The 288358-nt window shown below is 37.2% G+C and overlaps 10 protein-coding genes, 1 long non-coding RNA gene and 1 pseudogene across 12 annotated transcripts in view; 9 read left to right on the forward strand and 3 right to left on the reverse strand.

Moving 5' to 3' along the window:
- The window catches only part of LOC117409172 (membrane-associated transporter protein), a 16823-nt gene extending 11535 nt beyond the window's left edge, over window positions 1–5288 (forward strand). The window contains exons 6-7 of the mRNA XM_034014799.3: window positions 3016–3221; window positions 5030–5288. Coding sequence (XP_033870690.3) covers window positions 3016–3221; window positions 5030–5260 — 437 coding nt within the window. The 3' untranslated portion in view covers window positions 5261–5288. The remainder of the gene's footprint in view (window positions 1–3015; window positions 3222–5029) is intronic.
- Window positions 5289–12226: 6938 nt separating this feature from the next.
- On the reverse strand, window positions 12227–14783 carry LOC117409582 (relaxin-3 receptor 1). Its single transcript, XM_034015853.3, has one exon. The coding sequence runs from the start codon at window positions 14295–14297 to the stop codon at window positions 13014–13016; it is 1284 nt and encodes a 427-aa protein (XP_033871744.2). The 5' UTR covers window positions 14298–14783; the 3' UTR covers window positions 12227–13013.
- A 12856-nt stretch (window positions 14784–27639) lies between these two features.
- LOC117421012 (A disintegrin and metalloproteinase with thrombospondin motifs 12-like) lies at window positions 27640–169756 on the forward strand. Its single transcript, XM_034034852.3, has 24 exons — window positions 27640–27920; window positions 28214–28584; window positions 71360–71534; window positions 97679–97878; window positions 98528–98611; window positions 98857–98981; window positions 99366–99515; window positions 102098–102241; window positions 104879–105023; window positions 107746–107838; window positions 109813–109958; window positions 115005–115174; window positions 116891–117024; window positions 127536–127656; window positions 131344–131588; window positions 132433–132574; window positions 138419–138545; window positions 139690–139900; window positions 145884–146873; window positions 147657–147809; window positions 149618–149791; window positions 153201–153347; window positions 155025–155178; window positions 165844–169756. The coding sequence occupies exons 1-24, from the start codon at window positions 27803–27805 to the stop codon at window positions 165981–165983; spliced, it is 4659 nt and encodes a 1552-aa protein (XP_033890743.3). The 5' UTR covers window positions 27640–27802; the 3' UTR covers window positions 165984–169756.
- On the reverse strand, window positions 147696–161787 carry LOC131737113 (uncharacterized). The gene is made up of 3 exons (XR_009328686.1): window positions 161745–161787; window positions 149064–149196; window positions 147696–147784 (listed from the first exon to the last, which is right to left on the reverse strand). It is a non-coding gene; the product is annotated as an uncharacterized LOC131737113 (long non-coding RNA).
- A 32478-nt stretch (window positions 169757–202234) lies between the features above and the next one.
- On the forward strand, window positions 202235–205723 carry LOC131701642 (granzyme K-like; annotated as a pseudogene).
- A 9246-nt stretch (window positions 205724–214969) lies between these two features.
- Window positions 214970–218973, forward strand: LOC117421505 (granzyme K-like). Its single transcript, XM_034035999.2, has 5 exons — window positions 214970–215088; window positions 215167–215305; window positions 216684–216831; window positions 217427–217693; window positions 218422–218973. The coding sequence occupies exons 1-5, from the start codon at window positions 215013–215015 to the stop codon at window positions 218587–218589; spliced, it is 798 nt and encodes a 265-aa protein (XP_033891890.2). The 5' UTR covers window positions 214970–215012; the 3' UTR covers window positions 218590–218973.
- A 15726-nt stretch (window positions 218974–234699) lies between these two features.
- On the forward strand, window positions 234700–237359 carry LOC117420525 (granzyme A-like). Its single transcript, XM_059035809.1, has 5 exons — window positions 234700–234755; window positions 234979–235120; window positions 235546–235678; window positions 235794–236072; window positions 236627–237359. Exons 2-5 carry the CDS (start codon window positions 234987–234989, stop codon window positions 236780–236782), a joined length of 702 nt encoding a protein of 233 aa, XP_058891792.1. The 5' UTR covers window positions 234700–234755; window positions 234979–234986; the 3' UTR covers window positions 236783–237359.
- Window positions 237360–249125: 11766 nt separating this feature from the next.
- On the forward strand, window positions 249126–252562 carry LOC131740224 (granzyme A-like). The gene is made up of 5 exons (XM_059035822.1): window positions 249126–249245; window positions 249665–249809; window positions 250857–250995; window positions 251262–251534; window positions 251943–252562. The coding sequence occupies exons 1-5, from the start codon at window positions 249182–249184 to the stop codon at window positions 252096–252098; spliced, it is 777 nt and encodes a 258-aa protein (XP_058891805.1). The 5' UTR covers window positions 249126–249181; the 3' UTR covers window positions 252099–252562.
- A 1462-nt stretch (window positions 252563–254024) lies between these two features.
- On the forward strand, window positions 254025–256975 carry LOC131740225 (granzyme A-like). Its single transcript, XM_059035838.1, has 5 exons — window positions 254025–254083; window positions 254238–254376; window positions 254967–255111; window positions 255215–255484; window positions 256590–256975. The coding sequence occupies exons 1-5, from the start codon at window positions 254035–254037 to the stop codon at window positions 256737–256739; spliced, it is 753 nt and encodes a 250-aa protein (XP_058891821.1). The 5' UTR covers window positions 254025–254034; the 3' UTR covers window positions 256740–256975.
- A 3295-nt stretch (window positions 256976–260270) lies between these two features.
- On the forward strand, window positions 260271–262674 carry LOC131701752 (granzyme A-like). The gene is made up of 5 exons (XM_059001799.1): window positions 260271–260367; window positions 260502–260634; window positions 261313–261454; window positions 261656–261919; window positions 262410–262674. The coding sequence occupies exons 1-5, from the start codon at window positions 260271–260273 to the stop codon at window positions 262557–262559; spliced, it is 786 nt and encodes a 261-aa protein (XP_058857782.1). The 3' UTR covers window positions 262560–262674.
- Window positions 262675–262970: 296 nt separating this feature from the next.
- Window positions 262971–286249, reverse strand: LOC117420519 (cell division cycle protein 20 homolog B-like). Of its 2 annotated transcripts, XM_059023985.1 has the most exons (12): window positions 286039–286249; window positions 285862–285933; window positions 278347–278578; window positions 277914–278020; window positions 277140–277221; window positions 274827–274934; window positions 272613–272809; window positions 271450–271544; window positions 270434–270659; window positions 269931–270056; window positions 269266–269383; window positions 262971–267740 (listed from the first exon to the last, which is right to left on the reverse strand). In XM_059023985.1, exons 1-12 carry the CDS (start codon window positions 286099–286101, stop codon window positions 267595–267597), a joined length of 1572 nt encoding a protein of 523 aa, XP_058879968.1. In that variant the 5' UTR covers window positions 286102–286249; the 3' UTR covers window positions 262971–267594. The 2 variants fall into 2 exon arrangements, with proteins under 2 accessions (XP_058879968.1, XP_058879974.1); XM_059023991.1 differs by lacking the exon at window positions 285862–285933.
- On the forward strand, window positions 279918–282969 carry LOC117408748 (probable glutathione peroxidase 8). The gene is made up of 3 exons (XM_034014019.3): window positions 279918–280185; window positions 280703–280964; window positions 281246–282969. Exons 1-3 carry the CDS (start codon window positions 279979–279981, stop codon window positions 281407–281409), a joined length of 633 nt encoding a protein of 210 aa, XP_033869910.2. The 5' UTR covers window positions 279918–279978; the 3' UTR covers window positions 281410–282969.
- Window positions 286250–288358: the final 2109 nt, after the last annotated feature.

The raw sequence follows: 288358 nt of genomic DNA on the forward strand, positions 1-288358 counted from the left end.
GCAGAGCAGTTTCAGTACTGTGATACGGCCGGAAGCCAGACTGGTTCAATCCCAGGTGGGGGGACACTGCTGCTGTACCCTTGAGCAAGGTACTTTACCTAGATTGCACCAGTAAAAACTCAACTGTATAAATGGGTAATTGTATGTAAAAAATAATGTGATATCTGTATAATGTGAAATAATGTATAATGTGATATCTTCTAACAATTGTAAGTCGCCCTGGATAAGGGTGTCTGCTAAGAAATAAATAATAATAATAATAATAATGGAGAGAGGAGAGAATGAGGAGAGGGCAGGAGGGGCAACCGGAGGAGTGTCAAGGTGGTCAAGTAGTAAACTGGGTTTGTGGTGGGAGAGCATAGAATAGATGTCAATTTTGTTACGAAAGAAAGGAGAAATCATGACGGGTAAGAGAGGAGGATGAACGGGAGATTGATCTGTCAGTGGCTGGATGTAGGATTTGGTCAATGGTCTTAAAGAGAACATTGGGTTTACCATGTCCCATAGTTATGACTTCAGAGAAGTACTTCACCCTGGCCGCGGCGAGCACACGTCTGTAGCTTGCGAGATGGTCGGTCCAGATCTTTCTGTGAACCATTAGTCCAGACGACCTCCACTTGTGCTCAAGCTTGCGGCAGGCAGATTTAAGCACTCGAAGATTGAGGGTGTACCATGGGCAGTTTCGATCATTCTTTCTTTACGGTTCTGGTTTTAAGAGGGGCAACTGTGTCGATGATATGAGTAAGGGTGGTGTTGTAGAGAGTCACCGCATCATCAACGGAGGATGTGAGAGTACCAGTTAGAGGGGATGCAGAGACACATTCCAAGAGTTTCAGAGGATTCAGCAGATTCTTGGGACAGAAGGAGATAAATGTATCCGTAGCGGAGGCGGGAGCAGGGAGATTAATACTAGCAGTGGTTAAGAAATGGTCAGAGAGAGAGAGAGAGATATCTGATATTGGAGATATCAAGGCCCCTGGTGATGAGCAGATCCAGGGTGTGTCCTCAGGTGTGAGTGGGGACGTTGATAGATTGAGAGAGTCCAAGACAGTCCGGAAGCGTGTTGAAGTCAGTCACTAGAGGGGAGGAAGGCAAGTCAACACGAATGTTGAAGTCACCTAGGAGTAGGATTTGTCAGTAGAAGTGCAGACGAGGGGGAGGAATGCTTGATAGCATAAAAAGGGGATGGAGAATCGCAATCTACTCCTTCGCATTGGTTTGTAGTGAGTAGTAGCCAGAAGGACAGGAAAAGTGTATTAAACAGAAATTGTGAGTGTTGCGTTTTGTTTGTTTGCAATTGTCTCGTCTTGTCTTCTACATTACCAGACAGTTAACACAGTTCCGGAGCTGTCGCCAGGGGCCAACACGAAACAGGACAACACTGCACCTTTGTCACAAATATAAACTATATCACCCACCACGAGCACTACTGCATGCACCCAGGACTGGTGACCGTGTTTGTATTATTGTGGGAAGGATATTTGTTTATTATTTGGGACTGCCTCTTCTTGTTATATACCCTGTGCTGTACACATTGGAAATACAATAAAAACATTTCTAAAAACTGGACTACAGTTCTCTCTGTCTGCTTCTTTCACGCACTGCATCACACCTGCACCTGTCTACAATAAACCACTTTGCCACAGGCCTCTAGTAGCCATTGGGAGGGATTTGGGAAAGATCCTCACTCCACCTGCCCTCGCTCTAACTGCCACATCTCAGACTGCCCGTGGACGTGTGGCCCTTAGACAGCTGGCACTTAGAATGGCTGTATGCTTAACACACGTTTCTAATCAGCCTCCCAATTCATAAGAACATAAGAAAGTTTACAAATGAGAGGAGGCCATTCGGCCCATCTTGCTCGTTTGGTTGTTAGTAGCTTATTGATCCCAGAATCTCATCAAGCAGCTTCTTGAAGGATCCCAGGGTGTCAGCTTCAACAACATTACAGGGGAGTTGGTTCCAGGCCCTCACAGTTCTCTGTGTAAAAAAAGTACCTCCTATTTTCTGTTCTGAATGCACCTTTTATCTAATCTCCATTTGTGACCCCTGGTCCTTGTTTCTTTTTTCAGGTCGAAAAAGTCCCTTGGGTCGACATTGTCAATACCTTTTAGAATTCTGAATGCTTGAATCAGATTACCTCGTAGTCTTCTTTGTACAAGACTCAATAGATTCAATTCTTTAAGCCTGTCTGCATATGACTTGCCTTTTAAACCCGGAATAGTTCTGGTCGCTCTTCTTTGCACTCTTCTAGAGCAGCAGTACCCTTTTTGTAACGCGGTGTCCAGAACTGAATACAATATTCTAGATGAGGTCTTACTAATGCATTGTAAAGTTTTAACATTACTTCCCTTGATTTAAATTCAACACTTTTCACAATATATCCGAGCATCTTGTTGGCCTTTCTTATAGCTTCCCCACATTGTCTAGATGAAGACATTTCTGAGTCAACATAAACTCCTACCTTACACTTTTCTCTCTTAAATGTCATTTGCCATGTGTCTGCCCAGTTCTGAATGCTGTCTAGATCATTTTGAATGAGCTTTGCTGCTGCAACAGTTTTTGCCACTCCTCCTATTTTTGTGTCGTCTGCAAATTTAACAAGTCTGCTTACTATACCAAAAATGTGTATCTAGCAAATGGAAGTGCAGAACAAGTATTGTGTTAGCTACAACCCCTTCAATTATTTTTTTTTATAGGCTTGAAATTTCCATTTAACATAAAGGTTAATACCTATATTTATATTTTTCTATTTTTGAAGATGTTGTGGAAGTGAAAAAAGTGAAAAAAGCACAGACTGTACCATTTGCAAGGGACACATTTGAGAGAAGACTGCTTCTTTAATTGTGAACCCCTAAGCCTATGAATCGGATTGCATTTTTGGCTTTTGATGTTGCAGAGAATTTGCTAACAAACATGACTTCTGATGCCTTTTTATGTTATGACACAGTAAACGACCGTGCTAGGAGCTACAACATATTTTAAGTGCTATTTTCTTTTAATGGTTCTTTTCAGATATCCAGCAGTTACTTTTACCCTACATAGGATTAAAAGGACTCTACTTCACTGGCTACTTCCTCTTTGGCCTGGGAACTGGTTTGATTGGACTCTTCCCCAATGTGTACTCTACTCTGACTCTGTGCACTGTTTTTGGTGTGATGTCCAGCACTCTCTATACCATACCCTATAATTTGATATCCGAGTATCACCAAGAGGCCGAGGTAAGTAGGTCAGAAAATTAGTGTCTGGCAGATAGGATCTCCAGTAAAGCAGGCTGCAAGCCAGGTAAAGGCAATTGATTGAAAAAGTAGAATTCCATATTGGACTAACAGCACCCAGAACCACTCGGATTAAATATATAGTAAGGTAAATACAAAAAAGTAAATATATCTGAAACAGTGTTCCAGATATAAGCAAAAATGTGTGACAAAGACAGATGGATGAACAGACAGACAGATACCTCAATATATCTCCAGAATTTGGTACTCTTAACAACATATGCAAAGTAATGTTTATCCCAAGAGACAAGACATTTGGATCACAGATCTCCAGATTTATACAAACAGCAAACATGTAGGAGAGCTACAGATTGACAGGTGTATAGACAGACAGAATCTGATACCCCCTCTAACTTATGCTAAATGTCATGAAACTTGTTTTCAAGTTTATTAAGATGCGCGGTTCTCCAGATTTACGGAAGAATGTGTGAAGTGTTACGTACAGATGGATAATGGCTCCACTAAATCCACTTCGTAGGGGATTTCACCCCTAGTGAGGGATAATAACATTTGAAGCCACTTGCTCTTTAAAACAGGGAAAAGACACTCCTCATATAATAGCTATGCTACCAGGACACATTAAGTGTCCTTAGAGATCATTCCTCAACTTCCTTTCAGATTTTATCATATTACCAGTCACTATTGCTCCTTTATTATCCCCTGGGGGGATGCATATCCACAGGATTATGAGTATGTACATAGATCACACTTTCATTTTTGCATATACAGTATCTATAGAACCATTTGAACTTAAACATGGTAAGGATATTCTTACTAAGAGTATAAGAATATCAATATAGGGCCTGGCCATCCATATGTACATATTACAGGTCACAGTTTTTTTTATACAGCTTTGGTGGTTCCTGATATACTTGTTCTTATTGCACTTTATTCAAAACTGTCTTTATGGATCATTACATGTATTCATAGATATAATCTTATCTGGGTTATTACTTTGTGTATAATTAACATGACTTAGTAGGATTATGATTATATATATATATAATGTTACAGTTGTAGCATTGTTTTATAAGAATTATCTTAGTTATTTGAGAAGACAAATTGTTGTAATTCCTAGGAATCTACATCTTATGTCCCCAAACTAATATTTAGGACAACAGGAAGTCAAGATTATGCCATGCTACTTTCTATTGTATCCAGTTGGAAAATTAGGAAAGAATAATTCCAGACCATTTTTTATTATTATTATTTTGGAAAACAAGGTTTAGCAGTCTGCTCTCCTAGTAAAACTCTTTGTTGATCTAATTGTTTTCCAATAAATACATACATTTTAACTATATATATATATATATATATATATATATATATATATATATATATATATATATATAATATACAGTATATAACATTTTCCATTAACACCATGTTGGTCTTTTTTTTCGTTTTCAGGCCCGGTAGGAAATTTGGGGACTCGGTACAGAATTGTTTAATGTTCTGATTTGCTGTGAATCATGTCTTCAGAAAGCTATTAAAGGCTATTCAGTTTATTTTAAAGCATTTTGAATGTGTAATATAATCTGGACCCTGTGGCTGGGGTCAAAATAGGGAGAATGAAAATGGTGGTGCCACAGACAAGACGCAGTGGCAAAGTCACAAAATTGTGACACTTGACCTTGCAAACAGACTGTTAAATTATTGTATTTTTAGTGGCCCCAGTACAGTTTCCCCCTCCCCCCTCTCGTCGGCACTGCCCATTTTGATGTGCCTAAAGCGCTCCTTTTTTCTATCAGTTGCAGAGAATGCAGGAGGGGAAGCCATTGGAGGACAACAGGGGCAAAGGCATAGACTGTGCTGCCCTTACCTGTATGGTCCAGTTGGCTCAGATCATTGTGGGAGCAGGACTGGGAGCACTGGTGAACCTGGCTGGCAGTGTGGTGGTTATTGTGATCTGTGCCTCTGCCGTGTCCTTGATAGGCTGTCTCTTTGTTGCTCTCTTTGTCAGATATGTGAAATATAAATAAACATTTTTGTATTTCCTGCAATGATCAATGTGTTGTCTGTCATCTGTTACCACTGATATCACGGCAGTAACTTTTCACAAAACAACCTGGTAAAAAGTCGGATAAAATCAAGATCCAGAGCCTGTGTTAAAAGCAGTTAAAACTCAAGTTTCTAAGTACTGTGAAGGTCAAATCCAGGACCTCAACACCAGTTGAGTGATTTATTTAAACATTGAGCCCTGAATCCAGTGTAAAGGCAAAGGTCAGTTTTAATAATATATCACTAGAAAGAAATATCTTGGTTGCAGGAAGAAGTACTTAAATTATTCTTCCAAGTAGTAACCTTAAAATAATTTGATTCTTCTCCTGAATATTTCATTTTGCCTTTGCACTTCAAAAAATGGCTTCAAACTGGATATGCAGCTGTGTTTTATCATTCTCTTGTTTAAACATACAATTTTAGACACACCTTTTTAGAGGCATGTCCGGTTGCTGCAGTGCCTTCATATAGTTGACTGTGAATCCTGCTGCAAATGCATAAAAAGAAAATGAAAACTCTACCTTTGCGATCACAGAAACAGTGAATCAAAAAATGTGTTTTATCAGGAGCTTTTACATTGCCATACCTCCCTGACACTTCAGACCTTCACAGAAATGTCAAGTTATTCTGGTGTGGTCATACGCTTGGGTGATCCAGCCACTGCTGACAGGTCAAATTACTATCCCCATATTCACTTCAACTTCAATAACTGCTGCAGTTGTTATGCAGACCCCAGGTAACATGTTGGGTCCTGATTTACATGACTGCTGGGTGCTTGAACTTCAGGTTCTTTAATATTATCTCAGGTAAATCTTTGCAGCCTTCTTCGAAAAAAGGGTTTTCTAAAAGATCAAATATTCAACTTTTGATATCGCATGTAATGTCTTCAAATTCTGATGGTTCCTTTAACTCTTACATTAGAGTGGCAGCCAAACATTGAACATGGGGACACATTTCAATGACTTACTCTTCGAGGATTTTCTTTTCTTTTTGGCTCCCAATTATGTAAATCTCTTCATGTAGAAGGACAAGCAAGTTTTTATTTTTGATTGTTCTAAAGAATGTGCTGTTCCCTTACATTTTAACCAGTGGTGTTACATAGATGATTTTTTTTTTTTTTTGACTGGAGCAGAATTGCTATTTAATGTTTATTTAAATATTTTATTAATATCTACACAACCATTACATTTAAGTAATTCTAGATTCCACGTTCTAGATACGACATGTAAATTGTCTGTCACAGATGCTTACAACAATCTTTTGAAGGAAACTGATGGAAATTCTTTTTTTTATCTGCTCAGAGCTTCTACTCAACTCCTACGAAGAGAAATGTGCCATATGGTCAATATTTACGACAGACGTATTTGTCATAGTAATGGCGACTCAGGATAAATCTGGTGATTTGGTAACAAATTCAAGGATAGAGGTTACAAAGCACAATGGATCCAATCTGCTAGTGATAATGCTAGACTTATGAAAAGAGAGAATCTTCTTAATAATTTATCCTCACATAAATAAATCAACACAATTTTATAGGTACCTATACCACTTGTTCTAATAAAATAAAGGCTGGCACATTTTATTGTTAGATCCCAAACTTGGTTCCGCATTTAGAACTCCACCATAGTTTGCTTTTAAAAGATCCATTAGTTTGAGCGATTAATTGGTGCGCTCCGATTTAATATCTAAACCATGGCATATCCAGTTTTTGCTTCCTAACGGTAGTTACAGATGTGGTCACTGTTAACATTGCAACAATACTAATAATTTTTTTTTACCTTAAAAGTGACAAAAGTTATCCTATAAGAATTTTTACAAACTGTAGTAATAAAAATATGATCTACATGATTAAATGCCCATGTGATTTGACTTGTATTGGTAAAACATCCCGTCCTTTAAAAATATGTATTCGTGAACATAAAAGTGCCATACACCATAGTGATATTGATACTCCTGTTGCCAAACATTTCTTGCAGAATACACATGATTTATCTAGCTTTAGATTCTTGGGTATAGAAAGTGCTTTTGTGGCATTGTATGTACAAATATTGGATTAAACAGTGGATCTTCATACTATTTTGGAAATATATTATATAATTATATGTTTTGACCTTTCAAATATTATTTTTTTGTAAATCAGCTTTATGAATAAATAATCTTTATATCAGCTTTACATAAAAGATTGTTACATATATTTTTCTACTTTTACATCTTACAATTGACATCTTAACACAAATTAATATTATTACTATTTATGTCTTTAGCACATTTAATGTAAATTGTAATTATTTTGTATTGTGATGATTAAGGCTACATTTATTTGTGCTTTTAAAGGTCTATAGTTCTCTTTGTGAGCAATGAATTGCTCTTAAGGTTTTAATGCTTGCTATATGCCGTTTGGGTTTAGAATGTATTGCTTCTTGTTGTTATCTGAATACTTTGAGTACGTCATTGTTCGTCGATGGAAACAAGTTATGATTTCCAAGATCATAACAATCCATTTCTACTTTGAGGTTCAATGGAAAAAAAAATGGAGAGTAATGCATTCACGGTTTAAGTTAAATGACCCCTCTTTAATGTGTAACATATTTCTTTTGAGAAGTATAATGTTAGTTGATACCATCTGAGTATTCAACTCTGTCAGCAGTGATGAATTTGTGGATTAATTAAGTGATGCCAACTGAACATTAGCTTTTTGCCATCTGCTGCTTTTATATAGCATAATCTGTTTAGGCTTTTGTGAGAATTCCCATGAAAAAGACATTGCTGTCAAAATGCATTTGGATTTTAATCGTGACTCTTAAATAAAGTTATTCTTCAGCTGGAAATATTGAGTGTGTGATTTTTTAATTTTTTTTTATTTTGATGTTTTGTCCCTGCAGTTATTGAACTCGGATATGATGGACTTTCACCTGTTTTTTGTGGGTTTGGCAACACGGTCTTCTGATTGTGTTCTGACAACACTAGATAAAATTAAAAATTGATTCTGCTTCCTACCTTATCACGTTGTGTTGTAGTTAACTCCATCTGCTGGTTTCAGAGTCCCAGATTAGCACTAATCTTGAACTACCCTTTAGGCCCTGTCCCACACTACATAACCGATCTTGAGAACCATACTCAAAAACATTTTAATTAATCCAGCTCAAAGTGTCCACACTGAAAATGTTTCATGTTTAGTCGGACTTAATGTTTACAAACACTATTAAAATAGTTTGGTTACAGATCCTAACAGTGCAATGAACACTGGAAATTAATACGATAGTATCCCACCATGCACTGTATTTTATTTTAAAAGAATGTGTTATGCTCCATATTAATAGAGGTTCATATTGCTAAAAATAAATAAAACAAGTATTTTGGAAAAGGTAATTGCGAACACACACACGCAAGTAGGGCTTGAAGTTTTCAGGTTTTATTTTTAATCAAGTGATGTCCCTTTAAACAAATTGAGGCTTATTCTGTTTCATAATTAAACTCAGAAAAAGCTGTTAATTACAAAACAATCTTTTGTTTTTTCCTTCATAGCTTGCCTGAGACTAATTCTGGTCCCCTTCATTTTATTTTAAATGGCGCTGACAAATTACATGAATTGTTCATCTCCGATCCTACTTACTCACATTTCATTTTTGCAATTGCCTAATTTAACGTTGTGCTTTTGTTATTTTCCTCTCTAGTTTAACAGAGATGTCCTTACAGCTTTTGAACACCATGTGCAGAGTGTACACTGATAGCAAGTAATTTCAGGAGCCTGCTCTGAGAATTTCAGAAAGCATTTTGGGATATTGGAGGATACACAAAAAAATGTAGTTTGGTATTACAGCGTCCACACATAACCGCACTACCTGATTTATGAACCGGACTCGAGACTACCCCCAGTGGCGGTCTCAAGTACGATATTAAACTCTGCATAGTGTGGACGCTAATCGTATTTAGCCGGTTTAAAGGCAACTAATACGGTTTAATGGCATTGAGTGGACAGTGCCTTAATCAAGGTCTGTGAAACAAGCTACATGTGTTGTAAATCACCCAAAGGTGCAATCAGACCAAGATTTAGCAATTCATCTATAGTGTAATATTTTGAAATATTTGCATATCCTGAATTAACTTTAACTATTATTAAGTTAATGACCAACAAATCCTTTTAGTACTATATACTGTGCACTGCTCTTTGATGACTGCAGATAATTAAATAGACAAATATTGATGGATTAAGTGGTTTATACTCCATTAATGTTATTATTTCTAAAGTATATAATTCAATAAGACAAGTGGATGTATCCAGCACATGTGGCCCTATTGGACCTGCAACAATGAAATGTACCACGGTGCAAGAAAGATGATGTTTAATACATTTTAAAAAGTATATAAAAAGTCCTCTTGATAAATAGCATACTCTGGCCAATTTTAGACTGTTTGTATTGGAGGACAAAGTCCAGTATATTCGTATTCCATCTTTAAATCATATTACAAGCATAACTTGTCTTTACTTTTAACTAATGCTGTATTTTAAAAAACACACACCCTATTGTGTGTCAATTCCTGGATAAGCGCAGTTCATGTGCAATTACTTCACTATCTTCATACATTTTTAACTTTGAATTACTGCACAGTGTGAATTGTTATCTATTTGGATACACAGCGGTGCTTCATTCTGCATATTTTCTGTGTTGGATTTTAATTGAAAACTAATTATAAACCACTAATTATTTTTAAGAAGAAAACAAACCTTACAAGTAACATTATATTGCATACCAACTGCAATTAAAAGTAGCTTCAAATCATATTTGTTTATTTTTTATATTTAATTTGATTATTTATGGTGTGTGCAATGAGTGATTCTGGGGTCTGTTGCTCCAGTACTGCGATCTTATTCTGGCTTTGAACTTCTGTAGAGGAATGTTCAGGAATGCTGAGATTGAACAACCTTCCTTATTGTATTCAATTTATGTGACAGGGCAACCTTTCAACTTTACCAGCCCCACCTATTCTTCCTTTATATAGACAGAGAGAAAGTGGGACTGCCAGATTCAGAAGGTCACATTGTCACATGATTTAAATGGAACGTGATGGTGGTTCAGTCATGGCACATGGGAGTCTCCAGACAGGCTCAAAATAAGTTTAAGACCAGGTGAAGGCAGATTTAGAGAAAACGATAATGACTCCATATTGGAGCTGTAGAATGACTGAGGACATCATACCACAGCCAGTGAAAAAATTAAATGACATCTGAAGTTAGTTAGCCTTCAATAATACATCATGTCTGTGACATGCTCTAAATGAGAATCACAAGACGACAGCTGGTTAATTAAATTACTTAAAATACAAAAGTTAGAGTAATTTAACAAAGGCATTATCCTTTTAAATTTATTTTTTACCTTGGAAACTGTCATTAAAAATACTGGGCTGCCATGAAGTTGCTTGGCTTGGGATACAGTATATACCCACACAGGCTGTGGTTTATCTAGCGTAAGTGGTAGGCTGATTTTTGGAAATCACACTTTTGAAGTCCAAGACATATGCATATCACATTGTTAATTAAATACAAGCAGATATAAAGTTCTGTGTTTGATGCCTCAGCTCATTCATTCATTTATTCCGCATTGCTTGTTTCGATAAAGCGTATGTGGACACAGTTTAGCAATGTTTGCCAGCCCTATGTGTGTGTCAATATTATACTTGTAATGTATATTTTAGGCCTACTTTATATTCAGCCCCTGACCGCTAACACAAGGTATAGACCAATGGAGGTTTCGTAGGAAGCTTGGAAGGCAAACATCAACAACATCTCCTTTTTTGTTGTTTTTTGTTTTCATTTACTTTTTATTTGTGTTTTTTATTTTTTTATTGTCTGAAGATAAAAACCTTCTTAAATGTAACACACACACACACACACACACACACACACGCACACATATATAGAGATAGTGTAACAGTGTGCAAGCTGCCCCACCCCCCACAAAAAAAAGATTAGGTTAATTTCAAGCTGATAAATCAATGTTTTGGTTGCCTGAAAAGGCACATAATTTGCTGTTTGTTATGTTGCAGATAATATTAAAGCCATGATGACATGCAATACTTTTGCTAGGGTAGAAGATATCATTGCTGTTACATGCAAATGTTTCATTACTGGTTCTTTTCACCAGCCACAGATGGGATAAAGATCTATATCTAGGGGACGTGGAGGGAGGTCACATAACAGCCTCATTTATTTATTTATTTTTCCCTGCCCATTGTATTAGTGTGAATTAGGAATTATTGAATACAATTAGTGATTTAAGTGGACTGGCAGAAGCTGTCAATAAAGTCAATCAATCAGTCAATCAACCAGAATACAAAAAGGGTGAAGCTGAGCCTTAACTGGTTCGCCACCCCTCTTCATCCATTACAACTGGAATATCCTTCTGGGTGTGGAGGGCAATAGCATCCTGTCCTGAAGGCTTGGACGCCTCTAGGGTACCTGCCAGGACAGAAGGGGGACCCCTGGGCTAAACCTAAAGTCTATTTCCATAACTCAAACTCTCCTTGAATTGTATTAATTGCAGAAATGCAGGATTTACCTGTGATTACCAGTTAATATAAATGATGTCAGTGTACTCTGACATTATTGTATAGTTTTTTGGGGGATCAATGGATTTATTGTATGAAGTACTGTATTGTATTGTTTACTTCATATAATTCAATACAATGTTGTACTTTTATTGCACACAAACAACAATTCCATCTCGGGTTTCTGTGACATCACAGAAACCATAGATGGAATTATTTTCCTGTAACTCACTGAAGCCCATCTACATCTCTCTCTCTCTCTCTCTCTCTCTCTCTCTCTCTCTCTCTCTCTCTAGTTGTATTCTTTTTTTTTTAGCTGTGCTTGATTACATACATTTTTGAATGCAAGAAGAAAATTAGAAGATATACATTTACACTTCTGGGATGTGGTTTGTAAAAGATATATTTTTTATTTTTTATTTTTTTAATGAATACATCAGGTACACCGTATTATCCATAGCTCTGAAAAGATCAGAAAAAATAAGAATGTGTGGATTCAAATACACCCATCATTCATATTCACAAACATCATTGAAGAAGTATGACAAATATCACCAAGTTTAGACAGTACATCCAAACGTTTAGGACTAGTACAGTAATAGACACTAAACAATGCAATGACAGAATAAAAGGCTTTATTTTAAGAGCCGTCACAATAATCAATTTAACGCAACAGTTTACAACGATTAAACAGTTTACAATTTGTATATAATTAAGTTACCGACAAAGAATGCTAGCAATAACAAAAAACAATGACGAGATCACTTTTTTAATTGTTAAGAAATTGATCAATTAGCATAGCGAGGAGGCGTTATTGCTACACAATATTTATTTATTTATTTATTTATTTATTTATTTATTTATTTATTTTTAACTTACTGCAATATTTATGTGAAGCGTGATGAAGAATCATTGACGATCAATATCCAGACTGTATTTTGTCCAATTATTATTATTATTATTATTATTATTATTATTATTATTATTATTATTATTATTATTATTATTATTATTATTATTATTTATGGGGATTTGTAATATGTATTACAAAAATCATACCTTTACATTACGAACCTGGTTTTGGTCGACCAAGTAGAAAGATGGGTCAAATTGCAGTTTATTACTTGGGTTTATTTCATTTAATAAACTTTCAATGTCCATTCAAAATAGCCGTCTGGCTTAATAAAGCTAATACCGACGTTGCTCCGTGGTACTGTTCGGGAGCATGTCGTATCTCCCGTTGTAAATGGCAGCTCCTGGTGGATAGAATACGAGCCCCGGTTCCGCCGGGGTTAATGGGACTAGCGCGTTCCCCTGGTCATCCTGCTCTGGCTTCGTGGTGGCAGTGAATGGTCGCATATTGGTAACAGTGGGAGAAGTGATCTTCCAGAACAGTTTTCTTAGCGCCTTTCTAAACTCCCTTCTCATTAAACAGTACAGAATGGGATTGAGGCAGCTATTGGAGTGTGCCAGACAGACAGTTATGGGGAAAATGTAAGCTTGGGTTGTGTAGTACTCGTAGCTGAAATGGACCACGTTGAGCTTGACCAGGATACCCCATGCAGTCAAAGCCTGGTTCGGCAGCCAGCAAAGAAAAAAAGAAAGGACAACGATAGTTACAGACTTTGTCACTTTTGATCTTCTTTTTGTACTGGACGTGTTAACGTTTTTGTTGGTGATAAAGCGCAGCAACAGCAGGTAGCACATGGTAATGATGAATAAAGGAATGACAAATCCTAGCATTACTTTTTGAGCGTGGTAAAGTCCCAACCAGAACTGGGCGGCGCCGTTTTGGTCGGGAAACTTTACTAAGCACAGCTCTTCGTTTGACACAGTAGACGTTGTAGAAAATATAGCATGAGGCAACGCGGCCAGGATAGCCGAAATCCAGATCAGGACACTCATCCACTTTGCAGAACAGCCAGGGGGTCTCCTTTTACTCTTCAGGGCAGATGCTACGGACCAGTATCTGGCCACACTCATAGCAGTCAAAAAGAACACGCTTGCATACATGTTCATTGCAGTGACATAAGACACTATCTTACACATGGCTTTGCCAAAAAGCCAAGTGAAATCTAACGCATTTTCTACAGCCCAGAACGGTAAAGTCAAAACGAACTGGAAGTCTGTCACGGCCAGGCTGGTCACGAACAGGTTAATTGAGGATTTCTTCCACCCTTGTTTGGATTTCATGAGGTACATAACAAGTATATTGCCAACGAGCCCCAAAGCACAGACGACAGAGTAAACAATAGATATGAATATTCTTACGGCTGCTGATCCGTCTCCAAAAAAATCGGACTTATCCAAATCCAGGTATTTAAGCAGATCGCTCCATGATTGGTTTGTTCTGTTGGTAATGGAAGTTCTGTCATACGGAGTGCTTGGAAACATTCCCAGGAAATCTCCCTCTATAGCTTCTTGCATGGCTGATGTGAAAGATGCATTACTGTTGTTGAATTGAGCAGCCATCCCATTTTACACTCAAGCAGCACAGAGCTTGGAGTTTGTATTGTTTGCGATGCGTTATGCGTGTTTCACTGTATACAAAAAAGCTTTTTTTATCCAGCCGAGATGCTTAAAATCGTTCATGATGATCTTTAAAATGTGATACAGCCGAAACTTAATTCTTTTTAGACTTCATTTTAACTTAAACTTAAATTACTTTCAATCAGACCACTCTAAATTGGCATTTTCTTATAACGAAGGTAAATCTATACACATACACGTTTTCGTTCTTGTCAGGTACCAGCAGAATTCTAAGATAGAATCAAACTGTGAAAAAATATTGTAGGATCGAATTCCGTATTATTGCTTAGGGCATCTGGTTTCTTCTAAATACGTATTCAGTGGTTTCCCAGCCATCTACTGTATGACATTGGTTGCAAATGCACTTGTCCCAGGCTTGTCAAACACATTTCATCCGTGCACTCTCTCTGTTCCATCCCACTTATCACCCACTTTGAATGAAATCATCTGTTTGAGATTGAGGTGCGTTCTGTCTTTTATCTCGGTCCTTGTGCAGGCATTGGTTGGATGCACTGTTAGTACGCACGTGTACAGGTCTCGCGGAGCTATCCAGGGTGCTGAAATACACAACTGTAAAATTAAATGTATACATTTCTACTATTTACTCGATCGTTCTCCATTTCTCTTGTGTAAACATATACAAAAAGCATACACATTGTAAATTACGTTTTTTTTTAACGAATTAAACATGAATCTTATGCAACAGATTATAAAAAAAAAACATTTTAGTGTTTATATGTTTTACACAGACATTTTTATTTTTATTTTGATAACACATGATTTTTGTGGGTCTGACGTTTAAAACAATTAAAATATGTTTATAAGCTGTTCCAAAAGCTTTGTTTGATTCTTAACCACTGGGTATGATAATGTACAGTGATACGTTTTAGATAAGTTGGTGGTTTTATTCCCTCAATACATTTCACTTTGCACATGCTTCATGCTTTTTGAGTAAAGTTGTGAGCGAAATATCAAGCAATTTATTATCAAAGGTTCATTTCGGTTACTGTTTTTGTTTGCCACTTTAACTACAAAGTCCCTTCTGCACTTAGCCTATATATGAAATGATTGATGTACAGTAGATTCTTACAGAAGTATGACATGTTAAAAAAAATCAAAATATGTAATACACACGTAAACAAAACACAAAAAAATGAAACTGATGACAAAAGGAATGAACGATACCACTGTGCGCTGTGTTGTTTTGATTAGAAAAGTAATATTTGCTCACCTAAAATAATCATTTAAAAAAGAGGAGAAAGCAGTAAAAAAAAAAAAAAAAATGTGGTGAAAAAACGCATTTGCTTACAAATATTGAAGGTCAAACCATGTCCAGCAGAATTCGTGAACGTTGTTATTGTATTACGAGTCCTACAGAGACGTGACAATCTGACCCTTTCTAGAATCGCTCGGTTTAACCATTTGAGGAACAGACGTTTCTGAAATTGGGTAGCTGTTACATCTTTATGAAACTAAACAATCAGATTGTTTGTCCATTAAATGGGTTTATGATGTTTGTTTGCTTCTCTGTCAATATTTACACATGGACACACAGGCTGGGGAAATTAATTATAATAATAACATGCATTTAGTTATTACTAACCAATAAATGAAATACATTCATGGCTCAGTTGCAACAAAACAAGAACCCATTCTGTAATTGTTCTTTACAACAAATTGAGTATACCTCAGCCATTCTAAAATATAAAACAGTTTGCATTATGACCACACCATTTGTGTTGTCGCGGTTAATTTCAGCTCACAAGTCACCGGGTGCTTGACCACTTTGCTGTTCTGGGGGAAACCAACAACTTCGGTGAAGTGAAATGTGGCAGAACTCTCATTGTGGGTCAGTAGAGGGTAGTGTTGCTAACGTCATTTGAATCTAAGATGTTTTTTTTTTATTTTTTTTTTTTACTTTTAACAGTTTCTTTCTAATTAGTTTCTTTCTAAGAGTGCTCTCTCTCTCTCTCTCTCTCTCTCTCTCTCTCTCTCTCTCTCTCTCTCTCTCTCTCTCTCTCTCTCTCTCTCTCTCTCTGTTTATTCTGAATCCTGGTGTCATTTTAAAACAACAATTACTTGGCAAGGTCTTTTAGCCTTTGAATTAACAGCACTGTAAACAGACGCCAGCAACTAAGATTCGTGGGCTATTTTTTTCTCTCTAGAACCAGTGAAGTAAAGCATATATATTTCTCTAACAAAGTGGCACTTACAAGCATGTTATGGACGGATGTATCGACAGTTAAAACCTTGGGAAGCATGTAAGCAAACCTTACCTTAAACAAGGTTTACTTCCTGATAAAGCATATTCTAAAATAGCTGTTTGTTTTAATTAGATAGCCGGGACCCTTTTTGAATTTAAAGTGGTCTAGTGTAAATGTAGCTATTACCAGTATATACAGGCAAACATGAAAAAAAGACATGCTTTGAAAAAAATAGAATGCCCAATTATGTTACCTCACTGCAGCAACTGAGTTGATCCCTGGACCAATCCAATCGCCTCTAGCTCAACAGCACATGTCGGCAAGCTTGGAGCACCTAGCCATTAGGGGCCGCTGTAGAGATGATTCCCTGCAGATTTTGCTCACCCTGCGCATCATGCCTTTCAGGTAGTAAAAAAAGTTTGAGTGAGCCAAGTAGGAAAATTATATGTTGGTATAAACTTGGACATATTGGTGAGAAATTGCAGCCTAACGTACCAGCCAAATATTGAGCTTCATTGATTACAAAGAAATACAGTGATGCCATGGCTGTTTGGCAGTAGTATCATGCTGACAGATACCCTGCATGACAATTATTCTATCCATCAATCATTTGTTTTTCAGGGACTGGTTTGACTAGCTTATCACCTTGGCTTCATCAAGTTGAAGCCCTACAGGATACACTTACCTGGTTTCTTCGGGTGAGGCGACCCCATTCTTTATTTTTTGTCAAGTCAATGTATTTTACGCACAAAGCCTGATCTTGTTTGGACATTATTCTAAATTGCTGCGGTTACTAAGAGAGTGCTTAGTTCAGCTTTTTATATTCACGGTGAAACTAATCAAAAAATAAACTTTCGTAAGCTTCTGTGTGTGAAATCTGAATTCATTTTTCAATTAATTAATTTTATTTTCTGCAGCATTAGGGACATTTGTGACAGAAACTGGAATGAGTGAGACTTGAAACACTAAAACATTCTATAGTTATCCGCAAGTGGGCAATGAATAATGTGGTTGATAAATACATTTACTCCCACATAACCATCCTTATTACCGAATGCAGTGTGTGTGTGTGTGTGTGTGTGTGTGTGTGTGTGTGTGTGTGTGTGTGTGTGTGTGTGTGTTTAATGAGAACCACTGCAGTGCCCGATCTCCTGCTCACTGTCAGCTAATGCAGATTAAAGCTAATTCAGATAAAGAATATACCAGGTCTCATGTCCCTGAGGTGGCATTGCTTTCACTGGCATTGTTTGGGTTCTTTCATATTTAAGAATCATTTCCTGTGGCGTTTCTTACGGTTTTACTGCCCTGCGTCAGTGAGATATACTGCTTGTTGTATAAATCTGCCAAAGATGACACATTGTTCAGTTGTCTTCACCAAGCACAGATAATTGGGCTTGTTTCACTGTTACATTCTGGCTTCTACAGGTCTGTTTCGCACCTCTTGAAAGATGGAGGGGGTAGCTATGCTGCTAGTACAGAAGATTTGTTTTGATACAATAATGTTTCAATATATTTGAATGCTAGAGGGTTTCATTTCTGAATGTATGCAAAAAATGACAAACATTGCAATAATGAATTTCCACTAATCTCATGAAAATTGGTATGAAATTGGTCTTGACAAAAATGTATTTGAATATATTCCAATCTGGATTATTGCTTAAATAGGAAATGTCTCAAAAAAGGATTAAGCAAAAGAATATATATAAAATTGAGCTGTTCATGTACTCTTAATCTTCTTGTAAGGCCTGTTACAAACAGCTACTTTCCTTTAATTGATCTAATTTAGCCCCAATTAAAAAATACCTTCATTATTATACTGTATTTATGCGATAACAAAGCATTCTTAAAACTGCTGATAGAAGTAGAATTTAAAACTTAAAATAAATACATAATTTACAAAATACATCCCTTATTCTGAATCAAGTTATAGTTCAATTTAAAATACTGTATCAAATAACAAATGTTCTATACATTCTCTTTCTTTACACATTTGTTCCTTACATGGTCTACAACTGCATTGTACCATGAGTATTGTACTTTTACAAGTACTAGAGTTACAATCTATTAAATAATGATTTTATTATTATTATTATTTATTTCTTAGCAGATGCCCTTATCCAGGGCGACTTACAGTCGTAAACAAAAATACATTTCAAGAATCACAGTACAAGTAATAATACAATTAAGAGCAAGATAAAACACAATGACTTTGGTTCTAGCAAGTACAAGTATGACAAAATAGGAGCAGATAACAGTGTCAGTGATAGTTACATCAGGATGTACTTAAATACAAAATACTACAGATTAAATAACACTTTTGACAGATTACAGTACTCTAAAGTGCAGGATTAAATGCAGTAAATAGGGGGCAGATAAGAGCAAGTAAAGTGCATTTAAGGAAGAGTGATAAGTGTCCAGAGGGAAAAAAGAGGAGTTCTACAGCTGCTGTTTGAAGAGGTGAGTCTTGAGGAGGCGCCGGAAGGTGGTCAGGGACTGGGCAGTCTGTAGGAAGGTCATTCCACCACTGCGGGGTGAGGGTGGAGAAGGAGCGGGCTCTGGAGGCAGAGGAGCATAGAGAGGTAGAGCCAGTCTTCTAGTGCAGGAGGAGCGGAGAGGTCGAGTGGGGGTGTAGGGAGAGATGAGGGTCTGGAGGTAGCTGGGTTCAGTCTGGTCAAGGCATCTGTAAGCGAGTACAAGGGTCTTGAACTGGATGCAAGCGGTGATCGGGAGCCAGTGGAGTGAGCGGAGCAGTGGAGTTGCGTGGGAGAAGCGAGGCAGAGAGAACACCAGGCGAACAGCAGAGTTCTGGATGAGCTGGAGTGGACTGGTGGTGGACAAAGGGAGGCCAGCCAGGAGGGAGTTGCAGTAGTCTAGGCGGGAGAGTACCAGGGCCTGGACCAGGAGCTTGGTGGTGTAGTTGGTGAGGAAGGGTTGGATTCTTCGTATGTTGCTCAGGAAAAATCGGCAAGTGAGTGCCAGAGTGGAGATGTGCTGGGAATAAGAGAGGGAGGGGTCCAGGGTGACTCCGAGGTTCTTAGCTGAGGAAGAGGGAGAGAGTGTGGTAGATTCCAGAGGAACGGAGATAGAGAGATCAAAGGAGGGGGAGGAGGACGAGGGAAAGAAAAGGAGGTCAGATTTAGAGAGGTTGAGTTTGAGGTGATGCGAGTGCATCCAGGAGGAGATAGCAGACAGACAGGTAGAGATACGGGAGGGGATGGTGGAGACAGAGGTGGGGAAGGAGAGGAAAATCTGGGTATCATCAGCATAGAAATGGTATGAGAAACCATAGGATGCGATGAGGGGGCCCAGGGAGCGAGTGTAGAGAGAGAACAGGAGAGGACTCCTGTTGAGAGAGGGCGAGGTGTGGAGGTTGCTCCACGCCAGGTTACCTGGTAAGTGCGGTTGGAGAGGTAGGAGGAGAACCAGGCCAGAGCAATGCCAGAGATTACCAGGTCAGTGAGAGAGGACAATAGAATAGAGTGATCGACAGTGTCAAAGGCAGCAGAGAGGTCGAGGAGAATTAGGACAGAGGAGAGAGAGGCAGCTCAGGCAGAGTTTAGTGAGTTGGTGACAGACAGGAGGGCGGTTTCAGTGGAGTGAGCAGAGTGGAAGCCAGATTGGAGAGGGTCGAGCAGAGAGTGGTTGGACAGGAAAGTAGAGAGCTGGCGGTGTACAGCCCGCTCGAGGGTTTTGGAGAGGAAGGGTAGGAGGGAGACAGGATGGTAGCTCTGGAGGGAGGTGGGGTCGACGGTAGGTTTTTTGAGGAGGGCAGTGATAGTAGAGGCTTGTTTGAAGGCAGAGGGAAAGAGACCAGAAAGGAGAGAGGTGTTGAGAAGGGAGGAGATGAAGGGAAGTAGAGCAGGAGCAGCAGCTTGAAAGAGGTGAGTGGGGAGGGGGTCCAGGGCACACGTGGTGGGTTTGTAACCCTGGAGCAGGGAGGAGAGGTCAGAGCCTGAGAGGGGAGAGAAGGTGGAGAAGGGGGGTGAGTTAGTAGGGGATGCAGTGGGTGCAGGGGTTGGAGCAGGAGGGGGTGTGGGGGAGGTAGAGTTGTTTAATGAATGTTAAGTAATTCTTATTGCACAGCCTCAGAACAAATCACGCAGAACCAATGACAAAAAACAAAAAAAGCTAGGGAAAGGGCACTGAGATACAGCAGTGCTTCCTCGCCACATTAGTAGGAATTTCACAACAGACTTATCTAAATAATCTGATTTATATTGTACATTCTTTATAAATATAAATTATAAATACAATATAAAGTCGAGATATACACACCTACAGACTGTCGCTGATAAAACCACTGAAATGGAATCTCCACCATAAAATGCTTTTGTAGTTCAATGAAAATTGCACCAGTTTAAGAAGGGGAGTTATCGTTGAATGATTGGGTCTGAAAACAGATTGATGAGGAGTCAGTATATTATTAATATTTAAATAATCTAAGACTTAATTATGAACTAACTCCTCAAAGATCTTAGATATTACAGAGGAAACAGAAATAGGTCGCTAATTTAGTATTAGTTCCTGATTTATGTAGTGGGGTCAGAAGTTCATGCTTCCAACAGTCTGATAGAACACCAGGTCTGCATGGCAAATTAAATAGTTCCACTAAAGAGTAAGCAATGGAACATACAGACATTTTTAACAATTTGGGTTCTAAAACATAATATGCAGTTATCTCTTTAAAATTAAATTGAGACACACAAGATCGTTCACCAGGTGCAGTTTGATAGTTTTTATTTTTATTTTTTTTATTCAAGTATATCAGTGAAGAGATTAAGAGTACTTGGAGAACGCTTGTTTAGCTTCATGAATCCGACTCTTTGGAACTCTCTCCCAGCTTTGGTGCTTGATGCTCCTACCGTCGCTCACTTTAAATCAACTCTCATGCTATCCAGGCTCTTTAAGCTTGATATCTGCTATTAGCTGCTGTTTTGTGCTACTATTTCACATATTATGTACTTTCCACATTATTTAATTTATTATGCATTTTTTTGTTTGTTTTGTTTTTCCCTGTTTAGCATGTATTATGCATTTCTCTGTATTTAAATTATTATGGATTTTCTTGTTAATGCATCTTGTAAAGCGCTTTGTGATGGTGGTCCACTATGAAAGGCACTATATAAAATAAAGATTGATTGATTGATTTATTAGTGAAATGAGTACTAAAACATTTGCTATTTGCAACAGGTCAGAGACTACTGCACTATCTACAGTCTGAATTTGCTTTATATCCACTACATTATTCTAGCTGAATAGATTATACCTTTCCAGAACTTTTTAGGAGATGTACGATTTGTATTAAGATCCATATCATGTGCAATTGGTCCTGGATTGCACTGAACATAAATGCAACATTGACATGCAAAAAAAAAAAGCTAAACAAAACATTTGCGAGCTAGCGAATAAAAATAAAACATGTTCGTTTCTTTTAAGCAAAGCATTTGTATTCCAGCTAATCTTAGAGGTTGCCACAGCACCATGCTATCTTCATGAACCTTTTAATCCAAGATGACAAAATGTCATCACTGTGCAAGTGGTGAATTCAAAGGTCTGCAATGTGCAAAAACACCCACAAACTCAATTAAATGATACTGTGTACCAGTGAGTACCTTGTGTATCAGCTCAAGAAAAACTAAGTAATAGAAGGAAATGCAATTTATATAAAACAATACAGCCTACATAAATCACTGAATGTTATAACAAATGCTGCAATTAAACCATTGCTGCCCAGTGTCCAATATATTTGACATATCCTGGACAGTAAAGAGTTAATTTAAAAACTTTTGTTATGACCTACTGTATATATGTAAACTCAATTACTCTATAGAAAGAAAAAATATATTTTCCATGCAGTTCTATTTATAATGGAAAATGGAAGCTTTTTGTGACTAGTGTTAAAAATATAATTAGTATCATTAAATGTAAGATCTCCTTTGATGTTTGCTTTGCATCTTTCTAGGCCAATATATTATAATGGCCCGGTAGAGTCACTATAGTTATGGTTGAGTAGGCAGTTTCATGTTAAACACCAATTTCTGTACTTTAATAACTTTGACCCCGTTCAATGGATTTGCACAAAAGTTTGGATGTGTGGTCCCTTTGGTTAGATCTCTTGATGTGGGCCATTTCATTCTGCTCGGATATGCGGATTCCGAGATCCAGATAGTGTAAACTAAATTAAAAATCTGTGTTTTTTGAAGTTTTTTGCTGTATCCAGCTCCAAAATGGTTTGGAAGTTTTATATATATTTTGAATTATTTTTTAAACCAGAATAAATATCTTTCTGTAAATTAATAGAAAACATTTACTATAGGGTAGGTGTTTTACACATAGAAAAAAAAAACTTTTAACCATAGACTAAACTTTATTTAAATATCACTTTGTGAACTGGCTTTCATCATTTATGTATTTATTCTGTACACATAAATCACTTTTGATATATTTTGGCAATCCATAGAGAATCATCAGGAAAATAGCCTGTTATAAAAAGCTGAAACTGTTCTGGCTAATGGACTGGCACAAAATTAAAATGTAGAGAACTGATGAAGGCATTAACCCTGGCTATCTCTGAGTAAATCACTTTTCAAATCCTCAATTTGCCAGAGCGGCTGACAGTGTAACCAGCCACATGTGACCTGCATGACAGCTAAAAGAGGTGCTGTTTGAGGCCAGATTCAGTGACTTTTGCAAAAGTGTGGAAAATTGACATTTTAAAACATTTTAGTGAGGATCACTGCTCTAAATTACAGTATTAGAAAATAATGAAATTACCTATAAAAATCTGAATGCAATTTAAACATATACACCTGTTGTGGTGTAAATAGTCCTGCATAGTGCATGTTTTGTATGCATTTATGAACCTTAATAAATTAAGGATTGTATCTTAATCATACAGTGAATATGTAAACTACTTAAAAGTGTATTCTTTTTTAAATTTAGAATCTCCAATTATTTTACCTCAATTTTTCTCCCAATTTAGAATGCCCAACTATTATTATTATTATTATTATTATTATTATTATTATTATTATTATTATTATTATTATTATTATTATTATTATTATTCTCTTGTAAACAAAGAACAGTGTGTTCCCCTCCCATCTGTTTCTACCATGTTTTGCTGTCTGCCTTCAACTCGCCCGCCGCGTCTTCGGCCCTTGTGTGGTACACGTGCACATAGTGCTCACGGTACTCAGTAACTACTTTTAGTGTGTTTATATTATAATTGAATTATGAACTTTACTATTGTTACCTGTGATAACTGATAGCCCAGCAGACAGCGAAACACTTATTACCGGTGTAGTGTTAGAAAGTGGTACATCGTCAGAATGTGGTACGAATTCCAAAACTTGACCCGAGTAATGTCAGAAAGCGATACACTGTCACATTGAAAGTGGCACATTGTCAAATTTTGGTACCTGTCCAATCAATTGCGATCTGATGGGTGTTTTCCTATTGTCAAAAAGAGGTACCATTTACCATTAATTATACATTATTTTTTTTGCAAACTTAAACTGGAAACAGACAATCAATTTCTCCAAAAAGAAAAAAACAAGTCAAGACAAAATGAGAAGTCTACCACAAAGTTGCACAAAAAATGTACACGACCCAATGAATTGCATGTGATAAATATTTGCATACTATTTTCTTAATAGTGGAAAAATATGATACATTACATTTAGAACTATGTAAAAGACTGAAAATATGATCAATTCAATTCAATAAGATGTAAAAGACCGAAAACAGCATAACGTACCAGATCTAAATGGGGCCTTCCCTGCTTTCTTAGCGGAAGCTGTTTAGGCATGCACGAGCGCTGTGCACCACTTTTAGTGTATACCTGAAAATAACACAGCGGTTTTACGCACACCCAGCTCGTGCAGCAAGCCGGGCCCTGTTGTCATGTCTCAGTTACTATAAAATAACTCATATTCACCTCAAGCCTGCTCCAGAATGAATGACTTGCCATTTTACTGTTCTTTTTATGTATATACCACATGCTATAAACAGAAAAAAAAACACACACAAGTATTGGGGTTAAAGTGGTGGGCAAGTTTATGTCAGTGTGTGCCAAGTAATCTTGTAACCCAGGATTTAAGCAAAAAAAAAAAAAAAAGTAAAGACAAAAATGAACTACAGTAATTTTGACACACTACAAACAAAGTTTGCTTGTGTATGCCGTTGTCACACGAAAATTGGTCACCGAAGAAATACAGACCCCCCCCAGACTATTTTTCATAGATCACCCTATGATAAATTGTCTCGTAGTAGTATTGCTGTTGTTCACATTAAACTTTAAATAACCAGTATACTATAAATATATAACCTGCTTAAATATTTGACGTAGCTGTTATATTGCATTATTTTATCAGTAGAAATTCTGCATTAAAATAACTTTTTAAAAAAAATGTGTTTTTTCCATGACAGTAATGTTATAATAATAATATAATATCTTCATATAGAGCCTTTCATAGTGGACCACCATCACAAAGTGCTTTACAGAGGTAGGCTGTGAACTGGGCATTATATGCAGTCACTTACAATAGGACATTGATTTAACATCTCATCCATAGAATGGAGCACAAGGCGGTTACGTGACTTGCTCAGGGTCACACAGTGAATCAGTCAGTGGCAGGGATGGGATTTGAACCAGTGACCGTCTAGTTACAAGCCCTGGACTTTAACCAGCGGACCACACTGCCTCCTATGTTATCAATGATATTACAGTTGGGGAGGTTTGCCAACGAGACAAAAGTATGACTGACCTTTTCTGTTGTAAATAATCCTGTATTACAAAATGCATCAAGTAGCCTATTACATTTACACTGATATAGCAACACCCAGTGTTAACCATCTTTATACGACTGTATTGGGGCATATTGATCGTGCACCAGATTTGACGAAAACGGGATTATTCAGCAAAAGCAGGAAAAGTTAATTTACATTGCGATTGCTGTGGTGAAATGCAATACATTTAATAACATCGTTGTTGCCCTGTTAGAAAGGCATGGTATCATAGTAAGGGCCCCAGAAGGAAGCTTTGCTCGCGACCACCCTCGGACAGATGCCGCCACTGAACACAGCGCAGTCAAGTTAACACGTGCGAAACGACTTCAATGTTCAGTCATGTGTACAACACTTCAAATTTGTGAGACTGAGTGTTTTTTTTTTAAACTGGTAAATTGGCTGTAGGAATTCAAACTACCACGCACAGAAGCTGCTTTGCTTTTTATTATTATTTCCTAATTGCTTATGCCTCAAAAGTATAGAAAATGGCTATTATTCCCCACAAACTTTGCTTTTGTGACCAGGAGTGATATTTTGAAATTTACCTATTTCCAATGAGAAAACGGGCGAATTTGTGTCTTTTCGTTCACATAGTCAAAAAACAACAACATATGAATCCAAATTAACATGTATTTATACTAAAGTAATACAAAAATGACTACAAAAGATTTAGAAGTGAGTAGTTTTTCGAGATTTACGATTATACTGTAAATCACTTTCACGAATCAGCCCCCAAATGTAGTCTCCCATCATGTTCTCGTTATACTGTCCTTGGTAGTGGCGTTCAAAGTCCAGTATATCGTGGTGGAAGCGCTCGCCTTGCTCCTCCGAGTACGCTCCCATGTTCTCCTTGAATTTATCAAGATGAGCATCAAGGATATGGACTTTGAGGGACATCCTACAGCCCATTGTGCCGTAGTTCTTCACCAGAGTCTCAACCAGCTCCACATAGTTTTCGGCCTTGTGATTGCCCAGGAAGCCCCGAACCACTGCGACAAAGCTGTTCCAAGCCGCTTTCTCCTTACTAGTGAGCTTCTTGGGGAATTCATTGCACTCCAGGATCTTCTTTATCTGTTGTCCGACGAAGACACCGGCTTTGACCTTTGCCTCAGACAGCTTAGGGAAGAGGTCTTGAAGGTACTTGAAGGCTGCCGACTCCTTACCTAGAGATCTGACAAATTGTTTCATAAGGCCCAATTTGATGTGCAGTGGTGGCATCAGCACCTTCCGGGGGTCCACCAGTGGCTCCCACTGGACCACACAGACGTTGTTCCTCCCCACAGAGAACTCGGTCCGCTGTGGCCAGTCCCGCCTGTGGTAGTGCGCCTTGGTGTCCCTGCTGTCCCAAAGGCAAAGATAGCAGGGAAACTTGGTAAAACCGCCTTGGAGACCCATCAGAAATGCCACCATTTTGAAGTCTCCTATGACCTTGATGCCATCTCAGAAAAATGCAGATATGTATCCACTTAGGCAGCTGGAACTAAACTGAACTGGTGGGCTTAAGGCCCCTGTATTTATACTACTATTTATATTACTGGAAAGTTCTAGAAAGTTCTAGAAGTTACTCCAAGTTTACTCAGCACTGAATCTATCTGGAATGTTCTGGAAAATAGGTAAATTTCAAAATATCACTGTCCTGGTCACAAAAGCAAAGTTTGTGGGGAATAATAGCCATTTTCTATACTTTTGAGGCATAAGCAATTAGGAAATAACACTTACTACCCAGGAACCAAAAAAAAAAAAAAAAAAAAAAAAAATTGTTACACGGTGATATCCACTGTGGTTTATAACTGTATCTTTAAATGGGCGTGGTTGCACTGTGTTTGCAAAAGGACCACTTTAAAAAAAGTTTCGAGCTGGGCACTTTCCAGACTTTTCTAGGTACTGCAATCACATTTTATAATATTCTATATGCTACCATTAAACATTCTTGTGAATAAATATAAATATTTCAGTCAGATTATATCTGCAGTTTTGAAAGTGTACAATCCAGTTTTGCTTCTACGTTTGAATGAATTAGAATACGACATGTATCTGCTTTAACAGACGGGGTACAGTTTATAAATATGTCCACGTCCTACACATTCATCAGTTAAAAAATGCACTGTCAGTCGATTAAGCATTTTTTGTTGTTGTTTTGTTTCGGCCCATTGTTTTGTAATTGCTGCAAACTACATCAATAACTCCGCCCTCACCCCCCTCTTCCCTTTTTCCCTTTCAGTCCCGCTCCCCCTAAAGAAATAAGACACTGGGAGGTTTTGATTACTACACCCCTCAACTGTGTTCGAACTTTCTTACTTTACACAGTATCTCTCCCCTTTTCTCTGCTGTTTCTCTTTCCTAGATGGGCCATGCACGTTTGCACTTTCACATCAAACTGCTTGCAGGATTCTCTTTAAAGCCGAATGCAATCTACAACTTTTTTTTTATTTCATTTACTTAATCATTTAAAACATGTTATGTGTCCAAGAAGGTTGGATTCTCATTGTGGTGAAGTTTCTTTTCATTCTGCCAAGCAGACATGCTAGTGCTTTTCTGCAGAGCAGTTACCACTTTCCAGACCAGGAACAAGGTAAGTGTCCTACACTGAATGTACGCGAACTCATTTGTAATTTATTTCTTTAATCTTTTTGTTGTTGTTGCATGATGTTAGATAGATGTGTGTGTGTGTGTGTGTGTGTGTGTGTGTGTGTGTGTGTGTGTGTGTGTGTGTGTTAGATACTAAAATATATGTGGTAATGCATTGGCATTCGCTTCACTGCTAAATGATATGTAACATAGCATTTTATAAATGTATACTGTAAAGTTTGAATAGACTTGGCAGTTTTTTTATACATATGAATAAAACTTTTTTTTCCTTCTCAGAAAACTTTGTCAAGACTCATAAAGAATTCGATGTGGTGCATCCTATGAAAGTTGACTGGGATGGAGTGTTTGTGTCTCACAGTTTAACCCATCACATCAACAAACACAGGAGAAAAAGAGACGCGAGAACAACCGACGCTCGGGTCTACTACAGAATTCACCACAAGGGCCAGGATTTGCTTTTTAATCTTACTGTTAACCAAAATCTACTTTCCCATGGCTACGTGTTAGAGAGAAGATACGGAAACCTTACTGGTGCCAAGATGCAACCGCACTCAGAGAATTCCTGTCATCTCACTGGCACTGTTACTACGTGGAAGCAGGTCGACAAGGAAATTGGGTCGGCGGCTGTCAGCACCTGCAGCGGATTGGTAAGCAGATTCTGCTTAGCAGAAAGAAAAACGCGTGAAAACTTTATGTCGTACCCTTTTCTTTTTAAGCTTTAGCCCCTTCAAGTTCAGTGAATTTAAACTCAGAAGTTGATGTGTGTATATATATATATATATATATATATATATATATATATATATATATATATATATATATATATATATATATATACACACATACACACACACACACATACAGGGGTGAAATTCTGCCGGTACTCACTGGTGTTTCCAACGCGGATGCATTCCATCCACTCACACAGTCATTTATTCATGGGGTTTCCATGCGGGGCAATGTACACGTGAAATGGCGATGTGCGTGAACGTTTGAGAGAATTACTTATCAGGTTTGTGGCCGAAAAAAACGTCAAAAGAAAGCGATAGGGTAAAAAAAAAACGGTAAAATCCACATCCAGTTTCGCATGGAAACCCGCATTTCATGTGTAAATGTGTATGAGCATGTTTACGCAAAAGTGACATCACTATAAATATTGCAAGGGAGCAGGTCAGGTGTTACTGTGGAATCCAAGATGGCAGCAAGTAAGTGGCTGATGGGCGGTTTTATGGTTAGCAGTGGAGTAGTTCACCTTAATGATAATGCGGACGGCTTTTTTATTATTGTTTTTTGCTGTGTCTGGATTGTCATGTTGTACATCTCTTGTGGGTTTACAGTTTGTATAAAACCGCTTACCATGAACTGCATTATGCCCTTGTTATGGTATTAAAGCAGCTGTTTGAGAATACCCTTGCTGTAAAAACTACGCTAAAGTTAAACACGAAGAGCAAGTGAGCTGCTTAAATGTCTAACTGAATTAATTCCCATCCTTTTTTTGATGCCAGCTGTGTCCTCCACGTTAATAAATATAGTTTGTGAACTGGATGTCATGAGCCAGCTCGATCGCTCAAAACAGCGCAACAACATCCAACAAGTTGTTGATGCCCTCTCAGAACTGACCAAACTAAATTGCAGATTAACTTGATTGTGTTTTATTTGTTTGCATCATTAATATTTAACACAACAGTAAATCCAACACAACTTAAAAGAAAGGGGAGAATCTTTGACAGCACGAGCCTCCTCAGATCGCTGCTGTCCAATTGAAACTGGCAGCTGAGGTAACCTTCACAGTTGCCAAGTCCACTTATAATAAGTGGGATTGAGCTTGTTTGTTTGAGAGTTGCGGGTTAGAATTTGCATAAACACCCATACTCTAACATGAGCTGCGCTTGTTTTGGGTTTGTTTTGAAAGGCAGTGCCGCTTTTTTTTTCTCGTGAGACTTGGCAACACTGGTAACCTTCCCCGTCTGTCTCACAGGCAGCCACTGATTCCTGAACACCTCATTTTGTTGTTGAGTTTGTGCAGGATACAGCAGACAGTGGCAATTTTGGGAATGAACTAATGCTGCACTTCAGTCCATTTTATCAGTATCCGTCACCTCATTTTATACCTCAGAGTTCATTTTTATACCTCCTAGTTTCATTTTATACCTCAGAGTTCATTTTATACCTCCTAGTTTCATTTTATACCTCCGAGTTAATTTTTAATTAATGAGTCAAAAGATAAGTTAGTTGACAGTATTCACTACTAACGACATGACACCCCACTAATGACATTTGAAAAACAATTTCGGCAAGAGCAGTAAAACACATTATTAACCAACCAGGCACGAGGTATTTTGCTTTATTACAGCAGCTTAGATTCACTTGTGTACCAGTTCTCTGCGCATGGAAACCACATTTTCACAAAATTTCACTAGTAATCTTCAAAAACAGCAAGAGTATTTTACGCAAAGCTAATTTAGATATCAACCCCCACCTTTCCTTAGCATAACAGAGGCAGAAGTATTAAAGGGACTAGGAGCACTTAAAATAAACAAATCCACAGGGCCGGATGAGATCCTCCCAATAGTACTCAAAGAAATGAAAGAAGTTATTTGCAAGCCGCTAACTAAGATCATGCAACAGTCTTTTGACACAAGGGTTGTACCGACAGACTGGAAAACTGCAAACATAATACCGATCCACAAAAAGGGAGACAAAACCGAACCAGGTAACTACAGACCAATAAGCCTGACTTCTATTATATGGAAACTTATGGAAACTATAATAAGATCCAAAATGGAAAATTACCTATATGGTAACAATATCCTGGGAGACAGTCAGCATGGTTTTAGGAAACGGAGATCGTGTCTAACTAACCACCTTGATTTTTTTGAGCATGCAACATCGACAATGGATAATTGCAAAGCATACGACATGGTTTATTTAGATTTCCAGAAAGCTTTTGACAAAGTCCTGCATAAAAGATAAATTCTCAAACTGAACGCAGTAGGAATTCAAGGAAATGCAAGCACATGGATTAGGGAGTGGTTAACATATAGAAAACAGAAAGTACTGATTAGAGGAGAAACCTCAAAATGGAGCGAGGTAACCAGTGGTGTACCACAGGGATCAGTATTAGGTCCTCTGCTATTCCTGATCTACATTAATGATTTAATGATTTGACCTGATTCAAGCATTCAGAATCCTAAAAGGTATAGACAATGTCGACCCAGGGGACTTTTTTTGACCTGAAAAAAGAAACAAGGACCAGGGGTCACAAATGGAGATTAGATAAAGGGGCATTCAGAACAGAAAATAGGAGGCACTTTTTTACACAGAGAATTTTGAGGGTGTGGAACCAACTTCCAGTAATGTTGTTGAAGCTAACACCCTGGGATCCTTCAAGAAGCTGCTTGATGAGATTCTGGGATTAATAAGCTACTAACAACCAAACAAGCAAGATGGGCTGAATGGCCTCCTCTCGTTTGTAAACTTTCTTATGTTCTTATGTTCTTTCCCCTTCATTTGCATGACGTCAGGTGAAAAGCCCAGTTTACTCGAGTAAAATAAACTGAGCGAATGGAAACCCAAAAAAGCATTTTACACAATACACAGTTGTTTTTTTAATACCATTTTTTTATAACATCATCCCTTTTTTAGGATATCTTGAAACAAACCCCTCTCTACAGCAGTTGCTGCATAGTGTAATATTTCTTAATGTTTGTTATTTTAAGGTTTAACTTAAGTGTTATATTACAGTACATGACTGAGTGATACATGCAGAGGATACAACACTTTCTGTATTTTGAGCTTCCTTGTTTATGGTGGATTGGTTATAATTGATCAGTTATTTAAAGCTTATTTTGTATTCATAAATGTATCCTGTACCGATATGGATCTGTATACATTTTAAAAGTATTTATTCATTGACACTCAAATTGTCTCAATTTTTAAAATGTTTACACGTGGCTGTGCATATGAGTACATGCACTTGTTTGTTAAGAATTTCACCCCTGCGTGTGTGTGTGTGTGTGTGTGTGTGTGTGTGTGTGTGTGTGTGTGTGTGTGTATATATATATATATATATATATATATATATATATATATATATATACATAGACACAAGCTGGCTTTATATTGTGGTCTCTACCCGGAAATTAGTCTGGAAAATATTTATCCCAGAGTATATGTCTGAGTCACTTGAAGAGGTGATTATATCCTTCAAAGGGACAGAGATAATCAGTCAGCTGTAGTTTCTCTATAATTTCAGATGTATGTAGCCTACTCTTAAGTGTGACTTTTTTTTGTTTGTTTGTTTGGTTTTGACACACTTTTTGTGTTCCATAAAGAAAAAAATAAGATTCCATTTACAGTCCTACCATTACTTTCATCCTGGGCATTATTGAAAGTAGTTGTGAAACTTTATCACAAAAAGATGGGTTAATCCCATAGGAGGAAAGGATATCAGTGAAATGGGTCAGATTTGTAAAAATAAGCCAATTGTTAATTGTTATATGTCAAACCAATGCCCTTTCTTTTTATGGTAACTAATTGCCCATAAATGCAGAGGGGTTGCACAAAGAAGATGAACATATTTTTTGTATTTGTTTTAGCTTATTCAGGAAAGAGACTGTGGATCCAAGTAACAGATACAAAGACAAGTTCAGAAATACCTAATGGGTTACCACAACATAGCAGCAAAGGCATTCCACAGAAGTTACCATTGGTATGTCAAAATGTCAAAATATGAAAGTGTTACCACTCTGAAACCATTCTACCAATGTCTTCTCTAGCTCTAGATGCCCATATATTACCACATAATTTTAAAAGGAGTTGACATAAGTCTCACCTTTTTTGGTAGTACCTTTTGGGCAATTTGGGTTTACATGTATCTTTCTTTTAGCGAGAGAAATTCTCCTTCAAAATTCAAATGACCTAATTTAATATACAAATTTGGGATGGTTTATTTAAATGTTTCTGTCAGTGTTCCAATTTGGCCTCACATGACTACTGATATGGTGCAGCTTTCTTTAACTGGGTTAACAATACATTTTTAGGTTGTGTTGAAAAACCACAAGTGTAGAAACAAAACAAAAACCCAGAGATAGTGTTACACAGATACCCAAAATATACCAATATTACGGACTGGTTTGCCCTATCCATGCATTATTTTCTAAACATTGTTTGACTGCATATACAGTCACCTCCAAAATTATTGGCACCCTTGAAAAGACTGTATAAAATAAATAATACCAATACTGAGCTATATTGTAATTTTCCAACATGTGGAATATATTTGACTTCATTATGATTCAATGGAATAAACCAAAATTACACATTTCTCAAATTATAAATTTATTTCCAAAAAAAAATGAAGTGTCACAATTATTGGCACCCTTGTTTTCAGTACTTTGTGCACCCTCCCCTTGCAAGGATAATGGCACTGAGTCTTTTTCTATAATGTTTAATGAGATTGGAGAACACATTGGGAGGGATCTTAGACCATTCCTCCATACAGAATCTTTCCAGATCCTTGATATCCTTCTGTCTGCGCTTATGGACTGCCCTCTTCAATTGAAAACACAGGTTTTCAATGGTGTTCAAGTTCGGAGACTGAGATGGCCATTGCAAAATGTTGATTTTGTCGCCAATTAACCATTTCTTTGTGGATTTTGATGTGTGCTTGGGGTCATTGTCTTGCTGGAAGATCCACTAGCGGGCAAGTTTCAGCCTCCTGGTAGAGGCAACCAGGTTTTTGGCTAAAATGTCCTGGTACTGGGTAGAGTTCATGATGCCGTTGACCTTAACAAGGGCCCCAGGACCAGTGGAAGCAAAACAGCCCCATAATATCAAAGATCCACCGCCATATTTTACAGTAGGTATGACGTTCTTTTCTGTACACGCATCCTTCTTTCGACGCCAAACCCACCGCTGGTGTGCGTGGCCAAAGAGCTCTATTTTCATCTCATCTGACCATAGCACCTTGTTCCAATCGAAGTGCCAATGCCGTTTAGCAAACTCCAGGCGCTTACGTTTGTTGGTTGCTATCAATAAAGGCTTTTTTTCTGGCAACCCTTCCAAATAGCCTATTGGCATGGAGGTGGTGTCTAATTGTAGATTTGGAGACTTGGTGACCCCAAGATGCAACCAAGTTCTGTAATTCTCCAACGGTTGCCCTTGTATTTCCCTTTGCCTCCCAAACCATCTGCCTCACTGTGAGTGGGGGCAAGATACACTTGCGTCCTCTACCAGGCAAGTTTACCAGTTCCAGTGGTTTTGAACTTAATTATTGCCGTAATAGTGGTAAGTGGTATATTTAGTTTTTTAGCTATTGTTTTGTAGCCATTGCCTGATTTATGAAGGTCAACAACCATTTGTCTCTTTTCATTTGTGAGTTCTTTGCCTTTCCCCATGGTGATGGATGATAAATGGATTTCATATGCATGTTACCTCATTTTTATACCCCAGTGAAACAAGAAGCCATGGAAGGCCACAATACAGTTCCTTAAAACTGAGATGAACTTAAAGAAGTAGAATGTTAATGCAGATTTAATTTTGTTTGATTTTATTTGTAAGAATCTTTAGGGGTGTCAATAATTCTGACACCTATCTTTTGGAGAAAAAAAATTATTACTTGTTAATAAAAAACTTTCTTTGAGCAATTGTATTAGAATAAAAGAATGGTTTTCCCATATATTTGAGCATAAAATATAGCTCATTACACAAAAAAAATATGTTTTACTTTACGATATGCCACCACTGCGCCCTTACCTGACCCATATTCTGACAAGGCTTTCCAGCACACACTGCTTAACTAGTACAGTAGGTGGGTTCGCTTCAGACAACATGTGTAACCACCACCGGGCAGGTCAGGTGAGGGCTAAAACCAGAACAACCATGGTTGGAATATAAACATATTTGGAGTGAGACAAGTTATTTATTGTGTACTTTTCCAAGTATACAATATTTACAACTGTCATAACTATTTCAGCTTTTGTTCTTTCTTTTTTTTGATTTTGGTTTTGTTTATGAAGGACACAAACATGTTTTGGTGCATGTGTGGCATAGTAAAGTGCTCCTGGCCCCAAAGGTACATGGTGTAAAAATGAAAATGGGAGGCTACTATCTTGTGCGCATGACTTTACTATAATATCTCGTGCTGACGAGATAGTAAGTCGTGTGCATGAGATAGTAGCCTCCCTTTTCAATTTACACCATGTCCCTTTAGGGGTTCCATAGTAATAAGATCATTGAAAGGAGACAAATAATGTTACACAATCAACCCATGAACTTTATAGATCTGTCTTATCCATTTATGACAGTTGTAGCATCAGAGTGGTTCATAATATCATTCTATGTATTCTCTGTGTCTACTTGGTTTCTGGTCACAAACTTCCCCACTGACAAAGAATGCTTTTAAAAAGAGTCGTAAACTAAATACTGGACAAGTGGTTTATCTCCACCATCGCTGAATGGATCCTTTGACACCCAGGACAGAAAACAGTCCATCTCATAAATACAGCCGACAGCTTTGAGAGAGCCGTAGCTCTTTGCCCTACGAGAGACTGAAACAGTAAACGGGACACTGCCTTGATCTGAAAGCTGGTCTTGGTTTCCACGTCGCTGCACGGCCAAACGGAAGCATAGCCAGCAGCTGGGCCTAAGGTCATGTACTAGCCATACAGAAGAATTGCAACGAGAACACTTCTACGAACTACATAACTTTTCAATTGCAACGCATTATCTGAACTGAGTTACGTCTGATCAGCGGAACTTTTTCCACCAGTTGGAAAACTGCCGACAAGGCAAAGGTACTGCTGCAAACTTGGAAATCAACAGGATGACCTCCATTTGAAAAGAACTACTTGTTTATTGCGAGCCGACGCAACACAATGCATACTTCAAGCAAAGTACCGTCTTCTTTCATTGGAACTTCAGATCCAGAGAGGGAAGCTGCAGTGTTCATCAACAAAGATTGGCTTCCTCTTTGTTGAAAATCGATAAGTATTCAGCATATTAAGTACTTTGACTTGAGAAATTAATGTAGTAAATGCGATGAATAAACTGTTCAAGGCATATAATATAACTTCCTGTTTTAGACTGTGTAAGAAATGTATTTTGTTTGTTGAAATATGCATCTCAAAGGAGTTGCCTCGTAAATGCAGAGAATTTGATCATTGCCCCATTTCTGAGTTAATATGAATATGTAATCAGTTGAGGTTGATAACATATTAGTTTGGTAGACCACGTCTAAACTGAATAAATTAACACGGTAATTTGCTAAATTAGGTACTGGAATGTTTGATTCCATTCTGAATGGTAAGTTGAATTAATTCTCATGCATTTTGATATGAAACTGGAAGGCTGATTTTAAAATGTGATATTTATAGGCAGTGCAAAGTAGATTTCTCCATTTAGATTTGTAGTCCTCTCTATCTCTTAAAGGAAGTTTTTGGTTTGCTATTTATTTTTTATTTGTGGTGCAACTCTTAGTTTTTGTGCAAGAAAAAATATCTACTATTATAACAAGCATTCCCAAGTAGGACAACATTTTAGATACATTATACACATATGCATAGAGCTCTAATGCATAAAACAAGCTATTATTATTAGGCTATTACATTTTTAACAGTTTTTAAAAACGGGTTATTCCATACCAGCTCAACCACAGCCATTGCCTGACCGTGTCAGATTTTGCTAGAAAATGTCACCTGGGGGTTTTCGGGCCCGCTGAGTTCAGAAATCAATTTTTTTTTAAAATTTCCCCTTTGAGATGTGACCTGGCTAAGGTAAACCTAAAGTGAAAAAGTGACCTGACCAGAAAAATCACCCTGGGCTCAACTTAGACGCTACCATCATATGTAGCACCTCGTTCGAGAAAAAAGTGCCAGGAGCACCTAATTCACTTTTAGCAAGTTGCCAGACGAGGGGTAAGTGACAAGTTTTATTCAAACTTCAGCCCGACCCATTACCCTGTAGGGGATGCGGGTCCTAAAATGTTAGTATTGCTGTAAAAATCCTAGGGACCACTCTTCCAAATTTTGTGAAACACTTTTGGTTTCAAGTCCCTCACACTGGTCATTAACCCCCTCTGAAATGAGAATTTTTGGTATTTCTATCAAGTTTAGGCTGAAATAACACACGTGGGGGGGGCTCCAATAAATCACCCAAAAGATGATTTATTGGATAGATCTTGATAAAATCTACAAGAATAGAGCAAAACATTTTGGTATCCACGGATTTTGGATTTTTGGCAGATTTTTGAAGTTGCATTTGAGCATTGCTTATGGCCACTTTGGTGAGGCTAAATTACCACATAGTCCTAACCGAACTGGCATTATTCTTCAGTATTGCATTGTCTTATGTTCTTATGTTCATTGCCCTTTAGTACATTGTATAGATAATTTGGTATTAAAGGTTAAGTTGCAATTCAGCTAATAGGCAGTAATTGATAAAGATGAATATATTTTCAATGATTGTGGTTTTATTCTTAGATAATAATATGCTTTTGAGCACAAAATGGTTTTTCAAGGCTTCTTGTTGTTCTATTATTTGAGGAATCAAATAGAATTAGACATTAAGTAGTTTCTGGTGCTAGTTTATCACAGAAATGGGACACATTTATTTTCTGGTCTTGTAGCCCTGCATGTTGCAAACTGAACTGTGCAAATTCCATGCTAAAAAAAACCCGCCTGATTGTTTCTGATTGAAAATAGTAATTACATTTTTTGAGTAATCGATAAATAAATACTTGAGTAATGATTTTTGTACTCACTCGTACTGATCACCTAGAGTTAACACCATTGCAGCTGACAATATGAAGGCCCTCAACTGGCACCTTTCCAGCATTTAGGCTTAATAGTTTTCTGTGTGAGCTATGATGTGACCTTGACACATCAGGGCAGAAATTGGCTGGTGATCAAAAAATCTCTTTTTTTATGGCGATAAGACATTGGTTTCTATCTTCAGTGTCACTGATAAGCTAGTCTATATTTGTTATTTACAACTTTTGTTCCCACTTGAGATGCACTCACATCTCCTTTACAGTGGGATTCCAAAATGACAAAGCTATCACCAGGCTTTATGTTAAAAAAATAACCTAAAAAAGTACTCTGTGTTTTATTTATTGCTTCTCAAGGACAAACTGTATAAACTACAGTGTCTTTTATGACCAGTGGTGGCCTCGATTGCAGAATTACAAAGTGACAGACTGACTGTATAACTGCAATGAACATTGAAATAAGAGTCTGCATGCTATTGGATGTAAAGTATACATTTTATTTGAATTCAGAATAGAAACTTGCACCACCACATTTTAAAGCATATTGGAGTTACCTAAAGATGTTTGTAATTCTGAAATACACTAGTACTGAAAGTTATTTCAAGTAAGCCAGGATGATGGGCAAACAGCTACAAGGTCTTCAACATATCACAGCTGCTGTTATAACATTATACTATAAATACAGGCTCTTTAAACATCATGGTTTGCACCAATTCTAAATAATTCAACATATCCACAAAGGGAACGGTTACCAAAATGATAATAAACCATCAGAATACACTCCAATTCATTTTGGAATATGGTCATCCATAATTAACAATAAACATATTCAATTAAGAAGCTAAATCAAGTTTATAAATTTCTCAGCTAATGTCTGTGTCCGTGTTCTACATTCGAATGTCCAGCTAACAACCAGAACAAAAAAAACACAATAATAATCCACAAATCCACTGGTGGCCCCTTACTTTAGAATGACCCAAGCAATGTTGCTAAGCACTGACTAAGCAGACATTCTCTGTTTCTTTTATTATGCATGATTCATCTCTTTAAAAAACAAAACAAAACAAAAACAGTGAAAGGTAATCTAAGTGAACAGCAATAAATCAGACTAGCTTGTGCATTTTGAAATGTATGTTATCAGTAGGGTGATAGATGACTTGGCTAACATTCAGTGTTGAATGACACCAACTTGTCAGTACTGTAGGTCTGCCCCAGGGTTCACTGTAAACTATGTTTGTCTTTGGGACTAACTATTTAAAGGGTAATGAATGTTTTTTTTTTTTAAAGAGTATGTATGTGTAGCTTTTCTCTCTCTTTTGGAGGAGTGTTTGACTGCACATTCTGATGTACATTATGGTCTGCGCTGAGAAAAAAAGTTGGATATTACAGTATTGTTACAATAAGTTGAGTTTAATGTTTTTTATATTTCTAATGCAAGGCTATAAACCTACATTTAATAGATTGATGTCTAGTTGCACAGATTCCAGTTAGCACTAATTTGGACTATCTAATCGGGGTCTGTGAAACCAGCTGTAAATGTTAAAAACTTCTGTTTACTGATTACTCGATCATAAACATTTTCAATAAAGTTTGCTTTATTTCGTGTTCATAGGTATCTTTGTATATTACTTTTTTAATTTAGTTCAACTTTTATATAGATTTTCACATACAGTATTCAATAAGATACTATACATGAAGTTTAAAAAAAAAATCAATGCAAGAGCCTCTTAAAAGGATATTTTTTGTTATTTTTTTTGTTTGTTTACTGTCTAATCGTTTAAACACTTAAAGCCTTAGTTAATATTTCCCAGTGCAAAGTCTGTACCCAATTTAATTCTGAAAGTTAAAGAAAAATGTTAATGGTTTTAAGCTAGCAAGAAAATCCCTGAACGAATCCCTACTCCATGTAGGTGTTAAACTCCCATTGTGGTTCTACACATGGTGGTCAGAGGTTTGGTTTCTTTCATAGAAGACACATTTGCTGTCCAGGATAGAGGGGATGGTCCTGGTCCTTGGCTCGTAGCCTGATGGTGTGCCAGCAAATTATTAATAAGAACAAAAAAACAACGAAAATCAGACAAAAATACAAGTTAAACTATATACACACAAGCAGGGCCTCAGCCCTGCCACATAAGGGTATTCTGAATCATAATCTATTAAATGCAAAGGACTGCAGTGAGCTTACTGCTGGCTATGTTTTATTACTATTTACAGTATTACCATCAAGAGTTCCAGCATGGTACACGTTTACCGTGGTTGTGAGGCAGGTAGGTGCATGTACAGAAATATGAAATTATTCTTCTATTTAACCTGACTCAGGTGTATGTCTGTCTATTTTTATTGTCTCGACAGGCAGGCACATGTAGAGGTCCTGGTGAAAAATAAAAATGAAAGCAGGAAGGGTAGGAAAGTTGAAAGCTTGGATGAAGTAAAGTGTGAAAGGGCAGGTTGAGAAGGAGAAAACCAGAAGGAGTGGTTAGGAAAAAGGCACTTTAAAAGCAGGTAGTTAAAAGCAAGGAGAGTTTGTAACAAAAATAATTCTGTGGACACAACCATTTTTCAAAGCAGGATTGACAAAAGTTATTGGATAATAACAAAATATATATGTCCGCTATATATAGTTGATGACATCAGTGGTCCAGATAAGATTTTTAGTCTGGGAGTAACTTACCCTGTAATTTTAACTCAGAGTAAAATGTATTTTCAGGGGGTAAAATGCAACATTACCTTGAAGTCATGAGTAATCTCGCTACATACTGTACATGTTTAATGGTAATGGGGTAGGCATTAAAAAAGAGCCTTCCATTTTAACTGCAATGTTACTTTAAACTACTATACAACCTAGGGTGGTCACCTGGCCGGGTTTGACCTGGACAGTCCGAGAATTGTCATCTGTGTCCGGGTGGCAGGAATTAACATGCCTGGACGCCCTAATGTCCGGTTTTAAGTGAAACGCTAAAGAAACACCAACCTTCCTTTTAATATTTTCTCTCACATACATTTGTTGCTTAAAGAATTTCCACTATCTTATTAGAAATGTACTGATCTGTACATTCTACTTTGTCCCCAGCATTTTAATGATTTCCACAAAAGGTGTTTGTTTTTATATTAATTTAAGAACGCTAAGGGCCCGATTTTGAAGCGAGTGCAAAGTTTGCCCTCATTTATCTGAAAAGAATAAAACCATTTTAAAATTGTAAAACTAGTAAGAAACAACTTGAGAATAATGTAATTGTTCCAACTTGTGTTTCTGGATAATCTAATATTTATGTTTTTTTCCTTTCAGAAAAGAATGGGGGAAAACTTTGCAATTATATCAAAATCAGACCTGTAGTATCGTGATAAAAAAGTTAATATCGTGACATCCCTAGTTTGCAGCTAGTTCTTGTGTTGGACTTTTCTGTGGGTGATTAGTAAACTAAGGACAAATTGGTTTGGACAGAAAATTAAATGGGAGGGCTGGCGTCTTTTTGTCCCTTTCTTTGGTTGCAGAATGTAGCTTTCTCCAAGAAGGGAATTATCTGGCAATATTTGCATTTGTCAGACCAGTTTTATCAATTCAAGCTCCAGTAGGTATTTTCAACAAGACCCAATATTACATTCCCAGACACCAACGTATTTTGCAGAAGGGTTGAATGCTAGTTGTTTTCTTTTTTGAAATAATATAATAGGTGGAGCCACAATTCTTATTTATCTAATTTCTTAATTATAAATGGAACATATATTTGGTGGCTATTGTTTCGTCATAAGGTTTGTAATCCCTAAAGAAATTTAACAAGCGTGCAATGAGTTGTCTGTAAATATTATCACTGGCAGCTGCTCAGTTTGACCTCCAGCAACACACACAGTCAGAAAAATGTTTTAACAAACTATTTTCTTATTGCCTTTTGTTGAAAGCAGACATCGCAGTACTAGAATGCTACACGTTTTTTTTTCTTTCTAACTAAATTAATGTGTTTTTTTTACGATATTAGCCAAAATAAGTCAGTGCTTTGACAAATCAATCTGCCATACATTTTTTGCAAGGCACGTGAACCCCCTTTTATTTAAAAAAAAACAAAATAGCTAAATTATCAGAAGCTTTTTTTTCTGATTTTATTATTGTCAGATATTAAAACATAAACATTTAATCCCCACGATTATCCTCATTCTGTGGGATTGTGTGCTATTAGGGCAACTTTGCCCTAAGTGAGGAGGGAGCTAGATGAACCAATTTAGGGTTGGACTTATGATGTTTATCTCAGTTTTGCCTATATATTCATCCAACTATATTATCCAACTGTGTTATACACATTCAAATTATCCATGTTGTTCGCACCACAGAAGAAAAGCAACCATAAACAATTAATTCTTTTGTCTTCTTTACTGTACATCCTAATTGCAGAATGCACTTCCCTATATTTTATTTTTTATTTTACAGCAAGCTGCTGAGCACACAGATCAATCTTGCTGTTCACAGTTCCTACAGGGCCTTCATTTACAGTTTCAAAGCAGTATTTCAGTATCCCGCAAGTTTGTCTTAATAACGGTAAAAAAAAAAAAAAAAACAACAACAAAACACCTGCCCCTATTTCTATCCCTTACAGTTTACTTGACTTGATTTGCTTGTTAATAGCAATGGGATTTTTTACTGGTGAATATTATGACCGGGGCAACACTTAGAAGCCACTTACCAGAAGTGAAAAGGCCCAGGTGGCCTTAGGCATCTCTTTCTGTGACATGTGTTGACAGCTTTCATGCTTACACCGGTTGAGTTTCATTAAGGCAGCTAACCATCAGGCCATTGAAAATATTTTTCTTGTATAGTCATGCAGGCAAGTGTGCAGGTGATAACAATCCCTGTTTCTTTCTACTTGATTACTGGGGTTGCCATTGAGACAAATGAGTGATACCTTTTCACGTGATGCAGTCTAGGCTGGTTTATGGCTTGAGGCCTTCCAGTGTTTTTAGCCCTGTTCTACTTGAGGTTTAAGTTACTGTTCGCTGAGCATGCAGTATTTACCTGGGCAAGTTCATATTAAAGAGAGCAGAAAAAAACATGCATGCATACCACACATTTATAAAGCATGATGCTGCATGGATGTGGGTATCATTTATGTTAATATACTTATCCAGGAAGCAAAAGGTGTATTTATCAAGATTTCAACTTTAAAGATAATGACTCAGCCAGATACCAGGATTAATGTACTGTACTATAGGAACATCTAGGCTACTGCTTTCAAAAAGGGAAAAATAAGAAGTAGGGTCTCAAAATGTTTGTTTGTTTTTATTCTGATTAACTCAGCTAATTACATGTTTAAGACTAGTTATATAATATACTAAAATGTATATCTATGCATTTTATTTTATTTGTCAGTATAAGGCACGAGATTAGATAATTAGTTATCCTAGGCAGCGCTCCAGATAAGCTGTGTACTGGGTGTTTTACACATTGAAAAAAAAAATACGTATGATATTTAAATTTATTACAAAAAGAATACGCATTGCAATTTTGCTGCACAGCTTGAGTTCTCATGTTATCAGGTTTATTTTGGCCATTGCTGGTTCTCGTATTATCAAAGGTCAATTGTGAATATACTGCATGCAGTAGCTTGACAATGCATCATAGAAATACCGGGAGAGCTACTTGTAGCCTGCCTGGGAATTGCCAGAAACGTGTGACCAATAATGCAAGACTAAATGGCTGCAAAAAAACATTCTCAGATTTTTTCAGGTGGAAAATAAGGAAAGCTCAGTGTCTACATGTAGAACAATTGTGAATTAAGTTGTTGTGAATGCAGCTGATTACTCTGAAAGACCGAGAAAAAAAAAACACTTGGGAGACAAAGTGAGAGAGAGAACAGTTGCTGAATAACAAACAAAATATTCATGGCTTGATACGGTTACTGATGATCGAGGGCTAAGGCGACTCATACGTAAAGTGTGCAGTAATGCTAAAGTGTCTAATGTATGGAGTCAGGTTAGCAGTAAAGTATGTACTGTATTGAAAGTGCTCATGACTTCATGGTAATACTGGTAAATTACTCAATGACTCAACACCTTATCTGGAGCGCTGATCCTAGGGTAGTATTTCTTTAAATGTACTTTTTTTATTTTATTTATGTATTTATTTCACAGAGACAACTTACCATTTTTAACATTTTAGGAGGCTGTGTGGTCCAGTGGTTAAAGAAAAGGGCTTGTAACCAAGAGGTTCCCGGTTCAAATCCCACCTCAGCCACTGACTCATTGTGTGACCCTGAGCAAGTCACTTAACCTCCTTCTGCTCCGTCTTTCGGGTGAGACGTAGTTGTAAGTGACACTGCAGCTGATGCATAGTTCACACACCCTAGCCTCTGTATGTCGCCTTGGATAAAGGCGTCTGCTAAATAAACAAATAATAATAATAATAATAACATTTGTCATAAGATGTATTGCACCCAGGTTTAGCTATGAGCAGTCCCTGGACAAACACAAACATGGAAAATAATACAAATAAAGTAACCTTTACAGAAGGGAATACGATCGAGCATCAGATAAATAACCCAAGACAGCAGCAACCTCACATCCCCAAAAACAACATCACTACAAAAGACAATCTCATCACACACCCAATCTGGGATCAGAAGCATCCACACCTCAACAATTCTAAAAATATATATTTAGATAAAATAAAACAAATCTTCTGCCAGTTATATTTAAAAAAAACAAACATATTAACTTAAATTAAACTAACATTCACATGCACACATTGCTACTATGACAGCCATCTTGATAGTATACGAAGGAAAAAGAAAGTAGAAAAAGAAATAAATACATGGAGAGAAATGGCAGATGAAAAGACATGAGACATTTAAAAGCAAATGAAGAATTATAAACATTTAAAATACACAACTAAGTAATAAAATAACACAACACAGAAACATCCCAGAACAACCCCAAAACAGCCAGTGCCCTTTCCTGTGATTGCTGCACACACTGAAACCGGCAGGGAAGATGAATCGGTAGCCATCCTTAATCGAAGGCAGTAGAAACAGGTCTGAAAGAGTTAAGTATATTTAAAGCATGTTCTTTGTGAACATTTTTTAAATGTACAAGGTATTATTTTAGTGATGTATGGTGTGTTGCTAACCATAATTTGTCGATCAAGGTTCATGTTGCTAATGTTCATTTACATGGCAATTGGCTGCTTTTCTCTGGGCATAGACGATCTTCTGATCCTAAATTATGTATTTCTATTCAAGCGTGCAGAATAATGGCTGGTATTTTAATTCTTAGTCATTTGCATGTCACTTCTGAAAAACAGGAACAAAGAAAAAATGTAATATAATTACAGGCACATTTAATAGCTGTCCCTTACCTTTTTGATTTTATACTGACCTATAATTGATGTCTGTCTAATTCATTATTCCACAGTCTATCTGTGAATTCTACTGTATATCAGAAGATTTACAGTCCCCAAAAGTAGTTTTATTTGTCAGGACACATGTTTTCTCCCCCTTGTAACTTGCTTGTCATCACTATGCTGTAGTTTGAGATTAGACTATAAAAATGACTCCACCAAGCTCTGTTCTAGTTCAGTAAGCAGTAAACATTACATGTTTGTCCACACAGTGTTTTTTCGATACTGATGGAATTTTACAAACCCACATAAGTCAATTTTTCCTGTATCTCTTTAATGGATGTTGCATGCTGCCTGTAGCATTTAACATTCTTTTTTTCACAAACTTTGCATCCGATACTAATTAAATTAGTCAGTACAACAAAACTAAATGCCCAGACAATATAAATCTGATGTAAAAATAACTGATGGTGAGGAGTGCTCTGCTCATTTGTCCCTGTTGACCTGTTCCAGCAGGACCCTAATGGTCTTGTCAACTAATTACGTTGTGCATAATAGATAGGAATTAGATCCTCAGTTTTTGGAACTAGTGTTAAGGGCGGATTCTCAGTCATAGAGGTGAGTTTCTCCCTCAATTTATTAACCCTAGCTACGTTACTGAGGTTCCGTATGGTAACCAACAAGGCAGCTTAGCCTTGTAGCATTCCAGTAGTTCTGCAATATTGCCCTTGCAACAGCTTTGGTGCACTTACCCATACGGTAATGGTTACATTTCATACTTGAAAGGGAACATTAGGTTATTATACTCACCCTGGTTCCCTGAAATAGAAATGTAACCATTAGCATTCAAGGTTCATGATTGCAGCAGGCTTGAAGAGAAAATGACGTTGAGGTCTGTGACCGCAGTGCTTTTGAGCTCTCGGGGGCGGGCCATGACTGCGTCACAGGCTCTACGAGTAGCTTTGATATATCTTAGCTCCATTTGATTGATAGTTTCCCGTTATGCCTCTTTCACTAGAGCATTGTAAATCCAGTGGCAAAACAGCCATAGGTTTATGCATCGCTTATATCCCTTCAGTCCATTACCTTAATAGGAAATGCATCTTAATAAAATCTGTGCGTCCCCCTGGCATCTTCACTCATGGAAACTGAATAAATTTTGCCTCACTCTTTTCAGTCCTTTTATTTAAGTAGGTAAGTCAATTGAGAACATTTTCAATAGTGACCCGGTCAAGAGGTTTTGATAAACGTTTCAAGCAAAAAAAAATCACAGGTAATTACAACAGGTCATTTTCTCTTGCAGAGTGTCGATGTGGGTTTTAAAAGTCAAAGTTTCGTCAAGCCAAATACCCAGCTATTTGTACACTGTTAAAAAAAAAAAGGTTTAAAAAAAAACAAAAAACACTTTAATTAATTAAAAAATGTCCATATTCTCCAAACACTGTATGAATTGTCAATTTGAAAATGCAGTACTTTACTTGGAACCTAAGGCGTGCTTCATGCTTCAGACTTCATCCACTCACTTACTAATATTTCTAGTTCATGCAATACCTAAAATATGTCAAAGGTACAAAAAAATATACTTAAGATGCCAGGTTCAACAGAGAATGACATTGGCTAAACTTTTCACAAATTTGTTCAAATAGTAATTCAATTTAGTTTTGACCCTCAGGAACGAGATGCACTTTGAGACGCAAATCTGCTGGTTATCTGATATTTTTGGAGTATCCATAAGGTCAAGGACTTTTTGTGCTCAATTCAACATTGAAACAGTCTGTGTACTGCCCTAGCATTACATGTAAAGTCTATTAAAGCTTGAGGATTCTTGTTGGGCCACCGTTCAGTACAGTGTAAAGTAATTTACCTGCTAAGTATAAGACTGTGTTGAACTTATTTATGACCAGAACTGCTCAGCCTGTAAAATCTCTTCAAACTTTCAAATGTATGACAAAGAAAATGAGAAGCATATCACTTTTATTATTTAGTCTGTCATTTTTTTTAACAGGAAGATACAAACCTGATGAATAAACCTGATACATTGCTAAAGGTCTGTTTATTTTGTATCTAATTTAGGAGTACTGATGGGTAAGGCTACGATTTTGTCCAGTAGGTCACGGAAATCGTGAATTTGAAAAGAAGTCAGTGAAATTTCGGAAATGGATGTAAAAACACTTTTGATTAGATGCTTCCTTTATTTCCTTTAAAAAATGTATTTCCTTTAAAAAATGCAGTAAGTCATGCACTGAAAATACAAATCTGTGAGTATCTGTAAATTGTTTGGTTGATGCACGCAGCATTTACATGTAGCTACAGGCTAGGTCAGCCTATACTACAGCATATAAAGAAATTGGTGACAGCTAAAATGAAAAAAAAAATTGTGAGTGAGCTGTTTTCTGTACAGACAGAAGAACAAATGCACTGGAGAACCCTCGTCCGACTGGGGGTAATTCAGAGGGGTGTTTGGAACCTCTTGAAATAATGAGGCATTGTCCATTCAGTATGCATCCCCATGCCTTTGAAGAATGGTTTGGTTTGTTTTAATATACGCTGACTGAGCCTTATATAACAAGACATTGACTGTTAAACAGAACTTCTAAAGACCTTTCGTCAAAGGTGTATTAATACCAGTAATGCAACAGATCTAAAAGACAACAGAAATAAATCAGATATATAGGAACCTGTTATTTAGAATATTCTAACACAATTTGAACATTACTGCCAAAAACACTTTCTGTTCTTGAGATGAACCAAAATGTTCATAAACCAGTAGATTCATATTATGTGGTGTTTATTGGGGAGTTATCTTTAAATAATGGGTGCATGTTTTCTGTGCATTCCATTAGCAACAAACCAATTTACTGTTGCAAAATTATTTAGTTGAAATCATTGTTAATTAAAATAATTTTCAGAGTCTCCAAACACTGCAAGAACTGTATTTAATCATTTGTCAAAATATTAAAATGTGGTACTCATGCCTAATTTCACCTGTTTTGTCTTCATGGTCCACAAACAAACTGGGAACATAGCGCTCATTTGGTGATTGAGTGCTATCTGTGCTTTTCAAATAGTTGTTTAATTCCACACATGCTTTGTTATTGTAGTCATGGATTGCCAGAGGTTGCCGAATATGTTTTACTGTCCATCTGCCCTGCTGCCGGACATTCCTCTGCACAGTGACAGTTTCAGATGGTTTGTGAAACGTGGAGAGCATGGTGACAGTGCAGGTGTCCTTCCATTGAATGGCCAGCAGATTCCCCTCGGGTAGCCTCTTCTACCTCATGTCTCCACTCATTGCCTTCTGATCCCAAGCCTTGTAATTTCAGTTTGGGGAAAATGCCTTCTTATAGGATTGCATGTTCCACATGCAGAAAATCTGAGCTCTATGAGGTCGACCATCAAGGAAGTTGATGTATAGAAGTTGTCAAACCATAAACAATGACCTTGATTTTCAAAAGGTTTTACAAGCTCTAATACAACCTTTTTGGAAAGGTCAAGCACACGACCATCCTTGCTACCCATGTTAACGTTAAAGTCCACAGTATAGCCTCAGAACAAGCAAGACGTGGGTTTGTCCTTGATGTACTGTCTCATTCCAGAGCGACCCTTGGACTTTACCATCCGTTCATCAACCGAGAGGTTTTGTTTTGGTTGGTACAGGTCTTGGCACTTTTGTTTCATGTGGTCCATCAAGTAGCGCAGCTTCAGGATGGACAATGTGAAGCATTGCCAGTAGGGCCTTGAATCAGTCTCGGCTCATAAAGCTTGAGCCCAGTGACCATTATAGGGAGTTGCAATGCTCCAGTAGTCTTAGCATTTCCAAAAGAATCTCCATAAGATGGTTTATCTGAAATGTAAGACCAAGCATATATGTTGGTAAAATTACAAATGTTCTCCAGCACTGCTGTGCTGAAGAACATCAAGAAGAAATCCAGCTCCCTGGACATTGATGAAGTTGCTCCCCATGTCAAAAAGCAAGTATTGAGCCCCACAAAATGGTTTGGACAAAAAGGCATTTGAAGTGGATTTGAAGAGTCTTCCTGTCCAGTTGGAACTGGAACACTGTTGAAAACACAAGACAAGAAATACATGTACATGTGGTATGAAATCTGCACAGAAAACAAAGTGTGCACACTGTGTGAAGACAGTAACTAGTTATAAATATCAACACGTGATAAATGTAAAGTGAACTAAATAAAAATTTAAATAAATAAAATCTAATAGCTAACAAACAGAAAAGGTGCTTGTATTTACAGTAATTGTGTGTGTGTGTGTACACTAACAGTGAACTGAATAAACACTCGTACTGTAAAAAATATAGATCACACCAATGCTAAATTATAATAACTAATTAATAGCTATACAAGTAATATACTACATACTAAATGACAAAATGAAAAAAGGAACCAATAATGTAAAAATATGACAAATAATGGGTAACACTAACAATAGCAAAAATAACGATGTATTATTTTTTAGCCTATACTAAACAATCGTACAATTTACTATCCTTTTACACATTAATATATTTATAACCAGGGCTTATTTCACACAACTAACATATATTGAAAACTAAACAAGTAAAACGGTTTACGTTTTGCTGGCTGAATTTGATCCTGGAACTGGAATGTTCACAGGCTCTACTTCAGAATCTATTTCATAATTGTCACCGGTGTGAAAAAGTTCGTAATCCAGGAGATCTTCTTCTCCTTCTGGCATTCCATCAACATCTTCTATAAATAGTTCTTCTATTTCTTTTGGATCTCTAAGCATTCTAGGTCTTGCAAAACTGTTTAGAAAGCTCTCCCTAAAGTGTTGCGCTTTGATGCCATGGTCTACGGTAATCTTGAGTAAACACTGAAACACTGCTATCATAGATACTGAAATGCTGCACCGCATCCAAAAACTCAACTCTATTGGTTAGGGGCTTTAGTGAAATGCATTTTGATTGGTTTGTCATACCTGAAGTCTCTGACACAGATATTTCACTACAGTTAATGTTTTCTTTTGTTTATGAACATTTTGGGCGATTTAACATGCTGTCAGGTCATTATTATTTATTTATTTTTTAGCAGACGCCCTTATCCGGAGCGACTTACAATTATTTCAAGATATCACATTATTTTTTACATACAATTACCCATTTATACAGTTAGGTTTTTACTGGAGCAATTTTAGGTAAAGTACCTTGCTCAAGGGTACAGCAGCAGTGTCCCCACCTGGGATTGAACCCATGACCCTCCGGTCTAGAGTCCAGAGCCCTAACCACTACTCCACACTGCTGCCCTAATTCTTTGTACTTGAACTCATTGTGGTCGCCGAATCTCTCTGAAGGAAAAAAAAAATAAAAAATTGATTTTGACCTAGTGATCGGACTAAGTAGGGTTTGGTTGATTGTCTGATGTCTGACGAAGGTTTTTATACTAATTTGAAAAAAATAACACACTTGTCACAGCGTGGTATGCAATTACGTCATCAGACGAATTCATCTGAAATTACAATGGGCTGTCTGCAAGGGTTAAAGCCAATTTTGGTGCCAGCAGCAGATTTAAGTTTGGTCATACTGAAGAAAAGAGCTCTGCAGCAGCCTTCAAATTTAAGGCCCCGCTGTCTCAGACTGAAAATAAACCTGGAGGTGGATTTATCAATAGTATTTTGTAGTATAAACGGCAGCTGCGACCACTTTGCCCAGTCAAAAGGGCTGCGGCACTATACGTCCTTCGTACAGTAAATAGTGAACCTGCACAACTTTTATAGCTGTATGTGCCTGATGTATCACATTTATCTAGGAATTATGAACAAGGCTTTACTGTGCTTCATAAAATCTGTATTGACACTTGTGGAAACTGTGTTAAATGGTTGGTGCCACACTGGAATTTGTTTTGTTGTAGACAGAAGCATGCAAGTGTTTAGACAGTGCCTGGGCTAATTGAAGGCTATCAACTATTTATAACGTGAAACCTAAATTCTACACCACAAAACTGCCTGCATCTCTGCATTCTTCTAACCAAACCCCCAATGTTTGTCTGTTTTTTTCACAACCATGTCTGAATGACTGGAAGTCAACCTTATAAAGATGCCTTATAAACTACATTTTTTTTAAAAGGCCAATTCTTGACCTGCATGTGGCACATTATTAATTGTTAAACCTGTAAATAACTAAGATATGTGACAAATGTACTGCTTATTGTAAATTGCTTCTTATAATACTAATTCACTTGAGACAAATTTCCTGTATATACAGGCCAATGTAAACTGTAGATGCAAGTTGTCAGCATTTCCAATTTGCTCAATACCCTGATGTTGATGATGCCTTGCTTTTGTGGTTTAAAAATGCCTGTGATCAGAATGTGCCTGAATCTGACGACTACAATACCTTTCATTGTACTGTAATTGAAATGTGATTTAATTGTTACTGTAACTTCAATAAATACTGACAGTATGCATTTGGCTTACACTCCGGGTAATAAGAATAACTGATAAAAGTATTTATTTTGCTGGATCCTTGAAATTTGTATTCATTGACTGTATATATATGTGTGTGTGTGTGTGTATATATATATATATATATATATATATATATATATATATATATATATATATAAATTTTTTAAAAAAAATTAGAGGTTAAAATATTCAGTAGTACTCGTTAAAATATAGTATTTGTTGTTGTAAAACCAGAGACATGTTACTCTTGACTACAAAGAAATTATTATCTGGGACAACTGTTAACCCTTTGTCATTGAAGAAGAAATCTCAACAAATACAAAAAAAAGAAACAGCACTGAACAGCATTTAACAGTATATTGCATCTTGCCCAAGACCCCACCCCCCTTCCCAATTTAGTTGTTAATCCCCCACCCCAATTTTTCCTTCCAGATCTCCTCCAGGTATATCACACAATATGAGTAGACTTCTGAAAAGCGCATCAAGGGTTAAAACTCTAGCTTTTTCATTTTCTGTGCTGCAAATTCTGATAGAAAAGCCTATGATTCCCGATGATAGTAACTGGCAATAATGCTACGTTGTTGTCCTCCTTTTTATTATTTATTTTGGCTGGAGTTACTTGATGAATTGATCTCAGGTAAAGCTGTATTACCCTGTGTGGCGTTTTCTCATCATTTTTCATTTTGTAGTAATTTACTCAGGTGTCACATTTCTCCTTCGCATAGCATGCAAGTATTGTGTTTACAGTGTTGTTATGCTGAAGCACATTTTAATTGGCTAGTGGTAATACATAACAAAAAAAATACTCTCTTATGTAACTCATTTTAAATGGGTGATGCTTTTTTTTTAAATCCAAAAAGTGATCTTGCATTACAAATGTAATTACACCCTATTGCATGTCCCTTTCTGCTTTATTATTATTATAATAAAGTAGTTCTCTATTTTTAAAATTACCCACATTATTTGTGTCTGTTCAGCAACATCATTTTTATGCTCAAGATGGGCTCATTAAATGTCTTCTGGAAGAACATCTGAACAGTGCAAATGTTTTTGGCATTTGGCTATAAAAATACAATTTCCTCATTGGTCTTTACTACAAATTCAATTAATTTCAAAATACATTATTTCAGTGTATTATTTGAGGTCTAGTTGTGTTCAAATACGATATTATGTTTGTCGGTGTGCAATGCAGCAGTTGCATTATGTTATGCTGTTACTAACTCCACTGTCTTCTTTGAAAACAAATTGGTTTAATCTCAACTCAACTTGAAAAAGGCTAAAATCTCTAAATTACACAATATCAACAATTATTTTTTTAAGATTTTAGTTTTTATAAATGATATGTTTTTGAAGAGTTGTGAGGAAATCCTTTTTTCAAAGTAAAGTTAACTATATATCTCTGAACATTCTAAGCCGAACGTTCTCTGTATGACTTCCTCACTCATGCACCACAGAATGACGCTTACCTCCACTGTGCCATAGATCACACTAGTCCCTCCTCCTTTATTCCCTGATTGGTTCTCCATCTCAAAACTTGAGATTGACAGTCACAACTACATGTTTGGAGCCAGAAGCTGATTCGGTGCATTTTTTTTTTAACTATATTTTTTCACTGAATAATGTGTGATAGCATTATTACTTGTATATTAGTCGTACTCTGAAAAACGGTCATGCTTGTTACGGATATTCATTTGTACTCGTTGCTTGGCACGGCCCTACAAATTGGGATAATGCAAGGTGAGAAGTCAGTCTACTTAACAATAGAATAGATCTGTCACTAAACATATTGTAATTTAATTAAATGCTTTGAAAATAATTACATTCCCTGAAAGATTCTCGGTTGGAAACAGACACGTTATCTCTCTAAATTTACTGACAAAAGGCAGCCACACCTGCAGAATAGTTACATCCGGTCCTGTCCACAAACCTTTCATGTGAAATGACCTACTTTTGTATGCTCCCCACGACCATCAGCAATTGCTGAGCAATTTTGTGAGAAGCACCTGATGTGATTGAGGGTGTTTTGATTTTAAATGTGTACATCAATGAGTCCTTCTGTCTCTGGTTGAGGGTTTCAGCTGGATACATTCCAGAATGCCCAGCAGTTGTTACAATTCTATTTAATATAACAAGTCTAATAACTTTAACAATATTAGATATAATTCCAAATACATGTGTCTCATAGGTAGAACAAATGTTAGATGAGACATGCAACCCCACTTGTTGACCATAGCTGCTAGCATATTTTAAGAAGCTTTTGTTTAGTTCCAATATTGACTTATAATAAAAGTAAAAATAAGGCTCCTTTAAGAATGACTTCTTACAGGACACAATGTTTAGACTTGGCAAGCATAGGAAAGTGCACAGCTAAGGTACAGGAAGAACTAAATCAGTTCCACATGGTTCTCTTACTAAACAGATGTGTTATTTGTTAGTTTAGTCCCTCGTGGAAGTAAAATAAACCTCTGCTGCTTCCTGGCAACTGTGTTCATCTTTCTAAAGAAGGGGACATGCTTTGAGGTAGAATACATTAACTGATTGCTTTGGCAGCTGCTCATTTTATTCTGAATGAAAGTCTGTGATTTGTGAAGCATTAAGCGAAATCTGAGATGCTACTGTACATTGTGATAGGAGAGTATTAGCAGACATCCTTTACAGCCTACTCTCTTAACACCTGATACATTTCCAGAAGATTTCTGTGAAGGTAGTGAATTGCCCCTGGGTATCCCTAACCTGGTATTAGTGTTCTGCCATGCCTTATTTAGGGAGCCTCGATACGATACCATGCACAGTATCATGATATTCAATACTATCACAATACTTTGCATCTTATGTCCATTACATGTTAAATGGCTGCCAAATTCCTTTTTCTGCAAATGCAAAGTGCATAAGAGGCTAACACACAGTTAACAATGCTACAGCATGGTGGAATGCTTGCTGTTTAAATATTTCCAGTCTCTTAGGTGCTCAAAAAATGTGAGCATTTAATGAAAAAATGAAACACTGCTGTGGAAGCTGATTCACAGGGGTTCTTCAAGAAACGGCTTGATGAGGTTCTTGCTTGGATCAATAAACAACCAAGTGAGCAAGATGGGCCAAATCGACCTCCTCCTTGTTTGTAATATTTCTTATGTTCTTAAAAAGTCACTGCAACATAACACCTCCATGAATCTAAACTGTTCACATCTTAGAAAGTGAAACAAGTAAACAGTATAAATGCTAAACTAGACAAGCCTGATTGATTCATGTATACTGTAAAACCTGTTTTTTTTTTTTAAATGAACCCAGTAATGTTACATTAGAGAATACACAGAAACGTTGTATTTTTTTCATTTTAAACACTGCTTTAATTTTACTTTTTTGTTAGCGTTAGATATTTTGAAAATCACCACTTCCAAATAATTTAATAAAATTAGTTCAGCGGCTAAAAAAAAAAAGGATTTCTGGCAAAGAACTGCTTCTGATCGTACTAAAAACACTGATAACATACGCAATTCAATAGTGAAAAATTGAAAGTTCAGCATTATATTTAATGCTGCGTTTCTAAAACAAATGGACTACAAATGTTGATTCCTTCCTCTTTTGTGCTATTAGAACATAATTCTGTTTAAGCAAGCCAAATGTCTCAGTCAAAACAAGGTCCCAGTGCACCTTAAATAACATTTTGCTAACGAGAGAAGGCCATTCAGCCCATCATACTCGTTTTGTTGTTAAAAATCTTGCAACGAAAGTAAATTAGACAAAAACAACCATTCTGGCTACTGTAATAAACTAATATTGCGTTCAAGCAGAACCTGCAGTCGTCTGCATTGGCAGACTTTTGCAGTGTGACTCGGAAGCTTCTAAAGGTCCTGTGCTTTCCTCTGCAGGTGAATCGTCACATTGATCCTGTATTTGTAGGGAAACTGATATGCTAGCCATGAAGTCTTTATTAATCCTGCTCTTTCTACCACTCATGCATACAATTCAAAACACAGGAGTTTCACAGCTATCACATTACATAAAATACTGATACCACAAAATCCAACATTTTTTACATGAGTTTTAATGACAACTGTCTGCAAAGTATACTTTTGTAGTAAATGCACTGTAATCATGAAATAAACAAGCATCAATGAACTCCCTTTTGATCAGCTTCTAGTAAATTCCTGTTTTATTTGTTATCTTTGCTGTGCCTTTTTTTATATAAGTAATAGGCACTGGAGATTCACTTACTGGTACTTAAACTAAAAGAACTGAAGAAACTACAGTAAAGCAAAGAGATTGGGGTGGCGATCCTTGGTAGAAGCACCTTTGGCAGCAATTACAGCTGTGAGTCTTTTTGGGTAAGTCTCTACCAGCTTTGCACATCTGGATCCTGCAATTTTTGCCCATTCTTCTTGGCAAAATTGCTCAAGCTCTGTCAAGCTGGATGGGGACCGTTGGTGAACAGCAATTTTCAAGTCTTTTCAAGTCACAGATTCTCAATCGGATTGAGGTCTGGGCTTTGACTGGGCCATTCTATGACATTCAGGTTCTTGTTTTTAAACCACTCCAGTGTAGCTTTGGCTGTGTGTTTAGGGTCATTGTCCTGCTGGAAGGTGAACCTCCGCCCCAGTCCCAGGTCTCTTGCAGACTGAAACAGGTTTTCCTCTAGAATTTCCCTGTATTTGGCTCCATCCATCTTGCCCTCAATCCTGACCAGTTTCCCAGTCCCTGCCGATGAAAAGCATCCCCTTAACATGATGCTGCCACCACCATGCTTCACCGTGGGGATGGTGTTCTCAGGGTGATGAGCAGTGTTGGCTTTGTGCCACACATAGCGTTTTGCGCTAAGGCCAAAAAGTTCAATTTTGGTCTCATCAGACCAGAGAACCTTTTTCCACATTTTTGCTGTGTCTCCCACATGCCTTTTGGCAAAATCCAAACGGGATTTGATAAGGGTTTTTTTCAGCAATGGCTTTCTTCTCACCACTCTTTCATAAAGCCCAGCTTTGTGGAGCGTCCGGGTTATAGTTGTCCCATGGACGGTTTCTCCCATCTCAGCTGTGGATCTCTCCAGCTCCTTCAGAGTTACCATTGGCCTCTTGGTTGCTTCTGTGACTAATGCCTTCCTTACCTGGTCACTGAGTTTTGGTGGACGGCCTTCTCTAGGCAGAGTCGCGGTTGTGCCATATTCTTTCCATTTTTTAATAATGGATTTAACGGTTCTCCGGGGGATGTTCAAAGTTTGGGATATTTTTTTTTAACCCAACCCTGATTGGTGCTTCTCCAGAACTTTATCCCAGACTTGTTTTGATAGCTCCTTGGTCTTCATGGTGCTATTTGTTTAGATATGCTCTCTAACAAACTCTGGGGCTTTCCAGAAACAGGTGTATTTAATCTGAGATCATGTGACACTTTATTTGCACACAGGTGGACTCCATTCAACTAATTATGTGACTTCTGAAGGCAATTGGTTGCACCAGAGCTTATTTAGGGGTGTCACAGCAAAGGGGGTGAATACTTATGCAATCAAGACTTTTCAGTTTTTTATTTGTAAATAATTTTGAAAAATATGTAGATTTTTTTCCCCACTTCGACATTATGGACTATTTTGTGTAGATCAGTGACACAAAATCCTAATTAAATCCATTTTAATTCCAGGTTGTAACACTACAAAATGTGGAAAAGTCCAAGGGGAGTGAATACTTATGCAAGGCACTGTAGCTGTCAGGTAATAATGTTAATGTTTTTGTTGAAATATTTAAACAAGCACATTATAACAAAACATGCCCCAGTCTCTGCACTTGAATAAGGAGATTTTATTGTATTGGTCTTCAAGAGTGAGGCAAGTGGCTAAATAGTTACTTTGTTGTTAAAAAATTGTGTGGTTTTTAGAGTTGTTTTTTTTTTTTTTACGCTAAACATCGACAAACTGCTGCATCCTGGGGCTTTTACTGTAGGTCACATGATCTGATTGCAGGTAGACCATTGGAGTTTGAACTACAACACATGCAGTAAGGTGCCAGGATGTAGCAACTTTTTAGGATACTGGCATATTCCAAATCAAAGTTTATTGGTTATCATCCTTGTAGAAAAAAACGTGATCAGCTAAGCCGTGGCATTTAAAACAAACTGTTAGTGTTTAACTATATTCATTAAAACACTACATGCTTTTAGTCTAGTTTAATTTCAGTGTTATTATTTCAGATTTACATCTGACAGTTTTAGTAGTAAAATTAATATATTGTAGCGTTTTGCAAGAGGCAGAAAAAAGGAGAGACGCTTGGTTTCTTTAGGACGCTGTCTCAGCACCCACCAGAGTCCACAGCTCTGTCAGCAACACAAGATCCAGGAACCGTGACATAGTGACCCAGCATGCTGGGCACACCCCTCCTTATACACGTAGCTCCGCCCTCGTATGTAAATCAGGGTGCAGTGCTTACACACATCCCATTGGTCCTCGGCCACATACTTTGGACCAATGGGAACACAGACAACCAGGCTGAATTACACAGTAAACACAGCAGCGGTGGGAATACAGAGCTAGAAACACAATTACAGCATGTAAACACATTAGAAACAGCTGGAATACAGGGAAGGAAACACACACAAAGACCGCTACAATATCATAAACTTCGGTTTTTCTGTAGTTACAACTATTGAACCAGATCTCTGGCCTTGCATGTGCCAATGAGTAGACTGCTGGGTCTAGCTGTAATATCACAGGGGACCCAAAAATGTACTTGTGATCAGGTGCAGTGGTGCAGTAAATAAATCAGGTCCATACAATCCTTTCTCCCAAAACAGTCTGTGGACTTTAATAATAATAAAAATAATAACAAAGAACACAAAATAAGTCCACCCCTTTACCAGCGATGGTATTGGGGGGTACACGGCAGCTCTTTTAAAAATAAACAAAAACGGGACTTTGTCCGTCCCCGCATTCTCTGTGCGCGCAGTGCTCTCGCTCCAGAGAAGCGTGGTACTTGCAGCTACGCACCCCTCCTAATATGGTCACCTTCCGGTTTCCACCTACCACCGAGGTGGTAGATCTAGGAGGCAGCATACCTTCCCCCTTACACAGCGCCCTTTCTAATCGGGAGGGAGATTTGCGGCATCGATCCTTTCTCTCTCTATCACAGTACTGTATACTGTTGGTTTTAAGATCATTTCTACCCTCAACAGAAAAGCAGATTTACGTTTCACCAAAAGTGTTTAATGGACAAGTGAGACATTGAGACTAAGAAACAGAATGCACACCACTTGTCAGTTCAGACCTCATTCTTCACCTGTATTATCCTCATTGTCCAGAATTATTTTAACTTTGCCTTTGCTTAAAAGGTGAGAGTCTTTTTTTTTTTTTTCAGTATAATAATATGCACATTTTCATTGGGTCATTTATTTGTACCGTTTTAATTTCATGTAAAAGAAGATGTAAACTGCCATTTTAACATTACAGCCATTTTCTTCAGAAAAATGACTTTGCCCTTGCTTTAATCTTTTCTACTTTGGATACAGCTGTGACTTCAGTCGTAGTTAAAACCAAACCTTTCTTTTATAAGGTGGATAATTCATACAAACAAAAGATTTATTATTATGAAAAATCTGAAAAAAAAAAAATTAGGTGCAGGTGTATCCATAATAAAAATAATAATAATAATAATAATAATAAAAATGTCAGTAATTTAATGTATGTTAATCAGTCAATAAGTCAATAAGCAAAGGGTTCAATTTTTTCTCATTTTGACAGTTGTCCCGCAAGGACTGAGATGAATTCGCCTGTTGCAAAATGCGGATTTATGGTCAGTTAGGTTGAAAAGGGAAGCATGGTCAGGGTATTATACTACCCAGTTACCAATTTATTTTTATTTCTGCTGGCGGATAAATGAGCATTTGTTTTATATATTTTCCATGATTTTTGAAACCTAAAAAATATTCTATCCTAGCAGGATTTGTTATCCTTCTATGTCAGTTTGTTTGGTCACAAATTATTTCCCAGGTTTTCTTTTACATTAATAACTGTGTGTGTGTGTGTGTGTGTGCGTGTGCGTGTGTGTGTGTGCGTGTGTTAGGCATTGCAGGGGATTAATGTATGCCTCATACTGTATGTCTTATTCTGTGAACAGTTTTTCTTGTTCATATAACTTTTATGACAATGATTATCCTCTTAGTATTAGTTGGATGCAACTTTCTTAAGTGGGCTTCTTGAATTTAAACATGACACAGCCCCTAGCAACAGCTGGATGTACTTTAAAATTCACCATGTCAATTGCTTTTACTGTGAGGTCATTCTGTGTGAAATCAACTGGGATTGACAGGCCGCTCTTCAGACTTACACAAAAGTCAGAGTACATGTGCACAGTGTGTATGTATAGATGTATGTACCCTGTTTTAATGCGGTTGTCAGGGTCCACAATTAGGAGACTGTGTTATTTGTGTTCCACCTTATAACGAAGGTTGGCATTTTTGTTCCCAAAATGATTTACAATGTCCACAAGCCAAATTAATATTGTAGTGTATGGTGGAAAATGAAGGAAGGAGACACACACAATTTGCAGGTACTCGAATCCACCGTTTATTGGGACGCTTATTCCCGGCCCCTGTTAGCCTGGGCCACACCAAAAACAACAAACAGTCTTGCACTATCACAGCAGCACATTCACACAGCAGCACATTCACACAGCAGCACATTCACACAGCAGCACATTCACATAGCAGCACATTCACACAGCAGCACATTCACACAGCAGCACATTCACACAGCAGCACATTCACACAGCAGCACATTCACACAGCAGCACCTTCACACAGCAGCTTGTCTCACACTTTAGCACTGATTTTTTTTCCTAGAGCAGCCCTCTTTGGGGTCAATCTTATGAAGAAAACCTCTTCTTTTTTCTTTGTCTTTTAGCTATCCACGCAATGTAGATTCTGCAACATGTATATCTTTTGAAACTGCTGCTTGAGTTTCATTTTAACAGAGAAATATTTAGGTTATTTGAGGTCTGCCATGCTTTGTACTGTATATCTGGAATGCTCAACCAACGTTTGCAAGTCAAATTGCATTGTGGGGGAAATGGGAGCCACCTTACCATGGTATTACTGATTCCGCACTATAACAGGTTGCGTTATAACGGGGTAGCACTGTATACATGGCCCCTGTGACCGTTAGATCCATTGTTTCGGCCAACAGCTTTTTATGTTTTTACCTTTTATGTTCATATTCAGCTACACTGTACATTTTAGCCCTTTGCGATCCATTTATTCAGTGCATCTCAGGCGCATCAGGTCCAATTTATTTTCACACATGCAGTTTATTTTAGACGCGCTGTTTAAACGTTTTTTTTTTTTCACAGTAAAACAGGTTTAAAAGGCACTGCATATCAACAGGACACTCAGTACTGCATCTCCAGCCCCGCCACACCCCTCGTTCGCTGTTTTTTTCACATACCTCTTGATAGTAGTGCATACCGATAAATCATCTCCTGATCACTCGTTTTATCACCAAACTCCTCAATAATGCGATCCAAGTCATTTTTTTATTACAATAACATCTAAAAAAGCTCTGCAAATGTCTGTGATGTTCTATGAGCGCTGGATGCGGAAGCAGCTATCTTGTTTGTTTATTTCCGTGTTATCTATGTGGTGTCGGGTCTATCTGTATTCATGAGATATGGCCCTTTTTTTCCCGCTTTTTCCCAGCTCCTATCAATCTCACTCGGCCATTGAATGGTTTTCTCGGCTTTTTCTGGAGAAAAAACGACTAGAGACCTGTTTTTTGCGTCTTTTTAATGATGTCGGACAGGGTCTGACATTGGACTGGAAAGGGAAAATTGCAGTGTCGGACCAGGTCCGACATAAGACCGCAAAGGGTTAGGCTATTTCCATTGTCCAATGATGCATCACAAACTATTGCAAATCCCATAATTGTAATTACATTAATAGATTACATAGCTAATTATGTATTATACTATTTTGTCATTGAATTGATCTGGTAGTGTCAAGCATGCAAACAGCTGTACAGCAGTATTGCAAATATGTTGACCTGTTAATATGTTTTGATTGGAACAGAGTCCTGGGGCTATGATACAGTGCAGTTGCAGAAAATGTTTTGCAAAATGAATTTGCCACTGGTTCCTTTGAGAGGACTGTAGGACTGTTTTGCTTCCTCTTTAGATGAAGATACATGTTTAGATGTGTCCCTGTCTGTAGAAACTTTCTTTTTTACCCCTCAGAGTAGGCTTTGAATGAAAAGGAAAGACTTTGTTGACTTTATTCTGTTTGTCTGTCAAGTACAGTGTATGCTTGTGTGAGTGTTTTAAAATATGCTGAGTTCATATGCAGGACAACATATGCTGCACACCCATGACAATTGAGCAGGATAGAGGATACAGCAACTGGGATATAGCAAGCAGAAAGTTTAATGACCTGATTTGAGAGTATCAGAAGTGAAGAGGAGTTTAGCTAAGCTACGAAGCCACTATCTTCACTAAAATATATATAATTTAACATTTAAATTGCTACAGAATCTTTTTTAATGTCCACAGAGCATACAAGACCTTTGGTTTGTCTCATCTGATTGACCAAATACCTCCTATGGTAAGGTATTGGTTACATTCTGGCCCAGAGGTGCCTCCAACCAATGTTACCACTTATTGCAGCTCTTTGATTTTCCTTGACTCAACCTTCTTTGCTTCTGAGGTCTGACATGATCAGAATCTATGGTGATGTGGCTGCAGGCTCAGAAGTGGAGATGTGTCTACGCATTCGGGATATGAAAAAAAAAATACATCTCCATGTGTCTATCATAATCGGTTGATTTTCTTTTATAAGCTGCTTAGTTTTAGAAAATAATGGGCCCTATTCACAGAACCTCAAAGATTGGTTTGTTAGGGACAGCTTTTCGTTCATTACATTTTCATTTTCAAAGAGCTGTTTACCTAAGAGAATGTTTATAAACATGGTCGTTAAAAAAACATTTTTGTGAACAGGGACTAATTGAATGACATTGGAAGAAATTCAGCAAAACAACGGTATCAGAGGTCTCAGTATTATATAAGCAAGAATACTGCATGTCTCTTTGGTATACTGGTTATCTGAACACTGTAATACAATTTGCCTGGGCTTTAAACATTTAGGATGCAGTTATCATGTGGAAGTTCAGGTTCCAGCCCTGGTTGTTTTGGGTGTGTTTGTGCCAAATACATGTGCAGAATGAATTGAATTATTAATTGTCAATCAACGCTGCCACATGGTATTTAAGAACGGCAGGAGCTCCATTGTTTGGAACTGCCTGGGAGAGACACATGCTCCTGAATGTTTGTTTGCAACCTCACCGTGATAGTACTGCTTGGGTGAGGATTCATTTTGTTTGTTCATTTTATGGTACGTGATTCAACCTTTATTTTGATCTGTGAGCCGTTTTGTTTTATTATTTTTGTTTAATAAACATGCGCCCCAGCGCTTAAAAACTGCAGTTACTGGGGCTCACGAGTGGCGCATCCAGTAAAAGCACTCGCTAGAGTGCAGGATGCGCTCTATAGCCTGGACGTCGCCGGTTCGAATCCAGGCTATTCCACAGCCGACCGTGGACAGGAGCTCCAGGGGGCGGCGCTCAATTGGCCGAGCGTCGTCCGGGGGGAGGGAGGGTTAGGTCGGCCAGGGTGTCCTCGGCTCACCGCAGAGTGTAAAGAAGCGGGCGGCTGACGGCACACGCTTCGGAGGACAGCGTGTGTTCATCTTCGCCCCTCCCGAGTCAGCGCAGAGGTGGTAGCGGTGAGCTGAGCCTAAAAAATAATTGGGCATTTCAAATTGGGGAGAACATAATAAAAACTAATTGGCAACGACTAAATTTTTAAAAAAAAAAAAACTGCAGTTACTGTCTCCAAGTCTCTATCCAACCAGCCATCCTGTTACATACGCCTATGAGACAGCGAATGCAGACATTGTCTCTGACTAACAAGCAAATTATAGCTGATATCTGCCAGTTACTGCAGACAGATCTGGAAAGAGGTACGGGAAGATATAACACATTGCTTGTTGCATTAAAAGTCACAGCTGCACTAACTGGTTCCTTTGAGAGGACTGTAGGTGCTACTGTAGGTATTAGCCAGTCGTACGATGTCCATTTTAGCACATCCCCAGTCGTTACCCCTCTGCGAGTCCATCCTCACCCCTCCTCGAGTCAGTTGTCACCCCTCCTCGAGTCCATCCTCACCCCTCCTCGAGTCAATCATCAGGGGAGAATGAGGGGTTGAGACAAAGTCATCTGAATCACCCAATCAAACAAGAGCAAAAAAACTTTTGGTGCTTCCATTGGATGAAACAGATGTCAGTGTAGCTGCTGATTGGTGCATGTTTTTACCTTTGTTCAGCATTTATATGTATACTGTAAGCGTTTTAAAAAATACTTTAAAAGTTATGATGTGCAATTTCATTATTTGAATTTGTTTGGATTTAAATTATAAGGCAGATCTTCTCACCATACGGCATCAGACATAACTGTTTTTTATAATGGACACGTACAGTCGGGTGTAAATGGTGCAGCACATGAAGTTACAGCAGCTTCAGTGAAGCATGCAGGACAATGTGTTCGTGGCTTGCAACCCAAGTACTCCTGCTGAACACATGTATAATCATCACCTCTGCTCAATCTGTCATTGGGCGTACATTTAAAATGTTAAATTGCGTTTCAGATGTTTGGATCAGTCAGGCAGTAGACTACAATACAGTCCTCAGGTCAGCAATTTTTGCCATATAATTTTATTCTCCTTGCTTCAGCCTCCTGCAAAAATATCTAGTCCTGTGGTGTGAAGCATTCCTTTCGTTGTCTGAGTTGCTCATGTGCTGCCAAATGTAACTTCATGCTGCGATGGTGTCTCTTCCATGGTGGATACAGATAACATTGAGCTAGCACTGCTTATTCTTTATCTCAATTCAACATTGCTGAGCATCCTGGTGTTGAATTATTCTGATCACAATTGCTCTCTTGGGACAGACCACTCTGCAGCGCTACAGCAGTGACTTTCAGCATTGCCCTTACGCTTGCCACCGTGTTATCAAAATTGGGCCCATAGTGATGCGGTGAGGGGACGGGGTTAACTAAACTTTTATCATGTATCTGTGTAACTTTTTGTATTTCACAACAAAGCATAGATTCATAGGTACAGTAGGTGGGCCTTTCAATCTTTAAACAGTGTATAATATTGTACTTACACAGTACTTTTGAATGAATGGTTAATAAAGCAAAATAGGACTTTTTATACTTGTGCCACAAACAAACTATCCTCACCCCAAAGTAACCCAAATATCAGCTGCATTTTAAGACAGATTTCTCTTTCAAGACAAGAAGCTTCTGTCTCTATAGTTGTTATACTATTCAATGTCTGCATTTAGAATTAAGGTAGATATAAAAGAACATTGATGACAGATCTGTTTTCAGAGATATTTGCAAAACACCTGAGCCTAGCACAGCTGTTATCTGCTTCAGTAACTTGACTTCCGTGCAATTGTGAATAAATGGCTGAGCAATTTTAGATGTCTGTAGCATCACTGTAGTAATGACAACATTTTAAACAATATCACTGACTCCAATTTCAACAGACTAAAAGATATTGAGGGAAGATATATAACCCACCTTGGATAAAGGCATCTGCCAAATAAATAAATAATAATTAAATATAAGACACAGAATAATGCAGAGTACTCTTTAGAGTAAAGAAAAGGAAGTAACTGAAAAAGGACAATGTAGTCCTGGGCGTTTAAGGAAAGGGGCCAAGACTACATTTCCCAGAATGCCTCTTGGCAAGTATCAGAAACCCTGAGTTTCCTGAGGGACACCTGCCTGTAATTAAGCAGGCAGGTATATAAACAGGGCTGACAATGAAGACAGGGTCTCTGTGTAGGGGCTGTGTGTGTAGACCCAGTGACTACAAGAGAAGGTTTGAGCAATTGGAAAATATGTCATCTGTGTTCATTGGAACATTGTTTTGTTAAACCTGTAAATGGCTTAGCTGTCTGCTTGATAGTTAGGAATTGTTTGAAGGTTCAGTTAGCGCTCCAGTACAGATTTAGGTTTTTGTTTTGCTTTGTTTTATTTTGAATACACCTAACCTTTTCCAATGGGTGCTCACTATAATAATAAACATACAGGTACCGCCCAGTTTAAAACCCACTGACTGGTACTGAGTGCTGCTTACACTGAAGACTGTGTTAAAGATCCAGAGAAAAATGACGAAGTCACAGAGAAAGAACAAGCTTTGTCACAGTTCATAAATGGAGATAAAAAATATGGATACATAAATAGATTATACATAACATGCTTAATGATGAACAAAGAAAACATGACTAAGATTTTCCAGTAGACAGGCTAGTGTAATGTGCTGTAATTCTAAACTGCAAAACAGCAGAGTGCAGGAGCTACTGAAATCTGAATTATGTCAATATGTTTATATCAAAGAAAAGCCAACTTCAGGGAATCTTAATTTTAGCAGTGCAACCAATTAGTATGGGGAGACCAATACTTCAGAAGCACAGTGTACATTTTTACGTTAACCCTTTCAGGACCAAGCATTTTTCAGTGGGATTTTTTTCTATTAAAAAATCACTAAAAATCAATTTTTTACAGTAGCATCTCTAAGTTAGAGAAAACTATGTATATGGACCAGAGTATTATGCATGCCGGTGGTACGTTTAGACGTTTAGTTTGTAACCATGCTATTGAGGGTAGCAATGGAGCATGTCGATTTGCACGAAATCCATTTGGGAACTTCAATGTGTTGAACAGAGTAAACCATTTTAGGAAGAAATAGAAAACACCCATTAAAGAGCACCATAAAGGTATGAAATATCAGTTATCTTAAATGCATTAACTTTGTTTCTAAGAAAATGTTTACATTTGTTACCTCTATAGAAACACTAAGGGTTTTTACAGAGCAAAACACAGAAATGAAATACCAACAGAGATGCAACAATTAGTCGATGCATTGATTATTGATCACCCGTCCCTTGCATTTCCCAAACTTCGATTATATATTGGTGGATCGATGCATCAAATTGGAGCCTGGTTTGAAGTCTCCCACTTCTAGTTTACATTAAAACATAGATAATGTAGTTTACCAGTAGGATTACAATGGAACAGGAACGTGTATAAATATCTGGGAGTGTATGTAGATGGGATAGGAGCAGCTAAAGATAATTGGGATGGAGTGCTTACTCAGATGAAGGGCAGGCTGCAGAGCTGGAAGTGGCTCATCACCAAACTCTTCTATAGTGTTAGTGATCAGTAACCTGGTCACTTCAATGCTGTGTTGCTGATAAAAGAAACTTACCGTATTGCAATTTATTTGGGATGGGCTGCACAGGAAAAACAAAGTGTGCTGTATTTCCCAGTTGAGGAGGGGGGACAGGGTTTCATTGATGTTTGTAGCAGGGTGGCAGCATTTACACTCCAGTCTCTACAGAGGCTGCTGTACGTGCCTGAGGACCTCCCCTAGCAAGTTCTGGTCTTCACATTCCTTTCCAGGGTAGGTGGGCTAAATTAGACAAGACCGCTCTTTAAATGGCAGTGGAGAAGCTGGACATGACAGTTCTGCATGGGTTCTATTAGGGGATTTTTAATGCTTGTGTTAAGGGTTTTTTTCACAGGGGTCACAGGGGTCAGCAGCCTGGAGTTAGAGGCCCCAATGTTAGAGCTGCAGGCTGAGCCGGCTGTAGAGCAGTGCAGTGACACCCCAGGGAGACTGCTTCACTTTGGGACAAGGGCAGCTTTCAATTCAGTGCAATTGAGAAGAAAGGTGTCTATAGGGCTTGTGTAAACATCAGACACTACGACTCCTTTAAAGGATCTTCCACACACTGGCGTGAGAAGCTGGGGGTAGAAGACTCTCTCACCTGCCTGGTGGTGTCTATAAGCCATCACTGCAGAAGAAGGTAGGGGACCTGCAATGGAGAGTTCTGTACACCATTGTGGCAACTAGTTTCTGTTTTTTGCCTCAGACTACAGCCTCTGTTCTGTATATTAACTGATATGCTAAAGGCCTGTTTTATTTTATTTTTATTTTTGGAGTAAATTATCTCCACTCCATGAGGTCAAATCATGCTTACTGCAGCTGAGTACACATCTGCTTGTATCATATTCAGCACCATATACTATTTTATTTATAATTTTATAGTTGGTTCAGGCAATGGCAGATGCAGGAAATGCAATAGCTAAGAGGCATGATAAAATCCCACAACAAGGCACTGCTGAGGAGGTAGGTCTGGAGGGGCTGCTTAACTTGTGAAGAAGATTAAAGAGTGTCTGTTAGCAACTGTGGAAATTGAAGTGGGTGCCATCTTGTTTTCTCCCAACTAATATTTCAGGATTTTATTGTGTTATGGCTTACTTGTCTACTAGTTTTTTTACTTATTATATAGTACACTAATACGAATGCAAGTTCTAAGTGTAGAGAATTACATTGCATAAAAAAGGCAAAGAAAGAGACACCCAAGAAAGAAAGTTGGTAGAATTAGCAGTAGAATAAAGTGCTCTTTGAAAACTTAGATATTATTAAAGAAAGGCATAAAAAAAAAATATTGGAAATTAAAATAAATTAATACTTTGCTAGAAACTTTGTAGGATGCACACTTTGTGATTGATCATACAATAATTATGTTTTGCATGACACAACTATTTTTAATGCACAATGGTCCATTCTGTGCGACAAACTGCTGTAAATGGCTTGGTTGCACTTTAAGAAAAAAATGAGCCTGGATTATTTACCTAGAAAGTATAAAAACAAAATGCTGAAATGTATTGCCAATTAAGAAACCTATGAATCACAGTTAAATTGGATCAAATATGCAGTGTATATTTAAAATAGTGCTGTAGTGAATTTGGTATTCATTTCATTTATCGTTATTTGATCATTTCAGAAATAAAATTACCTATTTGTTTTAAACTGACTCAGGATCCTTATTGAAACATCATGAACCTGTTCCTTTTGCAAAAACCTACATTTGAATGACCTACTATTTTGTCTTTATTGGTATTTGAAGGTTCTGGAGAGTAATATAAATCTCTGAGCTATTGCTGTATTTGGTAATATTGTCATGCAATCTTAAAATGTCAATATATGTGACAGCATTCACTGAGCTGGATTATTATTTAAGGAACAGATAACAGTGTTTAGTAGTCTGTCAGGGTTCTGTGTAGCAGTGATATAACTAGCACTAATTGGAAACTGCAGTACAGTAATATATCCCTGTACGTGTCCCAGGGTTACCTCCTATCAAGGGCTGTCTTGTGAGTTCTTAGTTTGAAGGCCTTCTTTAAGATTGATTGCAGCTAGACTGGGATTTGGCCAGAAATCAATCTGGTACACATTTCTCAAGCAAGTTAGTCTACTGCCTTTGAAGTAAAATAATATATATATATATATATATATATATATATATATATATATATATATATATATATATATATATATATATATTTTGGTGTAGACATTTACAAAATCAACATTTTTGGAATCCAATAACGTTAACCACTGTCAGACTCAATTTGTGGTTGGTGTAGCAGGTATGTGATGAAAGTATTTTCTAGAACTCTTCTTAACAATGTCAGATAGCAGTAAGGTTTTTCCAGAGTAGACCTGCATTTATACTTTGGTTAATCGTTTACTGAAGAAGCCAGCGGGGTTGCTTGTTTCACCACACTCGGCGCAGAGGCCGGGTGGTTCCAAGAGGACCATACCTGTTCCAGGAAATCAGGGAACGCCGGGAATGGCTGAAGGCGGGGCAATGAAGCCTACATCCTGAAGACGGACTAGCGCGGTTCGGGCACTGCCGCCCAAGGTACCTGGAGGAACTTGGAGGCTCGCTCCATAAACGCCGGGATCGAGCTTGGAAGAGGGGAAAACCCAGTATCTAAGGTTGCCTCGGAGTGGGGACCTGTCCCGAAGGTTAGCTCCTGAACATCTCCTTCCTCCTCATCTTGAGGGAAGGAGCTACCATCCCAGAGGCCGTGATTTGAGATTGTGTCCTGGTCTTCTACAGCCACAGCCAAGTCTGGCTCTGAAATGTCCCGGGCGACTACCGTTAAAGGCGAGGTCAGTTCTGGGGCAGGTGCAAGCAGCGGAGCCAGGGCCAGAGCATGGGGTTGGGCCTGCTGCCTGGCCAAATACTCCAGGACTTGAGCCATTTGGTCCTTCAACTCGGAAATGTCTTCTGTCTGCTTTGACTGTTTCGCCCGCTTAGCACTCTGCGCAGGAGACTTAGAGCAGCTGCGAGAATGAGGCGCTGGACATTGGTATGAATGTTCAGTTAACAATGAATTAGGAAAGCGAGTCAAATGTTAACTGCATAACTTTGTTGTTTTAATTGGCCATGATTATTTCACTGATGCTACAATGAGGGAAACTACAATGCATATATTTACGTTTGCTTGGCTTGGGAAGTTGGTGTGTGGCGGACTGCGGGGTGGCGATATAACGGGTAAAAACAGCACTGTTTTTTTATTGGTGACATTTGTTCCGAGAGAAAAGCTGGCGGTATGTGAGGGTGGCGTTATAAAGGGAGGCGGTATAATGTGGGACAACTGTACTGATATTTCTTTGTTTTTTATGTAAACTATAGAGGAATAATTGTGTTACATAGTTTTCAAGATGTTTCACATTGTTTCAGTGCCCTGTCCAGGCAGGTTTGTCTGAGTCCGGCTTTCACCCACTCCCAGATGGACAAATGAACCAGCTGTATGTTGAACCAAGGCTTTCAGTTTGATCATATTTGTTTGTTTACTTTTTAATGAAAAGCAGAGACAATGTGCAATGCAATATTGTAAAGAAAATGCTTCCATTGTTTTATTTTCTGTAGCTATCCGGTTACTGTTTTATTTCTGTTAGCTTTTTTGTATCATACATGTAATATTGATCTGGGAAAAAGCTTTGGTGTTGCTAGATGCTGAAAGTTAAAGCCCCTGCCGCCTTCCCAATAATACCAGCACTTTGATATCTGTAAAATAGAGCAGCGATAACACAATGTACAAAGTTATTATTTATTACAGAACATCTGAACACATGTATTATTGAATTGTGGTTTGTCAAACTTGTACTTTACTTGAACAAAAGTTATTGTATTTCTTGCTCTTATTGTATTACTTGTATTGTAACGCTTGAAATGTTTTTGCCTACGATTGTAAGTCGCCCTGGATAAGGGCGTCTGCTAAGAAATAAATAATAATAATAATGTTATTAGGATCATGGGAGGTCTGCTCTCTGTCTGTTTTCATTTGAAGCAAACAAATGCTGTGTTTATAGCAAAGTGTGTCAGTATCTATAGCAGTGCTGTATGTAGGTTCTTGTAGGTTTTCATGGGAGTTTATAGGACTGTTTACTGTATTTAATCAAGGATACATCTGGACTATCTCACAGCAGAAACTGCTCAAACAAACAGTATTAAAGCCTATCCTAATGAGGTTAAACACATACTGTAAGAAAGGAACATTGTGGTTTATGATGATGTGGTCATAAGAGCCTAAACAATTGCTGACAGCTGTTCCCCATAGTGAAAGCATTAATGTTCAATTTAACGTTTATGGCAAATAAAAAAAAAAGTTTTAACTTTATATATATGTCCTCAGGGACTGCTTTTTCTGAGTGGAAGGATACGTAATACATTTAATACATGTATTTATTAGCATTTATTTCTTGTTTTTTTTTTTTTTAATATGTGCCCATACTACATAGGTAATGGTGACTTTTTTTTGATGCTCAAAAAATTATCTACCATTCTACCATTGTATCTGTCCTTGTACCTACAGTACAGATGGAATACCATTGAAGATCCTTTGTGAACTTTAAAAAGTGATTTTGTTTTCTATGGCTGTTGTGTAAAAAACAAAGAGCGTGAGAAAGTACTTCAGAAGTCTTATTTTCTTCCTTTGTTCCAGAATGGATTCTTCAGGTTATCTAATGGACATTATTTTATTGAACCCATTCGTAACTATCATCAGGAGGAGGGGGCGCAGCACCCACATGTCATCTACAGGAGGCATTTTCCACAGTCGCCCCACAGGCAGCGACGTGACATCGACTCAGGAGACAAGATGATGTGTGGACTTAAAGGTCAGGCACACTTTTTTCTTTCATAATTAATGCTGTTAAGATTTCACAGTGCCAACAACACCAAGTCCCAATGGGGGTTATGTGATTTACTTGCACATTAACAACAGCCCGTGTTACCTGGAATGTTGTCAACAACTTTATCACCAGCATGAAGCTAACCCTTTTGGCTTTTACAGTTCAAACAAGCTTACATAGTGATTCATTGTGTACCTTTTTTGAAAGATTTGTTTGGGGTATAAGGATTGGTTATTAACTGCCAGCATTGTGCTTTTAAAGCAGACAAAACTAGACTAATGTTTTTGGTCTTGCAGTGTGTCCTGTGCCAGTTATCCTGAAAATAAGCTTACCTAGACAACTTGCTTACCCCCATCCTCTTACTTGATGTTGTTCTGTAATTGTAAATCATCATAAAAAACACACAAAATAGAACACAGCAGCAGCATGGGGATTGTTGTGTTCAGCCTTTAATGGCCTGAAAATAGTTACACAACCATCTTCAGGAGGCAAATGGAGAGCAGGCTGTACAACCCAATAACATACAGCAACAAAGCATTGACACCATGGTGTATGTGGGTGTGTTGCACTTATTTAATGGGTCATGGGTTATGAGAGGTGCATAGAAAATAAATGAAATACCGGTACTGCTAGTTTAAATTAACTGTTGTGAAATAATTTCAGGATCGTGTAGCTGGAATGTAGGGATGTGTAACAATTGGGATTCGATAGGCATGATACATCTCTTTGTACTGTATATAGAAATGTTAAATACCTTGAAAAACCTTTGCCTCAGATTAAAAAACAAACAAAAAAAAAACACTAAAAAAGTTAAAAGTACCCACACTTGCTTTCTGGAGACCTGACACAGGGTGCAAGCAATGGGACGGAAAATATATATCAGTGGACCAGTATTATCTCTGAAAAGTCTTTTTTTATCTGCATAATTTAAAACTAAACCGCCTACTTTATCAAACCTGATACCACTGCTTTTAGAACAAGATGCTGTTTACTCTGATTGAAGCAGTACACTATACAATTGTCTTAAGTGTTGTTTCTGTCAGAAGTTGGAATTGGAAGTTGTTTCATTAGATTTACAAATACGGTTGTGTTTTCAAGGGAGTCTGCGAAAGAGCAAATACTTTATCTTCTGTCTCATTGTAACAGGGTGAAAGGTGCAAGTTTACCGCCACCCTCAATCACATTACTTTCACAGGAACCCAGGGGTATTTAAAACGCAGTGAAAACAGTCACTGGTAGCATTCACAGGCATAAATGTTTATTTTGGCACTGGATACTACAAACACATTTTGCAAACAACAACTGATGCTCACCGACTAGCAGGTTGTAAATACAGCAGCATTAAATAATTTCCAGCCACGCCTACTTCTAACAGGATTAATTATTCAACAAACATTTGGACCTGGAATCATTTTATACAAAAATAAACTATTATTTAACATTTAGACTTTTACAATAAAACATTCATATACTTTACGTTAAACATGTTTCTTCTCATTTATACGTATTTGTTTAACCTGCATGCATACCGTTTTTGTTCACAAACGATCATTAAAGTATTATATTGCTTACATATTAGCGTTGCCATTATTATTCTTTAACTATTACCAGTAAAGACTGGATTAACATGACCCCATTCTATTGGAAGATTACCGAACATATGGCTATAACAAACCCTTGTTCCACATGTATATCTACGGCAACTTCATTAAGGGAAGCGCCCTCATCTAAATACAGCAATACACCGTCATATGTCAAACACACTTGATCAACAGCATGCACAATACAATATCACAGTGAGGGCCTCACCCTCACACTCATAAAAAAAAGAAAAAAGGAAGACAAGATGGAGGCTTTTTAAGCAATATTTCAACTGCATCCCTGAGGTTTATATTCATTCCCAATGTATGTACCTAAATTGAAAAGTATAATAGTTTATACCACAAGTGTGGGCATATCTATCGTGGGATACATTTTTGTTATCCCACTCATGAGTGGATAACATAAGTGGGATAACATGCTTACTGGGACTAGTTTAGAATATGTTTTTGTTTATATTCCAATCCAGTGTCGGAGGAGCTGTGCTTCGGTAGTTCAAACAATACTGCCACCGAGACAGGTTTTACACAACTTTAAAATTTCAGATTTCTATTGTTGTTTTGATTTGGACCCTGATTTCCTTGTGAACGAGTTTAGTCAAGAAATGACAGTTTCTGATCTGACTTATCAGTACAGCCTGTAGCCCCTTCATTAACACCGGTAACAGTAGGAAACAACAGAGACCAGCCAAAATGAACCATTTAAAGAGTAAGTAGCGGGGTTCTGAAAAATATAGCGTTATATGTCCCCACGTGTTGCTACAACTGTTTAAATAACGTACCTGTAATTTTTCTTTTCACTATGTTTCATAAATATATACACCCAAAAGCGAAAGCCCTTAATACATTTATCCAGGAAATTTCCACTATGATGGAACATTTCATTTTCCAGAATGTCCTGAGGATCACAAGCAATAAAGCTGCTCAAATCAAATGCATGGTCCATTAAATTCAGCAGAAGCAGAGTGAAGGTTATATAAATAGGATTTTCTCACATTGGATTTAATCACGGGAGTCTCCAGGTAATTATTGTTTAGGTACCCCTGCGAATGCAGGAACAGCTGGCATATTGCCACTTCGACAAGTTAAGGTCAAAAAACAAAAAAAACATACGTACTGTAGATCAGAACATCATTCAAAGACTATTGTCTGTTTTACTGTATTTGTAGTATGCTTGTACTGGTAACTGATTTAATTCTGTACATGTCAAAAGCAGAAATGTGAACATATATAGATTTTAACTAGCTCTCTGTCTCATCTTCTCTCAACATTTCCCTTTTGTGAATGTTCTGCTTTTTCTTTTCTTATATCTGATCTTCCTTTTTCTTTCTTTTTTGCGTTATATGGCCCCACGTGTTGCTAATAACGCACTGTTAACATCCTGACAGTGTTTTACACTTATAACTTTAAAGTCTGTTTCAAAGCTTTTTTCAAAATGGCTGCTCTAGTGTACTGGGGTTTGAGATCTGTCCTCTAAATCACTACAGGAAGAGCAATAAATAATAAAAAAAAAACATAACAAGTGCTCTTGCTTTTCTGTTCCGTACCACATCATGGATTGTTTGCTGTGTTACCTGTTTGACAATGTGGGCAATAATCCTTACATAATCAGTGCACTAAGCGGACAATTTCGATTTTAAAGTTGTAAGTGTAAAATGTCAGGATGCTAACAATAAAAAGAAAAATTACAGGTACGTCACTTAAACAGGAGCCGTGTAACTATATTTTTCAGAACCCCACTACTTACTCTTTAAATCAGTAGATATTGACGAAACGGAAAGTTTCCTTAGACAATAAAAACCAAAACCCAGTAAAGAAAACAACCTTTAGTCCCTTCATTAACACTGGTAATGATACGAAACAACAGAGAGGCTGCAAATTGACAGAGTGAGCTCAAGGTTCTAGCTAAAAAGCCATAAACAGGGTTCGAAATTAAACCGTGTCAAAGCATAGTCTTTTGACAATGAAAGTAAAGATCTGCCAGGTGAAATAATCTAAATGAATTTATTTAATATAAGAAATGTAAAAATTGTGTTGCTATTTATTTCAAATATATACCTGTGGTATAAACAGAATAGTGAATAGTCATTCATGGTATACAGTTTCTATTCCCCTTAGGAGGATGTCCTTACATAAACCACTTGCCCCTTTCGCATACATGCCAACAGTCCCTATATGGTCGGGACAGTTCAGATTTCCTAGCAAATGTCCCATGTCCCGATGCATAGGAAGAAATTCCTGATATTTATCCATAGAAAAAAAAAATTATTCTGCACAGTAGAGTTGGTGAAAACCACACGCTGTGCTCTTTGTGCGGCTGACACATCTGCTGATCACCAACTTATACAAAAGTAAGTGTTTCAATATGTCTATTTTTACTGTCATGATGGTCGTGTTGTGTTGAGTTGGGAGGGATATGTCTATTATATGATAATGAGTGCTTTTTGTGTATGACTCCTCCCATGTGTATGATGCGTATGACCCCCCCCCAGAGATGAGTGTCCTGCTGAACAGTTTCCAAATGTTGGCAAGTATGCTTTCAGGGCATGTGATTTACTGGGACAGCCTCCTGTGGCAAATAAAAACCATATACCACAAACAATCATTCAGTATCCTCGATGTATTCATTGTACACTGACTGTATGAGTGATGTATCTTCTGGGTTTATTCAGCATAATAGTGAAGTATGGCAAAAATGGTTGTACGTTATATTGATGTAAATTGAGTTCAAATAAAATTTCAGATTCATTTTGAAATTCTTGGAAAAAATTGTCCTGTACTGAGCATTTTCAGTATGAAAATGACCATAGTGACCACATTCTAGTAGATAATATATGTATTTTTCTGTGAAATTATTTATTTTTCTCTTGTGTCCAAATTACCGTATCAAATCACACACCTTTAACAGGAAAGTATTATTTTTGCGCTGACTCTGCTACTTTATTAAAAAAATCACGACGCCTCATATACGCTGAGCAGGCTGAGGTGAGCAATTATGACTGCGTGCAAGTTGAATATCAATTGTGTTACAACACTCTTTACCGGCTCATGTCTAACCTTTAAACAAATCATAGTTGTTAGTGATCCGGTCTGTATGTCTTTATGATTCACTATTAAACATGACTCCTTATTAAAGATTTGTGATCAGCATTTTTCAGATTGGAGCATACATATAGTCACAGTTTAATGCAGCTGATTAGAAACAAATAGTATAGTATTGCATGAAGTGGCAAAACCACCTGAAACATGTTGTACAATTATCAGGTTTCACAATGTTTCATGATTTCCATTACATGAGAGTAGGTGTTAAAACTTCATGCTGATATTGGACTCGGCTCTCGCCAAAATAAGCACCAACTAAGACATAGCTTACTTTACCTTCCATCTGATGATGTAGATATCCTTCTGGCTGGTGTTCATGGCTGCAGTATAATGCTGGCTCCAGGGATCAACCACAGTGTGGCCTCCCTTCTGTGGGGTCTTCAAGGGGGCACCTTCCATCCTCTGTGTTTTGTCGACTAGCCCACGACACCTTAAGAGGGCTCGACAGTGATTCTGGCATCCCAGCATCACCCCCCTCTGTCCCCCACTCAGCTAAGCCCAGCTTACTTACCTTCCTTTACGTCAACGTTTTTGTTTATTTCTACTGTGTTTGTGGTCCCCAACCAGAATCTTTTCATCATAAAGTATAATTATATACTCCCAAAAGTGAAAGCCCTTAATACATTTAACCAGTAAATTTCCGCTGTGATGGAACATTTCATTTTCCAGAATGTCCTGGGGATCACAAGCAATAAAGCTGCTCAAATCAAGTGCATGTCCCATTAAATTCAGCAGAAGAAGAGTGAAGGTGTGACAGGAATGGTGAGTGGGGACGTCAGGCTAGCAGTGCAGGAAACAAAAACACAGACAGTACTGAAGGCAAAAAGACGCTGCGCGCCGTTTATTTAAATACAAAAATGAATAAAATATTTAAACACAAAACACTGCTCACAGAGCAAAATAAAAGTTTAAACAAAAATAATCACAAACACAAAATAATAACAAAACCCAGGTCAGACTGGGTGATCGCCTTCACTGATCCTGTATATTTTTCTATTTTAGTTTCTCTCTCGCTCCTCCTCTGAACACCCACCTGGAACCGAGAGCGCTGCAGGTTTATATGCAGGTGACCATCTCCCGATTTAGCAACAAATTAATCACTTAATTCGGGAGATGGCCACCTTCTGCACAAGGTTTTTAAATTACTGTGGATGGGGCTTCCGATCCACGCTACTAAACAATACAATATAATACATTTGGCTACACCGTCAAAACAATAACAAAACAACGCGGCTACGCCATCATATATATATATATATATATATATTTTTTTTTTTAATCATAAAACTAAACACATACCAAACAATAAATTGCACAGGGGCGGAGGGGGAGACCCCGTTCTAAAAATAAATAAACAAATAACTGTACAGGGCTCCTCGCCCTGTTACAGAAGGTTATATAAATAGGATTTTCTCACATTGGATTTAATTGTGGGGAAAACCAGGTGGTACCTCTGAGAATGTTTGTTTTACTGTATTTGTTTTCTAAGGAGTACTTTACAGCATGCTTGTACTGGTAACTGATTTAATTCTGTAAATGTCAAAAGCAGAAATGTGAACAAATCTAGTCTTTTTTAATTAGCCCACCATCTCATCTTGTCTCAACATTTTCCTTTTGTGAATATGCTGCTTTTTTTCTTTTCTTATATCTGATTTTCCTTTTTCTCTCTCTTTTGCATTCCTTCTTCCTCATTCATCTCTTTTATCAGAAATATATCGTACCATAACTTGAAACAAATAAAAATCAGTTTGCATCTGTATCAGAGCCTCACGTTAGGGGCCTTTGTTGCTCAGTGGGTTGGTTGCAAGTGATTGTTCTCTAAATAATATTCATTTTCAGCAGTGAGTAAAGGGTCAGTTTATCTCATCTGTTTTTTTTTAAATTTTTTTATTTAAGATTTGACATACATTTCCACATTATCTTTCATTTTCAACAGAATGTACTTGAACTAGAAAAATGAAGGGATGAGTGCAACTTTGTTTTCAAAACATCCCTGCCTAAGCAATTACAATAAACATCCTGTGAAAAAAAGTCTACATTTTACTATTTGACCAGAAAATGGGCCCTATTCACAGAGCTTTACATTTTTTCAAAGTCTGTTTTTTGGAATACAGAAATCCTTAACTTGCTCTAGGGTGTTTTTCAGAGCAGCCAACAGCAGTTTAGAACAGCAATGTGGGCAATAGAAAAGTGTCAGGTGTGAATATGCACTTAGAATACATTCATGCATACTTTCCTTTAATAATAGTACATGTTTGAAATAATACATTTGGAAAAAAGAACAATTATTTTACCAAAGAATGAACTTGATTATAGTATAATTGAGATTAGATTCTAATTACAGTTCAGTTCAGTAAAGATGGCAATATAGACTTAAATATGTTGTTTCAGAATTCCAGTCAGCCTAAATGTGGTGCATAAGATCTGCACAAGATCTGTCTGAAACAAGGCGCTTTGAATCTTGTTCTAAACTAAACATTTACTTTGGGAAAACAAATTAATTTGCAACAATGAATCAAAGATCTCCATCAAGCTCCTGCTGAGTTAAAAACAAATAATGAGGGAAACTTACAATATAAAATTATAAAATAAGTAATTACATTATATAAAGTAATTATAAATATAAAGTAAGTAGTTACATAATTACAATTACATAACAGAAAGTCACAACTATATATATATATATATATATATATATATATATATATATATATATATATATATACACACAGTCTATATAAAAATTACTACTCAACATTTTCAAGAAGTTGGGCACTGTTTAAGAGAGGCATTTCAGTCCCGTGAGATTCTGGCTCGCTCTAAAGCAGCACAACGCACAATGTGTGTGTGTGTGTGTATAATTTTACGAAGTTTACCTACAAAAATAAAATAGAGGTTTCAATATAGGCCATGAAAAAAAAACATAGGTGAAAAAAAGCATTTTCCTCCTTCTCTAATTCCAGTGCAACATACAATAGCAGACTACTTATACATTATTATTATTTACTATAGTTGTCATCACAGCGACGATTGCAACCTGGGCATAACCCTATAAAATACTAGTGTGTGAGCTGTGTGTCTTGTACTGGACAGAGCGATCTTCGGCAGAACTATTTCTGATTTTTGTTGGAGCTGTTGTCTTACTTGTTTTAAAGAAATCTTGCAGCTCTATGCAGTGTGTTCATTGGCTGCCAGGTTCCTAAATGCAGTGTAACAATAAGGTAAACATTTGCTGTATTTTTTTTTAATTTATGAAATCCGTGAAAAATAGCCTTAGTTAAAGTTTCTGCTTTCCTTGCCATCCTGAGCTATTAATTTATTCTGTCCCTCACGAGTTTGTAGTGCTGGAGTTCCACTGTGAATCATCTGTGCAAGTATCCCCAAAGAATCTTTCAGGGTTTGTTCTCTGTCTGGAACCATCGTAATTTACATTGTTGGTCCACTCTTGACACCCCTCAAGCCTCTTTTACCAGATTTTTTTAAACCAGACTTATTTAGAAACCATTGTGAATACCCCTGTGTCTTTTATTTTACATTCTGTTTGATCTTCTATTTCTAAAGGGAATAAAACCTACTGAAAGAGCTTCCGTACAACTTGAGACACCAACATCCTTAAGACTAAACCCTTCCTTTGTTTAATATTATAAGTGTGTGTTAGGAATTTGTTATTGTAGAAAACATCATAGGATTAAGCTGTGTTGTCTTCTGAGACTGGCTCAGATATCTCAGTGGCTGTGTGCTTTGTGTGGCTTTTTTTTATTTCTTAGTCACGCTCCTGTGTATGCTCATTCTGTGTATTCAGTCTGTGTCTGATGGTATGTGTCTACCTGGGTTTCTTTTTGTGTGTTTTATGTACTAGTCAATATTAAAACATACATGTGATGTCGGCCTTTGATCTTTTTATTGATTAATTCTGTGAATCTTCTACTAAAAGTGGCTGTGAGGCTTTGAAGAGAAGGGGAGTGCAGGTACATGTATTGTTGATTAAAGAATCCACAGTTTGTGCTACAATTCCACAAAAAAAAAAAAAAACATTCGTCAACCAAACCACAGTCAGAACAGTTCAACAGAAAAGCGAACACAATTTTATTATGCAACAATCATTTCAACAATTAGTTATATAGTATCATACATTTCAAATATAACTCTTAGAAAAGGGCTTGCGATTTCAGTTTAGAATTTCATGTTGACAGTATAACTTTGAAGACAGGTGTGGGTTCCTAACACTGGTGGATAAAATACTCTGGACAACAAAATATGGGTTTAAACAGGACGGAACCTGTATGTTTATGTGTTCCGTGGTGTCCCTTTGCCAGTGGGAACACGGCTTCTTTTAACAAACAATACAAAACAAAAATAAATCCTAGCTCTTGTTTTGGAGCGCTAACTAAATTAAACAGGATCCCTAACTTTCAGCCAACCCACTAATCCGGTTTACTGACTTTAAATATATTATTTACAAATCACAGATCTAATATACTTTGTTTTAACGTACACCGTATTCAAGTCTACAGCAGGTTCTTACCTTCACACAGACAGTGATTGGCTTTGAAACCTGTCCTTTTCCTGCCTGGCGTGTTAAATTACAAACAGGTGTATTAGCTTAACTGATTGCCAACCAATCAGTGTTTTTGGATAGCTATGGCATTCTGGGAGATGTAGCTTTGCATGCCTCATTTAAACAGCAAGAACTCATTTCTTTTTTTCCACCCACGTTTTTTAATGCCTACCTTACATTCCAGGAAAAAGACTGCATACTATTCTGGGTCCTTTGTATCTCCTTCTACAATAGGACCCCATATTCTACCACAAAATACATTTATACACCTCCCTTTTAATTTTTATTTTACATTTTGTCTGGACAGATTCAGGAACAACAGCAATTTCATCAACACTTAGTAAATCTCTATCAATTACAAGGACGTTAGATTTAAACTCAGCTTTTGCATTTCTTTCCTGGCTTTAACCACTGTTCAAACAAGCTACTAGCCCACTTACATTTTACTTCTTGAAAAACTGATTGACAGTGATATTTAGGTCCTCTTCTGTTTTTGGTTTAGCAAAACAATCAATAACTTTACTCTCCATTCCCGGTTCACATTCCTTTGTTTTTTGCATTTTTATTTTTTCTAATGTCACTTTCATGTTCTACATCTAAAGCATAGTCCTCCGTGCTATCTTCACTTACAACAGACAGCTTTGTCTGTGTAATTGGGATTTCAAACTCAAACTCAGAGGAACTCATGACATCATTCTAACATTGTAACTGTTTAAACTAAGTGTAACAAAAGAGCAAAAACCAAATCCAATGACCAAATTAGCAATCAATTGAATCTCATTATCGAACAAGTATCAATTAGGAAGAAATGTTTTAAGTGGCATAAACAACTCAAAGTGTTGAATCGGTAAGAAAATAATCCAGTTTCTCGTGCCTTATGGCACGCGAAACAGTGAATTATTTTTTTTTACAGATTCAACACTTTGAGTTGTTTATCCCTGACATAAATCTCTCCAGCTACCTCTCATTCTGTTTTATTTCTGTTTCTTTCAGTATGTTTGTATTCTTCATAAATCTTTGTCTTGCTTACCAATCCTGTTGTATAGTTGTATCAGTCAATCTGCGCATCCTGTGTTTACTTATCTTTTTTTACTTCCTCTGTTCAATTTGGAATATCGTTTAGTTATATAAAGATGGAAGTTAAATACAAAAACTGGAATACTTTAACTGTACATTGTCTGTATTAGAACATCTTCAGACATCCAGAATACTGCAGTCAGTTATCCACTGACTTAGTTCAACACAGCAGTTTTCCATGATTTCAGTCAAGTTCAGCAACTAATATGAGAAAATTAATCATTTCACTGCCATGTGGTTCCAAATTCTATTTAAGCAGCTGATGAGGGGAGTTTGAGATGGACCTCTGACCCCAATTCTCACTCCCTTCAGGCTTGGTACTACTTAGGCTGTCTGAGACAGGAGAGCCTAAAGTTTCTAGCAGTCAGCGAACAAACTGTGGTCGGCTTTGATGTTCGGCTTTTAAACTCTGCTTGCATCTCAGAAGAGTTGAGCAGATTTATATTTGTTATGCAGTTCCACAAAAAACTGCTGTTTTTTATTGTTACATCTAGTTGTATCTACTCTGACAGTGTATGTGTGTGATTATATATATATATATATATATATATATATATATATATATATATATATAACATTTATAGGACTGCAACAAAGCAAGGGACTGGACATATAGTTGATCCTGCTTTGTTTAAATCATACCTTTATTCAATACATTGAATTGCTGTTAACATAATCTGCTTCATTTTATGCGCCTACAGAAAGTCTACACCCCCTTGAACTTTTTTCACATTTTGTTGTGTCAGTGCCTCAGAGTTTCATGCATTTAATGAGGATTTTTTTCCACTTATCTACACACCATACTCCACACTGTTAAGGGGAAAAAAAGTTTTTATTGAGAAAAAGGTTATATATTAACAATACAAAACTGAAAGATCATAATTGGATAAGTCTCCACCCCCCTGAGTTAATACTTGGTGGAAGCACCTTTGGCAGCAATTACAGCTGTGAGTCTGTTGGGATAGGTCTCTACCAACTTTGCACACCTAGATTTGGCAATAGTTGACCATTCTTCTTTACAAAACTGTTAAAGCTCTGTCAAGTTATTCTTTATTATTCTTTATTTCTTAGCAGAAGCCCTTATCCAGGGCAACTTACAATTGTTACAAGATATCACATTATTTTTACATACAATTACCCATTTATACAGTTGGGTTTTTACTGGAGCAATCTAGATAAAGTACCTTGCTCAGCAGTGAGTGTCGTTAGTAGCTTAAAACATAATTGAGACTTGTTCAGTACTGAGATTAATTAATATCAAATCATGCTGGATTTTAAGAGTTTTTTACAAACCACAGTTTGAGAGTTAAGGCTGCAACATGTTTATATAATCATAGAGTTGACAAACAGATAATTGGTGAAAGATCTAGGCATGGATAGGATGAGGTATGTGACTATAAGAGGACAAATGATGAAAAATTCAGAGTATAAAAAACCAAGAAGTGTCATAAACAGATTGCCAATGTTGATATATGTGCATGAAACGGCTGTTGTTGTTCCTGAACCTGTCCAGAAGAAATATGAAATAAAAATTAGAAGGGGGGTGTTTATGTGGAAGTGAATTTTTAAGTAAGAACTTTATTTTTTGGTTTTAATGTATAATTGTATTATTTTTGTTTACTCATATGAAATACAAAACTGAAATTGCAAACACTTTTCTAAGGGTTGTGTTTAAGATGGTTAATCCTAGCTGTAATTACCTGTTGAAATGTTTATTGCGTAAATGGTAACCCTCTTTTCTGTTGAATTGTTCTGTGACTCTGGTTTCGTTGACGAATCCACAGTTTTCTGTAGATTTGTAGTACAAACTTGATTCATGAATCAACAATAAATTCCTGCACTCCCCTTCTCTTCAAAGTCATACAAACATTTTTAGTACAATTAATCAATTAAAAAATCGAATGCTCTGGATGTTCCTCCTGTACCTGTGCATATATTCCAGTAGACCTTTGAAGCAATTGGAAATCAAAGTCTTTCTGCAATATGTCTTTGACTACACCCTGCTTTGTGAAGAACCATTATTTGAGCTCTTTTTTTACTGGTCAATTCACAGTTCTTTTTTTATTTTTAGAGGTTGCTTAGGAATTATTTTCAAAGTCCAATGGTAATCAGCAGGCAAATGGTTGTAGCCCCAGTTTCTACTAGGTTTCCAAAACAAATACCTTATACAATTTTTTAAAAAAATGGTCACCAACAGGTAATATACAGGTAATAGGCAATATATCGACACATTATTAAACCAAAAAGAGCAGTTGTGTGTGTCTGTATAGCGAGTAACAAGAAGATACCTTGAATACTTTGAAAGATCTGACCTCTGAAATATGGCCCTGTGGCAGAGTGGTTAACAGTGTGCAGGTGATCAAGAAACAGACAGACAATTATAATCCAGGTGCAATGTTGTTTAATGAGTTTGTAAGTCCAGTGCCTGACGGCAAAACAAACAGTAAACAATAAATGATGCTAATTAATACAGCGCGTGTATTACTTGAGTTGTAATCCCCGGGTTTGTCCCGAAATAATAGTCCCGTTCTTTATACACCCACACGAAACACAAAACACATACAATTAGTGCTCGTGGTGCAAATCCAGTTATTTGTGATACAAGTGCAGTGCTGTTCCAGGTTTGTGCTGGCCCTTGGCGACAGCTTCGGAATGTGTTAGCCGTCTACTAATAACAAGAAACAATTAGAGACAAAACAAACATGATACATTTTCTTTACACAAATCACAGGTCCTTCCAGGTTGTTCTCTAACCAAAACGAAGGAACAGATTATGTTGCTTCATCCCCTATTTATACCGTCACGCATGACCCCTTGGTAAACGATTGCAGCTGCTCTTCCAATCCGTGGCTGCCACATCATTTCCCTTCCGGGTCGATGAGTTAGTGCGCAAAAGCTTCGCCCCCTTTCTAGATGAAGGACTTCCTTTTAACCCTGGGAATGAAATGTCAGGCCAAACAGTCCAGGGTACTCTGTTCCCTTAGCGTTCTCACAGGTCGGGAGGGAGATTTACCACCAAGAATCATTATCTTTGTGTCACAGGCCCCTTTTCAGTGCTTGCTTTTTCTGTCACGTGCACCCTTCTCACTATAGGCCCATAATTTAAAAAATGAGTCGAAAGTTAATATTTTGGGATTCCAACTAAAACATTTCCAGGTGCTATATCAAAAGAAGTGATATAGCAGCTGAGCTAGTGAAGTGAGGATGATCCCAAAATGAAGTCCATTTGGAATGGGATCATCCTAAAGCAAAACGCCTGTTGTGGAAATAAGTTGCAGAACGAATGCTGTGGATAATATAGTTGTTTTATATCCATTAAATAATAAGTTTTGCTACTTTGAAGCAGCCTAAATGGTACACACCCCTCACTAGTGCCCACACTAACAGGTTCAGTAATGTTTTGAGAATATACTGTTTACATACATGTGTTCTTTTTGTGTAGTTTGCACACATCAGTGCTGTTTTTATTATTGCACCCATAGTCTCTTAACAGTTGGTACACAGAACAAATTCACTTTTGTCTTTGTTGGAGAAGTGGTCAAATACCCTCTTTGGTTCATAAAAATTCCACCTCAACCCAGTCAGTCAGAGCTCTTTACACTGATGAATTCATTGCTTAAAATGTTTCTTCTTTACTTCTTTTTTTGTAAAGAAATAATTAACTGAGAGCATTGATATTTTTCACTATTGCTGCATTGGAATACTTCACTCACAGCAGTACAATAAAACCTGACTGGTAGAGGCACCAAATAATGGGCATCCCTGTATCTGAAAGGCTCTACTTGTCATCGAAGAGCTGCCCAGATTTTGGACTGGTAGAGTTATTTGTATGATTATATATAATTAGCAATTAGATTTCAACTGTTCCCAACAGTTGATACTTTACTTATTGTTGTGTATAGGATTAGGGTGGCAGAAATGCTGCTCTGAGAAATGTGGTTTGATAGAAAGGAGGCCTAATTTATTTTTATTTGTGATGCTCTTTTTGAAAAATAAAGACCTGGTGGTATGAGCTGTCCTCGTACCTCAATCAGTAGTCTCAGTGCAGTGCCAGGGATTGCACAGGCATAACAGCTGATCTTCCCTTTAATCCTTTATAGGGGTAAAGTCTGTTATAGACTAATATAATAGAGCAGTTTTGCTAAGCCCAGATCTGGGTACAGACATGAGTTTGAAACCCTGTATTGTTAATGAAGATTGTTTTAAATGAGCTAGTCATTGCGCCCCTTTGATTCACTACAATATATATTGTCTGCCATAGTATTATAGATTTTGAAAAATCCTGAGAAGGAGAAAATAACCAAGGTTGCATTTTGAAACCAGATGATCTATTGTGTATAGCTGCTTCCCCTGTGCAGGGTTGTTTGTAGCCACAGGTGTGGCATACAAGTAATGTAATACTCCAGATGGGCTCAGCACTACTAATATAAGGATGGTTCTTTATTGATTATGGTGGCATTGCTGACAGTGCTAAATCATGCAGCACAACATCCATTCTGAGATTAATCCATTACATTTGCTCTGTGTCTGCTTGGATATTTTAAATTAGTTTCATTATTTGAAATGGACAAATTTGTATGAGCTACAATGCATGGTGTGCACCTGTGACAGAGTGAATGAATCCGAGTCAGCAATCTCCCTCCTGACCTGTGAGGGCACGGTATAACAGGAACAGTGTGCCCCAGACTGGATGGTTTGACAGTTCATTCCAGGGTTAGTCGGAAGTCGGCCATCCAAAGGGGGTGTGACTGAAGTTATATCCGGGGATGTGGCAAAGCAATCTGTTCCTTGTGTTACGGTTACGCAAAGACCTACAAGTAAAAACCTGTGTACTAACCATGAGTTTTGTTTTGTTTGTTTTGTCCTGTCAAGTAACTGTTATATTTGTCATTGTTAGACAGCTAAACTATCTGTTGTGTTTGTGTGTGTGTTATACACCGTGTCGTATTATTTCAGGACTGAACCCATTGTTTTGCACGGAGTGATACACATTGCTCTGTAGAGCCTGTGCTTATTATTTAAGTTTTGCCGGAAAATAAAGATCTGTTTTACCGTGAACGGGTCTTGTGTCTGTTTATCCTGAGCACAGCATCACCACTGCACCTGTGCACTGCAAACCACTTTGCCACATCACCATAGAGACAGCTATAAGATCGACATTTAGACCCCTTTGTTGTTTAGTTTCTGGTGACAATAAGTATTCTATGTGAGTTACTCCTTGCCCTTAGTAAGTCATTTTGAATCGTTTTATGAATTCCAGTCTGTTGGTCATGCAGCTTAATTACAAAAGGACTCAATGACTCGCAAGTTTTACTCTGCCTGTCATTGGACTAGCATTCAAGTAGTCGAGCTGTGGAAACGTGTAGTGCACTAGTATGTACATTATTTTTATTCAGTACTTTGACTTGAATTTGGGATCTCCAGCTCTAATTGCAAAATAGTCTCTCCATTATCAGTTATCTATTAATGATTGGGATATACCTCTCTGTAGCCCAATTTACTTCAGTACGCATGTCAAAGCTATTTGAAAGAGCCCCCTCTGCCATGAACAGAAGGGATCGGCATCAATCTTCTATTCAAGCCCGCTGTGTTGGAGTGAATCCAGCGACCTTGAAAGGTAATGGATAACGTTTATAACATGTCATAGATTCCCCAAATCCTGTTTTTATACCAGATTGCTAAGGGCAGCTATTCACTCTTTAGAGCATACCGAGGTGCGGGTTCTCCACACACTTTTTTATGTCCTGTGGACCTGGGCTTTGGACCAGTGGGCAGGGCCGCCTCCCAGTCTACCTATTTTAGCACATCTGCCAGTGCTGCAAGTCCTGCACTTGCTACAGCTTGGGTATACTACCCCAATCGGTAATGGATAACATTTCGTACTTGAAGGGAACCTTAGATTATATATCAAATAGAAATTGTATTCATTACCTGTCGAGGTTGCTGAGCTCACTCCAATACAGCAGGCTTGAATAGAAAATTGGTGCTTATCCCTTCTGCTTGCGACACTTTATCCCCTCGGGCAGGGGCGTCATGCAGCTACAATTGTTGGGGGGGGGGGCACAGTCATAAAAGCAAGTACTTGTTATTAATGGTGGGAATTTAGTGCATTTAAAAGACACGTTTACAGGGTATTTATTGGTATATATAAATGCACATGTCGTTTATTTAACTGCTTTATATAAATGTATAAATATTAAATGGTATTTTTCATTACCTCCTAGTGTCTATCGGTTAAACTCCAGAAGGCATCCCTAACACGATCCAGGTCTACTGACTGACAAATCTTTGCTTCAACTGCAATTAGCATTAGGTCATTCAAGCGATGTTGTGTCGTGGTTGTTCTTAGACGATTTTTCACAAACTTTAGAGCTGAAAAGCTTCTCTCATTACTGCAAGATGTCACTGGAAGTGTCAGGACTAGCTGGTATAGCTTTGCAATTTGGCTGTATGCATCTAGCATGTTAGTCTTGCTCAGAAAGAGATAGATGTCTTTCAGTGCCTTAGGTGGATGTGACTCTCTCAAGTCTGTGGATCAGAAGTTTATATTCCTGCTCTGCCATCTGTGGATCTACAGATGGCAGAGCAGGAATATAGTAAGCTGTAAGCTGCCTCAGTTTGCAGATTTGTTCAACTGAAGGAAGTGTTCGGTTATTTATGTCTTTTAGTAGAGGTGATGCTTCAGGCCTAAACCTCTCAGTGTTGCTTTCAATGCATAGATCTAGAGGTGGAAAATAGACTTTGATGCCAATTGTATCCTTTGAACCAAGTACAGTTTCAGTTTGCCACGTGGGATCCAGTCTTTTGGACACTTTTCTTGTTCTCTGTTCCTCTTGAAACTCTACTTCTATTTTTGAAGCAAGCTGTTCAGTTTCAGACCACAACTCCTGAAATGTTTCATCTGATCTTAGTCGATCTTGTGGCACAATAAAAGAAATTCCTGATGTGTCTGTTTCTGATTAAAAATAAAAAAATAAAAAAATGCTTGCTTGTGTGTATTGCACTTTCAGTAAATATTCTCACAACTTGAGCTTTTTGCAGAGTCCCACTTAACAGTTTAAGTACTTGAAATTGATAAAAAATATATATATTTTAAAGTTCCAGAATGAATTTCTGAAAGTATTGATGTTGTGAATTGGCTACATGTCTTTCTATTTTAACTACCCTTATCCAATCCGAATCACTGTCTGTGAATAACTGCCTACCGTTGCTTTCCTGAACAGTGTTGCTGGTACTGCAGGAGGGGGGTTCAACTTGTCTTTCATTCCCTGTGGCGTTTTTGAAAAGCTTCACTATACTGCTCTACATTTTTCCTCCCACAGGTGGCTACTGACTGTAAATAAAGAGACAAGGTCCTAATTAATCACTACTAAATACAGTTTGGTTTTGTAAACAGTTACACAGAGAGACAAGATTATCAATCAACAATATAAAAAAATTAAAATCTACTCATGACTAAAACAAACAGCAATAAAAATGCCACAAGGTAAATCAAAGAGAAAAAGTTTTAGTAGACTGATCTGATAAAAAAAAAAAAAAAAAATGAAAAGCTTTTTTTGTTTGTTTGTCATAATCCAAAGCATTTAAATAAACATACTACAACAGGGCTTTACGCGAGAAGAAAGCAACCAAAAAAAAAGTTGTTTAAATTAGTGTACCTACCTATTTATTTGCAATATAGAAGAAGCATGTAAGTCAACCATTTACGTGGGTCTTGCATTTTAAAAAAGTATCTTGTATGACATAAACTCTGTTTTAAGCATTTTATAAATATTAAAACAAATAGATGCTTTATAAATGTACTTACACTTACAAATATATCAGAATATACTCAGAAAAAAAACATGTTTAGAGGCAATAAAGACATACGGTAAAACTAGCACAGCAACAGAGCAGTTACTGTGCCAAATACAGAGTGCATGAACCCGCTGTATAAGGGACCGTCGCTAAATTACCCAGTATAGCAGAAAATCATCTCCAAACAGTAAATAATAATCATAATCCAAAAAAAAAACAGGGCGTCATTAACTTATTGTTTTCCACTCATAAGTGTCCATTGCTATTATGGGGGTCCCATGTGAATCAACTCATTGGTTTCCAAATAGCTCTGGTTAATATACTACTTTCGAACATATTCACTCAACTAGTTAGACGTGGATGCAGGAGTATTAAAACACTGCTTGGAAACCATTTGGGGGGGGGGGGGGGGGGGGGCACATGCCCCCCCACCCCCCTCCCCGTGCCCTATGGGCATGACGTCACTGCCCTCGGGAGCGGGGACATTGTGCCTGATGCAGAGGGGGCTCTTTCAAGCAGCTTTGACATATTTACTCAGGTAAATCGGGCTACACAGAGGTATATCCCAATCGGTAATAGACAACATTTCTATTTCAGGTAACGTTCTCAAGGTGCCGCTGGCTGTAAAAAAAATGACACATTGCCTCTGTTATATGTCCATGGTGAAAGAGAACCTTGCAACTACAACTCAAGAGCTGCTCCTGACATTGGGTCAAACAATTTGTAATTGCAATGACATCCTCTTAGAATTGAATCAACAAAGTTTTATTTTTACTAATAGATTTTGTTGTTTAAATGCAAACTAAACACAATGCAAGAAATGAAAGTCTGCTTTTAATGTTCAAGCACTAGAAAACACTTATGTGATTGACAGAAAGATAATACACGTACCGATAGCAGTAGAGGAAATCTGTTTGTCAACAGGATAAAAATGCATTCAGCCTTGATGTGGATCATCAATTGATAATATATACTGTGTATATATATATATATATATATATATATATATATATATATATATATATATATATATATATATATATATATATATATTTATGTTTCATTCCTCTTTGCATTTTTTATGGAACATTTTGATTTATTCTAAGTAAAAAATAACAAGGTAACATTTTATAGTGATATTATAAATATAGCACTTAAGGGCACTTGGACTGTTAAGCTGTTGTTAGTGCTATTATTGCTTTTAAATTCTGTTTCCACTATGTGAAATGTGACAAGTATTGTGCTGTTGATTACAACATGATAACTCTTTATAGCTGATGTTTTATTTACTGTACAGGGGTGAAAAAAATCATAAATATTGACTGTCATGCACTTCCATGTACTATTGTAAAATGTGATGTGTTAGTCTACTTTCTAGGCCGATTGGAAGAACAGTTTATACCGATAAAGCAGTACAGCTTTTATACTGATTTGACTTAAGACAGACTATACTTAAATGTGTATTTTTGACTCAAAATTTATATTTTGATTACATTTTTACCAGAAAGTGATGTAAGGTCAGTTTCAGTAAAATGCATTGAACTTGTGTTACAAAGTAATGGTTGATTTGATTTTTTGCTAATACACCATTGGACATTATTATACTATAAGCAGGGCAGTTCATGACTTTTCTCCTTAATGCATTTTTGTTACACCAGTTACTGAAAATCCAGTCTTTGATGTGATTCTCAAATCCCTTTTAGCTTTGCTTATTTCCTGGTATCATTTTAAAGGTTATGAGTGAGTTGCTTGGTAGAAATATTGAAAGCCTGTCTATACTATGATCAAAGAAGGAGAGTTAACTTTCAGAAGGGCTTTCATTTATTTATTTATTTTTTATTGGTAACAAGGCGGCTTACTGACAATTGTTTAATACGGTTTTCTTCTGAAGCAATTTTTGTATGTAATTAGGAAGCTAGAACTTACAAATTGTTTTGGCCTACACAGCAGATTCTTTTAGATTTTTTTTTTGTTTTAATGGAACTAAACAAATCAATTAGAAACTGCCTTCCTGGTTTTGTCATCTCACTGTACATCTTTAGCACCGACACACCCTCCAGAAAAAGTCTCACTCTTTTGAGATGATCCAGAAAGAAAAAAAATAATAACAACATTTATGTTTTATAAGCTTATGCTAGTCACATTTAATTAGGTGGTCCAACATGCACATTTAATTGTTTGAAACTAAATCCACATTTAATTGATGTTACACTAACAAGTTATTAAGAGTATCAGACTCTTGGAATGTATGCTACTGCCTATATGTATTTACTGTGCATATATAAGACAACTTACATACTGTAGATGTAGATCATGGTGGTTTTCTTGTTCATGTTACTGATAGCTCTCGTTTGTAATTACAGCTTTAGCAGAGGATGTACTGAATGTTAATGGCATACTTGTTCATTTCTTGTCAAACTGAGGAAAAATTCAGTTTTGGGCAGGCAATGTTTGACCATTTAACACACTGTACAGTATGTAACATTTTGTTTTACATAAATATAATATAGTGTTATAGGACGATGAACGTCTGTGTGTGGCGGAATATCAGCAGGAGTAGAAGTGAACGGACCGAGGCTGGAAACCCGCACACAGACGTGTCTGTCCTATAAATCTATAGTATACTGCTTTATTACAAGTAAAAAAATCCAGCTATGTTTATTTTCTAATCTATTCAACATTTATTTAGTCAATTGTCAGTTTCATTAAAAAGAGGGAAAAGGTTGATGAAGAGAACTGTGAAGTGGCTGATCTGCATGGCTGATAGTGATTTCACTGTTTTGGATGGACTTTTCAGTGAAATGGAATTTCCGAGAGGAGCTTCAGGTACATATTTTGTAAAGCAGGCAACGTCAACCGTGCTGATATGGAGAATACAGCATGATAAAACTGAAAGTGGCACATTGATTTCATGAGTAGGGTGATGTGTTGTGGAATACAGAGGGTGAAACATGCTCTCTGATTTGGTTGAAAGATACTGACCAGTCTGTAAAGCACTAAAATGCAATATCAATTAACAAATTTCCGTGTGGAAACACATTTGCTAGCATTGCTAGTATAATGTTAGTAAATTTGAATTATATTTTGTAGCAATACTTTGAACTTGCTTGAAAGAAAAAGAGAAATGGATGATAGAAGTTGTAGAGAATGCAAATACAGAACGAAGATGATGCAGATGCAAAGGGTCTTTGAATAAGTGAAAGTCAAGAACCTTTTTGAACACTGAACTAAAGCATATCTTTTTTTTTAATTGATCAAGGACTATCATTATTCTGAAGTAGCTTTTATAAGAAAAAAAAAAGTAAAGAAGAATTGGTCTCTTTTGATTAAACATTTATTTAAGGGCACAGTGATTCTCATGATGCCAGAATTACATTTCATAGAGCATTAGAAGTAGATACTTTATAACATATCCATATTTTATAATTAAACACCAATTGCTTTAAACCTCTATCGATGTCTTAGAAAAAGAAAAAAAATGATTGTATTTTCAAGGATGATATTTCAGTTATTACAGAGACAAGCAGCAGCACCCTTTCGTTTATATGTCAAAAAAGTTCATTTTAATTGCAAATGCAGTAGCTAATCATCTAATTCAGTGTTTTTAAACCTTTAAAACTGTACCCCTTCTGTCTGGAGGTTTCACCTCCAGTACCCCTTTACAATGTTCACTCTACTGATGGTACCACAGTTGTAATAAAAGGCAAAATAATCTGATTAACACAAGGCTTGTTTTATTAAATATATAATTTATGTCACAACAGTTTGATACTGCCACACTTCTGGTTTAGGACAAAGTTAATGAGCAGCACCAAGCAGAACTCTCCATACAGGCAGAATCGCCAGACGCCTGCTTCGCCCACCCTAACATTAGAGAAAGATGTCAGTGCAATAATCTAGTTGCTGAGCCTGTAGTGCAGGAAATAATTGTTACAAGATTATAAAAGGCCTTTAGGTCATATGAGGTCACTTGAAAATTGTGCTTGTGGGCTACAATGTCCAGCTGCAATTTAATTGGTGCAAATTGAATCCTCACATAATAATAAAAAAAGAAAGTGTACGGGTAGTCGGTCAGTCAAGGCTGATGACTGGAATAGCAGAGGCAGGAGAAAGGAGATTGCTGCCCTTTCTCTAAACTCACGACCCAGAACAAAGGAACTGGCTTCTCCTTATACCATGTGTCCAGGGCTAATTGATAATCAATACATAAATTAGCACCTGGCCACATTCCACACCTGATTTAGGCTCCTCTTTAAACCATGTGTCCAGGGTAATTTATAATCAATACACCAGTTAGCACCTGGCCACAAAATTTAACATAAATGTTTGAACCTACAGTATAGTTATTGTACTTAACATAACCAACTTCACCACATGGTAAAATAGTAAACAACTGCAATGCAAATGTACATGAACATTATATAACATTATATATATATATATATATATATATATATATATATATATATATATATATATATATATATATATATTATATATATATATATAATGACCTTATGTATAAAAAAATTGCATCATCCCCTACTTCCTAATTATCCAGCAATATATATATATATATATATATATATATATATATATATATATATATATATATATATATAATATAATATTTGGACAAATATCCGAATAGTCAAACATATTTTTTGACATGTATTCGGATACAAAAATCAGATGTTCCTATTCGCTAGAAATAACAAAAATAACTCGCACTTATTTACCGCCTCACCAGAAGCTGCCTGACAGTTTAAAAAATGGCAAATGAAAAAGAGCTTCATGGAAAACACAGGATCAACACAGCAGCTCAGGCCTCTATTTAAATGTTTTAAGGTCTGATTACACTGGGAGCGGTAGTGGAAAGCGGTAAGCAGTAAACTGTGTGGTTTTTCATATTACACTGGCGGCGGGAAACCTTGCAGTATATGCAAATGTATTATCACATGTTAATGTTGAGAAAAAATGAAGAATGTCAAGAATAATAAAGGTTAAATATATTTGTGTATGTGTCTTTATTTAAAATAAAAAAAAAAAATAGGCAGCATTTCACCTGTGTAGCATTCTCCAGAGTGACCATTATATTTATATTAATAAACATAATATATTATATATACATTATATTATAATGACATTATATATATCGTTTTTTTTTTAACTCGCGTCTGAACCAAACAATGTCATTCCGCACCATATAAAGATAGTGTGACTGCGTGACTGAATTGTTTACGTGACATGGCGAATCGAAGAGTTTTATGATAATATAATTTAAAAACCTGTACAAAAAACTTCCATGAAATACTACAAGAAGCCAGTCATTACTGAGACCTCTTTTTTTCAACTTTGAAGTGTTTTGCTTGGAGGTCTATGGCATACAGTACGCTATATAGTGTATGTTTTCTGTTGCTCTTCAAATGTAAATATTTTTACCTGACATGTCCAGTTTGGCTGCTAAGGTGTCCCAGGTGTCTTGCTTCTTTAGCGTATCCTTATAATCTGGACGGGACGTATCATACAGTTGAGGGCATCTTTGCACCCTGAAAACCAGTCTTTTCTTCGCCATCTCTCAATGTATATAGTGCAGATAACGTCACACAACAACACTTCAGTTGATTGGTCTAGATGGAAAATTGCCTCACGGTTTTCCGCCGTGCCGCTTTTCTGTTCCGCACTCAGTGTAATTGCACCCATTCAAAACAATAGATTCTGGTTTTTTTGCCGCATGGTTTACCGCTTTCCACTTTCTACTTTCAAGTACCGCGCCCAGTGTAAGCAGACCTTTAGACAGCAAAAAGTAAACAAACCAGATCATGCGCGTGCACGCATAGTGATCTCTATGGAAAGCCATCGGGTTCAGAAAAGTGTTGTGCTGCTTACAGCAAGTCAGAATCTCATAGGACAGAAAAAAGGCAAGCATGTCATTCTGAAATGACTCTCTTTAACAGTGCCCAACTTGCTGGAAATGTTGTGTAGTGATTGTTTACAGATTGTATATATTATATATTTTTTGTAATGATTTTCTGTTTTGTGGAATGTAATAAACAAGATCCAAAACTGTGAGTTTTTTTTTAAGTTAAATTTCAGTTTTCGTTTGCTTGTTTAGCTACAAAAAGCCACAAGTAAACCTCATGTTATTACTTTATGAAAACATGTTGATTGCCACTGTTTACAGTGAAGAAACGGCAATAACAAGGAATGAAAAAAAAAAGTAAAAAATAAATTAAATGCGGTTTCAACTTTATGTACTATTTATTTTGTGAATAAACAAAACAACATTTAACTTGAATTGCTATTTGGCATCCTTTGTTTTGTAGTTAATTCACTGCAGTAAAGTAAGGCCTACACAATGCATTCTTTACTCCTGGGATATTTTTTTACTTTAACATGTTACATCTTGCTGTAAAAGGCACACACACACACACAGGAGCCACGCCCCCCTGTCCCTGCTGCTATGCTGTCTCTGCCTGCATTCTAAGCAATATAATGGCTTTTATTACTTTTTGAAAACGAACGAATATCCGAACATGAAAATCCTGCATTCGTATATATTGTTTTTGTTTTATTTTAATTTTTTTAGCTGCAAGACCAGAGGAAAAAACACAAACAGCAGATGCTGTAGGTTAAAAAGTAGCCTACAATCGGCGAGTGATGTAGGCTGTTGAAATAAAGATATATATATATAATTTTCTTAAACTGATCACAATTGTGCAGCGTTTGCGCAGTCTTCAGAAGCCAAGTTAATGATTCTGGGAAGTGGAAAGCTGACTTCCAGCAAAATTTGCCGTGGAATTAGCAGAAAACTCGAAGTGAGAGCTCTTTTACAAAGATACAATCACGCAACTGGGGAGGTTAGTTATACCTACCTTACCTACCTGATTGTGAGAAGCAAAAGAGAATGTGATCTCCGCGGATGACTACTTAATCCCTCGGTAGGCGGGACCAAGGACGTCACTCCCCGGAGGAGCCTATCAGCAGCTCTGGCATAAAATGCTCAGTAAATACCTGACCTGTGGGAGGCATATCCCAAAAGTATTGTTGTTGGTCATTTTCGAATTGAAAGGGAACTACTTTTGTCCTTCCCGTTGCCTTGGTATGATAGTAAAATCTCTGTCTAAAAGTTTCTTGCTACAAATCCTGCTCTAAAAATGATTATACTATGGTACAAACCAATCTCTATATACTGTTGATACAGTGTGTTAAGAACATGATCAAGCGCTGCTGTTTTGGATCTGAAGGTTTTGGATCTGAAGGTTTCCCCTTACAGATCATGCATGAGCAGAGAGTGATCTTTTAAATGACTAAGTGATTTCATTCAATTGATGCAATTATATCTGCAAGGAGAGGACAAGCTTTATTGAAGGCTCAGTTTAAAGATGCCCAACGTTCTTCATACGTTTTATACTGTAATATAAATACTAGTTGTCGGTTTGTCAAATTTATTTCTTTTATTAGAAAGCAGACCTTGAATTTGGTTAGGTCATCAAAAGGGATTTTAGATCTATGGACACAAGCTCTATACCCACTTTCTGCATCATTCCCTTGTGTTTTATGTTTGAAATATATATGTGTGTTCCTTTTAAGCTAACTGTAAACAAATACCATGGTGTGTTTAGGGAGTGTTCTCATACACTGGAAGATTGAGAGATTGATTGATCAGCGGCAGTTGAGGCTTGTCATAAAGCAGAGCTACTGTAAAGTAGGCATACTAGAGTAGAAAGTCACAAATAACAGCTTCAGGCTTTGTTAAAAATCTAAAAAACAACATGGTTTTGTGTAGCTGATAATATTTTATAGTGAACAGCTATAGAGATATTACCTCCAGAAGCTTATATTCTAACATCATTATTCTTTTTTTTAATTATACAGGACATTACAATTTAAAAGTAAGCCCAGAAAACAACTTTTTAATTAATTAATAAATAAAGAACATGGCACACCAATTCAGAATTGCCAACATATACATTTTTTTCTCTTTACTTTTATAGATTCCACTAGTGACTTTTTGAAGGTAGAAAGGCAAAGAGAAAGCTGGGAGAGAAAACACCGGAACAACCACCGTCGAATTTCCCAACGCTCTGTCAGCAAAGAACGATGGGTAGAGACTTTGGTTGTGGCTGACTCCAAAATGATAGAGTATCATGGAAGTGAAAATGTAGAGTCCTATGTCTTTACTATTATGAATATGGTAAGTCATCAGAGTTTAAAGGTCACAGTGTTACATTATATTACATGAAGCTCAGACACAGTCGCACAACATGTTCTGCTCCAAGGCATTTCACAGCCAGTGTGAAACAGGTTAAGATAAAACAAAAATAAAAACAGACATCCACTTTGAATGACGCACATACACACAGGTTTTTTGAACTGTGGAATGATTATGCACAACCTTTCAAAGCAATATGTAAATAACTTAAATAAAAAAAAAAGTTGACATTTATCTGAAGTTTGTTTAACTTGTTTTAGTGGCTGTGAAGTTTGAAATGACTGTGTTTTGGAGATATGCCAGTTCAATCTTTGCTCATCCAATCCATGACTCTCGGTCGCTCTTCCTCTCTCTTTCTCTCTGCTATAGAGAGAAAAATTTACCCAAAATGACCCAGTTATGTTTCCCTTGAGAATTTCCCGCTGGGCTATAACTGAAAATCATTTTAGCATTTCAATGAGCCTGTGCCTTTTTTGAAAAAAAAAAAAAAAAAGTGACAGGCTTTTATCATGCATTTGCTGGGACTTGAATAGAGTAGTACAAATAGTGCTTCTGGTTTTTTCTTCAGTATTGGAAACAGTCTTTTACCTTTGAGGTGTCAATTAATTTGTCTCTTCTGGCATTGATGCAGGTTGCTGGGATATTTCACGACCCGAGCATCGGCAACGCAGTTCACATTGTGCTCGTGCGGCTTATTCTACTGGAAGAGGAGGAGGTATAGTGTCAGATGTCACATTATTAGCACTGTGACTTTAACTTGCATGTTCAATGCCTGTGCTGATTTATTTAAAGGCGGTCTGGTGTTAACATATAAGTTAGAGCTTTGTAAATCAGGCCCAATATGTCTTAATGTATGCCCTTTGCTAATTTTTCCCCCCTCTTCTTTTATGTACTTGTTTTTCTCCCTTTTTCATTTGTGCCCTCAGTGAATTCAACTGGATACTATATCGCCTTTTTCAGAAAGGGTTAAAGATTGTCCACCATGCAGACAACACCCTCTCGAGTTTCTGCAAGTGGCAGAAGAGCATCAACCCTAAAAGTGATACCCATCCAGCTCACCATGATGTTGCAGTGCTTATTACCAGGTTATTATTAAAATGCAATCATTATTACAAGTTCAGCATCATTGTATTAAGAATATCTGGGTGTGCATCCGGTTTGTCTGTACGTTTGCCTTTATGTCGCATTTATATTTTCACATATAACAAGAGCTGCCAATTATGATGCAATTGTGTCTTGGCATACTCTTTCCTTCTAGTGATGGGTCTAATTTTGAATATATATATATAGCATTGTGGGAGCTACATGTCACTGATGTGCTTGTTCACAATTGAATTTGATGTTATTCTTAGGAATCCATCAAAAGCTTTACAACTGTAGTAGTAGCAGCTCACAAATTCAAATCAATTTGTAGGTAATGTTTCTTTTTTCTTTCTAATTGGCTCTTTTTGCACCCCTGTTTTCTTTAGAAAAGACCTCTGTGCTGGGAAGAACCAGCCATGTGAGACATTAGGACTCTCTCATCTTTCTGGATTGTGCCAGCCCCATAGAAGCTGTAATATCAATGAGGACTCAGGGCTCCCTGTAGCATTCACAGTTGCACATGAACTGGGCCACAGGTAATGTATTTCCATTCCCCTTGAAAAACTAAACTGCATCTCAGTTGGTTTATTGGTTGGTACAGCTAAATATGTAAGCTACCAATCTCTTTTAAATAGTTGCTTTCCCTAAAAAGTTTACTACAAAATGGGAAAACCAAATGTATTAACATATTCACTTACTGGGTCCTTAATCCTTTCCTGGTATTGTATAAGTAGGACTGTATGTTTTCACTGTAAAAAATATCTTATTTCACAGTCTAAAAATAGGTATTTCAAGATATTTCACAATTAAACATAATGGCCCATATGCATAATAATTGGCAGTAATTTCCGGTCATTAAAAAAATGACTGGCCGGTATTTAGCACGTGATTTTATAAAACTACGGCCTGGTTATTTTACCAGTAATGATTTTCGATGTGATTTACCGTCACGGATTGTTACAGAAATAATTTATCTAACCAATTGTCAGAGATATGCAAATGAGCTGTGTCCTCTACTTGTGACGTCAGCGGCATACACTGTCTGTTTACACCGTCACGTTATGACTACTGAAAATGTGCTGGACGCGAGTGAGAGGTTAGGTTAGGGGCAGCGTACGCTTTTTGATGAAAAAATGTGGAAGTTTTTCTATAGTTTTACATGCACATGCCTTCCTGATAAAAAACTGTAATTGCCAGAAATTCAATTTTTGTGGCAGTTTATGATTCTGACAGGATAGCGTCACGGCCCAAGCTGTTACCGGCAGGATGGAGACTCAGTCAAGAAGCTGCAGTTCAAGCACCAAAATGCACATTTGTTAAACAAAAGACACAAAGACAAAGACACAAGGGCCAAAACAAAAGGTTTAAACAAAAAAAAAACAACTACATGTAGGCTTGACATTAGCCTTCACTACAAGGTTACAAAACAATATAAAGAATCACAGCACAAACTCCTCCAACAAACAAAGGATTTTGCTCCTTTTTTATATGTGGCCACTCCTCAATTAGCATCAATTACCTAACTGGTGAATGGTCACACCTGTGATTGCAGGCCGGTACAGCCTTATATTCCCCCCCACACACACACTATTTACAGCAGCAGGGATTCTGCCTTGCCACAGTGATATTTTACTTTTGGTTGAGAAAAAGGATCCTCTAATGTTACACAAGAAAGTACAGCTATGGCCAAAAGTTTTGCATCACCTCAAATCTGCTGGGTCTTCTTACTCTTCCAAGATATCTCCCTCCTCTTGATGTATAGCCCAGCCCACACAAGCACACAAAGCCTGTGTGCATTAAAAATAAAAAAAAATACTTCTTATTACTATTGGCTTAAATACGTGTTCCTAAACACAGAAATGATGCCAGGAAATTAGACTGATAAAACCCATCTTATTCTCCGTCTGGTCTGAAGCACGTGGTAATTATGATGCCGGTAAGGGTCAATGAATGGCACCATACAGCTTTATGAATCAGACGTATAATTGCTCTCCAAAGACATGTTATTCTAGCGTCCCAATGAGTGATCACCCGATGAATTATATTTAACATGACATCACCCGATGTCATGTTAAAGACTATTATTGGAACGATAAAGGAGACGCTAAGTTTTATGCATATGGGCCAATATGTATTAAAGCAGAAAAAAGTAGCGTCACATTCCAAAAATGTTCTAGCGTTATTACACAACAATGTTCAATATTTAAATGCTTACCTGAAAAACAGTACATTTTAAATTGTAGAATATTTAAAAGTTTTTTTTTTAAATTCTATTTTCACCGTCAGTGAATTATCAAACAAAATAAAAACATAAATAAATGTAAAAATAACAACAGACACATGAACTGTCTCCTTGTACTGGACAGAGTGATCTTAAGCAGAAATATTTTTGATCTTTGAAGTAGCTGGTGTCTTCGTTGAAGACATCTTACAAATCGTGCAGCTCTATGCAATGTGTTCAATCATTTACTGGAAGCAAACTAAACCGCCTGCCAGGATCCTAAATGCAGTGTAACAGGTTGTGTGTCAATAAGGCAAACGTTTGCTGTATTTATTTTAAGTGATTAAAATGTGTATATTTATACTATTCTTTCAGAAATAGAAATTGATACATTTCACAGAAATTGTAAAATCTGCGATAACTGTGAAAAAAATACAACCTGATATGTAAGCAGTGTATATTTGGGTAAACTCTGCCTCTTTTATCTTCCTGCTAGAGCTACATTTTATTTATATATTTTATTTATATATATATATATATATATCACTTAAAGAAACGTAATATCGTTTCTTGAAGTATTAAGAAAAATGTAAGCTTTCAATACTGAAAACTTATTACATAACTGTATACCAATTTATTATTATTTGTTTATGTAGCAGACGTCTTTATCCAAGGCGACTTACAGAGACTAGGGTGTGTGAACTATGCATCAGCTGCATAGTCACTTAAAACAATCTCACCTGAAAGACGGAGCACAAGTGACTTGCTCAGGGTCACATAATGAGTCAGTGGCTGAGCCGGGATTTGAACCGGGGACCTCTTGGTTACAAGCCCTTTTCTTTAACCACTGGACCACACAGCCTCAAGAAAGCATAATGTTGTGCTTTGATCTTGCAGTTTTAGTATCCACCATGATGGGCAGGGAAATGACTGTGAACCAGTTGGAAGACACCCCTTCATCATGTCCCGCCAACTACAGTATGACCCTTCACCCCTGACATGGTCACACTGCAGCAAGGAGTACATTACCCGCTTCTTAGAGTAAGTTTATAATTGAATTGCTGGCACAATTACTATAATTCTCCGCAGCGTGAAGGACAATTCCACTGTAACTGGCATAACATGCAGGTCATCCAGAACTCACTACTTACCAATAGAGTAGGTTCACCGACTCTCTAGTTGTCTGGTCATCTTTTGCCTAAACTATTTATATGCTGACAACACATGAACAGTTCATTAGAATGGCAAGCAACCTGAAGTGAAATGACTTCCTTGTTTTCATTTAGTCGTATTTAATTTCCTGTACATATGCAGGTCAGCCTCACTCCACATACCCTGTAATTTAAATAAAAAGATGAGCTAAGAAAATAGTTATAAGGAGATCAGAAACAATGTTGCTAATGCTAGTAAGAGTTAATTGCTTAAAACAACCCACAAAAAAACATATTAATTTGAATTTAACTGCGCAAACTTATCATGTATTTGTTGTTATCTTGTTTTAAAATATTGTTCAACACAAATGTTGGCACAAGGATTGAAAATCAACCACATTGTTTCTGTACCAGACAACCTGATATTTCAGTTATCTGCAGCACACGTACGTGACCAACATACTGTATTGTTCTAAATGAGACATGTCTGATTTTATAAAGTGAGTACTAATAAGCAAATCATGTGGGTCAAGGGCTTTTTGGTATTGTAATACAGACTTGGGCTAGAATTCACAGAATAAATATAAGGTCAAACTATTGTTTAGCACTGGTGTTCTTTCTGACAAGGACAAAATAATAAAATCTAAATACTGAGAACATTAATTGCTCTCTGATTGTTATTGTAATTGGTATGGTGATTAGTTTTTCTTGATTGATGCCCAAATCTAATAGTCATCCTCAGCCACAGTGAGAAATGAAGCAGATACTTTATTTTTTTTGTACTGGTTCAGAAAATGAACCGTGACCTCCAGATTGAGCCATTCTTTCCCCTTTTGTCTTGTTTTTTGCCTCCTCCATCTCCTCTTCACCACATTTTATTAGTGTTAATTTTATTAGTTTATACAATAAGACAACTATGGAGTCCCTGTATGGTGTGCAGGGTAAGTCACATAGTCAGGGGAGTGCAGGTTTGCATCCTGTCCCCTCTTGATTGTGCCTCACTAAGCCCACAGGAGGACCACTGTCAACACAAGGAGTGTGTCAAGCAAGTTTTTTTTTTCTGTCAAAATATTTATAGTAGTAACTTGTTTTCTTTGCTGTCTTCCACAACGGAATCCCTATGATCACGGGCACATTCTTCTGGGGTTTTTGTGTGTAGACATTTCTGTACATTTCGTCACAATTCTGTTTTAAATCCTCTGTATCTTAACTGTAATACAGCTTTAAATCCCGCTAACAAGCCTCCATCCTGATTGTAATCTCGTTTTAGGTTTTATTTTTTAATGGGAAAAGGGTAAAGTCAATGTGAACTGATTAGCCATTTCCACAGTTTTTCCTCAGAGTTTATTGGCTATCCACCGATTGCATTTTTTTTTTTGTTTTATCTGGTTTTATCGGTTAAAACTGAAAATCAATAGCCCTAGTCATAATGTAATAATTCATTCTGGCACCTTGACATGTTTAGATTTTTTTAAAATTTGAATGTGTCTCGAATTCAGGGTCTTTTTGTTCTTTGCGGTTTTTAGTCTTTAAATTATAGGTGTGACTTGGAGTCAGGGATAACTTGCTTTAGATGATATACTGCAGATTGTAAATGATTATAAAAGACAAACAGTCCCCAAAAAAAGAGCTTTAACACAAAAGAACACGGGGGTTGGGTCTGTTTACTCTTAAATGAGAATGAACAAATGTGAAATCCTTGCTCTTGAACAGATAAAAAAAAAAAAAGCTTTAATGATTGAAGTAACCATGTGTAGTACATAAAACATTTATCTATGTACTGTAATTGTGACCATTTACAACCATTAAAATATAAAGAATGAGCAAAATTGAAATAAAGTGGCTACAATCTACTAGCAACTGTGTAGATTGTAGTGTAGGATTATAATTAAAAATATAACTTGGTCACAAAATATTTTAATGATAGAGAAACCACTTCAGCTGTATCAGGGAATTTTATGAGCTATTAAAATAAGCACTACAAACTATTATACCTGTACTACTACCTCAAACCTATACTTGTGATGCTACACACAATACAGTGACATGAATCTAGTTGATGATTCCCACAAATTACTTTAACCTTCTCTCAAAAAGTTTTTTTTTTTTTTTTTTTTTTAATACTCAACCTTCCTTTTCTTTATCTCTTCATTACAGTTGTGTTCCCAAAACATCTCCCACTCCCAGGTTCTTTAGTATTAAAATGGTTGAAAACTTTTCAAACCAAACTTTCTTTTCTTTTTCTAATATACACTTATAGATGCTGTTAGTCTAGTAGTCTGGGTTTTGGTTTCAATAACATATTTTAAACAGTGCATATACTCTGATGATGCACATGGCATAAAAGCACAGTTTGTCTGTGTGTTCATGTGTGATGTTTTATGTACCTAGAAAAGTAGTGTTTCTGGCAAATGAATAGTTAGATACAGAAACGGAAACCTGATCTGTTGCTTTAGAGTAGAGAGGAATGGTCCTACATATTCTCCCAGTTCATCTCCGTAACTCTTGGGATTATGTTTTTTTGCAGTCGTGGCTGGGGCTCATGTTTGGATGATCGTCCATCTAAAAAAGACCTGACAGCCCCCATTGTCGCCCCTGGAGTTCTGTACGACATCCACCAGCAGTGTCAGCTCCAGTATGGACCCAACACCACCTTCTGTGATGAGGTTGAGGTAAGTTATTTTACTTTATTTTTACTATAACAGTTGTGTCATTAAGTATTTATACAATGTATAATTTTTTATATTATTATCCTGAGTAGCATGCAATAATGCACTTGTCTTTGCTAATATAATTGAGTTTGGAACTCTGTGCTGCTGACGGTGTCCTTCAAAACTATTATCAAAATACAGTGATCAGATCCCACTAAATTAAAATAAATTGTCTGTATTGCATTTAGAGCTATGGATAAGATGATAGATGTTATATTACTGTAGCTTTTATTTGGCAGCATTATAATAAAAACATAATAAAGTTATCTATGTTTCTTTACCTAGCTTTTCTTATGCTCTTTTTGGTGCTTTTTCTTTCTTTGTTGATGTATCTGAGTGCTTGTATTACATTTATGTTTTAGCTGCGAGAATCCACATGTGTACAAAGCTATTTTTGTTCTTACTAATTGGTTATGTGAGAACCATGAGGAATATTTTCATAATGTAAAATGAACAGAGAGCGAGTGGAATGCAACGCTACCTCGGGGTACCATGTGGTGTCTCTAATGGTTATATACATACATATATATATATATATATATATATATATATATATATATATATATATATATATATATATATGGAAAAATTCGGCCCTGTGATTGGTTAAAATCTCATCATAGAAGCAAAAATCCTTACACCACGGGCAATAGTCTCCCTCTGTCATGTGATTGGTTCACATCACTGTCAGTCCAGCCTCTTTTCAAAGGAACGCCCTTTTCCCCTGCACTCCTCACAACAAATGAAAATGGCTGAATGTGAAAAAACTGTAAAATAGTGATTCTGTGACTTAACAGAAAATTAATAACAAAACATACTACAAAAGAAAAATAACGGCCGGGATATAAACTAGATTATGCAGCAGTCAGCAAACCAGACGGAGACAGCAAACCAGACAGAGACAGCAAACCAGACAGAGAAAAAAACTTTGATAACTATGCGGTATAAACTTCAAAAATGTTTTTCTGTTATTTATTTATTTACTTATGCTGTATCAGCTATATTTAAACAAAATATATCAAGTCATATTTACTTTGCCTAACTTATTTTCTTGACTGATTTCATATATTAAATAGGTACCACAGACTCAGCCCCTAGTGGAAAATAAAATGCCACTCGGGAAGACGATTGTTACCCCCAGAGTGCCTGCGGCTTCGGGCATTATAGCTCTCTGTCGGTAACAATAGTCTTCCCTCGGGGCAATCATTTTCCACTATAGCCGTCCTCTACAGTCCATATTTACTATATATATTTACCACCATTGAAAGTTAATACATTATTTAATATTTAAATAACTTAATTTAAGGAACAGTACATTCCGATGGCCTATTTAAGATTCGTATAGAATCATTTTATATATTGTTGGTTCAAACATCCCATAGTTATTGTAATTGATAATGACACAAAGTAAATAAATACACTTGTTTGTTTTGTCATTTTCTGTTATGATTATTGTACACGTATGTTAATACCATTTGAACCATACACCAAAATGCACAATCCTATACATGTAAACTATAGCAACGGGAAAGACCAAAATGTGTTTGACAGTTTTGTACCTGTGCTAATCAGAACACTTCTTTGAATAACATACATTAGATTATTAATTTGCTTTGTGTTCTGCCAGTCCTTTCACAACACTTCTGATCTTTGATTATATTATATTGTGAAGTATACTATGCATTATTTTTTCTCTGTTGTGTGAATGTTTTCCCTGGTCATTAAACGTTAGTTCAAAAGATTGGAAGCAGCTTTGGTGTAAGAGCACCCTTTTACAATTCACATTTTGAAAAGTTATGCATTATTTTAAATGTAATACATTACTGTAATGTTTTTCTGATTAAAATAGAACCCTGTGTGTGCGTGTGTGTGCGTGTGTGTGCGTGTGTGTGCGTGTGTGTGCGCGTGTGTGTGTGTGTGCGCGTGTGTGTGTGTGTGTGTTTGTATATGTGTGTAACCTAACCAAATATTAAAGAGATTAGTGGTGAATGTTTTTTTATAATCAACTTTCATGTGTCTTACTTATCTTTCACTTATAAACGTTTTTATTTTAAAGCAAATTATCATCAAAACTATTATACCCTTAAATACTTGTTAAAGAAAAAAAAAAGTATAACTGAATCCAAAACATCATAATTTATCAACCAAGTATTATCCCTTGAAATGTGAATATCTTAGACAGCATGTATATACTGTACATATGTATGTCACACTAACTGTTTAGAAATCTATTGAGTACCACTGCTTAGATTGCATTGGAACTTGGTGTGAACATTCCTTGGCACTTCTGAATCTAGGTCATGCTTTTCTAGTTGTGCTTGAAATCTAGCCTATTCATTGTTTTTCCTAATGTAGGCTACATATTCAGAAACACATGTCCAAATTTGATTAAATTAAAATATATGGATGCTTATTTGCTATTACAATAAATACAGTCATCACATACCAATTGCTGGGTCTAGGAAAGAATATCAAAATCTGACAGATTTATTTTTTGTGAAAAAAAAAAAACTTCATACAATTTATACATGCCAGAGGGATTTGCAAATTAATTTGAGCAGTTTAGTCTGTATTTTGTTAAAATAATATGTTGTCCAATTTAAATTAAAATAAGTAACTAAAAAAAAAACCCCATCAACTTAGAGTTTATTTTTAAATGTTGTTCTGTATTTTATAATTGCAGAATGTATGCCAGACCCTCTGGTGCTCAGTAAATGGATCATGTCGTTCCAAGCTGGATGCAGCTGCAGATGGTACCTGGTGTGGAAAGGAAAGGGTATTTGCATTTTCTTAAAAGGTTTTTGTCAAACCAGACTATTACACTGCATTTATAGAGGAAACACCACAACCCTTCATAGAGTACTGTAGATGTTACACAAATGAGGATAGCCGAATAACCCACAAGTCACCTTAAGATAGTTTAAAAGTAAAAACTTGACATACTATTCTCAGTTACAATTCTAGCTGCAGAAAAATAAACCAGCCCCAGTTGAAACAACAGTAATAATAGTCAAAACGACCTTGTAGCATTTTACTTTAAGCATCAAGCTGTAAGGTGTACCACCAAGTTTTCTACAATCTAATAATATATAGCTTTTACCGCAGCAAGAAGTTTAAATGCATCTCAAACTTCCTAGATGCAGAAAAACATAGCTGAGTTGTACAGTTTATTGAGCTTCAGTTTTTAATCTGCAAGCTCCATAGAGGCATTTTTACGAACAGTGCCAAAGCTTTATGTGAGCTCCACAGGGCTTGTTTGAGGCTGTTCAAATTCCAGACGAATGTGCTCACTGCAGTTCTAATTAAAAGCACTCATATTTTATCTGTGCCTTATCTTTCTTTTATCTGTTTGACATAAAATCCATTGGATTTTCATATTATATTTGTCACGTGTAATGTAATTTGAATATATACAACAAATGTGATATAGAACAGTCCAGTGGGTCTATCCTTGTTCATCTCGGGGGCATTTATTAGTATTGTTTTTTTGTTCTGGGTAAATATCTGAACAGAACGTTTTTTTTAAAAACAAGATTATGCCCTCCTGTCAGAGAAGACGATCTTTGATTGCCATTGATTGGTATTTGATTTATTGTGTAGTTGAGGATAAATGAGGGAGATATATTTTGCGTAATTATCATGTTTTTAACAGATTCTACTGATTTTAATTGAACAGCAGCATGACAAAAACATGTTAAAGGGGAATTACTCTGAAAATCCAGCATATTGTTTATGAATAAAAAGGTTTCATGGTTAGTCCTTGATTGGGAGTGCACAAATGCTGTACCTAGCCACTCTGCTTGATTAAATCCATCATGGAGACTGGAGAATTACAGCAGCTCATCCACACACTGTAATTGAAGAGAAAATGGACACTGCCAGCCGGGAAAACCAATTGAGATTACATGTACAAATTGGTGTTTATAATCCATAGGCAGACGCACAACCAATTATATTATATAATATATTTTTTGCTCAGTACTATAAATGTAGGATTTGTATATGTTGTTTCTCTCTCCAGATTTAATTTGCCCCATATTCTAGTTCACATTATCCATGGGCCAGACATTTCTAACATATTTTACTGAGCTGTAGTTCAGTGCAGTTTATTACAATCTGGCTTCCATTCATAGTTGGATAGAATCGTATGACTCAGTCCTTTTTTTTCCTTCCCCTTGGCTTTAAGTTTACAATACAGTTTCAAGCTGGTATAGTATAACTGCATAAGGGAAAGACAGATACTGCTATGGCTGTAGCATAGGTGTTCATTCCTTGCTTACTGGTGTGTAAACAAGTGTAATTATGGACAGTCAAATCACAAGTTTATACCCTCAGAATTTGCATACTATTTATTTTTGTAATTGTTTATTATGAAATGTGGTCACCACCATATTTTACCTTCTAAGGCAATCCAAGCAAACCTGGAATTTCTGTCATGGGGCCAGTAAAAAAATGACTGAACTAAGAGTAGGTCTCAGTATTTATTTATTTTATTTCTTTGGGAAGGGGGTACATTCTGAGTACGTAAAGCATTCAATTAAACTGAATGTTTTTTTTTTCTGTTCCTTTCCTTGCATTTCTGTTTCCTCCATAAATGTGAACACACTGAAAATATCTTTTGAGTAAAAGGGGACTCTTGACACGTGTAGGCAATATATAATAAATTATATATATGTAATGTAGAAATATTCATCTTTTTTAATAACCATCTGATTTTCTATGCTGTCTTTACTGCTTGTTTCCTATCCAGTGGTGCCTTTCTGGAGAGTGTGTGGTTGTGGGGAAGCGCCCTGATAAAATGAATGGGAAATGGGGCATGTGGAGTTCCTGGTCCCACTGCACACGGACCTGCGGTGCTGGAATTCAGTCTGCAGAGAGACAGTGCAACAACCCACAGTGAGTGATGCACTGCATTTTACTCACATTACACATTCATCATTGTGCCATCATTCAAAACATCCTTGTTGTTCAGTATAATGTTTTACTTTTTATTACTGGTATTCTTTTCTACAATAACATGATAAAAACTCTGGAATACATCTTTTCATTTCCCTGTTTTCAAATAACAATAAAAGCAAAAGATTAACAGACTTCTGGTTAGTGGCAATCGGAACCTGAGCCCTAATCTTGCAGAAAATGCAGCGACTGTAAATCAGTACTATAAATCCTATCCGAAGCTCCCTCCCCTTGATGGGTGTCACAACCCCAGCCCCCTGTAGCAGCCCATGTGTGCTTCACAACCCATGTGTGCTCCACTAATGATTGATAAAGATAAATATGTATAAATCTCGACAGTCACGGCTAAAAAAAAAAAAAAAAAAAATTAATTAATTGAATCATCACTGCTACAAAGATTTTAACTTAAAGTACATTTATGAAATATAGGAGAGTGAGAGTGCCGCTTAAGTTGGGTTTTTGTATGCGTCTCCACTAAGCGCCAAACAGTAACTAACTGTGTGCTTATGGGGCCAAACCATAGCTTACAATATCTGAGAGCAATATTTGAATAGATTAAATCAAACCATACAGTAAGCGGACGCATAAAATAGTCAATAGGTGAAGAAGTGATTGAGACACATTTTCGACAAATACGTCATCTGCATAAAGCGAAATATGATGTTGAGTATTATTAACGGTGATGGGAGTATAATCAACTGACTGACGAACAGCCTGAGCAAGCAGCTCAAGAGACAGGGCAAACAGCAGAGGAGAGAGGGGGCAACCCTGCAGAGTTCCTCTGGAGATGTTAAATTGGGGAGAACACTTACTGCCTGTCAGCACCATCACTGAGGTATTAGCATACAAGATCTTAATCATGCCTGTAAAATTTTCCCCAAAACCAATATGATTTAGAACGGACCAAAGATATTGCCATTCTAAGTGGTCGAAAACTTTCTTCGCATCCAGAGATATGCTAACCGGGTTTTAATAAATCCAGTCTTGTCATTGTGAATCAATTTAGTCATATAGGCTTCAAGTCAGTGTGCAAGCACCTTAGCATATAACTTTGCATCACAATTTATTAAAGAAAGGGTATGATAACTTGTGCAATCATTGGGATCTTTATCTTTTTTTAACAATAGCAGTATTAACATCTTTAGTAAAAAAAGCCCTTCTCAACTGCAGAATGCATCATGTCAAGCAAAAGAGGAACTAACTGAGACCAAAAAGTCAGAAAACATTCAGGAGGAATGCCATCGAAACCTGGGGATTTACCCTTATTCGTATCTTGAACAGTGTCTTTAAGTTCAGCTAAAGATATTGGAGTGCAGAGAAGCCCTGCTTCACCGGCAGAAAGGTGCGGCAATTGCAGCTTTTTGAGAAACTGCGTGCATTTGTCTTTGTCATGAGGAATATCAGAACTGTAAAGTTTGGAATAAAAGGCGAAATGCCGAATTTATTTGTACAGGGTCTGAAAGTATATCTCCCTTCAGAGATTTAACAGACATAATGTCTGCGAAGTGCTCGTTAGCCCGGAGCCTCAAGGCTAGAAGATGACTAGGTCTCGAGCCGTTGAAATAATAGTGCTGCCTAGCTCTATGAATAAGGAATTCAGCCCACTGCCTGAGTAAAAGATTAAGATCATTTCTAATTAAATCAAGTTCCAGTGCAGTATTAGCAGATAAATTAGAATGCAAAGTATTTTCTAGAAATCCCAACTTGGTTTCCAATTCCTAATTCTGCTAAGTCACAACTTACTAAGGTTAGAAGCAAATGATGTAGCACTATTCCTGATAAATCCTTTAACTGAATCCCATAACACACGCGGATCATGAACTGAATTTCTGCTAGTTGGTTTTCAAATTCTGACCTGAAAGATTCATTCTGCAGCAAAATGGTGTTAAAGAGCCATCTGGCGGCCCGAATGAGAGTGCCAGGGAGTGTGGCTGTACAGACATACAGAAAAATCTTTGATTGAGGGATTCATTACACGACATAAATCAGACACCAATCTCTGTAGTGCAGTGGACGCTAAACGCTGATCCCTCCCCTCTGCTAATCCAGTCCTGTCCAAAGCATGCTCCCACACAGCGTTGAAATCACCTCTGATAATCAAGCAGAACTCCGACAAATCAAGCATAAACAGAAACAAAAGAACAACTGTCTTTACATATGTTATTCTACCCTCTGTGTCACTTCCCGAATCCAGAAGAGTAAATTGCAGGTTGCGCCGGCCAACAATCAGAACCCCCTTATTTTTTTATCTGAAGATGAAGAACCTATAACATGATAATATCTATTTGCGATTCTAGGAATGTCTTTCTGCATGAGTTGCATTTCTTGAAACATGGCAATATCAACTCGTTTCCGCAGGAGGTCAAGACAGCTTGTACGTTTATGAGGTGTGTTCAGACCATGCACATTCCAGGATAATAGCGACAAATTAGTCATTAGTATTGAAAATAAACTTACAGATCAGCAAAAAGCAATCAAAATATCCTATTAGTAATCTTAGTGAAAAATAACAAAGGGAGCTAACACAGTATACGATCCCACGAGGTCCTCTCCCTCCCCTCCACCCCTCCAAAAAAAAGCTATAATCCGTGACCCTGATGGTTTCGGACATAAAGAGCTTTCTCTTCACAAAAACCCCAGAAGAATGTGCCCGTGACCGTAGGGATTTCGTTGTGGAAGACAGCAAAGGAAAGAATGTACAACTTAAGTGTGCAAGTACTGTCGAGTTACTATACATATTTTGACAAAAAAAAACAAAAACGCTCACGCATTTTGAAAAAAAACCAAAAACACTAATTTCATACAGCATATCAAAAACGAAAGCCCTGAAAATTTTTTTACATAAAACTCGAAAATAGCTAAAAAAATAAGCACCGAAAAATACAATAAATAAAACCCGAAAAACAGAAGCCCTACTTATAATAATTTCCCGACAAAATATAAACACGATTAATCAAGATTAATATATGTCATAACAATAGGATAATAGTCCAGGATGAAAATACAGTAAAATCAAAAAAAGAAAAATATATAATAAAGAGAGCTTCAATAATAATCAAGTCCTGGTAAGTCCAAACTCTGCGATGTTGATTTCAGCAGTAATCCAAACATGAGGGGCCAGCAGGCCGATCAGGAACTACTCAAGACCGAGGCGCTGGGCGAGAGGTCTTCTTCCATCATGTTCCATCCTTTCGGGTGAGGAAGAAGAAGGACGTTGGGCCCGGACCGGACCAGAAGACCCCAGCAAATTCCGGAACTCCTCAGCCTCTGCTGCTGTTTTAAACAGATGTTCTTCAGAATTGTTGATAAGTTTAAGGGTGGCCGGGTACAGTAGGAAAGTTTGCAGTCCTTGCAAACAAGCCCGGCCGATCAGCTGGGAGAAGCCCTTATGGCATTGCGCCGTATAATTGCTATAGTCAGGAAAGAATTTAATTTCTTTACCTGAGAGAGTCACAGGATTCTTCATGGCAGCTTGCAGGATGGCTTGGCGGTCGGAGTATCAGAGCAGGTTGAAGATGAGGGTCCTGGACCTATCATTTGTCTTGGGCTGACCGTTGTATATGCGGTGGGCACGCATGACCTCTATTTTTTTTTTTCAACCAAAGACGGAAACCACTGAGGGAGGAATTTCATGAGAAAAGCTGCCGCATCCCAGCCCTTGGAATTCTCCTCCAAGCCCACCATGCGGAGATTGGGCCGTCTGTTCCTGTCTTCTAAATCGGACAGTTTGGCCTCCAGCTGATCAATCCTGGTGCTGCAAAGAGAGGCCAATTTCGTGTTGTTATCCCCCCTTCATGTCGCGCGGTAAATTAATGAACTCCGTCTGTATGGAGGACAGTTTGGCGTCCGATCCTCTGCCCATTTCCTCCAAATGAGAAAATTGGGATTCAAAGTAATGACGGTGCCTCTCCATGCAGGCCTCAACAATGGCGAAGAGATCAAGCTGGGAGCAACTTTCATTGCCTTTAGAGGGAGACGCCAGCTGAGAGGAAAGTCTCTTTTTTTGGTTCTTTGCCATCCTGAGGTGAAGTAAATCTTAACCAGATTGGGATAAGAGTGAAGAATTAAGTTATGCCTTAAGTAATATGTGAAAGAGGAGATGAAGGGTACGGAGCAAAAGCCTTAGGCAGCCATATCTCCAGTAGGTCATGTGATCTCGCCCAAGCTGTCAAAATTCTGAATCTAATTAGGTGACTGACAACCAAAAAAACAGACACAAAAAAGGGATTAAGAGGTTATTATTTTCAGGAGCATTTTTGCTGTCAGTCTCTCCCTATTCAGTAACATTTATCATAGCACAAGAAGTAGGTGTTAGTTTTGTTGTATGTCAGCTCACATCTTCCTACTTAATAATACAAACATCTTGTTTTGCTGACTTATTCAAAGAGTATATTGTAAAATTAGTTCTGTCAAGTTTTGGTAAAACCATCCATGGGTACTTTATTTGTTGAAATGCTATTCTACACACTGTGGATGAAGGTCATACTGGCATGTTCACAATGCTAATGCATTATTTTGTCTTTTGTGATGCATAACAAATGCACTTTTACAGCAGCTTGCAGAGACCACACACTCAAGTCTATCTCTTGAGGTTTGGCTTGAAATCAATCAAACACAATCTACTAGGAGTCATGGTGTATCAAATTAACATGTAATGACATCTTGGCTTAAATTCCAGTGTTCCTTGGCAACATTATACTATTCAAGGTAAATTAAACTACTCATTTGACTGAAAAAATATTATTACCTTTAAAAAATGTTACCATCCTGAAAGCCTCAATTTACATACTCTTTTGTCAAATACAAATTTAAAGTGGACTGCACAAAAACATGTAAATAATGGAGAAAATCTACAGTACGTACAGTGTATACAACACCACAAATTCAATGTCAGTGCCATTATAAATAAATACTGCCTTTGTGATGTAAAAAAGAGCCTGGGTGAATGGGACACAATTGGGGCTAACTTTTAGTTATTTTCTTCAGGCCGCAGTTTGGAGGCAAGTACTGCACAGGAGAGCGCAAGCGGTATCGAATATGTAACACCAAAGCCTGTCCCCAGGACAGGCCCACTTTCAGAGAAATGCAGTGCAGTGAATTCAACACGGTGCCCTACAAGAATGAGCTGTATGAGTGGATCCCAGTCGCTAACACCTGTATGTATATCTCTAATATCATGTCTTCAGAATTACGTGTTTGTTAAATGTGTATTTAGCCAAAAATGCCATACTAATGTTTTATCACCGGTTCGAATCCAAGCTATGCCACTGCCGACCGTGGACGGGAGTTCCCAAGGGGTGGCACACAATTGGCCAAGCGCTGCCCGGGCAGGGTAGGGGTTAGGTCGACTGGGGAGTCCTTGGCTCACCACACACCAGCAACCCCTGTGGCTGGCCGGGAGCCTGTAGGCCGGCCTGTACTCAGTTCAGAACTACGTGGTGCTCCGATGCTGTAAGTTCTGGATATGGCTGCACAGCGAGCTTGCAGAGTGAAAGAAAAGCGGACGACTGACGTGACTTGTTTCGTCTTCGTCTCTCCCGAGTTAGTTCGGGGGTTGCAGTGGTGAGCCAGGTTCCATTCCAAAACTGGGAGAAAATTGGAAAATGAATACAAATAATTGTTAAAAAAAATGTTCTAAAACTGTCCCAGCCAAATTACTTATGAGAAAGTGATGACTATGGACTATTCTGGAAGAACATCAACACTGTCACATCCATCACTAAGTTATGGCAGGTGTGATGGAATGATTCTTATTTTCAGTTTGTTGTGGGGATATGATTGATGGCTGAACCAGGTTTAATAACCACTCCGTTTTATTGCTTTGCTTTTTTTTATAATGTAACAGACAAAAGAGTAAATCAAGGTTGCAGCATTCATTTTGTTGCAGCCTGTCCTCCATTGTCCAGTTTTGGTTTGGTTGTTAATAATAATATAATAATATATTAGTGGTAGAGATGAGATTTGAACCGGTGACCTTTTGGTTACAAGCCCTGGACTTTAACCACTGGATCACACTGCCTCTTAGTGTTAGTACACAGTCTTCCTTTTACCTCCATTTGATTCGGTATTGTGATGTATTTAAAACAAGTTGCCTGATAAAAAGGAGATTTCTGATCAATGACCACCATAAATTAGTACTGAAAATAAAGTAGTTTTGATGAGGTCTTTATCAATTTCTTCATATTGCATATCAACAAAAACAGCAATAGAGAACAAATACAATTGGATAATGCACTGTTAAGAACTGAAATGGTATGAAAATGTAGATTATATAAAGATTAGTGAAGAATAATGACATAATATCAATATAATATAAACTTGTGGTCAGAACCACTGACAATTCAATGCAAATCAGACGGCTTTAGTTCCACATTGATAAATTGTTATTTTTCTGGACATTTGTTCTGTCTAAAGCTGGAGGAGGGTGCTTGTTGTACTCCTAATGCTCTTTGGTAAGAAGAGCTTTCGAAAACAGATTAATCAAATGTACTCAAGTGGCCTAAATACTGTAATTCAGTTCTATGGAAAGGATGTAATTAAATTGCATCTGCTGACAAGACACCTTTGTAACCCTGATAACATTAGCAAGGTAGGACTTGATGAATAATGCTGAATTACAATGATTAAATTGGTGTTAATCTGCATCTGGTGATAATAAATAGAATAGTATTAGCGACACCATAATAGTTTTTGTAATTGATTTTCACAAACAGGTACCTCTACTGCACCAGAGCACCCATGGTAGATTTAACTCACTGTGCTCTCACTCTTGTTCCAATATACCAACTATTAGGACATATGTTTTGGTTAGGAGGACACAGCACTTCTAGAAACTGTTACAATGTTTGTTTTTTGTCTCTTTTTTGCTGTAGTAAACCCCTGCGAGCTTCACTGTCGGCCTGTTGATGGACAATTCTCTGAGAAAATGTTGGACGCTGTCATAGATGGGACCTCGTGTTTTGATGACAATAACAGCAGAAATATCTGTGTCAATAGTGTTTGTAAGGTAGTGTTGGGGTATGTTTCTTTCTCAAAGCTACTGTACACAGACTTGTGTGTTTCTTGGTAGTATTCTTGAGAAACTATCAAGGACATTATTACAAATATATATATATATATATATATATATATATATATATATATATATATACAGTGCCTTGCGAAAGTATTCGGCCCCCTTGAACTTTGCGACCTTTTGCCACATTTCAGGCTTCAAACATAAAGATATGAAACTGTAATTTTTTGTGAAGAATCAACAACAAGTGGGACACAATCATGAAGTGGAACGAAATTTATTGGATATTTCAAACTTTTTTAACAAATAAAAAACTGAAAAATTGGGCGTGCAAAATTATTCAGCCCCTTTACTTTCAGTGCAGCAAACTTTCTCCAGAAGTTCAGTGAGGATCTCTGAATGATCCAATGTTGACCTAAATGACTAATGATGATAAATAGAATCCACCTGTGTGTAATCAAGTCTCCGTATAAATGCACCTGCACTGTGATAGTCTCAGAGGTCCGTTTAAAGCGCAGAGAGCATCATGAAGAACAAGGAACACACCAGGCAGGTCCGAGATACTGTTGTGGAGAAGTTTAAAGCTGGATTTGGATACAAAAAGATTTCCCAAGCTTTAAACATCCCAAGGAGCACTGTGCAAGCGATAATATTGAAATGGAAGGAGTATCGACCACTGCAAATCTACCAAGACCTGGCCGTCCCTCTAAACTTTCAGCTCATACAAGGAGAAGACTGATCAGAGATGCAGCCAAGAGGCCCATGATCACTCTGGATGAACTGCAGAGATCTACAGCTGAGGTGGGAGACTCTGTCCATAGGACAACAATCAGTCGTATACTGCACAAATCTGGCCTTTATGGAAGAGTGGCAAGAAGAAAGCCATTTCTTAAAGATATCTATAAAAAGTGTTGTTTACAGTTTGCCACAAGCCACCTGGGAGACACACCAAACATGTGGAAGAAGGTGCTCTGGTCAGATGAAACCAAAATCGAACTTTGTGGCAACAATGCAAAACGTTATGTTTGGCGTAAAAGCAACACAGCTCATCACCCTGAACACACCATCCCCACTGTCAAACATGGTGGTGGCAGCATCATGTTTTGGGCCTGCTTTTCTTCAGCAGGGACAGGGAAGATGGTTAAAATTGATGGGAAGATGGATGGAGCCAAATACAGGACCATTCTGGAAGAAAACCTGATGGAGTCTGCAAAAGACCTGAGACTGGGACGGAGATTTGTCTTCCAACAAGACAATGATCCAAAACATAAAGCAAAATCTACAATGGAATGGTTCACAAATAAACATATCCAGGTGTTAGAATGGCCAAGTCAAAGTCCAGACCTGAATCCAATCGAGAATCTGTGGAAAGAACTGAAAACTGCTGTTCACAAATGCTCTCCATCCAACCTCACTGAGCTCGAGCTGTTTTGCAAGGAGGAATGGGCAAAAATTTCAGTCTCTCGATGTGCAAAACTGATAGAGACATACCCCAAGCGACTTACAGCTGTAATCGCAGCAAAAGGTGGCGCTACAAAGTATTAACTTAAGGGGGCTGAATAATTTTGCACGCCCAATTTTTCAGTTTTTTATTTGTTAAAAAAGTTTGAAATATCCAATAAATTTCGTTCCACTTCATGATTGTGTCCCACTTGTTGTTGATTCTTCACAAAAAATTACAGTTTCATATCTTTATGTTTGAAGCCTGAAATGTGGCAAAAGGTCGCAAAGTTCAAGGGGGCCGAATACTTTCGCAAGGCACTGTATATATATATATATATATATATATATATATATATATATATATATATATATATATATATATATGTATATTAATTAGAGAAATAATATTTGTACCAGTTCAAATTAAGTTCCCTAGTTTTTTTTGTTTTGTTTTGTTTTCACCAGCAAAAAAACATATTTTTGTCTCTGTTTTATTTGATCCTGGAGTAATTTCTTCTTGGATTCAAATCATGTTAGATCTAAGAAGACTGTCCCAACTTCTAATGGAGACCCCTTGGGAGCATGTTGGATAGGTAACATTTACTCAATAGGATCTCCTCTATGGTGGAGCAGGGTACCACTAGATGACACATGTAGGTTGAGACGGTACATTACGTTGCGTGGAAATTTAAACCAAGTCAGTGCTTATTGCCATAATTTATCAGTAGTTAATTTACATGTGGAAAAGGGGGGAGGGGTCAAGAACAAAACATGATATAACACCTTCAAAACAGTATTGCAGGTAAGTCCTTTGTTTGTTTAACATGCATGGCTTTGTTGGGAGTTGCAGCTGCAGCAGCAAATGCAATTTTAGAGCTTGAGTTTGAGCCTCAGAGTGACAGACCCCGGCTGAGACGCTGACAGTACAGAAAGAGGGTGTACAGGACCAGGGTTCGTTTCTTGGATTTGCTAGATGTTGATCTAAAAACTCGATTGCGTCTGGATAGGGCAGCTATTGTCTGTCAGGCTCTGTGGGAGGATCTTGAATTGCCTAATAATAGGGGTTGCATGGTACCACCGCATATTAATTGGTTGGCAGCATTGTCATCAAGGAGCGCATTTGTGGCATAGCCTTTGACACGACTTCTGCAAACCCAGGTCACAAATCTGGTGCTTGCATCTTGTTGGAACAGAAAATGGGAAAGAGACTGATCTCCTTCGCAAGCACATGTTCGAGGTTGTCCTTGAGAGTCTTCACACTCACACTTCTAGCTTCTTCAGGGCTAGACATCCAACTCTTCAAGCATTTCCAAAATCGGTGGGGTCTCATTGAGTTTAGGACAGGATTGGATGACAAGGAAGTGACTTTGAAGATCACAGACAACATGAAAGAAAAAGTTCTCACCCTTGAGAACTGCTTCATCTGACCATCATCTTCTTGGGTGGCGTGCCTCCTGGAAGAGTTTGCTTCCAAGCTCCAACAGGACTTCATAGAACACAATGGATGGCATGCCTGCTGTAGGGCTTCAAGATCTTCACGTTCGGTCAGACAAAGGAAGATGGCGGATTATTTAAGGTCACAGAAAAAGAGAATGGACTTTGTGAACTCCTTTGCTTCACCATTGCAGGGGGCTACATTCAATCCTGGCTCTCCGCTCCCATAGCTACTACCGCCCCACACTGAATGGTCTGAAGTTCTTGGAAAGGCTCCAGAAGTACTCCAAAATCAACCAGGGTGTCGCTGATGGTGCCATACAGAAATGATTAGGGCACTTGTGGTACATGAGTGAGGAGCTGATTGGCTTAGAGTTCTTTGACCCTTTGGTCCCTCTCAATGAGAAAAGAGCCATGCTGCTAGCACTAGAGGAGGTCAAAAGAACAGAGGATCCGCTGAAGAGGATCAAGCTGCAGCTTTCTGATCTTGGAATGACCAGGAAGCCCAGTGCATTCATCACGTAACAGACTAAAGGCTTCTTCAATGCCTTGGGTCTCCCTGAAGGCTTCCTCCACAAGGATCCTGAGGTCTGGCTTCAGGACAGTGACTATGGAGCTGCCCTGAAAATTGTCAGGGGATTGAAGGTGGTCAGTGACACTGCAGAGAGAGGCCTGGCTCTGATTCAAGAGTTTAATGACCATCTAACTCGCAAAGAGGAACAAAAGCAGTTCTTGCTCCATGTTGTCTCTCAGCATCGGAAGAATACGAATTCAGTATTCATCAATTTCTGAAAAACAATTCATTAAACACAGGCCTCATTTCAGTGTCATTTACATCAACTTTTGACCCCTGTTAAATGTGTTCTATACTCTTCTATTGTTTGAAAAACGATTTGTTCAGAAAATAAAACTTTCAAGTTTTGTGATTGACTTTTGACCAGTGTTGGGCACCAGTAAATAAGGCCCTGTCCACACTATGCCTTTAAACCGTACTAGTTGTCCTTAAACTGGCTTAAAAGTGCATCCACACTACGCAGCGTTTAATACCATACTCGAGAACCGTACTCGAGACCACCTCAGGAGGTAGTCTCGAGTCCGGTTCTAAATTAGATGGCATCAGGTAGTGCGGTTTGTCAGAAGTGTGGATGCTGTAATACCAAACTACATTTTTTTGTGTATCCTTGTGGCAAAGTGGTTTGCAGTGCGCAGGTGTAGTGGTGATGTGATTACGTAACAGAAGACAATCAACAATGTTCACAGTCCAAACAATATGCTTATTTGTAATCCTGATCTGGTGACCACAAAGAATAATCCCAGGCAATACACAGCAATGCACTGTTCCAAAACAACGGGTTGCAGTCCCAAAATAATAAGACACAGTTTTTAAATAATAAACACAGTCAAACACACACAAAGACACACCTTCACAAGTCCAGAGTGATTATTATGGTGCTTGTGGTGTAATACAATTTATTAGTGGTACAGTGGTGCAGTGTTGTCCGGTTTTAGTGCTGGCCTGTAGCGACAGCTCCGGATCGTGTTAGCCATCTAATAACAAACAAGTAGATTTTTAGACACGACAAAACAAACAAAACACTCACTGTAATTTTACACTCGTCCTTCAGCGGTATATATACCGTATGTCTTCAGGAAGGGATTCCATTTATTTAATGTGGAGGTGATTTGTGATGCATTCTATAACATTTGTAATGTACAAATTTCCCTGGCTGCTGTCATGACTCTTACATTTTGACAAACAGTATTTAATCATTTTAGGGACCCAATGCACCAGACAGCATATCAGTAGATAAGTACTGTAACATACCTAGATAATTCAATATTTGTAGATAGAGTATGAAAATATTTATTTTCACCTTTTCTATAGGTTTCGAATGCAGTTTATTCACTTATTTTAACCATTTGTAAACTTAATGAACATTTACTTGATAGAAGTATTTGAAGAAGACCCAGGACACAATGACAACAGAAATCTGGTGTTGATGTCCTTGCTTTGAGTGGGTGTGTTGTTAACGGTATGGGAGGCTGTGACAGAGAGCAAATGAATCTGAGTCACCAATCTCCCTCCCGACCTGTGAGGGCACGGTATAACAGGAACAGTGTGCCCTGGACTGGGTGGTTTGACAGTTCATTCCAGGGTCAGTCGGAAGTCGGCCATCCAAAAAGGGGGCGAAGCCACAATACTAGAAGTCAGCGCCTTACTGCGGTAGGCAATGTGTCAGTCATGGATTAGAGAAGACCTGATTGCACTCACTACCAAAGGGGGCGTGACTGAAGGTATATCAGGGGATGTGGCCGAGCGATCTGTTCCTCTGTTATGGTTACAGAGTAAAAATAAACCGTGAGTGTTTCGTGTTGTACTGTCTGTCTGTTAACTGTTCATGTTTGTCATTTGTAGATGTCTAATTATCCGGGAGCTGTCGCTGATAACCCAGCATCAAACCCGGACTGCACTGCACCACTGTTAAGCACCAATATTGTATTCACAACACCACTTGCACCCGGAGCACTCACTGTTGGACTGGTGATCGTGTAGGTGTTTTAAAGGGTGTGTTTGTTATTATTATTTCGGGACTGAACCCCGTGGTTTTGACTGGCTGTACACATGGTTGTGTATGGTCAGTTGTATTATTTAAAACCAATTAATAAAGCTTTGTTTTCACCATTGAACTGTTGTTGGACTGTTGTTACTAAGCACTGCATCACCTTTACACCTGTGCACTACAAACCACTTTGCTTTGGAACACCACGGAAACATCTGCAAACTGCACAGAGATCATCATCAATGTCATTGCCACACAATTCAAACTTATAGCTGGAGGCAATGTGGGATTTATTTATTTCCCACGCACAGCCTGCTCTCCAGATCTGTCTGCAATTTTGGCATATGGATCACCATACTCCTCCCCCACGAGCTATGTTCACTTAGTCCCTATGTTGTCAGTGTTCCACAAGCATTCCGTAATGACCTCATAAATAGCATGTCTTATTGATGCTGATAAGCAGACAATCTGGTGGTCACACAATAAATTGCTTCAATTTGGCAACCAGAATACAGTATCCCTAATGTAATAAAGTATGCAAGTACAATGATGACTTCTAAAATGATTTAAATGTATTAAGACTGTGGGCCCGATTTTCATGAATGGGCAGTGGTGGCGCTGGTGCTGTTCATGCACTTTAGGACCATGCAAGGATGTTGGTTGTCAGTGGATCTCGTGTCGATGTTAAAAGGGCAAGTGATCACAGAAGATAGGTGAAATAAACCAAAATACAAATATAAGGATATGCAGCACCACATTTGTATTTAACAGTTGCAATTGTAGACATTGCTTTAATCATTTGTATCTTAATGAACTTTTTGAACAACACAGCTTAATTAATTTTGCAATTCAGTTAGCTAAACACTATGGCATTGTTACATTAGGAAAACAAACATTATCCATTTCTAGAAACGCACAAAAAAAGCTTAAAAAAAACCCCAACCTTACAGCCATTTAAAAATATTTTACAGTAATATCACCATAGTGATAACCCCCCTGTTGTTGTGATGCATGAAAACAAACCATATATGAGAAGGGTTATGAGAACAGCTGAGGCTTTAGGAGAGCGGCAACACGCTGGGCTGGGCTGGGCTGCTGTCAATCGTAGTTCAGGTCACAGCGCCCTTTAAAAAAAAAGGGTTTTTGTTTTGTTTTTTTAATTATGTATGTATGTATGTATGTGTGTATGTATGTTTGTGTTATTATTATTGTTCTGTTGTGCTTTTCATTCTCGTTTCTGTGTCCCTGAGCAATTGCCATGTACATAACTTTTTGGTTACAAACGTATGGAAGGCCATCTGGGTCAAAAATGTGTTATATAGTACACGTTCTCATTTGACTTTAGTATGTGTTGTAATTCTAATTACTATGCATACTAATTTGGTCAATCAGATTGCTGAAAATGAACCAATGAATTTAAAGAAAATACAGTACCGGTAGTAATAATTCAGTAAATGTAATCCAAAAGTCACCTTACAAGTGTTGAAAGATCTCACATTGAATCTAGTATTAGCTATGGTAACTCAGTATTATAGTATAAAATTGAAATAAATATAATTAGAAAATAAAAAAAAACGATTGTGTACATTGTCAATACAAACTGAATCGTGTCATGGTCAACATTCACTGCCATCCATATTACAGCAAAGCAGGACTGAAATTCTTTCCTTTTCTCTTTCCAGCCATACTTGCATGCTGTTGCAGTCAGTGCTGTTTTTTTCAAACTGTAAACCTGGCACTGCATACAGGGATTAAATAGCCAAGGTACAGTACAGGGGTACTCGCTCAGTAACGAGGTGCAAACAGCCGATTGGTCGATCTGTCAAGCTTTTACTACAGTAAAGTGCTGCCTTTTGTATTGAAATCTATGTGAATGGCAAGGTATCGTGATGAAAACAGCTGATTGGTGGATTAGTAAGAGCGATTACTACCGTATAAGCAGTACGTTTGTTATTTAAATCTACGTCAATGGCACATAATGAGATCCAAACAGATGAGTTTGCCCAAAATATACGGTGTGCTTACCACGGTATAAACGATGCCTTTGTTACTGAAATCAATGGGAACGGCAAACGCTATTTGTCTGATATAAACGGCTGCCCGAAATAACCCTGTACGGTGTAAGTGGTGGATATTGTACTACTAAAAATACAAACGCAGTATAATCAAGTTTATTTTATATTAAGTCACAACAAACCCTATACACAATAATCATGGTGAGTCTCGTAGGCAAACACCACACATTAAAGTACTGTAGCGGTGGGGCAGCCGTGCCCAGACAACAGGCAACTTGGACTGTATCAGAGAATGGAGGGGAGAGATGGGAATGTCCTGCATAAATGTTAAGTGTGAGTCTGTGTTAGAATATGTGGCAAGTGTGTGCTATTCTCTCTCTTTTACGTGGGTGCCATCTTGATTATCCCGCTGCTGCCTGTTTTCAGCGGGTGTGTGTTGTCTCTCTCTTCTATCTCTCTTTTACGTGGGTGCCGTCTTGACTAACCCGCTCGCGGCTGTTTACTTTTGTGTGTGTGTGTGTGTCAGAGCGGAGTGTCATGTCATTGAATGGGGAGGAGGAACCGACCACCAGAGCCAATGGCATGCTGTGTTTTGAATGAACCAATGGTGTGAGACATGGGTGGAGCTATGAAAAAAAAATGGGCACTGCGCTGCCAGCTGGTTTTGGGGTGTGTGAGCAGTCTAAGGAAGAGCTAAAGACCATTTACTGAAGGAGAGCGCTGAAAGTGAGCATTTGAAAGCATTAATAAAAACATCAGTTGTAACTGCTTTTGACTGCACGCTGTCTCCGGTGTTTCAATTCGTCCTGCTACGAACCCGCTTAAGGCTGAACGCTACACTGGTGCCAGAAGTAAAGTGGGATCTAAATGGAGAACATGGAAGACACCCGACGTGTTCCACAGGAAAAAGCAGACCCAGAGCCCGAGGCCGCAGTCGGGAGCAGACAGTAGACACTGTCTTGCCTGAAGGTGACGCCGGTGATCACTGGAGAGCAGTGAGGGAGAGACCTCTGGATGGCAGATCCAGACACATGTACCTGTTCATCTCATGTATGCAGTATTCTGCCTTTGCTTTATCCTATTTGTTAAAGAATTAAAATGCATTATAGAAAGCACAAATCCTGAATTGAAGCTGAACATTTATTCAAAATAAGTGCACCAATTCTTAATCCACCATATATTGAAATTCACTTTCTTGTGGAATCAAACGCCCTATTTTACATGTCAGTGAAATGTGAACTGAATCATTTATTTTACCTCCCTTTCATCTTCAGTTTTATTCCTTCATTGTTTAATTATTTTACCATGACTAGACAAATGTTAGAACGCATGGGTGCAATAGAAAAAATATACAATAATTATATTTCAGATTTAAATGGCACTTTAGATATTGGCCATTGAATCATAAATATTGAATTATTTGTTTCATTTATTTTTCATTTCCACTCCAGATTGTATCACTGTTTGAGCTTTGGCAGTGAAAAGCTGATCCCTTTTCCATTAAGCCTGGGGATATTCCATTGAACACTTTCATTTTGTAGCATTCTCTGGAATTTACAGCCAGCCAAGACAGTAATAAGAACCATAATTTCTTCCATATCCCATGCTGTTTTGTTAATATTTTTGAATTTCCCAAAACCCCACCGCATTTAAATGATATTGGATTATTTGTGAATGCACTCTGTGGTGTGCAACTGTGTGAAAGCATTTCATTTATTCCATGATGCATTGCCACTGTTTGAAAATCTAGCTAGTTTCCAAACCAACCCAAATTAGTATTTGTGTGTCATCTCATGCATAGAAAATAATCACCTGGAAAAACATTTCTCCAGTTGTGACAATTGTCCAGCAGGAAGACATTTTTTTTCTGCACAGAAACTTCACACAGCACCCATCAATATGATCTAGGACTCCACCAAAAATATTTCCATCTCCATGAAATGATTGTGACATTGCTTTTCTTTGATAAATGTGTCTGTGGTTTAGTGTGACATTCCTAATGCAAAAAAGGACACCAATTAAGACACTCTTTGAATATATACTGGTATAATGCAATGTAAGTATAATCATTTTTGGTCACTGATGAAATTCAAATTTTGGGTTCCAATAGTATTAGTAGTAAGGTACACCGCTCCCCTTTATAAGGTGGCCTTTTATACTGCGATACAGATTATAAGGCAGTATGGTCATGGCTCCCAGTTGCTTCATAATGCCATTACACTAACACTAGTATTCTCGTTATAAGACGGAACACAAACAACACTGTCTCTTAACTATGGCTTCCGACTATAGCGTTATAAAGGGGGATTTAAATAAACTGAAGCTGTTGTAAACAGATTTATTTCACAAAACTAATTCCAGGATGTTATTTCATGAGCAGTTTTTATAGCAACAGCAAGAGACAACAAATATTTTTTTGACCTGAATTTGCTTCTCTGCCAAATGGCCATACTCCTCTGTGTTACAGAAATAAAGAATCCATAATGGAATATGTGTCTTTTTTCTTATATCCTAGACTTTCCAATGGAAAAAACATTATGGAAATGTTTTCTTACATGAAAAAGTTAAGAAAAATACACAATAACTTTGTAATTCTGGTAATTGTGTATTACGAAGTGTACCTTATGCTTGGGGCGGAATCTTCAATAACACCGCGTTTCTTCAATAACATCGTTACTAATTAACTATGGGTCTGGATGTGCCAGAGAAAATTAAATAAATAAATATGCCTCAAGGCACTTTTCGGTTTAAGATAAAAAAATTGACAATTCCATGAGTGGCAATATATAATATGCATTTTTCTTTTAGACTTTCAAAGGATTATAATGAAATGGTTTCAATTCAAATTCTTAAGTGTTCCCCTCATATTCTGTTTTCCTTTCAATACTTAAATGACTTTTAATTGATTTCAGGCCTACTGTCTCTGTTCTCGCCCTTATTGGAAGCAAGTGGTAAATGTTTTTTACAGAAAAGTTTGAGTTCATATTTAAAGGGCTATACGTCTACAGTGTATTACTTTAATTAAAAAATAGTTTTTGCATTCTTTCAGGACGTAGGATGTGACTATGCAATCGACTCCAATGCTGTTGAAGATCGCTGTGGGGTGTGTCTTGGAGATGGTTCTGGCTGTCAGACTGTGACAAAGATGTTTGATGCAAGTGAAGGGTCAGGTATGGTTACTTTTTTGCCATTAGGGAGAGCTTTTCACCTTTTTTTCAGTTTAAAGCTGTGCATATGAATTAGAATGAAGTTGTAATGGATTTCTTATGAACCCCTTGGAGCCCAATTATTTCAAGTCGTGTTTTATTCAGGTTAGGTAAACAAGTTTAAGTAAATCACAATACATATACATTTTTGCCCAGAGAAGAGCTAACCGGAGTTTATATGCAACATTTAAAAAAAAATAAAATCAAAAAAACGTAAAACCTATCTGCATTTTAAAAAAAAGGATGAGAATCTCCCATGTATGGCAGTGCGATCTATCCTGCAGCATCCAGCCAGAACATCGTCAACAAAGGCAAGTGCAACCAGGCCACCCCTTCCCATGCTTTCTACTTGCTTTCTCTATCCTCAGCTCTCACTCAGTTTAAACCGAAATTAACATGGTTTTCTGTGAAGATTGCTCTGCTCCTCTTTCTCCATCTTTCATGAGGATAAAATGCTTAATGTGTGCTATGCCTACTAACGGGTCAAACGCTACTCCTAATTGGGAATCAAACGCAGGTCAACATCTGGGTAAAAAAAAAAACAGAGCTTCACCGGCAAACAACGGCAACAGCTCCAGACCCTCTGTTTCTACTTCAGTTGCCACCCCTCTTATTCCAGCAATGGATAAAGATGTATTTTCGAATTCCCACAGAACAGGCTGAACAAAGGGATGCAGCGCAAGCAGCGAAAACCCCCGCTAGCTATACCTGAGGCATCAGCAATGGCACTGCCACCATCCACAGAAGCAAGTCCAGTCGCGGGCTCATACCCTACACCACTGTCTTTTCTGTCATCAGCACCTCAGAAGGGGACAACTTTGAGGGTTTCCCCTTTCATCCTGACGTTTAGAAAACCATGGAAACCATATTGCAAAAATATGAAGCAACACAAGCATCTCTTTCATGGCAAAAACAGTTCTATTTGGGTCTGACATGAAGTCAGAACTGGCACAACTGAAGGAAACCAAACAAGCCCTATAAAAACGAGGGACTAAAACATTCCCTTCTGGTCGCCAGGGGGTGCCTTGTTTCCCCAAGCCCTCCGCTTCCCAGGCAAAACCAGAAGTGGACCAGCATATCACCCTGACATTTCTCCACCAAACCCTACCCCAACCAATCATCTCTCCCACCTACCCTTTGGGGGCAGAGTATCTCAGCTAAATCCATCTCAAGAACTGACTTTCCTGGGCACCACCCTCAACACAAGGCTAAACAAAGTCAGACTAACAGGTCGAATACCAGCGCAACACTCCCTGGCAAGCCATTTCAAGCAAGACACAAAACAATCGTCCAAAGCCTTCCAAACCCTCCTTGGCCACATAGGCTCAGTTATACACTTTCCTGCACCTGAGACACCTTCAATGGTGCCTCTTAGCTTCTTCCAGACACAATGAAAATACAAGTTACCACAAGCAGAAATGGATGCAACTTGATTGAATTAGTCAACCATGCTTTCACAAGGTATACCACTGGAAGAAAACAACTGCCACAAAATTCTCTACACAGATGCCTCCCTGACAGACTGGGTGGTCCAAGTACCTCCAGTTACAAGGAAAATGGTCACTGCATCAAAGGGTGCATCACATCAACTATAAGAAACTCTTATCAATCTACTCACTGTGAAACACTACAAGGCAACCTTACACAGCCAGGACATCCACAGTAGTCAAGTACATAAACCACCAAGGAGGCACAAAATCCCGGCAGCTCTGCAAACTGACAATAAAGATGTGGTCGTGGTGCAGACAGCATAAAATCCCTCTCCTACTATGTATTCAGCACCCAAAAATACACACCAACAGGTCAACAGATGTTGACACCTGTGACCATAGTGTTCATGGCCTCGGGGGTGGTCCATGACTGCGTCACAGGCTTGTCGGGTCTTTAGGAGGTAAATACCCATGCGGTAATGATTACGTTTTTATTTCAGGGAACCAAGGTTATGATAATAAGCTAACATTTTTGTGCATTTTGACAGCCTACAAGGTTGTATTTTATATTTAGTTCATACAGCATACATGCCAGATACACATTTATAAGGCTTAAGTTTCCCAGGCAGCATAGTGGTTAAGAAAATCACATTAGTTAATCTGTTGTACTGTATTAGTATGATTATCTAGTGTTTTTTTTTTCTCCCCATGTCTCCTGCTGGATGCAGAAATATCTAAGTGGTTCAAAGATTCTTGTCAATTTACTTTTCTCTGAGAGACTTATCATAGCTGTGTGTGAATCATCTGACTTTACCAATTGAAACACAGTACTCTATAACAAGAAGCTATAATCCTGCTGAAAAAGCATGCAAATCGAAAAGCTCCTTAAGATCTAAAAGCTGAGCTGTAATTTATTGCTGGAATATATCCATGCAGGAGATGAAAAACAGGTAAAAAGATCAAGTCTAGTCTGTGAGACGCCCCTCTAGGCACATAGATCCAGCTAGGCTATGGAGATAATCCCCTTCTGTTTTAGCATGAAAACTGCATTTTATACATTTTTCTTGTCTGACTTGTAGTCTATCAGCACCACTGAAGGTTATGTTGGCCTGACCTCAGGACACCACTGATGTTGCAGGTCTTTTTAGCAGCTACTTGTCTAGTATTCTTGATTATTTCCAACATGTTATCTGTTAAAGGCATGGAGAAACCGCTGCAGCATGTGATCATAGAGTGGTTAGAGACATCTGCAGTGCAGGAATGTGTACTGGAAGGCTAAAGGTCTGATCAGATTGTTTCAGAACAAAGACAACGCAGTCAAGGCTATCGCTTGCTTCCCGAAATGCTTGCCCTAAACCTGCATACAGGGGGTGTCTTTGTTTCATTTTAAAGGTAATGTAATGGGAGCCAAAAGTTGCAGAAAGCCATGGCTGTAGTTGCATTTTAGATTTTCTTGACCTCAGTAAAACCACAATTTTAGAAATGGATAAATATTTAATCTACAGTGAACATTTGTGTAGAATAAAATAGCTAATTCTTTGAAAAATAAAATAAAAAAGCACTGTACTGTAATACCACCTTGTGTCAAATGGATTTAAAAAGCAATTTCAAGCAATTGAAGCAATAGAAGCAAACACTGTATAGGAAACATGCCCTTTCATTAAAAAAAAATAAAACTCTTTGTAGTTCTTAAAGGTTATCTCCACACCTTTGATTGAACTTTTCAATAATAATGAGACAAAACAGCTGCCTGTTAATTCGTATTTCAAATACAAAAATAAAAAAACATGCTTTCCCTAACAGGTGTAACATTATCTTGCTTATGCCAGTGGTGCTATGTACAAATTGATATGCTTTTTTAACATGGAGATTTGGATGTGTTTTTCACTTATTAAACACCAAGATGACACCAAAAGATATCATAAGATGAAAGGTTGCAGCTTTAGAGGAGTCTGTTAATGCAAGCCTGATGAGTTGTGAAGGCTAGTTAGTCTTCGATTCTTTTAATTAAAGGGTAACTCCAAAATATTTTTTACTTATTATTTTATCTCATTATTATTTTGTTAACAGAAATCAATATATTGTTCAATGCTTGTATCTTTGTAAACAAAGTGTTATATATTAAAATGTAAATGGCGCTGGTTTTTAGACCAACAACCATGTAAATCAATAGAATAGAACCAAATGGTTCTATTCAAATTCATGAGCTGTTTCCTTTTAGGGTACGTCGACGTGGGCTTGATTCCGAAGGGTGCGAGGGATATAGTAGTGATAGAGGTCGAGGAATCTGGAAACTTCTTGGCCTTGAGGAGTGAAGATCCAGAGAAGTATCACCTGAATGGCCAATTCATTATCCAGTGGAATGGAGAATATAAAGCAGCTGGAACAACTTTTTTCTATGAGAGAAGTGGGAACCTGGAGAACCTGACTTCACCAGGACCAACTAAGGAGCCTGTGTGGTTACAGGTACAGTACTACATTGTACACATGGATTACTGTGGCTGTGAAATCAATGAACATGATCACCTTGGGAATGTGACCTTTCTCTCAAGGATTTTTTGTTTGTTTGTTTGTTTGTTTAATGATAATTTTATGATATACAAGTATGTGCCATTTTCTTCCATCTAAATGCAATGAACTGATATAGTATGTATATGAAGGTGGACACAACATAAATATAGTTACTGTTATAGAGGTTTTACCATTATGAACCTTTTTATCCAATCAATACAAATAGATTTACAAACATTAGTCCTGGAAATGAGCTCTAAATCACAGGAAAGTCACCTCTAACATTCCCTTTAACAATTCAGAATAGATGACTTCGCTTTCCCCTTGCCTCATTGTTATAAAAGCAACTACATGTTCAGTATGTCTGTAATGAAACTCCTTGTCATGAATAGCTACTGAGAAACTGTTGTTGATGTGATTTTTTTCCACAATAACAATGTTTTTCTCTCAGAATGACACAGTGGCAAGGGGGTATGTAAACTGGATTGCCAACTACATACCAAGGTTCTTTCCCCTGGAGTGGACAGCCAGATACAGTTTACAATAATGTATAGCATTTTAGTAAAGAGACACCAAGTAACTATAGTTTAAAACTGAACAGTAATTGTGGAACACTACAGCATTGAGCCACTCAGCTGTTTCCATTTTCTCACATACGGCTGCCAGACTCTCTTTGGCAAGACATTCAGCCCTTACCAAAATGGTAGGGCTGGCACACTAACACATACCCTACATATAAATGCCTACAGTATGTCCTTTTGTAATTAGAAAATAAAATACTCTATCCATTCCGTTCTAGCTGCTTTTTCAGGAGAGAAACCTGGGAGTGAAATATGAGTACACTATAAAAAAACACCAGAAAAAAGAAAATGAGGTTGAAGAACCGGAGTATATATGGAAGTATGGAGCCTGGACTGACTGCACTGCCACTTGCGGGACAGGTAACTTAAAAAAACATATATACATACATACATACATATATATATATATATATATATATATATATATATATATATATATATATATATATATATATATATAATATTTTTTGATAGTGGAGGGATCAGTCTGTATGTCATGTAATTTATGTGATTTATATATGCATTGAGAGAGAGAGAGATTAGAGCTTATCCAACAGTTATGAAACATCGAATCATGGTTCACTTAAATTGAGTTTCTTTTAAATTGAATTCAAATATGTTTGTTTGGTTCACTTGCAACTTCTTCCAGACTATAGAGTTCTGTTGGTTTCACATTGCACTTTTCCAAACACACTCGGCTCTCTTGCTGATTACTAGAGCAGAAGTTCTCTCTGGAAAATCTTTTTTCGTCATGTACAACATGGAGAATACTTTGTGCTGTGCTGTTGTCATTTCATATTTTTCCTATGACTTTTGCCTTGTGGCAGTTTTGCTATTCTGCTTAACGAACGCACATGCTGCAATAGTAAATCTCAAACTGGTATTGGCATCATTTCATTGAATAGCCCCGGATTGCGCCAGTTAGTAAATCAGCCCCACAGTTTTTTTTTGTGATATGCTGTTGTGTACATGTAACATTATAGTGTTCTCGTTTGATGTGTATGTGTCATTGTATTGTATTGTGTGTGTGTGTGTGTGTGTGTGTTTTTGACAAGCCCATGCTCTGCGTATGTGTGACAGTGGCGATTCATATTGCAAAAGCTAAAAAGGAGAAAAGTGAAAAATGTACCGAGTCCACCATTTCAAGTGATCAAACTAACTAGATGTGAAAGTACCCTAAAAGTTAACTGCCAGTGCTGCCTGTCATCTATTTAAGAAATGGGAGGCTTTAACTAGTTTAGCAATTAAGCCGATTTTTTTCAAACACTTTTTCTGCAATTTCAACAGTAGTATGAATGACCTAAGGTTGTACTGTGAAGTAACATTTAGATAATAATGAACATAAAAAACAGTGCTGTTTGTTTATAGTTGACCTTTTATAAACTTCCTACACACAATATTAATTTAATTGTTTTTCAGCAGAATGCACTAAATGTAGTTAACATTTGGAACATCTGTTCAAGAGGCAGACAATGCAGAGAAATATAATGAAAAATTAAATTAAAAATACATGCTGTTAAATTGAGAGAAGCATGGAGAATGAGATTAATCAGATCTGAGTTGAGTTGTCAATTTAGAAAGAAAATGATTGTTGATTTTCTGTGTGAGCATTTTCTAGATGGAGGCGACTGTGTTTTTTCTTGGAGTTTGTACTCACCATGTCCTTGTTATTAAGGTTGAGTTCACCGTGGGTTCATTACAAACTGTCTCAGTTCAGTTACTTTGGTTTGAAACAATTAATCAGTTTGCTTGCTGTTCACTCTTCCCTGGAAGCAAATGTACTGAGTTTGTTTGGGCATGTAATGGAGTTCAGTTTTTAAAAAAAAAAATTAATTTCTGTGTTTTTTTCAGGTCTGCCTTCATTTGTGTTCACATTGAAATTTGCAAGTGAGCTCAGTTCATTTGTGTTATGATTAGTGGACTGGATGTTTACACTATATAAGGATTGTGGTTTCATTGACTATATTTATTAATGAAGTCTTAGTCCTGCAATATGTATTCCCCTAAATATAACATGTATTAATAAAGTGATTCAAGACTTATGATACCGATATTAAACAGAATGTAGACAGAATATTCAACAAGGTTTAGGCAGAGTTAATTGGCTCCAAATAAGACAGATTCATTGGTTCCAAATAAGACAGATTAACAAACACTTTGCGACGTAGCCAGGCCTGTCGGGAGCACAGGTTGTCAACCAGGCGGGTACAGCAGCAGGTAGAGCCATGGCAACTGTGCAGTGACGTCTGGGCCACCATGGGGAGTGGAGCAGGAGACCAGGTGACCAATTGTGCCTGGTGGTGCAGCGACCTGGGAGTCAGGCCTAGTGACCAGAGGAGCCTGGGTTGAGAGAACTAGCTCACAGGTGCCTGAATGTTGCACAGGGATGGTGGTCGGGCTGTGGTGATTGTGATCTCCTCGACTGCTCCTCCTTCCCCTCTGATTCTCGGTTCTCGGGGTGACACCAGCTCCTCCCCCTCTGATACTGTATACGGCAGTGGCTCCTCCCCTCGGGCTCTGGAGACGGCAGGCTCCTCCCCCTATGGCACTGGAGACGTAAGCGGCCCCTCCCCTTTTGGCTCTGGAGATGGTGGCAGCTTCTCTCCTTTTCGCTCTGGAGACGACAGCAGCATTGGCAGTAGCTTAACTGGGCTGCTGCGCCAGACGAAAGCGATCTGGGTAGCGTAAAAGAAAAGTCTCCTGGGTGGCGAAGAGATATTGGCCCCTCTAGCAAACACCAGAGAGACGGAGTGAAGGGGGGATAGGTATACCTTGAATGCGTTGGAAAAGTTTGATTTATTTTACCAGCTGCCTTGTCAGCCAGCTGTATTGATGATGGAGAAATGAGAAGAGGTCTGGTCCATGGAGATGAGGGAGTAGATGCGCAGCTGGAGGAACCCCTTGGTTACAATTATTCACATATTTTTTTAAAGAACAAAATTGTATAAGCGTGCTGAGCAAGTTAACAGCAGAGTAACTTATTAGGATGTGTTAGTGCCATTCAAAAATTAAATAAACAATCTTATGGATTTGGATTATGTGAATTCAAAATGAATTACTTTTGAAGTGCATACAATATTAGGTATTATTCTTGTGATATTCAGTCGGAATTCATTATAAATTTCCAGCCATCATTTTAAAGTGTTACCTTTATATTTGTACATTTTAGACTTATTGTTTTCATGCTACTGTAAATGTATAACGAGAAATTACAATAATGTCCTTAAATATTTTGCTGGTGTACAATAGTTAGTCAAGTAATATCAAGTGATGAAACAAGTTATTTATACAACTTTAATTGCATTTTGGCAGCTCGTCATGAGTGAGAACCCAAAAGCGCTTGTAAAAAGACACTTAATGCAAATGAACGTAATTACTTACAAATCATTACCCGGTGTTGAAATTCGATGTGTCTACTTTAATTGATCTGACTGCTGTTGTGTAGTCAATAGAAGGTGTTGTGCACCTATAGAGGTTTCTGAGTAGTATTCTTTAAATTCAATCTGTGATCATTTATTTTATATTATCTAGTAAATTAATTTGTAATTGTTTCTCATCTGGTTTACAACATTGCATTTATAGAGCATAACTCATTAAAGGAACTACACAATCAACTGACATGTATTCATACTGAGAATAGCAACCCCACATGCAATTCATGTCCACCCATTGGCTAGTGATCCAATTCATCTTTTGACACACTTTTTTTTTAAAAGCTTTTCTACACAACATAATCCATCAAACTATAAACTAATTAAAATTGGCCTGGTGTACAAACAGAAATGTGATATATCCTCATTTTGTCCATAGATAAAACAGCATTGCACACAACATGAGTCTGAAAATCCAAACAACTTTATCATTTTAATGAGATTGTTGTTCGTTCAGTGTATCTTAATTTAAAAATGTGCTGAAACACCCTACTGTGTCAAGATGGCTATTCTCTAGCAGTCTATTGTAAACTTAAGCATACAAGGTGAACTTTCTTTAATTAAAGCAGAGAAAAGTCTAACACAATAACACAGAAGTTTGCAATCCAAAACGTTTTCTAAATTGAATTGTACCCCAAGTGTTCACTGAAGTGTTCATTTATAATTTTTGTTTCAGTGTTTACCAGAAGTAAAATAAATCTGATGGTAAAATTATAAACAGCATTATTCAGAGTTCACTGAAAGCATTACTGTGTGATTGATCTAGCTGACGGGACTTTTCACTCTTAAACATGATAACGCTTTTCTTCAGGCATTTGCCGGTAAATCTCAAGAATAACCCGGTGCCTTTGGCTAATGACCTAATGCCTCGCTTTCGCACATTGTAAGGCTTCAGGAGTCCTGTGTGTCCTAAATGATTTAATTTGCATTTAACAGAATGTTATTTTTCAGCAAACTACTTCGCATTTGGAGCATATCCTTCAACACCATACGTAAATTTACCAGAATGTTTGTTGTTCTACAATGTTGGTCAGTATCATGTTGAACTAATTTAAATTGCTCAATTGTGCATTACCGTAGGCTCATTAATGATTATTTGGTTAATGGAAAATGTGCATGGACAAATAAATATATTGGTCAACATTAATGTTTTTTGTTAGTGGAACATTGATATGCAGAAATGCATATATTGTTCAACATCAATATTTTTTGTTAATGGAAAATGTGTATGCAGAAATAAATACATTCTTCGACATTAATGATTGTTTTGTTATTTTATAATTTATATGCACGAATAAATAAATTATTCGATGATATGCCTGCATTTACCAATACGCTTTGGTAAATTATAAGATTAACCTGTAAATGTGTGAAAAACAATCTATTTCTTCATAAATTCTGACATTTACCACCTTATTTGGTAAATGTTGACTTATCAATATCTAATTACTGTATATGATGAAAAAGTGATCAATCCAATCTGAAATAAGGGCAGCAGTGTGGAGTAGTGGTTAGGGCTCTGGACTCTTGACTGGAGGGTCGTGGGTTCAAACCCAATTGGGGGGACACTGCTGCTGTACTCTTGAGCAAGGTACTTTACTTATTATTATTTGTTTATTTAGCAGACGCCTTTATCCAAGGCGACTTACAGAGACTAGGGTGTGTGAACTATGCATCAGCTGCAGAGTCACTTACAAATACGTCTCACCCGAAAGACGGAGCACAAGGAGGTTAAGTGAATTGCTCAGGGTCACACAATGAGTCGGTGGCTGAGGTGGGAGTTGAACTGGGGACCTCCTGTTTACAAGTCCTTTTCTTTAACCACTGGACCACACTGCCTCCTATTGCTCCAGTAAAAACCCAACTGTATAAATGGGTAATTGTATGTAAAAAATATGTAACAATTGTAAGGGCATCTGCTAAGAAATAAATAATAATATTCAGCAGTATTAGAGATATCATAGGTCAATAGAGTCTACAATGATTAATATCAGTACAACTCTAATCCTAAAATGTCTATTGTGGGATGGCCACAGCATGCTTTCTGTTTAAAAGTGAATAATGTTTCATATATATAATTACAAAATAGTTTTTAGGTCCTCATTAAAAAAACAGGGACCTTTATGCACTGATTGTGCCAGTCCATTCATCTGTTTGGCACTCTACATGGTGAGCACGGTAACTGTTTTGATTTTGGATCAATTTTCACCAAACCTTTATCATAGCATCTGATAGACATTTTGGTTGCATGCATAGCTATAATCTGATAAACTCTCAATATTATAACAAATAGTGCACTGGTTAATAGACCTGCAGGTAAAGATAAGTATAAATATATATGGGGAAAACTTCAGTTTTATCAAACTAACAATTTTTAACAAAACATGAGTTCAGATATTCTTTACTGCAGGGCAATGTTAATGATTGGCTTGATTTGCAGGGTTATTATTAGGCATGGACTGTGTTTTAGTATTTGTTTCTCGTAACCACAAGAACAAGTGTAAAAACTACTGTAGGTCTGTTATAAAACATCACATAAAGGCATTATATTTCATGTGTAGCTTTTCTTTATCTCCCAGTTCTTACTAGGTTAATACAGTATGCATATTTTATTCATTCTATGCATAAAGTATGTCAAACATATTATTGTGGTCAGTGTTCTCAGATTTCTCAGAAGCCTTAACAAAACCATTAGATTGTGTTGTGGTTATGTGGACACTGCCAGGAGATTTAGTGTCAGATCATTCAGTTTCATTTGGTTTCTGATTTTCAGGAGTTCAACGACAGCCTGTCAGATGCATAGAGAAGGGGAGTGGGGTGGTGGAAGAGACATTGTGTAACCCAGAAACACGCCCTGAAGGCAGGCAGAAGAAGTGCAAAAACCAGGACTGCCCAGCACGGTGAGGCTAAATCAGAAATAAGTATTCAAAGACTTCAGAGATCAGTTGTGTATTGTTATTATCAAGCTTTTTAGTTATTTAAAATTGCTGTTGCATTTGTTATATATATAGACTATGTTGCCATGGAAACAGAATGCAATATTGCAAAAATGTATCCTTGTAATCTGCATATGCATTTGTAAGTACATGCAAATAATATAATCCTTATATCATGATACTCCCTGGTCAGCAGCTTCATTTTAAAATAAACTGTCGCCATTATCATTCACTACAAGAAGCACAGGCCTGTACAATGGAGAAGAAATAATACATTCAAAGTAAATATATAGAAATTCAACCAAACAATGACAAGAACTCCGAAACAATGGCTTGGTTTACATGTGGTTTGGAAACTCCATTGCTGTGAGAATGTTACGTAGTAGCACATATCACTCATATGCCTCATACTATAGTGTGCAGCCAAAAAATGGTACAGCTAAAAAAGGAGGGTAAATCATTTTCTCACACTAAAAAGCAGCGCAAATTGGCCAAAAATGACGGCCGTACCATATGTTCACGAGACTTCAGCAGTGAAGATCCCGTTTTGTGACATGACCTTGCGCAACGTTTTATGATAACTAAAGGTCGTACCAAGCAATTATTTATTAACAACCGAGATCTGCTGAAAGTAACCCTGGCAAGCTTCTATGACCAAACTGAAAAATTAAATACAATGAAAAAACACTTGCTGATATAAATCACAAAAAGTCGTATTTGCATGCAGTGGGAAAACCAAGAGAAGTTCACCATATGCCTGAAAAAGTCTTGGACAAACATCTTTCGAATTTCATCTTGTCAGTAAAAAAAGAAAAATGGGGAAGACTTTGAACAATGTGTTTATTTTTAATTTATTATTTCTTCTTCTGTGCTTATTGTAGCGAGAGCAATAATGGTGGTGTTTCATTTTAATGTTAATCACCTTTGTATGCTTTAAGAAATATAGGACATATGGGTACGAAAATGTTCTTATGATGCAATAATACATGTCTAATAATGCATATTATGGTGTGATATTCTGACCCATACATTATTCTATCTATATTGAATGAACACATTTTTGTCTTCCCATTATACTACTGTATAATGAATTGTCTCCCTTTTGCAGGTGGTGGGTTGGGGAGTGGCAGGCCTGTTCCATGACCTGTGGTCCTTCTGGTCTCAAGAAGCGCACAGTCTTTTGTATTCGAACAGTTGGGGCTGAAGAACAGGCACTGCCGCCTTCAGAGTGCAGGCACCTACTCAAGCCAAAGCCCCAGGTGCCATGCAATAGAGATGTGCTGTGCAGCTCACATTGGATTGTGGATAACTGGAGCGAGGTAAGAATCTGTTACGGAACCTTGTTAAATTCTAGACAGTTTTTTGTAAATTCCAAGAATTATGTAAATAGATTTATGTTAAGTTGAAGTGTAAGTTAAATTTTAGCACTAAAAAAAAACAACTTTGTATTAAAGCATGGAAAAAGCATTGTAAAAATGGGAACCCAGTAAACAGTAAAATTACCATGCTTTTATGGAGTAGTTTGAGAAATTCTCACTCTTTATGTAATTAACATAATGGGAGATGTTTAACCCTAAAGCACTTGCATCGTAATGGGTAAAGGGGGGTCAGTACAAGAACGAGAATGCTGTATATCTCACACATTATTTAATGTACACAAAAAAAACAGCAATGCAGAAAACTAGAAAAAGCTTACTAAAATAATAGAAGCCACTAAAAGTTAAGGAGGCTGAAGTAAAACGTTTTACTTGCAGCAGCTTTCTACAAATAATTATGCAATATTTTCTTAGATGCCTGGAGCTAAAAAAGATATCCAACATTATTTCACAAATAACCTCAGCATCATATTTATTTCATGCAAAAGAAGCGTACAGCATTGGTAACATTGGTAACTTTTTAGTCGGCCTCTAACATTTTCACTGTCTGTCTTTCTCCTGCAAATGGAAAATCTCCACAGGCAAGAGCCTCAGGTTGTTGAGAGTCTTCTAGCCTGAAGCATAAACACATTTGTTTCCAAGAGTCATGAGGGACACTTATGGTTTAAACTTTAAATTTTAAAAACAGAGTCGCTATAGCGTGAATATAAAGTATTTTACCACTTAGATTAACCCAAAGTAAGCTAAAGTGGAATTTTGAATATAGTGAGAACTGGTTAGGCCAAACATAGAAACTGTTTCTATAGAAACTGAAACACCACTAATGCATTACCAGAATACAGCAGAAATACTGTAGACACTACTCGAAATAATTAAAGGATATTTAGAGACCTGTGTATTAAGATGTTTTAAATCTTCAAATCCTGTATTGAAGTTATGTTTTACGCCCCTCTAGCGTCATTGGGCGTTGTTTCAATAAAAACGTGTAATGTTTTATATACACATACAGAAAATTTCGCGAGCAAGAAATGTTTGCTAATTTCGCATTTATTAAAAATCTGCAAAATTAGTGTGCCGTGAAATATATTATTCATACACGTGCCGTACATTAAAAGAAAAAGAAGAGCAAACATTTATTGCAGCAAAAATGTAGCTTGAAGGCCATTAGCGAAATTAAGTTGCATCAAAAATATCCAGTTTTACAGTATCTAAATATCAGTGTTTATAGACAGTAGACAAGGTAAACCTGATATTTTAAACTATTTAAAACTTATGGTCAGAGATGCTCATTTATACACATGTAGCGCCCTCTGGTGGGTGTGGAATAAAACCATATTTGGTGATTCATTTATCTGTTAAATATAGATTCAAAATCCCTTCAAAAGGTTTGGCCAAAAACAATTCAAGTGGTTTCTAATTTATATATATATATATATATATATATATATATATATATATATATATATATATATATATATATATATACTGTATATATTTCTTCTTATAAATGTTTTAAATAATGCACAAGGTGTAAAAGTGCCCCTTCTGTCCCCATTGTTTATACAGCACAAAGTGTTTTATAAAAGGTGGGAGTGCATGTATCGTTTACTTGGTCAGTTGTGACCAGTATTATCCTCTGGTCCACTTCAGTTGCTGTTATACTTTAACATTTTCAAGTTATGGCTGAAATAAAAAGGAATACATTCTAAAATGGTGTACTATAGCTTACCTACATATTTAATTAATTGCCCTTGCTGTGTCTGTCTTAATCTGTCCAGCTCTTCTGAATAGCAAGTAAAAATACAGTTGAAAGCACAAAGCGGTATACATAATGGTGAACTAAATACTAAAAATGATTGTATCATCCCAGAGTCCCTCTTTCCATCCTCAAATCTGTGATAATGTAATACTTATTGCTTGGCCCTTTCTATACTACATATTTTCATTAAGGTTAACTCACTGTTTAACATTTTTAACCCCTGTCCAAAGAATTAGCAGCATTTGTTGCAAAAAACATTTTACATTGTTATGTTTTCACAAATTAATTATCAATGGTTATGTTTATGACAATTTCCTGCACCCAGAATGGAATATCATTTTTCTGCCGTCATACCATCAGAGTGCTATACGTTTCTAGGTTTTGGACTCCCTTATACACTTCCTTGTCTACTGTAATCCTGTTGCAGATCTTGTGTTAATAAATGCTTATGGAACAACTTCCTAATAAATAACGGAAGGGACAATGGAACTCATTAAAAAAGGCACAGAGCTACACAGACTTGTTTGAATAATTTCAAAACAGCTTATTCTGTTTATACTTTGCTTTTTTTTTTTTACAAATATTAATATTAATATAAATCCTTTGCTTGCGGTCTTTCAGATCTTTTAATCAGATCCTGCTGTTGGAATGTATTTTAATACAAAAAACTGGTAGTTCTCTAACAATAATTAATAGGTATAGCCTTTCTTTGAAAATGGATTGATTTTGAGTTAAGAATTGTACGGCTTTTACCATTTAGTTTTACAATGAATAAAGTTCATATTATAATGAAGCTGTGGTCGCATTGCTGAGCAAGGAGGGGTAACCATGAAACAGAGCACCTGTTAATAGTATGTCGTTTTTAAATAATTACAACTGCAGCACAGTACATTAATAAATCTATTTTGTGCTATGAGGGAATCTTAATAGAAACATTTAATAAATAATTACATTTAACCATTCTCAGAGATAAATTAAAAAAAGAGGGATGACAAATGTTGTAAACCTGGATAGACACCATTAAAATCTTACAAAGTCATTGTAAACACCCTTTTCAATGCAATACACATTCTTATGATGCGTGATATCCAAAATATTAGCATAGCCCCTCCTTGGAATATATATCAAATCTTGCTACCTCTATTTTTGTTGTAAGCATTTATTTACAATACGTCCTACACATAAGAACATGAGAAAGGTTGACCCATCAAGGCTTGTCCCTTGTTACCACACTATTTTCCCCTAGAGAGAGGAACTAATTTAAAATCATAGAATCTTGTCTTTTTTAATGTTCCCAGTGTTTTAGATTGTACCATTTCACCTGGTAGGCTATTCCATGCATTTATAATTCTCTGTAAAAAAAAAAAGTGCTTCCTACCTTCTGTTTACTCAGCTTCCACTAATGCCCTCTTGTTCTCTATGTGCTAAATCTGAAGTAATGTCTTGGTTTAACTTGATTTTAAAGACTTCAATCAAGTCCCCTATTTCCTTTCTTTTTTTTTTCTTAGGCTGAAGAGATTTAATTATTTTAACCTTTCCTCATATTTAAGTCCTGGGATCAGCCTAGTTGCCCTTCTCTGTACCTTCTTGAGTGCAATGATCTTTTTTGTAGTGAGGTGACCAAAACTGAACATAGTATTCTAGGTGGGGTCTAACTAGGGTCTTGTATAATCTTGGCATCATTTCTCTAGACTTGTATTGCATGCTTTTTGCAATATTGCCTTACTTTCTATCTGTCTTTTTAATTGCCTCACCACATCAGCGAGATACTTTTAATGATAACTCCACGATAACCCTGAGATCGCTTTCAAAGTCCTTGTCCCCTATTTCCATCCAATTCATTGTATACTTATAACATAGATTTTTATGCCCAATTTGCTATACTTTACATTTCTTAACATTAACATTAAATTGCCACAAGTTTACTGAGGTCGAAATTCCTTTGAATTATCTGGGCCAGTTATTTATCTCAGATTGCTTTATCCTGTGCCAAGGTCTCCAAACGAAAGTAAACATAAACATGCATGTTATATATTTTATTCAGACATAAAAGTGATAAATATAAATAAATATATATATATATATATATATATACAGACGTGCTCAAATTTGTTGGTACCCTTACAGCTCATTGAAATAATGCTTCATTCCTCCTGAAAAGTGATGAAATTAAAAGCTATTTTATCATGTATACTTGCATGCCTTTGGTATGTCATAGAATAAAGCAAAGAAGCTGTGAAAAGAGATGAATTATTGCTTATTCTACAAAGATATTCTAAAATGGCCTGGACACATTTGTTGGTACCCCTTAGAAAAGATAATAAATAATTGGATTATAGTGATATTTCAAACTAATTAGTTTCTTTAATTAGTATCACACATGTCTCCAATCTTGTAATCAGTCATTCAGCCTATTTAAATAGAGAAAAGTAGTCACTGTGCTGTTTGGTATCATTGTGTGCATCACACTGAACATGGACCAGAGAAAGCAAAGGAGAGAGTTGTCTGAGGAGATCAGAAAGAAAATAATAGACAAGCATGGTAAAGGTAAAGGCTACAAGACCATCTCCAAGCAGCTTGATGTTCCTGTGACAACAGTTGCAAATATTATTAAGAAGTTTAAGGTCCAGGAACTGTAGCCAACCTCCCTGGGCGCAGCCGCAAGAGGAAAATCGACCCCAGATTGACAGAAGGATAGTGCGAATGGTAGAAAAAGAACCAAGGATAACTGCCAAAGAGATACAAGCTGAACTCCAAGGTGAAGGTACGTCAGTTTCTGATCGCACCATCCGTCGCTTTTTGAGCGAAAGTGGGCTCCATGGAAGAAGACCCAGGAGGACTCCACTTTTGAAAGAAAAATATAAAAAAGCCAGACTGGAATTTGCTAAAATGCATATTGACAAGCCACAATCCTTCTGGGAGAATGTCCTTTGGACAGATGAGTCAAAACTGGAGCTTTTTGGCAAGTCACATCAGCTCTATGTTCACAGACGAAAAAATGAAGCTTTCAAAGAAAAGAACACCATACCTACAGTGAAACATGGAGGAGGCTCGGTTATGTTTTGGGGCTGCTTTGCTGCGCCTGGCACAGGGTGTCTTGAATCTGTGCAGGGCACAATGAAATCTCAAGACTATCAAGGCATTCTGGAGCGAAACGTACTGCCCAGTGTCAGAAAGCTCTGTCTCAGTCGCAGGTCATGGGTCCTCCAACAGGATAATGACCCAAAACACACAGCTAAAAGCACCCAAGAATGGATAAGAACAAAACATTGGACTATTCTGAAGTGGCCTTCTATGAGTCCTGATCTGAATCCTATCGAACATCTATGGAAAGAGCTGAAACTTGCAGTCTGGAGAAGGCACCCATCAAACCTGAGACAGCTGGAGCAGTTTGCTCAGGAAGAGTGGGCCAAACTACCTGTTAACAGGTGCAGAAGTCTCATTGAGAGCTACAGAAAACGTTTGATTGCAGTGATTGCCTCTAAAGGTTGTGCAACAAAATATTAGGTTAGCGGTCCCATCATTTTTGTCCATGCCATTTTCATTTGTTTTCTTATTTACAATATTATGTTGAATAAAAAATCAAAAGCAAAGTCTGATTTCTATTAAATATGGAATAAACAATGGTGGATGCCAATTACTTTTGTCAGTTTCAAGTTATTTCAGAGAAAATTGTGCATTCTTCGTTTTTTGTGGAGGGGTACCAACAAATTTGAGCACGTCTGTATATAACATCCAAAACACCGCTGTTTAGTGAACAAGTCCCAATGTATTTTATTCAGGGTCGTTTTGGCAACAAGTATGTACAGTAGCTTGAAGAATAATATCAATTATAGAAAAAAGTAATTTACACTCAAGCCTATTTAGTATGAACCGAGATCCTATATTATCTGTAAGATACTGTAAATGTATTTAGAAGAATATCAGGGTATATTCTTATTGACAGCATGCAGTTTGTGTGTTTTTCTTGATAACTTTAATACCTTGACAGAGACTTTATATTGTTTGACAATAGAAGTTTGCAAATCCATTTCAAATGATTTATGTTTTCATGTGTTTTCACTTTATTAGTACTTAGGCTTTGTGTATATTGTTCAGAATTTAAAATGTGTTATTATTTCCAAGCAGGAATAGAAATGTTTTGACTGAACCTCTCTTCTTTCATAGTGCTCAGTTACATGTGGGGGAGGAATACGGACCAGAGGAGTGACTTGTCCCTCAACTGCTAAAAAGGCTTGTGATATTTCAAAGAAACCAAATTCCAAATCGCTGTGTGGTCTTCAGAACTGTCTTTCTAATAAGAAATATTCTTCTCCTCTGTTTCCAAAAATAAGAAGAATAGTCCATGAAAGCCTACCCCGAAACCCATCTCAAAAGCCCATTGGTGCTCCTTCTGGAAAAATTATCTGGCCCAAACTGACCAGGAATAACCTCACCATAACAACAACTAGTCAGCCTTTTCACACCACTCAACCAGCCACTGTTGCAACTTCTTTTATCCAATATAGTATAGGTGCTATTACGAAAGATAACTTGGGTGGTGAAGATTATGATTACAACTTCATCACTTTTGGTAATTCAAGCACAAGGAAGTCTCCCAGACCACTGAGCAGCAAACCACCTGACCCTTCATTGAAAGACAAGACGTTGAAAAACTTAACACCCGGTTATGACTACATTACAGATGACTCTACCTTTGTCTCTGGTGAGGTGGATGGAACACCAGAGGAAAATACAAGTCCTTCAGACTATTATAGAACTACTGAACCAAGTTTGCCCTCTGCCAGGAACTCTGTGGATGCATCCCCATCTTATCGAGTTACATCTACCAGAAAGCCCGGCATTAAACTAGATCATAAACAAAAGCCAAGTACAACTACAGGAGTGCCTGTAACCACTCAAATCATTCACCCAAATGCAGAAAGGACGACAAAAAGTAACCATACAAATGTAACTGTCTTTCCTAAAGTTAATGTCTTAAAAGCTAAACCAAGGAATACGGCAGATCAGGGGGAATCAACCACTACCACTCAAATCCCAGAAGGTTACAGCGCTAAACAAGGAGACCTCTTTACCATCACTTCAGACAATAAAAACTTTGACACCAGGGACCATTTAAGAAATTATGTTTTTTGGGTTGTGGGCAACTGGAGTGAGGTAAGTCTTGTATCCTCTGTTTTTATGAAAATCCACTAATATTGTACTGCTTTGATAGAAACTGATTTTATATCTTCCTGCTTTCAGTTAAATTGCTACATTTTCAAACCTTTTTACAAATGTATTTTATTTTTCATTTTTCTGAAGCTCTAATGTGGAATTTTTCCATTTTCAAACCATTTTATTGTACTGCTCAAAAAAATGACCTTTTTCCAGCAAAGTAATTGATCATGGATTTCTAAAAGCAATTGTACAGCGTGGTGTTCTATAATTCGTTCAATTTTTTTTTTTTTTTACCACAATTGGAAATGCATGTTGTTTTCCTTTTACTTACTTTTAACACCATGTCAATTTGTAGACAATAATATTCAAATTTGATATAAATAGTTTTTCTTCTATGAATTTACTTCAGTTCTGATCTACTTATCCCTTTCAATCAGTCTAGGGCTCTTGAGACTTGATCCTTTTCTAATGATGTCCCCGTTGTTAAAGATGTAGTGGCCCAAAAGACAAATTTAGTTTTGTATTAAATATAATTATTTGATGACCTAAGCTCCCTCCACCATAACAATTTGCTTATAGTAATAGTATGGAGGGTAAAACTTATCTGGTAAGCACAGATAATGGCACCAGTTACAGCAGGTCTACAACATCGGCAGTGTTCACAAAAACTCCTATTTCTCGGTTGAAATAGCATTGTAAATGAAGTTGTTTTATACAATATCAACAACCGTATGTCGATGGAAATTAAACTTTGATCAAAGGGTCTTGTTCTTCTGACAGTGCTCTACAACTTGTGGACTTGGAGCAGTTTGGAGAACAGTCAAGTGCAGCAGTAATGAGGACTCCCACTGTGAAAACATCAAAAGACCGGACCCTGCCAGAAGGTGTCATCTCCGCCCATGCACAACCTGGAAAAGTGGAAATTGGAGTAAGGTAAGTATTCTGGCCCATTTTAACATCATTTTCATGTTGCATTTCGGTGCTGACCAAAAGAAAAACACCTGCCTTAGCAATATTGATAGGGTGCAAGTCCACTACAGGGTGCCAGGGTGGCACTTCCTGGAGTGCCGAATCTGTTGTTTTTCCATAAGTCTTTTACTCCTGCTTAGCCAGGACATAATAACATCTGTATGTGTATTTTAGTGTAAGTACTGGGAGTGTTGAGAGCTCTGAGCACATTGTAGGCTTTCATTGTTGGGAAGAGAATGGGCACAAACTGGTGACCACACACACACACCACTTAAGAGTGGGTATTATGTTTATTTTTTACCATATCTCATAGATTTTATCTTGATCAAATTCAATGACAGAATGATGCTGGCTTTGTATTTTCTATGTTATTTCCTTTGGCAAAATGTAACAGTGACCTAACAGCTGCTGGTTTGTTACCTGTTGGTTTAGTGAGTGTATATGTGAGGTATTTTTCTTCTTCAGAGCTGTGACTGGTACTATCATGGGTAGTGATCATTGTTATATTTCTTTTTGAAGCCTTGGGGCCCAAACTGGGGCCTGACTGGGTGAAAAATAATAATAATAATAATAATCAAATCTATATTGCAAATCTGTATAATTTCAAATCTATATTATTATTATTATTATTATTATTATTTATTTATTTCTAAGCAGACGCCCTTATCCAGGGCGACTTACAATCGCAAGCAAATACATTTCAAGTGTTACAATACAAGTAATACAATAAGAGCAAGAAATACAATAATTTTTGTTCAAGTGTGACAAACCACAATTCAATAATACAGCAGATATATTATTGGTACTCCTTTTTTTAAGTTTTGCCATTTTAGTTTTCTTTTAAAATCAAAATCCCAAAATGCCTGTAGTTTTTCCTTGATTTTCTTTTTTTTTTTTTTTTTTACATAACTATTATAGAGGCAGGGTAGCAGAAGTGTGGAGTCTCCCTAGGTACCCGTGTGTGTAGTTGTTGGTCTGTGTCCCCTATTGTTGAGTGTACAATAAAATTATAAAACCAAATACAGTAGCAACATGTGTGTGAGCACAGTACTCTGAAAATACATGGTATGTTTGCAGATTTGGAACAGCAAGATGTCAGTGTTTTGAGATCTCTATATCAAGACACCCTGAATGCAATTAACTACACTTTGTAAAATAAAAATGTGTAAAGCACCTGATAAGAAAGATTGAGGTGTATTATTTAAAAGCATGGCTTACCAGTGTTCTCCTTGCACTTTGTCAGACAGGCAGATATTTCTGGAAGTAACTGTTCTCTTTCACTGTTGTGAGTCTGATTAGCACCGCTTGGTATGGTAGTCTTAGAAAACAGCAAGTGTAGCACTCAGCTTCCCTGATGGAATCGAGGGAAAACATGGCTTTATTCCAAAATGAATTACAGTACAGATGTATCACGGCTGCATGTGAATCAAGAACTATATTTACTTTGTCAAAGACATACAAGAGTGTGAAACTGAAAAAAATGTTCACAGTACTGTGCTCATATAATAAGTTAAATCAGCTATATTTTGCTATTCGGTTTTATTTATTTTATTAGCTTCAATAGTGGAGGCAGACCAACTATTACACATGTGGGCACCGGGGGAGACTCCACACTGCCTGTCTGCTGCAATGAGTAGTTAGGACATGTCTCTAGTGTAAAAACTTAAACTGAATTTCCCTAGTTTTGTGGGTTTGTATTTTCTACATCTTTCCTAGAAATGTGCTCTATACTTAAGGTGCTCTAATACACAAAATGTTCATTGTTTCCGCAGTGCTCTGAAAACTGCCAAGGTGGCACAAAATCACGAGATGTGCAATGCATAGATGCTCAGACAACACGACAGCTCCGACCTTTCCACTGTCAGCCTCTTGGATATAAGCCTCCTACTACCCTGGCTTGCAATCGGGAATCCTGTTTGGAATGGCACCAGACACCATGGAGTGAGGTTAGAATTTGCAAATCTGCTGCCACTGCTTCTAGATCGGCTGGTATCTCATAAACCACTTCACACACTTCATATTTTCATTATGGAAACTTTGACCTTTGACCCAAGATGACTGCCATCTTGGGGTATACAATACAATAGGGATTTATAAAGCAACTTCAAACAAATAGGTTTTTAATCTTGATTTAAAACTGAAAAAAGATTGCCTTCAAACTCAGTACACAGCAGCTATATTCTGTGATTCTCCCAGTCAATCGATCATGAGTATAGTACAAGAAAAAAATGTTCTTTGTGCCTTTTACTGCTGCTGGCAGTTTCACAGCCCATCTCTGAAACAATTTGGTGCAAAAACCCCATCGTCACAGTTATATAAACCAATGTGTTTTGTAACAATGACATTGACCTTTGACCTAACATGGCAACCACATTGAGGTCCTGTGACTTTTTAAATAGCTCCAGGGATATTTTGCAATACCTGAAGAGAAAACCTTTGTGTTAAGCAGGCCCCAGAAATCCTTTATGGGCTGTATTTTTAGGGTGTGTGTAACTTAAGCATTATCATTGTTTCTGAACAGTCAGATACAGATATTAAAACACAGCTATAAACAAAATATAGAAAAAGAAAAATGAAACCAAGTGATTGAATTAAAAACAGTTGTTGGTAAAGAGACATTATTTTGTTAATTATAAAAATGCTCTCCCTCATTAACTGTGCAATTAAAAGTTGCTCTTTATTTTTATTCTTGCGTTGACTTTGTGTGTGGGGGGGCACTGAAATTAATGCGTGCCGTCTAAAACTAGAAAATAAAATGATGATGATACATGAATCACTCATGCTTCTCTTGTGATGTGTGAGTACCTCTGCCTTTGCCACTAGAACTCATTAAAAAAATGTGATGTCTTTCTGGAATGTTCTAATTGTTGGCCCTAGGTTCTGTAGACAAATAATGATCCACTGCTTCTATTTAGTCACCCTGCTGCCAATTATAAAGTCACCTAATGCATTATAATGAGTATAGCTAATTTAATTATGTATATGGTTCACTAGTGCTGGGACAAGAAAATGTCAGCATCATGATTCTCCAGCTGTTGATATTCATTTAATCCCAATTTACTGTTATTAGATATCCAGCACATGTTTGAGAGTGTCTTTTATTATTAGACTAAAGAACTGATCCCTTACTTAATGTTGCATGTACATTTGTTAAAAGACAATTTAATATTCCATGAATGGTACATGTTGTTTGTGTTACTGTCTAATTGTATCATTATCAGACATCCCTCCCTCCACTTTTGTCATATTAGATTTTTTTTTTTTTTTACGTATATGTTACCTATACAGTACATCGAGTGAGTAAGGAAACCTGGTTTATATGACTCTTTGCCACACTTATGAACAATGGCTGGCTTCTGTTTCCATAAAGTTTGATCAAACTTTGCTTGGACTTTTGTTATTGATAATATATTCTGTGCAGGAGAAAAAAGTTCAGGGTCACAACAAAGTGATAATAATAACCAAGGTTTTAGAAAACATTGGAATACCCCTCATTCGCATAATGTTCTTTCTTGTAAGTCCGTTGTCATTTTCCTGTATTAATTAAAATGTGTGATGCTGCGCTGAATTATGCTGCCAGTTTTGTACTACTTTGAAAAGTGGTTGCATGGGGTCACCATCTGATAAAGGCATGGCTGTGTGGTCTGCAAGAGAAGACCTACAGTCAGGGAGTGCAGATTCATGTCCTGCCTGTGCAAAGTCACCGGTACACACTGGAGATTCCACGGGTTAGGGAGGTAAAACCAGCAGGGACTGTGTTCGGCTACAGTGAATCCTACTGGCCTTTGTCCTGCAGAGTCCGGTAGCTAGCTGACATCCCCTCCCGAGTTCCTCAGTGTAAAAGAGTCAATAGGGTGTTAAATAACTGGGCCCTCTACGTATATATAGTTGTCTCCATATATGCTGCCTACAGCTTATTTTAAGGCAATTACCTCACCCAGGTACTTTGCCCTGTCTAATGGATAACTCTCTCTACACTGCCCTATCATTTCTAGCATCCTAGTAAAAAAAAAATGTGGCTTTTAATGTGGCTTTTTTTTGACAAAACCAACACTAAGGTTATGTGATTTGTGTAGGGTTTTGAGTCACACTTACATTTTTCTCAGCAGCCCAGCACTGATAATAGGGACAACCTTCTATAACCTATGCTATGGTATAACATAATGTTAGTGGTACACAGGTGGGAGCAGGTTTGTTAAATTATAATCAAATACATGTCCCGACTACATGGGGGACATTTTAATGCGTTCTTTATTATATAGTTGGAATTCCAGGTGCACTACATTTTGTTTATCTTCTGAACATTTTGGATTACATTTTTTTTTTTTTTTTTTTTTTTTACATAGAGTACTTTTATAGGATTTCGATTTTTGGCAGTATTCTCAATCCATAATTATAAAAAAACCTTTCGAAGCAATCAAACCAATTTGATTTCTGAACTGTATGAAATGGAGTCTAGGCTGATTCAATCACGACTGCAATCATGAACTATCGCAGAAGAAAGCAAAGAAAAGCAAAAGTATCTCTATTTATTAAAGTAAAAAAAAAAAACTGTTCAATGTATTACATTATTTCTCTGTAGTAATGGTAATGGTGTATAATTGCACAGATTTGTTTTTAACTGCAGGTTCGTCGTTGGTTTGAATGTTTACCTCCTCATATACAACACTTAAAAAACACTTAACATTTTTTTGAAGTGCAGAACTATTGATCTACTTTAAATTAAGTTGCTAATGTTAGTTCATTATTATTGAAAGCCATTAAAAAGAAGAAAAACACTAATTGAAAACAATTCATACTGTCTTATTAGCAGATGGGTGCCGTTTATAATGTATATTCTAATTGCAATCTTATTTTAACGATAATGGTTTACCAATGGGAGTGTCAAAATGCGATAATTGAACTGTTGATATAAGAGCTTGATTATAGACTCTCAAGCAAACAGTGAAGTGGGAAGAGCACCTCATTTTAAATGGTTATTGATAGATTTGTTGATTTTAAAAAAGAGTTGCATTTTGTAAAACTGATTAAGTGATGGTGTTAGTCAACATGGGAGCTTCCATGCCATACAGCAGATATAGTTAACATAGTTCTATTAGAAATTTGCCAATTGTGTTAAAACAGGCTCTAGTTGACCTGGTTAAGATTAAAACTCACCACTCAGTAGTCACTTGACAAGCTCTGTTTGTGTTTTAGCACTTTAAAAGAGCACCACTGTAATCAAAACCCTGCACAAAAAAGTTAAAAAAAAAAATTAAGGTTAGGATCAGTATTTCCAGCCTTGGTCAGGTAACCTCTGCTCAGCCCAACATTTTCTTATAGTTAAAAGTATAATTATTTTTTTTTTTTTTTTAGTGTTCAAAGAGTTGTGGGTCTGGCCATTGGGAGCGACTTGTCTATTGCCCGAAATACAATCGTTGCAACATGAAAGAAAGGCCTAACAGTACTGAACCCTGCAATATTCAACCCTGTACCCAGTGGGTCACGGATGCTTGGGAAGAGGTAAGTATTCTCTAAGGTTAAGAGGGAAACAACATGTACAGGTAGTGGACAAAAAAATGGAAACACCTGGGTAAATGAGGGACACCAAGTATATTGAAAGCAAGGGATTCCACACAGGTGTGGCTCATGCACTAATTGAGCAAATAACATCCCAGCATGCTTAAGGTTATGTATAAAAATGCTGGACAGGCCTGGTTGCCTATATTTATGGCTAGCATGGCTGCAAGAGGAGACCTCAGTGACTTTGAAAGAGGGGTGATTGTTGGGGCGCGTTTGGCAGGAGCTTCAGTGACCAAGACAGCTCAACTTGCTGATGTTTCACGAGCAACGGTGTCTAAGGTGATATCAGCATGGAACTCCGAGGGAAAGACATCATCACCAAAGGGCAACAGTGGGCGGAAGCGCATACTCCAGGATCGTGATACCCGTGCATTAATTCGAAGTGCAAGACAAAACAGGTGAGCAACTGTAGAGCAATTGACTGCAAATTTCAACCTGGGGAGCGAGCAGCCAGTTTCATCAAAAACGGTCTGCCGAGAACTCCACAGAGCGGGATACCATGGGTGCCCAACGCCCTATTAAGTGACTTTACATTGGTGTTTCCATTTTTTTGTCCACTACCTGTACATCGTTTTGATAGGAACACAATAGCTAAAGTGTGGAATAGTTACACTTACCAGCTTTATAATAACTGAGACAGTGTGTTGATGTTGCCAGTACCCTGGGGTTAAATATTCCACAATGAAGCATTGATTTGCCAAGTGCTTTGCAATATCCTTAAAGGTTAAAGTAATTGTAACTAACAAAATAATTATTTAAATCAATTTTTCACTTCCATTCGCTATATATACACAGTTCTGAAACATCTAGTACTGCACACTAGGTTAAAGACAGATTCCAATTCGCTTGCCTTGTCTTCCAGGAAGCCTGTTACTGCTTTACTTGCCTGTTCATTATTTAAGCACAGCAATGTCTTCTGGGTTAAAGCATGTCATTGGCTGAAAACATTTCAGTCAACAGGGGAAGCAGCTGGTTGGTTACTGACCAGGAAAAAAGCCAATTAAAGAGGTGGAGATAATAACACTCTGCAGGTGAAATGACCCAGGAAGTGCAAGACTGTCAAAAGCATGACTTGCAAACAGATTTATTTAACCTAGTGTAGTACCCGATGTTTTAAAATGAAAATGTATGTTTGCTGTAGCATGTGTTTCAAATATAACTACATATTTGAGACCTATACAATGAATGGATGTTCATGGCAGCCACGATTTATCATGTCTTTTTTTTTTTTTTGAAGACCAATTCCATTAAGGCTATATGTATCTGTTGGCTGAATTAACCTAATGTAATTTTCTATAGGTTTCATAGTGTTTCTACGGGTACAGTCTGGAGTGAAATAGCGAGTCTCATGGAAATTATTTTACAAGCAGGTGTTAGCCTGGGTTAGGCTTATCAAGGGCTGTGAATAGATAAACAGAAAGGTAGAGAAGGGATCTATAAAGAGGTGCCATGCCTCTTCTCTGTATGTGTTTACATCACACTCACTGTGCATTTTTACACTGTACCTATTGTACATACTGTGTTCACCTATTTGTTGGAGGCAGATTTAATGTTGTATTTATAGCCATGGTGAGGGGTGCATGTTACTGACCTAGTTGTTTGGCTGTTTTTGGTCAGTGTACAGTCCCCTGTGGTGGAGGTGTGAAGCACAGGATTGTGAGATGTGTAAATGAGGAATCCAAGACAGTAGAAGACAGCCGCTTTTGTGAAGCAAAGACAAGACCTGCAGCTCTCCAGAACTGTAACCAGCATAAATGCAAAAATAATAAAGGTAAGCATAGTTCAGTTTCCTCTCAAGATATTTACATATTTTAGTCTTAATGATTTCCTATTAGAAAATATATATATATATATATATATATATATATATATATATATATATATATATATGAGTATGTATTTTGAGTAAAATTACAAAGCGGTATGTAATTCAATATGTTAACGTAACATGAATTCACAAGGTTTCATTCAACTTTATGAAGCAAATTTAGTTTATTATATAAGGTGATGCGAAACTTCTGGCTATAGCTGTACATGCTATAACAAAGTTCTGGCCTAAGGATAATATACTGGATTCTGACAAGTCAATGCCCCAGTTTGAACAATCAGGATTAGTCTGGTCCTCTTCATACGGAGCACAAAATGCAGAGACCCGCAGTGGAATTAAAAAAAAAAAAAAAAATATTAAGCTTATTTATATATTTAAATCACATAAATATTATTAAACATAGAAAGCATGTGTTGGTGACATACAGTAAATTGGCATTGTAATGATTCACTGTCAAACTCATTTAAGCAAGAAAAACTACATCCTGTGATGTTATGAAAGGCTCTGTTCAGTTATGTGAAGTTTACAGGTTTAACTGTGTCACTAAATACAAAGTTTTTCATCACCATAATAAATTAGTAAAAATGACAGTTATAAATCATAAGCCTGAAAATTATCCAAGTTGTGAGCGTGAGACTACTTCTGAAGGTGTAATACGTACTTTTGTAAATAGCCATTATTTATATTGAAACAGATTAGACTGCACAAGCAGCTTAAAATGAAGCAATCAAGTTAACCAATATGGCATGTGCATGTGAAATGTAATTATTATGAGCTTGATTTAAGAAACAAAAATAGCAAAGCAGCCATCAGTGTTGATGTGGACCTTTTGAACAAATGTTTAACAAATGAGCATACACAGATCATTTGAGCAGATAGGAAGGGACTTTGTGTCGCTGATCCAGAATCAGATTACTGCAATAATTTTATGAGGTATAATCATGTTATTTATTCATATGTCATTTTAAATGATGTGATTCAGTAAGTCTTAACCTTATTACTTCTATGGGTCTTACACTGGTCCCCAAGTGTCATATTAAATCTATTTGCATGTGCTTATTACACAAGATTATTAGCAATGTGTTAAGTGTTTGCCACCTGATTAATAGCAAAGAGGTTCAAGTGTTTAAAAACACAGTTGAAATCAATTGTCAACCAGCAGAATACAAATGGAAGTGACTGTTTGCCAAAATTAGAATACAGACACGTTACCATTACATCAGGCTTTAGCAATGTCCTGAATCTGCTTGCTTGAGCTATCAATCATTCCACCTTGTGAACCTGAAGAGCACCAAACATGAAATGAAAACAAAGTGTATCCGTAGAAACAGAAAGCATTGAGCCGTCCCTACTGACTGTGCATGTGAAGCAGCTATCAAATTGAAGCTGTCAGAGAAGATGAATTACCAAGTTAGAAAGTATGAAGATATTTAAATTTGATTTCAAAGATAGGAGTCCCATCATATCACTACATTGGAAAAAAAAATGTCATCAGTTCAAACAAAAATATTTAATGCAACTGCAATGTATATGTGGAATACATGTATTATTTGTCCTCGAGAGATTATGAGCACTTGGTTCATTGTGAATGCATGCTGGATGGAATGTTTTCTTACTTTGTAGGTTTTCATATTGTAGTGTTTCACATCTGTTATATTGGAACATGATATTTTAAGAAGATCAAGTAGTATTACCCTTTATTGCTTTATTACTAGAGATTTATAGCAAATTATCATTTTTTTATCTGAATTGTTTAAGAAAACCACTTCTTTAAAAAACAGAAATATTCTGAAAAACAACTTGTTAGATTAGATTTTTATCACATATTTCTATAAAATAGCCTACTGGCCAGGATGTTGATTGCAACCCTTTCTTGTCCCCTTTCAGTCTGATTTTAAATTACCTGAGAAGTCTTTGTCTGGCTATTCTGTATAATTAGTGTTCCGCGTTTGCAGTTTGTTCTGAATTTTACTGAAAAATTACAGGATTTTTATTTTTTTTAAACTGGATGTCGGTTTTTACCGATTTATACCCGATTTTTGTCTATTATTCCCGGTACTATTTTCCAGGAAATACAATATTTTGATTAAAATGCCGTTTTATTTTGACTCAGGCATTGTAATAAGCAGCTGTATCCTAGGATACAGCAGACATTTAGATGTCAGAGGGTCAACAAACTTGGTTCTCTGTCACTTCACAAACACTTCACAAACACATTATCACCTGATTATGTTGGCCAATCAAAGATTATTGTGGCAGTTGCTGGGCATAGTAACTACTAGCTTGGATCAAAAACTAAATTGAAATATTGCACAAAAATATAATATTTTGTGTGTGAGGAATGGGGAGAACATAAATCAGTTTATGAATATTCAAAAGAAAAGTAATGTTTCAAAGCAAAAATAACAAAAGTGGGTCGGATGACACAGAAGACGCGTAGCACTGCAAATGCTGCTGCATTGAGGTACATGTTCAAACTGACAATAAAAGAACATGCTGAAAAATAAGAGACACATTAAACTAAAACAATAAAGTGAACTGAGAGAAAAACAATCCATTTATGCAGCATTTAGACGTGCTTTAATAAAAAGAGCGCAGAGTGACTGTTAATGAGTTTGTCAGAGCACTGTGCTTTGCTGGACAGCCATTGTTTATTGCAGAGAGGTATGTATTAGTGACTTCATGCAACAGTACTGTGTATCCATCAGCTAAAACACAGCCTAACGCCGACAATCTTAAAACTGAAATATTTGACAGAAAATGGTGATGCTTTAGTTGGTAAACTTATATGGAATGCATTGATGCAAATGTCCAGTGTGATTTTTGACGCGTCTCCCAGTTAAGTCAATCTTCTTTTCTTTTTATGATTTCAAGGCAAATAAACCTATCTTGTTTTGCGCTGATGTCATGTTCATACTTTCTGTAGATACTATTTCCGTCAGCACAGCGATTGCCCAAACGTTCGCAAAGTACCAGCTAACTTGGGAAAATGTGGCTTCGACTTGCACAGATTCTGCTCATCATACATGCCAGGGACATTATTAATCAGAAACCAGAACTGCTACGCATCATATTCCACATATAAAGTGTGTATACTGAGATTTTTTGCCCCCCCCCCCGATTTTTACTGATGTTTCAATTAAAAACATTTTTATACCGATTTTATCCCTATTTTAATATATGTAAAATAAACTCTTTATATATTTTTTAAAGATAAAAACCAAAGACGCGGAAAACTATGTATAATCCTTCACCTTTTAGATCTGCCAGTCTATGTGAAAGAGAAGTTTATTCAGTCAGAACTCCCTCTGAAACAAGTACATCCATTTCAGAAAGTTTGCAAAGATTGCATTTTAATGCATTTTAAAATAAAATCATTAATATCTGACTTCTAGATTGTAAAATCACCGCCCTTATCTATATGTTGATTTAGCATCATATCTCGTTGACAAAGAGACTGACCACAGGACGTCAGGTCAAAGGGTAGTTGTAGCAATATCTGGTGGGAAAATAAGGCACTGACCAACATCTGCCTTCATTCTCCAATCTCTAGCAGCCTCTAGTTGTTCCAGGTGAATCTTCGCTCTAATAATCTTTCCTGTTGGTTGCTCTCCTGGACAGAGGAATGTTGTTCTCTGTGTGAGATATTGCTGATATTGGCACCGAGCTGTTGATCTTATCATGCCGTTCTTCCAGTGCTAATGCCAAGCATCGCAGCACCTGGTCATGAAGCCAAGTCAAATGACCCTGACTCAGAGCCACCTTACATCCTGTAAGAATGTGCTTCATGGTAGCCGGTAATCAACACAAAGGACATGCAGGGTTATCTTCTACCCACACATACAAGTTCTGCAGTGATGGAAGTACATCATATGTGGACCTGTTTGTACTTGCCCCATAATATCACTGATATATAGGGTGGCCTTTGCATCTGCCACCGCGTCCTTTGCTGCCCACTTTCTCCCAGTTCTCACTACGAGTGCTACCTCCCTCACACACTCCCTTACAATCTGCCATGACTCTAACTTTGAAAAACTGCCAAGTAGTGGTAAACTCTGGAGTTGAAAAACAAAACTGCAAGTAGGCTTTTTCTAACCTTGTTATAGTACTGGGTACGCTGAAGAACTCAAATGCAGCCCAGAGGAGTTTATGTGGCAGTGATCCATATGCATGAGCTAAATCCAGGAATGTTACATGGAGGGCCTTCTTTTTTGCAGACTGAATCTGTTGCCAGATCACACTGACATGCTGCAAGCATCCCGGAAAGCCGGTTGTGTCAGCTAGTATTATTCCAGGTTTTAGGTTTTATGCATTGACCAGAAAGTAATTCTTGAGAAGCTGGATTCTCATACTAGCTGTGTTCCATAGTAGTATCAAGGTAGTGTTTCAAATTGTACAAACACTAACACTATCCTTTCTCTTCATGCATTATATTAACCAGACTATAATTAAGAGAACTTTTAGTGTAGGAAACACAGAAAGTCAATACACACATGCATGCATGCATGTGTGTGTGTGTGTGTGTGTTCTTCCACTGGTAAATATTCATATTTATTAAGTTAAGGTTAATGCTTATGTTAGAATAATACAATACAAAACTAGATAGGAGTTTCACAAACATAGGAAATGATGACAATATGAGCTTGGTCATAGACCTGTTAATAGCCAGGGGTTAGCAGTTTTAGGAGAACACTGTTTTAACAATCTGAATCGGGTATTTTTTGTTCCTCCACCAGGCATATATTGTAGACATTTTCAAATCAATCACATTTTACACAAATTATAGGCATAAGATGTCAAAGAAACATCCATATTAGAAAACAAGACAGTATGTATACTGTAAGCTTGCACAGATAATCACTTGGTAATATTGTAGAGCCATTGTAACTGCAATTGTAACCCCTCACTGCCATTAATATGCAGCGCTAACAAGATCAGTTTTGTGTATGGGTGGCCAACACTGTTTTAGCACTACGAATGATACATTTTATATTGAACTGTTAACATCCCAAACCATGTTTAATAAATGAGATTGAAGAATTAAAATTCACTGATGCTGTGGCACTAGATAGTGGGCTGTAATCACTAAAGTAATCATATAGGGGCAAGGTTGAGTCTTCCATTAAAAAGTCTAATTCTACAACATGATACTTCACATTTACTCTAAAATCTAATTTGAACATGTTTCTAATATTTCCATGACATTAATATTTATCCAGGGCCGGCCTTAGGCTGTGCGGAGCTCTAGGCGGTGATGACTAAGTGTGAGGTCCAGAACATCAAATGAATGCTACAGCAGCAACCACATCTTAAAGTTAGTATATAGGTGCATCATGTAAGCATATGCACCTATATATGCTAACATTAAGATACAGTAAATAATATAAAAATGTTAATGAATACTTGTTTCGGTTTGTTTGTTAGACTCTCATTTTATATAATTCATAACTTTAAAACACTCAGAATTCCAGTCTACTTCAAACATATCACATATTAACTTTTTCTAAAATGATCATGCCCCAGTAGGCCTAATGGAAAATACTGTAATGCCCGCCTATAAGGGGATTCTGACAGGTCGTCCGCGAGAATAACCAAGCAGAAATAAATAATTAAATAAATAAATAAATAAATAAAAATCCCTCTCTGACACTTAACTTGACACTGGGCAGGATTTTCCAAAAAACAGTGTTATTGTATCAAACTCGTGGTATAGTAACGAGAGCTTTAGTAGCAAGTGATTTTCAAACTAAATGTGTTAATTAAATTAATCTGTTAATGCTTTGAAATTGAGTCGATGAGGTCATTAATGAACGCATTTCTTGTTAAAAAGCTTAATTATCACAGGTCACATACATCACTTCCTGTCTCAAGGACTAAATAAGGTGAACTCGTTAATCAAAATGCAGGTTAACAAGATGAAGAAAAATGAATGGAAGCATAATTTGTGGTAACTACTAACACACAGCGAGACAGCTCTCTCACCTGCGAGCAGCAGCCAAATGGAAATGAAATAAATAATGGGAATATCTAGTTTGTAAACTCATTTAACATTGTGCATTTTGCCATGCAGAATGTACATTTAGATAACTTCACATATACAATGCTGATTTACAATGATCTGGCGTGTGGGTAAAAATTGGACGGCACAGATAAATTAAAAAAAAAAAAGTTTTCATTTATTTTTTGAATGGGATGGGCGGGGGTAAGCCATCTATCTATATTGGAATTTATTTTCTTATGTTGACATCTACTTTCGTATGTTTTTTAGTATGTATGATTATAGGCTATAAATAAATATGTTTGAAGTGTCATTTGTGTTTGTAGTTGTTAGTTATTATACAGCAGCTCCAGCTCTGTTGGCTCCTGCTCCTTTTGTTCCAACTCCCACTTGGAGTACTAACTGAACAATGATGCATCCCTGACTAGCTCGCAGGATGGCTAAGCCGTTTATCTGACTTAAAAACAAAACAGTCTCAAACCGCACTATAACAAAATAGGTTTACACTTACCTTTTTTGTAAGATTAATGACACACAGTCAGACTCCCCACACCACAGCAGCCCTGAATGAACTAACTCTGGGGTTTATATGCTCCAGAGAAACAGGTATAGGCAGCTGGCTCTAATTTACAATAATGAGACCTGCTGCCAAAACAATAAAACAATTAACAAATTAATCATACACACATTTGCACGTGTGTTTGGCAGGGAGGATTTTACCCCCACCCCTGCTCTGTTACAGTACATATGTATGTATGTGTGTGTTTAATAGAGAGAGAGAGAGAGAGAGAGAATACATGTATGTCTCTAGTCAATGTGGTTTTCATGTCGCCTTATGTTCTAGCCAAAATTGTAGATATTTATTACTGCCATAGCCTTTAAACAATCATGCTGTATAGTTATATAATCTATTAAGAAACCTAAGACGGCAGACCTGAGGAGCCCAAATGTTCGACATATTAATGAAAATAGCTTGTGAATTTAGCTACATTGAATTGTATTAACGGATTAGATTTACATTAGGTGCAATAACTGATTTGGTTTTAACATAAATCTGTGATTTATATGCATCTAACCAAAGCATGAGTATTATTTAATCAACAAAATGTGTTTATAAACTAGCAAAGCTTATTGTAAAATGAAGAGGCTTGCAAACACGAAACATTATTTTACAATGTATTGTTACCTGTTGAGTCTTGCTGAACAAAAATGTAATTGATAACTGTGTAAAAGTGCACTGTGACATGTTTGCTACCACTTTCCCACACGAAACGTCACAAACCTTCTCTCCTGTGTGTGTGGATTAGTGTGGACCGGTCACGTGAGTAGTCCAGACGCAATGAGAAACCATCTATGGTTGTTAAGGAACAGAAAAACAATTTAAAAAAAATTAAACATTACTGGCACCAGAGTTAATGTTACTGCCACTATATGAGGTACCCTGACGCTAGAATCTATCGCCATAGCACCAGATTTGTACCTTTGAGCGTTTTGCGCGCACGTAACAAACACACTAAATCTATCTGTTTATTTTCTAGAAGCCTTCTTTTCCACTCAAAGAGAAACATTTGTGCTTATTCAAAAATAGGTCAATTACAGCAGTACAGTATATGCAAGATTGAGTAATTGCTTTATTCCCAACAGGGGATGAAATCAGTCATTTTAATATACTTTACCATGCTAACCGAAGGAAATCTAGATACAATGCCACTTATTCAATTTTTATTAAACTATTCTATACTATTCTGCACATTAATTTTGTGTCCTACTGATAGCTCTAATTTTGAATTTACAGCCATGGCAGGGATATGTGACTAACATACTTTTTTAGTATTAATAAATAAAACGAGTTTCAAATACATGTTCTACCACCCCACATAACATAAAAGTAATTTATACTACGGTTTACTTGTACTGTGATGTTTTGTTTTGCCTATTGTCTCAGGAACCATTAGCATGCAGCCTTGGGAGAGACTCTCCAGTGTTTTCACGTCTACTCTTACTTTCATTAAATTAACAACACTCCCCAAAGCTTTATCACAACAAGCATGTTCAAGTTAAGATCCTTTCTGGCCTCAAGCTATGATGGTTTAGTGTGCTTGGTGTATTTGTGTCAGGTTTATTTATCAATGTTGCCCTTTTTATTGTAGAGAATGTCAGTTCTGTTAGGACACAGGAAAAAAAATGTCGAACCTTGCAGCTCCTTCCACAGTCCTCAATTAACCCTTCGGTGGCGACAAGAGGTGAAAAAGCATCCCCAGCATGTTTAAAATGAACGTCTCATAACTCTTTGAAGATCGTGGAATACAGTTACATGTGATTAAAATGCAATAGCTTATGTTTATTTTGATACCAAGAACGTCCTTGTCGACTCGATAATCCTTCTTCATAGTACACACAGTCAAATGTTGCATCTCTTTCCATCTTCCAAGGGTTAGGAAAAATATAAAGCTCCTGCTTACTGGCAGAATAGATTGTTGAGAGTTGAGGGAGATGTAGAAATGTTGTACCGTTTCTAAAATTATTGATTTATCCCTAAATAGGCATTTTGGTTAGCCAATAGTAATTTTCATGAAACTGTGCATCTATTTGTGTATAATACATTGGTTTTCCAGCAATGTATTTGATAACAGCATTATTTGCAGTATCCTGCTCTCTACCTGATACAGTATAGTATTGAAACTATTTTTTTTTTTCTCGTCTCAGGGAGTAAAAAAGGCGTGTCTTTCATATACTGTACGGGCTACCATGTGCCGCTTGTGTTTACTTGCATGATAGAGTGCTGAGAGCTACAGGGGAGCTGGGACACATGTAGAAAAAGATGTACTGCTTGTAAAAGTATTGATTAGGCCGTACAGATTCATTTATTTAGCCCTATGTAGTCAATTTCATGTCTTGGAATGAATGTATAATATATACTTTTTCAGCACTGTACTTGATTACTGCATCATTTACAGTACCCTGCCCTTTACATCCTGCAATACTTTATTGAACAATTATCATTTTATTACATAAATTTAAAAAAGACGTATTTCATATACTAGGCTACCACTACTGTGCCGCCACTGTTGCTGCCTGAGAGATTTACAGTAAAAGTGCCCCCGTCTACATGACTTCTTTGATAATGGCACTATTTGGATTGGCATTCTTTTTTCTTTTTTTCTCTTTCTTTCTTTGTTATGTATGCAAGTTCTCTTTGTGCACTACAGACTGAAGCACAGGTTCAAGTACACTATAATTCATTTTGTAGTTTATATTTGAACACTTAAAATAATATTTATTCAATAAAGAACAGTTGAAATAATAATGTAAACTAGTTTTGTGTTGTTCTTCTCCTTTAATTTGTCAGTCGTGTTTATGTATGTGGGTTGCATTTGCACCCCTGTCTGCCTTTCGTGTGAGTTCAATTACTGCCACTGACCAAAGAAGTTAAGATTGTCCAAGATTAGTGCTAATGCTTTCTCCATTAAACTAGCCATATGTCTAAATGGAAGCCTTACATGTTACAGTTGTAGTTGGACGTTCCGAATCACAATACAAAGTATTGTATTTCTGATGTGTGATCCTTAAAACTGTAAGGTACTGTATGCAGGATGATATACAGGAGTGTTTGTTCCTTTTCCCAGAAGATGGGATGAAGAAGAGACTGATGTGGTTTAAGACAGACTACAAACCTTGTGGAGTTTAAGTAATAATGTCACATAATTTTATTTTTCATTTAAACTATTAGTTATTTATCAAACAACATATGCAGAAGTATGCCAAATCCTGTACAATAATGACACATTTAACGCAGTATTTTTTAGATCTATATGGACTTCTGTTATCTATCAAATTCCTAACGTCATTAAAGGGTTCAAATATAATAGTCATTAAAGGGTTAATATATATATATGTGTGTATGTGTGTGTGTGTGTGTGCTCTATCGCAATAATTAACCTTACAGTCAGTTCTGTTAAGAGAATTTTCTAAAATACATGTATTTCTTATTTCACAAAACTTTTAACTTGTATGAGTCTGTTTTGGTGGATTTATTGAAGTTTGGCATTCATGAAATACTGTAAGCACAACAGCAGTTGTCTAGTACAGTTCTGTCAGTATTAAAAGGTATTTACTTTTGTGTATTGAAACTATACTTGAAAAGATAAACACTCTCTGTAACTTATTAGCTTAACAACTCAAGTGTGCTATAACAAATGCATGGTTTTATATGAGCCCTTTGTATACTGTCATAACGGCCTACACAATTACAGATGTTACTTAGGTTAAAAGTGTGCATTGATGTAAACTGTGTTATGATAACCTAAATGTCTTTTTAATAAATACAATTTGTTGCAGTTGATAATAAATTAGCCTGCTTCTAGGGCTGTAACAAAAATAAAATACTTCTTCTGATGGGCAAGTAATGTAACAGTGCAACTTACTGAATGTTCAATATTTACTTGTTTATTTGACTAATAATACATGGGGATGCCTTCATGTTCTATATTCCTGTAAATACATCATGGCTCCTCTAACAAAACATGCAATGGATACATTTAACTTGCAATGTTCTATCCATATTTACAGCCGCAGCCGCTGGTATTAACTCTTGTATGTTCTATTTTCAGCTCCTTCCTGCATCAAAGACAGTCTGTCCACTAGATTCTGTGAGAAGCTGAGGTTGCTTGGAAGGTGTTCGTTGATAACGATACAGAAGCAGTGCTGCCTAACCTGCCTCAGTTCATATCAGACTCTGGATTCCAGATAAGCAGACTCTGTGACTCTGCAACCCCACTGCAACTTCCACTGAAATCATGAGGAACGTGTTATCTGTATTTCCAAACTGACTTGAACCCTAAATGTTATTCTTGGCACAGAATATTCAAACTTGGGTTTAATATACATATTTTACATTGTGCCTCATTGTTTTGTTTGTTGTATTAACTGCCTCAACACTTCATTAAAAATGTTCACATATACTGTAATATACAGTATACATATGTTTGCAGGCAGATTTCAACTGCGGTCATATACAGTTTGTTTTACAGTTTGTCAGTAAAGAGCCTTAGACCCCATAGAAGCATCTGTCTAATCGGTACACAATGTGAATGGAGGGTTGTCACAAAGACGGCCGGAGTGGGTGGCGTCAGACCAGAAGCAGGAAATAAACAGACAGAGATGTGTGGTTTGGTGAAGCTGAGCGAATGTTTTCGCTCAGCATTTAATAAACAGCACAGAAAATAAACGGTTTGAAACACAAAAACACAGGAAACGGCACTTGCGGCCAAAATAAACAGGTAAACAAAACGAACAGACACTTAACAAACGGTGCACGGAGACAAACAAACACGGTGAGTGATAACACTTATCTTTACGCTTTCTTTTACTTTCTCCTTCTCTCTCTCCCGTTCTCCACTCACCGAACACCCCACCCTGACTGAATGAAACGTGCATCTATATATACTGTTGTGCTGGGATTCAATTACTAATTAATTATTCACTTGAATCCCAGCACGTGAATTAATTCTGTGCAACCCTGTGCTTACATATTACATTTAACCAGCACGTGAAGTGATTTGTGCCCTCCTCGTGCCTAAATACAAATCTACATTTTTAAATACACGTGAAACACAGACCCGTTTATATCCCGTGTACCAATCTCTATACACCAACATTAACACACGCACGCAACATACAACACATAATATGCACACAGGGGCGGGGCACATTGCCACAAGGGTATACAAACTAAAAATCAGGCATTCTCATATTCTATTGGATTATTAAAAGTTCAACCAAGATCCCAAACTTTTGTTTTCATCTGAGCCTTTTCCACACTTACAAGTCTGCTTAATAAATAGTTTATATTAGTTATATTATATGGTCATAATAAATTATGGTTCTGCTTAAGGATCTTAGGGTTTCATGGGGCCTGTTGGATTGAATTGACTACATCCCAGAACTGTTAATACTGGCTTGAAATCAACAAATAGAAATCATGTAGCACTTTGTATTACTTAAAAAGTTTCCCTCCAATACAGCGAAATCTAACTAGTCTTTTTGACCACAGCTGAGTTATATATGTTAGGATTAAGTAATTGCTTTGTGAGATACACATGCATATTCTCGTAATCCATCTTGTTGAATACAGTGTATTTCATTTGGAGATGTGTATGCATGTTCTGTACAGGCAGTGAGAAAAGCACAGTGCCTGGTGAATTCTTACTTTTTTCATCATTGAGGTGTGTATCTAGTAAGTAGAAGCGCTTTACATTAGATTAGATTTCAGTGTTACTGTACAGGCTGTAGGGTTTAAAACACAACGCATTACTTTCTGCTATGTTGTACGTATTCCTGCAATATCTTTTTTTAACATAATTGCAATTGTTTTGATATTTTTATCAACATATTCCAACATAAATCAGTTTTGAGTAGTAATTTTTGTTTCAGATCGTTTATGCATTGGGTCTTCTCTTCAGAATAGCTTTTGAATTCACAACATCGGCAGGTTGAATTCAACCTGTTCAGAAACATTTAATTGGTTCCCACCCAATTCCTCTCATAAAATTCAACATTTTGATTGGTTCATCTGTCCGTCAGCTTTGCCAGGATTCTCCCTGCTCACACAGGTTCAGATGGGCGGGAACAAGTTTACAAATATACATGACAAACCCTGTATAGTCACATCGGCTTTACAGCAAAGATGCAAGATGCCTCCAGCTTTATGACTATGTATGTTTGTACTCAAAATGTGCAAAAGACACTGTTGCACGGAACACTTTATAACCTAGGCAGTGAAATCTGCTGTCCATCTAAACACTGTTGTGTTAGTTTGTAGAGTCCTTGCTTTAGGTTTTATTACTGGTTCTTATTCTATAAATCATCCAAATGCAGTTAAAGAAAGAAGAAAAAAAACATTTCAAATGAAATTTGTATGCCTGGATATACAGGGTGGGTAAAACAATAGCCCATTCAATGGATAACATTCTTAAATTAAGAAAGTTGTCAAAGCTTTAAAATCCAGTGAACTTAGTGGCCACTTGATTGGACTGTCATTCAGTAGATATTGCCCATGTTGTATAAAGTTTTCCCTATGTGTGTTTGTGTGTGTGTGTTTCTATATATTATTAGTTTGAATGTTTGAATCCATTCGAATCGTCTTTTTTTTTTTTTTTTTTTTTTACTTTTAAGGTCAACCTCATGTTTTAAACAAGTTTACAAATGCTTTAGCTGAAACATCGCCATTTAAAAAAATACTTTTAATAATATACATTTAGAAGCCTGTACAAAACATAACCTTGCCAACAATGAAAATAGTTTTGCTGATACAGTATTTTTCCTGGCAAAATGTTCCTTTAATGGTGCTCTTCAACAAGGTGCTGTCTCAATGCATTTTTTTAATACAATAGGTGTTGCAGGTCAGCACCATTTTTTTTATTAATTACTGTATGTTTTTATATAGTGTTTTTATAAATGTTTGCTTTTATTATTTTCTAACTACCTTTAACAAGATATGTGTAATGATTAAGCATGCCCTTATAGAAATGCATAACAATCTGTCATATTTCCTCTGTTTACAGTGTAAGTAAGGTGCTATTCCAATGTACTGAATTCATTATTTCATTCCAGGTTGAAGTCTCTATGCTATTTGTACTCATGTAGGTGTTTCCTCCCATGATTTGTTGGTTTATTTACTCTGGGGTATAATGGCATGAACTGTTATTAAATTGTTGTTTTGTGGCATACAGTCTACCAGTAAATCTTCAGATGTTAGTAATAATATGATACAGAGTTAAAGCAATACAAGACAAATGGGTCCTAATCACAAAGCTTTAACTTATTGAATACGTTTTTTCACAGTGTGTTTTATGAATAATGTAAACTCAAGCTTAAGTCATCAATAACCTCAGTAAGCTGACAGGGTGACATTCTACATTCTAAAATAATGTAATGTTTGTTTGTTTTTTCATTGAAAAATGTTTGAAGGGAGATTTTGGATGAAAATCACTTTGTAATGATTAATAAAAAATACAAATAAAACAGTTTCGGTCAAAGTTGCAGGAGTTCAATTAGGCTGTGCAGTTTTCAGTTATTTGTTGTCACAGTCATTGATTGCTGTTAAGCTGCAAAATCCTGCAGCGTTAGAACAACTGATACAAAAATAACAGCAGGGCTAATAATGTAAGTCTGCAAGGCAAAGGGAGGCTATGTGGTCCAGTGGTTAAAGAAAAGGGCTTGTAACCAGGCAGTTCCCAGTTCAAATCCCACCTCAGTCACTTACTCATTGTGTGACCCTGAGCAAGTCACTTAACCTCCTTGTGCTCTGTCTTTCGGGTGAGACGTAATTGTAAGTGACTCTGCAGCTAATGCATAGTTCACACACCCTAGTCTCTGTAAGTCGCCTTGGATAAAGGCGTCTGCTAAATAAAGAAATAATAATAATAATAGTACATTCTTGCATTGCTTTAGGGTTGTGATAAAGGAAAAACTGTATCCTCATTATATATATGAATAATGCGTTCTTTTTTCAGCCAAGATGTACTGAATAAACAATAGCAAACTTTTTTTTAATTGTATTTCAATGCAATTACCTTATACACTTAAAGAAAAAACAATAAGACAAAAAGTAACTGAACACTGTGAAGTGGCACAGTACTCCAGTGCTATTAACACTAGAAATATTAGTAAAGACTACTAAACTGCAGAGCCATATTTTAAAACCAGAAGCCAGCTAACACAATGTTAGATAGACTAAAGTGAATTACAGATCATATAGGTTGTATTTAAAGAAGGGATTGAAGGAAATGTTTTATCCTCTATTCTCTTTCCTCTGTAGATCTTCATTGTCAATGCTCTGTACAGCACCAAAGTGGCGGGATACAGCTGCTACAGCAGTGGTAGTGGTACTTTAAAATCATTACGATCAAGGAAAGCTCCGCGGATATACATATTTAGGCCAAACAATTAATTATGTACAGAAAGTCTTTATATTATGGTCTTTGATAAAGTATGTGTATCCATGTATAGCTGAAGCTGACTTTTATTAACCCAACCAAACACATCTACTTCAAAACATCTTATTAATGCCATTCGATCATACTTTACAAGGGTAGAGTAAAGCAATATAGATTATGATATCTGTATTGCATCTGTTTGATTGAAGTACTCAGTATAAAATATTGCACGATAGTTTCCTGCATGAGATTACTGTTGACAGCTAGCACAATAACAGGCCGACTTTCAGTTGTTTTGCTCGTGAGCTAATTTTGCACTGCTCCACTTTTTATAGCTTTGCTCTAAAATACTTTTTTTTTTTTTAAAAAAGATTTAATAAACTCGGATGAATCACTTGCTCCACTGGCGCCTTTGCTCCTGTGCATCTAATTATCTCAGGCTGCATTCATACTTGGCCCGTTTCAAACGGATTTGGTCTGGTTAGTTTAGTTTAAAACTGTATCAATGTGCTTGCTGTTCACACTTATCTGCGAGCAAAGGGACCAAGCTAATTTGGATGCGAGCTAAAGTTCGGGTTTTGTTTTTTTTTTGTCCTTTTGCACTCTGCAAATCTGGTAACCCTAATTACATGGACAGTGTGAGTAACTAAATAGTTATATTTTGGTAATGGTTACATTTCAATTTTAGGGAACCAGAGTTATGATAATAAACCAAAGTTTTATTTTCTTCCATTAACTGATGCCGTACCAACTCTGAAGTTAAATTAACAGTTTATAATAACACAATAATAGTTTAAAAATGAAACATCGGGTGAATTTATTGTCTTTATATTGTCCTCTCAAAACATGTTAAATGTACAAAAAGCCAGATTTAAAAAATCGATCAGCTATTAGTATTACCAGATAAACATGATAAACACATAATCAGAATTATTTTAAATCATCCATAAGATTGTTTGTTTTATTTTTGAATGATACTAACACAACCTAATAAATGACTCTGCTATTATCTTGCTGAGCACACTGATACAATCGCAAAACAGGGATGATTTAACAATTTTACTGTTTCTTACTGGGACAAAAAATGAAGGCTGTTTTTGCTCTACTTGTTTCCTCAGAATATTAACTAAACTGTGTGCAAAGTGTTTACTTCTGAGTGGTGTTGCCTTGTATAGTTTGTTTTCTGTGTGCAAAAGGACTGAGTCCAGCAGTTGTTCACATTGAGGTTTCGCAAGCGAAAGCAATCTAGCCCATAGCCTATCAATAACAACAGTGAAAGGCTAGTTTATATCCTTCTAAATACATAAATATCTGGGCGAGGTGCTTCAATTAATAAATTAGAAAACACCCGTTTTCTTCCATTCTGTTGTTTCCATGCTCCTAACGTGGGGGTTTCGGCCCCTTCTTTTATTTCAACATAAGTTTGCCTAATTCTCGGAAATTTTTAACTTCAGTTCCTTCCCAAAAGGTAAAACATATTGCAGCTCCTTAGATTTCAGGAATTATTTGATTTGATGCTGCATAAGAGAAACCGCAAACTGAAAAGTTGCACAATTCGCACAGCATCTCAGAAGGCACACCCACCTTAGCTTTAAATTTAATCTACCTCCATGCCAAAATGCAGTTTGTGGAACAACATCAATATAATATAACGACTTTTGTAGTGTTGGCACTAACATGAGTTAATAACATTTCACATAAAAATTGGTGTTTCTATGAAAAAGTGGGCATGGGCTTCAAGTTTTCCCTTTTAAATCTCATGTGACATGCACCCTGTCCTTCTCTATGGCAGTTTTTTTTTTGGCCAGAAACGTCATTCTTACAAGCTTTTCTCCCAAATGTGCATACACTTCATGTGAATGTAACTGTCCATGGAAACAGGTTTAATAGGTATAATGAGATCATTAATTGCTTTAAATCCTGTCTGGAAGTCTAATTGGTTCAATTAAGTATGTTATCCTGACAAAGTCCTGGTCTGGGAGTGCCAAAGCTGTCCATCCCTGTACTAGACATGTTGTAAAAACGTTGTTCCAGTTGATCCTTCCACTCCAACTCTTTCTTCCAACCATGTTCTAAATTGTTTAATTGAACCACTTAAACTTTCATCCAGCCCTAAAAGTAGTTAAATGGAATGGTTTTATGAATGTTAATGGCCACTTCAGATTTAAATAAAGGATTGAATTAAAAAGTATAGTCATTTCTCTTTTTTTTAATCCTTGGAATATCTGGAAAAACACAGCACTTATACTTTATGATTTATTAACAACCCGGCTTATTTACAGCAGGACTGCAGAATTATTTTGAATTGTGATCATAAAGGTCCTCAGATTGATTTGTGGTTGTTACTTTGCTAATAGTCTGGCCAGTGACAGCGAAAATTCCACTTTTAATACCTTTGGGGCAGATTAAATGTAAACTGATTACACAGTTCCGATTATGTCTCTTGAATAGCTCTTGAGAGAGTGTGAAACAAGATTCAAGCACTATTTAATTGTTTTCATACCTGGAAGTGCCACCCATCAACTGTGAATTTGCCACAATCAACATACAGGTTTCTTTTGCTTTGTTTTTTGTTTTTTTTCCTGACACACCATAACATTTCTGCAAAACACCACTTCAGCAATACATTAACTGCCTGGTGTTTTCAGCCTAGTAGCAAACTGATATGTGTTACCATTGACTCATCATCTAGCTGATTTTAAAATCCTTAGGCAATTAAGTTCATGAACTAGCAGATAGTGTCTTTTGCATGTGACATATCTTCGGATCTGAGTTTCAATTAAACCTCTACTGTAGTGCCTTTGAAACTTTTGTTCTGCCCTCTGATTCTCAAATCAAAGCATTGGAAAGTTTATCAGAGGGAAAAGACCTAATTTACAATTATTTGTCTGTCTAATGGTATTGCCTTACTCCTACAATTAGATAAGCTACAGTGTCCATAGAGTATTTTACTTTATAGTCTTACAGTAGAATAGTACTGAATTATGCTTTCCAAAGATTTGCAATGCTGGGAAAAGCGCCATGTGACTAACAAATCATTATGATTCATGTTCTGCTGCAGCTTAAACACACACCAAGACAGAAATTAATCATAGAGAAAATGGTTTTGGTATATATTCTTTGATTTAATGTAACTTCTACTTGAAACAGTAGGGGGTAACTATCTCTCAATGGACAATAAGAAATGAAAAAATGTCTTTAGCAACTCAGTTGCCCCATGCTGAGCAAAAATGTTTGAAGTACTTACTGTATGATAAAAGAGTTGATTAAATATCTGAGTAATTATTGGCAGCAATCTTTTTTTATAAGATAATATGTTCAGGGAATTACAGTCAACTCTCATTACAATCAAGGGGTAAGCCATAAAAAATGTATATATTTATTTAAACCTATGCCTACTGTGGATCTGCCACAATTGCATTAAAAAAATTCAGTGGTATACTCATCATTTCTTCTATTTAAAAAATGAGAGTTTTTGTCTTTTGTCTTGGGGGGAGGGGCATACAATATGGTTACTACAGTCTGTACTTTACATTCATCTTTTAACAGGGAATTTCATGTCACAAATTAACTATAAAACACTCAATAAAGTAAATTAAGCAATACTAAATACATTAAAAGATAAGTGACAGATGTTGAAATGGGTTTTTATTCACATACTTGTATCACTGAGAGATGGGAACTCCAGCCCTGATAGATGAGGTGTGAACAATCTCTTATAGTCTCAGTAAGAGGAATGTGTGTGTGTGGGAACAAAAATTAAAATGTGGTAAATCAAATGTTACCAATGGGGCTGGAGTCCACATCACCCAGTTATACAGTATAAGTACAGTACGTGAATCAAAACCAATTTCAACATTCAATACATTAAAAAAGACTTCTAGTCAATATGGTATTTAGGATAATTATTTTCTTACGTCATTGGATAGTTTTGTAAGAGTGCATGACTGGTTACAACAATTTAGATGACGTTGACGTCATCATCTTGGAGTAAAGAAAGCTATAACACGTAACAGCTACATCCTCATACATATCAAGTTAAATTATGAGGAACTAATGCCTGTGAACAAAAACAAATAACAGCTTAAATTAATTAAAAGAAACATTTAAAGGCAACCACCAACTGTGAAGCTGCATATATATTCACAACTACCCAATATTCCTTTGGGGCCCACTTGCACGCTACCAAGCTCCATGGGGCAGCCTACCAGATGCATTTCATCCAGTATCTGTCCCCAGCATGACATTTACCTATCGCAAGTCTCTGGTAAAATAAGTGTAACACTTTTATTGTATAGAAGTTATTATTATTATTATTTATTTCTTAGTAGACGCCCTTATCCAGGGCGACTTACAATTGTTACAACATATCACATTATACATTATTTCACATTTTACAGATATCACATTATTTTTACATACAATTACCCATTTATACAGTTGGGTTATTAATGGAGCAATCTAGGTAAAGTACCTTGCTCAAGGGTACAACAGCAGTGTCCCCCACTGGGGATTGAACCCACAACCCTCCGGTCAAGAGTCCAGAGCCGTAACCACTACTCCACACTGCTGCCCTATAAGTTGTCTTGTATATCTTTAAAGAGAACACCAGTAAATACAGTATGTTTACTAAGTGATGGATAAGGTTAATAGTTGTAAGATGCTGGGTTCACAACAAATCAACCCAATTCCATCTGAATTTCTCCATCGTTGAATCAAGAGATACAGCAATTTAAATAGCTACCTTCAATTTGATTAATTACAGGAAGTTAACCTACAAGTGAAACCTAATGGAAATTCTTTTTGATGGCTTTTAGTGAATCATTTTAATGAGAAACCCATGATTATTACTGCCAAGAAAGATGAAAAAAGATTGAACAACTCTGAACCCTGAGTACAGTACAGTGTATGACAAAAAAAAAAAAAATCAACTTAGTAGTTAACATCTTTGAAGCCCCTGAAGTTTAAAAATGTACTCCCTACTGTACTTATTGTATTTTCCACTATTACATTTTAGGTTTATTGAATAACCTATGAAATGTATTTTAGCGTCCCAAAGAAAGTTAATATTGAAAATGTAATTTTAAATTGTGTGAAAATATTTAATTAACATATAATTCATTATTAAAATATTATTTAAAAATGAATACATATTATTTCATAGTTTCTAAGACTCATTTGTTACCCTATAAAATGCTAATTATTAGCTATTACAGTACATGCTTTCTTGGGGAACCAATTTAGATAATTAAATGCCAGCTAAAAACTTTCCAAGCTGGTGCTTTCATTGAGATTTAAAAATAATTTTGGTTATGTGTGTTTTATTGCAGATAACCAAGCATTACAAATATCCACAGGGATCTTAGGAAGTAGGAAGTACTATCAAAGATTGAAATAGCTGTTCTCATATATATTTCTGAAATCAAAATACAAAATGCATGAATGTTTTAAAAAAAAAAAAAACTAAAACAGTCCCAAACAACTGCATGCAGTTTCTTGAAATATATGGATAAGTGCATTGAAAAATGTTAAGTACCCTGTAGGCTTTACATATTTTAAGTACATTGTAGGCTTTACAAATGATTGCACCAAGGCTCAAATCCTGGTTTGAATGGTTGAACTTCCCAAAAATTAAATAATTTCATATCCTCAAAAATAGTTATGCAAATAAAATGTTACTTTGGAAAATGGGTGCCATAAAAATTAGATTAGAGCTGACATTTAATGTAAAACAGTCACACTTTGAAGTGCTATACTTGCGAGGGTTTCAGCTGCAGACACTATACATCTATCTGTGAAATTGTAATTGAATAAAGATGAGGACTTCAAACAAAAATGTTCTGTTGACATGCTATTGCCAGTAATTGACACCCAGATTCAGTACATTTTGAAAAGGAGAAAATCTTCCATAAAATAGAAAATGTGCTTTTCATTCAATAAAAGAATGATGCATGAATACAACATGCAACGATTTATAATGATTCTATTGTGATTGATTATGATACAATCAAAATAAGATTGTAAAAACTGACAAAAAAGAAGCCAATTATTAGATTCTAGATTGTCATCAAGTTGATTTTGAGATACATGACAGTGGGAAAGAAAAGCAAGTGTTTTCTTCAATTAGTTTTCTCCGGGAGATTTGGCTGAGGTGTTTGGCTGGAGATTCCAGCCACCTGAAAAACCAATTGAAAGAGGGAATTGCCTGTGAACACTGGTCTTGTCTTGTTGTTTTCAAGAAAAAAGAAAGGATCAATACTGGCTACTTCCAAAGCAACTTTACACAAATGTAACCTTTTAAAGTATAAACTCACTGCTGCATTACTGTTCAATTTCATGAAAAACATATTTTTATACTAAACATGCCTTATTTTGCTTCATAAGTAAGAATTGTTCAGCTTGCCTTAAACTCAATTATGTATTATTGAAATGAATTATATTTCACAGAAGACATCAGGTTAGGTTCTTTTACGGCTAGTTGTCACACCTTTTGGACAACATCTCAGAGGGTCTGGTCCTGGAAATTCCAGCACTAATACCAATAGAAACCTTTGTTGCCAGGAGGTTCAGCAAACTGACTATATATATGTGTGTGTGTGTGTGTGTGTGTGTGTGTGTGTTTTATGTCTTCACATTTTATTGTTTTTTTTTTGCAATCATTCTGAGTGATTCTGCGATTCAATATTGCATTTTAATCTTTTTTTCTCTCTGTCAGAATCCACCTGCCATTATCTGAGCCTGTAGAATCCTAGTTGCCAGTTTTTGAAAATACATGATACAGTGACCTTACAACTCTGCTCATCCCATTGGTTTATTGAACTAGTATTATGTGTAAGATTGTATACTGTAGATGGAACTGTTGGGATCCTCAGTTTGATATTGAAACTTGTAACAGGGATAACTCTGTTGCTGGTTCTTGCGCAAATGTGTGCAGCTGGGACATGGAACAGGAGACGCGTTGCTAGGCAACTAATTGAGCAGTTAGGCTCGTCCGGCCCTGAGCTGGAGCTCCAGGCGACTGCACCACCATGCTACACAAAGGGGCACTTTGTTTAGTGTCTGCTCTGCAGGATATCTACCACAGAACCCTTCAACTGCAAGACGGTGCCTGTGAAGGCTCTGCTCAGCCAGGACTGTGATAAAGACCCAGAGTTGCTGGGTGGCCGGGACATCGGGAGACACAGCAGTAGGTTAGTTTAGGGGATGTTAATCCCAGCCAGTAGAGAGATGGTTTCGTAGTGTGATAGGTTCCTGGAGCAGGATGTCTCTTTCAGTGAGTCTAGCGCCCCCCTTGTGTGGCAAACTTTATTTTTAGCTTTGTTTTGTTTTCTTTATTAAATCTGACACTAAGACTACCATTGCTGGTACCCTAGTGGCAGCACATGTGTGTGTGTATGTTAAATAAATCTGCGCGCCTGTGTGGTGTGTCAACACCCAATGCTTTGTGTCTGCCTCATTATTACTCAGTGATGACCTCCTACACACATAACAAATCCCCCTGTTACAAAGCTAGATACAATTTATTGACTGGTTTCATGGGACTGATGGAAACATGGCATCTGTGGGCTTTTGCAAATTTCCTTCTCAGTGCTGTTTAAAATACAATGAAAATACTGCCTTATCTATTTGTGCATTAATTAGCTTTTTCACAAATGATAATTTAGCTTTTCCTCCAGCTTTTCTATCCTCTGTGCCCTGATTGAATCACCTGATACAATCTATAAAAAACATAAAACTATCAAGGCGGCTTTTGATGAAGCCAATACATCCATTTACTTCTGACTCAATATCAAGTGAGCCTCTTCCATCATGATACTCCTGGCTGTGATTCACATTTATTTGAAAGGTTTCTTTGGTTGAGTGTATTTCATTTTTTTGTGTCTCATGTTTTACATGGTATTCTGCAAGCGCTTTAACAAATCTGTCAGCATGTATGATGGCTCTGAGCCAGGGTCACTTCACTTTGTGTCATGATCTGGTGCTGCAATACTTACCATTTGCAGTGGAAGAATGGCATAATAAGATCAACAGCTCACCGCCAATATCAGCAATACCTCACACAGAAGAGCAACCAGCAGAAAAGGTCATCAGAACTGAGACTGGAGGCTGCTAGAGACTGGAGGATGGAGGCAAATGTTGACCTAGAGACTGGAGGATGGAGGCAAATGTTGACCTACAGACTGGAGGATGGAGGCAAATGTTGACCTAGAGACTGGAGGATGGAGGCAAATGTTGACCAGTGCATTATTTTCCCACCCGAGACTACCCTTCAACCTGACATTGTCCTGTGGTCAGTCTAAGCATGCCTTGTTCTCCTAGTGGACCTAACAGTGTCATGGGAGGATTCCATGGATGAGGTATACTAGAGGATTTGCGGGTGACCTCAGTTGACTGCATCACACATTATTCAGAAGTGCTAAACAAACCACTGGACAATACATATGGTTGGGTGAAATGGAACAAAATCAACCTTTAATTAAACATAATCCCACATGAGAAGGACACAAGCTCGCTCTGCACAGCAGTCTTATATATTGTATGGTACATGCAACATTCAGTAATTACTTGTACAATAAGCTGCATGTAATGTTTTTTTTTTTTCCTTTTAAAGATTGATTAATATGCTTAAACAAAGAGTATTTCACCAATTAAAAAGAAACATTATGAAATATTAATAGTGTTAACAATATTCAACATACAGCAAACAGCAAGTATCATCTTTTTAGTAGTGTTCAAAGGGTTGTTCTTATTATTCTCACAAAATTAACATTAAGCTTTCAGAATAACAAACCACAGTGGAGCATGGACTTCACAGGCTCTTTCTACTTTAAATATCTATTTAAATAATTTAGAAGATAGTATAAAATTCAAGGTTACAAAACCATTGAGATTGAGTGATGCTAAAATCTGTGTTCAACAATGGGATATGATGCTAATATATGTAATACAATACGACAAGTGGCACTTCTCTGTAATCTTTCATTGGGATCCCAAATCCCATTGTACTGTGATAACATGGAACAGTACAGTTTAGATAAAATAGTGTCACTGCCTGTCGTCGAGCCGATTGACTGATCTGGATAAAGTCAGATTCAAAGAAGAATCAGTACCTGGCTTTTTAAAAACAAAATCTAGGAAAGACACTTGTCATATATTACCTAAAAGCTATGCAATCTAGTGAAAGTGCACACAACAGTCAACCATGCTTGTATTAGGTTCTTGTCTCAGATTTGATCCACTTGCAAGGCTGTTTTCTCCATGTACACTCAATGCGCCCTGTAGATATTGTTTAAATATACTGAACAGGGCGAGCCAAAGGATTTGCAAATGTCACCCCTACCCTTGGTGGGTGGACTATACAAGGAAACCCAGGTAAGTATGTGGTGATCTGATTCAAGCATTCAAAATCCTAAAAGGTTTTGACAATGTCGACCCAGGGGACTTTTTTGACCTGAAAAAAGAAACAAGGACCAGGGGTCAGAAATGGAGATTAGATAAAGGGGCATTCAGAACAGAAAATAGGAGGCACTTTTTTTCACTGAGAATTGTGAGGGTATGGAACCAACTCCCCAGTAATGTTGTAGAAGCTGACAACCTGGGATCCTTCAAGAAGCTGCTTGATGAGATTCTGGGATCAATAAGCTACTAACAACCAAACGAGCGAGAGGGGCTGAATGGCCTCCTCTTGTTTGTAAACTGTCTTATGTTCTTATGTTCTTATATGGTAATATTAACCTTATTTTCTTTCTCTTTTCCTTTACACAGGTAATATTTAGATTCAGTTGGACCATCCCAGGTGACAACAGATGTACAGGAACCACAAGAACAGGAAGTAGGTATTTCAAAGATTTTATTACACATAAGACATAAATAATAGCATCCAAATATAACATCATTGCATAACAATAAAAACCTCCTCTAAAGAGCTCTAACCTCTACGGCTCTATTGTTACCGATTGCACTATCCAACTTAGTCCGTGACACATAGCCTCACTTTGTTCTATATAATAAAATAACTTATGAGGATAGCACAACAATAGCAATAGTATAGAAAAGACACACTATTAATAGCAATGTATATGAGTGCCTATTAACAGCAACAATAACAGGGTGAACACTCCAATAACAGCAATGTCACTGGGGGCTTAAAGGGTACATAAGAGCCTTTTTATTTTATTGCTCGCATATGTACAGGGAATGCAATTTAAAAGTTTTAAAAAGTGGTCAAAATATATAAAAAAAATAAAAATAAAACAATACACACACCTTACGTAAACAGTTGTAGCAACACATGGGAACATGTAACACAGTAATATAAAAAGGTCCTTATGTACCCTTTAATAGCAGCACCAATAACAGGATGAACACTCTAATAGAAGCAATTTACATGTGGGATTATTGACAGCAACAACAATCACACAAACCATGATATAGTTACGTGAACACAGGGGCCACGGCCCTCGGATAAATATCCTCCTCTTCAAAAGATAATGGTAATCTGAACACTAGATTCTACCTGTCAAGGCCTTGGTTATCAGGTATGTACTTGTATTGTAACGCTTGAAATGTTTTTGCCTACGATTGTAAGTCGCCCTGGATAAGGGCGTCTGCTAAGAAATAAATAATAATAATAATAATAATAATAATAATGTAACTTCTGAATAGAGATTGATTGATTACACCTAGTGGCTGGTGGTGTCATTTGGTTCCTAGGATGTCTAAATAAGTGTCTCTGTCTTTCCCAGTAATCCTGTGCAAAACAATTAGTATATAAATAAAGGAACAGAAAAATAAATCAAGTGCAGAAAGAAATATATACATGCAGAATTAAATAATAACCAAAATAAAACAAATACACAGCAAATAATGTGACAATAGAAAATAATCATTTAATTTAAAGTGCAGCATTTCAATTAACTAATAAGTGCAACCAATAAAGAAAAACCCTGCTACAGAAATGTGTCACTTGTGACAAATTCTTGTTGAGCACACATGAGACATGAACGTGGGCAACTTTTCAAAATGACCATTTGACTAAGTATTACCATTTTAAGTGACTTTCGACCCAGTCTGTAAGTTGTTTGTGTAGGACAATTGAAAATTATTCTGCCAAAAGCAGAAGTGTGTGAAAAAAAAATGTAATGTAATCATCTTTCCCAAGCATTAGCAAATTCAAAATCCTTTTCCTTTTTCTTAGTTTAAATATGCTAACTACAACAGGTAATAAGCTGTGATATTAGCATTTTGATAAATAACCTTAGGTACCAACTCTGTGATGATAGCTACAAACAATGATAGTAGGCATATCCTTCAGGTATGGCAAATTAGAGCTAAAAAATAAAAAGGGAAAATACTACATAGAACTGGTGATCAAAGTTAAAACCAACACTAAGAAGCCAAGCCTATTTCATGCTCAGATTCCTTTCCCATTTGGATTTTGAATGTAAAGATTTCAATGCATAATGCATTGCATTTTTTAAAAGTGCATGTATTTCATAAATAGTTTTTAAGTTAGAAATCAAAGCACCATATAACAGTGCTCTACCTTTATAATCTGGCATTTTAATCCTGTGGAATCAGTTATAAGGCAGTTATAGTTTGTCCCATTATAACATTCCACTAGCACTTTCATAAGATGAAACACAAATAGCAAGGTCTCATAACTATAGCACTGAATTCAATTTTCTAATTTGTAGTCGCACGCTTCATACAAAAAACAAATGATTACCCAAACAATGCAAAACACAGATATTTTAGGTAAGGCATGTGAGAGGTAAATAATATAATCAGCATACATTTGTGAACCAATGTAAAACAAAATGCAATTTGTAATAGAAGAAATGTGCAACAATGCACACTAATAGAAATTGAGATAGTACCTGCATCACCAACCAGAATTAGAAGTGGAGGAAAAATAAGACCCAGAAACTGATGAGGAGCAGAGCTTTTCAAAACAGTTCAAAGTATTTTACCAGGTCAAAAACAAGCAAACAAAACAAATCAGTAAAACAATAGTTTAGTAACAGCACTCGTAACTGGAAAAAATTATAAAAATATATAGAAAAGCTACTTGCTCTTTAAAGGAGTGCTAAATGGGCACTCCTTTAAACTGGGCTAAGCCGCATACAGTCACCAGGTTCTACCGACTTAATGTGGTAGACCTCTCTAAGCCTTCATTAGGCACAAGGTTGTACACTACACTACACAACACTAGTTGGCGGTAGTGAGGCGTCCCTCATATGCTGTCCGCTCATGCTCCTTCGCGACAACTCCGATATACTTTCCCAAAAGCATTGGTTGGTGGTCGTCTTCTAACTGAAAGGGAACGTTAGGTTACTTACCGTAACCCTGGTTCTCTGAAAGAGAAGACCACCACCAAACCTTGCAAGGTCGCATCACTCGCATTCGTGGGTTCGATGCAAAAGAGAAAGTGAGCTCTGAGAAGTGACTACTTATTCCCTCAGCAGGCAGGATGGAGGACGTCATTCCACGCAGAGGCCTATCGGCAGCTCTGACATAAAATGCTCAGTGAATACTACGTAAGGCAGGCATATCCCAAAAGTATTGGTTGGTGGTCGTCTTCTCTTTCAGGGAACCAAGGTTACGGTAGGTAACCTAACGTTTACTCATTTATATTTTTGTCTGTTATAACCTTATTATGTTTGTGGTATCATTTTCTGTTATGTTGTGGTGTTAAACTGGATTTTAGAAAGGAAACTGACATGGGTTGTCATTCTGTCAGAATTACTGTCCTCTTGTTTAGCAATTATGTCTTGATACATTCATGAACAAAAAAGAAATGCACATTCATAAGAGGTGATAATGATGAGGATGAACAGATTTATATTAATTCTGTGATTCTGAAATGAAAAATTGATATATAATGGATAATTATTTAAGACAATAAATACAGAAAGCTATCTCAGTCATCTATTTGTGATTCTGACATGTAAGAGTGTAAGAGGTAGAGAAATGTTATTTAAACATTATTAAGAATTGCTTTTAGTTTTTTAACCATTATCTATTGCCTTCAGGGAACTAATAAATAGACCTTCAATCAAATGTCTTATGGATCCTCAGAAATATAATAATCTTTGTGTTGCATATTGGTTGCTGTGTTTAAGTATTTTTTTAAAGCTCAATCTTGGTGCAACATATGGTGCATGATTAATAGCTCTTTTTATTGTGCATTTGTTTTGCTAAATAGCATACTGAGTAGGGACATGTGAAAGATGTGCTTAAGAGGAATGCAGCCTGCTGAGTCCTGCTGCTGGCAGCCCCATTCATAAACCATCTACAAGGATATGGTACACTAAAGCAACCCTGGAATTAACTTGCCCTCTATTAATGAGTCATCTGTGCAAAACTTTGTCTATAAAGGCTTGTAAATGTGATCTTATGGATCTGTGGCATTTTTTCCAGATGAAAATATGTGTTTGAAGCATGATGGCTCCTTCAAAATGCACTGGATTTAAAAGTTTGGACCTGACTTTAAAGTCTGTGAAACTGTTTTACAGGGTAACTGTAATGACAAAAAACTTAAAAGAACAGATTCTTATTAACGCTACAGTACAAGAAAATTGTGTCACCGCATACCCTAGACCAGTGGTACTCAACTCTGTCCCACGAGATTCAGTCCAGTCCAGGTTTTTACTCCAAGCATGTTCTAATGTACTTAATTGAAGCTGTTAAGAGGCAATTAACTAATTTAGGACCAGGTTGGAATAAAGACCAGGACTGGAATCGATCTCGAGAGCCAGGGTTGAGTACCACTGCCCTAAATGCCAATCACCAGCTGCTTTTCCCAGCAACCAAACACAGAGGGTAGGATGTCCCAGACAAAAGTGTCCAGTTCTCTGATAAGTATTTACAAAAAAAACAAAACACTTTTCATTTGATGATGACGGTAAGCAAAAAAGTTAAGACAAAATTGTATGAGCCTGGTATCCAGGGAGATAATCTCAGTAGTTAAGTATTTATTTGGTGATAGTATTAATGTAATTCTGATTTATCTGATTCCCCTGAGACTAAAGAAATACATACTGTATCTAGTTGCTTTTGCTAGCAAATTAAAATGTAATAAAATCTGTGTGAAGGCTTTTCTATCCATTAAATTCTGCACCTTTCTTGTCTGCTGACCCTTATCTAAAAATGAATAATTAATTGTCTATTTCTCTGATTAATTCTATTCCACATGGGAGTCTTATATTTCCTGAATAGTCTTGGATAGTTTTTTTTTTCCTGACTTGGAAGTTGGTTCTCTCAATTATTATTATTATTATTATTATTATTATTATTATTATTATTATTATTATATTCTGCCTGATTTAATGTCAATAAGTGTACTTCAATTATATATTCTTTTTCCTTCATTTCAACATAGGTTCCTCTGTGTCCTTTTAGAATTTGATTCACTGAGCTGGGTTAATATTTTTTTCAGACATTTCTTCCAAATCACAGACTGTTTCTACCAGTTTTAAGACTGCATTAAAATTTCCCATATGAACAGTTAATTAGCTTTAATATGGTAAGATCTAACTCTGCAGTGTTAAAAAACAAATTGCCATGTTTTAACTGGCTTCTGCTTGACTTAAATGCCAACATACCAGGCAAAACTATCAGCTAGCAAAAGTCTATTAAAGAGCTCATGGATTTTGACGCACTGTAACTACTCTCTTGTGTTCATATTTGTATTTACTTATGTATTTATTTGACAGGGACAACATTCAATGTTTAACCCAGATTTAGCTATGAGCGCATTAGCCCATTGTTGGTCTGACCATGACTAATTATGACTTTTTTCTAAATATCAAAATATTTAGATATCCCTTTGTAAACTTATGAACATAATTTATTTGCAAAATAAGTGGAGTTAGTTGCCCTGGAAACAGACTGAAACACCATATTATAAGTGTAAAACACTGGCAACAGGTGACTAGAATGAAGCGTCCTTTTTTTAGTGCTCTATGCAGTATTAAAGAGCCAGGATCGTCATTAACACTATATTCTATGTTATATGCTATATTGAAACAAACAAATATACTGTATATATATATATATATATATATATACATATATATATATATATATATATATATCCTTCAAACCTTCACGTACATTCGAAAGTACTTGCAAAAAATATATTGTGTGACCAAGCTGGCCGTACCTTTGGGGTCGTGCCCCTTTAAAAACCTGACCCAGAGATAAAAACTTAGATTTTTAGCGCTTCCGCGCACTTTCATTCAAAGCACAAAACAAACAAACAAAAAACCTAGCTCTCAGTGAGCACTCACTACACACATGCAGGTCCCTGTCTAACATGCAGGACAGCTAAGCTGTTTACTTGATATATAACACCAAAAAAAAACTTTAATACAAATTTTTATAAAACCAAATGTAGGTTTTAAACAGACCTTTACAATTTTCACTCAACAGCAGCAGCCTAAAGCAGACGGACTGCTTCTCTTTTATACCCTGCACCTGGCTCTAATTTTCAATAATTGCCAGGTGCAGGTGATAATTAATAATTAAACAAAACAATTAAATTAAACAGAAGCAATTACCTTGGCATGGAGGCTTTAACTCTGTCCCTGCCATAAAACAAAACATTTTTATATTGCAGGCCCCCCTGTCCTGCTACATCCGTTACAATTGCTATAATACGCATGTTCCTACGTCATGACGCTCCCTGGTTGGAAAAGCTTTATGTAAAAGGAAACGGTCGCCATTATCACTCAACAAGCATATAGTACAACTGAGTAGAAATACATTCAAAATAAAGACTTGGACATTCAAACAAACATGACGAGAACTCAGAAACAATGAGGTTCAGACCAATAACAACGTTTTTTTACGTTTTTAAAAGAAAATGAAAACATAAGGAAAAAAGACACTTGCTGTTATAAACCTCTCAAAGTCATGTTTGTATTCAGTGGGGAATCAAGAGCACTTCACCAGATACCTGAACTATCTTGGACAAACACCTTTTGAATTTGATCTTGTCAGTAAAAAACAAAAGCACTTTGAACAATGTCTTTATTTTTAATGTATTACTGCTTCTCTGCTGTAATGTACTTGTTGTAGCAACAGCGAGAATAGCTGTGGTTTGTTTTTAAATGTTATTAACGTTTCTATACTTTGAGAAACAGAATATATAAAATAACATATGGGTAAGAAAGGATGTCTCTCGTTGATTTTGGGCTGGTAATGCACTTGTTGTGCCAACTTGAGACATATTATTGTGTGATAAAGTATTTGGATTCATACATTATTCGTTTTATATTTTGTTGTACAAGTGTCCTACTTTTATTACTGATTTTTATTACGTTTTTACTTACTTGAAAACACTTCCCTGCTGTGATGAAAGGGCATGTGTTGTATTTGAGAGCTGTCTTTTGTAGAATCTGATGATTTGCATGTTTTGTTACATAAATAATTGGATTATTAATTCTTGTCCAGCATATATGGAAAGTGCTTGGGCAGGTTTCTTTGCTGCCTCTTATTGGTATATTTGCTTTATATGATTTTCTTTTTTGTTTTACTGTCAGTTTTGTTGGTTCTCAGGAAAGTATAGAAGCTACTATATCCTTGAACTAAGAAGGAAAAATGTTATAGACTAATTCAGTTATATTAATTTCCTTACCTCTTGCATGGCATCTGTCTAGCTGTATTAGATACTGTAATAAAAATATTTTGTGTGTGTGTGTGCATTTTTTTAAGAGCAATGAGGTAAAAAGTAATTCAAATATGGATATATGAAATTAGGGATGGACTAGATATTAGGGATTGTAAACAAACCTTGTATTTGCAAAGTGCCTCTGGCAGCAATGCATTTTAACGAAAATGTTAAAAGACCCCAAGCACATGATCAAAAAGGAGAGAAGAAATTTACCTAATTCTCCAAATGTCACAAGGGTGGTTATAAAAGATTAGGACACATTGCATGAATGGTAAGTTAATGAAAAAGAAAACATATTGGTGCATGTATGTAGGTTAATTTTTACAAAAGAAAATTCAGTTTGGGCAAAAGTTGCACAAAATAGCAGCACAACAGTATTTTGGTTCACAGGAATATGTACAATTAATAGCATATTATTTGTAAACATCACCATCACTAAGAACAATGAAAAACATATTCTAACCTATAAAAGCATGATACTGGCTCTTTAAAGAGTAAGTAGCGAGGTTCCGAAAAAATGTAGCGTTACACGTCCCCACATGTTGCTACAACTGTTTAAATAACGTGCCTGTAATTTTTCTTTTCATTGTTAACATCCTGACAACTTTTTACACTTATAACTTTAAAGTCTGTTTCAAAGCTCTTTTCAAAACTTTTACCACAGACACTCCAGGTGACGATCCAATCTTACATATATTTTTTTTTCTAGGACAAGTGTCCTTGTGGGTATCACATACTTTGAGTTCTGCCATGCAACATCTTTGGCTCCTCTAGCTCCAGCTGCCCACTTTTGTCTGACTGCTGAGGTCCTTTTCCCAAAAGCATAGGAATCAAAGTGTGAAGAAAATAATGAACCACTGATCTAAAAACAGCTGAAAATCATGACAATAATTTACACAGCCAGTCATCATGAGACTGTGCGACTTGTTCCCTAGTGTTCCTAACACAAAAAACAACATTACTTATTTTTTGTTATAATGATCAAACATCTAAAAGAAAGTAAAGTGCACTTTAGTTTAAGCATCAATTTAAAACATCTGTTAACATGTTTTGATTTTGAGACATTTGCTGTCTTAGGAATCAGGAAGTACTCAAGCCGGTGATAAGGATTCTACAGGTACAGATAATGCCAGATACATCAACATTGATTAAAATCACATATTATAGCCACTCGGAATACATTAAAATGACATTTCAAGCTACAGTACTTACTCTTTGATTGAAGCTGATTTTGAGTAACAAGAACTGACAAAGACATACAATAAAAATATTTATAGAAGCAAACTTTTTATAACAAAACACCTGAGTTGACTTTTGTGATAAACATGTAACCGCATTTTTGGTATTTACAGATTTAATACGTGGAACATTTTGAATATCAAAGGCTAATTTGGGATGGCAAATAACAGACCGATTTGATGGCAAGATGTGCCCTGGGGTAAAAAGCTGCATTTGCTTATTTAAAAAAAAAAGTAGGCAGCTAGTGAGCATCCCTAGAGGTTCAGATAAAAAGTTTACTGGAAAAACATATCTTTTTTTCCCCAAAATATCTTTGGTACAATAGCTTATTTTATCTTTTTTAGGTTTAACATTATAATGACAATACTGAATAAGTCAATAAAAAGCCAAAATATCTTGGAGTTTGAATTCAATCATTACTTGGAAACATTTTACGATTGGGGGTGAAGCTTCGTCGGTGCTGTTTTTAATGTTCCCGCCGAAACACAACTTTGTGAGTTAATATTGAACATAATTAAGGCCCTGCCTAAAATGCGACAAGTACTTCAAAAAATGCAGCTCAGTTGTGACTAAAGCATGTTACATCTGACAAATGTAGTTCTAGTGCCTTATTAATTGTGGTCATTGAAAAAGCCATATAACAAACCCGTTTCATTTTCTTATTTCATAAAAATAACGATCTGAAATGGCAGAAATGTGAATTAACTTGCACTCTTTTTATAATGCCAATTTTATATAAATGTACAAGTAGAAATGTTTTACAAAAAATCAAGTCCAGTAAACTTTGTAGACTGACTGGTGCATTTACAGTATTTCACAGTAAATAAAGTAAATAAACAACATTTTTCAGATACTGCTTAACTTGATCTATGGCACTGACAAAAATCCCTTTTTTTGAAACTTTAGACTTTCTTTTTGCTTGAATTCATGCAGTACTGTACAGGACACATGTGATCAAGAGAGTGTTCCCTAGCAACATAAAGTCATGGAAAGTTACAAACATGCACCAGTCAAGTAAAATGTACCTTATTTTGTTTGGGGTGATAAATCTAGGCAACCGATGGACAGAGCAGCATGAATACACCATGGGAAACAATCCGGTAACACAACATCATTTTCAGAAAGCAGTAGGTATTAAAGAATAACAGAAGTGTTGGAGGACATGTAGAACAATTACTGCAGAACAAGGGTCTCCAGCCCTGGTCCTGGAGAGCGACTGGGGCTTCTAGTTTTCATGGCAACCAATGATGATGTAAAGACAGCTATAAAACCTCCGGGACCCCTGCTGTAGAAGCACCGTCTTCATTTATTGTTTGCATAGTTTTCCATGGGTGTCTGCTGGGTAGATGTTGTCACATTTGGTGCAGTGGCTGCTGAGTCGATTATGAATTTTGTTTTCAAACACACTTTCCCTCGACAAAGGCATGTTAAGCATACAGAAACGTTGGGAAGTTGGCTCTTTGAGCTAAAACTTATATATAAACGTAAAAGGTGATTTGGCAAGATAGAAGCCCTGCTGCTGTAATTGTGTGTGTGTGTGTGCGCACGTGCGTGTGTGTGTGTTGTTATATATGGTTGGTAGGGAGGGGGCTAAAATCCTCCCTGCCAGAATACATGTGAGAATGTGGTTGGAGCCTTAATTGAATAATTGATTATTAATTAGGCTCCAGCCACATGGTATATAAGGAAGGAGAAATCCTTTGTTTGTGTGGGAGTTTGGTGACAGTGTACAGTAACTTGGTCAGTGAAGGCGAATGCCTAGCCTGACATCAGCATTGTTTTGTTCAAACTTTGTATTTTGGCCTTCGCGTTTCTGAAATTATATGTCTAGACTATGAAAGGCAGAGATCACCTTTTATCATGACAGTGCTTACAGTAAGTAAGAAAATGATTGCAATCTGACAGACAAAAAAGAAAATAACCACAACAGCATGCTGATGTATTTACCTAAAGGTGCCAAATGGTTTATTCTTTTCTGGTTTATTACAGGACCTCATGAAGTTTGTCAACATACAAGTGATAGTCTTCTTTAATTTAACACATCTTCTTAGGTGTTTAAATGATTTTGACAAAGATACACTAACACTATGTACCTCAAATTATATATACTTTTCTTCTTATTATTATTCAAGGTGATATACATGTGTTACAGGGTTACAATGCAAGATTAATATTTAAATACAGTATAGTTTACAGGAAGCGCAAATAATACTACTAAAGTACAATATGAACTAGGATAGTGCATTAGCTGAGAATCCAGTAACGTGATGCATAGTAGGAGGGGTAGATAAATAGATCTACAAGTGCAGTTTAAGCAGGTTTACCCCAATGTGGCTGTTAAACACATGTTCTCCACTAGCCAGCAGAGAAAAGAAAACAGTAGCCCATCATAGTTTATTCTAATATACTTAACTGTTACACACTGCCAGCCTATGTTTAAAAATGCACTGTATATAACACTGATATAGCATTTCGATTTCAAGACCACGTCACTAACATTCTGTGCATAAAATATTTTCTAAACAAAGTTGTTACAGCAGGAAAAAGGCAGACAAAAATCAAGCACATCCTATATAGACTTAATTTGCTAAACTTAAATAAATGAGCAATAAAATATTGATAATAATACAGGAGAAAAGAAGGTGAAAGAGTTTACCTGTGCTGGGGAAACTGCTAGTAGTGTGGTTAATAGCAGATAGGAGTTTATATCTCTGAGGAGCTAGTACTTCTGTTAATATAGGAATGTCGAATCTAGGCTTTGGTTAAAATGTCATTTAGAATTTTAGACAATATTTTGGTTTTTGTTTTACTGAACATTATTATATTATAATGCTACACAACTATATAGGTATAAACCACGACGGGCCGTGCGGTTCTCCCATGACATATATAAAGCCTGGAGTGGTGATAACCACCCCAGAAGTGGTATATATCATTGGAACCGCACAGGCCGAAGTGGTTTATACCACTTACAAAGTTATAACACGGCTAACCGTCATTTTAAATTAAGACAAAACCAGAATTTTTTATTGTGTATACATCTGTAGTGTAATATACTCCCAAATTTCATTTAATTTCATTTAATGTTTGCTTATTAAAAAGAAATTGCACATGCATTGTATTTGTCTAAACTGTGGATCTGTCTTATTATAGAACCTGCTGTAATAAAAGGAAATCTTAATGGACTAAAACATGTATTAAATACTGAAATGACAGGCACACATGGGCATATTTTTCTAATATAAAACAGCAATCATAAATCATTATATCCAGCAAATGTAAAGCTCCCTATAATACCACCGGGCCAGTGGCAGATGGGGGGCAGAAAAAAAGGCAGAGAGCTTGGAGTCCCCTTAAGCCCCCAGCAGCAGTAGAATCTTATTATTGTATTCTGACTGACAACATTGTTAAATGCATTTTCTCCACTAGCCAGCAGAGAAAAGAAAAAAGTAGCCCATCATAGCAGTGTTGAATTGCTCAGTTCACTGGAATCTGCTAACGAGGCTGGCATTTATTAAACTATTCTAAACTTGTGTTAAAGGGTAAGTAGTGTCGCGTGTATTTATTTAATTTGTTTACTGTTTATTTAACTTTTTTTTACGACCAGTGCGACCTCCCAAGGTTTGTTGGTCGTCTTCTCTTTCAGGCAACCAGGGTTACAGTAAGTAACCTAACATTCCCTTTCAATTCGATGACAACCAACAACATACTTATGGGAAAGTATACCAGAGCCGTCGCGAGGGAGACAGAACGGCAGCATATGAGGGATGCGTCAGAACCGCATAACCCAAGGTTAGTGGTTCGAGCGTGCAACCTCAAGGACCCTCGTACCTAATGAAGGATCTATCACATTAAGGTGATAGAACCTAGAGAAAGTATGTGCCGTTTTTTGATACATAAATTGAAAAACAATTGTTATTGTACCGATACAGTTCTTAAATTAGTGACGAATAAAAAATAGCGTTTGTGTGATTGCGTAATTTTAGTGGAAAAAAGACGGAGGGAGGACATGATATACTATACAGGGCATCATGGTGATTGAAGTTCTGCGCTGGTGATGACCTCATAATCGAAAGGAATAGAAAAAGAAAATGCATGATAAAAATAACCAAACCGCCAAAGACAGTATTTACCCACTAAAGCGCAGACAAAATGTATTCCTGTCTGCAAGTTAAATCAGTACTAAAACGATCCAGCACAGCCACCTCGCTTCAACTTGCTGCTTACTTTTTCACGGTTGGAATTTTAGACCCGAATAGCCACGTTCTCTATGTTTTGACTTGGTACTAATAAAATAAATTATTGGATGGGACAAATAATATGACAACGAATGCATACATTGCCTTTATTAAAGTATGCCAGATGCCCTTGTGTAACCAAGTTTTTAGGCTCTTTCTAATCGATTTCAACATCTATATAACTTGGCAAAGCTTTGCCTGAACTTCCAACCAATTCAGTGGGTGCAGAACGTGCAGTCTCAATGTATGGGCAAGTCAACTGCTGGGGGATGCTGCATGCTTGCCTTTAACAGATGACAGCACTCTGTTTTAGTAAGGAAGCAAGTACCACTTTTTTTAGGCTTTATAGTGTTATATACTGTCTACTTAATTTTATTTAATGTTTAAACAGGTCCGCGAAATATCCGTGAAATCATAATTTTATTCCACAACATACCCGTGAAAAATACATAAATTGACCGCGATTTTAAGTAGACCCCTACTCATTTGACATGCTCTTTCCAAAAGACAGACTGAATCGAATAACTGTTTAAAGCTTGTTGTGCCCTACGCGGTGTTACAAATGTGTTCAATCATTTTTAAATAAAACAAAACTTTAAACAAAACACTTTCACCAAAACAAAAGGCCCGTTGGCCAAAACAAACAGGCAAAATATTCTAACAAGTATAGTGCTGGTCCAAATCCAGCATGCGTAGCAATTGTTATTTTTAGATCTTAGTTATGTTCCGCTCTATCTCATTCTCTCCAACTCTCCATAACCCCAGTCAGCAAAAGCTGCTGGTTTTCATAGTGGCCGAGGGATTAACTGGCTATCAATGACCTTGTTTATCCCTCGAACACATTCTGCACATGATTTCTAAAATGAGTGGTCGACAGCCAATTTGTCAATACATGCTGAGCACGCATTCTCACGGGATGTATTTTGGCAGAGATGAGAAGCAAACATCGTCCCTGCAAAACTACATCAAACTATAAGAATAAACACCAATGCATTTCAATAATAACAGTAAATAATAATAATAATAATAATAATAATAATAATATTAATAAACACAGGGGCGAGGTGTACCCATTCACAGGCACAAACACAACAGCTTTGCAAGGGTAAGCATAATCTTTAACCTGGCATACCTGCATTGCATTGCCGTTTGCAAGATAGAAAATAGCAAAAAAGCACCAACTTAAATGTGAAACCAGTTTAACGATATCCTGTCTATGTTTTATTATAAACCATTCCTCCTTTATAGTAAATTACTGTTTGTAATATATAAAAACAAACTGGGTAAGATCTATTTGGCACTTTATGGGCTTGGCTTTAATACAGTAAAAGCAAACCTGTTAAATTTGCAGACGACACAAAAATAGGAGGAGTGGCAAACACTGTTGCAGCACCAAAGGTCATTCAAAATGATCTAGACAACATTCAGAACTAGGCAGACACATGGCAAATTACATTTAATAGAGAAAAGTGTAAAGTGTTGCACACAGGCAATAAAAATGTGCATTATAAATATCATATGGGAGATAGTGAAATTGAAGAAGGGAACTGTCACGTTTTCACTTTTCACGTTCTCTTTTATTATATTATTCGCTCTGCACACACTCTTAACTCAGGGGAGACGTTAAGGAGGACAGAGATGTTTAAAACTCCTAGTGGTTTATGTTCGAGCACTGGACGAGCGGTTTGTCCTTAAAACCTTTTTATTTAATCAAGAAAATCACTCAGACTCATTTATTCAAAGTTTTACGAATCAGAGCAACATCAGCGCTCCTTCGTTTTATTAAAATGCCTTTAATATTGGTTTAGTAGTTTGCGCATACTACCAAAACCCGAAAACATGTAACAATAATTAGCAATCCTAAGTTTATTACAAGCTTCAGCATTTAGTACTTCAATAACATAATACAATTATATGTATTCAGTGCAGCCCTCAGGCTGGTTAAGCACAAAGCCTACAAGCACCCACTGCTATGTTTTAGCACATTCAATATAACACTCTTAATACTAAAACATTGTTTCAAAACCTCATAGCAATATAACCAATAAATGCGAGATACAATAATACCATTAATATGCTTACCTCCTATTATAAGGAAGAGTAGCGTGAACAAAAGAGAAGGACTGTTCTGTAGAGATCTGCAAAGGATGGACCACATAGCTCTGCCCAGCTTGATTGTGGTGGTCTCAATGTGATCGGCCCAGGGTTTTTATACAATTTTCGTCCCATTGAAAGCAATGGGAAACCCCAATTAGATCCAGTCATCAATCTATATTGACAGTCCTTATCTCTTGGCAAACAGTAATCTCTAAAGAAGTTAACCAACTCTTCAGACTCAATTGGAGTCATATGCCAACAAATCAACACTAGCCCATGTTCTCATCCACTCATTCTTGGCCCCCCTCCTTCATCTGAAAAGTTAGGTGAAGCAGAGTTCACAAAATCCCTGCAACCTTGATTCACTACTTAATATGGGTGCATTATAAAAAGGAGTGGTGTTTTAAATATATGCAACACCAATATAAGAAAAGTGGTGTTTTTTGAATATATGCAACACCAATAGTTATATCATAATATAGCAGTTATAGTTATAATGATTATAATTGATTACATGAACTTGGCTTTCAAAAATATATTCCCTCATGTCATCTCACTCTCAAATTAATTCCATTCTTTCCTTACAGGTGTGTGTTTAGCAGGTATTATAGGGAACTTCAATCTTATATCTTTTTAATGTAGAGTTTTCTCCTTATGGAAAACCTAACTATTTTACTGAGCTGTAAAGCTGTAATGTTTTTCTCCTATGGGCCCCTGGTAGCTTGAACTTAATTGACATCCAGATGACCCTGTATGTTTCAGCTATACACATACTGGCTAAAACCAGCTTGCTGGAGACACCTCTTTTCTTGCCAAGTTTAATAGTGATTAATGTTCCCTAGAACTTTCCTTACACCTGTATCTTACGTGCTTGTTCCGCCCGGCAACTAACTATCTTAGGTGCTAAGACCATCCGTTCTAACTCCCTATTTTTGCAGTCCGGCCCGATACTATAAGCCTTCTGATAAAACAATTCCGGCTTCTTCCCACCAAAGAGGCCTTCCAGCAGCTAATATTAATTTCTCCAAGGGCAGGCTGATAGAGAGTTCAAGAAGACAGGTCACATAGAGTTTACTCTCCTAAAACCGATCTCCTGCTTTTATTCTTCATTATTTATTCAATCCTTTTATTTTGTATTTTAAACACAACATATTTTTATGCTGCGTCTTTTAACTTCAGAGTCAAACTAGTACATTACTTCTTATAGCGTATGGCTGCTAACCTTATTACTTTCTGCTAGCAGCAGTATATCCGCAATATTACAATAGGATTTTATTCAATTTTTCTGCTCTCTATTTGTGGTGTATCTTCTGACAATGCTTATTTTCTTAAGTTAGAGTCTGCTTTTACTCTAGGTTGTTCTTACTCAACTACTTATTTTAAAACTGAATTACAAGCAGAAACCTACTCAAAGCGAGGTCTTTTAATCCTTTTCTGTTTTTCTCTTTCCCTTAAGAATACTCCTAACTCCTTTTCCCTTTATATTCAGAAGTTATAATTCTTGAATGTAAGCACACAGTAATTCTTTTCATTGAATTAGGACTCAGTTTTTAACTATGCTCATCTTGATAGAAAACAGCTTCAGGTATGCTATCATATTAAGCAAAGTGAATCATATGATCTTATACATAAAAATTGTTCATAGTATTTCATACTAACAATAATTATCACTACCTATGATTATATGTTACCACAGCAATCTATACCATTTAAAACAAGCATATTAACATACATCTATTAGTACAGCATTATTCTGTAGTCAAGCTGAAAAGTCTTAACAGAGATTTCAGCACTAAATTCTGGGAATCGTGCCAATTTTAATAAGAGACTGCTCAAGGCCGGCCAGTGTATCAAGTTGTCCCAGATTCTGTTATACGGTCTTACAGAGAGAGAGCACTTTACAGTATTTGTTACAGACTAAAGATTATTCAAACATTACAAATGGTTACAGCACATATCATCTCATTAATACATTTCATTTTTAAATCATCCAGTCCATGTCCAATGTTTCAGCTCGTTCCCAGCAGGACTCCACTTCTGTCTTGGGTTCAGCTCGGGTCGGCTCTGCAAACACCACAATACCTATTTTGCTCTACATTATTAGTGGGCAGACTTAATACAACTGAATCTGAATCAATCGAGGAGCCGTGAACTCTAGCCACTGAAATTCTCCATGCAAAGGAATCCAATTTCTTACTACACATAATAACTGGTTCGAGGTCACCCGTGACAGAACTATGAAAAAGACCTAGGAGTTTATGTTGACTCAGAAATGTCTTCATCTATACAATGTGGGGAAGCTATAAAAAAGGCCAACAAGATGCTCGGATATATTGTGAGAAGTGTTGACTTTAAATCAAGTGAAGTAATGTTAAAACGTTACAAGGCATTAGTAAGACCTCACCTAGAATATTGTGTTCAGTTGTGGTCACCTCGTTACAAAAAGGATATTGCTGCTCTAGAAAGAGTGCAAAGAGCAACCAGAATTACAGACAGGCTAAAAGAATTTAATCTATTCAGTCTTGAACAAAGAAGACTACATGGTGATCTGATTCAAGCATTCAAAATCCTAAAAGGTTTTGACAATGTCGACCCAGGGGACTTTTTTGACCTGAAAAAAGAAACAAGGACCAGGGGTCACAAATGGAGATTAGATAAAGGGGCATTCAGAACAGAAAATAGGAGGCACTTTTTTACACAGAGAATTGTGAGGGTATGGAACCAACTCCCCAGTAATGTTGTAGAAGCTGACATCCTGGGATCCTTCAAGAAGCTGCTTGATGAGATTCTGGGATCAATGAGCTACTAAAAACTGTAAAGTGACTGTATCTCTCAGTATGTATTTTGATGAAGTCATTCCGTACCCTAAAAACAAATAGTAAGTACAGTACGTGAGCAGGAAATAGTCAGGTTGTCAAATAATATGAATTGTGAATCTAAAGGTACAGTGCTGTAGCTTATTCTAGTCCAAGGGATCAGTTATGTTTTAACATGACTCATGGGGCACATGTAACAAGATATGTAATTTCCCATACTTAAAAAAAATAATAGTAATAATGGTATATATATATATATATATATATATATATATATATATATATATATATATATATATATATATATATATATATGCTCTCATTGAAAGTTTGTTTTATTTTCAGACTATAACAAAAATGAGCCTGCTGTATAAAGTACACCGGTGTACACACAAGGTATCAGTCTGTATGTATTGATGATGAGTTGTGTTGTGTGTAGGGTTTTTTTTGTGAACACAAATTTTTTTATTGTTTTTATATTTTACAAATAAACAAAGGCAATATACAGATATAAATTCAAATAAATACAATACAGTACGAAAAAAAAGAAAATAAAGTATGTTTTTTATAATAATAGTGTGAACTGATGATACAAAACAGCCTGTTTTCTGACTTCTGTACACAGGATGAGATGTACTGGAATGTTGATTTCTCATATTTTATTTATGATCTATTTAAAATACAATGAAAAAAGGACAGACTGAGTCTGCAACACCTTGTAGAGATTTTGAAGCATGGCAGGACAGGATGACTCACCCTAGGGTGATACACTGAACAGATGCCTTTGAAATTAAACATACAGTACTATAGGCATACTTCAGTTTGAATGATGACTTTGACAGAAATGCCAAGGTTCGTAAATGTATGAAATCACCCACAAATTATTAACATGCTCCAGAGGTGTTTCTGTTATTTTCAAGCAACAGTAATGTGAAATGTAATATTATATGCTGTGGATGATTAGTGAGCTTAAAAATGTACAGAGAATTTAAATAATAACCAATTTAGTTAAAGTGATTACAATTTCACGCTACAATTATGAATTTTTTAGTCGTAGGTAGGGGTGTAGTGCTGGGGGGTCGTGGGGGAGCACTGCCCCCCCACTTCTCTTGGGCAGGGAGGGCACCGCTTCGGTACTTCACATGTAGAATAATTAACTGTTTTGCTCCTGTTGTTAATATATGGAGATATACATGTGTATAACCCATACAAATAATCAAAGAATACAATAACCATAAGAAACCCTTGAGAAATAAATAATGAAAAAAGTTTGAATATAGCGTGCCTGATCTGGAACAACAGGTGTGAATAATGTTGAGAGGTGAAGGGAACTTGTATCAACGCTGTGCTGAGGTGTCAGCGTTTTACAATTAGATGTAATAATTGGAACAGTTCTTATTTTTAGACCCATATATAAGAAATAATGTAGATAAAATAAGCTTAATGTTTATTTAAAAGATAAAACTCAATTGCAACAAACAAAGGGAACCTGTGGCATTACACACCTTTTTTTGCAAACGGATACACTTCTGTTTCAAAACCTCAGTCTCATTAGCTCTTAAGTGGCTATAACAGGACAGTGAAATAAGTTGATTCTGGACCAAACCATTCAGTATACGAGAAGGGGGAGTGGGGGAGTGTTACGCATAGGATTAATAATAATAATAATAATAATAATAATAATAATGACCGCGTTTTAATCATGTGTGTTACTGTATGAAACTGGTTGTGAAAATATATACAGTATTTGTTTATTTATTTATCTTTAATATAAATAGCTGCAAGTCTAGTTGCTGAACAATAATACCTCAATATCTGATTGTGTGAATTTGTAATTAATCGGTACACTTGTTAGCCCTTCCTTGTTTGTTTATTTATTGCACTTTTTGCTGCATTACAGCCCTTCATTAATTATTTTCTTTATTTTAAGTTTCTAGGGCATTTTGTTAATGGCACGTGTGCAAGACACAAGCCTAAAGTGAAGTTTTATTTGTTGCTGTTCTTGTTCTACATTTCTTATATGCAACTGTTCATTTTAAACTACTTTTTTACACAACAGTACGCACACATGTTTAGTCACCGTCACAACTTTTTGCAAGAAACTGGGGTTCCCGTATTCTGCTGGTGTTAATATACCTCTCTGCACTTACAAGCTTTTGTGTTCGATCAAATTGTTACCGTCCTTCTCGCACTTCAGTCATGTCGCATTTGTAAATATTGACGCTTGTTTTTAAAGGGAAATGCAGCATTTCTGTGCCTAACCCCTAAAAAACAGTTGTCAGAATGTTTTTTTGTTGTTGCATTTGTAACCATTTTAGTCGCAGTCTGGACATTATTAGTATTTGTATGAGTGAATTGAACTACGGTGGTTTGTTGCTTGTTTCACATTATTACGTTGTCACTTATGTTTTCTTTGGTAATTTATTTTTGCAAGCACGATTGATAAATTGTATGTTTTGTTTTTTTGCACGATTTGAGAGGTTTTCTTCCACCCAGAAGACTTCCCTAGGAGGTGAAAGCAGTTGCCAGCTGTAAATAAAAAGAGCAGATGCAGCACACAAAAAGAGAGAGCATTGACAGAGATAATACAGACAGCATGGAGGGAGATACTACAGACAGCATGGAGGGAGATAATACGGACAGCATGGAGGGAGATAATACGGACAGAAGAAATCTAGATAGAACGTTTGATGAAGTTAGCTGGGAGGCGTAAATTGTTGGATAGGAGGATCCAGCAGAGAACCAGGTTCGACTTCTTTTGTTGAGTGGCACCAGCAAGGGTTGAACAGGCGCATTGGATTAAACAGACCCGCTGGCTGGGGGAGGTGAGGACCAGGGCTGGAGGTGGAGGAATTGTAAGAGATGCCAACAGGACCTGATTGAGCAGAGTGGGCGTGGACGGGACCTGAACTTCACAGTATTGGCTTATATTCCTTAAAAGTCAGTAATTGTTTCGCTTGTGAACCTGACTGCTTGATTTAGATAAACAACAACACCTATTATAGTTTCCATTCCATTTTTTCTGTAAGAAGTATATTTATTTGTTGGCTAGCGTGTTTGTTGGTTTTTAACCTTTTTAACTTTTTATTAGATAGCTAAAAAGTATTGAAAACTTGATTAATGGCACCGTGGTAATGGTTAATTATCCCCTTTTTTAAGTTATTTTATGATAGCCTATAGGGGAGCTGTTCAATAAACTTATCACTGCACTCTTGTGGGACCGCAAGGTGAGAGTCTGTATCCAAGGATTAATGCACTGTATTTTGTTCTCTTCTACTTTTGAGGGGGAAATCAGTATTGGAAGCACACAGCCCCGCCTAATAGAACCCCCAGCACCTGTTTGGACTACCTCCCTGGACTGCTGCACACTATTGTGGGGGGGCAAATCCACTTGGTGATCGTGTGGGAGATTTTGGTTTTGGGGCAAATCCACTTGGTGATCGTGTGGGAGATTTTGGTTTTGGGGCACGTGTAGTCTGTAGGCTGGGTTCAGTGGAGGAGTGGCGTCCCCTGGTGTGGGAAGTAAGATTGATGATACCAAAACTAGGAGTAGGCGACTACTTCCACATCCTCCATTGACTCACTGGCCAGGGCGAGTGACAAGAAATAGTAGGAGGTGTAAATGTAGAGGATACTTGTTAGTTAATTGCTGTTATCTACCAGTGTGCTATAAAGAAAATTTGTACGATACTTACCTTTGGTGTCGTCTTTGCGGAGAGCGGGTTAGGTGTTGTTCCCCTCTGTCGATGTTCGAACCTGTGTGCTGAAAGTATAGTATGAATCAATAATTAAGAACTCTTTATTTTCTATAAACATAAAGTGGCGTAGTCGGTACTACTGGTTTGGGGGAGATCCTTTGTTGTGGGTCTTCACTGCTCCTGTTTAACTCTTTCATAATTTATATATTTCCTTTTACAGCCGATCGGTAGCGGTGCCGTCGCACATATATAGCACAGTAGTAAGATCAAATGCATACCTGGTGCACTTTCTTTTTACGTTAGCCTATTGTCTACCAGTAACACAAAATAAATCAAGCTGCATTGTTCACATACTGTAAAATGCGGAGACAATAAAACATGATGTTAAATTGAAAATAAACTATTTTAGCGCATTTTCTTTTACCACAGCCTACTTAGTACACAATTAACACAAAATAGATCATGGTGCCGCATTAACACATAGCCTACCTCCTACTTTTGTTTTCTGTTGGTATGAGCCCAACTGTCTTTTCTTTGCAAAAAGCAATTAAAGGCTTCAAATGCAATAAAGTCTAACTGAAAGCAAAACATATTTTCTGTGGCTCAACTGACACATTGTCACCCTGTTACAATGCCCTCTTTGATGCATTTCCATATCTGAGTCATATCACTACCACTCACTCACAACAGTGGGATGTTACTGGAAGATATTGCCCAAAATGACAACTCATGGCATATGGAAAGACCTTTCATAACAGACTGTGCTTTATTACTGGAAACCACCAACCTTACAGTGCCCTGCTGCTATTACAATGTATCAATCTTTAACTGCATACATAACTATATTCAGAAGTAAAACTAAGAAATGCTAAAGGCATTAGCAAAAACAATGGTCTACTTGACTTTATATTATTTAAGTAATCTTATCTCAGGAATTGATTAGTTTTCTTCTATTTACTATTGAGTGGAGATGAACAGTAGAAAATGTGCCTAATAAAAATCAGTGATCAAACAAAAATATCCTTTGATTTGAATGCTGCTTCCATTAATGCTCTCATTGAAAGTCTTCATGTGTGATTTTAGGAAGCTGGGTTAGTTATTTGAGCCCTTGTTAAGTAATGTATAGCATTACATGAAACAAGGCAAACAAACTGGTTTGTGTTTGATGTGAACATGTTTAATGAAGATGTCCACGCTGTGTGAATCACCTCACCGGACACAGCATGCAGGTTCTATAGTATCATAATAATACAAAAACAGTATATTCTTTGTATTTCTTTCTTTACTTTTAATGATCAGATGGAGTCCTGGCTAGCCCCCAGCCCCAGCCCCCAGCCCCCTCCCCCCAGCTCCGTCTATCACCTTGTAAACCAAAGTAGGACTTGAAGCATGCAAATCTTCAGACTTCAGCATGCCAATGTTTATTTGTGGTTTGTGTGCTAAGATACAAAAATCTTCTATGGCTTAAGAATGCAACTTTCATATTCACAGTTCATGAAACATATTTAACTGAAAAGAGACGAATGGCCAATACAGTGTTTTGTTTATAGCAGTTCTTTTCATTTTTATTCTTAAATTCATGGATGTCTTTAACTGAGTGAAAGACAGAGCCACCTTGAATAAACAACATGTCACTTTTCAGGTTTATCACTTTATATGGCAAAAAAATAAACCAAATAAAAAAACAGCCAGTTTAAATTGAGTATATATAGAGTATATAGTATCAATATACTGTGTGTCCCTTCATTTTTCTTTTTTTTGTTGTTGTTGTTTTTCTAATACTTTGAGGCATTGTTTTAAGCTTATAGACACAATGTTAGCATTAAAATAATTTGAAGTAACTCTCCCCCACAATTGTAAACAGTGGCTCTGTATTAATCATGGCAGTTTCAAAACTGATGCTATAATGTTGTTTCTTGGCGGCAGAAGCAGAGACAGCAAACCTGTGCAAACAAAGATTGAACCATTAGTAATTGTTGCTATCTTAATCACTGTGCACAAGCCAGAGTGCAATAGATCATTGCTGCACAGATTAACCTCATGAACACCGAGGCCTGCTGGAGCCAATAGTGTGCTGCTTGAATACATGTTTAGGGTTATCAACATGTGTGTAACATTCTAGAGTCAAATGATTGTTATCTAATCTTGTGAATGAAACTAATGGTTACTAATGCAGTAATAAACCAGTGCATGTGTGTTTCTGTTTTTAATTAAGGCTGGTCACCTTCTCACAAACGTTTGAATAAAGAAAATGATCCTATAAGATCGGTGTTGAATAATTCAATTTAATTCTGAAGGACTATAACTCTTTCAGCACTAAGTAACTTTACAGAAGGACTGCCCAAGTACTGGGTGATTAGAAAGTAAGTTTACCACATAATGAATTAAATGGCTTCAGACTGAAAAATTAATGTTTTAGTGGAGTTCACTTTCTTGTGCTGTAAAAGCTGTCTACAGTTTTAAGTGGAGTCTTTCTTATAAGAAATCTGTATATAGGTCTGTTGAAAGAGGACCCTCGTTGATAAAATAAAATAAATAAATAAAAAAAAAATAAAGTAACAAAGAGGGCGTATAAATTTGCTTTGAAATGTAATTACATGTGTCAAGGTTTTTTGTAAAAATCCTCTGCAGGATATTAGCAAGCAGTCAAATTCAGGTGAATGTTTGAATGCAGATGGTGGAAGACACACTCTTAGAATACCTCTGCATATGACAACATTGTTAACTGAGCTGAGCTCCAGGTTGAGTGCATGTCCTAAAAGTTGTCCTTAAAAGTTGTCACTTGAAGACCAAAATATAGTGCAATTCCGTATCAATATTAAGGACAAAGAAAGTGACAATACCTATAAACCTGGACAGACCACAAGGACCGGATTCTCAGGAAAGGTTGAAAATTGAGAAGACTTTCATATATCCAGGATTTGACAAGATTCCAGAATTAAATGATATCATGCTGATTAAGGTATGAAGTACTATTTCCCTGCAACTTTTAACAGATCACAGTCTATTTTAATGTTCTAAACAGCATTGCCATCCTTTGCACCTGCTGGTGTTTCCCCCAGATGTGATTTCTTCACCCATTTATTAACATTACTGCATACAATCAATACACAGAGAAATGAGATAATCAGATTTTAGGATATTAAGATGTGCCAGGGTTTAGATTATTTAAAATAGACACATTTGTGTTTTCAATTTTAGTACTTGTATCTTATGCATATTTCTCAGGCAATTACTTATTTCCAATGTAAACAATTGCTCCTCTTTAAAGAATATGCAGACAAACGTATATACAAAATAACCCTTTCCAACTTAGACTAACTTAAGAGAACCCTGCTAGTTACATAAATAGTACAGAATATTACATAATGCAATTCACAAATCAGATGTATTCCCGGTTAAGCCATGTTGACAGTACATTAATATTCACAAATTGATTTATTTTGATCAGTGAAATAAAGTGGAAGCATTGTACTGTTAAAAGAAAATACGTAAAAATAAAACACCTGCCCAATTTGTGGATTACAGAAAGGTGTCAATTAGAAAAACACATAAGCAACCACACAAATAACATCTTTTCTATCTTCATTTCAACAGTTGAAAAGAAAAGTAAAACTGAACAAAAAGATTTCGACTCTGAGTCTTCCAAAGTCTGGGAAAGACATCAAGCCTGGAGTGAAGTGCAAAGTTGCTGGATGGGGAGCAGCTGTCAACAAGGCCCCTAAAGGATCAGACACACTTAAAGTAGCAGAGGTGACAGGAAAGTCTGCAACAGCGAGAATGATTACAATGGGACTCCTACAATAACTAAGGACATGTTATGCACTGGTGATAAAATAGGAAAAAAAGATGCATGCAGTGTAAGTAAACTTCCTGTCCAGTTTCCTGTTAATAAACCTCATATGTTAGAAATATACCTATCAAAATTGTAGTAAGTTTTATAAGGATATGTTTACCATGACTTTCGGCACCCAGAGTTGAACGTTCTTTTCTGATGTCATCACACCATCATTGTGCTGTGCCTTTCTAGATTTTGGTAATGTGCATTCTATGTGTGTAATGCCTGGAGGGGATAGGCCAGTGCCAGTCTGGCTTGATTAAAAACATTCTATTTGTCAAAATGTGTCAAATTCCAGACAACAATTATTTTAACTTTATGTTCATATTGCAGTGACGCAGTCATGCTGATGGCACAATTCATATATCATTTAGCTACAAAATAAACTTCAATGGAATTAGTTACTTTAGCACAGTGAAGTCTATTTTGGAGAATTAGCCAGCTCTTCGTGGTCTAACACTCTATCGACTTGATCGTCCAAAGGTTTCTTTTTTTCATTTATGCTTGTGCATCATACATGTTGACTAATATAAATGGCTGTAAGGACTATGTATTATCCTTAGCATCTCAGTGTAATATAAAAAGTACTGTAGATTGACTGGCCTTAGCTTTTCAGAGCTGTAAAGATCAGAATCCAAACTGGTATTGATGTTGCCTTCATTTAAATGATATAATTCAAAGATATAAATATACAAGATGGATTTTTAGGAAGTTAGGCTTTCTTCACAAAACATGTTTTACACAATATTGTTGACATGTATTTTCCTGCTTGCTTGTTTCAGGGAGACTCTGGTGGTCCACTCATTTGTAAAAATACATTCAGAGCAATTGTCTCTGGTGGAAAAAAATGTGGAGACCCAGAAAAGCCTGGTGTTTACACACTTCTGTCAGATAAATATCTACCCTGGATTTCCAAGACTATCCAAGCAAATGCTAACATTACAAAGTAAAAACAAAGGATATTAAAGGACAAAGGTGTAGAATATTTACCAATAGTTTATGTTAAGTTTAAAAACTTTACTTTTTTTTTTCAAAAGTAGTTTTTTGTAATGTTTTTTACTGTTCACTTAGCAATAAGGTAGTTTGGCTTTTGTAGTTCAGAATATATTATAATATAGTTTTTGCAATTAACTTTACATTACTGAGGTGAAAATAACAGGAAATTAATTGTGTTAACTGTGGTTAGAAGACATCTATCCACTCTCTTTTTCACACTTTTGTTTGTTCATTCTTTTAGTTATTTTAGATAACATCTTCACTGCAACTTAAATGTGAAAATGTAATACCTAGAATTATTGTTAAAGACTGGCCTGTATTTTTACTGGTACAATAAAGACGTGTACTCTGATTGCTTGATGTGTGTTGCCTTATGTGAGCAAAAAGACAAGCCCATAGTAGAGCAGTTATTTTTGAACTGTTAGGTTTTCTTTAAACCACACCCTTACTGACATTTCTGCATTTAAATTAGTTTTTTTTAATTTTCATTTCTTTTTTTAACTCTGGTACAGCAGAAGACTGGCAATTAGATTTTGTAAAGATTTTTCTAGTATTTATATGTCATCATACCGTCATTGTACTAAAGTTTTCTAGATTTTGGAAGTGCGCGTGGAATGCCTGGAGGCGGTAGGCCAGTGCCAGTTTCGTACGATTAACATCGTTCATCTCACTGAAACAGAAATACACTTCCTTATCTTATGTACTCCCCTTGCAAATCTCATGTTAAGAGCCATCTATCACCTTGTGAACCAAAGCAGGACTTGATGCATGCAAATATTCAGACTTCAGCATATTGAGCTTTATTAGTGGTTTGCATGTGAAGATATAAAAATCATCTAAGGCTAAAGAATGCAACTGTCATAGTCACAGTTCATGAAACATATTTTAACAGAAAGAGATTAACTTAGTGAAAGACAGAGGCACCTGTCTTTAAACAACCACACATATTCAATCTCTTTTCAGGTTTATCACTTTTTATGGTAACAATATTTCTCCAATGGAATTCATAGAATACTGGTTTTCACTGGTTAAGCTGTTTTTAAAAAAAAATAGTTTACGGACTGGATATGCTGGCTCAAAAAAAACAAAACAACAGTCAATTTAAATTGAGTATTTATAAGTGTGGAAGTATCAATCAAGGATTCTCACTAACTAAGAGGGTGTTGTGTTTAGCAGTAACTACATAGCTGAAGTTATATAGTCTAAATATTTCAATTGTTGAGTTGGATTTGTGCTGTTGCTGTGTAATAAAGGAAAGGTTATCCAAGCTCTGTTTAGGATACATTTGGCTTTTGTTGGCTTTGCCTTCTTCTCTCTATATTTTATAGTGTCTGTCTCTATAGATATACGATCTATGGTATGGACAAAAGTAATATAAAAACACCTTTCATTTTCTATATGTGTGTTTCTTTATCAAAGTATTCTCACCCATAATGTTCTGGTCTGTTGCATCTGATTTATAAAGTTTATTTATTTATTTATTTATTTTAATATCAAAAGTGATAAAGCCTTGCAATCTATAAAAAAAATATCATAGTTAAAAATGTCATATTTTCTAAATATTACAAACAGGTCAAGTACTTGAAGCATTTTGATACAGTACGTCTAATTTTCTTTGAAATGTAATTACATGTGATTTTCTGAGTGTAAAAATCCTCTGCAGGATATTAGCAAGCAGTCAAATTCGAGTGAATGTTTGAATGCAGATGGCAGAAGACACACTCCTAGAACACCCCTGCATATGGCAACACTGAAAAGGCTTGTGTTAGCGTGAGCTGAGCTGAGTTCCAGGTTGAGTGCATGTATACTACATGTCCTTAAAAGTTATAGTGCAATTCTGTATCACTATCAAGGGCAAAGAAACTATGGAAAGTGGACTAACATTTCAACATGAACAATGCCTTCATATTTGGCATCAAAAACTATTTGTCCACTTGACTTGGTATGCAATGTTTGGTAGCATGTTAGATATCCAGCCATGCAGAACTATGTAATAACATAGTAATAACTGAGTACCTACCAATGGTTTCCTTTTTGTCACTTAATGTAAAGCAGATGTGCACAGTGCCTGCCCTTGAATTCTGGAGGACCACCTGGTCATTGTTCTACATATACCCTAAATACATGTAATCCAATGTAACCTCCTCCTGGTATTAATCAGTTTTAATAATACCTATAAACCTGGACCGACCACAAGGACCAGTTTATTTACCTCTGATGAAAAGTGGTTTATTTCATCGTGATTTTCATTAGCCCTTTTGGTAAAACTGTATTGCAGAAACAGTAATCTGAATGCAAACTGACAGCTATAATTCCATACTACTGCCTCAGACCTCTGGAATGTATAGGAAGGATGCTTATGGTTTTACTCATAGTCCCTCCTTCAGGTGACTTCTGAATCATCAGTGTCAGTCAATGAGAATGTAAAATCAAAACACATTGAAGCCTTGTGATAGTCATTCATAGCGTCTCATTGACTTATCCAAGCATTATCTCTTCAAATGGAAAATGAAAGAAACAGAAATGTCATTAACAATGCCTTCATCCTTGTCATTACAAACAGCTTGTCTACTTGTTATGCAGTGTTTTTGTTGTTTTTTAATAGAATGTTTAATTTTGTACAATAATGTAGGTACTTGGCTGGTATTCTTTGCATTCAAACCATGACTAGGACAAATTCACAATTCTTCACAGAGTGGAACATAACAGTAATGACAGGACACACAAGCAGCTTGCTGAACCCAAAACACAGCTTTATTAGCAGGCAGACAGAATAAAAGCATTGTCAAGCAGATGGTCCAATATAGCCCAACAGTCTAGAATGCAAATAGACTGCCTGGACCAGGGAGTAAAATAAGAGCACACATATTCCCAGCAAACAGAGCGAGGGACTCTCCCCCCCCACCCCACCCAGCTCCAAAATGACTGTACTCGGTTGTAGACTATCTGACTGCAAATGCAACACAAATTTGCCTGTAAAGGTTAGGGGGAGTGGTATGGTTTATTTTATGTATGTAATGGGAAGAAAATAAATCAAGTATTTCTACCAAGAAACATACACTGGCAGAAATCCTGCAATTATTTATTTTGTATATTTATTAATTAAACAAAAATTGTTGTTAGAATGTTAAAGTACATTAATATAATTGCCTATTTTGTTCTCCTTATAATCACCCCCTTTTGTTGTATAATGGTACATACTGTCAATGTTACATTCGAAATAACACCAAGCATGTTTGTGTAAATTAATTGAGACCCATTCTGAGGTCCAGGAGTGCTTGTTTTGAACTGTTAGTGGCCTGAGGGCCAGGGCAAAGGACGGGGTCTGGACTTTATACCGCAAGAACGGGACCCCCTAAAAACCCCCTAAAAACATAGAAATCCTCTGACTCTGCAGAGAATCCTTGGAGGCGTGGCCTCATGGACTGGGCCATGCCCTCAGAGGACAGAAAGGTTCATAACCTGGAAAGAAAGAAGGAAAGAGAATCCCTGTCTCCAGGAGCCGCCCTCAAAGAGGTGAGGCAAGTCCTCCAAGGCCAGGTATTGGAGTGCACCTGCATGGATATCTGAAAGACAGAGTTTGTTAGTATTTGGTTTTAGTATTTAAGAATTGTAGATGACCAGCGCTCTTACTGGTACAGTCAGAGAGAAACAATACAGTCTCTGGGTGAGACATGAAATAGCGCATGAGCTGCGAAAAAACAGTGTGGCCAGTGGTCCCCTCTGACTCGCTGCGGTGAAGACCCCCCTTTTAACGAAGGCATGAGTAGCTGCGGCTGACTCGAGGGCGGGGAAGTGGGACTCACTAACCCCCGCAAGGACCGCACCTGTGAAGATAAACAAAAGACAGCGTGCCAATGTGCAACAAAAAACAGAGAAGGACAAACAAGGACAAAGAGAGAGATGGTTAGTAAGATGGGTTATGTGCAACCCTCCGCTCGGTGGAGAGGAAAAAGACCCTCTGTTAGGAGGAAACCTCTGGTGGTCCTGGCGGGAGGGGTGCCCCCACTCCGGGCATACTAGCAATTGAGCTGCTGAGATGTCTGTAGGAAAATAACAAATGTAAGAATAGACTGCTGCTGATGCCCAGCAGCCCATCGTTTTTATAAGGTGACCAACATTTGCTTTTGCTGCTGATGAGGCTGCACCAATCCTGAATGAGTGTGGGGTATAGAACTGGGGAGACAGACCTGCTTTGGAGATGAGAGAAGAAAGGTGAGATGCGAACCAGTGTCTTGTAATGACATTACGGGAACAATCAATAAACAGGGGATCTAGGGGACTGAAGAGTTTTTTGACAGATAAGAACCTGGACAAGGAAGCGTAAGGGCAGAGATGGGAGTTTATCTTGGATAATGGACTAAATCGAAGCTGGTCAGTCTTGGATGAGCGAAGGAACAGAGTGAAATGATTATCAGGAATTATTGAAAGGTCACAAGAACGAATACCTATGGCTGGGAAACTAGATAGTGATGGTACTGTGAATTCTGCACTTCTTAGAAATCCAAAGAAAGCTGACAGGCACATAGCTTCCATCACCAGGTCGTCAAATGGGCTGAAACATCCTGAAATTTATTTGGAAAGAATGTCTGTAGTCATGGATGGAGATGACGGGGGAAGGCTCTTGGAAATTTCTCTGAGTGTGAGGCGCACTGCTGAGATAGAGAGAATTGTCAGTGAGGGGACGGACAAGCTGCGATAATGAAAATGGATACCTGAGATATAGGATTTTATGGATGCTGGTGAAATATGAAGAATGTCTCAAGCATGGACGATGAATGCTGCAATCCAATTTTCATTGAATGGGGTAGGGGATATTCAGTTCTGTGCGCAGAATGAAGAGAATGACGACCAACCTGTAGCATAGGAGGACCTGGTAGATGGAGAGAGTGCTGATGACATGTATTCTCTTGCAGATGAGAGTAGGCTGGAGAGTGATACTTTTAACTGAATATTAGATGATTGAACTAGGGAACCTGAAGAGGGATTGGAGCTGTTGAAGGAACCAGACTGCGAAACTTGGTGATCTTCAATTATCAGGGGAAATAGCTGCTGCAGACTGAGAAGAAGCTGATGCGAGGTTGAATTCTGGTATGATTATGGTTGGAATTGAAGCAGGGGCTGACTGAGTTGTCGTGGCAGGAGGGGCGGAGACTGAAATGCTTGAGGAGGATGGAGGGGCAAATACAGAAAAAGCTGCAGTGGCAGCTGATGTTCCTGCTCAAGCGAAACGGCCCTCTATGCTGTCCAGACGGGTTTTAATGGCTGACAAAGCATCTGCAAAAGGCTGCATAAATTATTTGACATCCTGGAAGATTTTTGTCTGCAGTTATAACATGTCTACTTCTGCTGCAGATAGCTGATGATCCGACTCTGAAGCTTCAGGCTGAGCGGGAGTGATGACGTGGGCAGAGCTGGCAGCTTGAGGTGGGGCTAGTGCTGCAGAACGAGGTGGAAAAATAGGCTCGGCTGAAAGAGACTCACAGAGCAAATGAAAAGATCAATTCTACTAGAAGCAGATGGAATATTGATTCCCTTGTCAAAAAGGGCTTTGAGCATTTTGGATATTGGCCAGTCTTTTAAGAAAAGTCGCTGGGGGTTGGGGTTCTGACGGCGTTTCCTTTTTGAGCAACGTGGCTGGGGAAGATCTGGAGGTACTGAAATGTTCCATGAATCTTCGGGTTCAGAAGACGAGGAAGTCAGACAGCAAGGTTTCGTTCACAATAATTATTTTAATATTCTTTCTCTCTCTCTCTCTCTCTCTCTCTCTCTCTCTCTCTCTCTCTCTCTCTCTCTCTCTCTCTCTCTAGGGGCTAAAAGCAAATTGCAAGAGAAGGGACATAGATTGTGACATGGCTTAAATAGGCAGATAGCTTTGATAGGCAGGAGAAAATAGGAGGAGAGCAGCTCCAGCTCCCGCCCCCGAACTCCACTTTAAAGTTAACATAAAAAACATGTGGATGTCCTAAGGCCCCCCCTGTAACTATCTCATGTAAATGTGCTTTATTTTGCTCTTGTCTGCCCCTATTTTACTGCATTTAATCCTGTACTTCAGAATACTGTAATCTGCCAAGTGTTTAACCTGTAGTACTTTGTATTTAATCATATCCTGATGTTACTATCACTATTATCTGCTGTATTATTGAATTGTGGTTTGTCACACTGTGGCAGTCTGGCTCGCAGTGGTGTAGTGGATGACGTCACGGACCAGGAAGTAACTGACTCCAAAACAGTGGATGGGCGGGTGAAACCGAGTGCAAAAGCACTCAGCGTATTTAATAATAAACAAACAAAAGATTTAAACAAAATACAAACAAAAGGGCACGAGGGCCAAACGAATAAATAAACAAACAAGTAAGTGCCATGCTGGATAATCCAGCACGTATTAGCAATTGTTTTTTAAATGTTATTCCTTCTCTCCGCTCCCCGTACTCTCTACTCCAACACCCCAACCCCGAGTGCAGAGAGCTGCTGGTTTATATATTCTGGCCGAGGGATTTAACTAGTTGGTAATTATCTTATTATCCCCCGGCCAGAGTCTGCACGCGTTTGGTAAGGATGCATGACTGTCAGCTATTTAAATAATCAGTAGCTGATCAGCCATGCATCCTCACGCGGTTTTTAAATAATAATAAAAGACGCTGCGCTTTTACCCGCGCCGCAAACAAAAATACAAATAATAATAAATAGGGGCGGGACACTCCGCCACACATGCCCCCCCTTGTGCGCAGCACACATGGCCCCAACGGCCACCTCCCCCCTCAGTCTTAAAGTCCCGGAAGAGGGGGAAGCAAGTTACTTCTGGGGGGTGGCCATGGTGGAATCTCTGGCACCCCCCCATTCTTCGTGGCCGGCAGCTCCCTCTTCCGGGGCTCCCGCCACACTCTATCCTGCCGCGAAAGTGCGGCTGGGGGAGCTGGTCTCCTGACCTCTCCCCCCTTCTTTATGGCCGGCAGTTCCCCTCCGTGGGGCTCCGACCACATGATCTCCAGCCGCGAAAGTGCGGCTGGGGGAGCTGGTCTCCTGACCTCCCCCCCTTTCTTCATTTCTGGCAGCTCCCTTTCATGGAGCTCCGGCCATCGTGTAGCGACCCCAGGCGAAGTAGGATCCCTGGCGACCCCAGGTGAAGCCGGACCCTCGACGACCCCAGGCGAAGCAGGATCCCTGGCGACCCCAGGCAAAGCAGGATCCCCGGCGACCCTAGGCGAAGCCGGACCCTCGACGACCCCAGGTGAAGCAGGATCCCTGGCGACCCCAGGCGACGGCAGCAGCAGCGGACCCTCGGAAGGCGACGGCAGCAGCAGCGGACCCTCGGAAGGCGACGGCAGCAGCAGCGGACCCTCGGAAGGCGACGGCAGCAGCAGCGGATCCTCGGAAGGCGACGGCAGCAGCAGCGGACCCTCGGAAGGCGACGGCAGCAGCAGCGGACCCTCGGAAGGCGACGGCAGCAGCAGCGGACCCTCGGAAGGCGACGGCAGCAGCAGCGGACCCTCGGAAGGCGACGGCAGCCGCAGCGGACCCTCGGAAGGCGACGGCAGCCGCAGTGGACCCTCGGGAGGCGAACTCGGGAGGGGAGCCCCTGGCCATGGAGGCGGCAGCGGGAGCTCCACTTCTCCCTCGTACCCTGTGTCCTGTGGAGAACAAAAGGCAGCCCCAGGCGATGCAGAACAGCCATCCCCAGGAAATGGCGATGGTGGGAGGGGAGCCCCTAGCCATGAAGGCAACAGCAGGAGCTCCACTTCTCCCAATGGTGGTGGTGGTGGTGGAGGCAGCTCCTGCTCCTCTCCTCTTGCTGGTAAAGGCGGCAGGGGCTCCTCCTCTTCTGGCAGCCAAGGCGGCAGGGGCTCCTCCGCTTCTGGCGGCCAAGGCGGCAGGGCTTCCTCCCCTTCAGGCTGCCAAAAACACTTTGAAAAAAAAACGAACAAAAAACGAGCTTTTCTTTCCTGGTCCGGCTATTGGAGGCGTTTGTTTTATCCCACGCAGGACACCATATGTGGCAGTCTGGCTCGCAGTGGTGTAGTGGATGACGTCACGGACCAGGAAGTAACTGACTCCAAAACAGTGGATGGGCGGGTGAAACCGAGTGCAAAAGCACTCAGCGTATTTAATAATAAACAAACAAAAAATAAAAACAAAAGGGCACGAGGGCCAAACGAATAAATAAACAAACAAGTAAGTGCCGTGCTGGATAATCCAGCACGTATTAGCAATTGTTTTTTAAATGTTATTCCTTCTCTCCGCTCCCCGTACTCTCTACTCCAACACCCCAACCCCGAGTGCAGAGAGCTGCAGGTATACTCTGGCCGAGGGATTTAACTAGTTGGTAATTATCTTATTATCCCCCGGCCAGAGTCTGCACGCGTTTGGTAAGGATGAATGACTGTCAGCTATTTAAATAATCAGTAGCTGATCAGCCATGCATCCTCACGGGGTTTTTAAATAATAATAAAAGACGCAGCGCTTTTACCCGCGCCGCAAACAAAAATACAAATAATAATAAATAGGGGCGGGACACTCCGCCACACACACTTATACTTTACTTGAACAAAAGTTATTGTATTTCTTGCTCTTATTGTATTACTTGTATTGTAACACTTGAAATGTATTTGCTTACGATTGTAAGTCGCCCTGGATAAGGGCCTCTGCTAAGAAATAAATAATAATAATAATAATAATAATAATAATCTCGCAGCCTCCAGTTTGGCAACACCTGACTTAAGATATTTCAACATATTCTGACCCATATATTATTCTCTATATATTGTCTACGTGCCTCTAATGACATGTTTAGCAGTTTAAGTACATAGCTGAGGGTATATACTCGAATATTTAAATTGGAAGGTTGGATTTGTGCTGTTGCTGCGTAAAAAAAAGGAATATATAGAGTCTAGTTTTTTTGTGAAATATCAAAAGTGATAAAGCCTTGCAATCTATGAAAAAAATGTAACAGTTCAAAATTGAATATTTATTTAAATATTACAAACAGCTCAAGTACTTGAAGCTTTCTGCTACAGTATGTCTTCAAAAAGGCAACTGCAACTGATAACAGATAACAGTGACAACTAAATATGCTGTATGAGAATTACAGAGATATGAGAAACTGAAGACCCCCTATCGTGTGAAAAGATGCAGCAGGTGTTGATTTGGTTTAACACCAACCTTTTTTTTTTTTTTTGACAGTTCCTGCATTGAATCATATAAAATGATCTGGCCCCTGATGGTACCATTTGAACACTCAACAAAATGTTTGCTTTTTACCAGATTGGTATAACTGCTACAATAGCCTTTTTATATTTGTCAGCAGATTGCTTGGATATAGGTAATGTATTATGTTGTTGTCAGAAGAGATTCTGACCAATAAGTACAATACTTTATATTTAATACTTTTATTTTGCAGGTTCAGAAATTATCGGAGGTAAAGACGTTAAGCCCAATTCAAGACCATGGATGGCCTCTATCCAAATTGGGAATTTTCATATCTGTGGAGGTGTCTTGATCAAAGACCAATGGGTTTTAACAGCAGCACACTGTTCTTGGTAAGTTGTGTTCTGTGGTGGTTTAGAGATGTAATATTAGGTTGTATGTACTGTATGTATGAATTCATAAGCACCAATAGGATCTAATATATTTGTAAATCAAATTTGTATTCATATTGGAGATTTTTTTAAATATGTGCTTGGTCATTTGAATATAAATACATATATATATATATATATATATATATATATATATATATATATATATATATATATATATATGTACAGGGCAGCAGTGTGGAGTAGTGGTTAGGGCTCTGGACTCTTGACCGGAGGGTTGTGGGTTCAATCCCCAGTGGGGGACACTGCTGTTGTACCCTTGAGCAAGGTACTTTACCTGGATTGCTCCAGTAAAAACCCAACTGTATAAATGGGTAATTGTATGTAAAAATAATGTGATATCTGTATAATGTGAAATAATGTATAATGTGATATCTTGTAACAATTGTAAGTCGCCCTGGATAAGGGCGTCTGCTAAGAAATAAATAATAATAATAATATATATATATATAGATAGATAGATAGATAGATAGATAGATAGATAGTATATCTATCTATACTAGTGTTTAATTTAATAGTAATCCATACACATCATCATGTACACTGTAATTACTTTAAATTACACATATTATAAAGTGTTACCAAACAGTATTGTTTCTGACACATTTTTACTTGTGTTGATTAAAGTGATTCATAGACATTTTTTATCCTGCCTACTCATTCTTTGCACTTCGTTGAACTAAGTAGTTACTACATAGTAACACTGGTTCCCTATTTGCAAAGCTCTAAGTTCTTATTGTTAGTCTGTCCTGAGAGGAATTCAATACACTTTGATGTTCCTGAAATCTCCATAAACTGTTGTTGGTTTCTTTAAAAAAAAGTTTTGTGAATATCAAATGTAATTAATAAAAGAAAATAATAAAATAATGTTTAGTGAATTATTTGGGACTTAAAGTGATACCAAAATTTATTAATTAGGGTGGGATTAATTAGAACTACTTAACAGGCCCTGGTTCATTAATGTAATTTTCCAAAATTAATACTGAATGGATTGCAGCAGCAACTGCACTCATCAGAAAGTTTAGGGTTCTGTTTTAATCTATCAACTTTCAGAACATCATTCAGCATAGTTCTCAAACACTGGGGGTTGCCATCCTTGTTGGATCTGTAAATTAAAATTGCAAACATTGAAAACAACATAAAACATCAAATGAATGGTCAGTAAGTTAGTACATACATTTTGCTGAATACTTTTTGATGTCAGTTAGAATCTACATAAAAATGTAAATAATACAGGATCCCAGGTACAGCAGGATAATACTTTATGAGCAGTCCAGCAAGCACACATCTTTACAAAAATTTATTTGGTTTGAAACAGGTCGTTCAAAGATGAGGAGACTGTGGTTCTTGGAGCTCACAACCTCAAAAAGGAAGAAAAATCTCAGGAAAGGTTGAAAATTGAGAAAACTGTCAAATATCCAGAATTTGACAAGCATCCAAAATTAAATGATTTAATGCTGATTAAGGTATGAAGTACTATTTCCCTGCAACTTTTAACAGATTGTGGTCTATTTTAATGTTCTAAACAGCATTACCATCCTTTGCACCTGCTGGTGTTTCCCCCAGATGTGATTTCTTCACCCATTTATTAACATTACTGCATACAATCAATATACAGTGAAATGAGATCATCGGATTATAGAATATTAAGATCTGCCAGGGTTTAGATCATTAAAATAGACTCATTTGTGTTTCCTATTTTAGTACTTGTATATTATGTATATTTCTCAGGCAATTACTTATTTCCAATGTAAACAATTGCTCCTCTTTAAAGAATATGCAGACAAACTTATATACAAAATAACCCCTTCTAACTTAGACTAACCCTGCTATTTACATAAATAGTAGAATATTACACAATGCAATTCACAAATTAGATGTATTCCAGGTTAAGCCATGTTGACAGACATTAATATTCACAATTATATATATATATATATATATATATGTATATATATATATATATATTTTTTTTTTTTTTTTTGATCAGTGAAATAGTGTCAATTAGAAAAACACATAGCAACCAAACTCATAGCCCCTTTCCTATCTTCATTTTAATAGTTGAAAACAAAAGTAAAACTAAACAAAAAGATTAAAACTCTGAGTCTTCCAAAGTCTGGGAAAGACATCAAGCCTGGAGTGAAGTGCAAAGTTTCTGGATGGGGAATAACTGTTAACAACGCCCAAGAAGGATCAGATACACTTAAAGAAGCAGATGTCGCTGTTATAGACAGGAAAGTCTGCAACAAGTATTACAATGGAAATCCTAATATAACTAAGGACATGTTATGCGCTGGTGATAAAAAAGGAAAAAAAGATGCATGCACTGTAAGTAAACTTCATGTCCAATTTCATGTCAATAAATGTCATATCTTAGTATAGCTATCAAAATGTTAGTATGTTTTATAAGGATATGTTTACCACGACTTTTGGCAGAGTGGAACGTTCTTTTCTGATGTCATCACACCATCATTGTGCTGTGCCTTTCTAGATTTTGGTAATGTGCATTCTATGTGTGTAATGCCTGGAGGGGATAGGCCAGTGCCAGTCTGGCTTGATTAAAAACATACTATTTGTCAAAATGCGTCAAATTCCAGACAACAATTATTTTAACTTTATGTTCATATTGCAGTGAAGCAGTCATGCTGATGGCACAATTCATATATAATGTAGCTGCAAAATAAACTTCAATGGAATTAGTTACTTTAGCACAGTGAAGTCTATTTTGGAGAATTAGCCAGCTCTTTGTGGTCGGAAAGTTGTTTTTTTCATTTATGCTTGTGCATCATACATGTTGACTAATATAAATGGCTGTAAGGACTATGTATTATCCTTAGCATCTCAGTGTAATATAAAAAGTACTGTAGATTGACTGGCCTTAGCTTTTCAGAGCTGTAAAGATCAGAATCCAAACTGGTATTGATGTTGCCTTCATTTAAATGATATAATTCAAAGATATAAATATACAAGATGGATTTTTAGGAAGTTTGGCTTTCTTCACAAAACATGTTTTACACAATATTGTTGACATGCATTTTCCTGCTTGTTTGTTTCAGGGAGACTCTGGTGGTCCACTCATTTGTAAAAATACATTCACAGCAATTGTCTCTGGTGGAAATAATTGTGGAAACCCAGAAAAGCCTGGTGTTTACACACTTCTGTCAGATAAATATCTACCCTGGATTTCCAAGACTATCCAAGCAAATGCTAACATTACAAAGTAAAAGAAAAAAAACATGTGTGAAATATGTAGTGCATTTGTGAATCAAAAAATATAGAATTTGAATATTTTCATATCTAATTGTTTTACATTAGCACATATTTCTAATTGTAATTTATACTGAAAGTTCAGTATAACTGTAATCCAAAGTTTTAAAATCCATTTCTTGAAGGCCTTTTACTTATTTTAATTCATGTTCTACAGATTATTCAAGTACAACAATGTAGTTCAAAAACAATAAACATGTTTCTTGATGGAATATAATCACTGCTTGCAGTAACCATTCGAGTGAGATCTAAACCACAGGAAGTGGTTTTGTACCAGGAAGAAGCAGAGATTTACTTCTAGTGTTGACTTTTGTATAAATTGCATAAAAAAGCCAAATATCTTCCAGTGCTCCTGTTATTATTTTGTAATGCTACACATTTCTTCATATAAATCAACCCCTCAGTGCTGCTGCTATAGGGCAAAACTGAATTGTTGGATATGTTCAGATGTTTTCAAAGGGGATTAAAGGACAAAGGTGTAGAATATTTACCAATAGTTTATGTTAAGTTTAAAAACTATTTTTTTTACAAAAGTTGTTTTCTGCAATGTTTTTTGCTGTTCACTTAGCACTAAGATAGTTTGGCTTTTGCAGTTCAGAATACATTATAATATAATTGTTGCACTTTACATTGCTGAGGTGAAAATAACAGGAAATGAGTTAGAAGACTATCCTCTCTCTGTGGTTAGAAGACTATCCACTCTCTTTTTCACACTTTTGTCTGTTCATTATTTTAGTTATTTTAGATAACATCTTCACTGCAACTTAAATGTGAAAATGTAATACCTAGAATTAGTGTTAAAGACTGGCCTTTATTTTTATTGGGGCAATAAAGACATGTACTCTGATTGCTTGATGTGTGTTGCTTTGTATGAGCAAAAAGACGAGCCCATAGTAGATCAGTTAGTTTGAACTGTTAGGTTTTCTTTAAACCACACCCCTACTGACATTTCTGCATTTCAATTAGTTTTAATTTTTTTCGTACAGCTCTTTTTAACTCTGGTACAGCAGAAGACTGGCAACAAGATTTTGTAAAATTGAACTTTCTTTTTTCTAGTATTTATATGTCATCATACCGTCATTGTACTAAAGTTTTCTAGATTTTGGAAGTGCGTGTGGAATGCCTGGAGGCGGTAGGCCAGTGCCAGTTTCGTACGATTAACATCGTTCATCTCACTGAAACAGAAATACACTTCCTTATCTTGTGTACTCCCCTTGCAAATCTCATGTTAAGAGCCATCTATCACCTTGTGAACCAAAGCAGGACTTGATGCATGCAAATATTCAGCATATTGAGCTTTATTAGTGGTTTGCATGTGAAGATATAAAAATCATCTAAGGCTAAAGAATGCAACTGTCATAGTCACAGTTCATGAAACATATTTTAACAGAAAGAGATTAACTTAGTGAAAGACAGAGGCGCCTGTCTTTAAACAACCACACATATTCAATCTCTTTTCAAGTTTATCACTTTTTATGGTAACAATATTTCTCCAATGGAATTCATAGAATACTGGTTTTCACTGATTAAGCTGTTTTAAAAAAAAATTGTTTACGGACCCGATATGCTGGCTCAAAAAACCCAAAACAACAGTCAATTTAAATTGAGTACATATAGGTGTGGAAGTATCAATCAAGGACTTTCACTAACTAAGAGGGTGTTGTGTTTAGCAGTTAAACTACATATCTGAAGGTATATAGTCTAATATCTCAGTTGTTGAGTTGGATTTGTGCTGTTGCTGTGTAATAAAGGAAAGGCTATCCAAGCTCTGTTTAGGATACATTTGGCTTTTGTTGGCTTTGCCTTCTTCTCTCTATATTTTATAGTGTCTGTCTCTATAGATATACGATCTATGGTATGGACAAAAGTAATATAAAAACACCTTTCATTTTCTATATGTGTGTTTCTTTATCAGAGTATTCTCACCCATAATGTTCTGGTCTGTTGCATCTGATTTATAAAGTTTATTTATTTATTTATTTATTTTTTAATATCAAAAGTGATAAAGCCTTGCAATCTATAAAAAAATATCATAGTTAAAAATGTCATATTTTCTAAATATTACAAACAGGTCAAGTACTTGAAGCATTTTGATACAGTACGTCTAAAAGGCAACTGCAACTGATTTAGTTTATCTTGTTTACATTCTTTAGATAACAGTGACAACTAAATATGCTGTATGAGAATTACAGAGATATGAGAAACTGAAGACCCCCTATCGTGTGAAAAGATGCAGCAGGTGTTGATTCAGTTTAACACCAACCTTTTTTTTTTGACATTCCCTGCATTTAATCATATAAAATGATATGACCCCTGATGGTTCATTTGATCACTCAACAAAATGTTTGCTTACCAGGTTGCTATAACTGCTACAATATCCTTTTTATACTTGTCAGCAGATTGCTTGGATATAGGTAATGTAATATGTTGTTGTCAGAAGAGATTTTGACCAATAAGTACAATACTTTATATTTATTAATTTTATATTGCAGGTTCAGAAATTATCAGAGGTAAAGACATTAAGCCCAATTCAAGACCATGGATGGCCTCTATCCATATCTGTGGAGGTGCCTTGGTCAAAAATCAATGGGTTTTAACAGCAGCACACTGTTTTTGGTACACAAACAAGATTACTTATTTGTAAAAAATATATATACAAAATAAGCAACATAAGAAAACTAATAAATAAAAACAGATATCATAATAATAATAAAAAATAGTACTCGTTAGCATGTGCTTTGACTAATGAGTTCTCTTTATGTAGTCTTGGGACAGGAAGTGATGTATGTGACCTGCAACTATTAAGCTTTTTACCAAGAGATTCGATCATTAACGACCTCATCTACTCAATTTAAAAAGCATTATTGGATTGATTTTATTAACAAATTCTGATTGAAAGTCACTTGCTGCTAAAGCTGTGAGTTTGCTACTGTAACTACTGTAGTAAATAAATGATAATAAATCTTGAAATTATATATTAGGACTTCAAAATTGTCAAAAGCATTGTTAAATAAACATTGTATGGTCTTTTTGGTCACTTTATGAGAAATGCATTATACAGTCGTTCTGGCTTTAGTCTGCCTGTGTCCTGGGTCTAATAGTAGCAATACTGGAATATAATAATAACTCTCTGGGAAGTTTTCTTAAAAGGAATGGGCCTGTATTAACTTTAGGCTCAAAGAAAGTGACTTTGTCATTGTAATATATTAAGAGCCTGCTAGTTTACCACTGTGTCTCGGTGGTAGTAATTTAAAAAGGATTACCTTTTCAGATCAAAGCTATTGTAACGAATTAGGTTAACGCAGGCAGGCGCATCACACAGGGCGAGGCAATCCACACACAGGCGGAGGGCGGCCACGAACCCGGGACCTCTTGCACCAAAGCATAGCGCTGATACCGCTGTACAAAAGAGCCGGCTCCCTTGCAAGGAGCGTATATGGGGCTTATGTCTTCGTGTGTGATTACGTGACCTACCAGCCCTGCTGCTGCCTTCCCCTGTGCACGCTACACTACTTTCACCAGAATCACCAATAAGAAGACCCTGTTGTGGAATATGTATTTCATTGGGGGTACATTTTTTGCCTCTGAATGCATGTTTATTTCCTTTATCGTGTCATTTTGATATGAAATTAACTGCAGTTTTAAAAATTTCCTCTAGTCTGTCCTTACTAATCAGTATCGCTACTCAGGAGGTTTTAGTAGTATCATGTTTCAGAGACTGATCTAATATTTCTAGAATTTTCTCTTTACCAATTTTGCAGATATACCACTCACAGTCAATGTCTTAAACGCTGATGTAAATTTCCGCAAAAAAAAAAAAAAAAAAAAAATCTGAAGCAGTTATATTTGTTTATGCTCCATTTTAGGTATGTAAAAAAAAACTGGATTCAAAAATGTTGAGACACTGTTGAATTTGTTGATTATAAATGACTTTCTCTTTGGAGTTAACATAGTTTTATTGTTCCTTGATTGAGCTGAAACTTAAAAAGATTCCGAGCCCGGGCAATATGTCAAATTTATTATAGCATAGATTAGGACTTCAAAAACGCTAACATGATTCATCCTATCAATGTTCATCTTTACAGCCTTTGTCAGCGATACATTATTTTGTTCTCTTCAGAAATGAATAAGCTTGAGGCATGCTTGTGGGTCAATGAGAATATGCTGGCATTGCCACTGCGTGTGTTACCCCTGCATGGATAAAAATAGATATTAGTTCAGTCTCCAAGCATATTTCTTAACCTCTGCAACTAATCACAAAAAATGGAAACACTGCTTTTTTTATTATTGCTATCAGCATAGCAGGTAAATACTAGTTTAAGCAGTAAAACCATCTAAATAATGATAGAGGACCACCATTGAAAAAGCTTTTAGCTGTTACATTGTGACATTAAATTAATTGAAGGTCTTTTTTTTAAATCACTCAGCCTCTCAGCAAGACTGAGAGGAAAACACATATTTCCTGTGCATTAATACTGTAGGGAGTGGCTCTGCTGTTTTTTTTTTAGGCCTTGAAACTCACAATATCGTGGAGTAATGCAGTTTATGCTCCTCACCCCTCACATTATGGATTTCACATCCACAACAAACAAAACCAGGCATTGTGAATAAACAGGGGTGCATTTAATTCCTTCCATTATTAAATGTCCAAAATATGGTAAAGGAAAACAGTATTGTTCTGTGTAATTTGGCTTGTTTGTGTGGTGTATTTGTATCCCCATTTTACACCCTAGCATAAAGATAAGTATCATAAAGAATGTCACTATAATGAGTCTTTTTGAATTACACAGTGTTATGTACAATTACTGGCATGTATGCTACCATAAAAGCAAGTGTGCAGCCTTGTGAAATGCAGTGATATAGCACAAAAGGTTTATGAATAAAAATAACAAACTCGCCAGTGTTTTTTTTTTCTAATTTTAAAGATAGATTTTGCTCTCTACTGATGGTTTCACAGAGACACGCCCTCGTCACAGTTTGTAGAAAATTGTATCTCTATCAGATACAACTGTAATGTAATAATCGATATGTATGTTAATTAAAGATGAAAACATCCAAAGGTAATGAAAATACAACATTTGCAACTTTAAAATAGAAGTGGTCCATGCTATCTTATTGAAAACCGACATACCGTAGATTTAAGATCTTTGTTCCTGATTCTTCATTCTGCTTTCTGTCTGATGTGTGTTGCAGTTTTTTGACTCTGGCATCTTGGAAACATCACACTAGAACTACAGTAAACTGAACCCAGTTTTCTGCATTGGAAACTAGGGGTACCCAGGAGGCTGAGTGGTCCAGTGGTAAAAGAAAATTGCTTATAACCAGGAGATCCCCGGTTCAAATCCCACCTCAGCCACTGACTCATTGTGTGACTCTGAGCAAGTCACTTAACCTCCTTGTGCTCCGTCTTTTGGGTGAGACGTAATTGTAAGTGACTCTGCAGCTGATGCATAGTTCACACACCCTAGTCTCTGTAAGTCGCCTTGGATAAAGGTGTCTGCTAAATAAACAAATAATATTCTCTTCCAAATATTTATAAATTGTGTTATTACATGTTCACAGTAATTGTGTTATTACATGTGGGCAGCAGTGTGGAGTAGTGGTTAGGGCTCTGTACTCTTGACCGGAGGGTCATGGGTTCAGTCCCAGGTGGGGGACATTGCTGCTGTACCCTTGAGCCAAGGTACTTTGCTCCAGTAAAAAAATCCAACTGTATAAATGGGTAATTGTATGTGAAAATAATGTAATTGTATGTAAAAATAAGATATCTTGTAACAATTGTCGCTACTGGATAAGGGCGTCTGCTAAGAAATAAATAATAATAATAATCACATTTTATACTACATTAAGATTCACCTTATAATGGTTTCCCGTGCTCTACTTTTTTTTATGGTTCACTGTTATTGATTTGCCATGCTCTCTATGCTTTTATGCACTACAGTTCATAAGGGACTTCCTTTTCCTGCGGTTCACATGTTTTCAATTACAAATAAATTCCTTCATACATAGGGGTGTCTTCAAAGTTGCTGATACATATTTGGTAAGATTTACTGACATTTTTTCAGTTAGCTCTTAGGTTTTAGTTTTTTAATTAATTCCACTTGTATCAATATAACCCCCTCTTCAGGGTCAGTGCTGTTAAGGTCATGTGATTGCTCTGATGGCAGACGTGTGATACTAACCATAGGATGCTTTTGGGATATTAATTTGTGTTCACAGAATGTTTTTTCACTTATGAGTTGTGTTGAATGCATTTGTACTGTGGGCTAAGTTTTGAGATGTAGACGTGTTTTTTTATAGAAACGTCATACTAACTTTTGTACTTCATATCAGTAATTTAGAAATCTAATTGATGAATATATGATTAATTTGAAGTTATTAATATTTGAAGCTATTAATATGTTTCAATATTAACTAAATAAAGTTATTAATCGCACTGAGTAATCTTGTTACATATTTGATTTATTAAAATGTTTGGATATACTGTTACTTGATTGATTACTGTCTTGTGCACCGTCATCTAACGTTAGAATATGTTTTGTTTGAAAAAAAAACATGTTTTTGACAGACTCAGATTTGGCTGCTGATGTATTTATTTTCAAAGGGTTTTCTTTTAGGTTGTGCTGCAGCTGAGCTGCTAATTTATTTTGATTTATTTTTTTGGGGGAGGGGGTTCTACTTCACAGTCTTACACAAGGGCCCAGTAAATCCTAACGCCACCACTTCCCCTCTTTAGACCAGTAGAACGCTCCAGTTAGATCTACTGTAAACCCAGATGGCCACAATTAGGTAAGTAAAATTGGATAGTTATCATTCTAAAATCTTAATTAAACACCCTTTATAATGGGTGTTTAATTACTGGAACATTCTTATGGGCCCAGATATTCCAAGCGATGCAAAGATTGCGCCTCGCAAAAATTAGTGCTTTTGCAGAAAAATTTATATTTTCCAACACGGCACAAAACAGTTTCACGAAGTTGGAAAATAGCAGTTTTTTGCTGAATTCGCAAATGTGTTTGTGCCTCGCAAAACCACCTGCGCACTCATTACCAATATAGCAGAAAGGCACAAGAGCTACACGTGAATGCGCAGAATTGGAATACTACACGACAATGTAATGTAATGGAAACATTCTGCGCATTGCAAGCCTGTGACGCTTATCGCAAAACTTAGCCATTTTCATTGAAATTTGGCCTTCGGAGCAATTCAAATATTTTTGTTCTTAAGAATATGAAATTTGCGCACATGCATACATTTGAATCGAATGTTTATCATTATCACAGGCATTAGCATGGCTAATAAGCTAAATATTTAAAGGGCTGTGATGGGGTGCTAGCTCGCCCCTATAAATTTGTGTTTTGTTATTGTTGTTGTTGTTACTGTTTTCATTATGGTTTTTGTGATTCTTGGTTTGTTTTGGATTGGCAGGGAGGGGGTTAAATTCCTCCCTGTAAAATGCATGTGAGAATGTGGCTGGAGCCTTAAGTGTATAATTGTTAATTATTAGTTAATTGGGCTCCAGCCACAGACTATAAAAGACAGCTGAAACCTTTTGTTAGAGAGAGGAGTTTTTGGGTGAGTTTTGTTTGTTGGTGTGCTGTGCTGTTTAGTTTTTTGAAAAAGAAACTGTAGTGAAGGCTAATGCCCAGCCTACATTTCTGTATTTTGTTTGAACCTTTTTGTTGGCCCTTGTGCCTGTTTATTTGATTATTTTTGTTTAATAAAGATAATTATTTTGCCCCTTCCACTGTCTCTGAGCCTCAAACCTCTGTCATCCTGCCACACGTGGTGTCAGAAGCGGGATAGCGCCACCTAGAGGCTCAGAGCAGTATTTTTTTTTTTTTTTTTTTGAATTTTTGAATTTTGGGATTTTTGGAGGTTTTTTGGCGGTGCGCAGAATGGGGAAAAAACAAAGGCAGCGAAGAAACCAGCAGCTACCAACCCCGTCGTCGGCAGCCACCCCACCACCACCGCCTTCACCACCATCACGGGAGATCTGGGAGTGGTTGGAGCACCCCGAAGCGGACCTCTTCCACGACCTCCCCACAGCCCTCAGCACGCTGTGGTATCGAGATGGGGAGAGGTGGGAGGAGTGGGAGAGAGAGCACCACCCGGGGTCCCTCCAGGAGATAGCCGTCATGGTCCTGGCATACCTGGCGATAGACATGGGGGAGATCCCCCTCCTTGAAGAAAAGGGGGTGGAGCCGCTGCCGTCGCCCAGAGAGGGGGAGCCGCTGCCGTCGCCCAGAGAGGGGGAGCCGCTGCCGTCACCTGAGAGGGAGGAGCCCGAACGTCCACAGCCCGAGAGGGAGGAGCCCGAACGTCCACAGCCCGAGAGGGAGGAGCCCGAACGTCCACAGCCCGAGAGGGAGGAGCCCGAACGTCCACAGCCCGAGAGGGAGGAGCCCGAACGTCCACAGCCCGAGAGGGAGGAGCCCGAAAGTCCACAGCCCGAGAGGGAGGAGCCCGAGTGGGAGGAGTCGGTGCGTCCACGGCCCGAGCGGGAGGAGTCGGTGCGTCCACGGCCCGAGCGGGAGGAGTCAGTGCATCCACGGCCCGAGCGGGAGGAGTCGGTGCGTCCACGGCCCGAGCGGGAGGAGTCGGTGCGTCCACGGCCCGAGTGGGAGGAGCCAGAGCTGTCTCTCCCTCCACCGCCAGCAGAGGGGGAACAGCCGGAGCTGTCTCTCCCTCCACCGCCAGCAGAGGGGGAACAGCGGGCGCTGTCTCTCCCTCCACCGCCAGCAGAAGATGCTGGAGGTCCCTCTCAGCCTCTGTACCGGCTGCTGAAGGGAGCGCGGGGACAAACTGCCCGGCGGCTAAGAGGCACAGCACCGCCCAAGGGTGCCTGCCTGTCCGCATCGCCTGGGGTTGCCTGCCTGTTCGCATCGCCTGGGGTTGCCTGCCTGCCCGCATCGTCTAGAGAAACTCTCAGTGTGCTTTCTCCTAGGGATGCTGGTCCGCCGTCGCCTGGGGTCGCTGCTGGTCCGCCGTCGCCTGGGGTGGAGTTACTGTCCCGAGCGCCAGAGGGGCCAGAGGGTCCCGCGCCGCCAGGGGGTCCAGAGGGTCCCGCGCCGCCAGAGGGTCCAGCGTCGCCAGAGGGGCCAGGGGGTCCCGCGTCGCCAGAGGGTCCAGCGTCGCCAGAGGGGCCAGGGGGTCCCGCGTCGCCAGAGGGTCCAGCGTCGCCAGAGGGTCCAGCGTCGCCAGAGGGGCCAGGGGGTCCCGCGTCGCCGGAAGGACCAGCATCGCCGTTCTCGCCTCCGCCACCAGAGGGAGACGAGCTGCTGTTCTCGCCTCCGCCATCAGAGGGAGACGAGCTGCTGTTCCCGCCTCCGCCATCAGAAGGAGATGAGCTGCTGTTCCCGCATCCGCCACCAGAGGAGCTGGAGCGGGCTCTACCTCCTGCTGCCAACAGAGAAGAGGAACTCTGGCCACTGCCACCCTGGCCGGAGGTTTCTGCAATGTTGGCCACGCCCAAGGATGCCTGCCTCGCATCGCCTGGGGTTGCCTGCTGCTCTGCTTTTGTTCCTCCTAGGGTCGCCAAAGGTCCTGCTTCGCCTGGGGTCGCCGAAGGTCCTGCTTCGCCTGGAGTCGCTGCCAGTCCTGAATGGCAGCAGGAAGTACTGTGGCCGGAGCCTCACAAAGGGGAGCTGCCGGCCACGAAGAAGGGGGGGGAGGTGAGGAGAAAAACATCCACCACAGCCCCGACCACCACCCCTGTGCCACAGCCCGGCGCCTGGGGGTTGGATCCCTCGGCCTGGGCTCCCGGACACCCAGGCTCCATGTCTGGACCTTTGGTCGCTGGGCCTGACTCCCAGGTCGCAGCACCACCAGGCACAGGAGGTCGCCTGGTCTCCTGCTCCGCTCCCCCTGGTTGCCCAGACGTCGCTGCACTGTCGCCTGGGCTCGCACCTCTGCCTGGGGCTGCAGCTGGCTGGTCGCCTGCCTGTGCTCCCGACGCCCCATCCAATGCACCTGGGTCCCCTTTCGCCAGGTCTCGGTCCCGCAAAGAGGGCGCCGGGCTATGGACTAACCCATCCTCAGCAATGGGAGAAGGAAGACCTCCCACCATGGCCGCCCCCATGGGCCACTTGCTTCCCCTCGTCCGGGACTTTGGGACAAAGGGGGGAGGTGGCCGTTGGGGCCAAGTGTGCTGCGCACAAGGGGGGGGGGAAATGTGATGGGGTGCTAGCTCGCCCCTATAAATTTGTGTTTTGTTATTGTTGTTGTTTTTACTGTTTTCATTATGGTTTTTGTGATTCTTGGTTTGTTTTGGATTGGCAGGGAGGGGGTTAAATTCCTCCCTGTAAAATGCATGTGAGAATGTGGCTGGAGCCTTAAGTGTATAATTGTTAATTATTAGTTAATTGGGCTCTAGCCACAGACTATAAAAGACAGCTGAAACCCTTTGTTAGAGAGAGGAGTTTTTGGGTGAGTTTTGTTTGTTGGTGTGCTGTGCTGTTTAGTTTTTTGAAAAAGAAACTGTAGTGAAGGCTAATGCCCAGCCTACATTTCTGTATTTTGTTTGAACCTTTTTGTTGGCCCTTGTGCCTGTTTATTTGATTATTTTTGTTTAATAAAGATCATTATTTTGCCCCTTCCACTGTCTCTGAGCCTCAAACCTCTGTCATCCTGCCACAAGGGCCATCACAGATTCTACAGAATTCAAACAGATGTATCTTTGCTGTGCTGTTTGCTGGGAAGTGAGTTTATGATTTATCTGTTTCTGCCTCCATAATTTTGACAGGTGTCACACAAATACGAGTACATGTTACCAATTCTAATTCATTTACATTTTTTGACTTTCTTGTTTTCTGTTACAGAACCATCCTTATAAAACTTGCATGACAAACCTGGGGGGGGCAATTAATTCAACTTAAATAAAACCGGCTGAACGGCAGTGGAATAAGAAAGGAACATATTTCGTACATTAACTTTACATTCAATACGCAGACAAAATTTACCAATACAGTAATCAGTAGCCTAGCCTACTACTGTATAAGCAGTGTCTTTGATATTGAAATCTATGTGAATGGAAAGTAAGGAGGTGCAAACTGTTGCTTGATCGATCTAGGGTTGATATACTGCTGTCTGTATCTATTAAAGTAAAGCGCTCCTGCATTATACAGGTAGTTGTTTAGTATCTGCCGGCTCGGTCTATGTTACACACCGACGGTATGTACTATGATACCGTGCTGTACTCTTGATTGTGTTTGGGGAGTTATTCTTTCAGCACCAAGAAAGCGTGCTTGGGAAAGTGATTCTTTTTCTTTCAGTCCGAAAGAACGATCATGATTGCAGCTTCCCTGTTTATTTTTTAAACATGTATTAAAACTAGTGATGCTGCTATCACAATCGTTCTTATGAACATAATCATTATATTGTGGATGGAACCTTGTATGATCGCTGAGTGTTTTCCATTGTTGTAGTACCTCGGAAAGCGCCTGCATTTCACTTCAGTAATTGGGTGAGTGAGTGCTGGAGTGATGTGCGTGGAGTTAAGACTTGCTTTTTAAAAGTGTTATTTTGTGCCTCGCAAAACTGGTTTTGTGCTTGGCACCTAGATTTGAACATGACAGTATCTCGCAAATTGTCTCGCAAATTGAATCTATTCAGTCTTGAACAAAGAAGACTACGCGGCGATCTGATTCAAACATTCAAAATCCTAAAAGGTATAGACAATGTCAACCCAGGGGACTTCTTTGACCTGAAAAAAGAAACAAGGACCAGGGGTCACAGATGGAGATTAGATAAAGGGGCATTCAGAACAGAAAATAGGAGGCACTTTTTTACACAGAGAATTGTGAGGGTCTGGAACCAACTCCCCAGTAATGTTGTTGAAGCTGACACCCTGGGATCCTTCAAAAAGCTGCTTGATGAGATACTGGGATCAATAAGCTACTAACAACCAAACGAGCAAGATGGGCTGAATGGCCTCCTCTCGTTTGTAAACTTTCTTATGTTCTTATGTTCTTATGTTCTTAATTGCGCTATGCATACATTATATTTGCGCACAGCGTAAAACAGATTGTGGCACGCAAAAAGAAGTTACGAATATGGCTCATTTTGAGCATTCGCGCATAACTGCCATTTGCGATGCGCATAAACCTCTGTGTGGTGTGCAAACCTTTCGAATAACTGGGCCATGATGTGTGCTATATGAATTAGCAAAGCCCTTCCTTAATTACCATAAAATAACACCCACTGGTACAGCACTTGGAAGCTTGTTGTAAATCCTTTTAATAATAAAAAGGACAGGGTCAAGGGATTTTGATTCAAGAATAATAGCACAACAACCATAGCATGCTACCTCAATTTTCATTGTAATGTAGCTAAAGCTTCTGGCTGCTAACATTTAGATTGGGGATTGCTGTGGGATACAACTGTTAGATTCGGATTAGACTGTTTTTATACTACTTTCCACAAGCCAATCAAAGTGCTTTATGTTTTAAAAGGAAAAAATATTTTCATGGTCTGGTTGTAAACCCTGAACAGTTTAGGTACTGGTGGTAAAATACACAGCATACAAAAACTGAAGCTACTGAAGTTTAGTTTAGTTGTACAACAGTTCCATCTAGTGGTTTGTGTAGGCAAGGAATTTATCTAAAAAGTGTTGGATCCTAATACAGAAAGGACACTTTGTGTTTATTTTTGCAAGATTTAAAATATGCTCAAACTTAAAAAATGATGTTTGTACAATTGTGCTTGACAAAATCTATAACCATGGCAAATGATGACAATTTAAAAGAAATATATTTTTATGAAATGTGTGCACAAAAAAATTATTCAGCCCCATTTATTTTTTTTAAATTTAGAATGCCCGATTATTTTACCATGATTTTCTCCCCAATTTAGAATGTCCAATTATGTTTCCTCACTGCAGCAATGCTCCATACAGCTCAGGAGAATCCAGTTTCCTCTTTTAAACCCCCGAACTCGAGAGCAGATGCCAGTGAACTACCGGCCTCAGGAGAACACAGGCCAGCACAGTGCGATGAGGAGAAACGCTGGCGTTTTTACGTCCCTAACCCGCACCCTCCAGAATCCCCAGCGAAGACTGGTGGCTACACACAGCCAGGACACCACACTGCCGTGCTTTTTCGCCAGATGAGCAACTCCGGGGCCCCCTGTTTGGGTGGAACCTCTGCCAAATCGTTCCATTTTAGCCAGGAGACTGTGCTAGTTTGCAACGAGAAGCTTGTGTATCATTGTGTAAAATGGGTTAGAACTATCTTGAACTTGGCATTAAATTGTTGTTATTTAAACCTTCCACTGTTTAGACCAGCTTAACTGACCCCACTATCATCACCAGAGGAGAAGCAAAACTTATTCAAATAAAAAAGGGAATACTTTATTTTTTAAACAGTGCCGCCTCAGAGGTTTTAAAAGCTGTTATCGAACCCTTCTGCTTCTGTACCTTTTTCACACGCAACTGCCTCCTCCATGTTGGTATGTACCTATTACAGCCTCCGGCCTACAGTGTGCTTGCTTTACTGGACATAGAGGCCTTGAACATCAAAGCTTTTCCGACTGTTGGGGAGGGCTTTTGTGGCAGTGTTTTAAATTTCCGACTGTTTTTCGTGTTCCGAGCAAAAATCTAAAATGGCCAAGAAGGAGGAGAACAATCACAAAACCCCAATTCCGACAGTATGAGGGATGTTATGCAAATGAAGTGGGTACCTAATTAACATAACCCCCGTGCAAAAATCAAAAGGGTTGTTGTGGTCGGATTGAGTATTTTCTGTCAAAAGTGAGCTCTCTAAGCTCCCTTTCACACTGGCATGCTCTACCCAGCTCGGAACCTACCAGGGTCAGGACCCGGTGTCATGCGGGTCAGCTATGATTTCACACTGCTTTTGATAAAGCAGGGTTGACCTGGGTGACAGACGCATGTACACAATACGCGTTTCAATGCCCCGGAAACAGCTTGTTAGGGACACTTCCATCCAAGCTTCTCTAGATTGAACCGTCAGCCCAAATGTTGATTAGAGCAAATGTTTCTTCATCCCTGCAGCAATCTGGCTCATGGTGTGTCTCAATCAACAAAAATATAACTAAACAGAATAAACAGAAATGTTCCTTGCGGAAGTGAAACCTGTTCAGGATAAGACACTTAAGATATTCAGGACCAGAGTGTCCCTTCCCAATCATTTCTCCCCTTTAAAAGCAACTTGGTACGGTATGAAATATTACAGTTATCTTAACGAAGGTATTCTTCTTGTTCAGAAACACTTTGTATATAATTTGCTGTATTAGTCATCATATCCTGGTGTCAAACTGAATACTCAGATGTTTAAAGTACCCCAGAGCTGGTCCACCTTATTGTAACCATTAAACTTTGCCAACTTTAGTGGATGCAAGAAATGCACCAGTAAGAAGAACCACGTATAACAAATGTCATATCATTTTACTTTCACTGCTGACAGTGTGTTGCAGGGGTTAAGAGCTCTGGAAACATCTCTCAAAGTATAAAGCTACCTTAATAATTCTGTGTTATTCACTTATTCTGTATATTCAGTAAGACAGGATGGCACAGCATGTGTTAAGTGGAGTAGAAACTGGAAAACGACTCTCTGTCCAATAAAACACTTATAAATGCAAACAACAGGGAGGCGAGAAAATGGTACTTTAAGAGTAAGTAATGGGGTTCCGGAAAATATAGTGTTATACATCCCCACTTGTTGCTACAACTGTTTAAATAACATACCTGTAATTTTTCTTTTCATTGTTAACATCCTGACAGCGTTTTACACTTATTACTTTAAAGTTTTAAAGCTTTTTTTTCAAAATGGCTGGGGGTTGAGATCTGTCTTCTAAATCACTGCAGGAAGAGTGATTAAAAAAAAAAAAACATACCAACAAGTGCTCTGGCTTTTCTTTTCCATACCACATCATGGATCGTTATTGCTGTGTTACCCATTTGACAATGTGGGCAATAATCCTTACACTATCAGTGCACTAGAGGGGCCATTTTGAAAAGAGCTTTGAAACAGACAAAGTGTAAAAAGTTGTCAGGATGTTAACAGTGAAAAGAAAAATTACAGGCATGTTATTTAAACAGTTGTAGCAACACATGGGGACGTGTAACGCTATATTTTGTGGAACCCCACTACTTACTCTTTAAGGTAAGCACAGTGTTTTTAAAACCTTGGTGACAACACTTTGTAAAACGGTGTAATCTTCTATTTGAATCCAAAGGTTTTGTTTCTCCTCTGGTGACGTTGACAGACTGTTACTTGTTAGTTGTTACTTGTTAGAGTAATACGTATCTTAAAGAGACAAATAGTGCCATCTAGAGGAAATCTATAGCCAGTGAAACCAATAAAGAATTGAAAATACAGTTTGCAGCAAGAGTGGCGTCAGCATTGCAAACAGCCTTTCAATAGTGGTACGTATGAGTCATATTACGGAAATGTTTATGAAAACATACACTGATATGCTAAGGAATTTGATAAAGCTTACACTGATGTGCTGTTGTTTCCATTCAGTGTAGCTCTTGTCTCACAAAACATGTACCACTAATGTATAATTTACTCCAGTGAATGTGTATCAGCTAAAATACTGATAACAGTGAACATGAGGCATGTCCCATTTACAAAACATGGGACCAGTCTGTATATTAAGCTAGCATAGTGGGACTAACTGCTGCCACGTTATTTATTATTATTATTATTATTATTATTATTATTATTATTATTTGCAAAGTACAGCACATAAATCTCAAGAATAGGACACAAGCTTTGAGGAATTTCTAAACTGCAGCACACTGTGTACTGATTCATAACAATAAGATGACACACCACAAATGATTCCATCGACTAAAAGGTGATACCCTTTGTGTTTTCTGAAAAACTGGAACTTTATACATTTTCAAAGAAAACCACATTTTCATGAATATAACCACAAAGGTTGTCAAGACAATTAAAATCGAGGTTGACACACAATTTCAGTCATTGTTCATAACATAAAACTTCCTAATGATTGAACCCACTTCTAAGAGACCACATCCTTTTACTTATCTATAAATGTGAATGTAAGTTGAAACAGTTCATACAAGTCACAATGCGAAAGGTTCAAGTATTCTGCCTATGGGTTTTTGCAGTTATTCTCCTGAGAATCCCAGGAGGTGAGTATTCATTAATATCCATTAACTATTGGAATATTTTACTTGAAATTCACATTGTATTTATACTCAGTCATTTTTTTTTTAAACAAATGTAACAAATAACGTCCACATCTCTGTTATTACCGACGTTAATATATTAGATATCTTTTTTTTCTAAAGGTTAATATCGTAATGTGTATAAGAGACATTGATATTTATTATTTTGTTTTTCATTACCATACAGATGTTTGCATGGAAATAATTGGAGGCAAAGAAGTGCCAGAACATTCAAGACCTTTCATGGCTCTTGTAACAGGGAAGGGTATTTGTGGAGGAGCATTAATCAGTTCCAAGTGGGTAGTGACTGCAGCACATTGTTATGACATGTAAGTAATTCAAATTACAATATCCAAGGCAAAATAATCCAGTAACATCTGTTTTAAATGTATAGCTGCCTTGTTAAATTTGAGATAAAGTTGTACACTAGAATGCTATGCTAATGCCATGTCAGAGAATCAAGTTTACTATTTCTCCCTAATATACCAAAATGTTTTCTATTCAGTCACGGATAAAGGTCCAACTGTATTTATGCTCTGGGATCTAACAAGATATTTGGGCTACAAGTTAACTGTGGTGTACCAAAGTAAATGTGTAGCACAGTTTGATAAAAACACAGACAAGCATAATACTGTAAGTCACATAGTCACATGTTTGATAACGCTTTGGAATAAACTGCAAATTATTCAGTGAATGTATCACACTGTTGGCATGGTTTGGTGAGATATGCATTATATCATTTTTTAAACAGCAGCCTACAGGTCATACTTGGAGTCCATTCACAGAGCAAGAAAGATAAAGCATGGCAAATAAGGAAGGTCAAAATGAGAGTGCCACATCCATGCTATGACAACCAGACCAAGGTTAATGACATCATGTTACTGAAGGTATTTCATTAATATACTATATATATATATATATATATATATATATATATATATATATATATTCCACTTTATGGTTTGTTTACTCTCATTGTATTTTACACTTTTTGTATTACAGCTGGATAAAGCAGTCAAGACGAACAAAAATGTCTCTTTCCTCCCACTACCTGAGTCAGGCAAGCATATCCAAGCTGGAACAAACTGCCATATAGCTGGGTGGGGACTTGTCAGAAACGGGGACATGAAAGGATCAGATGTATTAATGGAAGCCAATGTCACTGTTATTGACTGGAGAAAGTGCAATAGTGAAGAATACTACAATCTGAATCCTGTCATAACAGTAGATATGCTTTGCGCTGGTTCAGTAGATAATAAAGTTCGAAGAGATTCGTGCAAGGTAAGTTAGTTCTCTTTTCACACTTTTCTTGCCAAAAAATGTATCTCTTAGAGACCCACCAGACGTATGTACAGACCACTTCTGGATTCACAATACCGTATCGTTAGGTAACAAAAAGAGCTCTATTAACATGTAGATAGTAAGTGATGTGAAGAACATTGCAATAACCTATTTATAACAGTGACTATTAAAAGGATGACACTGCAGTCAGTCAATATTTTTAGTTTTATTTCTCCACTTTCTATTCGCTTATGATATATCTCCTGGGTTTTATATGAATTTGTAGCAGGGGATTTATGTTAGTGTGGGATTGTACAATTATATTCTCCATGGTAAATTTGGTCAAACGTGGCCCACAAAAAAATATCCTTGACCTTTTTCACAAGCATTTGTAAATATTTAGACTACAGTTTTAACTTGATCTATAGTGGCTTTTTAATACATACATGCATTTTAATACATTTTCTTGTACAAAATATATTAAGCAGCTAGAATGTCAATGAAGCAGTGGAGTATATGCATGGTTTAAAACTCACTGATTTAATTTTTAACAGGGGGATTCAGGTGGTCCATTAATCTGTAATGGAGAATTCAGAGCTGTTACTTCCTTTGGTTCTAAATGTGGTCTTCTTAAAAAGCCTGGTGTGTACACACTCCTGTCTCAGAAATACATCCAATGGATCAAAAAAGTAACCAGGGGTGATGCCTAAAATATTTTATGAAGGAAATGACCAAAGCTTTTTTTATACTTAAAATATGTGAGGTATCAGTTCAAATGAAAGATGTGGGGGCTAACAATACAATAGCATAGTCAGTTGTGTTAGTAAAATTGATAAAAGGCCATATTGCTGCATTGTATTTGTATTTCTAATAGATGTTCACTTTCTATCGCCATTGTTTTCTTACATCTATGCCCTCTCATTGTATGACCACATACCAACTTACTTGATTATACAGTATTCATTTGCATATCTATATTTAAACCACAGCTTGACTAAAAGTTAAATATCAATGAGCTGTGATGTTGCAATGAGTCTATCAGTGAATTACAGAATCTTAGATGACTTACTTCCACTTAATCAATTGCACACGAAGAGGCTTAAAGAAAACAAGTTCTCTCCCCTTCTGTAAACCTTGTGTTCTTGAAGGCAGACAAAATAATGTATTATTATGAATTTAGGTGCATTCATATTTTTTTTGTTTCTTACTAATCTTGTATGACATCAATGAAACATTCTTATTTATATGTATTTATTCTTTGTTAAGTATTAAGGTTACCTTAATTTGTTCAGGTATTTATTCATTTATTTTGTATTGAGTACATGTCAAAAAAGAAAAATTATGTATGTTTAAAATAAAGTGATCATATTTTCCATGTGTTAACTACTTTATTATCAATACAAAAGTAGTAAGCATACATCTTTAACCAATGGGGAAACAGATCAGTTCCTCTTTTCCTATATTATCAATGATTGTATTCTATTTCTTAAATCTGGGCCATTGTTTTCTAAGAAGGTAAGCCCTTTTCCTCCACCACCTCGGGTGTCAATGGTTACTATATATTTTCATAGATTGAGTTCTGACCACCTGATTTGAAAGTGGTTATCACACAATCAAAAGGCTAGATCTTGGACCACATCAGTAGCAGACTGGCCATTTGGAGCACCGGGAGAACTCCCGGTGGGCCGGTGGGCAGGTGGGCCGCGGGCCTGATACAAATATATATATATATATATATATATATATATATATATATATATATACAGTACTGTGCAAAAGTTTTAGGCAGGTGTGAAAAAATGCTGTAAAGTAAAAATTCTTTCAAAAATAGACATGTTAATAGATTATATTTATCAATTAACTAAATGCAAAGTGAGTGAACAGAAGAAAAATCTAAATCAAATCCATATTTGGTGTGACCACCCTTTGCCTTCAAAATAGCATCAATTCTTCTAGGTACACTTGCACAGTCAGGGATTTTGTAGGCATATAGTCAGGTGTATGATTAAACAATTATACCAAACAGGTGCTAATGATCATCAATTCAATATGTAGGTTGAAACACAATCATTAACTGAAACAGAAACAGCTGTGTAGGAGGAATAAAACTGGGTGAGGAACAGCCAAACTCAGCTAACAAGGTGAGGTTGCTGAAGACAGTTTACTGTCAAAAGTCATACACCATGGCAAGACTGAGCACAGCAACAAGACACAAGGTATTTATACTGCATCAGCAAGGTCTCTCCCAGGCAGAAATTTCAAGGCAGACAGGGGTTTCCAGATGTGCTGTCCAAGCTCTTTTGAAGAAGCACAAAGAAACGGGCAACGTTGAGGACCGTAGACGCAGTGGTCGGCCAAGGAAACTTACTGCAGCAGATGAAAGACACATCATGCTTACTTCCCTTCGCAATCGGAAGATGTCCAGCAGTGCCATCAGCTCAGAATTGGCAGAAAACAGTGGGACCCTGGTACACCCATCTACTGTCCGGAGAAGTCTGGTCGGAAGTGGCCTTCATGGAAGACTTGCGGCCAAAAAGCCATACCTGCGACGTGGAAACAAGGCCAAGCGACTCAACTATGCACGAAAACACAGGAACTGGGGTGCAGAAAAATGGCAGCAGGTGCTCTGGACTGATGAGTCAAAATTTGAAATATTTGGCTGTAGCAGAAGGCAGTTTGTTCGCCGAAGGGCTGGAGAGCGGTACACGAATGAGTGTCTGCAGGCAACAGTGAAGCATAGTGGAGGTTCCTTGCAAGTTTGGGGCTGCATTTCTGCAAATGCAGTTGGGGATTTGGTCAGAATTAATGGTCTCCTCAATGCTGAGAAGTACAGGCAGATACTTATCCATCATGCAATACCATCAGGGAGGCATCTGATTGGCCCCAAATTTATTCTGCAGCATGACAACGACCCCAAACATACAGCGAAAGTCATTAAGAACTATCTTCAGCGTAAAGAAGAACAAGGAGTCCTGGAAGTGATGGTATGGCCCCCACAGAGCCCTGATCTCAACATCATCGAGTCTGTCTGGGATTACATGAAGAGAGAGAAGCAACTGAGGCTGCCTAAATCCACAGAAGAACTGTGGTTAGTTCTCCAAGATGTTTGGGCCAACCTACCTGCCGAGTTCCTTCAAAAACTGTGTGCAAGTGTACCTGGAAGAATTGATGCTGTTTTGAAGGCAAAGGGTGGTCACACCAAATATTGATTTGATGTAGATTTTTCTTCTGTTCACTCACTTTGCATTTTGTTAACTGATAAATATAATCTATTAACTTGTCTATTTTTGAAAGCATTCTTACTTTACAGCATTTTCACACCTGCCTAAAACTTTTGCACAGTACTGTATATATATATATATATATATATATATATATATATATATATATATCCCCCCCCCCCCCCCCCCCCCGGCCCCGGCCCTTTGGTCCATTCCTTCCTCTATGCACAACAGTGTATACTTGCAAGACGGATGACACACGCCTCACACCCTCACACCCAACCATGTGAAGTCGTTTTTTTTTGTTTACGGAATCTACTTTTCTCTCTATTGTCAATGTCGTAACATGTAATATGCCAATTTTATTTATGTTTTTCAAATAATGAATACATCGATATTGCGTTCTGAATAAACCAATTAATCATCATTACATTTATAAAGGCAGTATTAATTAATGTGCTTACGTTTCCATATAATATATACAAAAGCAGTAATCGTTAACTATTTGCGGTATGTAATGTATGTGAAAAAAAAGACAATCTGCAAGCATTGTTGGGAATGGTCTTGATGTCAGTGTATTTTAAAAATATTGCTTGATACTCTTTGATTAATATACTGCCCTCCGCTTCTTTGGAAACTGTTCAATTATCCGTTTGTTTCTATTGCAACAATACTGTTAGAACGGAACCCTATAAAAATGTACCACTGGATTTTGGAACAAGGTAAAATGGTATCTGTGAAAGTACAATTGTTTTGTATAATATATGTATCCTACACCATCAATGTACAATTCCCTGTGTTACAATAATGCAGTACAACCATAATAATAATAGTATAGCTACACTATAGAACCATGGTACATTTTTATAGGGGTATAGCTTCACACAATCTACATTTACTTAATCGTATTAAAGTAAGAATTATGTGTGTCATTCTCATCTTATTTACAATTTAAAATTGTCATGCTTACATGTCTGTATAGGTTATCCTAGGAAAACACAATAAAATATAGGAAGCTGAAGTTCAGGTAGTCACTCATATTATTTGCATCCCAGTTTTTGTTCTGTCCTTTAAGCTCATATGCCAATTGATTTATCAAAGTTGAATGATTATCCCTTTGTTTAAGTCCCTTTGGTCACATCATGTTGACCTGCTTTATGTCTGTGAGTATCCCACAAGGATCATCCCTTCTACAAGTGCAACCTGGCCCAACATCGATTTCTGTGTCACATATGCCAATGGAGTTTGTATGTCATAGCTAAATATCCCTGTGTCATGTTTTTACATATCCTAAATGAAATACAAACTGAAATTAGAATTTCAGTGTATATGTAAAATAAAAATACAGGCCTGCGTAAACCATTGTGCAATCAGTTTTTAATATATATATATATATATATATATATATAATATATATATATATATATATATAGACGTGCTCAAATTTGTTGGTACCCCTCCACAAAAAACGAAGAATGCACAATTTTCTCTGAAATAACTTGAAACTGACAAAAGTAATTGGCATCCACCATTGTTTATTCCATATTTAATAGAAATCAGACTTTGCTTTTGATTTTTTATTCAACATAATATTGTAAATAATAAAACAAATGAAAATGGCATGGACAAAAATGATGGGACCGCTAACCTAATATTTTGTTGCACAACCTTTAGAGGCAATCACTGCAATCAAACGTTTTCTGTAGCTCTTAATGAGACTTCTGCACCTGTTAACAGGTAGTTTGGCCCACTCTTCCTGAGCAAACTGCTCCAGCTGTCTCAGGTTTGATGGGTGCCTTCTCCAGACTGCAAGTTTCAGCTCTTTCCATAGATGTTCGATAGGATTCAGATCAGGACTCATAGAAGGCCACTTCAGAATAGTCCAATGTTTTGTTCTTATCCATTCTTGGGTGCTTTTAGCTGTGTATTTTGGGTCATTATCCTGTTGGAGGACCCATGCCCTGTGACTGAGACAGAGCTTTCTGACACTGGGCAGTACGTTTTGCTCCAGAATGCCTTGATAGTCTTGAGATTTCATTGTGCCCTGCACAGATTCAAGGCACCCTGTGCCAGGCGCAGCAAAGCAGCCCCAAAACAATAACCGAGCCTCCTCCATGTTTCACTGTAGGTATGGTGTTCTTTTCTTTGAAAGCTTCATTTTTTCGTCTGTGAACATAGAGCTGATGTGACTTGCCAAAAAGCTCCAGTTTTGACTCATCTGTCCAAAGGACATTCTCCCAGAAGGATTGTGGCTTGCCAATATGCATTTTAGCAAATTCCAGTCTGGCTTTTTTATGTTTTTCTTTCAGAAGTGGAGTCCTCCTGGGTCTTCTTCCACGGAGCCCACTTTCGCTCAAAAAGCGACGGATGGTGTGATCAGAAACTGACATACCTTCACCTTGGAGTTCAGCTTGTATCTCTTTGGCAGTTATCCTTGGTTCTTTTTCTACCATTCGGACTATCCTTCTGTTCAATCTGGGGTCGATTTTCCTCTTGCGGCCGCGCCCAGGGAGGTTGGCTACAGTTCCATGGACCTTAAACTTCTTAATAATATTTGCAACTGTTGTCACAGGAACATCAAGCTGCTTGGAGATGGTCTTGTAGCCTTTACCTTTACCATGATTGTCTATTATTTTCTTTCTGATCTCCTCAGACAACTCTCTCCTTTGCTTTCTCCGGTCCATGTTCAGTGTGGTGCACACAATGATACCAAACAGCACAGTGACTACTTTTCTCCATTTAAATAGGCTGCATGACTGATTACGAGATTGGAGACATGTGTGATACTAATTAAAGAAACTAATTAGTTTGAAATATCACTATAATCCAATTATTTATTATCTTTTCTAAGGGGTACCAACAAATGTGTCCAGGCCATTTTAGAATATCTTTGTAGAATAAGCAATAATTCATCTCTTTTCACAGCTTCTTTGCTTTATTCTATGACATACCAAAGGCATGCAAGTATACATGATAAAATAGCTTTTAATTTCATCACTTTTCAGGAGGAATGAAGCATTATTTCAATGAGCTGTAAGGGTACCAACAAATTTGAGCACGTCTGTATATATATATATATATATATATATATATATATATATTCTCCGGGTACTCCGGTTTCCTCCCACAGTCCAAAGACATGCTGTCCAGGTTGATTGGTCACTCTAAATTGCCCTCTGTGTGAGTGTGTGTATGTGTGGTGCCCTGCGATGGACTGGCATCCCGTCCAGGGTGTAGTCTCGCCTTGCGCCCTGTGTATGCCGGGTTAGGCTCCGGCTCACTGTGACCCTGTAAAGGAGTAAGCGGTTAATGATAATGGATGGATGGATGGATGTTAATTTGCAGCATGCACAAAGTGAATTAGATAAAGTGTATATTCACCCCTGGACATGTTCACATAGATATACCAGCATGTGGATTCATGTTTAGGGCTCTTAATGTTTCTAATGTATATAGATATGTTTAATTATCCATATATATATATATAGATATAAGTTTAATTATCCATAAGTAATATATATATATATATATATATATATATATATATATATATTACTCATGGATAATTAAATACAAAGGTGAATTTAACAAGTTAAACTTGTGTGTTACCTTGTGTGTCCTCTTCTGTCAAAATTTAAATGCAACTGTGCTTGCAACAACCGTGCATATGTTTCTCCTTCTCAAATGTGACGCCTTTCTTTTTGCGTCACTGTAGAGGTGGAGTTAGAGGCGGAGTTAAAGGGTGCCAGGCTTGGGGTGTGAGGCGTGTGTCGTCCGTCTTGCAAGTATACCCTTCTCGCGGCTGCAGCCCTTAACCGCCCCCCCCCCCCCCCCTTCCCTCACACACACACACTGACAGTGACTAGCCACGAGAAGTTGATATAGCTAGCTGTCAAGGGAAGGCTGCTTCAATTTTGGAAAACATCATGGAAAAGCAACACAGTAAAAAACGCAAAGGTGGGGCTGAAAAGTTAAGGGAGAAAAAAGTAAAGTTCCTTGTGTCAGATGCAGCCAAATGTAGGAAGTTAACCGACTTATTCGGTAGTAGTGCTGCTAGTAGTGCCAATGACAATGATAACAACGTGCATGTAGTAGTCCATGTCAAGGAGGATGCCACAGCCCCGGTTCAGACTAGAGTAGTAGCAGAAGAAGGAGACAGCGACAGCATAGCCGACGACGATTGTGAGTCTAGCACAAGCAAAGTCAGTGCAGCGGCTGCATCCGAAGCGGTAGGCAATGGGGAGCCAGGGCAGGGGGGGAGACAGATAACACAACATCAATATTGTGCTAGCTAACTAGGCTAACTAACTGTACCAGTAACATGATTCCAGCCAGGCAGTTTGTTGATTAATGTACATGCCAGCCATATCAGTCATTTCAAGCCCTATTCCTCAACTTTTGTTGAATAGGAACTACACCATATATGATATTTCATATTTTCATCATATTTTTACTATGTACTTGAGCTTGTGTCCTCAAAAGTGAGTACACCTCAGCAATTTATAACTATTTTACCAGAAAGGTGAGATTTTAATCTTTCTTGGAGTATGCACCATTACTAGTTATTGTGTATGGCCCTCTCATGATAAATAATTACTTTTGGGTATGTCTATTTAGGCAGAAATCTGCATTTGTACATTACATTCAACAGGTTAATGGTCGTTTGAAGCCCTACTATTTACATTAGTCAGTCCTTGACACAGCACAGCCACCTTTTATTAATTAAATTCTTGATGATTCAGCCTGACTATAAGCTATTGTTTCCACTATGTTGCTATATTTATAATCTGTATCTAAAACAACTATGAATTACAACTGAATTTTAGTGCTAAGCTACTTTTCTCCAGCCCCATTCATGCTATACAAATAAAGGTTTGTTATTATTATTCATTCATTCATTTGATCAAATGGTGGGGCGTTTTTGTATTTTGTCAAGATATTAGGCCTTTATAATTAATTAGTTTATTCATTAATTCATATCCAGGTTGAGGTTGATGATAGGCCCAGTTCAGCTGCAGTGGAAGAGAGAGTCAGGGAGAGCCAGGATGCCAGCCCAACTTTTGATTATTTCAAGAGACCCGTCAGATGACCTAAATGTGTTTTTTAGTTTCTACCCTCAACAGAAATCAAAAAACCCTGTGGTGCAGAAGGTTTTCAATTTTTAAAGATGGCACCAATCGAAAGTGGCTGTCATACAGTGAAGAAAGCCATGCTTTATACTGTTCGATTTGTATGGCATTTGCCAAGCCTATGAGTGGAATGACAGATTGGAAACGTATTCACCAAAGAGTAGAAGAGCATGAGAAGAGCAACATGCACAGAAGTAGTGCTGAGGCGTATGTTTTAAGGGCCTCCAAAGCAGATATTGAAAATCTGCTCAGTGCCAGTCAGATGTCTGCTCATAGAGTGCAGATTCACAAGAGGAGGCAATCATGACAATTCAGTATGTGTTCTGTAGAACTCTTATAACAGTGTACAGTGTGTGTGTTCTGTAGCACTCTGAAAATAGTACTGCATTAGTGTACAACAATAGCAGTGAAGCAGCTAGGTGGTGGTATTAGGGACTGGTGTGTGAACGTGCGTGTGTCGGCGGGGCGGGGGCGGTGGAGTATCCGAGGGCCGGTTGTGATGGGCCGGTCTGGGTCAAAGTCCAGGGCCGTTTTTTAGTCCCAGTCTGTCCCTGGACCACATTATTTTAGCCAATGATATCGCTTTAATAAAATCAGCTGTCTTTAATAGAGCAGTATATAAAATAAAATAGCAACATATATTTACAACAACATCTTTATTGGCTAAATCCTTACATTTTAATAAAGATCCAAAGCATCAAATTAGATAACAGTTTTATTCAAGTGGATGAGGTTGTCTACAAGTACACCAAATTAACCCTCTAGTTATAGCTGTTATGTGACAACTGATCTGCACATTCTTTATATAACGGTCCTGAATTTTAATAATAAGTTCTGTTCAGCTTCTCTTCAATTGAATCCGTTTTTTAGTGACAGGCTGTTCTGTAAATATGAGCCTCTGTGTTTCTTTTTTTTTTTCATCAAAACCATGTTGTGTTATCGCAGGATAATAGGATTTGGAATCCCAAAGAGAGCTTGTAATATTGTATAATGTAATAATTACATTACAAACATTACATATTACTTATAGCACAGTAATACTTCTATCAGAAAATTATTATAATGCACTTTGGTTAGGTGTAATTATTTATAAGAGTAAATAGGCAGGTTATACAGTAGGTGCTTCAATAATTCTTCATGACATGCTGAATCCAGCCCAGGTACTCTCTTGTCAGGCGAGTGTAAACTGAAGGCAGTTTTCCTTGGCATTTCCATGTTCCAAAAGAAGCAATTCCTCTGTATGTGTCTTCACAGAGGAGTGGTCCACCAGAATCACCCTAAAATACAACCGTGTTCCTTGCATTTACACATTTGTCTTATAGCAAACTTTAAAATGAACTCTTACTCTGAGGTCACAATTATGGTTATTAACACTTAAACTACACTGTAAGAAAAACAAATCTAGTTATTAACGAGTAATTATAACATTTTACCTAAATCATGCAAGTATTTGTGTGGTGTACTTACTGTGTAAAGTGTAACTCAACATAATGATCGTCTTTACTTCAAACACATTATAGTAGTTAAATGTAAAATGATAATGACTTGATTTAGGTCCATGCTATATCCCAGAATTCAAAGTGATAAGGTAAAATGTGGACAAGCTCATTAAAAAAAAACAAAAAAACAACCTATAAGTAATTATGTATGTATGTATTTTAAGACACTTACGTTACATATATCTTGTTTTCTCTTTTTGTTGCCCGCGCACAGCATGTTTTTTGTTATTTCTTGTCTCAGTTTGTGGTATTGGCTATTGCATGTTTTTTGGTCAACAATGGTAACATTCACTTCCCTCAGAACATCCGAGTGACCTTTTCCAGAAAGCTTTGTTGAACCCCAGCCTGCAACATGACATTTGGTGCCAGCTTTGAGGTCGGATGTCGAGGACGGTTGAGGAAGTTTAAGGATACCAACACGACTGTTTAACGTGACTTTCTGTTTCAGCTTGTAAGATAAAAAGGAGATAGCAAATATGAGTGTGATTATTTTAAAAAGCAGACCATGCACTTTATCCAGTGCAATCCAAATTTCAAAAAACACATTTCACCACAGAAATTCCATTAACCACCAGAGATTCCAAGAACAGAAAAGAAACTGAGTGGTGATCAATATTATTTCCACATACACAACATTTGCCAGACCAGGTGAAAAAATACCATTTGTTTCAGAAGCGGGAGAATGTCTGTAAATGTATACTAAACAGTATATTTTATTTAAAAACAAAAAAAAAACAATATAATTATATCTCCTTAGCATGTCATGTTAATTCTAGACCCAATCCACATGTATGGAAAATAAACACATGAACCGGAGCTGCACCTGAAGTGAACTGCTCCATACAGCAAAAACTATTGTATACAATTCCCATAATTCTATACTTATATGAGTTAAAGAACAGATACACATTTCTCAAAAGGGTGTCAAATGTATCTCCCTAAGCTCTCACTAGATGGCAGAATCAATCATGACATCAGTGGTTCCTTCCAGAGGATACAGTGGATTTACCAGGCAGGCTCACAAATGAATGGCTTTTGCATTTCAATTAGGTGTGTTTTTCACAATCGGTAAGAATCAGAAACTGTTTCTAAACCCTTTGGACATTTAGGGGTAGATGTACTAAAGTGTTGCGACTGTCGCAATAGTCGCAAACCAGTTCAAACGAGTCGGAAGTCTTGGGTGAAATGTACTAAACAAGCGCAATGCTATTGGCAACTTTTTAGGGAATGCTTTGCGGCAGCAGTTTTACTTTGCAGTTCAAGCTTAGATTAATATGTATTTATGGGTGTTCCTGCATAAATTTGCAAAAGGGGCAGAGAGTGCAAATGAGGGTTCTCAAATATTACAATGAGATGTAAGAAAGCTCCCGGCAATTGCGACACTTACAATTGCATGAATTTGTTTAGAACTTTTGCGGGCATTTCCCAGTCTGCATGTATAGACATTATCCTTCTGGCACCCTCTGCTGCAGCAAACCACAACTCAACTCCTGCTATTTATTTGAACAATGTTGCACGACTCTCGCAATGTATAATGCTAGAGATCTCGCTAAGAAGACGCAACAAATATTTAAATTCCTATATTGCGGCTCTATTCATTAACATATTTTCTCTTAGTACATACAACAAAATGTTTACTTTGCTAAGTGTCGCAACGAAAATGCAAATTGTGGTGTTTGCACTGAAGCATGTTTTTTACACAACATGAAGCATGTTTTTTACACTTCTGGTTGACCACACTCACTTCTAATTTGGCCATACCCATTTCCAAATCCAAACCTTGCACACCCCAAATATTTAGTATCATTTTCAAAGGCTCACATAAGAACATCAAGAACATACCTGAGGGGAAAAAAAAGGTTTAATGCACAATAAGATAAAGAGTTCTTGATCTGATTAAAAAGAAAAAATAGAGGCATTACACAAAACATTTTGCAAATGAAATGTCTTACCTTGATCATCATTATATCATTCACTTTAGCTGTACTGTTATATCCTCCATGGGGAAAAAACTTCTTGACTTCAATAACCTGGGCTTGGTTGGCTTTGCTTAAGCAATAAACCCCTAGGACAATCTGAACCTTTCTACCTTTCAGTAAGCTATGGCAAAAGAAGAACAGAGTGGGGTTGTCATTAGATATACAATATAAAGCAAGTCAAAACACGGCAGCAAATGTACCTTATATTAAAGTCATTATACCTGAGTTAGTATTCCTTATATATATATATATATATATATATATATATATATATATATATATATATATATATACTGTGTGTATATATATATACTGTGTATATATATATATATATATATATATATATATATATATATATATATATATATATATATATATATATATAATTTTTATTATTTATTTTTTAGCAGACGCCCTTATCCAGGGTGACTTACAAATGTTACAAGATATCACATTATTTCACATTATATACTGTGAGAGAGAGAGATAGATAGATATACAAGTCATGTAGTGATTAATTACTTGCCAATGACAGTGTGTTGTGGTCAATATCCAGTCATGAGCTATTAAAGCTCCCCCACACAAGTGCTCTCCGTCTCCCTGAACAGATACCATGAAGGGTCTGGAATCTGGGGCTACTTTCTTGCCTCCAATTATTGTCAGAGAAGCACCTAAAACAAAACAGAGAAAAATAGGTAAATGTTTATTGGTTATGATACCTACTTAACTATGATTCTAGGACATATGAGTTTAGAGAATACCAGGAATTAAGAAAAAGACATTTGCAGAAGTGCATATTAAGAGTAGCAGTCTCTTCTTGACTGAAAAGTGATTCATTTAGGACAATGTGTATTTATAAGAAATATAATAAAAAAATAAAAAACAGTGTGTCCTTTACTCTCCAGAAAATAATAATAAACCAAGTGTCTCAAGAGCAGATTGCTATACAGTCAGAAAAAGATAACAGTGGAATGGAATTTCTATACTGAGAATTGGAAGACAATGCTGGTTACCTATGCGTAAGATAAATGGGTTTTTTCTGATGTCATGAATCAGGCCATAACACTCACAGATGTTTCTGGTAGCAGTTTCAGTAAAAGGAAAGCGCTGTGTTCTCAAAGAAAACCACAATTGATGTACCTCTACCCTAGTCATAAAAACGTGTTTAACACTTCTGACAAATACAACGTTCTAATGATTGAACCCACATTTATTCAAACCACATCCCTTTAACTTGTCTATAAATATAAAGATGAATTAGAAAGGCTCACTCAAATAACCATGACAAAGGCTCTAGCATTAGGACTATGCATCTGTGCAGTTACTCTCCTGAGAATCCCAGGAGGTGAGTATTCTTTTTAGTCATTGATGGTAAAATGTAATATGTTTAGACTTTTGAGGCAATAATAATTAGTTTAGTAAAACGAGTAGAGTAATGCAACTACTACTGGACAAGTGAACAAATAACCTTTAATGAACACTTTGTTTTTATACAACTGGTAACATAAGGATACCACAACTGTAACCAAAGCAATTCCATGTTAAAAGTTTCACGACAGGATATAGTGCAGAGGACAGCATCCAGTACAATAACCATTGTTATGTAGGTTTGTGGAGTTCATAATCTATTATGCAATGTGTTAATGAAGTTGGATGGGTGTATGACAGTGTTTGAAATGTTCCCCCTCATGCACATTATCATAATGAAGAATCTTGACCTGTACATTGTATTCCTAAATTAAGACTTTTCTTTTATTGGCACAGATGTTTGTATGGAAATCATTGGAGGCAAAGAAGTGGCTAAGCATTCCAGACCCTATATGGCTCTTATAAAGAGGATGAATGTAGCAGTCTGTGGAGGAGCAGTAATCAAAGAGAAGTGGGTACTGACTGCTGCCCATTGTTATGAGTAAGTATACACAGTAGTGGGGGGTTGAGATAAATGGATTTCTGTACACAAAACATTATTCTAACTTTGTAGGTGTTGTAGGTGAATAAGGCAGTTGTCTAACATGTTTCATGAAACAGGCAGAACCAATTGGTCAAAGTCAAAATCTTGCCTACTATTCCTGTGTATAAGCAAAGTTAGTACAGTGTCTTCAATTAAGTGAATACCAACAGGCTTTGTGGCTTCAAAGTTTTTTTTTTAGTCTAAACTAATTATTGTAATATATGTTATTGGTTTAAGTGGGCTAATTGCAAAATTGTTTTGAAATTTTACTAAGAAACTCTGTTACACCATTTTTTTTATTACAAATAAAGCCATCATAAAACTAAACTGTAAAAATTACAGGAAGATGTTATTTTTCTTTCCTTTATTTAATTATTTACAAAAAGTTATTTATTTAAGACAGTGAAGAAATAGCTTTTCTGAATGTGGCCCTTACATTAGAAATGTTTGACAGCAGACAGCAAATTACATTAAACTATACATGTCGTGACGGACTCCCGGTCTCTCGAGTGGCGCATCCAGTAAAAGCGTGCAGGATGCGCCTTATAATCTCGATGTCGTCGGTTCGAGTCCATACTATTCCTTTGCCGACCAAGGACAGGAGCTCCCAGGGGGCGGTGCACAATTAACTAAGCGTCGCCCGGGGGGAGGGAGGATTAGGTCAACCAGGATGTCCTCGGATCACCGCGCACCAGCGACCCCTGTAGTCTGGCCAGGCACTTACGGGCTTGCCTGTAAACTGCCCATAACTGCGTTGTCCTCCGACGCTGTATCTCTGGGAGTATGCAGTGTGAAAAAAAAGCAGTCGGCTGACGGCACACCCTTCGGAGGACAGCGTGTGCTTGTCTTCGCCTTTCCCGAGTCAGCGCGGGGGTGGTAGCGGTGAGCTGAGCTAAACAAAAATAACTGGACACTATTAAATTGGGGAGAAACCGTTAAAAAAACAAACTGGTGACTACTAAATTTTTTTTTTTTTTAAATGACATGTTGTGTGCTTTATTTTAGTAAGAAGCTAACGGTTGTGCTGGGGGCCCATTCTTGTTCAAAGCTGGAACAAGACCAACAAACATTTAAAGTCAAGCAGCTAATTCCTCACTCCTGCTTTGACAATGAAACTGGAGTAAATGATCTTATGCTGCTTGAGGTATGTTTTGCTTCAATTTGTTTTATAGTCATTCTTTCCACTTACATAGTGTCCAACATTAAACAAATGCTCAGCTAATGTAGTTGATATGTTTACAATTCAGTACCTGTTTATACCAGTAACCTTCCAGAACTTCATCAGTAAATAATTTGGAGAACACTCAATTGCCATACAGTCTTTATATTGATCAACAGAATCCATTATCCAGAGAGGTATGCTTTTCATATGCTGTTCCACAATTAACAATAACCCAACTTGTATTACAGTTGGATAAAGCAGCCAAACTGAACAAGTTTGTCTCTAAACTCAAGCTGCCTGCAACATTCAAAGATGTCAAAGCAAAAAGCCAGTGTAGGGTAGCTGGATGGGGGACAACAAATCAAAAGAACAACACTGCTTCAGATATATTAATGGAGGTCAACGTCACTGTTTTCGACAGAAGAACTTGCAATGAGAAAAAATACTATAATTTCAAACCTGTGATAACAAACGAAATGCTTTGTGCTGGTGATAAGAGAGGCAAAAAAGATACTTGCCGGGTAAGACCATTTATTTACATCCCTTTTCACTTTCCTAACAGTCCATCAGGGGGCCCACAAGAAGTATTTTATCCAGATTGTTCCGTGAGAATGATTCCACTACCATTTCTATCTTTTTACTCAGGTTACAAACCAAGGAGATTAATATTATGCAATGAATAATTCATTCAGGTTGTATGGTGTAATAGACAGGATTTTACTTGAGAAGACAAACCATATGATATATTTAGCATAAATAAATAAATAAATAAATAAATAAATAAATAAATAAATACATAGAAATGCCATTGCCAATATTTTAAAGCCCCACTTTCAATTCTTACATAAGTATTATAACTAATAATAGTATGATATGTTATTCAAACTAATTGCACTGTTTTGCAGTACTAACCTTTTATTTTCTTGCAGGGCGATTCAGGTGGTCCACTTATATGCGATAATGAATTCAAAGCAATAACATCTTTTGGTCATAAAAGTGGATGTGGCAAAATACCTGGTGTCTACACTTTACTGACTACCAAGCATGTCCAGTGGATTAAAAAAATAACTGGGGGTGATGACTAAAAAATTCAAATATACTATTCTTTTTCTTCTTGTTAATATCAAATAAGATAACCCCTGTGTGAGATACAAGCAACTGGCAACTTGAATAAAATGTAACAATTCATGTTGATTTTTCTTCATTCTTTTTTTATTTTTTACTTTTAACAATAAGTAATAGTTTAAAATGACAGAACAAAGGTTTTTTTTGTTTGTTTGTTTGTTTTTTGACGTGTATGCTATTACTGGTAGCTTGTTTTGAATGCTCAGATCATTCAATCCAGTAATTCTGACCTTGGGGCTAAAATTGAATTTTCAAAATTCAGAAGTGGGCTACAGCAATTACTATACAAATATGTCTGACATCACTCAAAATTGGAGAGAGAGTAAGACAAAAACAGGGTCTGTGACACAAGTGTATATGTTTAATTGTGTTGGTTATTATTTCTTTATGTTTAATATACTTTAAGTTTTCAATAAACCTATACAATCTATTTTTTCTTTGTGTTCTTTTAACAGTTTGTACTGATGTGTAACTGAGATACATGAAGTAGTCTACACTGTTTGTTATATTAGTAAGTATGATGAAAGCATATTCAGTAACACCAGGAGATTTCCAGTCATAAAATGATATTATTTGTTTATTTAGCAAACGCCTTTATCCAAGGTGACTTACAGAGACTAGAGTGTGTGAACTATGCATCAGCTGCAGAGTCACTTACAATTACGTCTCACCCAAAAGACTGAGCACAAGGAGGTTAAGTGACTTGCTCAGGGTCACACAATGAGTCAGTGGCTGAGGTGGGATTTGAACCTCCTTGTTACAAGCCCTTTTCTTTAACCACTGGACCACACAGCCTCCTATATATCTCAGGGTGCATACATTAATACATCTTTGCTTAATTTGCAATGCACAGACACCCAGAATATATGCATGTTCATGTGTTTCCCCATCCAAAATTACAACATGGAGCTTGATTAAGGAATGAATAAAAGTGAATATATGTCAGTTTTATGTTTTACCAAGTTATAACCAAAAAAGTACTTCTTCCTGGTATTTAAATTTATTTTTTATTTGTATGACATACTTTTGTCGGTAGCTTTAGGAGTGCAAAGTAACCAACATTTGCTGCACACTTGCAGTATAAATCTTCATTTGGCAATGTAAAGTTAACTAGTACAAAGGGAAAAAGTAATTAATTTTCCATTACGGTTAGGCTTACTGTAACATACTAGTAAGTTTCATTGAAGCACTTTTTAAAGCTGCTCACAGACATTGGAGTCTCCCGAAACTAGCTTTAACAGGTTTACAAGGGGGAGCCCCTCATTACAAAGAACATGTCACATGCTGCTATTACAAGATAGCATTTCCCCTCACCGTGCTCATCCCATATCAAAGTAGCAGACCAGCAATATCATGCTAAATGTGCCCCTCACTAAATTCTTGCTCACCTCCACATATTCAAAAGGTTCCAATGTATCCAGGCCTGGATATACAGTATGTATGTTTCGCATAAAGACTTTTAGAGAGAGCTAGGAAAGTCACTTGCTGAAGGATAATGACCACACTACTTGTATTGACTAGTTTTCATTAAAGCCGATCGTTGGTAAAGGATGCATGTTTCCAGAAAACAGTTTTTTTTTGGTATGCAGTAATCTCACTTTGTAACTCCTAAAAAAAAAAAAAAAACCCTCTCGGGTATATTCTTTAGTATTATAGTATTATCATTGACAAATATATTATTTCCATTACTCTAGTGTTACATAAGTGATTTACTTATTATTCAAATGTTTGTATTTGCTGTCTTTTACATTCAAAAAGCATCTTCAGAGTACCCAAATGCATCAACCACTCGCAAAAGTCTTTGTGTGGTAGGTCACTTTTGAACCACTTCCTTTGAAGTTAGACACAGGTTTTTAAAAAGAGGTGCAGAACTACCTGTTACTTCAAACCAGCAACATGAAGCTCCTAACTGCACTCTCCATTCTTTTCTTGCTAATCCCAGGAGGTATGTTTATTTGAAATGCATTTTATGATAAAACTGTATAGGTCAATTTTACAATGCTAGCAGTTAGATTGGATGATGTCAGCAATCCAAGCCACTTCTTCATTGTTGATAGTTATTACTTATCATGTTACTTTCATATTATTTCTGTGTTCAGATGTGTGCATGGAAATCATTGGTGGGAATGAAGTGAAACCCCATTCAAGACCCTTTATGGCTTACCTGAAAGGGAAATACCTATGTGGTGGAGTTTTGATTAAACCAAACTGGGTACTGACTGCAGCACACTGTTTGGAGTAAGTATTCACAAAATACATGTGCATCAGTATATATTTAGCATGATTCTTGCAGGTTAAAAGCTTCCAATTACAATTCCATAGTTTGTCTTAGTTAAGATGCTTTGACTAGAAGCTTTTTTTCTAGGTGCCTGGCACAGATATGAAATGTAGACTGGGTCAGTTAAAGTGTATTCATATTAGTTAGCATCTAATACAGAGCAGTGTATTGCCAGACAGTACGACAGGCGATAGATTGTGTAATAATCCTGCAGTTCAGATTATAGACCAATGGAATCTGAAGAGTTTATAGGAGGTTAGGTAAAAGTTGCTGCTAAATCAAAGCAGTTATCATGTTCACTATGTAGAGCCTCACTGACACATTTAGCACATAAGAGTCCCCATTTTCTGAAGGAGGACCCTAAAAATGAGTTATATTAGAGAAATTGTACTTGCAAATGTTTATCAGTTGGTAAATATAGAATTAAAAGGTTTGATCATTTCACAGCAATGACTAGACAGCTGTGCATGTGTCTGTTTTATCAATGTGTACAACATGTTTCAATTTATGATCTATGTCTGTAAAATATATGGGTTTTTTTTTAATGAAGGAACAAAACAAATCAGGTTGTGGTTCTTGGTGCTCATTCACGTTTAAAGAAAGAAAAAGAACAGCAGACGTACAAAATCAAGAAAGCAGTTCCCCATCCTCGCTACAACAATAAGAACTTGGATAATGACATCATGCTACTCCAGGTACTTGTTTCAATAAATATTGGCCTTGTTTAGGGAAAAAAAAAATCATATTTTGCTAAGAGTAGAAAAAAAATAAATAATACATTTGTTTTCAATATTACAGCTGGATGGTAAAGCAAAGCTAAACACTTTTGTATCTATTCTCAAAATACCTACACGTGGAGATGATGTCAAAGCTGGTACCAAATGTGAAGTTACAGGATGGGGTTTAACTAAGAATAAAGGAAAAGCTTCGGACACACTCAGAGAAGTGACTGTCACTATTATAGACCGAAAAACATGCAGCGGCCCTGACTATTACAACAACGAAATACAAATAACAAAGAACAACCTTTGTGCTGGAGACAGCAAGGGTGGAAAGGATGCATGTCAGGTAAGTTCCATCATGCAGTTTGGACATGGCTATGGCAATTCAGGGAATTGCCAACAGGTGGCAATAATGAGTTCACTGCTTTTACTATTAGGGTTTAATATGCAAATGAGTGGTTCTTAGTTAAATGAAAGTTGTTGTGTTCTTTTCCTAAAGAAAATGGGAATTATGAATACATGAGGTTCAGATTACTAATGAAGGTTAATAGTCTTAAGCTTGGCCGCAGGTGTCTTTGTACTTCAATAAACTGCTGTGAAGTGGTTTACCTTTGCCGTAAAACAATGTCTGTGTTTTCATGCAGAACACACTATAATATTTTTTTAACAAAGGACAAAGGCAAAAGGAACATTTTAGATCATTATTTAACAGTATTAAACTAGGAAAATCAGAACAATACCCTGCTCTTCATTTAGCACTGCCATTTATTCATAATTGAGACTGTTAAGACATGTATTTACCTCTCGACTAAAGAGCTTGGTCTTTAGTTGAATGGTAAGGCGTTCGTCTTTGACCCATCTGGTTTGCAGTTCACGTCCAGCCCTTGCCTTTCCATTCAATTAATTGGGCTGAGAGGCCAATTCATTACATCATCCTTGTTAGAGGCCAATTCATTACAGCATCCAATTCATTACATCATTCTTGGATAATGACATCATACTACTTTAGGTACTTGTTCTAAGGAATATTGGCTCTGCTTTATGCTCTAGTTTTGGTGTGTATATAAAGGAAAACATGCATTGTAGGTGTCATTTCGATATTTTTATGCCTATTACTTTTAAGATGCCATACATTCTGAAACATAACACACAAAAAGTTTGGAGTAACACAGAGCCCAGAACCCTCAAAGTCCATGGGTGAGCAACGATTAAATAAGATAATAATAACCAACAATAAACACTACACTGCTCATTACAGAATTACATTGCAGGTTGCATAACATCAAACACACAAATATAATACAAATTCAGTGTAAAACAATAAAGGTATATGTGACAAAATGGCGCACTAATGCTTTTCTTTACCAAAATGCTATTTATTGAGATCCACTTGAATTACTTGGGATATATGTATCTGATATTTCAATGAAATGTCTTATCTTTTATTCTAGGGAGATTCCGGTGGACCATTACGATGCAATGGTATCTATAGAGGGATTGTTTCTAGTGGTATTAAATGTGGTCTCCCTAAAAGGCCAGGGATTTATATTCATCTCACAAACCAGTACCTTTCCTGGATTAAAAAAATTACAAAACGTTAATTCCACAAAGCTGTGGTTTTTTAAAAATACATCTTAAATGATAATTAAAAAAACATAATACCTTGCTTTCTCACATCTCCTTTTAAAAATTAGGCAAATAAAATGTAACGTTTTAAAACTTGAGTTCATTTCTGTTTGCATCACATATATTAATGTTTTTGTATGTTGCATACTCACTTCATACTCGTTCCATTTGTTTGCAATGAACATCATGTATCACGCTTGCTAAATTTCCAATAAAGACTTTTACAATTGCTCTTATCTAAGCAACAAACTTTTAATCTGAATTCAATGTGTTTGTCCCTTCTATTTATTTATTTAATTTTTTGCAGGAGAAACTTTACATATGTAGAAAAGTACAAGAAAGATTGTGATACAATTAGGGGACCCTACATTTTCAAACTCCTGCTTAAATATAACAAAATACTATGTTTGTTAACCTGCTCCTGATTTTGATTTCATTATACATGCATTTCTTCAATAAACATGTGAAAATGTTTACCCCAGACAAAGCATATGCACAGACTCTGCAACCTAAAGGTGCTAAAAAGAGCTTCTACATGCTCAATTGGATTGAGGTCTGGGGATTCTGGTGACTAGAGAAGATGCTTGCAGTCTCGGTCATGCTCCTAAAACTATTAGCGCTCAATTCTGGTACAGTGGACGGATGCATTATCATCTTGACCATCAGGGTACAAGTGCAGCATTGCTGGGTGGACTTCTCCATATTTGAGCTATACCATGTGTGCAAAAAAGCTTGAATCAAATCTCATTGGACCACATCATCTTCATCCAATCATCAGTAGTCCAATCTCTCATTTCCGCACACCACTGTAGCATATTTTCTTCTTTGTTTTAGCAACAGTGACTATGTTGTCGATCTGCTGCGTGGTTCTTCTCATGGTGCGGATAGAGATTGGTGTGGGATGCACTGCATTAAATGTTTTTGTTATTTGATCTATTATTTGACAGCGGTCAGATGTGCCAAGCCTCACAAATTGCTCCCACAGCATCATATCACATGACCAACCAAACTTGCATATCTAATTCAGGGAGATGCCAAATCCAATTGTGGACAGGTCCTAATAAAGTGGCCACAAGTCAGGCATCATAGGCAATATCATGCATTATGCAGATTAAGAAGTTCTCTTTTCAATTGGACAGCAACACTCCATCGACTACCTGCAGCACAAAAAGAATATTCAATTTGTTGAAGACATTTCTTAAAGAAATAAAGAAACCAATATTTGATCTTAGCTGGTGAAAATCTTGATTGGCTGTCCGCTATACGTTCAAATGTGAAGCATATAGCTAAACATGATTTAGTTGAGCTAAATCATGTTTGGAGAGGATCCGTGGTGTCCGTTATGTGTCGTCAGCTACATTAAGGCACATTTTGACAGGATGTAAGGTGGGTCTTAGCCAAGGACGGTTTACTTGGCGTCATGACCAGGTGTTGTGATGTTTGGCATTAGCATTGGAAGACAAACGCAGCATGACCAACAGGTTGCCACCAATGCCAGCAATATATGACACACGAAGAACGACATCCTCCGTCCAGGGGAGCAACAGCCAAGAAAAGGTATTAAAACCAAAACTCATCTAGGACAACTGGAAGCTGCTAGAGACTGGAAAATGCTGGCAGATGTTTGACAATGGCTTATTTTCCCACCTGAGATTGCCACCACTAACCTTAGACCTGATATTGTCTTGTGGTCTGGATCAGCACACCTTGTTCACCTGGTAGAGTTAACAGTGCCATGGGAGGATTCTGTGGATGATGCATTTGAAAGGAAGAAACTTCGGTACGCTCAACTAGCTGCTGAAGTGAAATAGCGAGGGTGGAGAGTCCAGGTTTACCCAGTGGAGGTGGGTTGTCAAGGATTTGTGGCACACTCCACACCCCGGTTTCTCAGAGACATTGGATTCAGTGGTCAAGAGTTGCGATGCATAGTGAAGAACTTATCTGAAGCAGCAGAGAGGAGTAGCAACTGGCTCTGGTTGAGACAAAAATATTCTGGTTGGGGACCTCAAGCACAGTAGGAATAAAAAAAAACGTTGATGTAAAGGAAGGTAAGTAAGCTGGGCTTAGCTGAGTGTGGGACAGAGGAGGGTGATGCTGGGACGCCAGAATCATTGTCGAACCCTCTTAAGATGTCGTGGGCTAGTTGACGAAACACCAAGGATGGAAGGTGCCCACTTGAAGACCCCAGAGAAGTACCTTACTCAGCTCAGTCCAGACGGTTGTCATGCTGATGCAATAGGGAGGCCGCACTGTGGTTGATCCCTGGAGCCAGCATTACACTTCAGCCATCAACACCAGGCAGAAGGATATCTACATCATCAGATGGAAGGAAACACAGATGGATCACTAGTTTACAGTAAAAGAAGATATGTCTTAGTTGGTGCTTATCTTGGCGAGAGCTGTCCAATATCAGGATGAAGCTTTAACACCTACTCTTATATAATGGAAATCATTTTTAGGCCTATTTACTAGGATTACCAACAGTGTTTTTTTGTTTTAAACTCTGAGGGCTGCTACTAGGCTGGGGATGTGCAACTACCACCCACCTCCTTGTTAATAAATTAAATATCAAGGAAATGCAAAATGTATTAAATTATTGGTGGAAAAAATGTACATGAGTGTCATGTTTCTTAAAAGCATGATATTGCAGCAATGTCTGTAAGGGACCAGTTATTGGGTATTGTGACAGAGTTTAGGTTTTATGACAGTTCCCAGTGCACATTCTCTTCTGACTCACACTCTACTCAGCCTAGAGTGCTGACTCAAATAGCCCAGCCCATGTGTGTGGTGGTGGTCTAGTGGGTTTCAGTATTAGTGACTTGGCGCTTAGTGTTTTCATTAAAAAAGCCCACCCATAGTAGAGTTTATTGAAAGTATTAGTTTTCCAAATCTGATTAATAAAATGTTCCAATCGTGACATCTCAAGTGTGTGGAAATCTAACCTTGACAGTGGCTGTGCTCATCTTCCATTTTCCAGCACTGCCCTACTTTTAATAATAGCATAAAGCATGCAGGGACTTTGAAATAGATGAGTCATAGAAAAGCAGCCATTAGTTACTGGTACTGAGAAGAAGAGTCGAAGCATGTAGGAGTTGTAATGGTACCTGGGAGTTAGAGTACCTGGGAGTTATAGGGCAAGAAATAGCAGAAAGTGCTCTTCTTTAGATAGGCAGGCGTAATTGCTACAAAATTTAAAAAATTAAAAATGTTTACCAGTGTTGGTAATACATATTAGTTAAGGTATATTGAACTAATGTAACAGCTGTCTAGGGGACAGCAATTAGCCAGGCCAGCCTTTTTCTAAACCTTAATATAATTGTACCAGGCCACACAGGCTTCTTTGATTCAGGTTGATTCATTATGTCCTCAAAGTACTGTATTCGGGAAATTGTGTTAAAGTGTTTATCATGTTAGCTTTAAAAATGATCATACAGAGATAAACTAGCAGTTTAGCCATACATGGTATCAAGCAATATCATCTTAAAAACCACATCTTTAGATTTGAAATGAAGAGCCAGAGTGCTATCTTCACTATTGCAATCATGAAGCTGCTACTTGCACTCTGCACTGCAGCCACATTTTGTTTCATCTTTACTCCTGCAGGTAAGCCTAATTGAGATACATTAATAAGGGTTATTAGACTAACTATATTACTGTGTCGACTTTAAAATTGTGTGTCATGTATAATGCATGGAATTGTGAGCTGATGTATAACTTTGTAACCTTGGTCAATGTAGGTGAATGCATGGACATAGTTGGAGGGGATGAAGTTATTCCCCATTCAAGACCTTTCATGGCCCATCTTAATGTTGAATGTGGTGGAGCATTGATTAAACCAGACTGGGTGCTGACTGCAGCACACTGCTTTACGTAAGTTTAGTCCATAACTTACAGTTTGCAATTTGCAGGCAAGCCTAGGCACTGAAGGAACTCAACTGCTTTTAATATGAAGATGCAGACACCTGCATGAATGTATAGCTTAGTAAATTAACAACCATATCTTCTAATAGTTGCTGTATACAGTGTGGATTCGGGAAAACAGTGCAGAATTGTCTGGAACCGGTTTCATAGAATGTTTAATATATATGCTCCATCAAAGTATTTTCAGGACTGACAGTTAATCAAGCTTGCATGTCATCACAAGCTTTACTGATCTCTTTGCATCTGAAAATGCTCTTCTCATAGCATGCCTGATGTAGGCTACAGTACTGTACTTAAGGTATGAATGAAACCGGTTCCACACGCCGTCAACAGAGAAACTGCATATCCACTTCCATAAACACATGAAGTTTTCTTCATTATAATTTGGTTATACACCTCATTTGCAGATTTATATGAGTGGATACCACATTTCTGCAATCATTCTGAGAGGTACTTACTCAAATATTGTTTTTTTAATATAATGCAGGCTAGCCAAAGTATACTCCAAGAATTGCACTCTTCATTCCAGGCACTAAATTGTTTCTTAATACTATTCAAAATATAGCACATTGTGTTCCATTGCACCATTTGGATTTACATCCTTGTGTTTGTTTTATTGGAGAGCAGTGGTCGTCTCGCCCAGGTGACCCTGGGAGCTCATTCACTTTCAAGTTATGAAGAAGAAAAGCAGACATTTCAAATCAAGAAAAAAGTGAAACACCCCCGATACAACAACAAAACTACGGATAATGACATCATGCTTTTACAGGTACTATTCATTAAAGTCATGTTAAGTGTGCTGGAAAATGCTTTACAGTGTTTGTATTTTGTGGTTTAAAGAAGCTGTCTTTGTATTTTCAGAAACTTAGCTTACTCTGTCTTATATATATGTTGTCTGTAAGCTATATTAAGTCTCACAGATTCCAAAAATAAATATATTAATAATCTCACTTTTTTCTTATTCAAAAAGCTGGAAGGTGAAGCAAAGCTGAACAAATTTGTATCTGTCCTTCAACTTCCTACCTCTGGAGAGGAAGTCAAAGCTGGTACAGGTTGCAGTGTTGCAGGATGGGGCTCCATGAAGTTCAACGGACAGTATGCCGACAAGCTCAGAGAAGTAAACATCACTGTCATAGACAGAGAACTTTGCAACAGCAATGACTATTATAGGAAGAGAATAACAAAAAACATGATGTGTGCTGGAGATAAAAACGGTGGAAAAGATGCATGTCAGGTAAGTGCTCCATCATGCTGTTTATATTCACAGGTGCAAATGTGTCTAGAGGAGGATGACACACCAGGGCTAATTCTACAGCATGCCTATTCTCTAATGGCATAAGTAAAGAAATATAGAAGCATATTCAAGATGTTTTTAGATGCAGGGACAACGCCAAAGATAATCATGTCTATGAACACATGTAGTTTCCTCCTTGACTTATTTGTTTTGATGATGTACAGCACGATAAGCATTTCTTTAAAAAAAAAAAAAAAAAAAAATAGTTCAAGAAGTGTATTTGTGTCACGGTTCAATTAATGTTCTTCTGTTGGTCCATGTAAACTGACACATTTTTTGGAATGGTTTAATCAAGTTAAATGTCCTTCGCTTTAAAAGCAAAAGGTTTTATACAATTAAAATAGTTATATTCATTCCACACTTTAAAATAGGGCCCAACAACAACATGTCACGCAAAACCTTTTTTTAATGTATGTTTTTGTTATTCTAGGGAGATTCAGGTGGCCCATTACTATGCAATGGTGTCTACAGAGGTATTGTTTCCTTTGGTGCAGAATGCGGACTTCCTAAAAAACCTGGGGTCTATACTCGTCTCACAGAGGAATATCTTGTATGGATTAAAAATGAAACAACATTTTAATTGAAGATGTGTTTCCTGTAAAACAAGCCAGAACTGATCTGCTTCAGTTAAAAGTTTGCTAGACTAACATCACATAGCCTATATGTTTTATGCTTTTGTTTCAGTATCATCATGTTATTTTATTAATAATAATACAAAATAAAAGATGTGTGTAGCATTTGTCAATTTTTGCCAATTATTGATGTCACTTTTGATCTGTGAGGCAAGCACCATCACAATGTACCAGTAAATAATGCATTTATAGAGCATTCAAATGTTTCTTTAATTCCCCTTTATTATAAATCATATACAATCTAGGTCTTAGCACACATATGCATAGGCCAAACAGATTCTAAATTCACGTGCCAACCAGAAAAAAAAAAAACTGTCTATGATTTAAAAATGTATAGCACAATATAATGCAGTGTAACCCTTAGCCTGCCCCCCTGCAACCCTTCCACAGTGGGTGTAAGAAAAGTCACGACAGGTTAGTTACAGGGAGACAGGAGAATGGTTACACTCGGGTGTATCAGCTGCACTTTAGTCAAGTTTGAGAGCTGTATCGGGGCCACTTCAATGCTTTTACCATCTGCTTTTAAAAAGACACCAGGATGTGTGACAAATAGAAACCGATAATCAAAGTAAATCTATACAACAAGAACAATGCATTAGTTATTTGCTGTGATATTTCCATAACAACAGGGTGTTCTACCAAGAAGCAGTTATTGGATATTGTGAGCGTTTAAGGTTTTATCAGTTTCCAGGAGAAATTAACATTAGCTCCCCCCTCCTCCCCCCATTGCAAGTTCGTTTTCAGCACATTGTTCTTGTTGTTGACTCACCCCAAACAGCCTGTAGTGCTGACTCAAACAGCTGATGGGTTTCAGTATAGGCAGCTTTCATGTCTTTGCTAGATAAGCACACGCCCACAGCAATAATGTGCCAATAATTCAGCTTTGATACCCATTAGGTTGTTTTAGTATTTGTCATTAAACCAGAGAAATCAACAGACGTGTCAAATTAAATGACAAGGTCAATTACAAACGCATTGATATTGAGAATGGAAATAGGGTACTAGAACTGCATAATTACAGAGTGTGATGAAAATGATTTTACAATCTGTCAGAAACTGCACTACTCAATTTACCTAACAATCCTATCACTTTTTCATTCACTTGCTGACAAGCCTTCCTGGGGTTTGCGTAAGAGAGCAGTTCAGATAAAGGTAGCTCTACAGTTGTTTTTTTAATCTTTTTAACCTTGTCCTAATGGTGTTCCTCTGTCCACTTGACTTGTTTAGATTAGTGAGTTTCTAGGATGTTCTATATCAGTAAAATTATTTTATTTCTAACTACACATTTGCTTTTGCCTTTGCATGTCAAAATAGGGCCCATAGGTCATGAGTAATTACAGATATTAGAAATGACCAAAAAGGTGAAAAAAACAAACACGTCTAATTGAGACTACATTTTATAGTGTACACCCAATACATTTACAAAACACACATACAGCAGTGAAAAGTACAGTAATTAATAAACAAACCAAACTAACAGTTTATATGTATAGTAAAATAAATAAATACATAAAAAAATAAATACATAGATAAACACAATAAATAAAGCATTACGTTTACAATTAAACCAAATAAATGGCAGCTAACATTTTGACAGTATTAGTGAACATTTCAAGGGTTAATGTTACAGCAATGAATGGATTATGGGAGTAGACTTAAGGGTTCGCCTAGTCCAGGCCAGGCATTATGGGTAACTATGAAAGGTCCATCATGGTTGATCGATTGACAGCCACTGCCATGCCCCTTGAATCATTCAAACTACAATAATGTAAAGCATACATGAATTTTACAAATAATCCTCTTTGAGAAGTGGTCAACAAAGAGTTAACATTACAGCACAATGCTTGTTTAATTCTTACAACATTTACTGGAACTATCATCTATTCAGACAAACCTAAAGCGAGAAACTAAAATAAGATATGGAACAGAAAACTTGTCTTCATTAGCTCTGACCACAGAGCTTTTCAGCCCTTGACTCAAAACTTGAGCAGCCTGGTGGGTTTCAAAATGTGAAAACTAACCGACCACCAACGTACGTGATGCAGTTTAACAAGTAACAAGATCGAGACAACGAATGGAGTGTGCACAGCTTTTTTTTCTATATTGTGTGTGTGTTTGTGAGTGTGTGTGTGTGTTTTGGTAACAAGCCCTTGTCAAGTGTATTATTTAAAAACTACTTGGTTCAAATACTATATATTGCTGATATATATTAAACACAAATAAATAACTTACAATTACATGATATAATTTTACTTTACATTCAAATTCAAACTTTGAGTGCAAATAAACATAACATGTTAACCCTTTCAACACTTGATTTGTGGGCTGCTATACAGCTCTTCTGGTCTGAAAGGGTTACACTTCAAAGCATACATTTTATTTATTTATTACAAATGCTCCCCTTCGATAATACCCATAGTTAACAGTCTATCTTGTTTGTATGGGACTTCCACAGTAGCAAACACAACATGTAAATGCACTAAAATACAATTTGGTTAGGTCCATATTACGAGATGAATTGTATATTATACATCACAAGCAATTTAGCTTCTTGTCATACTTTTATAGTAAACATTTCCTTAAAATGACCATATTTTATTTCCAGGGGGGGCCTAGTGCTTTAAACAGTTTAAAAATGAGGCACAACTATGCTAAACTGTGTGAGAACTGGGAATCGAAACTTGAATTTTCTGGTTCAAAGACGTCAAAGCTAACCACCAACACGTTGGATAGACCTAGTCCTGCCCACTGTCATCCTTTGAGGTGGCAGTGTCTCCAACAGAATGGCAGCACTGTAACAGTATAAAGATCTGACACGTGCAATACTGAGCTTCACAGGAACAGTGAGATTAGTCTGCTGTTCTGCCTGCAAAACAGTCACACTTCACCACCTCAGCAGCTGCAGAGGACACAGAGAAGTCAAGAAGCATTCAGGGTTTATTGGAAACAGTTTACGGCTGGATATTGTTAAAAATACAGGTATTTTTTCACATATCAAAGAATCAAAGTAGTTGGCAGCTACTAAGTAAAGTAAAACCTATTGCTGTCACTCAGACATTATACAGGACTGTACTGTGCAATATATATTAACGTCAATGAGTGATAATTCCTCTAGAGGAAAATATACTTGAACTTTGACCCAATCGACTCCCGAGACCATCACTTTCAATTCAAACACAAAATGTCTCTTTTTCAGTACAGAAATGTTCATTAATGATCAACAAAATGAGAATACATTAAAAAAAGTGATGTAAAGCTGGTACATTCATATCTCAGAGAAACTGGAGAGGAACAGGGAATTAAGGTAAAGACAATCATCCAAATAAAGCTGAAGCACTAACGGATAACGACATAGAACGTCTGTACAGCACTGAAACACTAAGGTTAAAAAAAACAACAAATGTACTGCTGAACCTTGCTTTCTTTAATATTAGCATCACAAGGGTATCCATGTATTATTAAAAATAATAGATGGGCCTCTTCAGTGAGTTACAGGAAAACAATTCCATCTCGGGTTTGGGTAATCAGGAAATATGAACATTTCAGCATTACAAGAGCCAATGAAATCGCGTGAAAGTCGCCTAAAGGCTTCTACATTCACAGCGTTTTAAAAGTCAAAGCACAGCGGCTGACCTGCATAGTAATACTAAAAAAATCAACAGAATCTTTAAAAAAAAAAGAATTGGTGCCTTCAGGTATTTCTGGTGTACACCTGCATTCTTTCTAAGAACGTTCTTGAAAATTGATTCGTAACCAAAATCGACTACAATGTCTCAATTGTCTATGACTTTTTTTTTTTTAATTTGTAAAAAGCAATTTGAAATATTACTTTGAAGTTCTCAATATAATTCTCCATAGCTGTCTCTATAATAAGCACCCTATCCTAACATATTTTTGTCCCGCCTCTGCTCACTCATGATTAGACACCTAGGGGCAGATCTTTGACTCTCCCATTGGTTAAATCTAATAAAGACCTTCAACTGTTTATGTCCCACCTCCGCTCACTTATGATTGGACTGCCGCAGAGAAAATGCAGTTCTATTAGTTGATTTTATTTTATATACAAAAATAGAACTGCACAATTACATTTTTTTTTTAATTAATCTGCGATCAAATCGGTCCGATTAATCTATTAATCGGAGCACTCCTAATATATTTCTAATACTCCCACTTGCAGAGGTTTAATTGTAATATGCCATAAAGAACATTTATTTTTCTATCATGCCATGAACTGAAATCTCCAGAGCAACTCAAGTTAATTTATTCAGTATTTCCCATGTTTACTGGCTATTGTAGAAAACAAAAAGCAAAAAAAAAACTACTTCATGGATAAAAACCAACAGCAACAAAAGATCCACGGAACAAGAATAAACACATATCTTCCATGCATTTTACAGACAGCAGTTCAGACACCGAAAACCTGTTTAAACATTCTGAATGAAGTTTTGCCTATTATTTTGCTAAATTGGTGCTTCCTTCAAAATAATCAATTTTGTACTTTAAAATAATCTAGAAATGGCAAACAATTCACAACAGCTATAAGCAGAATGTAAAGTTATGCAAAACTTCAGCGTGGAAACTCTTGACAGTAGGGCAGTGGCGTGCCGTGACAAAATGGACTGGGGCAGCAGAGTCGTCGCTGCCCCCCCTCCTTTTTTTTAAGTGGCAGCTACCTACCTAATTCTAAAGGTGCCGAGTATATCCTTTCCCTTCCCGTGTCAGCTCGGGGATCTGTGGTGTACATCTCCCTTTTTAAAAAAAAACTCCAATTTCTCAGAGAAGGTTCTCATTGAAAAAGGATTCGTAACCAAATCAACTATGATGTCTCCGTTTTCTCACATTTTTTTATTTTAGTGTAAAATAAAATTCCAAATAATTAGATGTTGTAAAGGTAGTTGTCAACATAATCCTACTGGTGTTGTCCCCCATTGTGATTTATTGAGGCTCAGTTCACTTCTACATTGCAAATATACTCAGGTAATATCAGTCAGACTTCTCTGTGCCTTGCTCTTGATATGTGTCTTCACTGTCTTTGGATCTCCACACACAAGCAGTTCCATCAGCTGCTGCAGAAAAAAACTGTCTTCCATCTGGGCTTAAAGCTAAATTCAGAACTCTTCCTTTGTGACCTAATCAGCAAAGACAAGGTAGTTTATTGTCAACGTTTCATTTAATGTGTGCTAGTGATTTACAAGACATTGCCTTCAAATACTCAGTCACTTCAGTCTGTCAGTTGCTATAAAAAGGGATAACCAGATAACCTACATTTACAAATTGTGGAATAACGTCTTGTGACAAATATCCATGCAAGGTTTTATCTCAATTAGGTGAGCATGCAGTTGCCATGCAGGAGTTAGTGTTATTGGGAGAAAATGAATCCGCTTGCAACAAAAATCATCCAGTTATACAGTTTATTACTCAAAGACTTTAAATTACATTTTTATATATACATTTTTGTTGTCCCCTTTTTATGACGTCTGCAGTCATTTTGTTTTAATTATTGTATAGACACTCTTGCTGATCTAGTAATGGTACACATATTGGTGGCTGGCAAATAAAACTGAAGAGCAGCAACTGAATTCCTTAAACCAGACGTATTAAACCAAACCTTAAACCAGACTTATCTAATAAATATTAATTAATTTGAATAAGAAGATCTAAAAGTTAACACTACTGAAACTATTTCCATTGACTATTCTTTTGATGATAACCACTTGTATCTTTGAAGTGGTTTACCAATAAGCTGAAACTAAGGTTTTCATGTGGTGTCTCATACTTGCACCTAACAAATACTCTGTGGAAACAATGAACTTCACTCTTATTTTACTCAGCCGCCGGTAGTCCTCAGACTCAATCGATTCCATTATTTGTCTTTAATTCTACACATGTATACAAGGCTAGAGGTACATACATATTTTTATAAGCTGCTCTATTTCATGGGACTGCTGCTTTATTTTACACACATGATTTATGCCTTTGAACAGTTTAAAAATAGTGTTTATTTTATACATGAACTGCTGATGAATGTCAAAAGATAAAGAATGATTGTGGTAAGATAAACTACATTAGAATTCAGTGGTGTGCGTCCTTCCTGTTATGAAAGTCAGGTAAAAAAAACAAATCTGAAGCAACTATATTTATGTGACATTGTCAAGAAATAATCTCTGTGTAAAGTTAATGCAATATAACACATTCACATCCTTAACTCATATAGAATTTTAAATAACCAGTCTTTCAATAACTCATGCATTGTAGTTTTGAAATCGGCCCAGTCAATTCTCATTAATACAAATTTCAAAGGATCAGCAACACATTTTGCCTTATACCACTAATCAAAAGTTCTTAACAAATTGATGCATTTGTAAGTGTCGCAATTGCCTGCAGCTTTCGTACATTTCATTATAATATTTGAGAGCCTTCGTTTGTATTATCTCCGCGAATTTATGCAGGAACACCCATAATTACATAATCATCTACGCTTGAACCGCAAACAGAATCTGCTGCCGCAAAGCATTCCCTAAAAAGTCTCAAATAACATTGCGCTTGTTTAGTAAATTTCACTCAAGACTTCCAACTCGTGGCAACTGGTTTGCGACTCTTGCGACAGGCACAACACTTTAGTACACCAACCCCATAGTATTGTAAAGTACTCACCATGCAACTCAGCTATTTTAGTAATAGATGGAAAGTCCCACCGAACAATTAGATTTTTGGGAAGACCATGTCCTGTTATTAGCTCCTTTGTTTCTTTCGCCCAAAGTAATGAACAAATCTAAAAAATAAAAAAAGGAAATAAATGATTATGTATTGAATCAATTTTATGATTAATCAAATAACATAATGATTCACTATAACATTATGACATTTATGGCCAATGCCACTTTCCCTAGAGGTGGGACTGAAGAATTCCCTGACACCCTTAAGCTTACGTTACATAGGGTTAATACTGTATATATTTGTGGTTACTAAAGTTGGCAAACAAGTTACTTACGGTAATATGAATGAGCTTTGCTATACATGGATTTTTCAGGACAATCAATGGTAAATGCATAGTATAATCATGGAACAATCATGGAAAACTGCAAAATTACAGTTCAAATTTCCAGTGGTAAATAAGGGATGAACTGACAGCAAAGAGCATTGGGTATTACTGCAGGCAGCCACTCCTCTGGCAGAATTGTTTTAGATTCACCCACATACACGACATTGGCTTTTCATTCACAATCTCTCTTATTGTCTGATGTATACCACCTCTAGTTTCAGCACTTTCAAATTCTTGAACCGATATGCTTTTTTTTCAGTTGATGTCTGCTGCTTACCTGTGAGTTAGTGTGAGTAGATTTAATGCAGCTCCCAGTGTTTGTGTCCCATATTCGTAGAACTCCATCCTTCATTCCTCCCCCTACAGCCACCAATTCAGACTGCCATGGACACCAATCCATTGCCTAGAATAACAAGCAAGACTTGAGGGTCATATTATAAAAAATAAAAACATATGAGGGAGCTGTGTTGTTGGTTCTCCAGTGCTATTTTTATTGAACACAGGTAAGACAGCAACAGGCTGTATTTGAAGTAAGCATCTGAAAAAAGGCACATTATAGGATGTGAATCTTTGTGTCTTAAAATATAATAAGATTTGCTTGTACACTCAAGAACACAGGAAGTTGTCAATGGAGTAACCTATCATTTTTCATTATGTACCTGCTTTCACTTATAGAAAGCTCGGAGAATTGTTGGAAAATATCCTGGCTATAAAATCACAATTTCACAATATGGTGACTCTGGCCACAAGACTGAAATTCTGTTTAAGCCCATCTCTTACCTTCACAGCTGTGGGGTGGGCCATTGTCTGTAGGGGCTGGCTGCGTACTGTCACGCCTGGATCACTGGGCCAGATATTCAGCAGGCCGTCACTTGATCCGCTAGCAAGGCGACCACCATTAGGTGACCATTTAAGCCCACAGATACTTTTCTGGTGACGGAGAGTCCCAACGTGATGTCGTGCAATTCTGACATCATGGTGGTGAATTAATCCTAAGTGTGAACCACTATGAAACAAGCATTGAATAATTATTACCTCTCACCAAAATCTTACCAGGCTTAGATATAACTTTTGTTTGGTGATGGAATGTTGACATACTACAGTATCTCCATTGACTAAAAACCTGCTGATCACAACTTATAAAACACCCTACTGTATTTATAAAAAACACATGGCTTTATCTTTGCTGGATCCTGTGTTATCCATATCTCAGTAATATATTTTTTAAGATAATGCAGATTGTTTTAGTATTTTTATTCACACATCATGTTTCATTAATCAATTGGAAATGCATTTCTCAAATTTCACTCAAGAGTGTTTGTCAGGCAACAGAGAATTTCTCTTAAGACCAGAACCGTTCATTCTACAAAAATTCTGGCGCTCTGACTGACATGAATGGGTTGTGGAAACAGAAAGTGAGTATTGTTGCTGGAGGGAGCTGAAAAATATACTGCTGAGATACACACGCAACATGGGATACACACAGGATGAGGCAAAGAAATGTTTTACTTATAAACACTGCAATTACATTAGAAGTACATTTATAATAAGTACAGAAAATGTGCCTTGTATGCTTAAATTGCAGTTTGTCATTTAGAAAAAAAAATTAATTGAAATTAATTGACTTTTACAAATGAAAACTGGAATACCAGTAGTATTGCCAGAGATAAGTAGTCTAAAAACAAGAAAACAAAATATTTTAAATTATAAAATTATAGGTTGTCATTATAAAAGACAACCCCTTTATGACAAATAAAACTGTCCAAGTATAATGAGGTTAAAGTTTCAAGGATTACCTGCTGAGAATGTAGTTATTCCAGCTCAGCGCTCCCACTACAGATTGATGACCAAGCATGTTTCTGAGTCTTTTCTTTGTTTCAACATCCCATAACTGCAAAACATTTGAAAAAAAAAAAAAGACCGTATGTATCAGATAATAGACATGTGTATCCTACTATAAAAAAACACACACTTAAAATCTTGTTTATCCAGATTATAAAAGGGCATTAGGCCTATAATATCCCAATTAGATCAATTGGATAAGTTGATTCTTAGGGTCCACTGATCTTGAATCTAGTCTTGCTGCTTTGCTGTAAATGATAAGGGCCTGGGGGGAAGATATGATAACAGTCATTCCTATTAAATTTGAGATAATTCATCTAACTGGTGGCAGATCTAGCTCTATATACCACCCAATATCCCTAAAAGTGCCACTGCTAAACATTCTATCACACAGTACTTTTTGTCCATGTGACATTGCACCTGGCACTGTCAATATTAAACAGTTATTATGTTGCTTTTCATTTTAAAAGGTTGCTGCTTTAACAGAGTTACCTCAATCTAACTTCATTTTCTGATTTCACAGTCCCTGGTTAGCGCTAATCTTGGACAACCTAATGTTACCTTAGGTAAGGTAGTCAATGACAAGTGCTATTTCGAGGTCTCTGAAACCAGCCATATAACTGTACAAAAGTATATGCATAATCGATCATCGGTTCTGAATGTTGAAAACAGAATTGGCCTGGAGATCAAAAATCAAAGGTTTTCCCACAATCTTTGTACGTCACTTGTTTACCATTGTGACCATTATCTCTGTGAATTACTTTGTGAGATACAGAGCATGAAGGATAGACAGACAGACAGAAAGTATAATTTCAATACTATGCCTTGATTCACATGGCTGCAGATAATAGCATTGACTGATGCTGCAAAAAAAAAACTATGGGTTGTTATTTAACAACTGTCTATAAAAACAGTATTTATATTTAATTTTGAGACATTTTAAATAACTCACTAGTTAATGTTTTGTAAATAGGGCCCATGTTAACCACTGTACATATGTGCATGTTATGGTTTTCGCACCTAAAAAAGCCCTTTTATTTTCTCATCAGCCACAACAGCAGCTGTAACACTTGACTCCACACGGAGGTTTGTGAATTGAATCTGCAGAGTGAATTACCTGAACTTCACCATCACTAGTTCCAATTGCAAGACAATTGCCATGGTTTATCCAGGCAACCGATGAAACATATTTAGTGTCAGAATTGAAATGGATTCCTCCTAGTGTCTTGTGAGTTTTGGCATTCCACATATAAGTAGAGGAATTCAAAGCCACAGCAACAAGGTTTTTGGAATTCCAGTCCAGTAAGTTTAAGTCTGAAATTTAAAAAATAAAACTGTTAACATGTCCTATGTAAGTAGCGACTGCTAACACTGATCAATACAAATTCACACCACTACAGCAAACCCTGGTATCTGATAAATATATAACACCCCCAGATCTTTGGGACATTCTGGTTCTAGGTGTGCAATATAGCTGACACACTATTAAGACTACTTGACTGATCTACAGGGATAACAGGTTGTGACAGAGAGCGAATTAATCTTAGTCAACAATCTCCCTCCCGACCTGTGAGGGCGCTGTGTAGCTGGAACAGTGTGCCCCGGACTGGATAGTTTCAGAAGCGGGCTATCCAGGAAGGGGGCGGAGTCACAATGCCAGAAGTCATCGCCCTAATGAGGTACGCGAAGTATCAGTCATGGATTGGAGGAGACGTGATTGAACTAGTTATCACAGGGGGCGTGACTGAAGGTATAAGGGGATGTGCCGATGTAATCCATTCCTTTGATGTGGTTAACGAAAGGACCCGTATAGGAGATGGAAGTAATTTATTGTCGCGAGTGTTTCATGTTTTGTTTGTTTTGTTTTTCTAACTGTTTTGTCATTTCATTGTTAGACGGCTAAATACTAACTGGGAGCTGTCGCTACAAGCCAGCACCAAACCCGGACTACACTCCACTACTGTTTCACGAACTGCTGTCTTTCACCACACCTGCACATGAGCACTCACTGTCTGAAGAAGTGACCGTATCTGTTTTTGGTGTTGTTATAAAGTGTTGTATTATTTCAGGACTGAAACCCTTGTTTTGCATGGAGAGATACACATGGCTGTGTGGAGCCTGTGCTTATTATTTAAGTGTTGTTGACACGCAGCCCAGCCAAATAAAGGAGCTGTTTTATTGAACTGTCACTGTCTTGTGTGTGTTATTCCTGAGCACTGCACCAACTACACCTGCGCAGTGCAAGCCACCTGTCACACAGGTTCAATAACTTCTTGTAACAAATACCCATGCATCAGTTTGATAAACGGTTTTCAAATATAGCCTTGATCATAACTACCACGAGCCTGAAAAATGTGTGGTAAAGAATGTACCAAATTTCAGCCCAATTCAAAACTCTAAGTGTGTTATACAGAGCGGACAGACCATGGCCTTCATTGACATGCACAGTGTGTTGTATAAAGTGCCCTGCCATATTGAAATGAAAATAATGTTGATGAATGTAAGCGTGCCTGTCATATGCTCCTCTCGACAGTGACATGATGAAAGACCTCGCCAAAACATTTGTCTTCTCGACTTAAATGACCGCTCTTGGTGTTTATTGTTCCTGTCTTCTGTTTTGTGATTAAAATCATCACCAACATTAAGATAAAGACAAAAATTGACGTTCCTGGAATCAATATTCTTTTAACATACTTGCCTCGAAAGCCTCACCACCCACCAGCTCATATATTTCAGAATAACCAGCCATATACTGTCCAAACATTTTGTACTTAAATAATTATCTACCATTAATGACTGTTTCCTAATGCACAAATATATACAGACATGTATACAGATACATTAAACAATATTAGCTGCATGACAAAAAGAATGCGCACATAACATTGCTTATGACAGTGGGATTTTTTTGCCACTTATCTTCATTGGGATTCCAAATCCTGCTATCTTGCAATAACAAGACATGGTAGAGTTTGGAATAACATCAATAGCGACAGCTGAGCTAAGCTGAATGACTGATTCAGTTGGTCTGACTTTTTTACTAAACTCCAGGACCTTAAAATGGAAAGACCAAAATATTGTCATATAATATCTTTAACTACAGATGCCTTGTTTGTATTTTGAGACAACAGTCTCCCTCTCTAGTATAAAATCCTGTCTCAGACTCTAATCCAAAGAGTGTTATGTCTCCCACTTGATACACTCTGTAGTTTCACTTCATTTTGAAACTGCCACTCATGTCAAGTTTCATTCTTCCAACATCATATGTCATGCAGAACATATTTGATAATGGCATTACATATTGAAGAGTATCACATAGGATAATACTTACAGTAATCATCCCTCAACCCAGTAATGTCTAGTTTCATCTCGAGTTCTGGGAGAGTGCAGTCACTATTGACAGGACTACTCTGAATAGGATGGGGTCTGTCTGCTGAAGCTGAAATCAACAAAACACCACATTATTATACATTGTGTTACAGGTTATGGTCACTTCACTAGGGCCTATGAGGCAATAATGTAAGCATAGCTTAAGGAATTAGTGTGCAAAGGAGCTGAACCCTTGTGATTGGCTATACTCTGTATAAAGCAATTTCAAGGCCCTTGTTTTTAAGGAATATCACCCCACCAATTTCTTGTTCAGCATGCTAACATTGCAGCATCATTTTTTCTGTAATTTAAGTGGGCTTCTCCCAATCTCAGTAAAGGAACTTATTAAAAAGAAATGAAGCTGTCATCCCTGGCCTCAACACCACCATGGATAGATTCTCGAACTCTTCCTGCATGTTTCACCAAGTGCCATGGCCGTAGAAGGTTGTCACAAATCAATGGCTGGTCAACTTACAGCCCTAGTACACGCCCAGACAACTTTTTTATGATGTTCATTTGCACCAAGGGTATACATGCTGTGTAAGATTTTTGCTGTTATCCAAACAGCTCTGTATCTGTCACCATCTCAGATGTATTAATACTAACCCTAATAATAAGTGTCAGATCCACTATCAGTCACTAGTTGATCTAGTTATGCTAGTCTTGCACAAGCATCAAGACAATGGTTGTTGGTGAATAACATGATATATGTTCCTAATCATCATTTATTGCTATTTGGTATGTTTAATAAAGACACCCATATATTTTACCTTTGGGGAAATTTCTGAGAAGCCTAAGCAAGATGCAATGACCCCTAGCGAAGCGTTTGGGTGTGCACCAGTAATTTCTTCCCCCCTGAACCAGAGTTTGTCAGAAATCTTTAACAAATTTCAAGCAGGAAACAAATAATGCTGCATCCATAAATTATGAAAATGAATGGGTATCATGGGATAATAAACAGATACAAATAGTGTAATCTATTCATTTTCATGATATTGTTCTGATTTTGGATTTGCAGCTTTGAAGGGCCATTAATGTCACACATCCTTTGTGGCTTTTTTTTTTATCCTGCAAAGTATGTCAGTGCTACAGAAACCATTGCTGTGCAATCTGTAAGACAGGGTTAAAAGGAAATCAGCTGACAGCTCGGAAAAAAACATCATAAAAAAGCCTGTCTTCTGTAGTAGAGAAAGACCTTTTCAGAATGTGGTAAACCCAATAAGTTCAAAAGAAAGGTTCTCAGGGTTTGCTACTCTGCTTCGCTTTCCCATCAAGCGACAGACCCCCTTCGAAGCAGCACAGGAAGTGGGGCGTCCTGTTTGATAAAACATATATCAAAACCAGTGTGTTCTTGTCAAAGAACCACAACCGTCTTGCTGCAGATACAATAATGTTGAACACATGATTGCAAACAAACGCCTCTGGAAAATATTCACTTTGCTCATCCTTAACACTTAAAGAGCACACATTTTCAGTTTTTGATTTGAAAGGCTACAAAGTGTCTCTTGTTAAAGTCTCAGTTTTATCTGCATGTTGTCAGTGGCATCCGGCACTGTTGCTACAAGCAGTGTAAAGATTACAAAAAGATAATCTAACTTCAAATCTTTCTGCTTGAGTCTGCAAGGCACTGTTTAAAGTAATTGCAGCTAACAAAATAATCCCCAACAACTTAGCCATTTTCATGTCCATGAGCTGCATCGGTCTCAAATGTGCAGTTTTTAAAGCAGCACAGGTTATAACAAATATGTATTTCAAAAAAAGATACCTGGTACTACACTAGCTTAAATAAAGGTTACTGTTCCCGTTCACTTTCTACTCATAATTTCAACCATTCTTAGTGGTTCTTGCTGCAATTACTCAAAGGTGCTTTGGCTAGGAGCTCAGGAGCTGCTTATCAGTTCCTGTTGCCTGCCATACCCATGTGCAATTTAGGCTAGATCAGCCAAAGTGGCTTGTTATTAGCAAGTGTATGGAGCATATAATGCACAGCCATGTGTTGCCAGGAAAACAATGGGGATGGCTCTTGCTTAACCTTGCCTTGGTTACTTACATCCATGGCAAACAATTGAGATGAATCGCAAACATCATACAGATGTAAGATGAATGTACAAATAATGAAGAAAGTGAAATTTGAAGTTCCTTACACTTTACTATTAACACATACTGTGAGGTTTGACAGTTGTATGCGTCTCTGCCTTCCCCTGGTATAACCTATGCCTTGTATCTATGTTCTTATGCTATCATTCCCATTACTGCTCATGGAAAGTCACTGTACCTTTGTACGCAGAGCCCTCGCAGAGCCCGGGCATCTTATCAGGGGCTCTTTTCTTTTCATCACATAATTTCAGAGAGACTTCCTACAATAAAAAAGAAAGAAAGAAAGAAAGAAAGAAAGAAAGAAAGAAAGAAAGAAAGAAAGAAAGAAATGCGTCACAAGTGGTCATGAGTTATATAAGGAATGTGAAAACTCCTCCAGTGTTATGGCAAATATTACTACTGTGAATATTTTTGGAGGGGTTTTGACAGGTAGCTTAGTACAGAGAGACACAGCGTGGCTAAATACTGGCAGCAAGGATCACACAAAGAAAGTCCAAATGCAAATGTTCTTCACACACCAATTGAATATTGGATGGATGCAGATAAACTGCATCACTTTTCTTACACAAGATATATTTTCTTAAACCTACTTCACTCAAAACAGACATGTAAAAAAAAATCACTTTTTTGTCTTTGTCATGGGAAGAGAAGGGAAGATTTTAAAAAACATGTTGCAATCTATAATCACTGTGAACCTTTGAAAACATGGCGTTCTTTAGTACTACTGTAATATTCAATAACACCACTATTATCGATCAGGGGAATGGCTTACTATGTAGAATAAGGATTTTCTGACCAGTATACATTATATGGGGTGGGTGTGGTCTGGGCAGTTCTGTTAACTGTTCAATACATTGGATTGGTTTCCCTAATTGTACCTCATTGGTAATTCATTTTCTAAACACACTAGATTGCAAAAAAAAGAAGTGAACAAATGACAGTATTATAATACCTGTTTGTTCTCATTGTGAGCTGCTGGGTTAGTCCCTTGACATGCTGCTGGTGGAGGCACGATGCCAGGTTGTAGATAACTGTGTTGCTTCGGCTTGTCTGGGGAAACTGGATAAATAATGCAATACAAAGTTAACATTTTGTTGAAACTCAAAAAATTGAAAAATGTATTTAGCATTTAGGCCATCATCATGAGAAAGAATAACAAAGCAGTCTTTTTTTAATGTTTTTGCTTTAGATTAATAATGATCCACTTTTTCAAAAAATAACAAAACCCCAAAACCAAAGTAACAAAGTGGCCAGCAAATCAAACATCAAATGAGCCTTGAAGTTTTACACCTCGATTAGAATTAGAACATGTACTACTGATGCAACTATATTGTCTAAAATAAAATACCTTAATGTCACAATACACACAACAGCAAGACTCTGACCTTGAGTTGTTAATGTTGTTTCAAGTTCTCCAAGCGTCTGCTCAGAGTCAGAGCTGTTTTCTGGGGTTGGTGAAAGATCCAAAGGAAGTCTTTGACAGACTGTGTCAAATTCTCTGTTGAAGGACTGCTGCCATCTTGTGGCCAATGGGCTGCTAGCAACAGTAATCTCTGACCTCAGCCTTTTCACAATTCTGCTTTTAAATCTGGAGTATGATGTCTTTCCACGATCTACCTGCGGTGGAAAATATATGTGTGTAACATTAAAACAAACTCATATTCATTGTATAATATTTGTATAACATTAATCCTATGTTGCTTTAAGTCTAGTATTAAATCCATATTTATTCACTAGTCCTATTGTCCATCATGTGTTCACATGAAAGGCAGTTCTGCTACAGTTTAACTGTTTAACATTTCATTACTTCGTCTTAAACTCCAAGCCATTTATATGGAACATTATAATAAATTTGGAAAATCAAACGTGCATGTTAAACTACATGATATAGGGCAGCAGTGTGGAGTAGTGGTTAGGGCTCTGGTCTCTTGACCGGAGGGTTGTGGGTTCAATCCCCAGTGGGGGACACTGCTGCTGTACCCTTGAGCAAGGTACTTTACATAGATTGCTCCAGTAAAAACCCAACTGTATAAATGGGTAATTGTATGTAAAAAAATAATGTAATTGTATGTAAAAATAATGTGATATCTTGTAACAATTGTAAGTCGCCCTGGATAAGGGCGTCTGCTAAGAAATAAATAATAATAATGATATAAATATACACATACTATAAAGAGAAATGTGTTACAATTTCTAAATATGTTATTTTGATGTGCAATACATGTATGTGAAGAATATGGTGATGGATCCCTTCTGTTTCCCTTTTCCCTACTTCCACTACTTGTGCTGTCTAAGACAGAAGCATCTGCCAACCAAGCACCAACTATCAGTCATCTTTACAAAACCTTCCAGACCTGCTGTCATGTCCACTCTAAACGGAACAAACTTAGAGATTTATTTTATTCTATGTTTTTGTAATTACAGAATACCATTTGCATTACAACTAAGTCAGCTGGGCAATCTATTAAACAAAAGCATGTGCTACTCTCTCTAACAAAGCCTAATTTAGCATTCTTGTTGTTGGAGGCTTGAATGACTAGCAATACTAAACAAACTGTTATTAAGGATTCTTCGATTGGCTAGATTAAAATATTGTACATTGTATTTATTATTAGAATTTAACAGAATTTGGGCTGCTTGCAAGATATATTGTACACACAAGTAGGCCTATTGATTGAGATAAGCTGGCTGCTCATGAGCCAATGCAAGTTTTTAGTCTACTTATTACGATAATTTACACTTGGCATTGTCTCCTTTTCTCGTACCATGAAGTGGATTTTAATTAAACAGTATACATGTGTTTATTTCTATGAACCATAAAAGTTTTCAGGGGGAGAAGCGGTGTTGCATAGTGTAAAATGTCTGCTAATATAAACACATTGTTTTGTAATTATTGTTTTCCCAATGTACCTCACCCCGAAAAAGCTACGTGGTACGTACCCGTATCGTGTTACACACACACAGTTCATCCCCGCATTACTTTGCGGAGACTTCATTTTGCATCATTCCCAACAAAAATGGAGAATCTTGCGGCGTGTCATTTAAAGTACTCGGTCCCGAAAGCTCGAATGTTTATTGTTTTTCTCACAATGATGATCTGCACGGGTGGTCTCTTTCTGTTGCAGAATACATTTTTGAAAACAAGTAAATCTAAAGATTTCTATTCTTTCGAAGTGAAGGATTTGAAAGGGAGGACCGTTTCCCTGGAAAAGTTCAGAGGCAAAGTAAGTAAAATAATCGTATTTTGTGTTTCTTTGGTTTTCCATTAAGTGTTTTATATCACATTTAAGAATATGCCATTTTATTTTGCATGATTTAAAATAACTTTTGAATGTCCAGGCACAAAGGCCAATACGCATGCGTTTACTTGATTTAATTACACTTACGGTGTTTGGGCATTAGGCTAACTGTTAAAATTATCAGTGCAGTGTGGTAGGCCACTGTCTAGAGCTTTCAAATTTACCAGAAAGTGTACATTTTTGTATCTATTTAACTTTTAAAATAAAAAATTAAAACGTGCAAATGTAATGTTGGTACAGTATTTTTGTTTAAGGTTAGGAATGTTGTAACATTACACTGTATTATAAAACTGAGGAACTTCCCTTTTATAATCATATAACCGACAGTAGAACAAGGTTAAATATTTCATATTAGAGAAGCCTACTTACAGGTTTGTATAACAGAACTTAAAATTTAAGTTTTTAAAATGCAGTTCACTTTTTTTCCCCGCTTCCCCTCTAGGCGTCTTTAGTTGTAAACGTGGCGAGTTATTGTGAACAAACTGAGAGAAACTACAAAGGACTGCAAGGTCTACACCGAGAGTTGGGTACTTCACATTTCAATGTGCTGGCTTTTCCTTGCGGCCAGTTTGGAGATACAGAGCCAGGGTCTAACCGTGATATAGAGGCGTTTGCAAAGGAGAAATATGGCGTGTCTTTTCCTATCTTCAGCAAGATTAAGATAATGGGCTCTGAAGCCGACCCTGCCTTTACATTTGTTACAGGTATAGTATTTTGCTCAGGTGTCAAAACTTCACACTCTCCTGATCAATGTGCTTAACATATATGCAACTGGTTTCTGTTGACTATAACATTCTTCCATATTGTAGCCTTCTGCACTCAAATCTCTTATAAAACGTTTTTGATGGTCCAGTTTGTTTACATCCCATATATGGTTTGTTTAACATTGTCACCTTGAGACAGATAGAATGTTAGATACCTATGATGAATTTTGATATACACAGTTATTTCAAATTAACTTAACTTTTTTTTTTTTTTATTTCAGATTCAGCCAAAAAGGCGCCAAAGTGGAATTTTTGGAAGTATCTCATAAACCCCCAAGGCCAGGTGGTAAAATTCTGGAAACCGGAAGAGCCCATAGAGAACATCAAAAAAGATGTAGTAGAGTTAGTGAGAGAGATCATCTTAAAAAAGAAAGTAGAACTTTAAAACCTGAACTGTTTGTGCCAAAGCTTCATGGCCAGGTCACACCTTAACCACTTAAAGTGCCCCGTTTGTGCTTGTCACCAGAAACTAAAACAGTGAAGTTGCCTTGAACATGTCAGCAGTTGTTTCACATGTTGGTTTCAGAAGCATTTACAGAAGCAGTCACTGTGCCTGCAATGTCGTGACTACACAGCATTTTCTGTTCAAAGGAATATCACTGACACACATGGGACAATGTCTGCAACTGCAATGTAGCGCCAATGAATTAATGTTTTAGATGAGTGTTTTAACCGCATTATACAGTTAGTTGGGTGATTCCTCACTACTTTTTTTGTCCACGACCAAGTACTACTGCAGAGGTTTGTAAACAGTTTAGAATAGGGACCTCCAACAGAATACTGAGGGAAGAGCAGAGTAAAGTGAATGTTTGAACTGTTACTATCCCAAAGATCAAGAATATAACTGAATGGTCATGAAATATACAACGAATGCAAAATTCCTGTCCATACATGTAATACATGTTTTAATACATGATTTTAGGAATACTTTTGATGACCTCCTTGATTTAGTTGGGCAACCAGCTGTATTACTGAGTGTTTTATAAAAGTGGTAGGACAAAATATGCCATGGAATTATCTAATGTAAATTGTATATTAATATTTAATATGATACAGCTGCATAAAGATTTTCTTATTGCACTCCAAATGATATTTGACTGTAAAGCCTTGACAATTGTAAATTACTAACAATCCTACATAGTGAATGAAAATATGGCATTTTGTGGCCACAAGGCAAAATAGGATGTGCCAGATGGGATGAGTACTGGATAAATTCTAATTTGCCAAGAGTTAAATTACTGGGCAACCTAAGCCAAGTGACTAATCATCGTGTTTATTCTTTTAAAAGAAATTTGCCTATTTAAAATGCAATTTTATAAAACAAATATTCTTAGTTCTATGTATACCTCTAGGATTGACATTGAAACTTCAGATATATAAAAAATATATATGTTTATGTTCAGTAAAATTATGCAGGTGGATTCAAATTCACATTCTCAATCATGTAAAGCCATGTGTCAGTGGTATCATGCGAGGAGGCTTTTGAGTTTACCTGCAAATATATTAAAAGCAGACATAACTCAGTCACAGCAAATTAGACAAGCACTAAATCAGCGTTTGAAATATTGTAAGCTAAATTAATATGTTTACCCCAGATTGCAGCATTTAAAAAAAATAAGTAAAAACAAACTGCTAAGTTGCATGAAACTACTAGGTACATGTTACATGTAAACTTGTCACTGGGATACCTTCTTTAGAAACAGATACAGGCCCTATTTATTTAAAAACATCTTGTCTACTGGGAATTCCATGGCCCTCTTTTTTTTAAATTTCATCCAGGTTCGGGTACTTTTTCAAGGGGGAGAAAGGTACTTTGTATTTTTTTAAGGGGGGGGGGGGAGTAATGTGTGTTCTGTTTTGTTTTTAATAATATTATGTTGCGCTGAAGACAACTAATGTCTTGTTTACAGATTACAGCAATAATAAAACTAGCTTTCTTCTTAAATGTGTTTTACATTTATTCATTTGTAATGCTTGAATTGCCAACAACAGTTGCATTTCCTTCATGTGTAGTAAAATATGGCTCTTTTGGGTCAGCTCCGCCTTGGAGGAACTTTCTTTACCTTCAGTTTCTGCTTCTCGCCTGAAGAAGAGATCTTATTTTTTTATATGCATACTCACCTGATACTTAAAAATGATCACTTTATATTGCCCTGCACGACTTGTCCTGTTCTTCATTTTTTCATATATAGTTTAAAATATCTGTATATGTCTTTATATATTGTACATCAGACACACTGACAAACAACAGTAACCATTTTCTTGACTACCCGTTCTGAATTATTGGTAATTGGTAGTCAGTAGTGTGCAAATGATTGAACCGAGCAAATGCAGTGGTGGTGCATTCGAAGAATCCGACCCTTCCTCACCAACTACGCCACCCAGCTCCTGGTCCAGGCCTTGGTACTCTCCCGCCTAGACTACTGCAACTCTCTCCTGGCTGGCCTCCCTGCGTCCGCCACCCATCCGCTCCAGCTCATCCAGAACTCCGCTGCCCGCCTGGTGTTCTCTCTGCCTCGCTTCTCCCATGCAACTCCACTACTCCGCTCACTCCACTGGCTCCCAATCACCGCTCGCATCCAGTTCAAGACTCTTGTACTAGCCTACAGATGCCTCGACCAGACTGCACCCAGCTACCTCCAGACCCTCATCTCTCCCTACACCCCCACTCGACCTCTCCGCTCCGCCTGAACTAGACAACTGGCTCTACCTCCTCTACGCTCCCCTGCCTCCAGAGCCTGCTCCTTCTCCACCCTCACTCCGCAGTGGTGGAATGACCTTCCCACAGATGTCAGGATTGCCCAGTCCCTGACCACATTCCAGTGCCTCCTTAAGACTCACCTCTTCAGACAGCACCTGTAGAACTCCTCTGTTTTTCCCCTGGGACACTTATCACCCTTCCTTAAATGCGCTTTACTTGCTCTTATCTGCCCCTTATTTTACTGCATTTAATCCTGTACTTCAGAGTACTGTAATCTGCCAAGTGTTTAATCTGTAGTATTTTGTATTTAATCATATCCTGATGTAACTATCACTGACACTTATCTGCTGTATTATTGAATTGTATTTTGTCACACTTGTACTTGCTTGAACCAAAGTCATTGTATTTATCTTGCTCTTAATTGTATTATTACTTGTACTGTGATACTTGAAATGTATTTGCTTACGATTGTAAGTCGCCCTGGATAAGGGCGTCTGCTAAGAAATAAATAATAATAATAATAATAATAATAATAATAATAATAAATAAAAGCCACAATTAACTGGCTTAGATAAATCCTCTCTTGAAAAATCATCTTTGAGATGTTTTTCTGCTTTTTTATTTTATTGAGCACTTATTTTGTCATAGCCTAAATAGTGGGTTTTTTTTGTTTTTTTTTTTAAATCTGATATTGTCCTAAGACTAACTTTTAACATATTCCAACACTAAAAAAGGTTATGGTGAAATAAATGTCTTTCTGCCTATGAATTGTCTGATGATCTACAGTTGCATGGCATGTAGTGATGTGGAAGTGCATGTAGCTGCTGGTATGCAAATCACAGCCAGCTAACAGTACACTGCCTTATCAGCGCACACTTGAGCTAAATTTATTAAAAAATCTATGCACAGGTCTGTGTGAATATGAATTTGTTGAAAGAAAAACAGCTAGCAAGCTGGAGCACAGAACCAATATGCATAAAAATCACCATAAAGTAGTGGAAACCATGAAACAAATGTGACTATTCAGTAAAGTGGACAAAAAAAAACACAGTTGCAGTAATTGAATGACTTGGATGTAACATGTGCAGTCAGAGGGCAGCAGAAAAGTAAGCTGGTGACAGTATTAAAAACCAGCTAACGTTACACTGCCTTCTTAACGCACACACAATCGACACAGCCTTACACATCTCAATATATTAAACTATTAACTACGATTCATTTCGGCTGGCGTGGTTTTTACAGCGCGTGCAGCAAGATAGCAGCAGCAACGTAAGCTGATGACAACATTTAAATCAGCTAACGTTACACTGCCTTCCTGCCACACACGAGCTCAATGAAGTCTTCCACGTCTTGGGCACATTTTCCTTTTGTTCGGCGCAGACGTACTCACCATGCAACAGGTGGCAAAGTAGTAGCGGCTGCTACAGACAAGAAAACAGAGCAGCCAGATAGCAGTACACTGCTTACCTGACACAAGGAATTAGATTATATATTTTGAACATACCTAAAACTTCCACAGAACTTATTGAATGCAGCAGTGTGGCGTGTAACTAGCAACTGTCAGTCTATATCCACAACAGCCATCTAGCAGTACACTGCCAAAATGATGCATTCTGGATCTGTTTCTGTTACAAACAGCGCTCTGACTGTACTTCAGCAATGACGTCATCATATTTACAAACAATGTTGTTGAATGTGACAGTGTGAACTGTAACAAACAACTGTCTCAAACGAAAGAGCCATTTAGCTATACAGGGCCAACGTGATACATTCTACTGAATACACTATCAAACTGATACGCAATTTGGGGTTATTGAATGTAGCAATGTGGAGTGTAACCAGTAGCTGTCAAATACACAACAGCCAGTAGCAGTACACTGCCACACCGATGCATTCTCGAGGGTTTTACGGTTCGGTATGGTGCATGTACAAACTATTAGCATCTCTGTCACCAAAGAGATTCTGAATTGACTGCACGGGCCGTGTTTGATTTAGTGGAATCCTGAATAATAGATTATGAATGTTAACTACACTGTTTTTCATCCTTTTTAAATGATCTTTTAAGTCTATTCCCCCACCTGAAATATATTGAAAGTTTAACAGTACTTACAGTATGTTTTATTTACAGTATCTTACCTTGCTTATCTTATGTGCGTACTGTTTTTTAGCCCTGTTGAAATCTTCTGCAAGTGTGCTCATTATGTTTTCCTGTTAATTGCGAAAAACAACATATTTACCCTGTTTCGATGTTATACTAAGCAACGTGAAAATGCACAAATAAGGAAATACAATCGATGTAATTGTGTTACTTACCCACAGCATGGCTTCTGCCGTTTTGATTTTAAAAGTGGAATATCTCTCTAATTTCCATTCCATTTCTTAAAGTGTTAATAGTCTGTTTTGACAATCTAAAGCTTCACGGTTTATAATAAAGCTTTATCTTTAATTGCTTGTTTCTTTCTGTGTTTTTTTTTAATTTACAACCCAAATAGCCTTTTAAAATACTCTACTACTGCTCTTTCCGTGGTTGCTTTTGCTCCGCTAAACATTTGATTAGATACCTTTAAATAGGCAGGACCGGCGGACAGACCAGCGGGAATCACTCCAAGTTTGATTTGATTGGTGGAAGCCGCTGAGAGGGTTACGTCACGACAAGGGATTCCCTCTTCGGAATTTTGCGCTTAACGATTCCACAGCAACTACAACAGAAGCGCATGGTCTCTTTGGAGACGCATTGTGAAAACACACGCTATAGGTTTCTAATTGCACGGGCTATAACCCGCCAAGTTGTACAGAGGACTGGCGGGTGTATGTGATGATGATGTTGTAACTTTGAGGCGGTTGGAGAAGCGGTGAAATCTGGACTGCAAATATCTATTAAAGTGGACTTTAGAACAGTTATTATTATTATTATTATTATTATTATTATTATTATTATTATTATTATTATTATTATTATTATTATATGTTACGTTATGCCACCCTGTTATAATTCGATTGTTGATTTATTGAATTAATTATTTTCTGCCTTTTAACCTAATTAACAGTTTTTGCTGGGAAAGTTAAATAACAGTCAATTACAGATATTCCTGAAAATTATCCTGTTAATATACAGCGTCACCAATTGTTTAAGGCTTTGTATGACACTGAATTAGTTGTGCATTGAACAGTCTAGTCACACTCGTTATGTTTTTTTTTTTGTTTTGTTTTGTTTGTTTGTTTTTTTGTAAAACGAATGCCGATGTAACAGTTTATTATAATATACTACATATTAACAATAAATAAACGACATTCTCTACTGCATTATTATTTAAATGGTTTAAGAAGTAATATAACAATTCTAGCCATGTAGGAAATTGTTGTTGCGTCAAGTGAACACAGGAAGTGATTTAATATCTGTGTGTGTCTATGTGTGTGTGTGTGTGTGTGTGTGTGTGTGTGTGTGTATATATATATATATATATATATATATATATATATATATATATATATATATATATATATATATATATACTTGGTCAAATTGTAGGATATATTGTTTCATCAATGTTCAATTCATTTGTTGCAATAAATACAGTAGGGCCTAATTAAAAAAAAAAAAAAAAGCATTTGTTTGAAAGCCATTACTCTTTATAATCACTGTTACTTTCTATGTTCATTTAAATACTGTGCATTGTGAAATAGGTGGCTCGAGGACTACAGCCTGTCACTGCGGTTTATACATATTAGCAGCTCGTGCTGATCCCTGTTTACCTTGCCACCTGTCACGACCATATGCTTTCTGAGTCAGCGGTGGCCTGCACTGACTAGCGCATAGATTGGCCATGCGCCAGGTGCTTTCAATGGGAAACAAAACAGATGCTGGTTAAGTAAAAAAAAAAAAAAAAAAACAGACTTCAACTGTAGTTTTGATTAAAGTCATGTCTGTTAAATGTGTCAAATAAACACGGCAAAGAGGGGTCCGGGTTGAGCAGTGTGTTTATGCTAGTCTTGAGAATTAACGGATTGCTGCATATAATTTTATTGTTGCTAAATAGTTAATTGTAAACACAACCAAAGTAGATAATATGTTAGCGTCAATTGTATTATACTATGCACTTTAACTTGTAATTCTAAAACTGTGCTGTGGTTAAAACGATAAGAAACTTATCAAACAAAACGTTTCCATTAGTGGCTTCAATGTAAGTCACTGGCCGAAACTTTTGTCTACTTGATTTTTTTTTCTCTTAAATTTAATGTTAATGGTTAATTAGATATTCATATATAATTAAAGCATTCATGTGATTGAAACCTTTAAATACATATTACATCTATCCTTGCGATTTCCCCCACACCCTACCGTGGAAGAAAGGCTTAATCGTATTTATTTATTTATTTGTTTGTTTGTTTGGTTGACTGTTTGTTTCTGTTTATTTATTGATAACTGGCATTAAAACGATATAACAGATTATGACAAATATTGTATGCAGCTTTAATGATACAAAAATATGACTATATTACCAGAACCAATAGAAATGTGTGTAATTTTAATTTGTGAGAACCATATTAATGGTAGCTTATAGGCTAATATTACAATTATTAACTGTTTGTGTCATGGAACATGTTTTGTTTCCATTGTAAGGAAAAATAAAAA

Source organism: Acipenser ruthenus, chromosome 1 (assembly GCF_902713425.1).
Source record: "Acipenser ruthenus chromosome 1, fAciRut3.2 maternal haplotype, whole genome shotgun sequence".
NCBI lineage: Eukaryota > Metazoa > Chordata > Actinopteri > Acipenseriformes > Acipenseridae > Acipenser > Acipenser ruthenus.

Bases quoted from the DNA above. Each gene is read 5' to 3' on its own strand.
- LOC117409582 (XM_034015853.3), bottom strand. From the start codon at position 14,297: ATGGCTGCTCAATTCAACAACAGTAATGCATCTTTCACATCAGCCATG.
- LOC117421012 (XM_034034852.3), top strand. From the start codon at position 27,803: ATGTTATGTGTCCAAGAAGGTTGGATTCTCATTGTGGTGAAGTTTCTT. The intron at 28,585-71,359 runs GTAAGCAGATTC...CCTTTGTTCCAG, and splicing joins TCAGCACCTGCAGCGGATTG to AATGGATTCTTCAGGTTATC. The intron at 127,657-131,343 runs GTATGGTTACTT...GTTTCCTTTTAG, and splicing joins TGATGCAAGTGAAGGGTCAG to GGTACGTCGACGTGGGCTTG.
- LOC117421505 (XM_034035999.2), top strand. From the start codon at position 215,013: ATGTTTGCTTTTTACCAGATTGGTATAACTGCTACAATAGCCTTTTTA. The intron at 216,832-217,426 runs GTATGAAGTACT...TCATTTTAATAG, and splicing joins ATGATTTAATGCTGATTAAG to TTGAAAACAAAAGTAAAACT. The intron at 217,694-218,421 runs GTAAGTAAACTT...TGTTTGTTTCAG, and splicing joins GAAAAAAAGATGCATGCACT to GGAGACTCTGGTGGTCCACT.
- LOC117420525 (XM_059035809.1), top strand. From the start codon at position 234,987: ATGGAAATAATTGGAGGCAAAGAAGTGCCAGAACATTCAAGACCTTTC. The intron at 235,679-235,793 runs GTATTTCATTAA...TTTGTATTACAG, and splicing joins ATGACATCATGTTACTGAAG to CTGGATAAAGCAGTCAAGAC. The intron at 236,073-236,626 runs GTAAGTTAGTTC...AATTTTTAACAG, and splicing joins TTCGAAGAGATTCGTGCAAG to GGGGATTCAGGTGGTCCATT.
- LOC131740224 (XM_059035822.1), top strand. From the start codon at position 249,182: ATGACAAAGGCTCTAGCATTAGGACTATGCATCTGTGCAGTTACTCTC. The intron at 250,996-251,261 runs GTATGTTTTGCT...CTTGTATTACAG, and splicing joins ATGATCTTATGCTGCTTGAG to TTGGATAAAGCAGCCAAACT. The intron at 251,535-251,942 runs GTAAGACCATTT...ATTTTCTTGCAG, and splicing joins GCAAAAAAGATACTTGCCGG to GGCGATTCAGGTGGTCCACT.
- LOC131740225 (XM_059035838.1), top strand. From the start codon at position 254,035: ATGAAGCTCCTAACTGCACTCTCCATTCTTTTCTTGCTAATCCCAGGA. The intron at 254,084-254,237 runs GTATGTTTATTT...TTCTGTGTTCAG, and splicing joins TTTCTTGCTAATCCCAGGAG to ATGTGTGCATGGAAATCATT. The intron at 255,112-255,214 runs GTACTTGTTTCA...TCAATATTACAG, and splicing joins ATGACATCATGCTACTCCAG to CTGGATGGTAAAGCAAAGCT.
- LOC131701752 (XM_059001799.1), top strand. From the start codon at position 260,271: ATGAAGAGCCAGAGTGCTATCTTCACTATTGCAATCATGAAGCTGCTA. The intron at 260,368-260,501 runs GTAAGCCTAATT...TGGTCAATGTAG, and splicing joins TTTCATCTTTACTCCTGCAG to GTGAATGCATGGACATAGTT. The intron at 261,455-261,655 runs GTACTATTCATT...TTATTCAAAAAG, and splicing joins ATGACATCATGCTTTTACAG to CTGGAAGGTGAAGCAAAGCT.
- LOC117408748 (XM_034014019.3), top strand. From the start codon at position 279,979: ATGGAGAATCTTGCGGCGTGTCATTTAAAGTACTCGGTCCCGAAAGCT. The intron at 280,186-280,702 runs GTAAGTAAAATA...CTTCCCCTCTAG, and splicing joins TGGAAAAGTTCAGAGGCAAA to GCGTCTTTAGTTGTAAACGT. The intron at 280,965-281,245 runs GTATAGTATTTT...TTTTTATTTCAG, and splicing joins TGCCTTTACATTTGTTACAG to ATTCAGCCAAAAAGGCGCCA.
- LOC117420519 (XM_059023985.1), bottom strand. From the start codon at position 286,101: ATGGAATGGAAATTAGAGAGATATTCCACTTTTAAAATCAAAACGGCA. The intron at 271,545-272,612 runs GTAATTCACTCT...AATGTTTTGCAG, and splicing joins CTAGTGATGGTGAAGTTCAG to TTATGGGATGTTGAAACAAA. The intron at 270,057-270,433 runs GTAAGAGATGGG...TTGTTATTCTAG, and splicing joins CCCACCCCACAGCTGTGAAG to GCAATGGATTGGTGTCCATG.